This window comes from Trachurus trachurus, assembly GCF_905171665.1.
Source record: "Trachurus trachurus genome assembly, chromosome: 19".
Classification (NCBI taxonomy): domain Eukaryota; kingdom Metazoa; phylum Chordata; class Actinopteri; order Carangiformes; family Carangidae; genus Trachurus; species Trachurus trachurus.
In genome coordinates, this window is record NC_139913.1 from 21,120,954 (window position 1) to 21,377,118 (window position 256,165).

A 256,165-nucleotide genomic window follows, 5' to 3' on the forward strand; every position below is an offset into this window, starting at 1 on the left:
TTTATTTTTTTCAATTCTCTGATCTTTAAATTCAAATTCATGGTAGACATGGATAACAGTACCGATGAGGACAGATACTTCTAGCAATGCAAGCAGAGGTTTCCTTAAAGGAGCTATTTGTAACTTTTGCTATCGCATAGACAGCAATAGTGTAAACTACTATCTAGTCTAAAAGACACATTGTGAGTTCATCATCAATTGTAATATCCTTGCTCACTTATAGCTGCCTCCAGCAATGGATAAGTCAACTTTGACTCTTGTCTCCAGCACGTTCTTTCTTCTACTGAAGTTAGCTATTAGCATGCTTCCAATAGTGAATCACTGTAGCCTCCAACCTGCCCTGAGGTCGTGTATCATTTCTTCCTTAAGCTAACCTCCAACATCTTGAGGGGGGAGGTTCTTAATCTTCCTATTTAAAGGTGCAACACACACAGACATATTAGGCTAAGTTGTACCAAAAGGGACAAGACCACTTTGATTTCCAGCCAAAAAACAGACAACAAAGCAGTCCTCTTGTGTTATTACTTTTAATGTGGCTATACTGTGACCTCTTCATCAAATGTTTCTGTTGGATGTCTGGCAATTGGCTAGCTTCTTCATCTCTACATTATTATTTATGTCAATTACAGGCCACTGTAAGCTGTGCCAGACACCTGTCGATGTTCCTTGGTCACCAATAGAGGTTGATAAGTCAAAAGTCATTGATCACTTAATGCCCCTTTAACCTTCATCAACACCATGATATTTTATCAATAACTTACTGACTCTTTAAGTATCTGCATGTTGGTAATCTGTGATTGAATGAGTTTAGTTCTGTGTCCTAATTTGAGTTTGTCTCCATCTGTCCATCTGAGCATTCAGATACTCATCTATTTCAGACTCCCAACTCATATGATATTCAGAGCACCAAACTACCAATGAGACAGTGGGAGATCCCCTGCGTCATTCACCATCATTAAAGTGGCTGTTGGCAATGGTCCAGATCTGCTTGATGGCAAAGCCCCCGTAGCCAGACTTCACCACAGAAAAACCAGGACAGAACATATGGAGGCGCCAGTATGCCAAATCTGAAGCACAACGACACAGTGAAACAATCTTAAAGCAAAAATCCACCCAACACACTTTTAAAACTGTGTTTTTTTTTTTTACAAACTGTTGATGGTGCAGCTTGCATTTTTTGGTCAGCTTTATTGTTTGGTACTTGGTTACTAACCCTAACCCTCTCCTGCAAATAACTGACCAAATGCAGACCTGGCATTATCTCAGTTGAGATGTTTTTCACTTAATGTCAGCTGACTTTTGTAGCGTGTTTCAACTGTCTAAAAACCATTAAATAGTAATGATTACATTTTAATGTCAGTCTCTCAAGGTCAAAGAGCAAGGCCGTCTTCGTGGGATTTATAGACATTCATGAAAGAAGAAAGCAATTCTACATTTAACAATTTCTTCTGAAAATGGCTTCACCCCGCCGTAATGTCACAACCCTTTTATTGCTCTTCTCAGCTCAAAAACCTCCTGAACTTTCGCAGCATAAAACAGATTTAAATTGAATTTAGCACATCCTCAAACTGTTTCATCCCAGTGTACTCAGATGAGTAGATTTATTGAGTTATCTGGATACCTTTGCAGAGTAAAACTCCCCAAATTCCCTTAAATCTGGAACATGGGCTGGAGTTAGAATTGTCAAGGTAATCTGCTTCTATTAATTTGATAGTAATTGGAAAAGTTTGCAAGTTGTCTAAAAGGACGATCAAAACTCAACTCAACCTGGATATATTCGTACAACTTGGCCAGAAAACACAGTGCAGAGGTTTTACAGATATTATACAGTATGCAACAACTTCTCACCTATTGCAGGGGAGTGTGTGGAAGGGTAGCAAAAAACTCATGAATGAAATATGGCTATACAGTACAGTAGGCTTCCTACTGTAGGTAACAACAACCAAAACAAAGTAATTTTGTTTTGTGTTGCTAATGTGCAAAGGGTAGGGTTAGACATTGAGGATGCTCTTGTTACGGCTGCACAGAACTCTGTGCAACACCTTCACACGTTTGTTCTGAGTATCACCTGGTCAACATGGTCAAGACAGGTGGAGGGACTGGAGGGAAAGTGTAAAAAAGATCTATCACAACAACACCTAATTTAAAAATAACACCTGCACCACAGCAAACAAAGAGCAGTGGTATGACACAATACAAGCAGCTGACGGTGGAATTTTCCTTTAAGAGCTCACATTTGGCTGTTAGCCCTGGGCCGTGGCTGAGACATGGGTCGGCTTCCATTATCACAAAGTAGCAATGATCTTGACCTCATGTGAAGCTAAACTGCACATCCTACTCACTCCCTTCTGCAGAGAACCTGTGATGCAAATTCACAGAGTTTATATATAGCGTGTCTTTCATCAGCCTGCTATTCCCTGATGCATTCCCAGTGGCTAAATGGGAAATGTGGACCAGTTCTGTGCTCATTCACACATGTGGACTTATTAGCATTGCCCGTGGCTAGTTTTTCTATTATTGCACGTGTCTTCTACTAATTTTGTAAAGTTCACTCAATCAATGAAATGACAAGAGTTAAATGACCAAAGTTTACTCCCTTTTCTGCCTTTCCCCCACAGCATGTTTCAAAGGATGAAGACAGTCTCATGGGATAGCCATGTTTTGTCTCCATGACAGCTATGTCACTCAGCCCTCTCTGCAGTGACACCTGCACAGCAAAGGATGCTGGGAAATAATGAGCACTTTTATCCCGGTCAGGATGACAAAGATGGGGAGGATGAGGAGGAGGAAGAGGAGCAGGGAAGCGAAAGCGGAACAGGGGAAGGTGGACGTGACTCGGAGAATGGAGGGTTAGAGGGTCTGGAGGACAAGGAGATGACGGGAGGACGACAATCCTGGGAAGGGAAAGGTGGCGAGGTGGTGAAACCAGCAGCCATAGTGGTCGGTAGACAGAGAGCAGACCGGCCCCTGAGGCCGGGGAACCTGGGAAACCGGGGTATGGCTTACATGACGAATCAAGTCCCGCTCCATCATCAAGCAGCCAATAAGCAGCAGTTTCCTCTCATAGCAGCCAATCAGCAGCCTCATCACATGGGCCTGAATGCGCTGCAGAAGAGACGCGCTCTCATGGAGCGCAGCATGACCACCGTGGCTCCGCTGGAGGACTCCTACCTGACCATGATGGTGTTCCGCATTGGGATCCCTGACATCAAACAAACAGTAGGTGCATTTTTCTCCTCAGCAGCACTTTGGTCAAATGTTATGAAAAACACGTCATGACACAAACACACCTCCACATGAAACAATCCCAGGTCAAGGCAGAGAAAAAATATTGTAGCACAGTCGTTCTTCATCTCAAAAAAAAAAAAAAATGTGAGGAAAAACAACTAAGTATGCAAAGCAAAGTTGTTTTTCTTTAAATCCAACATTAAAAGTTTAGATATCTAAGTAAAAACAGTCTATCTCACAAAGAGCAAAGAGGGCACTCGAAGTCTTTTCAAACGAGGAAGTAGTTTAAGGCCAGTCTCTCCTGTGTTACAGTTTTTAATTTAAAGCAGATGTAAAAAAAAAAAAAAAAAAAAAAAAAAAAAAAATCAGACTTCTTTACAAAGTTTAGGCAGACTGTATTTGGCCTTTGTAACTTTTATTGATTTAAATGTTTATACAAAGACAGATAAAACTAAACTTCTAGAGATAATTGCAGTCTGTGGGGTTATCGTTTGTGCTGGATACCAAAAAATGTTCTGAATAGCTATATATTATGCTGGTACCTTCATTTATTCTTTTCTTCTCTTCCCTTTCTTTCTTTTTGTTTTTAAACCTGCTCTCTCTTTACTGATGGATCTGAAGGATTCAAAACTATTTCCTGTTTGAACCCGGCTTTTTTGCATCCCTAAATGAAAACATTTTCCACTAGTTCTGTTGCGGTGTTGACTCTACAGCTGTTTCAGATTAGTCGCTGAAAGGTACCTAGGGGTACTTAATGCATACATTTTTGTGCATTAGCCAGATGGTGTGCACAACTGCACACAAGCACATCTCTTGTTTCAAAGCATTTTCACTCCAGTCGTCCCACAAGCCCCGGGATGAGTCCCAAAAGGAGGCAGAGAAAAAAAACAGAGCTTGACATGTGTTGCACAACCTGCAAGGGAAGAAATATCCAGTCAACAACACCATGTAAGAAACTGCCTTGGGTCAAGTGTGGCCATAATTAGTTTTCAAAATAGAAGTTGCTATCAATTCTCACTTACAGCAGCTCTCAGCTGTAGGATGGCAGCAGGTGAGAATTGGCCAGCCCACACACGCCATATCCAGGTGAGAATGGGCGCTCAACTGTAACCCCTCCCCCTATCTTCCTTCTTCTTCATTTCCAACTCCCTGAACATGCCGACTGTTCTACATGTCAGCTAATCTGCCCTCAATATAACAGTAATTGCTAATTATCTAATAGGTTTTTAATGAGTTTGGGGAGAGCTGGGGAAGTGAGTGACTCCGAAAAGAAAGGGATATGTTGAATGCATCTGCGTTGCTCTCAGGTCTCCATCAGCCACGGGCATCGCATTCAGCTCCGAGCATCACTGACAAACACTCAGCGTCCCAAACCTCAGAGCTGAAATATTAGTGAACTGAATTAGAGAGAGATGATGGAGGGGGTAAATATTAGAACCCAGTTAAAAAGAGTCCGAGTGGATGGCTATGAAGAGAGAGGAGGGGAGCAATCTAAGCAAAGAGGAAGAGGTATACATTTACAGAAACCATAACGCTGCACATTGAAGGTCCAAATAACTCTGCCAGAAAGATCCTAGAAAATCCTTGATTGTGTAAAGGAGAACGATGGGGAGCGAAGTGTCGCTGTAATATACAGTATACATTACATTAGACTTCTCTCCCGGGGATTAGCTACTCAATCTCTCTCTCTCTCTCTCTCTCTCTCACACTCACATACACACACACACGCACACACATACAGCAACTGTGGAAATACACACCCATGCCAACACACCGACTCGCACATATTCTTTACAACTCACTTACATGCGTGTGCATACACACACAAAACACGCGCATCCTCATCATGTGGTTTACCTCCCAGGGACCGCCAAGACATTGCTACGGCAACGGGTGCCTGCCTCCACTAATGAACTGGTTGCCATGCCAATAGAGTTGGCTACACTATCAAATAGCGCAAACCGGTGGGGGAGGGAGGGAGGGAGGGAGGGAGGGAGGCCAGAGGGGAGCTGTGGAGGGTGGGGACTGGAGGGGGGGCAGAGGGGACATGAGTGTGCTGAGCTGTGCAACTTTACTTACAGCTCCCTGAGATGGAACAATAGCGTGGATGGATGCATACATCTCATTCAGACCTCTCAGCCCCGTTGTTGAGCCCCACTCCAGCTCTGAGCTGCGTCCTCCAGGCTGCAGACTGTTATAAGAAAAGGACCAGGAGATGGTTCTTACTGTGGAAATGGAATAATGTGAGGAAATGGGCAATGCACAAATCGGCGTGAAATCTAGTTATAGGCATACCGCATGCACATAATAGGTGCAAGGTATTTTTTCATTGTGGCCTGTGAGCCTCTGGTGTATCACACACTAACACACAGTTAGAGAGGGAAGGAAGGATTTCTTTTTTTATTTCTCCGGACTAGTTTGTTATTTCTCTTCTGGATTGTGGTGCAAATGTGAGATTATGCATGCAGAGATCAAAGGAGAAAATAACGAAAGGGAAATATTTATCCCAGTATAGATTCTTTACTTCTTTATTAAGGGTAAAGATAGAAAGTGGTGTGATAATAAGTGGGAGCTACTAGACCGGGGGGTGTTCAGATAGCACACAGACCATAACTATAGCATAAGTCCTCTTATTTCCGTGAATGTGGCTCATGATCAATTATTAAAAAGTAATGCATTCATATTCTGCACACACCACATTCTCATGCATTCATCATTCACCAGATGATGTTAAAACCCTCACGCTATTATTAATCCATAGTAATAAAATGCCATTGACTGGATATTTAACCAGACTGACACAATACAGCTGGGATTGTGTAATGGTGCAATTTAATGAGATACTTGAGTACAGGCGTTTACAAACACATGTACAACTGTGGAAGTAGCTGATGTTTTAATGATGGAGACAGAGCTGTTAGAGACAGAAAATGGAGGTGGAGTAAGATCACAGGGACACTGACAAAAACAAGCCAGAGAAAGGTTATATCTTCTTTTATGGAGCCCAGCCCCTCCTGCTACTCCACAGTGGTGGAGGAATTACATTTTACATCAGTAAAAGTAGCAATACCACAAAGGATAGGATATTGTGCAGAACAAGTTTCAGCAAAAATATTAATAGTCAGAAATATGATCATCAATATCAAAAGTCAAAACTATCATTTAGCTTCATGTGTCAGCATATAAGCTCATATAAGTAGCTGGTTGATCTCAAGCTAATATAAGAATTTTCGTTTTCTCATGTCTCATATTTACATTTATTTTCCAATTTGCCTAAAAATAACTAGCATATCCATCTGTCACTTATGTAGTTAGTGGAGTGAATGTATATAACTCAGACATAAATATAGCATAAAATGGAAATAATAAACAAGTCAATCTAACTTATTCTCAGGAACAATATGCAGATGAAATGTGGTGATTTATATTCCACTTAACTTACTTAAGTTAAAAGTAGCCTTTACAGCACATGAACTTGGTTGGCACTTTGCTTTTGTCATCTTTGTAATATCATTTCACAGTAAATTGTGATGAAATGTTGATCCGCAAAACACAGACAGGAAGAGGAACTTTTGATGAACGTTTCCTTTTCTTTTCTTTTTTTGTCCCTATAGTTTTTTTTGTATTGAGTCATCTTTACTCCATAACAAGCAGTGGCTTTTCTTCACCATGATTATTATTCTGACTCTTAACACATCACACACCGCCCTGTGTTCCCTGTCTGTCAGAGGTGTCTGCAGTTTGACCAGGACTGCACCGTGTGGTATGCTAAGCAGCAGATCATCTGCTCCCTCAGTGAGTCATTGTGGGACACCTACAACTACGGCCTCTTCCAGCCGGCCGGGGAGGGACGGGACGCCAAGTTCCTGGAGGAGGAGCGGTCCCTGCAGGACTACTCCCAGTCCTTTGAGAAAGGGGTGCCATACCTGGAGGTAAGGAGGTGGACAGGCTGGGAAATGGTTTGGTCTTTTTTAAAAAGTAAAAGTTTTGCAAAATTAAGGTTTGAAAGTATTCATGGTCTTTGTTTTGTTGTTGTTGTTGTTGTTGTTGTTTTGCATCATATTTTCAACTGCTCTATTATAGAGTCTGTAGATTTTATTTCTCATTATGAAAATCTCCTCACTGCCAGGATAAACAATCTGGTGTGGAGATACATCATTATCTGCTGGCCTAAAGGTTGTCCAGTTGAGATATAATCAGTATAATAAGATACCAGAAATCAGTCTGTGTAATATCCACAAATACAATTATATAAAATCCCCAGATCCCCTCATAAAATTATATTTTATTTGTGGAATAAAATTAAATGTAATTTTATTTGTTGCGTTCAGTAAGAAAAGCTGCTTCCTGTATCCACAGCTCATGTATATATTTCATCTTTCTCATCTTTATTGCTCATAGTGAAACCTGTAAGGGATATTCAACAAATTACTCAAGTTTAGTTTTTGGTTATTTTTAATAAGACTTCCTACGCTTAAGTCGGCCAACAAACTTGTAAATTAAATTACGGACATAATTGCATTCTGCATATTATGTAACTTAGTAATTATATTATATTTCCTCACTTTTTGGGGATGTGGGTGTCAGTATGAAGTTTCATGCTGTGCTAGGATTATCTCACAGTGCCCTCTGGTGGTGCGGCTGCTGTAAGTGCCGATGAGCTGGGTGGGGCTGAAACTGTAGCCTGCACTCAGGGTTTGGCTTCAAACCAGAGTGTTTACATTCTTGACGGGGATCCAGATGAGGACATGTCTGTGGACTGATGAGGCTTTGTAACTAGATTCTGCCCTACAGCAAAATGTATCTCACAGCGCTGGGAGTGAGTGGATGTATTTATAACAGGAGTAGTTGATACCAGTCAGTATTAACTGGTTGTTTCTGGTTCAGTTATTTCCCACTGTGCACCACCACTTACTAATAGACACATAGTTGTTACTTCATTCTCAGCATTAGGCCAAATTTTCCCTTCATCTTGGCCAAACACACCTCTAATGCTTGAAAACTGCGTCTGCTCTTTGCTGTGTGAGGTGCAGTGTGTGGTTGAGTTCAGCTGCCAGCTGCTAGGTAGAAACTCAGCCCCCCCTCACCCCCCTCCCCTCCCCTCAGCCAGTAAAATGTTTGCCAACTCAGTACAGTACAAATGTGGAGACTGCACATCCAGTCAAGATGGTTTTCATTGATGCAGTCTGCCATTCAGCAGGAGAGAGTGGAAGGTAAAACCCACATGGCCACGGTTGACTCATCCTTTCAAACGAGGATTTTTAAAGACCGACTCTCCAGATCATATTTTAGGCCGATGTTTTCAATTTCCCCTCCTGATTTTTTCTCCTGAAGGCTGTGAAACATTCAGACCACATATGTAAAAACACTTTGACATGCGGCCGTCTGTGCATATTTAACATTTACAAAAATAGTCTGCATATTAAACAAATGCACTGAACGAGTCATGGTGAGTACATTTTATTTTGAAAGCCTTACTTCTTTACAAGCCTATGCCATCATTCAGATCCTGCATGACCTTATTTGGGCATTCAAGTGGTTAAACGTAAACTGCTCAAGACACAATATGTGGTCTTAAGAAGTATTTAATGAACATCACAATGAATAATAACCATTAACTGCCATGTGTGCAATTAACATTTTTAGAAATGTTAGAAATGTTTTTGCCAAATATAAATGAAATCTTCATGTGTTTAAATGATTAAGTATAAAATTAAGTATAAACACATGAATTCCTTTTAGTTGTTAATCCAACCAGATAAAAGACACATTCATCTTGCGTTTATTCCATTTTTTTCCCCATTTAACTGTATGTTAGTAACAGGTTAAAAACATTGAACTTAATGTGTGATCAAGATTTTCCCCAAGTAGAGAAAACCAAGTCTGACTTCATATTTTGAAGAAATAAATCGTGGAGCTGTTCCAGTGCCTTTGAGTGGGAGAGTGAATTTCTGGAAACAGTGAGAGAGTTTAGCTGCAGTTAACAAGAGAGATGACGGTTTAAAGCTGCAATGCTGAAATTAACAAAACCTGCTTTATTTCCCTGCTTTAAATAAAGACTTTATTTCCCCCATCTGCACCACAGTCTGCAGAGCAAACAGTGTACATAGAGGAAATAAAGATAGAGCAACTGGATTCATTATTTTCACATGTACATTTTCTGGTCCTCAGTTTAGGTACAAAACCAGAGTTTATAAACAGACAAACCTGGATGAAAAGGTCCTCGCAAAGCTCAGCACAAAGGTATTTCTTCTCCCCTCTATGAAACATTCTTAGTGTACAATATAAATTTCAATGCACTGACAACACTTCCCTTCTTCCTCTCCTCCTCCCAGGCCAGTCTGAAGAAATTCTTGGATTACATTCAGACTGGAGCCATAGAGAAAATGGCAAAAGTCCTTGATAAAGGTCTTGATCCAAATTTCCATGACCCTGACAGCGGAGGTGAGTTTGTCACAAGCTTGTGTCTGCGGCCACTCTCTGTTATTTAGACTTTGATTCACTCTGGTAGTACTGTACACACAAGTGATGTTGAAACACTGTGAGAACACCTGAGGATGGAGTTTCTACCTGCCATGCTTCCTGACTCTTTACCTCCTCTGCGGGTCAGAGACCCCGCTGTCTGTGGCTGTGCAGGCCGGCCTGTCGGTGGAGGGCATCCGGGTGCTGATTCAGGGCGGCGCTCACTTGGACTTCAGAAGCAGAGACGGCATGACACCGCTCCACAAAGCCGTCAGAGCGCACAATCACGCTGGGCTGCTGGTGAGGCCTCTGGACTGAAGCTACACACACATTCAGTTCTCATCAGACACTGACACACCTTTAAAAAGTAATCCTCATCTTTGTCTCCTCTTTCCAGGCCCTCCTGTCCCTCGGAGCGGCTCCAGACTACAAAGACCGCTGTGGCCTGACCCCCCTGTACCACACTGTGCTGGCAGGGGGCGACACTTCCTGCTGCGAGACCCTGCTGTACTACAGGGCCAGGCTGGGGACGAAGGACGAGAACGGCTGGGACGAGTCCCATCAGGTACCAGAAGACAGTTCAATATCTACAGTATCTATCTATCTATCTATCTATCTATCTATCTATCTATCTATCTATCTATCTATCTATCTATCTATCTATCTATCTATCTATCTATCTATCTATCTATCTGGTTCATATTGTCATGTTAAACATTCTGGTCTTTGTCCCTCAGCAATGCACCAACACGTCTCTTGTCTAACTGTATCTCTGTGGTTGATGTCATGTGTCATCACCCGCTCTCTCTCTCTCTCTTACTCGTCTCTCCATTCTCTCTGCTTCCTCCTCTCCTTCTCTCTTTCCATAGCACAGGGATGAAGAGGAGTTTGGAATGGAAGAAATACATAAGGTACCCCTTCATCCCACCATCTCTCCATCCACACCGGCCTTTCAGAGACAAAGGCACTAAAGAGTTATGACATGATTACAGTTTTTCTCAGTCACTTTGAAGCAGATAACACTTCAGACACGTCATCCCGACCACTCTTGGTGCAGTTCTCAGAACAGATCGTGCATTTCTCATAGTTGAAACCTCCTAAGTCAGTCAATCACTTCAGCACTGTCAGCAATGAAATAAACATTTTCAACAGAGGCACCAAATGTTTTGCTATTTTAAACCTGGTCAGCTTTAGACTTTAGCTTTTTTTTTTTTTTGAAATGGAGTAAAAATTTATTCAGGCCCAAAAATGAACTGTGAGTAGCTGGACTCAAAGTCTAACCCACCAACATACATACACCTGTCTAATGGCAACTTTAGTATGACTGTAAAATACAGTAATTCAGTAATGATCTAGTTTTGAAAAAATGAGACATAGTTTTTGAAATGTATGAAAGCAGTTGTAAGGAAATAGATCTGTGACTCTACACAATATAATTGCTGCAGCTGATTAAGCAAAATGATAAACATGGAAATATGCACTGGAAAATCAGTCAGTAAATTCACACCACAGACAGTATGAATATATGAGTGTGTGTGTGGCCTTGCTGTTTCATACTTATTTGATTAAAGTTTAAAGTGATTGAAGCAAACGCACTAATGTGATGCTGTATCAAAGTTGAGAGGGTCTGTCTTTCTATCTGACAAAGGTACAAACATTTTCCATGTGTCACAACAAGGAAACATCTTCAGCAGTGAACTATGGAGGATATAATGGATGTTTGTACAGACGTGTGAGGAAATGATGAACTGTTTTGAGAGCTGCATCAACAATTTGTATTATTTTTTAACCCTCCTGTTGTCCTTCTGGGTCAAATTGGTCCAGTCTGTTCTCTTCCCTTCCCTTCTTTCCTTCCTTCTTTCCTTCCTTCTTTCCTTCCTTCCTTCCTTCCTTCCTTCCTTCCTTCCTTCCTTCCTTCCTTCCTTCCTTCCTTCCTTCCTTCCTTCCTTCCTTCCTTCCTTCCTTCCTTCCTTCCTTTCATCCTTACTTCTTCCTTCCTGTTTTGATACAACTGACCTGATCTGTTCCCTATCCCTCCATCTTTCTTTTCTTCCCCTTTCCCTTCCTTCTTTCCCTTCTTCCTTCCTTCTTCTTCCCTCCTTGAACAAATCTATTCCCTCTCTCCTCTTTCCTTCCTTTTTACCTTCCTTCTTTCCACAATCCTTTTTCCTTCTCCGCCTTCCTTCCTTCCCTTCGTCCTTACTTCTTCCTTCCTTTTTGACCCAATTGACCCAATCTATTCCCTCCCTCCTTCTGTGTTTCCTTTCTTTTTCCATTCATTCTTTCCTCCCATCTTTCCCTTTGTCCTTCCTTCCTTCCTTCCTTCCTTCCTTGACCCAGGGGGACAATAGGACGGTTAAAGTAGGAGATGGCACAGTGGATCAGTGGTTAGCAGTATTGCCTCACAGCATGACATTCTGGGTTTGACTCCCTCTGGCTGGGGTTTACATGGTAAATTAAGGTGTGAATGTGAGTATGTGTGTGTTGTTCGTCTCCATATGTCGACCCTGTGATGGACCAGTGACCTGTATATATCACCCTATGTCAGCTGGGACTGGCTTCACCCCCCACCCCACCCCACCCCCACAACCTTGCACAGATTAGCTATATAGCCAGTGGACAGATGGATGGATGTTTCCAAAGTGAGAACTGCATCAAAGCCACAGAGAAAAACTGTATAAAAATGTAGATGACCTAAGTGAATGAGGTGAGCCTAGTTTTCTTAAACCTGTTCAGATCTGAGTCATCCCGAGCTGAGCCCGGTTCAGAAGGAGCTCTGCATATCATCTCTTTCTTACTGTAGTTCTGGGTGCATTGCCTACATTATGTCTCTGTGACATTCTGGTAATTTTGCGTTTGTGCTGCGAGCCGGTTGTCATGGTATTTTATTTTGGTGTTGCCGTGCTTCGTGTTTTCTTTCTTTACTTTGTACGTATCTTGTGATATTTTAGTCCCTGCAGAAAATATGAGAAAATCTCTCAGGCTGCTGAAGGCTCATCTCTGTTGTTTTAATGTTTTTTTTTTGTTTGTTTGTTTCCTGTCTTTTACACCATGGTGCAACGTAATTGGCTGTGACCTGTTTTTCTGTAAGAGTAATTATGAATCTAAATGTGGATGTGAGATACATTATTTCCCTTTCTTTCTCTTTGTATCTCTTCTTTGTTTTCCCCTCATTTTCTGCCTAATTGTCTTGCACTGAATCAGTGCTGTATAAAATCACCCAGCTCACTTTAACATGTCTCCTTCTCCACTTTATAATCCTGACAATTTGTGGATATTTCTATCACACTCTTGACATTAAAAGGCTTGCCAGAATGGCTTTGCCCAGCACTTGGAGCATCTGCTGTTTTATGGGGCAGACAACAGTTCTCTAAATGCCTCAGGGAACACTGCACTTCATATTTCTGCCCTGTACAACAAGGCAAGTATGGAAACAGATTCCTTTATATTAAACCAGTATTAGCATGATTAGAGCTGCTGCTTGTTCTTAAGATGTTAACCAATCACTTGCCCTCTGTGAATGATCAGGAAAGCTGCGTTCGTGTTCTTCTGTACAGGGGAGCAAATAGGGAAGCAAAGAACAAACATGGTCAGACCCCTTTTCAGGTAAATGATTCACTCACTACTACTGCTTTGTTATTATCATCATCATTATTATCACTATTCAGAAATGTATTTTTGAGTTTCTATCATGTTTGCAAAGTGAAATTGTATTTCTCGTTTTGCCACAAAGAGAGCAAAAAGAGTGAAAGGAGACAACACAATAAAACAAGAGAATGCAATAATTGCAAGAGCTGGATCAATGATGTTTCATTTTGTTTTTGTGTTTGCAGCTAGCTGTAATGTCTGGTCACTTTGAACTCGGGGAAATCATCAAAAACCACAAAGAAACTGACATAGGTAAGCTGCCTGCCACCTGCCTTTATTTTAAACCTTCTGAAATGCCATCAATTTGCCCATATGATCTCTTTTTTCTTTTTCACCTAACAATCTACTTGATTTCTCTTTATTTCATCCCATCCCATCTCTTCATCTTCCTCCTCCTCCTCCCTCACTTGTTACCCCTCACCTCCGAACGCTCACCGTAAACCTCACCGCCACCACTCACACCTCTTCAGTGCCCTTTTTGGAATCGCCAAAGTATGTTCCCAAGCGAAAAGAGAGCGCCCACACCCTGCCTCTCCCCTCGCTTCACTCCCACCCCCTACTGCGTGCTAACAGTGATAACACCATGACCCAGTCTGACCCTCTGGCCATGCCCAACAAGGCCCCAACCAATCCCAACCCGGTACAGGTACTGACGACAATTAGGCGCATGGTCATCTACTGATCTACTGCATTTCTTCTCAGGCACTTAACAATAAAGATTGAGCTGTGTTGGTTTGGTCTTTACGGGGTATTACGGGTGTGTGTTTGTGCAGGTCCAGCGCAGGGCCTCCATAGGCATGAGGAGCTCCAGCAGCCCCAGGACTCGTACGCGTTCCCCATCCAGAGGGAGGGGAGGCCAGAGTGACACAGAGGAGAGGCACCGGCAGCCACGAGGCAGACAGGGGTGAGAGGCCTGATGTACTGTTTAAAGAGAGGGGGTGTGGTGGGTTCTTGTTCTAACCAGTTCCTTTAATGGCGTCCACAGGGAATCACTAATCTCCAGTTACAATCATCTGTATGTCGTTATTACTATTTGTGTCTCAGTTGCATACTGAGCACTATTTTTAACAGTAAGAATCTGACATATCTTAGGTGTGGTATGGGTGGACATTGTTGTCTTGCAAGGCAACAGAAAGAGAGACAACAGCTTAAAGGGATAGTTCACCCAAAATTGAAATTTCACTCATTATCTACTCACCCTCATGTGGACTAAGGGCTGGGAGAAGTTTCAGAGTCCTCCGTGGCTTCCCTGAGTTACAGGGGGTCTCAGCATAGCAGTGCATGTCCATATAACGGTTGCAAATGGATACCAACTGTCTTCGTAACAAAGAGACACATCAAAAAACATCCAAATACCTCCATGCTGCTCGTATGTAATGTCCGTCTTGTATTGAAGCGAAATTGTCCCGAAAAAAATTAAATAAGAGGACAGACCCTGGTTCGTCCAAATTTGACGAACCGGGAAGAGGAGCTTCGAGAAGCTTCCGCTACAAAATAAGCTTGAAATATAGACTTATTTAATTTTTTTCAGGACAATTTCACATTTCGAGGCTTCAATACAAGACGGACATTACATACGAGCAGCATGGAGGTATTTGGATGTTTTTTGGTGTGTCTTTTTGTTACGAAGACAGTTGGTATCCATTTGCAACCGTTATGGACATGCACTGCTACATGTATGCCGAGACCCCCTGTAACTCAGAAAAGCCACAGATAACTCTGAAACTCCCAGCCCTTAGTTGACATGAGGGTGAGTAGATATTGAGTGAAATTTCAATTTTGAGTGAACTATCCCTTTAATAATGACAACATGGACATGAGAGTAAAACCACACATATGAGGCTGTTGTCAGGGTGCAGAACAGAAGCACACTGCCACTGGTATAACACCGTCTACATACCTGACACAGGCTAGACTCTGCCAGTGAATACAATAGTGCAGCATGTATTTCTATTGTTGAGCTGATTGGTATGACTCAACTGTCTCTGCTGTGGCCTGACAAGCTGAATGTCGTCTCACTTTGTCTCACTTGTTTTTCCAGTGTGCAACACAGACTTATCTCTCTCCCTCTCTCTCTCTCTCTCTCTCTGTAGTGCGACCTCAGGGGGCAGTGGGGGAGGTCAGATGAAGCGTATGTACAGTGCAGTGCCGGGGCGGGTGTACGTGGCCACTCGCGGCCACTCTGCCAGTGGAGACAGAGAGCTCACGCTCAGCAAAGGGGACAAAGTGAAAGGTGAGACAGAGCCAAAATGAACAAACAGTGAACAGAAAAATGAAACAAATCTTCCTCAAACGTTTTAAACACTGTTATGAAAGATGAGCTAATACCACTGGGACCGTGCTGTTGTTTGATTGTGCTTTTTTTTTTTTTTTTTTTTTCCTTTTTTAACCAGACAATTACCTAAATGCTCTCTGCTGCAGAGAAATTTGGTGTAATACTGAGAACCTTTCAGTGCAACTGCAGTGCAGTTTGATCCAGAAAAAAATATCAACAGCGAGCAAGGGATGTACATGAGGGAAGAGAGGGTTGTAAACAAGAAGCACCAGAAAAAAAGCCATCCAGTCAGCACAAAGCAATACATGTTCCTAGCCACTCTCTGTGGATTGTACAATGTTATTATAAAACTAAAAGTAACTAAAGGCAAACAAGGAAAGTTGGGAAGAAAGTATATAACAGTCTGAGGTCGATTCACCAGCCACATTATATTGTGTCCATCTATATCCACTGTGTCTATCTCTTTATCTGTCTCTGTATCTGTCCACCTGTCTGTCTCAGTGTTAAGTGTAGGAGAGGGGGGATACTGGGAGGGAACAGTGAAAGGTCGCACCGGCTGGTTTCCTTCAGACTGTGTGGAAGAGGTGGCGGCTCTCAGCAAAGACAATCGATCAGGTACAGTAGGACACAACCAGTGGGTGCTTCAGCTGACTGTTGGATTTTAAAATATCATCCTGGTTATGGCCGCAGAGGGAGTTTCAAGCAGCAAAGTTATATTGCGAAATTTTGAAATAAGTCTTGTGTCAAGAGGTGGGTTACTGAGATCATATAAAATAGTGCACAGATTGGAGAAAGGGCGTATGGGGAAAATGGGTTACACTCTCCCCCCAGGCTGGCATTATCCTTTAAATCACTGTAACACCCAGCACATGCCACACTCATGTTTACCAGCAGGCCCTTTATTTTGCAGCAGGCAGTGGCACATGCACAGCACATGCAGGCATTCGCTTTTGTCATATTTTCACAGCTGCACTGTTCACCCAGCGAGAAAACCATATGTCACGACGAAGACACAAATACCGGGGTGTAAATACGTTTAATCCATTTGAGCCTCGTGCTGAAAACACAACACTTCTACAAAAAGACAGTGAAGGTGTCATGACGGAAGTGGTGAAAGTTTATATTGAGCATATGTCTGCGTGTTTGCGTGTGCCTTGCAGAGACACGCAGCGAGAAAGCCAAGAGGAAGCTTTTCCGTAACGTCACCGTGGGAGCTTATGATGGCACTGATGGCCCCAGGTAAGTGAATCTGCTGTGAACCTTCGCTGATAAGTAAGCTGGCGCAGAAACAATAACTTATCTTTATCAGCTTTAAACCTTCTGTAGACTGAGCTGCCCTCAAGAAAAACACTTTAAAAGTCTAAATCTTACGTGTGAAAGTAAAAATAGCTCTGTTCATCTGCCCTGTTGTGCATCGGACTCTCCACAGCTACAGTGGCTCAATACACTGCAACTTAGGAAAATACACAAATTGTGTTACAAACTTCATTTTTGACAACACATGCACTGCAAAGTCCCCACATTGAAGTGTTTCCAGGGACACAAAAAAAATTTGTTATCATGTCAGTATCACATGATTCAGGTATTGTTGGATAGATGTACTTTACTGCTTAACCTTAGCCTTTAGCTGGGTTTCTCACTTTTTTGTGTCCATAGAAACATTTTTTCTTTTTTGTTGTGTTTTTGTTAATTGTTTTTAAAGCCCAAACTTGTCAAATAGATGTGGCATGTTGAATTGGTACTGTGTTTGTGTCTTTGCATGTGTTTTCTTAAGCTCTCTAGGCCACAGGTTGCCTAGTGTGTTCTGTGACAGGCTCCTCCAGCCCCTCCAAACACAATCATATAAGTTCAGCAAATACATGGACTAAAATAATGATGAAAATGTGATTGGCTGCAGCCCCTCTCATTGCTCTAGCTGTGGACTGTCATATGAGTGTGGGCAGCAACTGAGCTGCCTGCTGTCTGGTTTATTACTGTAGGCTAAGACTGTGAGGCCAGTCAAGATGATTGAAATAGTTGACACACTGTTGTTTTGCGACTAAGAGGAGGTTCTCGTGTATATGTGTGTGTGTGTGTGTGTGTGCACTTGTTCCTGTGTTGCTTTCGTGTCTGTTTTCTGTTGATCCTGAACGCCACTTGTTCTCCATTGCTCTGCTGCGTGAACACGTCAGTGCTGAGAGCAACCAGGAGCAGCCGTGTCATTTTCTGCTTTGCCCCTTTTTCTTTTTCCGGTTTTCCACTGGACAAAATACACTTGTCTCTTTGATACCTCCATCCTCTCTTGTAGCTTGTTACAGTGAACACTAATGCTTTAATGAAAGGCAGAGGTGCAGGTTCTCCTCCTCCTCCTCCTCCTCCTCCTCCTCCTCCTCTGTGACATCTGTCTGAAGCTGCAGCCCAGCCCTGGGCAGCTGCAGTTATGTACTGTATGTGTATTATGAAACTGTGCATACTAGTTGGAGTGTTAGTGCGTCTTTGCGTGTACATACATCATCATCATGCTGATGAGTCATAAGGAGGCTGAAACACCAAGCGTTGGTCAGATCCCGTGGCTAGTGATGAGGACTTTCCAGTTGCCACCCGAGGGTTTTACAGCCTCTTACGCATCGGAGCTGACATTACCCTTGTGCTGAGCAGCTCTCACTGTCATTCAAAAAAGACATTCACTTTAATGCAGCTGCGCTTGTGTTCTAAATGGAAATAGCAGCCACTGGGGTTATATTACCTGTGTTAAGTTGGTTAAGCGTAATTGCAGCACAGTGGTGAAGTGGTGCTCAATTAAGAGCAAGGTGATCCGGAGCATGTTCCCACACTGCAGCTAGGCTTTTGGGAGAATGTCAATTACTATTTCAGAGAGAAATAGAGAGCGGAAGAGTGTTTGTTAGCCTGCATGGTGATGACAGCTCTGCTTTAGAGGAGAGGAGGGAGCAAGATGAAAGTTGGCAAATGTGTGTGTGTGTGTGTGTGTGTGTGAGTACATCCAGGGTGGGAATCAGCTGTTGTTATATCTGTGATACACCAGTCAGTGTCTCTCTCTCTCTCTTTCTCTCTCTCTGTCGCCTTACATTCATACCCATCCCCCGCATCCCCACCCCTCAAATCCAGCTCTCCATCTCCCCTATTTTGCAACCAGACCCTCTTCCTGTGATCCACCAGCACACACACAAACACACAAACACACACACACACACACACACACAAACTATACGCACTCTCCCTGTTGTGATAATCGCTGATATTTTATTCCTCTCTCTCACTCTCTCTCTCTCTCTCTCTCTCTCTCTCTGTCTCTCTGTCTTTCTTTCACATCGTCTTCCTCTTGTCTGAAGTATGTGGGGTGCAGAGCGGCTCGATCTCTCTCTCTCTTTTCTCATTCCCCTCCTCTCTCGCTCTCCTCTCTCCTCCACTCTCGCGGCTCTCTTCGGCTGAGCTCTCGCTCTGGAAGACCGGGAGGAGGAGGGAGGCGGGAGAGAGGAGGGAGGAGGAGGAGGAGGAGGAGGAGGAGGTGGTGGTGGTGGAGAGTGCGCGAGATAGAGGAGGGGGGGACATGGCAATGGGGGGATGCGGAGAGAGAGATTTCTCTCTCTCCCTCTCTTCTTCGTGGCCGTCACTGGGCCCCAGAAACAGGAGCGTGTGGTTCATTTACAGGTAGCGGCTGTTTCCTCATTCATTGGCTGGCTATGGATGTGAGGAGAGGACAATGGAGAGAGGGGAGAGGTAGATGATGCTATTGAGAGGCCGTGCCTTTTCAAAGACAGACTAATAAGCTATGTATCTGTGCGTGCGTGTGTGTGTGTGTGTGTGTGTCTCTCTCTGAGTGTGTGTGCGTGTAGATGTGCGCGTGTCTTAAAATATGTATTTTTCCTATGCATGTGAATATCTGTGGGACGGAAGTGGCTATTGAATGAAGACTCTGCAGCATGTTTATTTCTGTGTCTTCCTCCCGTGTGTCTGTAAACGCGTGTGTGTTGTTGCGTGAAAGAGAGCACATATTGATGCATTTCAGTCAGACAGTGTGGGTGTATTTCATTCTCTTTGAGTCATGATTTCTTTAAGCAGATATTTTTCATTCACCAGGACTTGCCATTTATCCCTGTTCCTTTAAAAGATGCTGCTGTCACATCCCATTTTTTTTCTGTATCCCATTGTGTCATTAAAAACGTGTGATATTCTGACTGTACTGAGGGATGTATGTGAATAAGTCAATAAGTGGCAAGAGTGCGGGTTCGTCAGTTCCTTTCAAGCTCTAATTTGAGACACCATTGTCATTTTTCTGCATGTCTGTGTGTGTGCATGCATTTTCATTTATGTGTGTGTGCGTGTACTATATACACTGAATAAAATATATGTGCTCTTCACATATAAGTGTATACGTCATTGTGCTTAATTGCTGTGGGAGTAGCTCTCCTGTACGTATATCTATGTATGTGCACTGCTCATCCATCTCTCATCCACAGTGTGTGTGTCACTAACATCTGTCAACGGGTGATGTGTGGGTATTGTCCCCACATAACCAGTCCATTTGCATGTGCATTCAGCAGGTGAATGGTTAAAAAACTGCCTTTTTTCTCAGTAATTGTGGATAGAAGAGAGGATGACTCAGGAGGGAACATAATAACTCTGGTCTCTAGTAGGCTTACAGCTCCATTGCAGCCAGTTCAGAGAGAGTGTGTCCTACAGCCAGCAGAGATTAACCACAGACGTTTGCGCTTTTTATGGCTCCAATTGGTCGGGCCACAGAGATCAATGTGGTGAAAAATGAGCTGAACACTTTTGTGTATGTAAAGTAAACCAGGTGTGCTGCTGCGAGCCTGTTAACACAATTTAGATCCGCCGGGAGGACCGACACCGGCCGTGTTTCCCCACTTGTAGAAATGGATGGACGAGGAGCCCGATGGATCCGTCCACCCACTTCGTGTTACTTTGATCCTCGGAGAGGGAAAGCATGATGGAGGACAGGGTGAGAGAAAAAGGAATGAGGTGTGAGGAGCAGATGGCTGGAAGGCGGCTGTGCGTTGGCGAAACAGTAACATTGATGGAGAACACACAAGGGATGGACCTCAGTAGGGGAAAGTAGTGATCGTCTGTTGAGTGCTAAAGTTACAGTTTGGTGTGGAGTCTGGATCCTCAGGCCTGTAGGCCAGTGCACTCTGCTGGACCTCAGTGATTTCCCAAACCTAACTTTGTTTATTGCATGCTCTGTCGGATTAAATACACAAGCCCTTGCTGTGTGTCTGCACTGTAAGAGACAGTGTGGAATATGATATTATAGAGTTATTGTTATCACGAAGTGGCCCAGGCTAAATGAAGTTGGACATAATAAAACAGACATAAAACAATAACATCTGCTGCTTAAAGGTAAAATGAAAATATTGGCATTTTGAGAAAATACATAGATGTGTTTGAAGGGGTTACATGGCTGAGTCTCGCTGCAGACCTTGTTGTCAAGGAGCCAGCCAAATGGTTGTGTTTAGGTTAAGGTTCAATTCAGCGCTACAGATTTGGTTTTGAGTTTGCTGACCCAAGGAAAGGCCACAGGACTGCATCTCTATTTACTACTTTTCACTCACCTGAACTTCCCATTTTAAAGGGAGGGACCGGAAAATGTGTATTCCCGTTGGAAATGATGTCCTTGAGTATTCCCAGTGTTTTTACTGCATTGTTTTGGCAGTCAAGCTATCGCTATAAATAAGGCAATTCTTCAACCAGGCCTCTCACTCTGCTCACTCGTAGTTCAGCCCTTCTAGGAAATCATATCCTTTGATTTGATTTCAGTTGGATGTCAATTTGAGTTAACGTTCAGGAGCACAAACTAACACAGAAATGAGCTGCCTTGGAAAGAAATATCTGGAATTCCTCTTAAATCATAGAGCTTTGCTCCAGCCCCAGGCTCCCCAACAGAACCAGGGTGAATTGACATTGTTAGAAAGTCAAGCTCAGAAATGAGTCATGAGATGTGGCTGTGTGTGGAGTCCATTTAACCAGGCCTATATTAGAGGAAGGATTGTAAAGCAGCTCGGCCAAAAGTCCCAGACATGGTAATAGAATAATGAAGGAACTCGCTGGGCCAGCCGATACACTACTCCAACCATCTCATAATAAGATTGCATCACAAAAGTCTGTGATCACTGTTTATGCTCTCTCAAGCTGTAGTCTTAGAGCCAGAGGAGCTGTTTGTGGGGGGAGATTAGAGGCCTGTCCAACTTCTTCTTGTACATAATTTGAAGTGTCATGTATGACCGGTAGTGGTGCACTGGAGTCGGTAAAGCAGTATCCTTGCAAAAGCTGCCAGAGGCAGTGAAAGCTAATGCAGCGATTTAGGTGCATTTGGAAGTTTCCATTATCAGTGAAGGGTATGTGCACATTTTTCTAATGTGCCGTTCCCCGTGGCCCAGTGCTTGTCAGCTCTAGCTGGATTAGTCCGTAGTATGGAATGTCATCTCATGTTCACTTCCTCCCATTGTGACACTAACTGTATCCCTCCCATCAACCCTTTTGTGCACCGGCGCTTTTTGTATGACATTCTCAAGCCAACCTATCTTTTGCTGCAGTGTGATTTCATAATGTGATGCAGTATAGCTGTTTTCCACATTCAGAAAATGCTTTATTTGCATGACAATAACACTTTTCTGTTGCTATAGAAGTCATATAGCTCTCTTCCTCTCCAATTCTCCCTCTTTTTCTCCCTGTCTCTCTCCATCGCTGTTTCCCCCTCTCTCCTCCCTCTTTACTCCCTCTAAGTGACTACATCATTAAGGAGAAGACAGTGCTCCTACAGAAGAAAGACAATGAGGGCTTTGGCTTTGTGCTTAGAGGAGCCAAAGGTGAGCCTCCTCTCCAAAATTCACCACATCTCTATAGTCTCCGTAGATTTCTCTGTCTCTTCTACTCCTTTTCTCTCTCTCCTTCTAATCTGTCTATCCCTCCCTCATTTTCAAACCCATGTTCTTGTTATCTGTGTCCACTCAACCTCATCCTTCTTGTCCTACCCTCCTCAGCTCAGACTCCCATAGAGGAGTTCACTCCAACGCCAGCGTTCCCCGCGCTGCAGTACCTGGAGTCTGTCGATGAGGGGGGCGTGGCGTGGAGGGCCGGCCTGAGGATGGGGGATTTCCTCATCGAGGTAAAGACACAAGATGCATTTTGAGCTAATGCGCACACTTGGGGTTGTTGAGGTTGTTTTACAAATACTTTACTTTAACCAGAAGTCATGTTTGGATTCAGGAAAAAAAAAGCCACCCGACTGCTGCTCCTTACATTTCTCACTCAAATAACTGGTTTCCTTTCAGTTTGGATAATTGACACACTTCAGGATGAATCGTTATGCAACAAGCTACTTGATGTACAGTGTCACATTTTGAGTGAGGTGCTCAACACATACAAAAAAAAAAAAAAAAAATCATACCAGTGGCACTTTCTCCACTGTTGCATCCTGAATGTGATGATGTTCTTTTAAGAGAGTCAAAAGTCCTTATGGGAAATGTAGGAAATTAAAAAGACATAGACCAGGCAGACTAAAGAGAGATGTGTAAATGAAAAACTACATTTTGTCTCACAATACACTGAATTGAACCTTACAAATCAATGATATCACCAGAAACATGTTACAGTACATTAGCCTCATAGTAAATAAGTATGTTTGATAGAGCACTGACTGGTTTTCATCCAATGCTGTGGTAATTTCCTGTGCTGTAGCTTTTATAATTTGCTATGCTTTCGTATATATTCTGTATGTAATGTATGAGTCACAGTGGGTGAGGCACTGAGACACTTGTGATCACTGTTTCTCGCTGCTGAAGCGCGAGCATTTCAACTTACTGTATAGGGCCATTTTGTAGCTTTAAATGTCTCTGTATGTTGCCGTGAAAACTCACTTCTAAAAATGGCATTTGTCAAAGCCCTATTAAATCTGACACATGCAGCTAATTGGTATTCAACCTAATATGACTCACTTATGCAGCCCAACCTTTGCAACTGCGATTCATTGTAGTTGCTACTGCATTGCTGGTGCATGCATCTAAAGCACAAAATTGATGTCTAGTTCAAAACTAAGTCTTAAATATACAACATACAGTTTGGCAAACACAGAAAAGCTACATCATCAAGGAAACAAGCTGTCACAAGTAGACCTGTTCTGTGTTATTACGTGTGCCCCCACAACCTCTAACTGGAGCTCATGTTTCATTCAAATGGAAATGAATGTCTTTGTGTGTGTGCATCAGGTGAACGGCCAGAATGTGGTGAAGGTTGGCCACCGGCAGGTGGTCAACATGATCCGGCAGGGCGGCAACAGTCTCATGGTGAAAGTTGTCATGGTTGCTCGAAACCCAGAGCTGGAGGACACGGCTCGGAAGAGGGGTAAGAGTCCAAATTTCCTTGTATGTTTTTTTTCCTATCCTATGTTTATGATGTGACGATAAAGCTGATTGCATGTTTACTTCATCCTAAAAGGCTTTTGCGATGTGGTTGTCTTTGGTGACTGCATGTTTATACGAGGATACTAAACATTAAGTCTGCATTTGGCTGGCTTCCCTTGGCAGCCCCGCAGCAGACTAAAAGACTGACTCCTCCTGCCATTGCCCTGCGCTCCAAGTCAATGACATCAGAGTTGGAAGACATGGGTAAGATGATAGAGGGGACTTAAGATTGAAAGCAAAGAACAAAATGAGGGGAGGCCTGGAAAGAGCATGAAAAAAAAAATACATGCCCCCCATAGTTCCTTTGGAGGGGGAGAAGGGCCACAATGAAAAAAGCTTCTTTTTGGAGGGTTAGCAGCTTCTCTGCAGGATGGTGGTGGAGTACTATGGCACTACTAAGGAAACACTGCATTAAAAATTAACCGAGTTGATGCAGGAAGCCAAGAAAATGATCTAGTATGGGTGCAATTTAATTTTTAGTTTGTTGGGGAAGTAGTGTTTTGATTCATTTTCACTTCTGTCATTGCTGTTAAAGAGGAAAGGTGATAATTAAACAATGAAGCTATGAAATATAAATGTAGTTCCTTGTTGTGAAATGCCACCTGTCTGATGCCATCAGTCACAAACCGCTCCTTCTGTTTTGTCTTTTTCTCCTCCAAACCCAATGCGCTGCACACAGTGGAGAAAGGTGGGAGAATCATGGATTTGTGTGCTCTCTTTATCATTTCTGTTCCAATCACCACCATCCCTCTCATCACATCAGCGTTCACACCATCACATGTGTCCGAGTATGTATTTCATCCTTTCATCTGCTTTGTTGTACACATGACTACACAGCAGCCCTAGTCACACTTAATTTCTGTTTCCCCGAATTATATATGCTACAGCTGCCTCTCCATGGAAAAAGAAAGCAGGTGAATACCAGTCTTTATCATTCCCGCTATCAGCCCCTGAGCTTTAATTAAAAGTCATCCTGTTTGATGCTCTTTTTTCCTGCTCCTTTTTCAGACTACGAGCCCTCTCAGGGTCCTGATAAGAAGAGGACAGTCTATCAGATGGCACTAAGTAAGAACCCACTCTCGCTGCGCTTGCCGTACTGTACGAGGGTGTTTTTAAACCTCGGGGGGAGGCGACAGGAGGTGGCTCGCTGAAATCCTCCTTTTCATGTTTCTTCCTTTATTTTATGCTCCCTCTTACTGCCCTTTTTTCTTCTGGCCTGCGCCTGCTCTGTCTCTGTTTTAGATAAACTGGATGAAATCTTGGCTGCTGCCCAACACACTATTACATCAGACAACCAGGGCCAGAGAGGTCACGGGGGCAAGAGGGACCGGAGCAAGAGTATTGTTCCCAGTGTCTCCAATGAGGTAGTGTTGGGAATTGAAAGGAAATGGGCCTAGTCAGAGTTATTACCATAATGTCCTAATAGCTCCATAGACCCAATTTCCATATGATCTACAGCAGATTAACAAACACTGAACACCTAAGGACCTCTTCCCCAGTGCTGCAAGATTAGACTCACATATACAACAGAGTCTCTCCACTGCTTCAGGATTCAGCAAATACTTAGTCAGGGAAGTGACTAATACCAGCAAAAAAAAGATTCCTATCTATAAATCAGCTTGGTGTTTAGCTTGTTTGTAGCTATGTGTTGTCCTGCACTCTGGAGAATGATTGACAATGGACCACCCACATCAAAACATTAGTTTAACAGTGAGTCAGGTTGCATCCATTCATCTGAGCTCTGTTGCCTGATACACTAATACTCTGACTGACTGTTCCCTGTGTATGTATTGCATTTTACTGTATTTGAAATCAATCAGTTTTATTTGATTACATCAAATTAGATGTTTCATAGCCTCTCTATTCTAATATTTGCTCTTTTCTCCCCCTTCTTTATAAAATGTGTTTGGACACCTGTAGCAGCCGTATGAGCAGCAGTCTTCAGTCAGTTTGGTGCAGCAAACCGGACCAGGCTTTGGCTACAACCAAGCTCATTTCCAACCAGGTCACGGTCCTCAGCATGCCGTCATGATGCGGCAGAAATCTATTGGTAACGGCAATTGTCATGGAAGGGTTTATTTCCGTTCTGTATATGAGGGTCTGTTTGTAACTGCCTGTATCCGTGTGCTCAGGTGTAACAGAGGAGGAAAGGCAGTACCTCCACCCACCTGCTATGAAGCTGGCCCGCAGTCTGTCAGTGCCAGGACCGGAGGAAATCCCCCCACCCCCTAACACATCCGCCCCAGAGCCGCCTTTATCTGCGGGCCCTCATCCTGGGAGAGGGCCTGCTATGCCGATACCCCCTGTGTCTCAACCCCACTACCAGCTCCACTCCCAGCCGGGGCATCCTACTCAAGCAGGCTGGGACAGGGGGGGCACGGGTGGGATGAACCAGCAGGTCATGGTCCCCACCCTGAGGAGACAATCGGAAGGACTGGCTGTCAGAGAACCGGAGGCGCCGAGGAGAGGCGGTGGCAAGATGGGAGCGTTGAGGAGGGGCTACAGCAGCGCTACACCGCCGACAAGCGCTAAACCTAAGGCCCAGCCGGCTCCGCCGCATCATCCGCACGTAGCCAACCGGGAGCCGGGCGGAGGGGCCGGCAGGGGGGGCGCCAGGAGGGGCGGTCGAGGAGCTCTGATGAAGCAGTCGAAAGTGGAAGACGGGCTGCGTCAGCACAGAGGAAAGGGAGGAGGAGCGGCCAAAGAGAAGAGCTCCATCCCCATCCCCACCATCATCGTCAAGGCGCCGTCCACCAGCAGCAGCGGCCGCAGCAGCCAGGGCAGCAGCATGGAGGCCGAGCCCGTCCACGACGCAGAGGATGCCGCAGCGGAGCAGACCACGGACAGCCCCAACACCAGTCTACCTTCACCACTCACCTCCACGCCGCCCCAGCCCCCTACCTCCGCTTCTTTGCCCTCGTCGACCGCCGCCCCTCCCGTGTCCTCGCAGCAAAACCTGGAAAACTTGGATTACACGTCGACATATGGTTCTGCTTTCGGGGGAGGAGGAGGCGGAGGGCGCAGGGACAGAGAACGTTTACGAGACATGAGGCGAAAGAGCGCCTCTTTCTTCCTCTCGTCCGAGGAGGACATTCAAGGAGAGGCGGGAGGCGGAGCAGGAGAGGTCGGAGGAACGCTTGCGACAAGAATCCAGCCTTTGCAGGGCTCGCAAATGGATGTACCCACGCCTCGACTCCGGCCCTCCAAGTCCATAGACGAGGGCATGTTTTCTGGGGACAGCTACGTCAACTATTCCAGCAGCATGCCCCCAGCCTTCGGCCTTCCCGAGTATTCCTCCCCTATCATCAGTCAGGACGGACAGCCCAAGTCGGCTCCCTCCATGTACGGCAGCCAGCCGGCCACCACCTTCATCCACCCTCTAACGGGGAAAGTTCTCGACCCTTCGTCCCCACTCGGCCTGGCCCTGGCTGCGCGAGAGAGGGCCTTAAAGGACGACCGCAGGACGCGGCGAGAGGACAGACACTTTGGTCGGCAGCTGTCCACAGTGGGAGCGTTTCCCACGCCCGTTCAGACGCCGACTCCTTCCCTGTTTGCCACCCCGACACAATCAGCCTACACCTCCCCGGTGTCGCTCCACCTGAGCTCCCCCACTGCCACCACCTCACCCGCTTCTCTGAGCCGGCCACAGTCACCAAGGATATTACGTTTGGGAGGAGGTGGGGAGAGGATGGAGAGAGAGAAAGAGGGAGGAGGACCCAGAGAAGGTCTTCGAGTTCGCTTTTCAGAGGACAGAACCAGTAGTAGTCAGTATTCGACCCAGTATTACCCACAGAGCCCCAGGGAGAGAGAGAAGGAGAAGGAGGTGTACGACAGCAGACCTGCTCCATCCATACAGCCTCCTCCGCCTCCGGCTCAGCCCGCCCCCCGCAGACCTTCCTTTCTGCAGATGGAGACCACCACCAACAGCAGCTACATCCCTCAGTACACTGTCCCCACAGCCCCAGCACAGACACATGAAGCTATGGGAGACGCCAGAGCTGGAGGAGGAGGAGGAGGAGGTGGTGGAGGTGGAGGAGGAGGAGGTGGAGGAGGTCTGGGACTGATGGTTCTCCCTCCACCTGCTCCCTCAATAGACGTAGACGACGAGTTTGTCTTCGCCGATCCTTTGCCGCCTCCGTTGCAGTTTGCCAACGGTAAGAACGAGAGAGCCCAGGAGTTTTCTCAGCGGCATCAACACCCGAGTCAACACGCCGCAGCCGTGGCTCCGCCCCCACCGCCTCCTCTTCCATCTGCCAAGACCTCAAACGTCACCCAGGCCTCTCCGCAGGGTGGAGACTCTGCCGCCTCCAGCCTTACCTCCTACGACAGCGAGGTGGCCAACCTCACGCAGTCTGCTCTCTCTCCGTCGTACCCGTCCCCACAGGTATTTCCGCCTTCCTCCAACGCCGCCAGCACCTCCGCCGCTGCTGCTCTGCCTCCTACCTCACTACACCGACCCCAGCCCATGTCCCATTCACACCCTTATTACAGCAGCTCCAATGACCCGTTGGGAGGTGGACACATCCCAGCCCAGGACCGAGGCACCGCCGCCCTCACCACCACCATGACTTACGCTACGACTACTATGACAGCCAGTACTGCCGCCGCCACCACTACGAGTTCGCCGTCCTCCTCCGACTACAGCATGACCATGGCGGGGCCCAGGACCGGCCTCAGCACAGGGGGCAGAACTGCTGACCACCCTCACCACACTACTATTTTACCCAAGAGCGGGGACTGGCAAGACGCTGTGGTGGATTCTGGGATTGAGGAGCTGGACAGTCACAGCAGTAGCGACCACCACTTAGAAATGCTGGGACTGAGCGGGCTTCGAGGGGACAGGGGAGGGCTCGGAGGAGAGGGGCGAGGGGGAGAGGGAGAAAAAGAACATCAGGATCCTTGTACAACCTACTCAGGTGGGCAAACATTTGAGGTGCACAGCGCCAAAATGGCGCTCTGCACTGGCGCTGTGTTTCCAAAGATGACTCATTACAAGGAGGGGGGAGGGAGGGGCCAGTCTGTAGCGCTACGTAGGCAGAACAGCACCAACCCTGCTCCCTTGCAGCTGCATAGACAAAGCAACCCAGAAGACGCCAGGCTAGATGGAGGTCTTTTAGATGATAGGAAGCATCGGCAGAGTCGATCCAAAATGGAGGACGGCTTCAGCTCCGCCCTGGCCGCCTGCTTAGAGAGACCCATCGATACTCGGACGGTGGGCTGGGGGGAGGTGGAGGAGCTTGACCAAGGCGGAGGAGTCCAGAGAGGCAGTATAGTGTTGGAGGGCCGCAGGCTGCACTCACCTCTCTCAGGTGTGAAGGCCAGCATCATCAACGAGCTGAGCTCCAAGCTACAACAGATGAGCGGCATGAAGAGCATGGACGACTGGAGCCACACCCCCAAGTCCCCCACCATGCACAGGTGCGTTTGTGTCCTAAATCTTGAGCCGTGTTTCCACTGCAGGAGTTCCTGGTAAAGGGAGGGGGTAGGAACTTCTACAGGAACCGTCCTCTCACTCGGCCCTCTCAGTGGCCGTGTCTCCACTACAGAGTGGGACCCCGCGGCGACGTCATGAGTTTCGATCGCCGCTTAATCGCTGTGCGACAGTTTCGACCGTGACGTCACCCAGGCAGGTCACAAGCACATTCACAAAAATCATAACAACAACGGAGAAGGATGGAAGGAGCTGAGGCGGTAGCCGCGTTTCTGGTTTGTGTGTTTGTGCGCATGGCAGTTGATTGTAATCCTGCTTGAGTTTTTTTTTTTTTACTTTTCACGGCATTGTTTTGCGGCGTGATGGATCCCCAGTGTGTCGAGGTGCGCTGATATTTTCATTTTGCCACGATGACTCAAACCCCCTCTGAATCTCCTCGGTGCCATAGACTGCAATCAATGTCTGCACCTCACCGTCGGTCCATTTGACGTACATCTTCCTGCTGTTTTCTTGTTGTTTACAGCGGTGTCTGCTAGGCTAATGCTCCCCTTCTGCTCCCCCTTTTAAAAATGCCGGTTGTTTTGGTGCTTTCTGGTAGCGTCAGAGCCTGCTCTAGCTTTAGCCAATCAGCGCCGGGTTAACCTCGAGCCCCACCCAGGAGCTTCTCAGGGCCGAACGGAGTACCTACCCTGGAGTAGGTACTCCGTTGGCCCCCGTAAAAGTTCCTGTAAATGGCCCTGTGGGGGAGGTTCCTGCAGTGGAAACACGCCTTTGAAGTAACAGTTTGAATGTCTGCTCGTTTTGAATTGACTTTGCTGTTGGACTAAAATGTTTTTTTTGTGTGTCTCCCAGGTATTCAGCAGATTACACAGATGCATTTCACAGCCCCCCCACCGGCCGCTCCACCTCACCATTACCCACCTCCTCCCCGCAGCACCATCAGCGTCAGATCCTGACACCAAACCTGTCAGCCACCCCCTCAGTCTCCCCTTCCCCTCAAGTACCAGTTCAGCGCAACTGGACCCGATCCCCTTCCCCACAGATGCCCACCTCTCCCGTCCATTCCCACCCTCCCCATTCGCCGACCTACTGCCCGTACCCGACGTCACCGAAGCACCGGTCTAAATTCCGCAGGCAGACTTTTGATTTCCAGTGCAGTCCCACAAAGGAGATGCGATCTTCAGTCTCTCGGCGCCGTGCTCCGAGCCCTCTTATCTATAGCACCGAGCAGCCGAACCCCACCCCCCCACGGCCCTCCTCGCTCCCCATACTCCCCAGCACACCGGTCTACAACAACCCTTTTGAATTCCCCGGGCCCCTCACACCTCCCTCTCCCGGCCTCCCTCTAGGAGACGCCTACAAGGCTTCAACACCTCCATTATTCTCCCCATCTGGTGTGCCAAGCCCAAACCCCTTACTCGTCTCTCGCTCGCTCTCCCCCACTCATTTTCTCTCCGGAGCCTCCTCCCCCATGCATTTGCCCCCCAGCCCATCTTGTCTCAACTATCCCCATCTGACCCCTCCTCCACCAGCCAAACCCTTTGCCGTCAAGCCCCTGCCCTACTGGACCAAGTACGATGTGGCGGACTGGCTGGCTTATCTAAACCTGGGCGAACACAGAGACCGTTTTATAGACAATGAAATAGACGGATCGCATCTGCCTTCGCTCACCAAGGACGACTTCTTGGACCTGGGGGTGACGCGTGTGGGACACCGAATGAACATCGAGAGGGCGCTGAAGAAACTCACTGACAGGTGAGGGAGGACTAATAGTCTCTGGAACACGTAGAGGCAACGGGGTCGAAAGGTCAAAAAGGAAGGTGAAGGAAAGTCAAAGTGTCTCATTCCTTCCATATGGCTTAGCTGGACCACCTCCTTTCTTCATTAGATGCATATCATTTGATAAGTTATCCCATCTTCCCTCCATCCTTTTCCTCTTTCTATCTATTAATCTCCTTTATCAACCCTATAAGTTTGCATCTTTATTTAAGTTAAAGCCATTCTTAGACTTTGATTTGCCCTCCTTCTCTCCCCAGGCGGCTCTCCTCTCCTTTGCATGTTACCACTTCTCCCCGAGACACAGACTGAGAGTGAAGGGGTGATTGAAATTGAAACAAAAATCACAAAGATGAACAATAAGAGAAGATGTGCAAGAGAAGAACAATGGACATCATCAGGTCGTGTTGAATTAAGACTAAGGGCTGGACATGTGGGGGAAAGTGTTGTTTTACAGATTTGCTTCACCTGTAGAGAATATTGTTGTGACGTTTGTGGTGAATGACTTTTGGTGAAGAGAGGGTACGAAGAAATGAAGAACATCATGTGACAATGACGTTCTTCGACTGAAAATACACTTTAAATTTTTTGATGGACAGGCATTTAATTAACGCACCGTTTTGTGCTGTAAGAGACAAACACATATACACACACACACATTTATATTCTCACACACACTGACAGATGGATTCTCACACCATCTGCTGCTTAGCGGCACCGAGAAAACTTCAGTCTGAGTTCAAAGAAAAGTTGAAAAGTTGCTGCTTAAAGGGTAAAAACCCGAAATAAAGTGTTACAGAGTGTGGCTGAAAACAAGAAACAGAAGAACCACATCCTAACATCAGTTTTGTAGCTTTAAGCAGATCAGAGTATCAAATGGCTGTGATTACTGGAGCCAAAGTCAGAATAGGTGAGAAAGAGTTGTGTTTGTAAATGATGATAGAGGAAAATGATAGAAAACAATAGTATTCTTTTTATATATTTGCCATATTCCCTCAAAGGATGCCCCGGTAAGCTTTGTATGTGTGTATTTTTGCGAGCACTAAATATATCTTACATGTCAAACGGGATTCAAGTATTAGTAGAACCATTTGTTTTGTACTAAGTGCTGATCGCAATCATTCATTTCAAACTTGTCAGGGTATTTCAAAAACCGTAGAATTGAAGTTGTGAGTACTGAGGATATACAGACATTGAGAAAAAACACTGTTGGGAAATGACCTTTGATTATTTTCCTGATTCTTCTATAGACATGAGAGGAAATACTGGAGAGGAATTGAAAAGAGTTTGCATGTCATTTCACCATGCAAATCTCTCCTCGACTTTATTGGTGTTTACGGCCATAGCACAGGTCAAGGGATGGATCCATCCTCTTTGATGCCATAATGTTGACCGCTCTCTCTCACACAGCAGGTGCAGTGATCAAAAAGGGCTTTTTACTGCTTCTCTGTCTGCCTGACTTCCTCAAACTTCAGCCTCTGTGAGTCTGTGTGTCTGATTTTGTGCGTGCGTGTTCGTCAAGCCTGCGTTGGTGGCTAAATGCTTTTCCTGACCTACACCTTTCTGTTTCTAATGCCTTTTCCAAAACATATTTATAAAATATTATTTTATTTTTTGCCAGTTGACAATCCCAATGTTTCCCCCCTTCCGTTCCACACATAAACTCTCGAAAAGAAAAACTCTGACCCACTTTTCCAAAAGGTTTTTTCAGAGTGAAAATTTAAAGTAAATACTGTATATGTTACATAGAGGTGAACATGAATGCCCTGGAGTTTCTTAACATGCCAGTTTAGCCATTCCCTGCAGTGAATTCAACTGTTAGGCAAAAACACACCATTTATAGATCTATATGTAATGATGATGATGACAATGATAACATAAAAAATATAGTATAATAAAGATAATATTATTAAGTATGTAAACATTTTTAAGAATCTCCGTCTTCCAAATAGTGTGGACAAATTCTTTGAAGCTTTGTTTGGTTTGTGTTTCATTTGGGGTTTTCTGTAAATGCTTTCTATACTGCTCGCCCTGTGGTGACCTCAGTGAAGCTGACACATGTTAGTTAATGTATATTTCTCTCTATGTGGGTTTAAAATTATGACTCTGTATTCTCATGCTGAGTTGCCTCAATGCTATTTCATGATGGATACTACTCCTGAGAAGTGAAAGGACTGAGCAGTAGTGTAGAAAGCATTACATACTATGATTTAAAAGAGTATTTTAGGTCTAGTGAAATGCATAATGAATATGACTACATACAGTATGAGCATAAGTATGCAGAGATAAAAGGTATATATATATATATAAATATATAGTTATATATATATAAAAAGTTTTTTGTTTTAAATAAAAAAAAGTATATACTGATAAACAACATGATAGAGGTACAACTAAGGTGTTGAAATAAATGCTAAAATAAACTATGGCCCTGCCGTGATTCTCATTTCTCCTTGGATTCCCTCTTTTGACAGATCCACATAATGATCCAATTTAAAGTGCTGTGTTTGAATTGAGTCATTTGGCAGTGGCTCATATCGGCCCTGCGGTGGTTCAACACAACATTGTTTTCAGGTCCAGGATTATTTTCCCATCAGGCTCGGTGAGCTAAAGGCACAAAAGAGTGGAGCTCATGGGGAGGGAGAAGATGAGATGGCTTAATTCGAAGCAAGCAGTGGCTGCATTCATGCAGCAAAACGAGAGACGCCCGCGAGGCCTGGAGAACAATGAAAAACAACTTGGAAGAAGATGAATGGGAAATTGTTTGCTAGCGTGGTGCCCAGTTTAAAGTTCATGGCTGAATACTGTAAATACTGTTATTATATTGTTTAAGTTTATGCCAGTGGTCCAGGTTGCCCCTTCTTTGTATTTCTCTAGATGGCATCTGCTCTTAGTTAGTAAAAATGATATCTATCAGGGCTCGGTTTGCTCCTCTCACAGTAAGACTGCATGACAGCCACCTCCACAGAGAAAAACACTCCTCACCACACATGTAGATTTAATGAGGCTTTGTCAGAACGTCTTTATTTAACTCTTACTCAATGTGATCTGACTCATATCACCCTCATGCTGTCATCACTTTTCATGGAGACTGTTTCTTCAGTAGAAACTACAGGTGCATGAAACCATCAGGTGTCTTAATCAGGTGTCGCACTCCCACGTGTCTTCGTGTGGACTCTACAAGGCTCTGGACTCCTACTAGAGTGTTGTAGAGTACTGTTTAGGTTGAGATCTGCTGCATTTACATTTGTCACGTCAGATTTATCAGCATTACTGCATGACACCCTCACAAACAATACATGTTTTTGTAAAGTGGATGAAATGTAAATCTCTTCTCTGACAAATTGTCACCTTATTTCTATTCAGTTAAGTCTAATTAACATTGAAAATAGTGATAAATAACGTAAAAATTACAAAAAAAAAACTGTCAAGGGTAAAACACTTACAGTATTTTCATTGTAGTGTTGGTGTGAAAAGACAATGAACGCAGAGGTTAATGGGACATAATTGAGAAAATTAGCCAAACCTTTTAAAGTATCAAAGAAGCTTACTCCAGGAGCAAATCTGATATTACACCTTAGCAACTACAAATAATATTTTCTGTTTGGTGGGTTGAGTTGAAGTGGTGTTTGAGTTTCCCAGGTTCTGGATAATGGACTTTTGAAGAGTCTCGTTTTAAACAGCGTTTATTGGGGAAAGACTGACAGCAATAAACACACAGTAACTCTGGATGACACAGGTGTTCCCCTTTAACTCCTGGATAATGTCCAGGAGAGCACAGACCAGAATGGGTAAACATAGAGTGTGTGTGTGAGAGAGAGAGAGGGAGAAAACATGCTGTATTTTGTTCTCTGTTTGGCAGGCTGTGTTTCTAGGCCTGACCAGAGAGAGGAGAATGTCGGGTCACAAAGGAGCACGGGGGCTAATGTGGCAGTTCATGGGATATCCCCCCCACCATGCCCCTGTACACCACCCCCCTCTCTCTGTGCTACTGTCACACGCACTCACTAATAAGCTCACATGACCGTGTGCCACACTGACACGATTCTGTGACCAGCGAACGGTCGAAATGAAGGTTCAGCATCTCATTAGCACCATATTGAGAGAGACAGAGGGAGGGACGGGCAGGGAGAGAGAGAAGGAGGGGGATTCTTCCAGCTGTTTTTCTAATAGCAGAGTGGAGGGAAAGTGAGAGGGTGATAGTCACAGAGGGGGCCGGAGACCTAAACAGCCTGTCAGGGGGGAAGCCAGTGAGTTAAAGGAGCAAAAGATGGGGTTAAAGTGAGGGAACAGGAGAAAAAGAGGAAGAGGAGTTCATCCTGGAATGACTGAGAACTAGAATATCACAGCTGACGGGGGAGTAGAGCAAGAGAGGTAAGTTTCTGCCTCCTTCTTTGTTTGCCCTGAAGCCAATTAGCGGCAGAGTGATTACCATGCAAATGCTCTGATTTGTTTAATTTTTTTCCCCCTTTCTGCTTGCTTGCATTGTCACGGTGTCTCACGCCCACTTTCTGATCAACACCGCGTGTGTGTGTGTGTGTGTAACTTTAAGTGCCAAGGGAAAAGTGGGTCAGGGAGAGAGCAGAGAGGGAGAGAAGCATGTGTTAGAGGGGGAGAGGCACGCTGGGAGAGGAGGAGACGGGCAGAGAAATGAAGAGAAATCCTCACTAGCCCTTGAACTACAGTAACAAGTGGTCACTTGAGTAATCACAGAGAGAAATGTAAGTGCTGGTTGCTCACAGGCATGACTGCTCTGCTCTGCTGCCACTTTTGCTTCTTTTTTTGCATTAAAATACTTTGGTATGAATGCGTCTGTGTGATAGAATGAGAGTGAGCTGTGCAGTCCTGTCTCAAACTTCTTCCATTTCCCTGCATGAGCAAGAACAGAATCAGGGTAAAGTTAAAAAGAAAAGAAAAAAAAAAGTAGTGACTGCGAGTGGTCTTCAGGGACTTTCTGCTATGTTTCCACTTGCAGCAGATAATAACAAATGAGAGCAATGAGAAGTCACATTAATATGAGTATGAAGACCAGCTGGCTCAGAGAAAGAAGGTCTTACATGAGCCTGACTCTCTGTCATGCTCGGTCTTGTGATGAAGTGTGGTTAGTCACTTTCATATTACTCAGAGTGCAATGTGTCAGCCCAGACAGAAAAAGGCCCAAATGTGACTGTGTCCTTTTGCTTGTTTGTGCATGCATCTCCTCTGCCTTTGTTCAATCTGCATCCTGTCTCTAATGTATTCACCACATGTACTTTGGTTTACACGCTGTGCAAAACAAATCTCCTCTCTGGACGGTTTATTCCTTTCAACTCTGACGTTCCCGTTTGGTTGCCAGAGTGTGGTCATGATCTCTGAGTTGCAACAAGTTAGAGTGGGAGACAGTGGGCCTTGTATTAGTCAGAGCAAAGGGAAAGATGACCTTTCTATGCTGTTTATTTTGGGAAGGCAACAGGAAGAATGCCGGAGCAGCTGTTCTATTCCTGCTGGCAGATCCCACCCCTGTGAATTCCAGTCTGCCACTGCAACGACACTCCCCTTACTCACGCAGGGGGGGTCTGGATGTATCCAAGCACTGTACATGTAAATAATACCTCATCAGGATCATCTAAGTTGTCATGGCAATAAGCACAGCAACACACACACACACACACACACACCACACGCTGCAAATCTTTCCTACCAGGCATATACCTGCAATCCAAGGGAAATACTTCTATTATGAGGAAGTCTACGTGCTGAATCTGCATTGACGTCCAACCTGTTGCATGATAATCGGTGTCACCTGGCAGCCAGTAAAAAAACTGCCTTCCCATGCTTGTTTTGCCTCTTAACCAGTCTGGCAACTCTGTTGAATCACCCAAGCAGCTATCTTTTGTTTTCAGAGACACGTTTCCCATAATGGCGAGCCTCCCCAAAGAGCCACCTGAGGATGCCAAGAAAAAGAGCTTCTGGATGGTGAGGATTATATCTGTGATCACATTTTAGAAATCTACCACCCCAAGGAATAGTTAATCTGACAAACAGTGCTTGTGTGTTGGTATAGTCTCATTTATCATCACCTATTGTTTCTCCTACCAGCCGGGCAATTATGTGCGTACGGTGCACCGGACCGATCAGTCCCACCAGGCCTGCAATGACATCGTGACCTGCTTCATGGAGAGAGCGAAGGTAGAAAAGCAGTATGCCCAGCAGCTCAGCCAGTGGAGCAGCAAGTGGAAGTCCATAGTGGATTCTCGTGAGTATGAGGAGCTGCATGAAAGATGTACCGAGCAGAGAGCGTTAGATTCCCAGGCTCTTTTGATCATCTCAGCTCTTCAAGTTAAATGACCTCTCCAATCATTAAACAAGAGCATCTGTGCTTGTTTGAAAAGTTCCAGTGCACAAATGGAGATGATTGTTTCTTTATTGTTTCCATGACTCACCTCTGCGCTCTGTTATTTCATTGCTCCGTCTGTCTTTTTCCTACTTCCCCAGGGCCACTTTATGGTTCCCTCATGAAGGCGTGGCAGTGTTTCTTCACCTCCACCGAGCGTTTGTCGGAGCTCCACTCCTCAATTTCCCAAGCGCTCGTCACTGAAGAAGGGCAACGTGTGAGGACCTGGCAGAAGGAGACCTTTCCCAAGAAAATCTTCTGTGGGTTCAGGGAGAGCCACGGCAACAACACAAGTTTTTCACGAGCCCAGAAACCCTGGTCCAAAAAGCTGATAAAGGTCCAGAACACGTGCAGTACATCATTTACATTGACCTGTTACACAAAGGGCACATTGCATTTAGGGCGTGTCCATATCCATAGCTATTTTAATGACAGAAATAAAAATTAACATGGACATTAGTCAGATTAATCATGGGAATGACTTGTGCATAACTTGCAATTAACCAATACCACAGTACCCATATAACTTATGTAAACATCTTAATTGCATTTTCAGCACACACCCAGATTATACGCGTGTTACACAGCCACCTATGTAAGCCTGTGTTATCTTGATATTATCTTATCTTAACTACTTAAAATAGTAGAGAAATACTGCACCATTGACTTCAGACCAGATTTTTATTGGTCAATCATGTTCTACTCCCAAAGATCTGTCTGGCCATATCTCAGTAGTAATTTCCCAGCCTGGGATCAATAAAGTAGAAATCTTTAAGTATATCTTAATCTTAATCTTCATTTTTAGACTAACACGCCCACAGCTGCTCAGATGGATCCCGGGCGCTGGACAAAATTTGTACTGTGTGCCCCTTTATGCTTCTTTGGCTAGGATAGGTAACTCTTTACTCACTGTTCAATTACTTGATTTTTTTTTATGCAGCTCTCAACTGCATGGATTTTACAAACTCGTAAGCATATTTACTTTCTTGTCAAGAATACATTGATACCAATCTCAAGTCTACAGTAAATATGAAGCTACAGACCGGAGGTTAGCTTACCGGTAGTTTGACTGTGTTCAAAATTAGGCAACCAACAGCTCTCACCCTCAGTTTTTAAACATCTAGGTGTGAAAACGATGTATTGTGGTTTTGCAAGCAGTTATGTGTGACACAACGTGACAAATTGCAAACCTATGTCCTGTAGTCATATTTGTGCACAGTCATGAAGTGATAACAATGGTAACAACAGCTGCAATTTACAAGTCAGCTATATTATGCATATGAGTTAGATTTTAAAAAAAAAAAATGTTCATAGCTTTTGAGGAGTATGTAGGCGTGATTTCAGTTTCGTATTTACTGTACATCAGCTTCGTTATCAGTATTGTCGTCTAACTCTTACCAAGAACGCACTGAAGCATACTTCCCACAGTTTTAGACTTTTTTCTTCAAGAAATAATATGAGTGCACATGTGTATTCAACAGCTGGAGAAGGCTCGTGCAGCGTACCATAAGTTGTGCCAGAGGGAGCAAGCAGCCCTGGACAAAGAGAAACAAGCAAATGAAAACTCTGAGATGAGCCCAGAGAAAAAGCAGAAGATCACAGATGCCAGAGAGAAGGCCACAGAGGAGAAAGAAAAGGTGAGGAGCAATGTTAACACACTGCACCAGCTCACTCCAAGTCAGTCATGCATGGTGAATAAGGGATTAATTCAGGGCGCATTTAAATTCACAAGTCCTGATTCACAATGTGCCACAGAGTTAAATATGTTGCATTCCGAGAAAGCTTTGCCGGCCTGCTACAAGTATTCTCCTTGTATGGAGATGTGTTATTGTTACTCTGCTCAGTGTTTATGGAGCCCAGCATGGCAACAGTGGAGAGCACCCAATGATTTATATATTTAAGACCCCCCCCCTTCATTGAAGAAACACAGTAGATGTTCTTCCTAAGGCAGAGTATGGCATCCTCGCATCATAAAAACTGTCTGAGCTGCCTGCAGATTAGGGATCGCTATGAGAAAATGCTGGAGGATGTGACGTCCTACACGCCTCGCTACATGGAGGAGATGGAGGCCATTTTTGAACAGTCGCAGGAGGAGGAGAGGAAGAGGATCAGCTTTCTGAAGCAGGCTTTCCTCTCCATCCACAGGCACCTGGACATCACCAACAATGAGAGGTGAGCAGCTATTGGGTTTTTGCAAAGATTGCACGCGGATAGATGTGTTTCACGGTTGTGCTGTGATAAACATATAGCTCTGTGTCCTTGTGTCAGTGTGAAGGCAGTGTACAGTGAGCTCCATCAAACTCTGATGGCCATCAATGAGCAGGATGATCTCCGGTGGTGGAAGAACAACCACGGTCCTGGGATGCCAACCGACTGGCCAAGGGTTGAGGTAAAGTTTCACCCTAAAATGTAGTGGACAAAACTACATGTGTCCCTGTGTGTGTGTGTTGACCAGGGCCGTTGATCTGGGCCCCTGAAAGAATACTAAAGTGGGCCCCATACCCCCTGATTCTCCACTTTTTTTCTTAGACTACGTAGGCTATGTATTATCATTTTTTATTTAGCCTATTTGTTTTGATGCTAATGCAGCATTACTATGAGTATTAGTCAGGGTCGTATGCAGAATAAATCAGTCATACAAAGATTAGACTACTGGGATTTTTTGTGGGCCCTACTGGGTGCTGGGCCCCTAGAATTATCATCACCTTTCTCCCCTATACAACGGCCCTGGTGTTGACAGTTACAGATCCCTGGGTTGTGTAGATTAAAGGGATAGTTCACTCAAAATTCAAATTGCACTCATTATCTACTCACCCTCATGTGGACTAAGGGCTGGGAGAAGTTTCAGAGTCCTCCGTGGCTTCTCTGAGTTACAGGGGGTCTCGGCGTATCAGTGCATGTCAATATAACGGTTGCAAATGGATACCACTTCTCTTCGCAACAAAAGACACACCAAAAAACATCCAAATACCTCCATGCTGCTCGTATGTAATGTCCGTCTTGTATTGAAGCATTGAATACAAGCATTGAATACAAGACGGACATTACATACGAGCAGCATGGAGGTATTTGGATGTTTTTTGGTGTGTCTTTTTGTTACAAAGAAAAGTGGTATCCATTTGCAACCGTTATATGGACCTGCACTGTTACGCCGAGACCCCCTGTAACTCAGAGAAGCCACAGAGGACTCTGAAACTTCTCCCAGCCCTTAGTCGACAAGAGGGTGAGTAGATAATGAGTGCAATTAGAATTTTGGGTGAACTATCCCTTTAACACTCTTTGCATTCATCATGGCTGTGTTGATAATGCTGATCATTACATTTTTATCTCTTTCAGGAATGGGTTCCACCAGTTAAAAAACTAAAGAGAAAGAAACACGGCCAAAGAAAAGGGAGCCGGCCGTAAGTATCCAATTAAGTGCTTTTCACATGTGGTTACCACTAAAAAATTTTCTAAGGCCAGAGATGACCGCAGATTTATAATGTTGTTATTGCTGTTGAAATGCCTGTGTCTTCTCCTGTTAGTGTGATGATTGGGGGTGTGAAGGTGCGAGCTCTGTACGACTATGTGGGAGAGGAGGGTGACGAGCTGTCCTTTAAAGCAGGTGACGCATGACGTGTGGTTCTCACAACACTCAAATACATTGTGTTAGATAGACGTGTTGAAGCTGCATTTGGAGAGATTTTTATACAGAATTACAAGGGTTTTTATTTTTTTTAATAATGATATCTTACTGATATAAAGCTGGTAGATTTAGTGTCAGTGTGCATTGTGGAGTTAACTACGATTACGTGATTTCTGAGATATGGAAATGATGTGACATATCCTAGGGGCACTATAAAAGTTGAAACCAGTTCTTAGGGAGGCGTTTTGTAGGTAAATAAATGTTTTACTTACACAGCTGACATTTTTATTTAACAGTCTGTATATACATCACCTAAAGCAGAGCTAGTGTTTTCATCATGAGTCAGACACAGATGGCACAAATATACAGCACCAAACATTAAGTGAAGTGGTTATGATATCATTCACGTCCTGCAAAGACAAAAAGCTATAATCCTATTCCCTTGGGAGAGATGTTTTGCAAATTAAAGTGCATTCATCTCTTTGTATACGATAAAGAGTTGGAATCCAGAGAGTTGGGTTTGTTGCTCAGTGTTTTTTTGGAGCCAGAAAACCCACATTTGGACAATTGGATGACGCTGAGATGAGCTAAGTACATAGCAACCACCACAGCCAATCAAAGCAAACACAGCCTATAAAGGCAAAGTGTTTCCAAATACCCTCCAAACTGCTAACTATCTAGATACTTCCAGTGTACAAAAAATTACAACAATGAAAGACTTCGATCTAAAGGCACTAAAAAGATACTTAAATAATAGTAAAGTCAGAGTAAAATACTGATTATTAAAGCAAGATGATTAGTGTGAACATGTTGAATCTTGGAAGAAAGACAATGAATGTTTTTCATTTAACATTTGATTCCTTTGGGTCTCAGGTGAAGTGTTCCTGAAGGTGGAGGAGGAGGATGACCAGGGCTGGTGTCGAGGAGTGCTGAGCGGGGGGAAGGAGGGCTTCTACCCAGCCAATTATGTTGAAGTTGCTGAGTGACATCATCACACTGTCCAATATTTTATGTTTTGAACTTATTTTTCACCAAGAGTTTGTTTCTAAATCTTCTAAAGATACCAATTATTATGATTTAACATCTATGAAGCTATGTCAGCTAAAATCTGTTCACAGCTATTTTTGAAATGCAAAGCTTTAAAGCCTTAATATTCTAACCTATTGGTTTGAGTATGGATTAACTTATCAAACACTAGGATGGGCTGAGTTATATGTGTATATGTGTGAGTGTGTATGTGTGTTTTCATGCATGTGTGCACGATCAGATGAAACAAATCAGAAAAAAATAATTATTTATTATATATTTACTGCCATCTTGTATGAGTCAATGGGTCACTGTAATAAAACATATCTAATAATGACATGCAGGTTTATCCAGCCACTGGTTTACAACAATGTGTGCACACAAGGTTAATGTTTACTTGATGCATATCACATAGAAGCACACAGGAGTTACTTTGACTGAGGGGGATGTATTTTCACAATAAAAGTATATTTGTTTTGCTTCTAATCCCTTGTTAACATTTTTTTTTACCATGCTTGTAGTTCTATGGATGACAGTGTCTATTGTTCAGGTCAGACAGTAATATGTAAATTTAATTGTGAGATGCATTGTCATGTTATTTGGTATAGACACTCATAGTCCCGAAATAATGTCTCTGACTTATAGGTGATCACCTATCGCTCCTATTCCAGTGCGACCGTAAAGTTGACATTTCTAGTTTTCAGTGAAATGTATCCACAACTTTTGTAATGGGTTCCTATAAAGTTTATAACATTTATTCTCCCAACTGGATTTTAACTTTTCATCACGTAATATTTTGAAATTCCTTCAGTAAATTTGTTCGGTCAACATGCTAAACTGAGAAAGTGAACATGGTAGACATTATGAACAACTTATGAAAATGTAGTAGGTTGATGAAGATAATAAGCACAAATGCTGTCAGCTCAGTTCAGTTCAGTTAAATTAAGGTGTGGTGGTATCTGATTAAGATTCCCTGAACAAATAAGGTTACATCACATAGTGACATACAACTATATGTTCATGAGAGAATTTCACAGGATAGTTGGTTGCTCTTTTATTTTGAAAGATTATTATCACAAATGTTTAACCAGAGTCACACAACGTGAATAATCTCTTACTAAGCACCTCACCTCACAGCTCTGTCCACATACCACCGTACTACAGGACTATAAAAAGGTCTCAGAGAGAGAAACCTGTTGGACGAGATCTCTGAGAACCAAGTAATGAATGACAAGACGTCACACACTAGTTGAAACATTTCCTGGGAGACTAGGGAGGGTTTCATGTTCTTGGCTGTACTGTACAGTCAGCATTCAAAAGACTCCGCATGTGTAAGTACACCTTGTATATATGGCTGTTAATTGCAGAGAGATGTTGAGTGCTTTGTGGTTACTGTTTTTTAATGAGACACTGTATTTTAATCATGTGTTAAATACGTTAATGTCTACTCTTTAATGTCTTATTTGGTGTCATGTTTTGTTAGATAATGTCCTTTCTCTCTCAGACAGGCAGAATCACTATGGAGTTCGCCTGTGCGTTTGTTTATTTGCCACCAGCAGTGAGTCAGAAGGACGGCCAGCGATCTGGTGCCAATGTTATAAAACGCTCAGGTGTGATTTCCTTCTCTTGATACAGATTTTTGACACTAGCACTTGTTTAAACACTTGTCATATATCTTTTGCTATTTAGCCAGACTTTAATTTTTTCTGTGCAGCTTCACTCGAGGTAGACACCATAAAGTATTTCAGCTATCTAAACCATGAACAGTGAACATAACTTTCTACTGTCAGTCAAAGAACTCCTAAAACCCCCGAAACGACTTTTCTTTGACTCACCGGTTTGAAGAAATCCATCAAACAGACACAGAGCTTTCATTCCTCTACATCTATCACCAACTTATATCACCTGAAGTCAGACCCATTCTGTGGAAGGAGTCAAAAGGGAATCTGGGCAGTCATTAACAGAAATATTCCTATACATTTTTATAGAGATTGAGGGTGGGTGACAGTGTAAATGTAGCCACAGGTGGATTTTTCCTTGCGTCACAGCAGTCTGGGTTACTGGTTGGTTAAGTATCATTATCCATTATGCAATCAGTGACACCTATAACCTCCCCTGTCTATCTTAGAAGAGATATTCCTTTCAGATTCTCTGCTTTGCACGGTAAAAGCCATCTGCTGCCTGAGTCACATTTTCTTTACAGTACAAAGGTCATCACTGCACCAGTTGTTTTGTCTGGGATCACATGTCTTCTGCAAGAAACTGCTCAAAATCAACGGCTGATGTGGGTATTTTCTTTTTCTTTTCCGTGCCTTAGCTCTCCTCCCTCCCGCCAACCGAATTCGTCCAACCATTCCTCCCCCTCCTCCTCCAACAAACTCCACCGAGGCCAAATCACCACAACCCCAAATCTCAACCCCCAAGATCATTGAACAGTTGGAAAAGATCATATTAAAAAAGGTTGTGAAGCCGGATCCCTTCTATGAAAATGCAGAATTTCACAAAAACCTGGAGGCAGCTTCTTCCAGCAATACAACAGCTAAGCAGACGACAGCTTCTCGAAAGACAGGTACTGTGAATGTTGAATGTAATGTAATGTAGTAAATGTTTAACTGACTAAGTTAAGTTTCTCTATTTAAGTATTATCTGAAATACCATACACTTATATCTTAAAGGAGTACTTTGTCCTGAAATTCAGTGTTGCCCTCACGCTGGACTGATACTAATGTCTGCTTACACAGTAGGAGGGTTAGGGTTGAGCTGAGCTAGCAGCCATTATACATCACCTCAGTGCCTTACATAGCACTAACATTACTGTACATTCAGGCAAGTGGATTATACAGTTTGTTTCAAATCTAAATCGAGGATCAAAATACATCATGTATGTTACATAAATATGCATAATATGTGTGTTTCTTTACTATTTCATCATCACTCCAATTCCATCAATAAACCTGAGCTGATGTAGCTACACACAAAATCAAAAAAAAAAAAAATATATATATATATATATATATATATAAAATATATAAATATATCTCTGAACTCTATTAGTGACAAAATATAAATAAATATTATGAGGTAAACTGTTGTTATATCAGCATTCTTTCATCTGTGTTAACCCGTCAGCATATGCATTCATCTGGTACACCTGTGTACTTCACCTAAGGTTGTTGACAGACTATAAAATATTTCCAGTGGTTTGCAGAGTCCGTTACTTTACTTTAATGGACTTTAGCCAAAAAACAAAACAAAAGATGAAGATCAAAACTTTAAAGTAAAGAGTATTATATAGATACATATAGACACGCCAAAAACATCCATGACATTTAAGAGTAAATCCTCCTTTCAAGCTTATGGTTTGCTACAGGCGGTAATCACTGTGTTTGGTGGTCCGATGCACTTTAGCAGTGATTTCACTAAGCAGTTGCAGCCAAGAAGATGAGATGAGATGACTCATTCCTTTAACCATCTTTTTCTGTCTACTTAACCCAGCTCTCCTGCCACCACACATGAGACCTGCAACAAGCAGTCAGTCGCCTCCTGACGACCAGCCACTCGACAGCAGCCAGGCATTCACCTATGACCTGCCAGTCCCCGAGCCAGATTTAAATGCTCATCCCTGGGACCCAAACTACTCATACAGCGCACCAGAGGGCAGTGGGGCTGAGGGGAAGCTGCCAGCTAATACCAGCAACATGCCAATCCTGACACCACGTGAGCAGACATCTTTGTAGTTCCTTTTTGTGTTGGATTTTAATTTAACCATAGTGTCTGATCTGTTGCAGAGAAGAGACCGATCATACAAGTTTTTTCTTCTCTTATCTCAAATCTTTAGCCCCGGCCCTCCCTCCAAGACCTGCATTCATGACATCAATGCCAGATTACCTGGTGCTGTTACCCGCAAACCACCCGTCTTCTTCATCCTCTCAGAAATCACATTCAACCTCCTCACTGCCCCGATCGTCTACTGGTAAAGGTAAATACATCAGTCTCTGTCAAGCTGTTGATAAAAAAGACAGTATGACACAAAAGGATAATGTTGAATGCTGATGTTATTCCCACCTCAGGACCGGTGGATAAGGGGCCTCTTTCAGGGAATCCTAACGTGGTCCTTGTCAGTTTAGGGAAATTACTCTCAGAGGAAACTGGTCAGTTAAATTTTTATCATCACCATCAAACCTTCATTATCAGCCGTCCCATTGGATTTTCAGTCTTACTATCTCATGATGACAGTGATCTTTGCATATTTCCAGAGCAGCCCATACTAGGCGAACCTTCCCGCTGCTCCCAATGCAGCTCAGTGCTGGACTCCTGCTATGCCAATGTGGTAATTACATCTTTCATTTAACCTTTTACTGACACTGATAAGTAGTAACATGATAAAGTGCCATTGATTTCAAACGTTTGAATAACAGCCATAAAACTCCCTGTAATGACTATGGATATAAGACGCATGGAAGCAGTCAAGCCTAAGAACCATTGATCACAACATAATAAAACAATAAATAACTGGCTTTGGTGTGATTTATTCAGACTGGTTTGGTCTTACTGTTTCTCAATAACTCTCCTTACACTGGGCTGCAGGTTCGTGTGTGTCACTTCTGTCAGCCCCAGGATTCAACCAGTCCTCCCAGTTTCCCACTCAGTGCTCTCTTTGCGGTCAACCCTGAAGAAAAGCCCCTGTCTGCTGCCGAGGCTCTGCTGCTCTTCTGCATCGACACCTCAGGCTCCATGAGCATCACCTCCCAGGTAAAAAACACACAACATTAATCTTATAACTCTTACCAGAAATTCACAAACACAGTTTAGGATGATGCAACTGATCACTCTGTTGTTTAAAGGTGCTGGAGGGAGAGCAGTTTGTCCACAGATCTCGTCTCCAAGTGAGTTTTTGTCGTATTCACGTGCCCTTATAAGTTTGTGACACTGAGAATGAGCTATTGATTATGCTGCCAAGATGCCATTGGTGGTAAATATTGATTTATTTAAACCAGTTTGTTCAAGAAGCCGTGGTGCAGTGTGTTCAGAGACTAAGTGAACAGCAACCGAATACAAGAGCGGGGCTCATCTCCTTCAGCAGTCAGGTACTTTCATGATCTAATAGACAGCACTGAACTATTTTTTATGTTGTTGTAGATATATTTCTCCCTCTCTCTGTTCTCACTTCCATGTATTGTTCTAAATCACCACATCTTTTTTTTTTTTTTGCCTTTTATTGGATATCAGGATATTAGAATTTCTTTTTCATTGCCTTGTCATTCAGCATCATTGTTATCTCCCTGAAAAATCCTGCATGAATAAAACGTTTTATTGCTGCTGTTTTTTCTTTACCCCCTGATGATTGCATTGCCAGGTTACATTGCATGGGAATGAGAATTTCACATCGCAGTTTGTGAGCGGTTCTGATTTGACTGACAGAAACTATCTGAAGAGGGCTGCAGCCAGCTTCCCCAGCCCACCTCCACTCTCACAGACCAAGGACAACCTACAGAGACAGGTTATGGGGTAGGAAGAAAAAAACATTGATTGCATTAATTGTATGGTATATAATAGATGTTGCATGTTTAGATTACAAACTTATTCTCTCCTTGTGTGCTTTTTTTTTATTTTTTTTTTAAGATTATCTGATGGTGGGACCACAGCTCTGGGTCCAGCCGCTCTCCTGGCAGTTGCAATGGCCTCCAGACACCCAGGGTCCAAAGCAAGTTTGGCCTTTCAGTCTTATTAACAGGGCCATACCAGTGTATTTGTATGTCTTAGTTCATATAAACAGTAGTTGACATACACACCACAAATGACTGTATTAAGTGGACATTTAACAATCTTTAGATGTCTTAATTTGGCAAAGTTTGTAAAGTCTTTACCATGTGTCCAGCTATAAACATTTACTGAAAAGGAGCCAGGAATAAAACACAGTCACTTGGGCTCAACATTTCTGCTTCCATCACTGTTCAACAGAAAAGTAAAGACATTTTATATTTCTTTTACTCATAAGGTCCACATCCTTCACTTCCATTAATTTTAGCACTGGTTGAGCTTAAAGCTTCCTTCGTTCTTATCTGGACTATATGGGCTGTGATGCAAACCTCATATGAATTTTCACAAACATGCAAAAACACTGGTGTGGTCCTGAAGCGATTCTGTGTCACTTTTCCATTCTTCTATTTTATAAAAACAAAACAATCCTGATCTATCTATCCCTACTGATCTCAAAGGTGATTATCTGTACAGATGGGAAGGCCAACACAGAGTTAGGAAACCTGGAGGTGGAGGATAATGATGCTCGCACCCTCCTCTCATCCACCATCTTCTACCAAGAGCTGGGGGAGTATGCTGCTAATCAGGGGTTGGTACCACTCTCCAAATCAATGTCGAGAATGGCTTTAAATATATTATACTGCTAAACAGACAATGAGTGAACATACAAGTGAAGCCATTTACATATCTGAGGTACTGCTGCTCCTTTGATGTCAGTAATACTAGTACTTAAAATACTAATAAGGGTGCAGTGGAAGATGTAGGGTGACTGCTGTTGCTCAGCTACATTAATTATGATGAATATCATGCTGAAATCTTTCTCCCATTAGTGTGACGATGTCCGTGCTGTCCATAGAGGGAACAGACTGCCGGCTGGATGAACTAGGAAGACTCGCCGATCGCACTGGAGGGAACGTAAGAGACCGAGCGAGGCCGTGTTGCATATGATTTGTTGTAACCAGTTGTTCGTCAAATCTTGCATATTTTATGACATCTGGGTGTTATGTCTCTTGTCCTTTAGGTGGTAATAGCAAGTCCAAACAGGCTGCACCCAGAGTTTGAACAGATCATTGAGAACAGGACTATAGCTACACACTGTACTGTCACATTACTGCTGCCCAAATCACTGTAAGAGCTGCACTCCATGTCATATACCTACCCTAAATACTTGTGTTACTGAATGCTGCATGAAGTGGTTGAGATTGATGGCACATGAAAGGATTTGAAGCACTTTAAATTGCATTATTAACAAGACCCACGGGTTTGACTGATGTCCTTCTTCTCTGCAGGCATATGAGAGGAGAGAGGGAGGTTGGGCACAAAGCGACCAGAGAGGTGGGGAACGTGGCCCCGGATTCAGAGATCACCTTCCAGTTCGGAGCCAATGAATATGACACAGATGGTGAGAAAAAAAATGCTGTGTCTCTAATCACAGACTGTCAGGGATGGAGGGTTTTTAACTGTGCAAATTGCAGTTGCAGATTAGCTGCTTTTCACAGGATTATCACAAGTCATGGTCGGCTGTTGTTGGTAACCAATTAAATCACAAATGTGAGATCAGAGCAAATTAGACAACAACACTGCGAAGCGCAGGCCCAACAAAACTGGATTGACAAAGATGCAACAATGGGCCAAGTAAAAGGGACTACAAGGAGTTTCGGAAAGCGAAATGTTTTCACACTATGAGCGTCCATGCGCACGGTGAAATACTTGGACCAGCGCAAGATGGATTGTTGTTTTCATTAATCAAGAATGAAAGTCGGAGGTTTGAAGACGATCAAATACCGTCGAATTTCTAGGACTAGAACTAGGAAATGCTGGGCGAGTCGACCACTAAATAATAATATCAAAATAACTATAAAGACAAAACGATATATTTATTGAAAATTGACCCATTAACAAGTGTTGGTAACGTAGATTCATCCACATTAATATGAGACTTTTTTATAACCAAAAGCAAACTCCTCTGGGTCTCTTTAAAAATTGCTAGAATCTATGTTTTGCCACTTCCAGTCAGTTTGATGGGATTATGTCCATCTGGATACACTACTAATCTCTTAATATTAATTTTAAAAAACTGTTGGTAAGAAATAACTTCCATTACAACTCTAGTAGCCTACCTCCTGATCCAGCAATGTCCCAAATAGCTTAACAGCAACTTGATAATAATAAAATTTTGCACCGGCCTCTCATCCTCCTTAGGGGAGCGACATTAATGACTCCGACCCATAGCTCCAACCTCTTACTCATGAAATAACTATCGGATAGTTTGTCATTAATTTTGCTACGGGTGCCTGGAGGGTCATTTGTGATCTGCTGCTATCATCTGCTTCCAATTTGAACAATCCTTTGAATCATGACCAGATATCTGAGAAATGAACGGCATTCCCATCAGCCCCTGCTGTATAATGTTTAGTGCTTCTCTGAGACTGAGCACCTGGTAAACATTTCTAAAGGGCAGCCTTGTCTCTGACTATCTTAACATGCAGATGTGAGCATTTAGCTCAAAACCCTGCTGTGACCAAAATACAGAGTAGCTGCAAACTATTAATTGTTGCACTTCTTTCTTATTTATACTGGGCATTTGCACATTGAATTAATTCTGCAGCAATTCAACCTGTAATTGGAAAACACTGAGCACTTGGCAGAGGGAAGTGGCCCATATTTTCACTGAAGGACATCATGTTGATCAGTCTGACTGACACCTCATTCAGGCCAGAGCACTGTAAAGCACTTGCATTTGTGAATTTTAGTTTAGCTCCTACAAATTAAACAGGACTGTGCTATATTTAGCATGATCAAAAAGCAGCACATGTTTTTTTTTCTCTCTCTCGATCCATATTTGTATTGTCCCTGTGCTTCTCCTCAGTGCCAGCACCGGCCCCTGGCAGTCGCGTGCCCATCCAGCTGCAGATCAGGTACCGGCAGAGGAACGGACAGACAATGCTCAGGGTGATAACTGCAGAGCGAAATGTTACTGATGACAGGTGATCATGATGTTTCCATAATCACTGCGCTTCACTCACTTGCATTTTCAAGATAGCATCTCTCTCTCTCTCTCTCTCTCACACTCACACACACACACACACACACACACACACACACACACACACACACACACACACACACACACACACACACAGACACATAGCACTGGGCTATCTTAATGCTTGTGGCTTCCTTGTGAGCTTTTACAAGTCATTATCATGTGAAATCTCTCATCAACGAGGCGTTCTCTCCTTCAGGACAACAGTTGATTACATGTATTATTTTCTGGCAATCTCAGTGAACCTTTAAGCAAAGCAGTTTTGAAAATCCAAGGAGACTGTTGCTGAGATACAGGGGCGTTCACATCATGCAGAAATGATCGCACCATGTGAATAAAATTTTTCATCCATTCTAACGTTTAGTCACAATAAACCTCTCAGCCCACCCCGCCTGCTTCATATACACAATGAAGGTCGCGCATTTCATTGTCAGAGCGGCTAAAATAGCCTCTGTGTGTATTTGCATGGTAATATAATGGCAAGCCTGAAGGTGTAAATGTTGAGAAGCACTCTTGTGATAAAAGTGTGACCCTCCCTTTCAGCTCGACAGCCCTATCCTCTCTGTCTCTGGCCATCATTCAGCTCAACTCATCACAGGCCAGCGCCGCTCTGGCTGTCAGAGGCCGCTTCCTCGACGCCAGGAGGGAGGGAGAGCTGCAGAGGAAGCTGATCGAGAGAGCAATGTGAGTTACAGAAGGGATGGAGGAAACTCTGACTGCGTCAGTGCGTGGGCAACACGTAGAAAGAGAGCCAAATTATGGTGTAGTCCGATAACTGGATTTGAATGGGGGCTGATATATCTATATTCAGCACATAGAGGAGAAAAAAAAGGACAAAAAAAATAATAATAATACATTTATTTTATAAATGAAACAAACAAGGTCAAGCAATTAGATGATGGACCCAACTTTTGTTGATGTTTCTGTGATTATCATTTTATTATTACATTTTTTAACTCTAGATTGGGGCTTTGAATTAGATTGCTTTCTATTTTATGTCATTAAAAGTGACACTGAAAGTGTCTTTGGATAGTGCTATTTGTTAGTTACACAGTGTTTTCAGGCCAGGCAGGTAATGCACTGTCTTTGTTTGCAGTGAACACAATCACAGTGCACAGGACAAAGAGACGTACCAAGAATGGGTTGAAGCCATGGCTCCAATATATGACCACATGCATAAATTAACACGGGTGAGTTTGTAGCACTGTAGGTTTCTGGGATTTCATGTCTCACATTGGTTCAAATCACCACATTTAATCTTTCTTTTTTCTTTTTTTTTCCAGAGAAAATCTGTTATTTCAGACTCACAGGTAACATTATGCCTTGTCCTTATAATGTCCTCATACTGCTTTGTGCTGGAAAACTACATTACCCACTGATGATTCTTTGGTTCTTCTCCTCCCACCAGTCTCTAACAGATGCCGGTGCAGCTCTGTTTTACGCCATGAAGCACAGCAACAGGAAGTCCGTCTCACTGAAGAATAAACACAAAGTGTAGCCAACTGTCAGCCTCCACATTCAACCTCAATGGAAACAACTCAAGTCGTGAATGACAAATTATAAATCCTGCATTTTAACTTTGATTATCTGGCTGAAGAAATATCCTTCAAATATTTCACAATGTAAATAATGTATTACTGTATATCAGCTGAAACTACGGATCTGTGTCATAAAGAAACTTATTTCTCAGTGAAGCATTAAGTGATTCTTTCCTCTGATATATGTAAAACTGCTGAGTCAGTGTATACAGTGTACATGCAGTGGATTTGATACCTTCCCTGTGGCAGAGTTTGACCAAAACAGGAAAAACCAGACTGAGAAACACATCATACAAGTCGCTACCAGGTCTTTGGGTGTTTGCAAAATACGCCTCACAACAGATTTAAACTGCAGCACAGGACTCAAAACAGTTCTACTGATTGTGAGTATGTAATTACTTTTTAATTGATATAATTTGTTTGTAGCAAACTTTGGATGCAAAATAAGTTATCACACAAGAGCACCAAAGCAGTGTTGTACATATTTTAACTAACAGTCAATAAGGGTTCATATATTAGCCAATATTTATATAGTGAACAATGGAGTACAGACAACATAGAGATGGAACAAACAATAATCATGGCTGAAATGAAAGCCAGAGCATAAATAGACATGTGTTTCTCTGGGGCGGCCCCCACAACATAAACATGAAAGTCAGAGCAGATGTCTGTCGAACATTTGTATGGACCAGGAAAGCAGAACAAAAACAAGATTAAGCCAGAATGCACAGAGCGATGCCGAACAGGTACAAGCCAACAGTGCCTTTGTCTCCATGGAGATGCATGACCACCATGGACACAACCTGGGCCTCCCTTTTTCCCAGAACCTCAAGGACAATACCTTCATCTGGGGGCTCCCCCTCTGGGCTATAGAGGTGAGGCAGGAGTCAGTGTAGTGGATGCACAGGAAGCCAAACCACAGGGGGCAGCAGTTGGTGGTGGTGGCGTTTAGTCCTGCCTGCAGGGTGGGGACGCTCCTACCACTGCCGTCGTCACTCCTGGCCCATTCTGGGAATTTCATGCTGGGGAGGTTGGGACAAATGAGTAAATAGTAAATTTGTAATCATATCTGAAGACTATAGATTCCCTAATTGGTTTATGTAAATAAATGTTTATAGTCCAAATCGATACAATTAAGGAAAAAAGCTAAGCTTTTTTTCTTCTTCTAAAGTTAACAAAATAAACAGATTTGAGCAGGACTTAGTCATTTTTTCTCCCCTTCTCTATTCATGATTACATGAGCACATTTAAATCTGTTTATGTTTCATTTTTTCTTCTTTGTTAAGTAAAAGATTTGTTTTAATAGGTTACAGTCCTATAATTCACAGTAATTTAACAAAAAAAAATGCAGCTGTGTTTGAATGCATTTTTGAGGTCATTTTTGATGTGCTTCTATATAGAAGCATCAATAGAAATGAAATGTCACAGATAAAAGAGCGAACCTGTAGGAGCTGCAGCCCTCTAATGGAAAACTGCCACACTCGCTTTGCATTTATTTGTGCAAGAAAGAAATGTCACCGTCGTCACTATATGTGCTAGAGTTTCATGCCATGTGCTCACTTAATATTACTGTAATTGTTTAAGACATGTCTCCCTTCAACAATAAAACTGCTCATGTAAAAGCAATGCTGCACAGACACTGAAGTATAAAAACAAGTCAGTTTGCAGACAAATATACAGAAACATCAATACTCTACACAGTACACTTTTTTTTTTATTGGTATAAAAAAAATGAATACCGCCAATAAAACATTTTGGAATCCCACGCTTTTAACTTAACATTTTTTATATTAGATGACAGTAATTACAAATATTTATACAATAAAACAGTTCCAATATATTACGATGTAAATTCACTGAATGCAAAGAATTCAAGACGAGCTATAATCAAAAATGTAGTATAAAAAACATGGTTACTAGAAATTACAACAGTATTAAGTGAGATTTTACAGTGATCATGTTTGCAACACCACTTTTTATGAGATTACAACAGATAAGACAGTTCCATAATAGGTTAAGTATGTGTACATGAAAACATACAAATATAGCAATACAAAACAGTGACAAAGCAGTTACAATTCATATGTAGGAGACTCTATTTTGAAGTTTTTGAAGGAAGTTAGATAAGTATATGGGAGAAATAAGACCGATCACTGAAAAAGATTTAAGGCCACTGGCTTAACATAAAGAAAAGTTTAGTGTCCCTCTTCTTTGACTAAATACTCTGGCAGAGACTGAAAAGCAGTGACGGGCACAGTCACTGGAACCGTCAGGGATATGGCGCTGGATTCAACAGTGGAGGGGGAAACCTCGCTGGGGGGCTGCGGAGAGGGCAGTGGGTCTGTGTAGATGATGTTTAAGTCACTGATTTGTACAGCCGGAGACACGTCTGTGTGAGTCCGTAAGTGCTTGCGAAGGTAGGCGGCAAACAGAAAGGCTTTGCCACAGTGGGGGCAGCTGTGAGGTTTGTTGGTGGAATGGATCTTCTGGTGTTTACGCAGTCCGGATTTGTTGAGGAAGCCTTTGCCGCAGCTGTTGCAGACATGAGGCCTCGGTTTGGGATGCTGCTTCTCATGCTCCTGTAAGTCTGCCAGCTGTGCAAACTCTTCCTGGCAGGTTTCACAGACGTGCAAACCCAGTGGTACAATCTTAGTAACAGTTGGAGGAGTGGAGTCAATGGAGTGAAGATTTTCGTGGGACTGAACTTCATCCCAGGTTCCAAATGTAGCATCGCAGTGCGTACAGGAGAACTGTGGGAGAGTTGTGTGGGAAGTAAAGCCTGAAGCTGACCCTGCCCCTGCCCCTGCCTCTTGTTGTTCTTGTTCTTGTTGTGGTGGTGGTGGTTGTTGTTGTGGCTGCTGCTGCTGCTGCTGCTCCGAGTGCTCAGCTAGGTGAGTTCTCTCATGTTTGCGCAGGCTCGACGATACAACAAACGACTTCAGACACTCCTCGCATTTGAAAGGCCGCTCTCCAGAGTGCACACGCCGGTGCTTGTTGAGGCTGGAGCGCTCGGCAAATGACTTGTCACACTCGGTGCATGAAAAGGGCCGCAGTCCTGTGTGGACAAGCATGTGGCGCCGCAGGTCCCAGGACGCTACAAACGCCTTGTCACAGCTCTGGCATTTGTAAGGACGCTCTCCAGAGTGAACGCGTTCATGCACGGCCAGATCAGCCGGCTGCCTGAACCTCTTGGAGCACTTGTCGCAGGGGTAGGGCTTGAAACCCTGGTGGGCTCGCTGGTGCCGGCGGAAACTGGACGGGTCGGAAAACATCTTGCCGCACTGTGGACAGAGGAACGGCTTCTCGCCCGAGTGAGTGCGGAGATGGGACTGGTAGGAGGACAGCTGGGTGAAGCCTTTGCCACACTGCTCACACTGGTAGGGTTTATTCTGGGAGTGGATGCGCTGGTGGCAGGCCAGAGAGGAGGAGCGGGAGAAGGCTTTGCCACAGTCCGAGCACAGGTATGGCTTTTCCCCAGTGTGGGAGCGCTCGTGGTTCTTCAGGTCCTTCAGCTCCGTGTACGTTTTCCCGCACTCAGCGCAGGCATAAGGCCGATGACCCTGGTGGTTCCTTCTGTGTTTTCTGAACACGGAGGGATCGGCAAAGCTCTTCCCGCACTCGCCACAGAAATATGGCTTTTCCCCTGTGTGAGAGCGCATGTGCACCTTCAGTTTGGACAAGGTGGGGTAGCTCTTAGAGCATTGGGGGCAGGAGTAAGGACGCTCTCCGCTGTGCTGTGTCATATGGATCCTCAGGCATATAGCCTGCATGAAGGCCTTACCACAGTCAGTGCATATGAAAGGTTTCTCCCCCGTGTGAGAGCGGCTGTGGTTGCGAAGCTCTGTTGGCGTCTTATAAGCCTTGTGACAGTCGGGACACTGAAAGGGGCGCTGGGCTGAGTGAGTGCGCTCGTGCTTTGAGAGCTGAGCTTTGCTGGAGAACGTCTTGGTACACTGGGAACACGAGTGCTGCTGCTGCTGCTTCTGCTGCTTCTGCTGCTGCGGCTGCTGACGCTCCTTTACATGTGTAGAGAGCTTGTGGCTCCGCAGAGCTGACAGGCTCTTGAAAGTCTCTGCGCAGGTGGAGCATAAGTAGGAAGGTTTGGCTTTCGGAGGTCTCCCCCTGCCTCGCTTTTTTGCAGGCTGATCCTTCATCACCTCTTTCTTCGGCTGGCCCTCTTCATCCTTCACAGGAGGGGTGTATTGCTCTGTAAGAGGTGCGCTGGCAGGCTGAGGAGAAGCCATCTTTATATCTGCAAAAACATGATATAAAATGACTTTGTGGTTATTATCCAAATAAATATAATTAGCAGAACAAGGCTATAAGATAGATCAGAAATCAGAGATCAGAGATCAGGGTAAAGTCCTGTAATTATTTTCAATTATATGAGCAGATCGTCAGTGACAGTGGCTGATGGTGGACTATAGAAAAAAAATCCGTATAATCACATAATAACAGAAATATGTGGGTGTGCTTTCAATCACAAAATGGCTGGCATTAGGACCTCAGGGACAATAAGCTAACCGCTTTGATGCCAGAGGAAGTTGGCGATGCAATGACAGAGATCAGTGAGTATGAATGACTGCCGTCAGGCCGACCGGAGACCAGGCACAGAAAGATCACAAGTCAGTGATGGTGTTAACAACCCGACACGATATGTACGTATTGCTACTTTAGCTAGCTCACTCGCTAAACATTTTTTGTACTAACTCAAAATGGCTGGCTTTAGGACCGGCTGCAGCAATTCATTTGACAGTGTCATCATCACCATGACCGTCATTACATGGGGTGGATTTCGCTAACGTTAGCTGGCTGCACGTCGTAAGAAATATAAGATAAAGGACCGGGTTTCTTACCTGAATCAGGGCATTGGATGTTGGTCGATAATTCCCGGAAAATGTCTGGTACGAGACAGCAGCATTTGCTGAGACACACAGTGATTGCTGTTGTTGACTGGCTGCAGGATGGGGGGACGGCTCTAGGACCATGATGACGACAGCTCTCGGCAAGCCAAGTGTGTCACATTTTAAAACGTTCAGTGTTTAAAAAAAAAAAAAAAAATACAAAGATAAGACCCGCGATATATTACAGAACCTGGGTTGAAAACACGGTGATCATAACAAAGTAGAGGGTTTTTAATCTACGTGGAAACACCCTTGCCAAGCTACAAAGCTCATAAGTGACAGCCGGTGCTAGCTCCGAGTGCTAACCGGCAGCTAGTGTGCTTTATTATGTATTTTTGCGATAGACAGAACCATGGTATTACAATAAAACGTCCAATGCCTTAAGTGTATTTTCTGTTTTGTAATTGCATTGGTACTGGACTCGCCGCCGTTCTTTTGTTTTTTACTAAACTAAACTTTTTGCCCTCCTACCTTTTAGTTGCTTCAGAGGGAAGTATTTCTCTGCTGCACATTTCCTGTTTCCTAGCAACAAGAGCAATGTGGAAACGGGGATGGAAGAAAAAAAAAGACAAATGGGGAAAGAGGGGGTGCCCTTTACATAAAACAACGTTTCTAAAAATAATGAATGAAAATATATCCTCGGAGGCATGCACTGAATCAATACTGATGCAGGTATTTAATCTGACGCATCTGCTAATGTTGTGATTCCGCATTTTGAAAGGACTTCTTGGCTTTTTGGTGCAATGTTTGTTTAGCTAGCTGGTGGCGCGCTAACGTTAGCTCGCGCTAGCTCTGTGATTGAAATTTAGCTGTAATTAATTTGTTTATCATACTTATTATAATATGGAGAGTACGACTGTGTTCATTCCGTGTGTGTTGATAATGACCGACGGCGTGGGTAGTCGCAGCGGCGATAAATCTGCAGAGAAAGGCGTTGGTCTCCCGGTTTATTGACATAGCTAACGGTAGTTCATGTAGCCTGCTGGTGCAGAGATGGAGCATCTCGTGTCAGGAGCCACAGTTTCAGCTTATTAGATGTAACTTGATGAATCCGTCTTTGATGCCCGTTACATGCGGGTTGAACAATCCGATTTACTCACTTATTTATTTTTGACGGACTAAAATCAGGACCAGCTGTTGTGGAAAGAAAAAAAAAATATATATATAGGCTATATTGCATGTCAGTAACCGTTACTAAACTGATACAAGTGCATTTTACAGTTGAAATTGTCATTTTGTACTTGACTATGATAATTTTCAGACTACAAGTACTATATTTATTTATTATATTTAAAAAATGTGTGATTATGTCACCTCTAGCACCCTATAGGCCTAATGTATGCAGGGCTCCAGACGAACTATTTTTTAATGGGAGTACAAACAGAAAATTTGGGGGCACAAATCAACTTGCTTTTCATTCGTGATCTTCATACACCTTGGACTGCCACCTGTAATGACAGATTACAGATTCAGCAAACAGTAAATTTACTGGTTGCACATGCAATTTGCCCCTAGAATTTGAGACAGTACAAGTTGCACTGTCTCAAATTCTAGGGGCAAATTGCCCCATTTAGGGGCAGTCTGGAACCCTGGAATGTCCTGTTCACTGTGTTGAAATTATTACTGTAATGTTTTTTGTTATTATATTTTCCACCTCTTTAATCTCTTCTGCTTTTAACAGCTCAGTTCACCTGCCTCACCTGAAGTCTAGACGGTCTCCTAGTTGTGTGGAAGTGGTTCTCAACATCCTCTGCCGTGTTTCCTCCCTGGAGATTCCTTGGACCTCATTGTAAAGAAAGAATTCTTCTTTTTATACAGACACACAAGGCATCTAATGCATTTCCCTCCTCCACACTCAACCACTCTGTGTCTGGTGCACTTGATTCAATCATTATCTTGTGATGGCAGCGCAAGACGCTGGCAGGACAACAGGTTTCCCTTGCAAACAGTGTGGCATGGTGTGTCCCAATATGCCAAGTCTGCTGGAGCACATGGATGCTCACCTTCAACAAGAAGAGGAACGTAAATTTAGATGTGATGAATGTGGACGTGGTTACAGGCACGCAGGTAGCCTAGCTAACCACAAAAAGACTCATGAAGTGGGTTCCTTTCAGTGTAACGTATGTGGTAAAGAAAACTCAAATGCTCTGTCCCTGAAAAGTCATCTTCGGAGCCACACTTCACAGAAAAAGTACTCCTGTACTGAATGTGGGAAAGGATTTCGTCTGGCAACACAGCTGACCACGCATGAAAGGGTTCACCTTGCCAGGCGAGTAAAGGAGCAGACATACAGGAAGGTAGACATGGAATATAACACACATGAAGAAGGACATGAGATTGAAGACGATCTCGACGACTATTCTGCCACTGTTGGGACTTCTACAGAAAGCAGCCCAGCTGAGGACAAAGCAGAGGTTGTTTATGATGCACACGCAGAGACCTCTGATGATGCAGCAAATCGCCCTTTCAGATGTGATGTGTGTGACAAATCGTACATTCACCATCGAAGCTTGACCAACCATAAAAAGACTCATCAGGTGGGAATGTTTGAGTGCACAGTCTGTTTCAAACTCTTCAATAACATGGCTGCTCTCTACAGCCACCAGAGAACTCACAAGGGGAGAAGCGGGACAGACCCTGGTTCAATGGGTGGGTCATACACAGACACACCACTTGGCCAGTTTTCACCTCAGGGTCAGGATGCTCCAGTGAATTTCTGCCATTTATGTCAGGTACTATTCCCCAGTGACGAGGAGTTCCAGGAGCACATCCAAATGCATAACTCCACATCAATGTCATTTGGGCTTCAAGACAACTTGTTAGAGAACCACAGTATATCATATGACAACAGTATTGCTTCACCTGAGTCAAGTTTTTATGCATCTCCTATAAATAACGTGCCGTCAGTCCCATCGATAGATAATCATGGAGGTTTTGATCAGCAACAGGAGCAGATTATAAGTAATGGTCACGTATACTCAGATTGCTCCAATAATCAAACTCCATCTTCCAGTAGCACTCAGGGAGAACCCCCAATCATAACCACAAACATTCTCGATCCTGTCCTGACACACTCACAAAACACTGACGATGCAACTGAAATGGAAGAGACTTCAACTGTAGACTCTGACGGGCGTCCCTTCAAGTGTCAGATCTGCGGGAAAAGCTACCGGCACTCTGGGAGCCTAATCAACCACAAAAGGTCACATCAGGTGGGGATTTACCAGTGCTCTGTTTGCAGAAAAAGCTATCCTCACTTGGCCGCCCTCAAAAGTCATCTCCGTCTCCACAAAGCTCAGTCATCATCCTTTAGCCTCAACGCTGGGGGAGACTGGCTCTCCTCAGAGCCCCTCACTATGGATAACCAGCAGGGCTGCTTCTCCTCACAAGAGGAGGACGGCACTCAGGCTATGCTCAGTATCAATCAGAAGAATGGTGTGGACCACAGCAATGGAGCTTTGTACCATGAGCAGTTTAATCAGGACTTTTCTCACGATATGACAGTGCATCTACCTCACAACGAACACCTGATGCAGAGGCACATGTGTGCAGACTGTGGTGAGACATTTTCAGACATTGAAGGGATTAAATCCCACAGTTGTCCACTGCTGCAGCAGCAACATGACACAACTAGCAGTGAGTATGAGAGTAATACAAACTTCCAGGACAGTAACAGTCACTATTCCATCGGAAATCCAGGGAGTAACGTAGAGTTTCATGGTCTGAACGGTAGCCATGATCAGAGTTACTTTGAGCAGAGTTTCCATGAAAGTGTGAGCAGTCATCAACAGAACGGTGGTGGAGAAGAGGATACAGCTGAAGAGGAGGAGGAGGAGGAGGAGGAGGATGATGATGATGATGATGGAGATCTCTATCAGTGCTCTATATGTGGAAACAGCTACACCAGCATGAGGGCTCTCAGGAGCCATCTCCGAGGGCACACACAGTCCCATGGTACTCCTGCAAGCTCAGGGCCTTCATCCATGTCCTCCCATGAAGAAGTGAAAGATGAGGAGCTGGGAGAGATGATGATCTGCAGCACATGTGGAGAAAGTTTTGCCAACAGGCAGGACTTGATTACCCATCAGCTCCTGCACAACAATGACCAAGTAAATAATGTCGATCATTTACATACAAACAGCGATGTGTCTGGAGGCAAGGAGGAAGCACAGAGTATCATCTGCGGCAGCTGTGGCATTTTCTGCACCAGCTACCATCATCTGGAGAACCATGGCTGTACAGCCGAGAGGAAAGATGAGTCAATGAGTGGTAAAGAGGAAGTGAAAGCAAATGATGTTACCCAGCATGAAGACACGAGTCGCGTTAAAGAGACACGAAGCGATACTGAAGGCCGTCAGTACAAGTGTGATCAGTGTGGGCGGTCCTACAGACACGCTGGCTCTCTTCTTAACCACAAAAAGTCCCACAAAACAGGTGTATTCAGATGTCTTGTCTGCCAGAAACGCTTCTACAACCTGTTGGCCTTAAAAAACCACCAGAGATCACACTTTGATATCAAGAGGTTAGTTCCAACATAAACACACATCATTGTTAAATGTACAGTTATTACATTGTCACTCATGTTGAATTTTTTTTATCAATTTAACGTTAAAGAAGAGAAAAAGTAACTATTGACTTGTAGTGTTGATTTTGTGATGTTTTGAATCATGCCTCTTTTCATTGTGTTGAGTTTTTCTCATTCTGCTAACTCAGAGTTAATATATTTCCCTCCTCTTCTCCCCCAGGCACACTTGCCATGAGTGTGGGAAAGCCTTCAAAATCCAGAAGCAGCTATTGAACCACCTGAGAAGACACAAAGAAAACCAAGCCAAAATTCAGGAACTCAACAACCAGATCCAGGCCCTCATGCAGATGAATGGGACCCGGTCGGATGGAGGAATGCAGTCCCTGACTTCAAATTCCAATCAGGCTTTTCCTTCTCCTCGACACTGCAAGCAAGTGGCTGAAGGGAAAACGGCTCACATGAAGAGTGAGACTTTGGTCAAATCAGAGGACACAGGTGACCCGCGACCTTTCGCCTGCGATCAGTGCGGGCGCACGTATCGCCACGCAGGCAGCCTGGTCAACCACAGAAACTCTCATAAAACAGGTGAATATTATTGTTCTGTATGTAACAACACTTATTCCAATCAACTAGCAATGAAAAACCACTTGCGCACCCACTTTGCATATAAAAAGCACTCTTGCCAAAACTGTGGAAAAGGCTTTAGAGGAAAGAAGCAGCTAGGAGCTCACGTCTGTGCAAACCTCAGAAAGCATGGGGCCGGAGGCAGGAGGGGTTTAAAACCTAGAGCCTTGAAGTGTAAGGAATGTAAGCTGGCCTTTACCTCTGTTGACGCTCTGGCAGCCCACACCTGTGACAGACCATCAGGCAGCAGCGATGCACAACTAGTTGTGTCCTCAAACAAAGAGGAGCGCCCTTTCACATGCAACATATGTAATCGCAGCTACCGCCACGCAGGCTCACTCCTGAACCACAAAAATACTCACAAGACGGGACACTTCAGCTGCACCTTCTGCTCTAAGCCCTTCACTAACCCCATGGCCCTGCGCAATCACACACGCATCCACACCCAGAAGAAAAAGTATGTGTGTCTCACGTGCGGAAAGGCCTTCCGCCTCGCCAGTATCCTACACAACCACCAGAGGGTCCACAACAGGGTGGCCAGTCACTTCAGCTGTCCTGCGTGTGGAAAGAGCTTCCAGGGCCGGTCCGGTCTCAAGAGGCACCGGTGCCGCAGAGGTCAGGAGAACTCAGCGAGAGTTGGAGTCCAGCAGTCAGAGAGGGGAGATAAGTGCTTCATGTGAGTTATTTCTTTATTGAGAACTGAGTTTCTAAGTCCTATTAGTGAATATTGGTGTAGTATTTATGTATTGCGCTTTATGGTTAACAAAAAATCCTGACCTGATTGAGTTTTGTCTCCAGAAAACACTGACAGTTTTCAAATGTAAAAATTCCCACTCAATATGTAACTATATTTCAAAACACACAACACATTTCAAGTATTCTTACCAAAAATTGTTGATGTCATGTGTTAATGTGGACTTGTTAAGTGTCAGTACAGATCACTTACAGATCAAGTATGGCTTAGGCTCTTATATTTAATGATAGCAATAGTTAAGGAAGATGATCAGTAATTTACTGTTGGTTTAAATGATCTGGGTTGCACTGTCTTATTAGGGACTGAACATGAACATGTCCCTGCTGCAGGTGTGACCTGTGTGGGCGCTCCTACCGCCACGCTGGCTCCCTCCTCAACCATAAAAAGACACACTCCGAAAACCTCCACCACTGTACCTTGTGTCTGCAGACATTTCCCGATCCTCTCAGCCTACAGCTCCACTCGCAGATGAGGCGTCACTGCTGCCCCGAGTGCGGCAAGACTTTCTGTCTGGTCGCGCACCTGCAGAGCCACATGGAGGTGCACTCGAAGGACCAGGCCGTGGTCTGCAGCCTCTGCCAGCAGAGCTTTCCCACCGCAGAAAGTTACCAGCAGCACCACGACACGCACCACCGGGGTGAGGCCCCCTATCAGCAGGCTGCGGACGAACCCATAGATAACAACCTCTGCTGGGACTCAGGAATAAATCAGACCATGGGGATGGATGAGATGCAAAAACAGGTTCCACCACCTCTGTCCCATATTCCAGGAAGCATCACCGATTCACAGAAGGGCAACGACACGGCTGGCACGGAGGAGAAGAGCCACGTCTGCGAGCACTGTGGCCGCACTTATCGCCACGCCGGCTCCCTCCTCAACCACAAGAACAGCCACAAGACGGGCTCGTTCTTCTGCTCCATTTGTCAGAAGGAGTTCACCAACCTGATGGCTCTCAAAAACCACCGACGCATTCACACGGAGCCCAAGCGCTACCAGTGCCTGGAGTGTGGAAAGGCGTTCCGCGTGTCCACTCAGCTCATATGTCACCGACGGATCCACACCAAAGAGAAGCCCTTCGCCTGCCTGCTGTGCGACAAGAGCTTTTCAAGCAAGTCAAACCTGCGGCACCATCAGAAGATGCACCAGAACACTCAGACCTACGACTCCTCGTTTAGCATGGACGCTGACTCATTTATGGACCTGGACATGGGGTCTTTCCTATAAAGTAGTACCCCAGGAACATACAAGAGAAGAGGACAGGTGCTCCTCTTATTATCTGTTCTGTATCCCTCTTATCAGTAATTGTAAACCAGTATTTTTTCAGAAAGTGCTCCTTGGTCCTGACACAAACTTCTTTTTAAAGATGAACATTTCATTACCGACTTCCAGTCTTACCTCCACAACAGACAGCAGCATCACTGCAAAGTGAGTTTACTGGTCAGCTTTTAATAAGGTCTGAATGTTTTCCATGAATACACAGGAATCCAGATACAGGACAGGCGACGAACACATTCGTCGCCGCTCATTCCTCAACGACAAACCAACCAACCAACCAAAGTCAACAGAAAAGTGCAGCCCAGGTCCATGTAAGAACATTAACACTGATGATGTTTTTGTAAGACCTCTACTCTTAACGGGGATCTCTCCTCTCTTGCTATGTATTATTGTGTTCAGTGCCTCTGTAAGTTCCTTAGGAAACAAAATATACAAACTATATTTATCTTTGAATCCTTTTGTTAGCTTTGCCGTCAATCTCGAAGGACTGCTCACTTTCCTTTGGGATTTCACATAGGGCAAGCCTGTTGTTATTAAGTCAAATACCTCTGGGTGTGTCCAAAGGTCAGTGGCAAACTGAAATCATATTATCAAGTAAATAGTTGTACTGCTAATAATATTCACATTAAGTGACATTGTATGCTAAAATGGATGTATTTATTAATTTATTCCTGTTATTTTATGTCCATATTTTATTAGAAAAACTTTTTATGAATGTTGTTAAAAAAAACTGTCTTCTAAAACTCATGTAGCCTTTAAGGAACTTCATCATTTGATTTTGTAACTCATTAGATTTCAGTTACAACAGGCAGGAACGGATGATGTTCCCGAGGATGGTGTTTTGTGCACATCATCCTCAGGTGTGTGCAGCACTCAGGGGAAACCTTCAAAAGGAACACACCTGACGTGTAAAACATTGTAGAGAATCTGTTTCTGAGCTGAAACGGAGCATTTTTTCCACTCGTGCCATTTCAACATGTTTCTATTTTAGCTCATGTGACGCTTCTCGGAGTCACTCCAACGTTTAGTTGCAGCTACACATGCAGTGCATGCTGGAATCCATCTTTGAACACTCAGAGAAGCATCGTTAATGTTGAAGTGCCAGTGCCTAAAATGTAAACCGACTGTAGCAGTTTAATGTAAACAAACCTCCCGTCACTGTACTTGTTATACTGTAAAACGGTGTTTTTTTTTTTTGTCCAATTCATTCGATTTTTAGAATTGATCAGATGATTTATGAACAGCAACAAACATTTCACATGTCTCAAAGCAGTCAATAACTAAATGTTGCAACAATGAGGTGAAAGTGGTTCTTCTTTGTTTCAGTTATGTTTTTCCCTTCACTAATGCTGTATATGAATCAAATTGAATTACTTTGCATTTCTACTTTCAAGCCAACAAATATGGACTAAATAACTAATTCTGCTAAGCACAAGTATTATTACTGCAAACATACCAGAGCTTCGTGAATTTGCAGCGACGAACCATTTTCACATTCACTGTTCAAGTTCATGTACCACTTATTTTCTGTGAAAAATGTGCAATTATTGATTTAATTTTATTTTTTCTATGTTGTGAATGTTGTTCCTTATGTCTTTTGTTGAAATAATCTCAGTTCTTGCAGAAGAGAACACATGGCCTTTGTTTTTATAATAATCTAAAATGAGATTTTCTTTATGCCATATACATTACATTTCATGTATGCGTATGTTGGCACTGGTCAGAAGTATGAAATACCTCATGGAAAGCCCTGCCTACCTAGTAACTGCTACTTAATGCCTCATGCAGCTTAATTGTAGGGGATACACTGTAATCATACAAACTCAGATATTTACCAGTTGTAAGACATGGAATGGACGAAGCATCACTCTTAAGATTTTTACTTTGTAGTTTGCAGAATCTGTTTCCACCGTGACACCGTTGTTTCTCTGCAGTTTGTTGTTTTCAGAGTTATATTTGCACACGTGTAGTTGAGACACTTGTAGCCTAAGGACGATGGTTGGTCAATAATAACGTAGCCGAGATGTTGTTTGTTGGACAGGCAACGAGTCGGCTGCTCGATAGTTCACCTCAGCTCATTTTGCGGGTCGTAATATTTAAGCAATATGCTGAAAGTATTGTTCCAGTGCACAAAATGAATTCATCTCATCTGTCTTCAACATATTCAGTATATTGACACTAGCCTTCAAAAATCACTTGCCATCTGCCATTTTGTTACAATATTTTAAAAGCCTGTGCGTATTAATTGTTCCGATTTAGATGATTCCTGTAACATATTTTCATATACCATGGTAGCCTACATGTAAAACAACACATGCACATTTCAGTTAGAAGTGTAAACTGACTTTATTTTTGTACGACGTTTATGTTCTCGTTTCCTGTGGCACTTAACACGTTCACTCCTCTGTCATTGATCACACTCACAGCCTGTTATTTGTGGCGTGCGTTAATCTCAGAGCTCTCTCTGTAAATATTAGAATGATAACGGTTGGATCTCTGTACATTTACGGCAAGATTTCGTTTGGCAGGAGAAAACTGCTAGATTAGCTATTGTGTAATAAAAAGCATATACCACATGTTCTGATTTATTGGATTTCCAGTGCTCAAAAATGTCTGCTCAGTATTTAATTCATATTTATATAACTATTTTGTCACTCTGGAGCGTAGATTTTTACTTCTTTGTTAGAACTTAGTTTAGAATATAAGCAAATTATTGATAAAACTAGTTGAAATCAATTAAAAGACTTGAAAAATACAATGTGTTTATTTCTTGTCCACATTCTGCCACATGATAGTCATCAATAAGCCTCGGATTGTTATTGAAAGTTGTCAGTTTTATTGTGAAAATACTTTTGGTACACAAAGCAGTCTATAAGATAGCGTTAGGTAAAAGATGCCAGTGCATGTACAGTATATACAGTTTGGAAAAAGAAAGCAAGAAATAGAAGCGGAAAGTGTTAGTTATTGCTCAGTAACATCATCGGCTGGCCTAGTGGAAGTTTAACAAAAAATCTTCACTGGAGTCCCTTTAAAAAAATGTGCTTGTCCCTCACAGTTGATGCAACACAACACTGTAAGATACTTTAAAATAAATAATATAAACATCTGGAGAAAAAAAAGGAAAAGAAATGAGGAAGTAATCTGTATTTGGGGTGATTCCCTAATTTTGCTGCCACAGGGCAAGCAGTTTACCCACATGCAGACAGATCCAAAACAAGACCTGAAACATTGTCAGTGATAAAATACCACAAAATTCCCCATACTCACATAGCTACTGTATGATGGTTTGAAAAAAAAAAAAAAAAAAAAACATTTTGCATTTTAAGAAAAAGTGGAAAACAACATCTCCGCCCACCATGTTGGTCACTGGTTTCCATGGCCACAATATTACAAACATACATCTAGACATGATACTTTACTTCCCACCCCCTTGTTGCAGATCTGAAGCCGTAGCACAGGTCAGAGTCAGTAAGCGTTGTGATTGTGTAGCTCCACCTAAAACACTGTAGGTGCAATTTTCCTCACTACAGTACATTCCTTGCAGCATTCCCACATGTTAACAGTTTGGGGATTGTGTGTCTAGTGTTTCAAACATCCTGTCCTACCAACGCTGGGACGGTAACGTGCATTCTGGGGTTGAAAGATTCAGCTATGCTCATCTTAAATTCTACTTAAGTAAAAAAAAACTTCTAAAACACACAAGACAATGGTTTTCTGACCTGCAATAAAGGGTCTGTGTTGGTCTCAGGAGACCTGGTAACAGTGCATGGTACAGTTTGCTTCCTTATATCAACAGCTTCATCACTGTATCAGGCTACAAAGAGAACAGGTAAAGACAGGGACGAAGGCTAGAGTACATTTCACCTATAAGTAGCTACATTCAAATGGCCTTGATGTGCCTGACAGTTTGTCTTTCTCACATGTGGTTTATCTTTAAAAGGCCGTTGTGGTGACTAACCAGCAGAGAGACCCCGTCTAACCCCGCAGAGTCGCAGGAGATCAAACTGCAGCCCAGCGGGTCGCAGTAGAGCCATGTTACATTCATCGGAGTCCCTGCTGGAAAATAGCACGATACAAAACTTGAAGCATTGATTTGTAGTTTTGCCTGGATTCTGAATCACAAACCCACAAAAGGTCATCCAGATCATAATCTTGCTTATGTGGTTTACAGAGGCACACAGAATCTGAAGAGGAAAAAACAAAAAAAAGATGTCACTTAAAACAACGTTGTTACTATTCCTACGGAGGTGTGAGAGTTGCTCGTTGTAAGTCCTGTGGTCACGGCTGGGACCTATGCTGAGCGTGAGAACCGAGCACATCTCTTCACTGAACAGTCTAATAAATTAAAAAATGGTCCGATTCTGGTGGAGAGACACCCTGCAGTCAGAGTATACACTTCATGGTCCAGAGGGTCCTGCGTCCGGCTCTGAGCCAGTCGCTGGCTGGTTCTGTCACATCTGTTTCCAGAGGAAGATGAGGCTGTGGGGGGGCATGACAACAACTCAGGTCTCTTTATGTTCACATATCATGTCAAATAAACACGTTTAACTAACAGGATCTGACTAATATGGGCCTAGTGTGTTGATAGAGCAAACATAAAAACAACATATTTTTCCATTTAAACTACCTATTTTTCATTTTTGATCCTTATATCTTTGGATTTTTTCAGCTTTTCAATCACATCCAGATTTTCATTCAAACACCAAAATGTAAATGATACCTACTGAAATGTTTAAGCTTGATAAAGTGGCCCCGCGGTTTCTTCGATGGGTTCTGTGTGACAAAATGAAGAGGAGAAACATGATCACTTTCCCATCCTTTTGTGTATCTAAATGTACAAGCATTAAGTGAAAACACAGTGAGAGATAATTTCTGTGCCATTTCTGATAGTTTTGTGTGACACAGCTGCAAAAGCTTAAGAGCTGGACACACTGTGCACATGTTTGCGTTTCACTAGGGACAATAAATGATTTTTTAAAGGATTACTTAACCTCAGAGTAATCTTTGTCATCAATAACTCATCTCTGTTCTCTTTGAAAGTCAAGGTTTTTCCCTCCATGTCGTCATAGACAATGCACGATTTGACTAACTAACACAGAGACGGTCTTTTTTAAGTGGCAGAGCCCTGGATTGCAGCGTTTGGCTCTGACGCACTTGAAACACATGACACAGGCAGAGGAGAATCTCACCACGTAGAGGCCGCTTGTGTGACTTGCGTCGATGCACCATGACTCCGATAATCAACGCGGCACCGACCAGAACAACAGCCAGCACCGAGAAGCTGGTGATGGCCGCCAGCTTCCACACGTCAGGCGCGTCCTCCACCTTTGTACCTAGTGATGCAGAACATGACAATATAAACTGCAGCACTGAGAGAGAGGACACCGCTGCATGAACTCATCAAGTAGGGGAGACTGGGGACAGTTGCAACACTTTTTACATTTTTCTCAGTTACTCAGAGACTATTTGGACTAGGCTCACCAAACTTTTATAGATTAAACATACATTTGTCAGCTAATTAGTCATACCATTTAAAGATGGTTACATATGACACATCAATCACAATATTCATTTGAATGGAAGAATCCAGACGTTGCAACTGACCCCAAACGTGGGGACAGTTGCAACACGGATAAGGGACGGTTGCAACATATTAAACATACATAAAATTTCACTAATTAACTTTTGATTTTTGTCTCAATAAGCATAGAATTCCAAAAATATGCACTGTCTTACAATAATACTATAGTATTATTTAGTTATTTAGTAATATTTATCAGAGAACAGTTGGAGTTTTGTTTTGCGTAGAACATAGGCCTTGAGTCAATGTGCAGAGGTTAACAGTGGTAATAAAACTCAATAGCTCAGTGTGAGACAAGAAGAATGAAACTATTTGCAATACAAGAAACTTTTATAAACATGTACTCTACTTTTGGATGATTTATTCACTGTATGACATCAAATAAATTTACTTTTCTCTAATTTTCAAAGGAAAATATATGTGGCTACGTCTGTCCCATAGAATAATTGAATAAGATAACTACAAATTGCATATTTCATTATAGGAAGTTATCTGGAGAATTATTTTGAAATCTTAGTCTCTCGTGGTTTAATATAATTGGCTGTTCTGTTCATCATGAGGAAAAAAAATAGATATATTGTGCCTATTTTAAGCTAAAAATGTTTCATTTTATACATTTGCATTTGCATAGTGCTATATAGTGCTATATTGGTGGGTAGAGGGTCTAACTGTGAATGTGCAGTGTGAGTGTCATCACTCTAGCATGTTTCTGATTGGAGAAATAAGGCTTGTTGCAACCGTCCCTTGTTGCAAGTCTCCCCTAACTCAGTCTGTGTCTTACATGTGTTGCAGGACGGGGTCTTGGGGTACTGCTTGCACGATGCACACGGCACACAAACGTCCAAGTCTGAGTTCCAAAACTCCAAGGAGCCGCACTGACCTGCACACAGAGAACACCCCATTAATGTTATGACACTTTATGATTCATATAAGTCATTCATAGGAAACAGGTTGTCATAGCTTGAGCACTGGTGTTTCCAGAGTTAAACACTTCTGGTGTGTTATGAAATACAATCTTTAGAAATTGTTGTAAGCCACATGAAATGTTATGATGTCGGAGGTAATGGTGGAAGAGCATGGATCTGAGACTGATGCAAATGTTTTTTAGCAAGCGACCATAATTCTCTAACAGTCTGGTAAAACAATAAACCTCAAAATTCAGCTGGAGTCAGTTACTGCAGGTGTGACCTGAGCAGGACACATGAGAAACTTGGTGGTTTTCTTCATCTTGTGAAAACAAATCTGGGAAATTCCTTCGGGTAGGACTGCTGATGTAACACGGCTGCGTGAGAGAGACAGAGAGAGAGAGAACTGCTGGGTAACTGTGCGGTGCGTGAGCAGGCAGGGAAGGCAGCAGAGAGAGGAGCAGGATGTGTCTTCATACAGCACTTCCGCTGAAATGTTTTGCTTCTGTGTGCGCGTGTGACTTCCAGAGAATGAAGAAGCGCTGCGGCATCTGACAGACAGAGAGGTTGGCAGACGGTGGTTAGGCTCTTGAGAGAAAAAATGTCTACGACCGTGGACACAAAGGAAAGCTTCTTCTTCTTCGTCGTCTTCTTCTTTTTCTGGCAGCTGAACAATCACGTCCCACATGATGAAGAAGGAGCACAAGTGGAAACAGTGCAGGGATTGCTTTGGTGTTTTTCAGACTGTGCAGGTTTAACATCCTGGCCTTGGTTAAGACATAAGAATGCACTAATACCCCAAGGTCATGGATGAGGTGGAGACCATTGTGACATCAAGCTGAAAAACAAGCTCTGCAAAATAATACCCCAACACAAAGCTGGCCTTATAAGATGACAAAAAACAACACCAAACATGACCACGACAGATAATGTAACACGGAAACAGTGAAGGGAGATAATTCACAGATAAAAATGATAAGTGTCTTGCTTCCTCTTCAGAGTCACACACATGTATTTGCATGAACAAATTCTTTTGTGTCCAGCATTAGGGGGGTGAACCACACCAGCTTCAAACTGAGTCATCATCTGTGGTGACTTTCATGTTCAAAACTAGCAACTTAAACATCACAGAGAGCAATATCAAAACTATCACAGAGGAGGGTTTGACGTAAACCCAAAACAGTTAAACCACATTGTAGGACAATGTGGCTGTTAGAGAGGCAATAATAGCGGCTAATTACTAGCACTGTGAAATCAAACTGTCGGAAACTGTTTCAAACCACAAAGTCAGGTTAATGAGAAAAACCACCAGACATGACAGACTTATCGAAAAATGAAACAAGGAAACATTCTCTAGATATTTCATTTGATAAATGCTCTTTGCTCAGTGAAAGTATCTAAATATGACTGTGTCCGGTTTTTTTTAATTATTATTAAGTAACTTATTTAGTGACTGATATTATTGCAATCTTGTATCATGGTCACGCAGGTCTGATGCTGATGGTTTAGTGAGGGAGTGGGAGTCATGATGAGTCAGTTCTGTTTCACAAAACAGTGTTAATTATTATTACCTAATTTGCTTCTTTAAGCTTTAAATAAGTTTTCAGACGAAACCATCTGAGAAATTCTGAGAAGTGTCTCTGCTGACGAGTCATCTGGAACCAACCGAACTAGACACTGAGTCAAAAACATGGAGAGGGGTTAACTATAATATACTACTAAAATATATATATATTTATATTACAAGTGTTGTAATCTATGATAGAATAGAATAGAAAAATACTTCACTCATCCCTCTGGAGGGAAATTCAAGTCGTCCAGCAGTTTACAAGAACACAGACTTGTTTTTAATAACAGAAGCTTGAAAATGATCTTCTGATGGGTGATTTTTTTTTTTGTCAGTCAACTGATTAAAGATGACTTCAAGTGCAAAAGAGTCTCCAAAAGAACCACCCTGATGATGTCGCAGTGATGTCGCAAGAGTTACCTCAGCTCGGACTTGAGGCAGTCTTGTTACAGCCTGTAAGCTTGACAGGTGTTTGTGCATCAGCAGTAGGGTGTCTTAAAGATAAAATATTTCAGTACAAACTCATCCTTTGTCAGAAATGTGCAGGAAGCTGTACTACATGAGTTTCACATGATGACACATAGTACATCATCCAACCAGTCAGAACAGGTCATTATTAACCAACTGCGTCCAGAAGGCACCTGCTCAACAAGTTATGTTTGAGGCATTTTGACCTCTCACTCTCTGGTTATGCAGCAGCCACATGCTCAGGCCCTTAGAGACTCTCCGTCCTCCGCTGCCAACTCGCCTGCAGAGCTGCAGACTGACTCATTTTTATAGCCGTGGTCACAGTAAAAATGTGTCACAGTTCTTGTAAGCCCGATGATTTCAGCTCTGCATCATCCATCCCAGTCCAGCTGGACTCACGCTCGAGGGTTCAAAAAGTCAAAGGAAGGAACTGAACCTTGACTCCTGGTCGACCTCTATCCAAACCACATCTGACGACCGGAGTTCTGCGCTTCTCAAATCAAACAACCTGAAACTGCTGATTAAACTGATAGGAATACTTCGGCCATGTTGAGTCTGACCTAAATTTTAAGGTTGAGAAAGAAATGGATCTCCTGGGGGTGTTTCAGTGGGAGTTTGCATGTTTTCTTCCAAGGACTTACTACACTCATTCATGAATGGCAACACATGCATCAGCCAGGGTTGCATTTTAAAAGGAAGAAAAAAGCTGCAGGGAATATCACAGTCAGTGTTATGGCTCAGCATGTCAAAATCTGGAAAACAAGGGGAAAAAAGCAATCTTTTGTGTTCATGACCAAAAAGACCTTGGCAGATCTCAGCACCTCGCCTGACAAAAGGGTGTTTTCTTGGGTGTGGGGGTGCTGTATTTTGTCATACATTGGATGGGGGTGGGTGGACCGACAGCTGATGCCCAGATGTAGGGATTGTTTCACACGGACGGGGTCTAGATCAAACATGTTTTGAGGTCAGTTTGTTTGAAAAAAAAATTGCATTTGGTAACTTTAATGTCAGAGGAAATGGTCCTAACCCAAGTAATTATTCAAGACTGCAATCTGAGTCTGTTGTTCTCCACTGGGAGCCTATCCAAACTTCAGAGGACTGTGGAAAACAAAGTCAAAAGCTCCTCTTCTTCCTCTTCTTCTTTCCTGTTTCTGAGATAGTAGAAAATATATATCTCTGTGCAAAATGGACCCTTGTGCACACACTTCCATGTGGCCTGTCCTTCTCACCCAGGGGCATGGATGGATGGGGTGAAATAAGGCGATCGGAATGCGGAACCGGTGAGATATGCAGCTGGTTAAGGAAGCGGCTCTGTAAGCAAGACCCACTATCTGGCTCCGTTATTCAGAGAGCAGACCACCCGACCATCAGGCACACAAAACAAGCACACACCAAACATTTGACCAAAACACAAACTTAAAACATGGAAGGAAAATGAAAAAAATATGGATTCAGGGGGGGGAAAAGAAAAAGAAATCTTCAAAGTAGTGATTTAACATTCAGTTTGAAAAATCTTGTTTTGGGAAGGAAAAAAAAAAACTTAATGTTACTTACTTTTCTGTGCGCTCACAGCGTGGAAATTGGTCACGGCCGCTATAATAAGTCCGCAGAGCGCGCAGAGAGCGTTTGAAGCCATGGTGTGTGCGGGGGAAAAGCTGCTCGCTGTCGGCTACACAATTCCCGAAAGTTCATCTGATTAACAATCCGTGCTGGGTTTTGAGCATGGAAAAGCGAGCATCAGAGTGAGTCACCCGGAGGAGTCTGCGCCTTGTTTTAATAGCGCACACACCCACGCTAACAGTTCAACTCCTATGAGTCATTTCCTATGTACTGTACTGCTCGGATTCTCTCCGTGCGCACTGCCCGACTCACAGGAAACTCCACTACCATAGTAATGTGGTTTCATTTGTCTCTGTTCAAGTGAAAGTTTCAACCTAAAACCACTTCAGGTATGATGACACTTCCAAATACTTATATTTCATATGTTTTTTAAAGGCCACACCCTTTTCTCTCCACATTTTTCCCCCCTTCTCCACCAGAGTCTGTGTAGTCTGGACTTAATAGTGTTCTCATTGTTATTACCACGCCTGTCGACGTCATCCCCTCCCCTCTGCCAAAAAACACAAGTCTCTGGCATGAGTCTGGGTCCCATACACAGAAAAAGAGGAACATCAACCGAGGCAAAAACAGATGACACTCACTAGGAAAAACTATCAGCTTTTTCTTTTCTTTTTTTTAAAGTCTTTACTCTGCTCGCACTTTAACTCTGATAAGCTTTATCTTTATCCACATGAGTGCCCACTGCAGATGGACAAAGACAGAAAGTGAGAGCAAGGGGATGATGATGATGATCTTAGTGTTTTTGCACACTGACATTTGAATAGTGAGTGTCCCTGACGCAGTGTGGTGTTATTAATGCCTGGGGCTGGGTGTAGCCTGCTGCTGCTGCTGCTGCTGCACAAATATGCAATAACAAAAGCCACTGGACGGCTGCCTGGAGTGCTATCAGGTTGGCCCCTGTCACAGCATTGTCTCATATATTAATGAGGAGCAGTCACACTCACTACAACATCTGTGGCACACAAAATCACCACTTAACACAAAGTGAAAACCACTAATTTATTATCAAGACAAGTTATGCACATTCATATGAGTAGCTAAACAACCACTGTCAGTGTGTTATAAAACAATAAGATTATTCTTACTTTTGCCAAATTTATATCTTAAGTCCTGCAGGGACTCTTTAGTTAACTGTTCCCAAATGCCCGATAACTTTTTTTTTTGTTCACATATTCACTTTCTTTCAGCAGCCTGGAACTTTTTATGTGTGCGCTACATGGTGTGAACTGCCTTTTCCCACAAGAGCTAACGTCAAACAGACGCTAACCAACCTCCCAGTAAATAGTTCACATCATCAGAACAGAGGAAAAGGGTTTTCATTGGCTCAATTAGGTTAGAAGCATGTTGTTAAACAGATGTTTTTGTACTCGACTGTCACGGCTAACCTTCAGGAAAGCAGTCTAAGAGGACCTGGATCAGCGCAGCTCACTAAGGACACCCATATGAGCTGACTTTCCACTGGAGTGATTTCATCAGTAATGAGGCACTATAAGCTGCAGATGTTGTGTCAAACTCTCCAATAGGAACCATGGCAACAAGATGAACACACACAGAGGACCTTGCCCAAGGTGATCCAAACACTCCTGTATGTGCTGACTGGGTGCCAAACTAGCTGATGTGTCCCAGGCAATGTTAATACTATAGCCTCACAAAAGAAGTTAGACAATTCTGGCTGTTGTACTTTATATGACAGAAACATATTTAGTTTTTACACATGCAATCCTCAGGTCTGTAAAGGATGGTTTCTTTTAATTTTGATGTTTAACTTTCAGCTTCACTGATTTTACAGAATTTCTAAAAAGAAATAATAAAAAATAATGAAAAAAACAGCAGGACAAAAATGATTTAAAGGAACACTCCAGGCGGGTCAACCATGTGCCACTGCAGATCCATGTTCTTCAACACGTCTTTAAAAAAAAAAAAAACCCTAAAGAAATATTTAAAAGTGGACCCAGTTCGTGTAAAAGAGAGAGAATGTTGAACTTGGCAAGAACGGCAAGGACAGGAAAACAGTGCAGAGCAGCTCGACATGTAAGAATACCAGGGTGTGCACAAACAACGTTTATTAGCTACAGCACAACTCTCAGTCAGATGTGTCACTGTTTGGTCACCGAATTAATCACCGACGGGACAAAAACGTTGAAAAACAAGTCTTTCCAAAGAGAAGTTAAAACGGGGAAACACACTCGGCTGATATCCCCACATCGCCTCCCTCTTTGAATAAATCTTCAGTTCTGTCGTCTTTTCTCTATTCTCCCCTCTCCTTTGGTTCTGTCTACTGTTTTCTCTTCTCGCTCCTCTGTCTCTAGGTGATGTAGATGCGGTGAAAGTCGTTGGCTCCGAAGGCACAGTTGCACTTGGGGCACTTCCTCTGCCGGGTGTCGTAACGCATCTTCAGACATTCGTAGCAGAACACGTGGAAACACTTGGTGAGCACCGTCTCTTTGTCTCTTGTGTTGCAGCAGGGGCAGCGCAGCTTGGCCTGGCGACAGAGAAACGCATCGTTTAAGGGCTAAATACCGAGCTCCAAGTACTGTTATTACCTCTGAGCATTGTATGGTAAATACAGCCAATACCTGAGGGTGTAACAAGTCATAGCACAAAGCGATTGTAATATCTGCTGAGCTTTTCCTGGCATGAGCTCATGAATGAAAAACAGCCGCTGTCAGATAATCAAGCAAATTATAAAGCTGTAGTACTTGCATTAAGACACATTACTTTTTCATTAGTCCAGTGTGTTTCTGTCAACAGTCTACTCCACATGGAGCCGTGAAGCTGTTGGTGTTGAAACTGCCTTGTCACTAACGCTGGTTAATTAAAGTCATAAACTTCTCCTCATGTAAACCATGTTCTCACTCTCACCTTGTACTGATTGATCTCCTCCTGCAGGATCTCATCAGCGTCGGAGTAAACCTCCACCTTCTTCTGTTTCTCCAGCTTCCTCCTCAGTCTGGACAGATCCTCCTAGAGGGCATCATGGAAGAGAGGAGTAGTCATCGGGAGTTGCAGCCAATTGGGATACTCACACGGGGGTTACATATGTGAGTTTGGACAGAGTTTTGGAGTGACAAACCCTCATTCCTGAAATACAACATACCTGTGCTCGTTTCAGGTTGCTGCTCTCCCTCTCCCGGGCGGTGCGGTTCTCCGCCACGGAGACCTGGATCTCCTTAAGCTTGGCCTGCGTGTGCTCCAGCTGCACCTTCAGGTCCTCTGCCAGCTGGGCAGCCTCCACCGCCTGCAGCAGGGAAGGAACTGGACACACTCAATAAAAAAACCTAATGATGAGATTCCTTCGCTGTAATGCGCTGGTGGTGCAGTTCACTTGACATTCTGAGTCTAATCTATGTGCTTCGTGGTCTCAATTGTGTACTAACTAAAACATAAGCACCGCTGATTTTGCTTACAAATCACATTTACAGCAGATTGACGATATTTTCCATTTTCTGACGACCCTTTTCCACAGCATAGGCTACGTTTGTACGTCCTCATCTTCATGGCTTCCACGCACCCGCTGGTTTCGGTTAAAGCAAACCGCCACTTGTGTGTTTTCTGTTATGTTTTACTTTCATTGTCATAGTTGCGTCTACTTGTGAAAAGGGGATTAGACGTGAAGAGAAAAAGGTTTCGAGCAATGTATTCACCACAAGAGACAAAATGATGTCATTAGCTTTTCGCAGAGTGCTCCTCTGGGACACATTAGCACATTTGCTTTCCTTATTCAGTACCTGGGCAATTACCTGAAACAGATCGCACACGCAGGTACTTGGCTACTGGCAAAAACTTGAAAGAATGGAAATCAGGACAGGTTCTAACACGATTAATGCAATGTGTTGTGGCAACGACGTCAGAATTTTTCATAAGCACTTAAACACACCAAAGTGATGAAATGTAGAAATGCCACTGTGGGCACATGCCATTATCCAGATCCTCTTTTTAAGCTGCTCTGTGTTTATATTTAGGACCACAGACATCTGGCAGCAAGTAATGATGCAGTGATTAGCACATCTAAAGTGTAAGAGATGACAGTATGATTGATGGCACCTCTCCTCTCACCTTCCTCTTGTTGAGTTCAAGTGCTTGTGTCCGGACTGCCAGCTCTTTTTCCAGAGCTGCCAGCGTGCTCTGCAGAATGCCCTCTTTTTCCTCCAGCTTCTGCACAACCAGTAGCTGGGCATCCACCTGAGAAAGAAGGCGCCCAGTTAATATTTCATCTTCCCCGACACAGTGAAATACATCATCTCTGTGTTTCCAGGTCAAACAGTTACACGCCACCTGGGTTTTGAATGTGAGGACTTGGTCTGCCAGCTCCTCCTTCTCCTCTTTCAGCAGCTTGTAGATCTGGTTCGATTTGATGCGCTCACTCATCAGTTTGAAATTGGCGTCGTCCTTCTCCCGTAACTGCTGCAGCAGCCGGCTGTTCTGCTCCTGCATGTCCTCGAAGGCCTGGCCTGTTACGTCCATCTCACTCAGCAGGGCCTCCTCCTCCTCAAGAGACGCACAGGTGTTAGTGATCAAACACAGTGGTGCGTGTTGTTGCTTCTGGACTCCAGTTTCAAAACAGAAGGGCCTGTTTTTTGTATCTATAGTGCTGTATGTGCTGGGGGTGTACGTAATATTCCAATAAATACGTGCATCTTTACAGATAATAATCTGTGGTCACAATGAAAATAACCAAAACTAATCCATGTGTAGAAAATAAAAATCTTTGCAATGCATTATGAGCATTCATATCCTTTTTTGTACGGATTTAAAACTGACTCCCCCGCATCAATCCTCCATAACTACTCCCAAATAAACAATAAAAAACAACGTCAGTATAAACAGAGGGAGTTCTTGGCTCACATGCATCTTATTAGTCTCAATCCTAAATACTGTGATATATGTTAGTATGAAGGATCCAGATGTGCTGTCATCATATAATGCGATGTAATGAATTGCATTACACCTTCGCTGGCCTGTTTATGATTATGCATCTGGAAATGCAAGCGCACCTGGTTTATTTTCTGTGCCAGAAACCCAGCTACAATTTTTTTTTTAGCTGCATTTGCTACATTTTGGTTCACACTGCCCACTTACAAGCCAACTTGGACCTATAAACAAGAGTCACATGAACTCACAAGTAGCGTGTTTATTGGACGGTTTTGGCAATCAGGCTTCCTGCAAAGTTAAATCAGGCAGCCAGGAACCGAAGGGAACAAACCAACTACGTCTAAGTCCAAAAGAGTGGAGTTGCTGTTCTTTAACTCTGCACCTGATAAGCGGGCAAAAGTAGAGGTCTGAATCAATCTTTATCAGTCCAGACCGTGTTCTGCCTTCTGCTAATTGTGTTCTGCTAGACCTCCCAAGCATGCGGAGCTACAGGCTATCAGATCTCAACATCTGTCTCCTCTATGCTCATATAAATGATGTGGAACAACAGTTAAACAACTTTTTAAAAAAATCTGAAATCTTTTACATTTGTGTAATTTTGCTATACTTGATTTAATTACATTTTAAGTGATAATGAACATTTTTTTTCAAATGTTCAGAGTGTCTGATCACTGACTCACTGTTCAGACTTGATGGTATTTTACATGCTCTGAGTTAATCTGAGTGGTTTATCCAAAAAGTTTTTATTTTTTATTTTGTGTTGATATGTTTCCAGTTTAAATGGTAACACAATCATTGCATAGCTCAGTAGCAGTTCTGAGCTTTTCAGTGGAATTCGTTTGCACCAGGTGTAATCAACATGATTTTGAGTGCGTCTGTTATACAGATGTTTTTAAAGGTCTTAGGCCATTTACTACAAAGTCTGTTATAATCTTGATTCAGTTTTTTTTAAAACTCAGGTCAAAAATGCCAGACACACAGATTGACTGTTGATAAAAACTGAAACTTGGAAGGTAAACAGAGAGACAATGCTTCAGAGGAGTCTCTTTTAATTTTTTAATTTTAATTTATAAATAATATAATATATTAGCTGAATCTAATTTTTTTTTGAAAATGTCTCACTGAGCTCAACAAACTCCAACAATCAACGACATAAAATGGCACCATGAACAAGTATGTTACATACTAATCACATTAAAAATAAAGGCCACTGCGCCAGTTTTCAGTTCCCTTTCAGCAGTTCTAAGATTAGGAGATCTTCTCTCTTAAGCAAATGTGACATTCAGTGCACTACTCATTACAGATGGCTTGGTCATATTTTTATCTCGTGTATTTCCAAAGCTTTAAACCTTTTCCCACGCAGGGCTGATGATTCATGTGTCATTTCTCACCCGTGTGAAAAATGACCATGTTTGGAAAGTGGAGAAAGTTTTGGATCAGTGCCTGAACCAGTCGATTTTGCAGCAATAGTGGCCTTCATACATTTTACATGTGTGAATGTATAATGTATATGTATTAATAGGTTACATTTAAAACCATCTAAATGAAAATTAAACACACAAATACCTGCTTAGTGGCAGCGAGTTTCTTCTGCAGATGCTCTATGGTCTCTTCTGCAACTCTGATCTTCCTGAGGGCATCTTCATCAGCCAGCTTCTTGCTTTCTTTCCTCTCCCTCTCCTCCAGCTCCCGCACCCGCATCCTCAACTCATCCACCTGGATTATTCAAGGTAGGGAGGATATTTTAAGTGACTGCTTTGTCTTTAGCAGCTAACAAGAGCTTCATCATACTGTACATGCAAAAAACCAGAAATGTGATAGAGAAAGAAGGATCGTTACCAAAGAACCAACCTCAGCTTTAGATTTGCGCTCAGCCGCCATGAGCTGCACTTTGTCTCTCTGCTCCTTTGGAGCCGATTTGTACATGTCCAACAAGAGCTTCATCTCTTTCTGGGACTCCTGGGCTTTCCTGATGAGTTTGAGAACAGTGAGGTTACATTAACATAAGTAAATCACATCAAATCATCACATCATGTTATTAGCTGAGCGCTTCTGAGCACATGTTCACATACCGTACGTGGTAACTACACAAAACACAACAGCAGCGTGGTACTTTTTTGCAGTCTGGAGTGATGTCAGCTCTATAACTGAACTGCAAAACTGCCGTCATTGCTTTATTTACTGTTTATTATAAAGCAAAATGTGAGCAAGATTTCAAAAGAAAGGGAACGTACTTGAGTTCTACTCTGAGCATCTTCAGTGTGTCTGAGTCCTTCCTCTTCAGCTCGTCGCTGCGCTGTCTCTCTCTCTCACGTTCCCTCTCACGTTCTCGTTCGGCCTCCCTCTCCCTCTCCCTGGCCCGTTGTCTCTCCAGTTCTTTCCTCCTCTCCTCCTCCTCTTCCTGGTCCTCATCCTCCTCTTTCTTCACATCGATGCTATCACTCGTCGTCTCTTCGAGAATCAGTACTCCTGTGTCACCACTCTGACAACGCAGCTGTCAAAAAAACCAAAGATGAACCAAAAATGACTTAATCATTCGATTACACTGGAAATGTATCTCTACTGGTGTTTCTTTGCATGAAACATCCCTGTAAATTACAATAAAAACGCTGTAACCACTGAACCATGAAACACGTCAGCTACCTTATTGATCTCCATCTGTGTTTCCCGCAGCTTCCTTTTGTAACGCTGCACGTCACCTTTCAACTGCAAGTTGTGGTTCTGAAGGCTGCTGATTAAGTGTCGCATTTCTCTGTTGATTGGTCCTGAGAGAACAGGCAGCAAAGTTCACAGTCACAGAACAGTCAACATGTGGTTTTGTTATGAGTCATACTATATAATCTGGAGCTGTAAATGATGATCTCAGCTGCATGGTGCACATGAGTGACATCATCTTCATACAAATTGGTATGCACTGCTCGTATTGTGCAAACAGATAACCAACACTTCTCACTCTGCTAATCATATCATTCAAAATTACTATAATCAGACAAAAAAAACTTGCTGATCTAATAACTGAGTCATAGAATGCATCAAATGTATTACAAGAACTGTGCTGTATCATTGGCAGGTGTTTAAGGGATAGTTCAACATTTTGGCAAATTGGCCCATTGCCATAATCCCTACAGTGTTAGGACTAGGTTTGTTACCTTTAATTGTCAGTGCAAGATATTTTTAGAACGGCGGAGCAGAGCCATGAGCTGCTCAGAGCTACACTACGGAGGCTCATGGGATTTCTTGGTTTCCCTCATCAAACTCATCAAATACACAATCCAACAACTCCAAAACACTCTCGTGGACCTGCACATTTACCATGCTATGAGATAATAGGGGAACGTTACGTTAAGAGTTGTTTTCGGGGCAAATGCAGAGACTGCTTGCCGAAAAACTGCCCCCGATGGGAACGCACATCAGCGGTTTTGCATGAATTTACCTCGAAAACAACTCCGTCTTGTAACGTTCTGTTATTATCTCATAGCGTGGTGAATGTGCAGGTCACAACTTGTCCACAAGAGCGTTTTAGAGCTGTTGAATTGTGTATTTGATGAGTTTGATGAGAGAAACCAAGAAATCCCATTTGCCTCCGTAACGTAGCTCTGAGCAGTTCGTGCCGACAATTAATGAACCTACTCCTAAAACTATAGGGATTATGGCAATGGGACAATTTTCCAAAATGTTGAACTATCCCTTTAAGAAGCAGACAATGGCATTATTTCCCTTCCCCTCCCATCTTCAAAGATGTCTTGATTGATGTGAGAGTGTGTTAATGGGTACCTGCTTGCTCGTTGGCTGCCAGGTTCTGCTCAAACTCGATGCGCAGCATCTCATACTCTTTGCGCACCTGGGCCAAGGTGTCCTCCAGCTGGATGACATCAGTCCGCAGCTTCTTCTGAAGGGACAGCTCATCACTCTGAACAGTTGAAAACATCAAGAGTGTTGATTTTGTCGTCAAGCAGTGGCAATAATATTGGTCTTGTGTTTTTGCTGAAAGCTGGTTAATCTCCATGAGAACAACTTTACAGTTAGTGAGTTACCTCCATGTGCTCAATTTGGCGAAGGTGGGCGTTCTTTGCAGTGAGCAGGAGTGCTCGTGCTTCGTCCAGCTGGGTTTTGACCCCCAGAGACTCGTTGTACAGCAGAGAGAACTGAGACTGCAGACATTTATACTCGAGAGTCTCCTTCACAACCTCTTCTGGAATATTGCGCAAGTCAATCTGAAAGTTTGTGATGTATAGTGAGTATGCAAAGGTTGAACAATGGAAATCTATCACCACATTAAACTCTCTCACACTGTGACATTCATAGATGAAACAAAAACACTTGTCTCAGGAAACAGGGTTCTTGGCCACTTGGTTTAGTCTGTAGATGTTTGTGTCATACTATCTAATTACTTTACCTTGAGCTTCTCGCTCTCCCTTACAGCCTCTTGGAGCTCCACCTGCAGTTTCTCCAACTCTGCCATGCGACTGTTTGCTAACTCCTGGTTGTGCTCCAACTCTGCATTGAGACTCTCAAACTAAGAGGAAAACAAGAGACTTATAAGAAAATGTGGCATAAAGATGGCTAATCTAATCATGTAGTGTAGTTACATACAAAAAACATGCTTATATCCCATTAAATTTATTGTAATGGGGTGCTTCCTATTAACACTCACCTTCTGAATATTCAGTGTAATCTGGCCTCCAGCTAAGCCACCTGAGCTGCCAGTGCTGCTGTACCCAGACTTCAGCTGCAGACACAGATGAGGGAAATTTTAAAAAGCAGTGGAGAAAACAACAAAAGAATAGGAGTACAGTCACATCCTGCGTAGGCCAAGGTGTGCTGTGATCATGTTCCGATAGTCGACACAGTGAGTACACATCAATGCATGTATGAACTCTGGTATGTGCATCAATGAGAGCAGCTGGCTCGACACGCTTTGATGATTGGGACCTTATCACTATCAGCACGTGTTTAAAAGAGAAACAGCGACTACGTGAGCCTACACATCGTGAACAGATAACAAAGCCTACAAACGCACAAGCAAAACAGACAGAGATATGCATGTGACACGCTACAGAACAATCACAAACACACCTGCTCCATGGCCTCTGCCAGATGTTTGTTGAGTTTTTGTTCCCTATTGCGAAGTTTCTCAATGTCCCACTGCAGGTCCTCTACTGTTGTCTCCATCTCAGACACCTTGGTCTCAGAGCTGGTCACTTTGTCCACCAGCTCGTTGTACTGCAAGATATGACAATGGCACCAGTGACAAGAAGAACAGATAGAAATCAGCAGTGATATACATGTATATGTGTGCAATTTTCTTCATTCGCATTCTCTATCAGTTTGTTACACACAATTACGTAGCCACACTGGTAAAGGGTCGACCCAAAAAATCTTTAATCTGTCATTACACGTGGCAGGACAATTTGTGTGACGATCATGAATGAAAAGGAAATGTGAATATTTGCTTTGCAAGTTGTTTTAAGCCCCTGAATTTTCTGCTTGCTCCCTAAAATTTTAAAGCAGAAGTAAGTGATATATTTGTGTTAATATAAGTCTTAAATAGTTATATCTTCCGACAGCAATCACTTACATAGAGTGTTTGGACTGAAACACGGGTCTGTCAGTCCCTCTGCTCTGCTCTGAGCCGAAGAGAAAACATTTATCGTATCCTACAGTTTTTATCCAATGAGGAGAGAGAACGGCATGCAGGGCTGTGTGTGCAGCCAAGGAACGCCGTGAATGTGGCGACATAGGGACGAGGACTGTTATGGTGCGTTCAAGGAAACTCGTATTTTTCCGACCGTGAAGTGGTACCAGTTCGATCTGGTACGAGTTCACCGGTCGGAAGTTACGAGTGGCCGTTATAGTGACTTTCACCGGTAAAACAGGTCGGAAAAACACGAGTGGGTTGCCTGAAACGCTACAAAGTCGTAAGTTGTGACTTGAAGCTGTAATTTACGATTTCAAAAGCCTGCCTGGAACGCAGCATTAGCGAAAACGACCGGATCACTCACTTCTGCTTTAAGTTAGGGGCCACTGTGCTCCTATTTAAAAAAAAAAAAGTAAGTCTGGAGCCCTGTGCATGGATATTTTTCATACAAACGCCTTACCTCCATAGACATCTTGTGGTGTCGGCCCTGCAGGAGAGTGGCCAGGTCCCGCAGCCGACTGTTCTCATCCAGCAGAGTGTGGTTCACACTGACGATGTCAGACTGGCTATCATCCTCAAACGCTATTAAACAGGATTATGTCTCATATTAATACACCAACAACTTGAAAATGATATTATTGATTTAGTAAGTAGCAAGTAATTAGTTACTTCTAATCTATGATGTAAACTGCACTGCTTGTATTCCTCTGTCTTATTTCTATCTTTCTGTACCAATGGTTTAACATGTCTATAAAAGAATCAGTGACATGCACAGTATGTCTCCACGGTTACCTGCAGCCTGGACTTGCTTGCACATGTTGTCTATGCAGGTGTGCAGCCTGTCAAAGACACACACCAAGCGGGCGATGGCCTCCTTGCTGAACTGCATGCGGTCCTGAAGGTGCAGGGTGAGTTCCTCCTCGCTGCTGTGCTCCAGCGTGGTCAAGAAACCCTTGGCATTCTCACTTAGGGGAGGAGGGGGCGGTGTCGCATCTGAGCATAAGAAATATATTTCTTTAGAATCAGTTAATATGTTTAAAGCCTTAAAAAATTAAAAGTTGCCTTATTTAAACATACACATGGAAAGCGAAGCCTCATGTATCAGGATGCTTTTGGTGGATTAAAGGTCTGCCTTCCATGCAATCACCCTATCTAAATTGTCATCAAACCCCAAGGACCAACACCTGGTTGTGCAACTGTACCCTGGATTTTCTGACCAGCAGTCCAGTCCATTAAGACCCTGACCTCTCCACCTCTGACACTGAGCACAGGAGCCCTGTGGGCTTTGTGCCATGTCCCCTCTTTCACCCCATTTCATCCACAACTAGCACAAGCGAGATCAACAATAACATCACCATGCACTCTGTGGATACCACAGCTGTCGGCAGGGTCAGCAGCATCAGCAACGACAATGAAGCAGCCAAAGGGAAGGAGGTCTAGCACCTTGTGTATTTATGCTCGACTAACAACCTCCCCAAAACAATGAAAAGAACTCATTACTGACTTCAGGAAGTTCACCATCAACCCCGATTCCAGTGTTCCCACACATTTCAATGTGCCCATGGGATCTGCAATCTCAGGGTCATTATCCATTTTGAGCTATTTAAATTAGCCTGACTTTTACCTCAGCCGAGATCACTCATTAATTATTGGACCAGAATAGTGCACACACACAGCAGGCAGACGGTTTGGGTCAGCAGGAATGCTGTATAACAATTTCATAACCATTACACTCCTAATCATTTAATATAATATAAAAATGTTCCTGTGGTCAGTTAGTAAGGAAAAACATTGCTTGCCTGTTGATGGGACTTGTGACGGTTCTGCGGGTGTCATCATTTCTTCTGACCCTGTAGGAGGAGGGGGCTGCTGCTGCTCCTCTTGATGTTCTTCCTGGTGATCTTCCTGTTGCTGGTCTGCGACCGGCTCCCCCTCGTTCTGGGCCTCTGGAAGAGGAGGAGGAGGAACGGCAGATGTCGGCGACGCAATGTTGACACCGTCTTCCTCCATCGGTGTTGGATCAGGGAGAGGGGCTGTGGGAGTGGTGGGAGTAGATGTCGCTGAAGTTTCTGGCTCGATACGTTTGCGCAGAATGTGCACATGTTCCTCCAACTGTAAAAGTAGAAACACAAGGATTGGAAGACATGTTAGTCGTTGTATTTGCAAATAAAAGGAAATGCACACTACTGTCCATATTATGACCAAGGAACAACTTTTCATGTGTGCAATCAGACCACTGTTACTGCTACAGCTAGGGTAATTTGGATTCAGTGCTATGGTAACATGGACATTTCTAACAACAGAGTTAGGCAAAAAAGAGAGGGATTAATACTGTTATGACAATGTAATTAAAAATGTACCTGTGACCAGTAGCGGTTGACAATGAGCAGCGTGGTGTCATCAGTGGCTTGTCTCTTCTCCAGCTTCTCAATTTTCTCTCGTAACTCGTCCTCCATTGTCTGCCTCTGCTCCAGGCGCTCACATAGCTTCTTGTTCTTGAACTGGAGCACCTTCATGTCCATTTCCTCCTACAGGGAACAGATACAGACACACACAAAAGTAAAATCAGAGATTCTGACTGTTGTTCAGGGAGGGAACTATAAATGACAGACTGTAACACATATCTAGGGGGAGGTGGTTATAAATAGACTATGAATTATGACTTGAGAGTAAATTGAGAAAACTGGACTGACCGTAGAAGAGACTCCAGCGATGCGGATGGGCTCAATAAGGGTCGTGGTGGTCTTCTCCTCCTTTTTGCTCTTCTTCTCAGGTGGGCCAGGGGGGCTGTCCCCGCCCGGGGGACGCTTTCCTCCCCCAGCACCTGACATCTTTCCTTCCCCTGCGAGACATAACACATGACATGAAATCTTTGTGTGTGAGAATTCATTCATTTATTGACAGCTAGCAACAGCATTAGCCTAATTCACAACACCATTTCCTTGCAGCTCAAATACGTCTCTTCTTGCGTTAATATGACAAACGTGTGTTGCTGGGAGGTTACGCACACTGTTACTGCACAAGCCTCTGACTGAAAAGCTGCCAACAATTTGTAAGTCGGCATTTCTGCAACGATTAACGAGCGTTAGCAAGCCTGCTAACGCTAGCTACGCTAATGCTAACGATTAATTCTCCGGGACCAAGTCCAACATTTCTAATGGTCGGTGGTCGCCTTTTTTATTCACCAACTACTGTTCCACACGCAAGATACTGTGTAAAGAAACCCTACCAGCAAAACACATATAAGTCGTTTTCTAACAAACATTATCGTTACAAACCTTCACAAGTATAGCGACTGAAAATGTATCTCAGTGCATACGGGGGAAGCTGCAGGAAGTGACGTCAATCTACTTCCGAGGAATAATGTTCATTGAAAAAATATCAAGAGATTTGCTATAATTTCACAGCTTTGAAGACCATTATCCTTATGTAATAAGTTTAACTTGTAATTTTTGGTATTTTTTTTATTGTATTTTATTTTTATTTATTTGTTTAATTTTCTCTCTCTATCACTCTCTTCATTTGATTTGTGCATTATAATTGTAATGTTTTATTTTGTTTATCCAAGGCCGCATTACTTCGAGGATTCCTTGTTTCCTGTAATTGCTATTGACGATTACCTTGTACACTGCACTGTGTAAATAAAAAGGCAAAAAATAAATTAATAATAATAATAATAATAATAATAATAATAATAATAATAATAATAATAATAATAATAATAATAATAATAATAATAGGCATTTGCTACATTATTGTTAACTAATAAAAGGGAAAAAAGAAAGTAATTTTAGCTCGATATAATCCGCGAAAGTAATGTTATTAAGAATAAAAAATGAATAAATGAATGAATAAATAAACCATACTGCAAACTCCGCTCCGGCCTCTGGGGGGCGCTAGTGTCGCACTCTGTAGTAACCGACAGTTTCGAGGAATGTGACTAGTAGATGTAAACAGTGAGGTAGCTAACAGATGCTAACATCATCGGTAGCCAACTTTGGTTCTGTCACCGCTGAATCTCACACAGCCATGGCATCACGATAGATTACTCGATTTAACAAAGATGGCGGTGTTGTTGCGTTGATATCCTCGTTTTTTGTCGTTCCCTTCTTGTCGCTTTGGTTGCATACATGGTGAGTCCTCCTTCCTCTTCGGTCAGTGAACCCGCAGCTGCTGCTGTAAGGCCGAGGCAGAGACACGGCTAGCTAACTGTCAGGATGGATCAAGGGCAAAATGTGCTATTAATAACAGTGGAACAGACAGAGATGTAAAAATGGCAGGAAATGCTCTAGAGTTAAGCTTAAAACACTTAAAAGCCCAACACCTGCTTGTGCAAAGTTAGTCCAGTACTTCCTCTTGTAAATAAAGCAGCGCTGTTACAGATTGACACTTGTGACTGACAGTCTGATTGTTGTTTATAAATTCATAAGCTGTCACCATGACCAAAGACATTGTTGTTGGAGATGAACTGCCAGACTGGGTGGGGGCCAAGGAGTTCTACCAGAAATATGACCCCAAAGAGGTGATTGGCAGGTGAGTCCAGCTAAGTGACCCCAAAGTGTTACAAAGTTGTGTCAGTTTTCTGTGTGTGTGGGGATATAAGTCCAGAAGAAAGGTAACTGCTGTACCCTCTTTGTTTCCATGGTGTCTCAGGGGTGTGAGCAGTGTGGTGCGCAGGTGTGTGCACAGACACACAGGCCAGGAGCTGGCAGTGAAGATCATTGAGATCACAGCGGAGAAGATGACGGTCCAGCAGCTCGAGGAGGTGAAAACCTCCACCCTGAAGGAGATCCATGTCCTCAACATGGTGAAGGGACACTCCTCCATCAGTATGTTGAAAGTTTTTTTTTTTTTTTTTTTTTTTAGTTGGACACTTACAATTCTGTTCTTGATTTTCAAGGAATGAAACAGTTGTATGTGACTTTATTCCCTTTAGTTACTCTCATTGATTCCTATGAGTCAACAACCTTCATATTTCTGGTGTTTGACCTGTGAGTAGGAGATAATATAGCAACAATATAATTCTGTAAACAGTCCTTACCAGGTATTACACCTCTCTTGTTTTCCTTCTCAGCATGAGGCGAGGAGAGCTGTTTGACTACCTCACAGAAAAGGTTACTCTGAGTGAGAAGGAAACCAGGTACACTTTGACATCAACACACCACAAACCCATTGAATTTGTCATTGTTTTGGCAAGGCCATAATAATACCTTTCATGCACCAATTGTGTATTGTTTCCCATACTTCTTAGTCGTTCCAATTTTGTTTACAGTTTGATAAACAGAGTTTCCCATCCATTTCAGCTATTGTTGCTTTATTGCAGTACTGATATCAACATTCAGACATGTAAACAAGCATGCTTCGTTCCCACGGATTGCAATACAGCAACTTAAAAAAGATAAAAACTTGATGATGCCACAGTGTGAACTGTGAAAATGAACTGAAACCAAACTAAGTGGCAACCATAACCCCAACACAGACAGAAAAGGAAAGGGGCCCACAGCAAATGTTTGGGCACCCTGCATAGTTACTATCTAGTAGCTCCCCCCTTTGGAAACCATCACACCATGTAAATAGTAAATAGCATGTCTGATACCTTGGTCAAAGTTATCTGAGAGCTCAAGACTCCTGGGTTTCCCATTCTTTTGCAGGGTATTGCTTTCCCTTTTTTACTTTAAAATTGAATAAAATAAAATAATATAAAAAGGGGTTTCATGTTTAACTTCATGCCTTTTGTGAGTCATTTTATTTTCCACTTGCTTAACTGTTCACATCAACAGAAAGTTTGGGATGCCCTTGCAAACTTTTGCATGCCACTGTATGTGAAAGTATTGAACAAAACCTAACCTGTTGTTCTATAGGAGTATGATGCGAGCTCTGCTGGAAGCAGTGCAGTACCTCCACTCCCTCAACATCGTCCATCGGGACCTGAAGCCTGAGAACGTTCTCCTGGACGATCAGGGACACATCAAACTGTCTGACTTTGGCTTCTCAGTGCAGCTACAGCCCGGAGAGAAACTTAGAGGTACTGAAGAATGAGGATATATCAGTGTCAAAACAGACATTTATCTGAATCACATATTTGTCATTTGTATAGACAAGAGGTTAAAATATATGTTTTGTTTTTTATTTAGAGCTTTGTGGGACACCTGGTTATTTGGCCCCTGAAATACTGAAATGTTCCATGGATGAATTGCACCCAGGCTATGGCCAGGAGGTAGACCTGTGAGTGTGTCCTCCTCTCAATAATGCAATTTATATATAACTCAGTATAATTGCAATTTGCAAACAATGATCTTGACCTCACTATTATTTCTATTTTTTTGTTCACTGATGTTGATTTGTGTGTTAAGCTGGGCCTGTGGAGTGATCCTGTTCACGTTACTGGCCGGCTCGCCACCGTTCTGGCATCGCAAACAGATGCTGATGCTGAGGATGATCATGGAGGGTCGCTACCAGTTCAGTTCCCCAGAATGGGACGACCGGTCCGACACTGTGAAAGATCTGGTAAGCTGATCTTACCATTTGAACATGTTACTTAGTTCCCTGAGTTCCCCTTTATTATCTCTTTTACTATCTTCCCCTACGGTCAGATAAAATCTCTGAAGCTCAAACTGACTTTTTGAGGTTACGCAGTTCAGTGGTGCATCTGCAGTCCAAAGCCTGAATGTTAACAGGCTGCAGCTATTATAAAAACACATTATATTACATTATTATTTATGTTTATTTTTGCAATCTCATTACTTGTTATTCACAGATATCCAGACTGCTGGTGGTGGAACCAACTGCCCGTCTCACTGCTGAGCAAGCCTTAGCACATTGCTTCTTCAGACAGTACCAGAAGGAGGATGTGCGGCTCTTTAGCCCCAGAAAGACATTTAGAGTGAGTGACAGTGATGATTTGGTTGCTCAGTAGTATGGGAAGAAACCCAAAAGCTTGACATTCTCATGTTTTCTCCTCCTTGCCTCGTCAGGTGCTGATAGTCAGTGTGCTGGCGTGTATCAGGATGTACAGCCGGTACCGTAAAGCTCGCCCTCTGACTCGGGAGGTGCTGGCCAGAGATCCCTACTCCCTTCGCGGCGTCCGCAAGCTCATCGACGGCTGCGCCTTCCGCATCTACGGCCACTGGGTGAAGAAAGGAGAGCAGCAGAACCGCGCCGCCCTCTTTCAGAACACAGCAAAGATCATGCTGCTGGACCTGGAGGACTTCGAAACATAAAAAAGTCAACCTCATTCCTAACAACCTTGATTTTTTTTTTATTTAACCATTTGCATGTGTTGTAACGCACGTCTGTTTTGGTCTTGTCGTGTTATTTGCGTTTAATTTTAAGATGAGGAATTCAGGGACCGGGACGATTGTATGCCTTAATGCGCACCGTGGCTCTGCAAGTTCAAGATAAGCATGCACAACGTAATACTCCTTATCTGCCTTTTGCTCTGAGTCAATATCTGTCTGAAACCCTTCTTTGGGTCATCATGTTTGCTGTAGAGGACATGTTGTACAATCATTTGATAAAAGCCATCACATAAACTGTAGGCACATTATGTATATTTAGGATTTTATCTGTTGAGACAACCGAGCGGAGGATATATTTCTAAGCACTGTGAGGCAGAAGTGGACATTAAGCACTGTGACTGATTATTAAGGTGATAGTAAAATAGAAAAAATACTGTAATGACACACATATTTACAGATATTCCAGTGTTACATACCAGGGCACATGTGTGAACCATTCTAGTGCAGTATCCAATGTGTTTTTAGTAGAAAACCATTTACCCATGATGCATGCAGACATTCCTCAATAGGGAAGCCTCTTGTACTAACTGTGAAGACCATCTGTGACTCTGTGTTCCTTCTAAAAACTAATCAACCCCATTCCCTCCCTACTCAGTTCATTCTTCAGTTTGATGAGCAGCACTTTTCCTTAAAGTGCCTGTCAGAGAAATGTACAGTAATTGTACAAATGCAGAAATACATTGTACTGTATGAGAAATGTTTTATTGACCATAGATTAAATGATTCAGTTTTCATTATCCCATTTTGTCTTCGTGGTTAATGGAAATCTTCATACCGGCCTTTTGAATGGAAAAGTGAAAGGAAACGTTCCTTATCCATTAGTTTTGGGCTTGTGGTTGGCCTGTGGCGAGGCTAATGGTCTGTTGTGCTGATCTGCAATTTCTTTCATTCGCTGATCTAGCTGTCCAGACACAAGCATCATCTGATCTTTGACTTCTTTCTCTATCAGTGCCTTCAGCTCTGATGTGGGACCTGAAAGTGAGAAAAGGAAGTGTTACAAAACACAGGTGGTAATGTATTTGACTATAAAAGTTATTTCCACACAGTAATACTCAATTTTGCCATTATTTGTGATCTTACCGACTGTGGTTTCCTCTTGTTCTGTCGTGGGTGTTTCACCTGTTTCAGAAGAATCACCTTTCTTTGGTCCAACTTCCTCTCCTTCTGCCATCACATTTGACAAGTTTTACTAGTATTTAAGCAGGTATTAATAATGCTGATTTAATGAACAAAACACAAAACATTGTTGTCTAACAAAGTAAATGTATAAAGAAAGTTAAAGGCAGTTTTATATTGATAGGTCTTAAAAAAGTTCTTCAGATTTGAGATATTTGCACTACAAGGATACCAAACATCTCATATTTTCATAATGAAATGAAATTTCATTCAAACATTCACTGTTATGCTTTCTCTGCTCATTTATATTTACAGAACATACATTTCCAACCTGTTTCACATGTATAACTTGCTCATGTCCAGGTAGAATAAAAAGGGGATTTAAAAAATGTTTTAAAGCCACCATACTGTAGATCTTTTGTGTTATAAAAACTGGTGCCTCTACCTGGAGCAGAAGAATCTTCATGGTCTGGGATCCCAGAGTATGTCAAAGACAGATCAAGTTTTACCTGTTTTGAAAAAAATACACAATTCTTCAATAGAAACAGACGCATAGCAGAACCTGCTTGAAAAAAGTATGTAGAATAAGACAATTCCTATTTTTACCTGTGGAGTAAATATGTATTTATAGAGCTTGTAGTGTGTCATATAGCTGTTATGGATGTATTCGAAGATACAGTTCACCTCCTTAGAGCTGAAGAGGTCCACACTAAACGGTGGTCGCTGCAGTAGACAGGCACAGAAACATAGCAGACATTTTAACATCACAGGAAATCTAAAAGCATGTGGTGAGGGGAATATTCTTCTAAATGCTGTACACACCCTGACTGAGTGACAGAGGAGAAGCTCCTTGCAGTATTTGAAACATTGCTCCATGTTGTTGAGTGGCGTTTCTGCAAAGGAGATTCAAACACATCCCAACATGTGATCACACTCTGGCCAACATACTGTATATGTGAATAAGCTGACCTGCAATATTTGCCCAGCTGAGACACCAGGTCTGTCTCCTGTTTATTTAATTGAGACATGCCTTGGAAAATTTCTTGAATTGAATATAGACAACAGTTTTGGCTTATTATCTATATTGTGAGCATAGGTCTGTCTCAGATCTGTGATTTGATTTCACTCTCTACCACAACTACTAGTTAGTTCTACTACATAGTGATCGCAATTGTATTTTACTTACCTATGTTAGCCTCATGAATGGACTTGATGATTGACAACAGGGCAGAGGTTTGTTCCTTTTTGAAGCTGCGTTCTCTGCTAAAAAGCACAGTCTGGACATACAGTTCCAGCAGAACTCCTCTTTTTGGTTCACAAAGGTCGACACCAAGCACGGTGCACAAAACACTGTCACAGAGGAGGAGAGGTGTGACAGAAACATGTCAGTGTTCTCTGTGAGTGTGTACGAATTTGATATAAGTGGTCATAAACAGGGGCAGAAACCTCTCCAGATCAGGAATGGACAGCATGTTGTCAATCTCCTCCATGTCATGGTAGCTCACATCAGTCCTGTAAACACACAGGGAGTGGACTGCATAAAAGGAGAAAATTAAGCAGAATGCGAAATGAACATAATGTGGGTTGTATATGAAAAGAGCTTACCATAGCATCACTTTAGCTTTGAGGGCCTGTGGTAACTACAGAGAAAAACAATACTTGTTTTAGGTGCTATGCAATGCACTACAATGCGATGTTATATTTGTATCTAAAAAATTATGACTTTTTGTAAAGTCTACCTTTATTTTCGTGTCCATCCTTTGTGTCTGTCGCCGACTCACGATATAATGGCCAAACGAGAGAAGTTAGTAAAAAAGTGCGACTGAATTGTTTTTGATCACACACATAAAACAAACATTAGCCGCACACAACACGTACCAAGGGTAAAATAACGTTCTCCCCCCAAGGATAACAGTATTTGACAAATAAAAATATGCGAAATCGTACATCGAACTAAAAAGACTGGTCCATTTCCTATTTGGCTTCCTCATTGTATCCTAGCAACAGTATATTTCCCTTCTTTTCTTTTTCTGGTTTAAAGTTAGTTTAGTAGTTTATCATGAAGACTAGTGCACCCTTATTGAAATAAAGTAGCTTTATGAAATGAATTTAAAATGAAAACGTTCATAAATGTATTTATTGTTTATATTTTTTAAACATCAAGTACATTTTTAAAAAGTAGTATTTCCTACACGTTTCCTAAACCTCGATGAAACAGTAAAAAAAAGAAAGAAAAGAAAATATTTGAAATGTCCAGTAATTATGTATTTATAATTCTTTATTCTCCTTTTCTTTTCTTTTTTTGTCAGTGAAAATATGTCTTTTTAATGGATCTGGCTTACCACTCCTCCTGCTGTTAAGCAGGCATATTACTAGTAGCAAAAGTAGCTCACTTTGAAAATCACAAATACATGTCCTATGGGCGACACATCTACAGCCAGTTATAAAAAAAAAAAAAAAGTCTATAAAATAAAACAACAACATATTTGTTTAGAAGAGGTCATTAAATGAGAAAAGGTGTATTACAACGATATAAATAGATGAACTACTAACCTAATAAGGCTTATGTTTTTGATTGAAGCCACGGCTGGTCGCTGTAACCATGGCAACGAGATAAACCTGCCCGGTGAACAAGCTATTAGCCGTCGCCTAGCCGCTTCTGTGACTGTGTTTGGGATGTTTTTCCTTATTAATGGCACTCTTGCTGATGTGTTGTGTGACGGTACCGCCAAGTGAGACTCTCTGGCGGAGACCGTGAAGCTTTGGGTCACTTTGTGCTGGCTGCTGCTGTTTTTTTCCGTGTTTGTTTCGCCTGGGTAAGTGATGCCGACTGCTCACTTGAAGTAACCGGAGTGACAGCGGGGAACCACCTTTTCTGTTTGTGTTTTCGCACCTTTCAGTAGTAACATATAGATAGACAGGCCTCAGCATCTCCAGAAAGCAGCCAGGTGCAGCCTGCCTTGTCCCGGAGACTGCTTGTCCACTCAGGCTGAGCTGTGCAGTGCAGTTTAAGAACATTATCCCCTTTTAATCCACTTTGCCTTCTGCTACATGCAGGTGGACAGACTGTCAGATGGAGCTGGGTGGCACAACACCCGCTCCCATTTTTATTTTCTATGTGTGCTTTTTTCTTCTAGATTTTAGTGCTGTTTCTCACATTGAACTTTGATGGTGGACTCTGTCTATTTTCTTCAGATAACCTTAATTACCTACCCATAACTGCAATAAGTAGGAGCCTTTGCTTAGCTATGGAGGACCCAGATATGCGACAACAGAAGCTGGAAAACCAGGTAAAGTCTTAAGGATATATATATATATATTTTTTTATGTCATGTTATTTCATTAACTCCAGACCACATGTGCTTTGTTTTGTGTACAGCAAGAGTTACAATGAGCTTAATGTAAATTACTAACAATGGAATGACAGAATAGATAGTATGTTTTATTTTATGCAGGATAAATATAATTAATGTTGTCCATGTTGACAATGGATCAAAAAGAGCTTATTCCTTGTTTGTTTAGGTACCAAGTGGTTAAAACTGAAGCAGAGCTTCACAAAGAAATGGATACCTGTGTCAAAGCCACCTGCTGTGTAGAGCTACTGCTCAACTTTAAGTATTGTTTATGCTTCACAAATGATGTCCAGCACCGAGCTCTGTTCTTGCTTAGGGCCTGCTATGTTCTTAAACCAGAAAGATAACCACAGATAACCACTCGTAGATGTACACCAAAAGTAGTCATAGTAACCAATATTACTCAGGGCCTAACTGGCCACAGATAACATCCGAACACCATATCTAGTCAAGTTTTGGAAAAAGAAAAAGAAAAAAAGAAAAAAGTTGGCTGATAATATCCTCAGAGTCTATCTCACAGCCAGCTAAGTTTGCTGTATGAATATAGATTTTTAAAAAAGTAAGAGTACCTTCAAAAGTGCAATGGCACTGAGAATTTTGTAAACAAGTATCAGTACAAAAAAAAAACAGGTCTGAAAGAGTAGAGGTATAGGTGCAAAATTAACATCTAACATTCATTCTGTCACAGCGAGCCCTCATGATGAAAAAGCAGCAAAAAAAGAGGGCTGATTCTCAAATGGTGACAGTCAATCGGGATACTCGCCAAAAAAACCGAAAGCACAAAACATCCCACTCTGATGAAACACCACTTCTGATCAGCCAATCCCTGAGCAACACGTCTCTGACTGGTTAGTACTGTGATGATCTATTATTTAATGTTGTGAAAGAACTGCACACTACTGTGCAATTACATATAATATTAGATCGATGAAATAAAAGTGAATTTTCTTTGGGGGTTTTTTTCCTGCAGATCAAGTTGAACATGCCCATGATAACCCACTGGACGAGATAACACTGGGTGAATGTGATCTGACAGCAAATATGATGGTAGAGGAGACGCTTCAAGGGAAGCCAGCAACTCCTAAGAAAATGAACTTGGACATTGACAAAGAGCCTGAGGTGAAGTTTGTCTTGGGGGATGATGATGCCCAATTGGAAGGAAAAAAGACGAAGAAGAAAGAGGGGAGAAAAGACAAAGCCAAGCGTAAGACTTGTTCTTGTAACTTTTGGTCACCAGATTGTCTGTAACTCTGCAAATGTTGTGTTGTCTTTATGCATGCTAGTTAGGAGGCACTTTGCTTCATTCAATTATTCATCAGCAATTCACTGTTTTTTACAGAGGGGGAACAGGACAAGGAAAAGGAGAAAAAAAAGGAGAAAGACAAAGAGAAAAAGGAGAAAAAAACAAAGAAGGACAAAATGAAAGAATCTGAAGACACACAGAAGACGAGCAAGACCACCAAAGAAGAGCTTGAAAGTAACATCAGTGTTTGCAAATTTATTATGAAAACATCAGCAATCTTTGTAATTATAAAATATTATAGTGCAGCATCCAGCATATCACTGTACACAGTTCACTACAGTAAGATTTAACATGATGTTACTGAACTTTTACAGCATTTAACTGCTCTCCTCTTTTGCAGAAACCGACTTACAGGAACCTTCATCTCAGGAGAAAGAGTCGGCACTGGACATGGAAAGTCCAAAGAAGAGTAAATATGACGAAAGTGATGACGGGGAGGAAAACAGGTCCAAGAGGGCTGTCCCTCAGTCACCAAAGAGGAAAAAACAACTCGACACAAGTGAGGAATCTCATGGCCAATGCACTCCCCATGACCAACCAGACTGTAAAGTTGCGGTAAAGAACAATGCTGTGTGTTTTATCTCCACAGCCAGGTGCCAAATAAGTGATGAAAGCAGAGACGAGGAAGTTCAGGAAAAGGAGAATAAGGGAAAAAGGACAAAGCAAAACAAAGAGGAGAAAACGACGCCTAGTCTGGCTTCACTTAACTCCAACTACAGGGAGAGTTCAACTTCAGGCAGTGAATCCAACGAAAGAGTGAGACATGATGTAGAAACTAATCTGTTCAGTTTACTGTCAAAAGCAAATTAGACGAGTATGCTACCTATTTTGATTGTTCACATATAGCGATGTAGTGGTGACACAAAATCATTCTCACTCTTTCTCAATTCAGTCAACATCTCCAGTCTCATTGGAGGACCTAGAGAAGTTTGCTGTGCGTCCTGCTCCAAGAGACGTAACAATCCAGTGCAGGATAACCAGGGACAGGAGAGGCATGGAGAAGGGCATTTACCCAACTTACTACCTCCACATGGAGAAGGAGGATGGAAAGAGGGTAAGCGCATTCAGTATGTGACCTAAATTGCTAGTGATGATATTTAATTCTCAGTCTTTAACAAACATCTTTTCTCCTTTTACAATGTATTTGTATTTAGGTGTTTCTAATGGCAGGAAGAAAAAGAAAGAAGTGTAAAACATCTAACTATCTCATCTCCACTGACGCAACAAACCTATCCAGAGATACAAACTGCTACATAGGAAAACTAAGGTATAACTATCTTTCATTTCAACTTTATTACAAGATTTCATTTGAGATGCTCAGGTATCTCATGAGATGAATCTGTTTCAGGTCCAATGTCCTGGGTACAAAGTTCACCGTCTATGATGGAGGAGAAAACCCAGAGAAAAAGCCGTTCATCAAAGAATGTGAATCAGTGCGGCAAGAGCTGGCAGCAATTTGCTATGTGGGTTTAAATATACGTACATCCAATGATACATGGAATAAGAAAAAAGTAACATCTTGAATCTAAACACAATCAATGTTTTTGTTCCAGGAGACAAATGTGCTTGGCTTCAAAGGTCCCAGGAAGATGACAGTGATCATCCCTGGCATGCTGGAGAACGATGAAAGAGTGTCTATTCGTCCGAAAAATGTACGATAGAAAAACTCCTATCCTTATCAAACCTGTGGTGCTTTAAAGGGATAGTTCACCCAAAATTCAAATTTCACTCATTATCTACTCACCCTTATGTCGACTAAGGGCTGGGAGAATTTTCAGAGTCCTCCTTGCCTTCTCGGAGTTACGGGGGGGGGGTCCGCGCAGCAGTATTTGTCAATATAATGGTTGTGAATGGTGCTCACTTTTCTTGGTCCAAAAAGACACACCAAATACATCCAAATACCTCCATTTCGTCTGTAATGTCCCTCTTGTATTGAAGCCCCAACATGAGATATTATTCCGAAAAAAATTAAATAAGTCTATATTTTAAGCTTGTTTGTAGCAGAAGCTCCCAATGTCTCGGTTTACCGGCGGAACAATTTCTCATGTCGGGGCTTCAATACAAGAGGGACATTACAGACGAGCAGTATGGAGGTATTTGGATGTTTTTTGGTGTGTCTTTTTGGACCAAGAAAAGTGAGCACCATTCACAACCATTATATTGACAAATACTGCTGCACGGACCCCCCCGTAACTCCGAGAAGGCACGGAGGACTCTGAAAATTCTCCCAGCCCTTAGTCGACATGAGGGTGAGTAGATAATGAGTGAAATTTGAATTTTGGGTGAACTATCCCTTTAAGGGGTAAGTTTGATAATATATAAGATAAAGTGAAATCAATTTTTCCTTCAGGATCTTGAAACTCTGCTGGTCCGCCATGCCAATAGTAACACAGACAAACTGGTCACCCTGGCGAACAAATCCCCGTGCTGGAACGAACAGACTCAGTCTTATGTGCTTAACTTCCATGGGCGTGTCACCCAGGCTTCCGTCAAAAACTTTCAGATCATCCACCCTGACAACGGTAAGGTGTGACTAACTGATATCTCTCTTCTTCTCCCACAGCCAAGATAAATATCTGTCTTGTCTTAAGCTGTCTCCTCTCTGCTGCCTTTTCCAGATGATTACATAGTGATGCAGTTTGGCCGCGTGGCGGAGGACGTCTTCTCCATGGACTACAGTTTCCCGTTGTGTGCCCTGCAAGCATTCGCCATCACACTGTCATCGTTTGATGGTAAACTAGCCTGTGAGTGAGCCATGCTTGTGTGCCTCCAGCGTACAACTAGAAACCTGGTTATAATAGGATTCTGGAGGAGACTTGTTTTATAGGTCCAGTATTACTTTTAATGACGTCTCTTTTTATATCTGCCAGATGTGTAATGGATTCATGAAATTAAAATAATCAGGACAACTGTGTAAACATGCTCAGTGAATTATTAAATTATAATATTACAAGTTTTGCATGGACTGTTATTTTTTTTCAAACAGAACAGTCTTAGTGACTTAAAGCAGAAGTAAGCGATCCGGTCGTTTTGGCTAACTTCTTGCCCTCGTCCCTACGTCACCACATTTACGCGCATCCCTTGGCTGCACACACAGAGAGCACCGCCCCTTTATGCCGTTCTCTCTCCTCATTGGATAAAGGTTGTAGGATACAAGGAAAGTTTTCTCCTGGGCTTACAGCAGAGCAGAGTGACTGACAGACCCGTGTTTCAGACCAAACACTCTTATAAGTGATTGCCGTCGGAACATATAACTATTTAAGACTTATATTAACACAAATATTCTGCTTACTTCTGCTTTAATGTAATGATGTTTTTCTTTTTCATTCACCTTTATACACACACACACACGCGCACACACACACACACATAAATATGCTATCAGATTTTTGACCAAAAGATAATTTTCAAAGCCGCAAAAAAATACTGTTTCATGTTGCTGGGTTCCTCCCTTCAGATCCTCATCAATCAGATTACATAGCATTTCAAGCTGAAATTGACATCTCTAGCTGTTTCCTATCAACATTTTTTTTCTTTTTATTATCACTGTCAGGATAAAAACAGGAAAACTGACATTCGTGTTCGTTTATTCCAAGAGAGGACAAACAACGACGTTCCGGTCAACTATTTATTAAATTGGATCATCAAAGGAATCAGATACAAGAAACTCTCCTGTTCAGGAAATCGCAGTCTGCAAGCAGTTAGCTGCAACCACCATCCCAAGAGAGCGAGAATTCTCTGTCTTCTGCCTAAAACAAAGGCGTTACATTAATTTTAATAAATTCGCACTATGTGTGTGTAATCAATCCTTATTGGTCAAAAACAGGTGGGGAGTGGCTGTGGTTTAAACTTAGCCCTCCCTTCGTTGGTGCCCTCTGGCTGGCACATGTTGGTCCCATCTTCCCAGCACACAAACCTCTGGGCCTGAAACACAACAAAGCCTCCCTACACTGACATAACTTTCCACCCAGGTGTCTGAGGGGTCAGGGCAGATAATACAGACCATTAAAGCTCTTCCTCACAATCAAAACATACAGCAGGCCACAGGCCTCTCATCCTCCCCTCCCTTCGGCCTTGGATGTTTTGCTTTCACTGTGGCTCTGTGTGCCCTCAGTTTACCTCTGAATGATCAAACAGGTTACTGGTATTCATTGCATTATGAATTAAGCTGAACACAAATCTATATGGTTTGCTTTAAACTCAGGGGGTTAGTCAAAAATATAAGACACGATAGGTTAGTTAAAACATGAGACTAAACTTTACTACTACTTAAAGTGAACGCATAAACAGGTACATAAAGGCAAATGTTTCACACCACGCAGGATTAACTTGTTTAATTGGGTAAAATGAGTAAGTGCTCAGTCTAATAAAACAATCATCAGTGAGATATATTCAGTGTTGATCAGTACTGTCAAAGTGGAGAATATATGTTCAGTGTTAGTTCTGGTGATGAGGTAACTGTGTGCAGCTTTGCAGTCTCCAGTGTAGAGACACAGGTTCAGCTTTATTTCATCAGTCAGTAAAACATTGGTGTTCTGTTTTATTTATTAATCAGTAAGGCACAATATCAACTTCAGTTAGTAAAAGGCAAACATTCAATGTTAAGACCATTTTCACCCTAACATCACAAAGCAGTAAACATTTTTTATCACCCAAAAACTATCACTGAAAAAAACATTCATATCAGATGAGAACTGCTAGAAGTGACAGATAGAGCCAGCTGCTATCAGGTTATCTGCTCTTGCACAATATTAAATACTTCCTCGCTGCTCATCAGAAGCACGTTTTCAATGCACGTTCTTACTGCTTGACATGGGGAGGCAGAAAGTCATTTCGGTTTCTACCATTAAAAATAGACGTCTGTTAAGCTCTGTGGTAGAGTGAATACAGAAGAAATGCATAGATATTTTTGATTCCGAAAACCCAAATGAACTCGAAACCTCTCTTATCACATTGGCAAGACTATCTATTAATGTGGTTACTTTATTTGTTTCCTGTTCAACTTTTGCCATTAAGTTATACCTTTTTTTCATGGTGCGTTGTAAGTATTTTCCTCTTAAAAGTCGCTCATAACTTGCAGCAACACAGTTCTCAAGGTGGTGGAAGTTGATGCATCAGCAGAACCTTGAACCACAAGTGAGAGACATGCATGTGTTGGTTGAACTGCAATTCATGGTTCACCCTCATCAGACCCAAATGAACTCACATACTGTTGGCTTTCAATATACAACCCAACATAGGGAGACTCAGTCTGTGTTGTTAGTATGTTTAGAAATTGTAATGCAACAAAAACGCAAATCTAAGAGGAAGACGTGGACTTCGCGGTTGCCTCTTATCTTTTTACTGAATCGCGACAACACATCCAGCATCCAGCTGATCTCCTGTCAGTGCACTATACATTGCGCAAGGCTCTTGTGGGTTGCACAATGAATGATATATTCAATCTTCAGGTTATGTCTCGTTCTCTATACTTTGCCTTTAATCAGATGATGAAACTCATCAAAGAGGTGCACCAACATGAAGTTAATCTTCACGTTGATACAGTAAGTCTACCCCAGATACCACAGTGCAACAGCCACAAAGAAGCTCATTTCTCAGTGTATTTTGCTTTGGTTTGCCTATAGATATATATATATATATATATATAGATAATATGCATTTGTTCAATTTTGAGCAGTGGAGTCAAATTTGTATGCTAAAAAACAATAGGCATTCATTTTTCAAAATAGCTGATGTGATATTTAGGAAGTTTGAGTGTAATTTTGACAAAAGTTCAACATTGCTTTGTGTCGTTTTTGGCGTCTTGTCAGATGATGAACTCATCCACATGAATCAGACTTTGTGCTGACATTAATGTCTGCAGATCTGTTTGATTTGCATAAATCCAGAGTTAGAGCATTTGGGATTTTGTGTGTTAATTACTACCCAGAAAAACTGACACATGGTCTGATACTGATAAAATGCACCTGCTATTACTCAAACACAAGTCACACCAAACCGAATGCGCAGTATGAGAGACTGTGGTTGTGACTGCATTTGAACTGCAGTCTTAACCCACTATGACACTTTCCATTTACAACTGCTCTCTTAAAAAAAGCACATCCTCTCCCACCAGTCACATGTGATTGATAGCTATCAGCGTGCAGAAGAGGACTGCCTCCCTCCGTGCCTTCGATAAAGACACTTCTTACACGAGCTTCAGGGCAGCATGACTTAATCGAGACGTCCGGGGGGCCGAGGTTGTGTCCAGGCTGGCCGGTGTGATGGATTGGAGCTCGACACCGAGGATGAAGCTGCTGAATGTGTTTCTGCTCGTGTCCACAAACATCATCTGTCTGCGTGGGAATCGTATTGCAGGTTACATCTCTGACAGTTTTTAAAATAATCTGACAGACTAAACATTGTACACTTAACACTTAACGTTAGATTGAATAGATTGTCTTTTTAACTGAGTAAATGGTTGGAAATGATGTCTATCACTATGAACTGTTTGACCTTTGACATTCTGGGAGAAGACTAACACGCTTTCTCATTTTGGATCATAATGTGTTGACGTCCTTTGAATTTATAACGGCAGAGTTACTCACGGATCATAACATGTTAAAGCCTCTAGCAATCAATTATGGTTTTTATTTTATAAAACCATGATATACAGGGTTGGGGAGTAACAGATTACATGTAACAGAGTTGCGTATGACTGAAGACCGCAAAAGTAGAAAACAAAGAGGGCTGGGGGCTGAGAACTATAGCTGCAAGAGGAGAAAGGCGCACTATCTGTGCATGTGTCTTGTCTGTCTGGATCTTGTTTTTTTCTGGAACACTGAGAGTGCACAGAGGGAAGGGGAGCCAGGGAAAAGTAGCTCAGTGACAAGGCGGACCACGACCTGCTGAACGCTCTTATCAGTGCCACCCACATATTTCAGCAGGATGGGGATGCTACCTTAACGCCTTACAGCAAAAAAAGAAAGAAAGAAAACGGCCCAAAAAGATGTCAAAGTGAGATGGGAGCTCTGGATAGAAATCTTTGGAGTGATATGGCAGAATGGCAGCAAATGCCGGAGAAAATAACACGTCAAGAGTAGGGTGGTCAGGGCGACAGACCTAGATTACACCGATTAGATTTAAGACAAAGTGAAATGAAAATCCATATTTGTTAAGTACGTACATTCTGCTTGGTATTCATTTTGACTTGAATCAGTATTGTAATTACTGAAAAGAGAAGGGAAAAATTGTATCTATTCTTTCACAGTGACTGCTCAGACAACTCCCTCTAGGGTGTACTCTGAGTTGAAACTCTGCAACGCTGAACTTTTATGCATCAGAGCAGGAAAGCTTTATAAATGCAGTTAATCCATTTTCACTGATTACATTATCTTTCACTAATACACATGCTAATAAACACATTCAAAATGTTGTAGCATAAAAATATTATCTTAATCCATACTCTAAAATATAAATCTTTTCCTAAGAGCTGGTGTTTTGAATGCTTAAGGAGGTTTGATAAATTATAAAGTATTTAGTGTAAGATATTTACCATTTGCCAAAAATGATTACAGGGGGATTACAGGACAATCACAAAGTATCTCTTTGGGAAAGACAGTCAAAGTCGAACATTGCTTCCTGTTTAGGTGAACACGGTCTCCACTGTGTGAACGATTACCTGTCGACTATTAACTGCACCCTGAGCATCGCGCCAAAAGAAAACACCTCAAACAGCAACAGCAGCTACTGGCTCGCTCTCACAAAAAAAACTGAAGGGTGAGTCACTTTCACCAACACAAATGACACATAAATGTATTGATTTTGTTTCTCATCACTGTTTCTCCTCTCCTCCTTGTACAGAAATACATTTGTGTGCTCGCTGACAAAAGCCAACCAGGGTTATTTCTGCTCTGTTAAAACATCTGATCCAGTGGATTATGATGACTATGATTATTTAGACACCTATACGGATATAGAAAGCTTTAAAATCGCACTCTGTCACAACCAAGATAATGGACCTGACTGCAAGGTGCTGGTTGACAAATATAGACCTTTTCAAAACAGTAAGGAGCATAATGACTTCAGACTCTTCTCATTACCAGAACAAATTCTGACTTTGGTGAGTTACTGTTTCTCTTGTATTGTGTTTCTCATCAGTTAAACCGAATGCACCGTGCTGCCTCGCTGTCAGCCACAACGCAAGTCTACACCACTTCACCTGGAAGAGCACCTATGAGGAATACAGTGATTTCACCAATCTGGTCAACAACATCAAGTATCAGCTCCATTTCTTCAAAAGAGGAGACAACCATAACGACAACAAAAAGGTAGACTTTGTGGAGAGAGAGTAACACAAGCTTTGGGGGAAATAGATCCAGTCTGTTTGTGGTCAGTGTCTTGCACTTGAAAGTTGAAATAACTGGTGCATTTCATTTATTCAACTGTCATTAGGACTAGAAACTACCACAGCAACTGGTGTTGATATCAATGATGAGAAACCTTTACTTTAAATGACCCATAGGTCTTCTGCACAGCGGTCATTTTGACTTGTATTTGTAAGAAAAAGACACATTTAACCAAGTAGTGTTCATCAAAAATTATGAATTCATATATTTGTATCCAAGAAACAGTGAATTTATCATCCCTTACATTATTAGAAAATGAGACGTAACTGTTTACAATTTACAGTGGCACAAATGGGCCACCATACCTGTCATGTTTCTCCTTCCCAAAGTTTCATTTGAACCTACTCTTTTCATTTCCCCCCAGGTAATGTCACATGATATTAACACAGCAACAACAGACTATTCTGTAGATGATGAGATATTTATGCCAGACACCGAGTACGCTGCCAGACTACGGTCCAGTCCTAATCTGGCCTTCTATAAAGGAGAGTGGAGCGACTGGTCCCCTGAGGTTCACTGGAAGACGGAGCCAGCTATCAATGGTGGGTTCTCTAAAATAGACACTGCAAATCCACAGTTACTGAAAAGGATTTTCATCTGGGAAGAAGCTTGACAAAGTTTTTTCCTTTTTTTTTGCATATGTTAAACTTAAATATATATCCACCACACAACTTTGCTCTATCCTTTCTTCCACTGTGTTGCTCTGCACAGATCCCCAAACAGGCTCATTCCTTTTCAAGATGATCAAGGTGATTGTCCCTGTTTGTGTGATGGTGCCAATCACCCTACTTCTGTGCTATGCTCCTGTTAAAAAGTAAGTTTTGATTCCTCATTGAATCCCAAACCATGACACACCAAATGCTGTTTCTATGACATTATAAACCATCTTTATATTTCTCACACTTGCAGGTGGAGGCAAGGTTCCTTTATCCCGACTCCAGCGCCCTACTTCGACACACTGTACAGTGACTGCCAGGGAGACTTCAAGGTAAGTTAGGCTTGTCACATAAAGTAGTGATGATTATCTAATGAGCGTCCTTAACCACAGCTGTGATTATAGAGCTGGGTGATAACGCATGAAAACACCGTAGACATGCTGAAAGCAGAGGAATCGGTCCAAATCGACACCCTGACCAAGTGTGCAGATCTCCCAGAGGAGGAGCCCCAGTTCCACCACCAGTTCATGGAAGGCAATGCGTACGGAAACATAATCGACCCAGTCCTGGACGCATCTCTCCTGGGCATCCCCTATGCTGTGAGCACCATGGCCCCACTCCCCGAGTCCGCTCCGAGGGACTCGCTGCAGTGCCTGACCCTGGGCTCTGAGCCGGGGAGTCCAGCTGAAGGAGACTCTGGGTGCTGGCTCTGCAGTGACACGTCCCTGGAGAAGGACTTTCCCTGGTACTGCAACGACTACTGCACCCTGAGCGCCTTCCAGCAGGCCGGCCCGGCCACAGCAGAGCACCATGGGAGAATGTCAACTAAATCTTGCCCACAAGGGATTGATAGAGTGGCTGCCATTGCGGAAGCATAAAATAATGTTTTTAATCTTGTAACTGAACAGTAAATGTATTAAGTTAAAATTTCATTCATTTGAAAATTGGCCATTGAATACACCACTACTTCAAGCTTCTAAAAGCTGCAACTGCTTTATTTTTAGGGTTTTTAGACATGACAGTAAGCACTCTTCCCACAGCATTAACCAGTATGCAAGTGATATTAAATACTTACAAACCCTTTTGCTTGTATCAAATGTGTAATGGACCTCCCAATGCTACAGTTGTCAGACTACAGAAAAATGCATTTTTGTTTATAACCATTTTGTTTTGCTACTGAAAGACAATGTGCTTTTGTATCTTTTCTCTACTGGTATAATAAAAAAATGCTGCACAGATTTTGTAGAAAGTTTTATTTACGCCAACACATACATGAACAAAGCACCATATAACCTTAAAGTCTGATACAGAAGAAAGCCTACCTGCCTCAGTCATTGTGGCCATTTTTATTTATTCCATAGCAAACACTCTGAATAACAAAAAGACAGCCAAGGCAGCAGATTCTATCGTATATTACAGCATGCTGAATAGAAAACCTGGGAAAGAGAATTAGACAGAGCCATCTAGAGACACTAGTGAGATACAACAGTATAAAAGTGCCATTCATTATACAGCAGTTGAAATACTGACAATGAAATAAGCTATTTTTTACATTAATTTTAATGGAAAATAAAGGGGGAAACAAAGGAATAGACCCTGTGAAAGAGCAAAATAAAACAAAAAGACATTTTCTTCCTTGAACACTGATGACAGCCAGCTTGCATTGGGTTGATGAAACTGGTACCGAGCTGTGTCCCTTGCACCACATAAGACAATTAATGTTTAAAAAGAAATAACCAGGGTGCTGAAGCACCCCTTCCCCTCCCAGCATTATGCGCCAACCGGCGATTAAGAACAAAAAACTCATAGGTCAGAGGAGAGCGGATGGCACAGAATGTGTGGAGTTTAAATAGAAGTCTTTAAGCAAGTCCCGATGTGAGAGGAGCACATTCATTGAGAGACTGAGCGGGGAGGTGATTCTTGTTAAACCCATTCCTTCTGCCACAGCGGAGAAAGTCTTCGCCCTTACGAGGGGGAGAATTTTTTGGCTTGTGCTCGAACTCTTTTTTCATATTCTACTCTGTTTTGGCTACAAAGGGGGTTTAAAAAAACAAAAAAGAAAAACAACAGCAGTTACCATGGCGTTCTGATCCCTTACTTAAATCAGGAAAAAAAAGTACTGTCAAAACATGCAAAAAATTAAAAATCAAAAATTATATTTTGCTAGTAAGACAAAGAACTTATGTTATTTAATTTCAGGCTGTGAAGCTGAATCTTTTTTAAGACATGTTTTTAACGGAGCCTTATTTAACTCTTGCACACAAAAATAAATATCCTGCGTGCACAAGTTATAAAAAACATCATCAGGATCAGACAGACCTGCAGGTTTTAGATGAGACACAAACTGTGCTGGAGAACTTACTGTCTTGCAGGCGGCCATTATTTATTCAGCCTTTATTGTTCAAGTATGGAAATCAGATGTGAAAGATGATGCATTCATTCACATGAACACATTCAGACCTCCGATATACAAACACTTCCACACTGACGGAAAACAATCATCAAGGTCATTAGGTCCCTGGATATGTTTCTTCATGAAACACGGCTATTTATACTTTAAGTGCACGTTATAGGATTTTTCAGAAACCCGTCTTATTGATCACTGATTATCATGATGTCTAAGTTTTTAAATCTCGCATGAGATCTCGTACAAACTAAAAAGTTAAAAACAAAATGGTATAAAAGAAAACCATTTCAGCTGCACAGGAATAAACCTGTGTCATTGATTCAGTGTTGAATAAGTTCTCCAAGTTTAAGCCTGGGAACAGATTTTGGTAATTGACCTCATCTCCTTGGCCTGTTTCAGACACTTCTACCAATTCTACCAATGTCAGCACCATGTTTAAACAAAAGAGAAGAGATAAGATCCAGTGGCACTTACCAGTAGATTGTGTAAGCCTCTGCTTGGGCTGGATCCTGGATATTTGGCTCATTTAGGAGTTCCTGGATACCTAATAAGATCTGTGGGATAAATGGGCTTATGAGACAAACTGATTCTATAATAACCAGTTCCTCTCTCTGCATTTCTTCACAGTGGCTGCTTTATAATAGTTCTGGGTCTCATAAGTTCAATGTAACTGTGTGTAGATTTATTTATCAACAGAGACTTAGTGTGAAATTACATAGAGAGAGAGAAACAACCTTTTGGAAAATATCCAGCAATGTAAATAAGATGTGCTTGGCAATCCAAACCTGCTTTATTGTGATGGCCGGTCTCCAGTCCTTGTCCTCCTCTAGAATAGATAGGCATACTGTGCCCGATGGATACACATTTGGATGGAAGAGTGGAGGCTCAAATTTACCTAAGAGACAATAAAAATGTTAAGTGCACTTGTGTATCAGATCCATCACAAACACCAGACAAGATGAACCAACTCCACAAAAGGTCACTGAGCTTTTCCACTGACTGAACACCGTGAGTAACCTCACAATGTTTTATGTGACCCTTCAGACATCACCACCAGCGATAAGCTATAAGATGAACTGTGTAAAGCTTTTGTTCTCACACTCTGGTCAATACTGTAAACAAGGTAAAATATATAAACATATAAAACATTCAAGAAAACCATGTACAAGCCTGTCACTGTAAAATGAACAGTAAAAGATGCATTCATGAAAGCACCAACATGCCGCGGCTGCCAATTAACATTCAGCTCAAAATGTGAACAGGAATGAATGGATAAAATTACAATGGCCCCATCCCATTCATGAATATCAAGCCCTCGAGGAGTACTATGCAGTAGTGAGACTGTCCTTTGCTCATGATCAGCTTCAACAACCCTTTCAAACACATATTCTGTTGTGTTTGTTCCTGCTGTGAAGAGGATATCATACTGTAGCTTATCCACCGAGCAGGTCCAACCCTACCTGGCTTTAGAAAGAAACCTTTAACACAGGTTACCGTTTTAACCACGTGTTATCTTAAGGGTATTATAATAGCCCTTTTGCACATTAGATATGCTTAAAGGGATTTATGATTCAGTTTGGCCACATGTTAGATGAGGTTGGGACACCAGGAAGGATAATATAGAGGCTTGTTGGCCCTCTGTGGTTGTGGTGAGAGTGTTGGGGGGTTCCTAATGCTCATCTGAGCCTTTTTAAATCATCAGGCTTCCTTGTTTTCATTAATCAAATTGTCAGTTTGCTGTCAAACAATCCAGGCTGCTGCTCCTGCTCCCAGGTCCAGGACCAAACGTATGCTTGAAAATGCTGAATTCCCGCAAGTAAGAAATGAACAATGCTGTGCACATGGCTTTACATTCTATATGTTTCACTGTGCAGTGTTTATTATGATTTATTATGACCCATTACTGACTGCATTAAAGCATCCGTTACAGCAAGATGGCAGTTCAGTAACAATTGTGTTTGTGGTAGACACAGGTCAGACATGATGTACTACTTACATTTTGGTGGTGAAGAAGGATAGTCATCCTTGAACAACATGCGCAGTTTGAACAGGCCTCCTTCCCACGGAGTCTGAGGAAACACACAATTATCACATCACTCAACACAAGGTCATTTCATGTCACATAAGCTGTAAACAAAAAAAGAGGCTCTTTCTATGACATCTCTCTTCTTCCTTGAAAACATGTCTCAGTCGTCTTCATCACTTTCTATGCTACAATAAAAAATATAAGACATGAGCCTACAGTTGTGTTATGAACAACTTGTTTTGCCCTTTAGCATCTACAACAGAAATAACATCTTATCAAGCTCAGTGTGTTCTCTTTAGGGGTGGTTACTATGTAAAGCAAGGATGTTCTGTATGCAAACTGATTGAAACAAATTACCCCTTTCTTGCCAGGGATAGCACATTCCCAATTCATGAGATTCATGGTTCCATCTGGATTTTTAGTTGGTACAGCAACAAATCCCTGCAAAATTTAACAGGCAAACAGTGCAAACAGTTAGGACGCCAGTGTTGTATTTCAAAAGGACTGGAAGCTCAGAAAGACTTCCATAGATTAGTCAGAAATAGTGCTTCTTAAGACACTACTTACAAAAGGATGGTCCTTCCGCCATGCCTTGCGCTCCTGGGCAAGCCGGCTCAAAGCAATGCCTGACATGATTTGTGGACTCCTGTAATGAAAGTGAATGCCAGGTCAATGATATAAAACCACTGGACAATTAAGTAATTCAGAAAACAAACAAAATCCAAACATTTGTAGGTCCCAGCTTCTATTAACATTGCTTTCTTTGTCAATGAAAGTTAGGAAGCTGGGGTTTTGGACAGTATAATAAAACCAGATATTCACAAAATGCAATAAGCAACATTTCCCTCATTTCTAACACATAAAGACCAAATAGGTTTTTTGTTGTTTTTTTTAAGGGTGGGGGGTGGGAATATATGATCAGAGTTACTAGAAAAAAGTATAACCAGTTAGTTTACCTTAATTCAGTCTATTCTGTTCATTTCTGTGAATAACAAGGTATGACATAATCCTCCCAACTCTAACATTACAAAGTTGGTACATTCATGTTATTATAAAAATATATATAATTCTGCCTCAATTTGACAGATTTGCTGAGAGCTTCTTAGACATAAGGGATTTAAATAATCCTACATTATACTGTGATTTTGGCAATGTGAATGCAATCGCCAACAATGAAAAGGTGAGCTCCTGCCTTCTGTAAAGTGATGCTAAGCGGTAGAACCGGAGTATTTACAAGTTGAAAACATTACACCTGTTCAAATAGTGGCCTCTTATTATCAGCTTTGTTGCCTAATCATTTTTAATGATTAATGAATATACCTTTCTGTTCATTTATATATCATTAATTTCCCAATACAACAGATACAGATGTGACGATCCGGTAAATCGCTTATAATTAATAATAGCCGAATAATTTACAACCTCTCCACGGCGCGTCATGACATATTTAGACTGTCCTCACTTTTACCCAACTCGTCCTGCAGATCACTATCCACCTCTTCGTTAAAACTGATCTCCGATGCTCATTTGCAGCTCTAATCAAACCCTCCGCTGGAATGTCTGCAGATCTCTATAGCAACGATGCTTTGGGATGTAAAGACGGAGAGGAGGAAAAGCAACAAAACGGTCCTAGCAACAACTCGCGCTAAGTATCAGCCAACTTTGCAGCAGTTTGAGTTGACCATTAATTCACAACATATGTCCAACATAACACTGCGCATCGGTTATGAACCGCACAGGGGGACGTGACCACAAGTATCATTTAGATCGATGTATGGGGAAGCTAAGAGCCAAGTTAGCCGCTGGTGATACATGCTACAAGAAAACGCTTTCACTACTCGTGTGTTTTAAAACTAAAAGAGTGTTTTAGGAAACGGCACCATCGACATTTCGTTTCTTTCGTGTCCGTTAAGCTTTGGTGTTAACTTACTGTCATCACAAACGTCCACAAACACGTTATCAGAGCTATCTTGTTAGCGCACTAGCCGGTTAGCTCGACGAGCTAACTCATGTGCGCCAGAATCGTGCTACATCCCAACAGGCGCTGTTAGCGTCTGACGCGGCCTGATGCAGCACAAAAATGCGCAAATGCACTTGATTTAGACACATTTTTGATGAGAAAAAGTGATTGCTGACTTTATTCCAGTGCGTAACAACGTCTATTCTGACATGACAGACGGGGATTTGAGATATTGTTCAAGAATAAACCATACCATAGCACATTAAAGAATAGAGACAAAGAACGCCAGAGCTAAAAGGCGCACATTTGTGCATTACCAAACTAGCGAAAATGGCGCAAACAGAAGCGGCTAAAATATCATAATACACGACAGAAACAGCATGTTCCATAATAAAGGTGCGCTCCTACCTTTCAGTATGGCTGCACTGGCTCTGGTGATTGAGCGAAATGAATTAATCGTGCTGAAATCCCGTTAAACCTTGCAAAGTTTCCCTCCTGAAAAACCACCCGCTCCGACTCAAGCTAACCTCAGAAACAGCGGAGTGAAACAGTCATCTGTCGTTTACTTCCGGCTTCGCTTAAATACCCCTAGGAAGATTAGACTGCGCGTTTATCTTTTAACGGTGTGGCTTTCAGACTGCAGCTCTATAACTGCCAAATATTCAGCCGACAAATTAAACCTGGTTACTTGTTTATTAGTTTCCATTTCTTTAGAGCAGCTTAGCTTCTGCCGGCGGCGCTCAGCTCTTTAAAGTCACCCTTACATCGTTTGTGGTTGTTGAATTTTACGCATGCGCCCTGTGGTTGTCTGAGTTACCGATTTAAGAAACAGAACAAACGTCACATTCTAGACACACACGAGAGCAGGGTTGTTTTCATTAATTAGATTATTAGTTTATAATAATTATTAAACATTGTTATGATTATGTGAAAGGAAACAATATGTTTCAAACATCAGGAAGGCGCGATAAATCCCATCCCAACAAGCACTGTTGGATTTCTATCTTCCTGTATACAACATCTTTGCCCAAACCACAGACCGTTAACCCAGATGACTGCCTTTGACAAATCAAACAACCTTTTATACACATTTACAAAAGAGATGATATAGAAATGTTGGACTGCAAGACATATTTTCTGAACAAGGTTATATGCTAAAGAAAAACAACAAGAAAAACGTCTAAATTTGAACAGGCATTTACCTAGACAACTATACCATAGAGGCCAGTTTTAGGAAAGTAACACAAGAGGTCGCGATTTAACAAAAATTATAATGTATTGTCACGACTCTATTAATAGTCTCGACATATACACTTTGGTGATGCACATGCAAGTTGAAATTATGATAATCATGAAAAATTTAATTATTTTACTATTGTGCATAAAATGAATCCAAAATAACTCAATGTATCCCTGGAAAATAAATACACATAGCCAAGATATGAATGACAACATTTTTATTGTGTTTACCTTATGTAAGACCATATAGATCTATCCCCTTAAACTCATACCTAGTTTTTACATTTTTAACATTGCATAAGATCATATATAAGTGATCTATGTAGTGATATGAGAACCTTATTCATCAATGTAACTGTTAGACTGAGGAAAAATGACACATTCATTCCCTCTGATTATAATTGTGATCATCTTCAATCATGCATTACTGTGGTCTGTGGCTTATATCTTGAATGCAAAAACAAAAAAAATGGGCACTTAAAAGTATTAGGCTACAGATTTGATAAGTTTGTCCATCACATGAAATGATTATCAATGCCAAATGCTCAACCAGACAATCTGTTTGTGAAGGGCATGAAAGGTAAAGTAGCTGCTATAAGAAGACCAGAGTATATCAAATGAGGTTACAACTGAACCAAGCAAATCAAAAACACAAACACTTTAAATCTCATTGCAGGAAGAAAAAAAAAAGTCACAAGGACCCAGATAAACTTTAGCTCTGATCCAACACAGGTAAAGTTTCATTGTGTTAAAAGAGAGCGACTCTGCCATCAGAGAGGGCGGAAAGCAAGATTGTCTGCGACGCTGAAGCATAGGCCGTTAGAAGTGGATGGAGTATTATGTCTGTGAGAGTATCAGTTCATATGGAGTGTGAAGTGCTAGTTGCCTCTGGTGCAGTCACACAAGTCAGACGTATGGTTAACATGTGTGAGGGAGTGCAAGACAGTACATAATTGGAAGGCTTCAAAATACTATAGCAAATGTAAACATAGCCTAGCTCTGGCAGGAAATCCAGTCTACTTTGATTGAACCTCTTTGCAGATCTCAAATTTTGCACTTTAAAAGCCCTTGTGTGTTTGTGTGTTGTGTGTATATCAAAATCATGCATCCATACTTGTTTCCCCAACAATACAAAAGTTTTTTTTTTTTTTTTAGTCAAGTGTATATGTGTACATGTGAGTAAATGGAGGTTTGCGTGTCGTTAACAATTCTATATGTACAAAGTGTGCCAGCATTAAGAAAAGTTTACTCATCCCTGACACTAAGATCAATGTGTACAATACACATAAGACATTGAATTTTGGTCATTGGGAAAAAGGCAACACTAAATGATTAATTGTGAATGAAATATCCAACCTATCAAAAAAACCACACATCAAACCTGAAAACAACTTTCTATATAAAAAAAAATGTGTTCTAAAATGCAGTATTTACATTAACAACATTACAGGCTGTAAGCAATGTGCACAGTGTCGTTTTCCACTGTAGTGCTTGTAATGCTGTGTACGAAATCTACACAATTCAAAATGCTTAAAAGAATCTATCACACTGCAAGAAAAAAATACATTTGTTTTTAAATGTAACAGTCAACTTCATAGCCAGCCAAGTATAGCTTTGTTATTGGTTATCAAAACATGTTCCAGGCATGTTCTCAGTGAAAGACACCGTATTCAGCATCAGCTGTTTGAACCCCAACTCAGAAATCTCGAGAGTCCTGTACAAACAATGCAAAACAGAAGTTAACATTGTCAAGATTCTCTCATTTTTGACGATCCAGTATAAACAACTTCCATTTGAAGTTGTGTTTTCTATACAGTGTACAAAACGTGCAGTTTTTTTTAAGAGTTAAATATTAATATTGAATTTGGATTATTTACATCAAAACAAAAATCCTCTGGATATGAACTGAGAGTCCTTCACCACTGCCTTCAATCAGTTCCAGTCCCCAAACCTCAAACACAACAAATACTTCCCCGCAAAAAGATCTTAAACAAGATGTTCCCTCAAACATACAAAATAAACCAGTTAAGGAAAACTCAGAAGTCAGTGGGAAGAAAAAAAAAAAAAAAAAAAAAGACGCCACTGTCTCTAGGATGTTTTTCCTGACAGGACGTCACTGATGTTTAAAAAATATCACTGTAAAACAAAATTCATTCGAAACAACTTCCAATTTTTTTTCTTCTTTTTTTGGCAGTTAACTTTAGATTTATGAACATGAGGTCTCAAACTAAAACTAAACTAGAAGTCCAGCAAAATGAACTTGTACTTGAAAACATTTAGAGCAAAAAGAAATTAGAACAAAAATTCCACATTTTGCATCAATATTTGCAGTTAATTGTGTCTCAGATACTAAAAAAGTTAAATCCTTATAGTACAGATAAATGGGCTTCCTGAAAGTTTAATAATTACTTTACCTCACAGTATAAGACGACCATATCAGTGAGTAATTGGTTACCAAGTTTGCAAAGGTATATGGTCTCACAAGCAACTACAGTAGCAACATAGTTACTTCTCAAAACAAGAAAGTGAGTGATCAATAAGTATCTTGCATTACGATATCTGCTGTGTCTCTTAACTTAGCCTACTTGTGTACGGCCCTGTTCAGACCCGGTGTTCACATGATCAGATCTTAGTTTCCTGCTCTACAAACAAATAAGATCGCACATCATTTGTGTTTAGGAGGACAGTGTGTCTTACTGCGATTGATTGCAGACGGCTTTACGATGAAATAAGGTCTGAGCTCTTTGAAATAGTACAAAAAGAAAGAAAAAAATGAATATGCAACAGTCAATACTGATATTGCGCTGGGCTGCCACAAATAAACTGATGTATAGGAAACACTGTGAGGTGTAAAAATACCTCTGACTCTAACAGAGGACGTCGGCTGAGTAGACCACCTCTGAACGTGGTTTCAATGAATTAGATCTCAAGTGCAAATGTCTCGAGTGTGTTTGCCACCTTCACTAAGACCTGACCACTTGTGATCGTATCACTTGTGACACGTGTTGATGCCAGGTTTGAACAGGGCCTCTGTGAAAAATGGGACTCTCATCTCTTCATTACAGGTAATTTGCTCTCCACCTATGAAAGCCCTGTAAGGGATGAATTACCTAATGCCCCTTAACTGACACGGACACAATCACAGTGACATTTTTGTTCCTTTTTTGACCTTGAATAGTAAGTGATAAAATATTTTGAAATCAAAGTAAAATGCCACCTCAACTACATCTGACAAAAAGGTGTGATGTATAGTTGGGACCCTCATGATCACAAATCTCAGTATAACGGTTCGAAATAGAAATAGAAAAAAAACAAAACATTTTATCAATTTGTTTTTGGGGTGAATTTCACATTTAATAGCCTAACTTTTTAACATGTGCTAAATCAATGCACAATTCCCTTCTTAACATCTTTAAAACAATAATTTTGAGTTGATATTTTTGAGTTATGAAGACCATACTGATCCCTTACCAGACCCTTGAGTTGGAGGATATAATTAATTCAATAGATGACCCTGAGTGAATCATTGGCCTTATGTGATGACGGCCATATTTTATAGCATAAAACATTTGTAGACTGCAACTCCTTACTTTCAATTACAAAAAAAAGAAAGAAAAAAAAAAACTTGCCGCTAATTTAAAAAAGGTCCAGTTTAAATGTACAGGCACAAATTGTCAGTAAACAGACGTATTTACATCAAGAAATAAAAACAAAAATGGAGGGAACACACAAAATAAATGCACACCCCCCTTTAAATCTCCATTGTGCCAAACGTTCTTCCACAAAGATGATATGTTTGCATCATAACACCTGGAGCTCATAATACTAAGTCCTCTTCACATCCGGGAACCCCTTTCCTGAAGAATCTGCCGAGACAAAAGCCATATGACATAATGAACAAAAGCATAACCTACAACATGCTATGAGTCATTTCACACTGCATCTCTACAACCTCACTGTGTTTCAGCGTTAGAGTCACTAAATAGGGTTTTCTTTCTACTGCAGCAACATACTCTTACCCAGCCAGAAGCAGTCATACACTTACTCCATGTATTTACGTGAATAGGGAGCAGAGAGAAGGGAAGTGCTTGCTTGAGTGAAGAAAATAAAAGGGTGCTAGAAACTACTCGGTGCAGCAGTAGCTGTTGAGCAAATTCTGCGTGCGAGCTCACATAAAGAAGACCTTGATGCTGGAAAGACACGCTGCTGAAGCTTACCACAGTTCTGTTACTAGTTTTAGTTCAACGCAGACGGTCTTTCAATTCTTGCTTAACCCTTCATTACCAAAATACACATCACGGCATGCTGACGATGTAAAGGGCATTACGTTTTAATTCCTGTTTGCATCACGTGCGAAGAGATATTTTCTGGAGTCTGAACCATGATGTGTGAAACAGGCGTAAAGTCCAGGTCAAAGGGATTAAAATGCAATGTCAAAATGTAGTAACAGCTACAGAAACTTAACCAAGAGCTACAGGGTGCACATTTCTGTCCTGGTGTATTAAGTTTTTTATTTTTTTTACACATGAATAAATATGCAATTATTCATCATGCATTTGCATTGATTTCTTTTTTTTTTATTATGTTCCCTATCCTTTCTTTCTCCATCTGCTGTATAATTATAGTTTGTGCCAAGAAGTTAGTCAGTGTAATTTCTCAAAGAGAAAACATTCTATTGATGTTCTGAGGCATTAGATATGAGATACAACTGAGCTCTACCAGCGATGTACATTTATGATTTGTAGGAGCTAGAACCTGCAAAGTGTTATCCCACCGATTTTTTCAGCGCCATGCAAGCAAAACTACAACTACTACTTTTTTTTTTTGACAATGAGGGGTATAGAGTACCCCCTCCCTCCCTTACAATGTCATTGAATGAGGCACAATGGTCAAACTGTGGCAGCTGATGATTCAGCATGGCCTCCATTAACCAGGCTGTGAGCATGATGATATTTACTACTACTGAAACAAACCAAGTTCATCCCATCTGGCTCCAAAGAGCTTCACCTACAAAGAAATGTTTGACGGGCCTCAGCAGGAACCACCTGGCAGTTCATCTTGCTTTGGTTCTGTAAACTCTGAAAAAACTATTTCAAATCTTGATTCTGTCACTTTATTCTTTCTTTTTTTTTTTTAATTATCTAGTGTTTTCAGTAGTGTAAAATGCAGCAGGGACGCAGGATGGGAGAGGAAGGGACAAATCAGGAGGTGTGATGGAGGCACTACGAGCAGTTGAGCGCTCACCAGTGACTCATAAGTGCTCAACCCTAATCAGAGTCATTCATTTCATAATCTGTCTCTTCGTCCTCGCTCTGAGCAACATGCAGCATGCAGACGGCACAGAAGAAGACAAGAAAGGCATGTTGTCAAATAATGGAAATGAATGGGTGAGTTAAATGTAGGAGAGGAAAACAAGGAGGAAAACACAACTAAAGGGTCATATTCAAAGGGGATGAACATCAACAACTACTGTACATTTAGTGTCTCAATGGGGAACTCATACATACAAAAAAACAACATTTAAACAGTTTCCAAAGACACCTCTAATGTACTCAATTCACCTGTTACAAATCTCTGCCGAGCTAGCCATCTACATGAATATATAACACGCTTTATAATACACCTGGCTGATCATTTAAGATTTTAATTATGTGTTGTAACGTGCAGAGATAAGTTGTACCCGATGACCCACTTTGGACGAGGTGCCCCTGGAAACAATTACAACGGAGGCTCTGCTCTGTCTCAACATTTGCTTGGAGGATGCACGTGTAGTGTTTCATCTTCTCCATTAAAATAAACAGCACCGTGATGTAGGTTTGACGGTGTGGTTCTTCATGTGTAGCTGCCTTCAAGGAGTGGGGGCCCCCACGGGGACGAGCTGATGGGAGCTTGAATTCCTCAGGGCGTGCCTCCTGCTTTGCTCTCAAAGCCCTTGAGAAAATGATAGACCATGCTCCACTAATCTGCAGACCTGGGCTTTCTTACTGCTCATGACATTGGCTTTTACTGTTGGAGTTCTTTATTTTTTAAATCCATTTATTTATTTAGGGCTAAATGAAAGATGATACACGACTAAATGCCGGGTTAATGCATCTAGATACACTTTTTGCAATCGAACCTTGTAAGATTAAAATAAATGTTTTTCTTTCCTAACTCAAATCTCAAAAAGAGAGCATTGTCCATGTTTTGCAAATGTCAATAATCATGTTTTTCTTTGCTTTAATTTATACATCTCTGCCTTTTTCTCACTTGTGATTCGGTCCGTCTAGTTTTTTTAACTGAAGCCCTGAACATTCACAGTGTTAGCCTTCATAGAGGTTTCTCATCAATAAACTAGAGGTGCTCTCAGGCGGCATGTCGGCATGTTGGTAAATGCAGTGCATTTAAAGCATCCAGCACAGGCCATCATTCACAGATGTTTGCTATGGATGGATTTTCAACCAGCCTCTCTCCACACACACACACACTTACCTTAGCCTTCTCACTGGGCTCACTGTTTGTCCCGTATGATTGATTGTGCAGCTCCTTGGAGACTACACACAGGAACTCGGCTTGGTCTTCATTTCCGTAGTTGTAAGAGGAGCCTATGCTGACCAGCTAGAGAGAGACACGGGAGCAGAGCACATGGGAAGAATTAGCCTTAGACTGATGGAGCAGAGGCAGAAACTGGGTTACTCATGGTGGGAGAACGGAGGTAAGGAGAGGATGTTGAAGGTAACGTAAAAGTGGTTGGTGACCAAACAAGGAGCACAGAGTCTACAGGTTCCTGTAACTTAGATTTTTAAACAGATACAACTTCAAAACAGTCTGTAGAGACCAATCTGAGGAGTGTTTGTATAAATCTTATTTGAAGTTTGTTTTTGGGGATAAATTATCTCGCATTTTTGACTGTAATTACACAGATAGCAATGTCCAGTGGCATAAGATGTTGGTCAGGGTGGCAATGAAACATGACAAAGATTCTTGGTTAGATTTAAACCCAGAACGTCATGGTTGCTATTACATGGTACACGGAGGCCTCTAGGCCAACACAGAGCCCGCTTGGACTATTATTTGAGAATATGAGGAGGAAATCTAAAGAACCAAAGGCTTAATTATTATGCATTTTGAGTATTAATAAGAACATTAATAAAGGACACAATTCAAACTGTATTTCCAGGACCTGCAGACATGACAGCATGGAAAGAGAAAAACTGAAAAAGTTGACTATTGAATCACACAGAAATAAAAAATAAAAAAACTCAGTGGCCCACAAAAATAAAATAATCACCATGAAAGAAAGAGCGCAAAGAAACTATAGAAAGAAAAAAAGAAGAAGATAATCAATGACAGAATACAAGTGCAGGGACCACAGGAAGCAAACATGCTGGTTGAAAATCAATGGGAACTGGTGGATTTGATTTGATAGAACCGGGTTTGTTTGAAGTGCAAAGTTAAATTGAAGCTTTGGAAACTACATTATCTCCTGAAAAACAAATGAAAGGATCAAACCACAGAGTCGCTCATTTCCACTCATCATCCCAGCCTTTTTTTTTTAAACTCTGTGACTGTCAGTGGTACCTTGACACAGACGCGTGTAGGATTTTCTCCTGTGTTTCCATTGTCGGATTATTTGGGATCACTGGGTATTCATGGAGCTGCATTCCTTAATATGCTTTTCTATCTTTGTATTTTTTTGTGTGTACCTACTGCTGTTTTAGCAACCAGCCTTTCACAAGGGTTTACTTAAGACTGGCCAGAGAACTAGGTCAAACCCAGAGTCAGCCAAGTGAAAACGCCAGTGAGGCTACTGCTCGCAACAGCAGGTTATTTTTCCTCTCCAAACATTGGATTATGTCAGAAAGGCGGCATTAAGAGCTATCGCTAAAATAAATCCTACTGATGACATCTTCGAATATTATCCGCAAAGTAAACACACAACAGGACGAATAAAGGGAGGAGACCGTTCTGATCTCTGTAAACAAACTGCACGCACCAACCTGAAAAACATGAGAACCAAAACAGCATTTCCTCTCGTCTAACTGCTTTTACTGCTGAAGGTTACGAGTGTAAATACTGCAGGCTACATGTATACCCTCAGTACCCAGGTGTGCATGTTCAGACAGGCATCGCCTCATTAGCTGCTGCTGCTGGAGACTTGTTGTTAAGCGATCTCTCTTACGTTAGGCATCAACATGGCAAAAAAACATTTAATCTCAGCTAGCGCTCATGGATTCCACTTGTCACACTGCTACAGTAAACTCCCCCTCTATGTTTACAGAGTCTTAAAGAAGGCAGCAGGTCATTAAAGACTCTCCTGGGCTGGTGGCCGTGCTTTAAGCTTCTACAGAGAGTGTTTCTAGTAGTTTCCCCTTTGACCTGCGTAAGGAGATTAGTGAGATTTCAGCTGCGATGGGAGATCCAACGATCCCTCGTCTCAGAGAGGTTCAGACACACATCCAACACTCACAACACCCAAACATGTGTTTTCTCGTTAGAATTAGCCCTTGGCCGTTTCAGTTGAACACAAGCTCTTGGGAAAACTTGGACTATTCACTCTTGTGTCTTGTGAATCGAACTTTCAAGATACATTACCTGCTTGGAGGATGACACAACTTTTTTTTAAACTTTTTTTTACACTTTAACCTCTAAACTACCAGCACTGTATTACAGCATCCAAATCAGCCAAGTTGCTACATCAAAGCAGAACACAGAAAGCTTACAAACTATGAATGCAGTATGAATCAAACTATAATAAAATAAAAATCACAGACAAGAAAAAAAAAAAGTGTCGTGTTCTTTAAGCCTCACTGGTGAGCAAGCAGTACACATGAGCACTGAAAAGAATCAACTCAAAGAATGACCGACAGCTAAGTGTCTACTAGGGACAAACAATGGCCAACGGGGTGTGTGTATGGACGACATGGGGACCATGCAGTGACCAGCCCGTGGACAGAAATTTGTGGGACACACCTCTCCGCTGTTGTTTGGCAAAGCAGACTCCTCTCCCTTCACCTCCCTTGACACAATCAGCAGAAACTCTGACTGGTGGGCCCGCCCGTAACCTATACTGACAAGCTGCAACAACCAATCAGAGCACAGAAGGGATGCCCGGATCATGTATGTGGACATTGATAAAGATGTGATTTGCTGATTTGGCTTCCCTTTTTTTTTTTTTTTTTTTTTTAAATAAAAGCCATTTCCGATATTGAGGATTGGACTTTCTGGGTCAATGTGAGCATAGCGGGGTGGGTGAAGCACATGAAAGGAGGATTGCTGCCGTGACCTTGCAGGAGGAGATTTACCTGTTCAAACTTCCAGCCGTCGGACATGGTGGACACCATCTGTGTCAGTTCCTCCTCCTGGCACTGTAGCACCCGGTACACATGCTTCACTGGAACCTGAGAGGGAAGACGCACATGAGACAACAACAATTCCCACAAATCCCCAAATTAATGAAAAAGAACTATTCTATTCATCAAATAATCAAAAGCTGAAGCAGAAGTTCATACATACCTGTGATGTTTTGCAGTCGCGTTCCCTGATCTTGTCCTTGATGAGCTTTATTAATGATGTGATGTTGTAGAATTCAGCTTCTTCTAACACACCTAAAGATAACAGTGATAAAGAAACAGTTTAGCTTTTCACGCATGATGCAGGCATATCCTATTGCTACTACTAAATATTTGGTTTAGCCTAGTTTGGTTTAGTACCAAAGTATATTCAATTTCTTCTTGTGGATGGACAGTTTAAATGGAAATGTCTATGGCTATCATTTCCATTTGTGATCATTGCTACGCTGAAAACAAAACCAATGTTCACAATGCAAATAAACTTAATGTGCTATAGCCAAATGTATTTGGATTTGGATTTGTTACCTTCCTCTGCCAAGTCCCTGTTGAGCACCAGTTTACCATGCCTCAAGTAGTTAAGCACTGGCCCAAAGTATGTAGGGTCTCTGTCTATGAGATAGGCACCAGTTTCGTCCTGAAAAACAAACAGGAGGGTGAGATTAATACAATAACATTGTGACAAAGGAGTAGCTTTTATTAAAGATGCTTGAAAACATCAACATCAGTTTTTATTCTGAGGATCAGCACAGTTTAAAGGCACAAAGAGACAAAAGTCAACGGCAGAAATCAATGAGCGGGTGCATGCCTGACATAATCTAGGGGGAAAGAATCCAACGCTGCGCATCAGCGAATAAAACTCCAGGGATGAGAATTACGAGGTCAGCTCCTGTGCTGATAATCTCTACAGAGGTTGAGGAGACATGCGCACACGGAACCACACACGCACATAACACACAACAGCTCTGGGATATCACTTCACTGTTCCCACAGGCCCTGGGTTTGATCCCGATTCCTTCACAACCACTGGGTATTCCCCTATTTCTTTAAGTACTGTGATTAGACTGTCTTTGTCTCACGGGGGAAGAGGAGGCTAAAACAATTAGAGCAGAACAGAAAAAGATTTGGAACAGAAGGCTGAATCCACCGAGGGGACCGGGAGGAAGCACCTTGGCTTACAACTGACGAGCAGCCGAGTCTGGGCTGTCACATAGTTGGCCTCGCGCATAATATGAAAGTCAGTTTGAACAGCTGTCCGACTACTGCAGCTGACACCAGTTTACTGTTAAGATTTGTCTAATACGACGTGACATTTAGTGAGTCAAGCGCGCATGACGTTTGGTAAAATGCTCAGCACAGAGGAAAGGCCTTCAGCAAGCTTTCAGTTAATCTGCTACTGCTACAGGATGTTTGACTCTGCATCAGTAGAGTATATGGCTTCAGGTGCAATCTTAGCATATTAGCAGCGCTGCTGGTTGATGCAACGAACGACTGACATTATTTACCTAAGAACACAGAAATATTGTCATACACCACAGGCCATGACTAAAAGCAAACATACAGCTAAGTCTTCACTGGCGAGCACACACGCACTCAGAGCTGCACAGCGCCACTTCACAAGTCCAGAGATGGATCCAACTCAAAACCCATTAATCTTTCCAATAATGAGAAAAAGGCCCTAGTGCATTTTCTTTTGTAATGAATCTGTGAACCCTCTTGCTTGGTTGACCTCCTTTTCAAGGCAAAAATATCCTACCGGAGCCCAGTGGAGCTCTATTCTGGTCTCGTCGCCCCGTGTCAGTTCCTTACATTTCCATAGTCACGGAAGTTTAAGCACAAGTACAGGTGCGCCTGCATCTGCGTGGAGGAAGCAGACAAGGCCAAAGCTGCACAATTTACATTTAAACCACATTATAGAGGACACTGAAAGTCAACTTTCTGTTTTTGGCCTCCGTCTATTCTTCTCTGCTTCTATAAACCCACTGTGTACTAATTATTTCTATTTCTATTCACCACGTGGCCACCTGTAACTGCTGGTAATCCTTTTAGAAAAACTTTGACCCAGTAATGATCAACACATACACACTTTATAATGAGCTCATTATCAAGCTTAGACTATGACCATTAGACTATGACTATTTCCTTGGTCAAAGAATTATATCAATATTAATTTAAGAAATAACCTACCATGACTAAGAGCAAGGCAGGATTTTTCATACTATGGATTCAAATTAGATCTTATTCTAATTGTTTGAACATGTTGTTGTCCTTGCTGAATAAATGCTGTAAATCTGAATCTTTGCCAGCACCACAGCCCTTTCGTTTTGTTGTTTGACCTGGATGAGACAGACCTGGACAACTTTCACACCTTTGTTTGACAATTTGAAATGTCCACTCATCCATGTCAAAGTCGTCCGCAGTTTCACTTAACACACACCTCCATTGTCCATTGAATTCTGAATGTGGGTGTGTTTTAAAATGCTTTAAGGCAAAAGGAGGATTTATGACATTTTAAAGTTAAATAAAATATTAATTGCAGCTTCTTTCCAGTTAACACATTCAGAGTTTCCTGATATTGTGCATATCAGCTCACAGGGACACTTAAATGATGATAACAACATTATGTCATTGTGAACACCTGTGCTCATCCTGATAAGAATAATATGACGATAATAAGTGGAAATGCCAGCTGTGAAAAAGGTCAATTGCACTACACAAATAAACTATTGTATAGCTACTGCCTCAGAAACACTCCCACTGATCAAACACGCAGAGCTACCGTGTGTGTGTGTGTGTGTACTCTACACTTCTGTAAACTTTCTGCTTCCTGGCCTGTTGTACTGTCTGGGCCTGTTGCTGGCCCTCTAGGTGCACATGTATCTATGGGGAACTTGGGGTGACAGTGTCCCAGTTCAGAGAAAGACGGCCTCCGATTTGGTCTCGTGTACACAAAGGGGACAGTGTTTTTAATTAAAAACAAAAGGCTGTGTCTCTGGGGGCCCAGGCCGGGGAGCACTGGGCAACAGAGGGGTGGGGACAGTGAGGGAATAGGAGGAGGGATGAACTGGAGCAAGGCAGGGGACGAGGCGCACAAACTGAAAAATAAGAATTAAAAAGCTCGCAGTAAATCCTGAGAAAGTTTTAATGGGACGATTATGACAAACAAAATCAGCTCATCATCTACAAATACTAAGATTTCTTAATTTTATTTAATGAAAAATAAAAAATGCCAGTCCTGCATGGGACAAAGTCAAACCAAAGAGACCAGATAATATCAACAAATACGCTGACAAGTTGACACCCCGCCTACAATAACCACCAGAAATAGGTCAGTTCAGCCTGGGTCAGGCATGCTACATGGTGTTATGTGGATTGGTCTTTAAAAACAATATTCAAACTGCAGAACCATCCATTCACGTAGTCACTAGATCCAAGTCAAATCAGGCCTAACCATCAGCCGATCCAAACCTGAGGACAACAAACGACATGGGTAAACAAAAGCCAATTAGAAGGGTGGCCTTCACAACAGAGGGAAGTGTAACATATTAACGTTATCGTTCTTCTCCTCCACACAATACATATCCTCCCACAGGAAATACCACGGTGACCCACCCTTCGAGCACATGATGTCCAATAAGGCTTTCTGCAGACACATTAACACTGACAGTCGATCCTTAATACAACAACACTGACAAGCTGCAGCATGTTTGCCTTCTGATAACAACAATGGGTGTAAACCAGAAATTTGCAACGAACAATTCCAACACAGATATCAACTGCAAAAATGTCATAGTCACTCTTACATTTAAACTCATCAAAGAAACAAGGCAAGTTACAAAAAACAATTGACGCCATCACGTGAAGGCATTCCAGTTTTCTCAGGCCAAGAATAAAAAGAATGAAAGCATTATCAAGTGCAGCTCGGTCGTCAATGCAGCCGAGCTGGAGCACAAGCCCCCTGCAGAAACAGCGCTTAAAGATGTTGCAGTAGATCTTCAAAGTCACATGACTGCACTACTTAGCCAAGTGGAAGTCTGATCCTTGTAGAGTGGGAGCCGGGAGTCTCTCTGGAGTACAAGCAGTAATGGCATAGTCAAACAGGCCCCCATCTTTTAAATAATACACACATAACATCAGGGCTATATTATGTGAAACTATCTCGTATTTCAAAATATTTAACACCGTCATTTGAATGCATGTTTGACCTTTCACCACGGCTGGGAGGAACTTCTCGCCTTTCTACCATTTTCAGCCCTGCAAGGCAACACCATCGATGCGTTCTGCGGAACAATTTATGACGGCAAAGTGTTTCAGACACTAAATGAACAGCTCCTTGTAAAAGTCCCATAAAAGCTTTGCTGTCATGATGAGAAGCAGTTAAGTAGCTCCACGGCTAAGCTGGCGAGCCAGGAAACCACTGCAACCTGGAGCTTTCTCTAGGCAGGAGGAGAAATGAATTGCGATAGAAAAAGATGCTTGAAGTGAAAGATTAGTGAAAGATGACTGAGACTAATGCAGGGTAAAATTCAAACATTGTAATGTATTGCAACACAAGGCAAAGATGCATTTTAGGTGCCTGTCTTTTGTGAATTAAGTCGCTTTCTGAGGAGAAAAGCTGGAAACGCTCCTAATTTGCCACTAGCACTCTGCAGTGCAATGTTGAGCACTTACTGCAAGAAGACAGAGCAGTAGGAGACGGTATCACCTTTAAATATTTACGTTGCCTCCCACAGTGTGTTCAAGCATGACATAAAACCTGAATCTGGCATTAAATGTGGCCGTATTTCTCTCACACATGCTGCAGAGAGAACTTGTTCGGGCAGCAAATGGATATGAATATGAAAAGAATAAGATGTTGAAGGAACAAGAATCCTTTGTGATGGGGTGCTTGAAAAATTGATGCTGCTCTCAAAGCCAGAAAGCCGGGTCTCTTCTTGAGTGGCCCTGAGCTGAGTAGTTGGAGAGCAGGCGTCTGCCAATGGGATGGATGCCGATTGATGTGCAGCTCTCAGCCTCTTGACTCGACAATTGACAATTTTTGTGCGAGATGTGTGCACTCTTGTGATCTTTCAGCGTGGATTAAGTCACTTACACCTCGCAAACCTACTACAAACAATGCCACGAAACCTGACAGCCGTGACGGCCTGAGATAAACAACTCAAAAGGAACACATAGGCTGTTAAGGCTGTGCACTTGACAGCACTCCCTCCACTTTCTCCCTGGTCTACCCCAATGTGCAAAACAGGCTTCAGTCAACAACATGAATAATGCAGTTCTCCTCAAGAGTCCTGCTGAAGCACGTCAGCCTGCGTGACTGAGAGCTGAACCACTCATTTCCTTGGCTGGGAAACACAATACTGTATTTGCCCAAAAACAGAGCTCTTCACTGATCAGTCACTCTGCTGGGCCTGCAGCTCACATGCAGCACTGTGTGATGTGATGCAAAAAAAAAGAAGTAAAAAAACATTGCCTTCTTGTCTGTGAAGTGCAAATAGAAAAAAAAAATCATAGGGTATACAGCCATCAATGTAATATCTAATAATACCCTCTCTTTTACTGGTAGCCATTTTAACCGAGGCTATCTGCAAGAGAAAGGTACAGTAATGGCTTGAGAGTCTGATAGATACTTAAGACAAGGGATTGCGATGGACTGATCCGTCGCTCATGGGAGGATAAACTGACAAAAAAGCAAGCTGATTATTCAGAGATTAAGATATTTGCATGAAAATACGAGATGAGCCTTGGTTTCAGCTTAGCATAAAAGGGGGCCAGGGGTGAAGATTAAAACGTGCTAGTAGATGAAAACAATGAATAATAGGGCAGCAAAATGAACAGTGGAGAACAGGGCACATTAGACTATGTATGCACAGACACTAATAAATTGTTTTTGCCCGTGCCTTGAGCCTTAAAGCGCACATGCTGCTGTTAAAAGTGGCAGATGGACAAACAGAGAGAAGCCTGCTTCTGGAGCACTGAGGCCATTCAGGGAGACGAGTGACTTCATCCCCCAGCTCTCAGTTGACAGCAGCACCTCACCCCACTTGGCAATGACTTATGTTCTCATTAGGGGAGCCTTACCACCAGCACATAGGCTGATTACTGCAGAGCAAACACAGCCAAGAAACAGACTGACCCCAAGAAAGGAAAGGAAAACACAAACTTATTTGGTTGGTTAATTGTCGGACAAATTAGACAATACCATCAGTGTCGAGTGAAGAGTGTAAAAATACAAGGATAAAAATTTTAGTGGTCATTATTTTACACCCAGATGTAACCAATCTCATTTGATACACTTTCCTTGAATGCAAAAGCTGAGTGAAATAACCCAACAAAAGTCAACTCAAAATACTACACTACTCAAAACTGGGTTAAATTGTATTGATTCAAGGTCCAAAACGTAACTATTTGCAAGTAGTTTTTGTCAACATCACCTTAAAATTACTGTTTTTCTCACAATCTGACACCTCAACGAGTGCAAAGGCTTTTGATTAAAAAAAAGTTTCAACTGCTGTGGCGACTTTGTTTTTCACAAGTTTTTTTTTTTTTTTTTTTAATTTCTACTTATTTTTATAAAAGTTGACGTTTAACAAGACACACGTACGCTACCTGGCATTTTCACATTGTTCAGACTCCTAATGAGCCGAGCTTCTCGCACTAACGGCAGATCGAATGTCATGTGGTGACTGTTGGAATCCAGCTAGCATAGCGAGCTAACGAGAGCTAGCGACAAAAAAACGAGTTAGCTCAGAGTTTTTGAATCAACACCAACATTTACCAAGCTGGTAATGTTACTAAGCCAGTTGGTACGTATCGTTCTCGCCACCTTGCTTGATAAACAATGCAGTACGCTGTCAAAAACCCACTGCGGTGGAAAATAAAGTGTAGTCAACTAAGTAGACTCTCAACTACAGTTGCTAACTAGCTGGACTAGCTTAGCATTTACCTTGTCGGAGTCGAGCTCGGGGTCAGCTTGGCTCAGTCTGTACAAAAACGATTTGGGATCTCGACACAGCGTCTGTCTCGTTGTTAAAAAGTATGTGCCCCCGACGTTTAGTCGAATCCACTTCGATGCTCCGCCGACACTGGACGAAATGTTTCTCTCCGCTGTCGGAGAATGGGCCAAACATCTCCGGTGAACGGAGCCGCTCGTCTCGGAGCTGTTCTCTGCCATCCCTCTCTCCGCGTCTCCTCCGCCCTTGCCTCGGCTCTGTCTGTCTGTGCGGCTGACAGGAAATATCTGAGCTGCAGCCACTAACTTGGAGTCCACAATTCATGCAAAGCAGGCTGCCAGCAGCTCCTCGGCCACTCCCACTAACCCCACTCCACCAGCACTGACAGACACTTGCATAAATTATCAGAGGAGAGAGGTCCTCCCCGCATTGATCTCCTGACGCTTCGCTGATCTCTCGCTGCTGCTGAGATAATGGAAATGTCATCAAGAGCACCTGAAGACGAAGGCGATTAACACTTCATTGATACGTTGTTTCATGTATCTGGACTTTTACAGTATCGGAAACCAACCACGGTATTTTTTTCTCTCCTCCGCGGTTAATGCATTGAGTGTGCATTCAAGTAATTTTCACAACACACAAACACTGATAATGGGCCGGTACTTTATTTACATGCTGAAAAAAAAGGTGAGATGCCATAGCCACTAAATGCTGCTGCTTTCACTGTGTTACGACTGTGGTTGTTAACAGAAGACAGGACACATGGCTTTATTTGTATGCCTAAATCCCTACATGCTTTAATTACTGGACTACCAAGCATTAAGTGGAAAATTCATCATTCAACATCTACTGACCTAGCGCACAAATAATCAGAGAGAGAATGAACAGATTCATTAAATTATCAGAATATGATTAAATCACTGAGCAAATAGAAAATGTATGATATAGTAAGAAAAAAGCTGTAAAATATTATAGTTTACAATAATTATTCACATTCAAAGGCTTTACATCTCAATACATACACAACATGGCCCCTGAACATGACTTCAATCCAAATATGATTCATATATTAGAATTTAAATAACACAGAATGAACTAGAGGCTAAACAATAGCCATCAAATAACCTTATACAAGAATAAAAATACAAAAACTGTATCCTAATATCATTGCATTACTTGCTTCAGATTTTAATAATACATCATCTGTACATCACAGTTCTAGTCAGTTACAAGCCAGGTAGAGTATTCCATACACAATGTAACCGACTGCCATCGACTTGATTCAAACAATTTTTCTAACTAGAGGAAAACACTTCTCTAGTGCTTTCTCAACTTTATAGACAGATACAGCAATTTCATCGGTTATTTGGATCAGATAGATATCCTTTAACTGACATCCAACCACATCGAGCCCCAGGCCCCAGGGCCAGAGGGTCCTATTTCACCTATACTCCAGTCACACACTGCACACACAGACTCAGCTGAAGGAAGAGGACCTTTGGAAAGGACCTTAAGGTAATATGTCAAAAATTAAAAGCATTATGATAATACATATTGCTAAAACAAGAGCACAAGTTAAATCAGTCGCTTTAATTTCTATTGGGCCAAACGTCAGAATGAAAAAAAAGAAAAGAAAGGAAAGTAAGAAAGAAAGAAAAAAGACGGGCTAATGAGCCCCATGAGGCAGTTCTGCCATCTTGTCCAGGGACAACAGCTTCACTGTGATTGCTTCCAAGAATGATAGTATGTGTATGTATCTCTGTTGATGTAAATTTTCTGTTCAGCATGGGGTGGTCAGCACATAAGATTTTGTTTTTCAATAGGACATACTGAAGATGAACCGACTATCCCACCGAAAAAGAAACTGAAGAATTCACACCACAAAGAAATAGCCAGTGAATGGTACAGAACAGCCAAATCATCCAATAATATTCATTATGGTTGCCAATGCAGTCAAAAATACCCACCTTTAAACTTGAATAAACTATAACTCCAGTGCCCTAGGAGAGGGAAGCGGACAAGGCTGAGCTACAAAACTGGCCATGCAGGAAAGATAAGCAAGTTATGATTAGGAAGTACAAGCTAGTGGCATGTTTACCCGCCCCCTGTTAGCAATACATCCTCAGTAACGGCTATGGAAGGCTCACACTTATACAGAGACCGATTCAGACCCATGTCTCACTGCAGACCCTAACTGGGCTGCAATAAGAAGGTACCAAGAGACTAAAAAAACAACTCAAATACCGTGGGGACATTTGGGCTCTGACAAAAATATATATAGGATTTGAGTTTGGTAAACGTGTGAGACTGAATCAGCTTACAGTATCAGTTACAACTATGGAGTATATGCACTAGAAGTGGGGCCTGACTACAGCTTGAACGTACGATGTAGGATTAGGATATGGTTTAATTAAGATATCAGGATAGGCTCTGGTTCACAAAAGCTAGATTTTGTGTTATGGTATCATTGAAGCAGGAAACCAGTCCTTGCATTTGAGATAGTCCTAGCGGTACCCAAGCTTGTGTCACTCTACAGGACAAGCTTGCCCTTCTTATTCCCCCTGCAGAACATACAAAAAGCAGATGTGCATGGTGGCAGTCTTATCATCCATACATGGAAAAATGCAATTGAAGCCTCACAGAGAGCACAAAGAACAAGCAAAGCAACCCTGAATCCAAAGTTGTATTTTTCCCATGGTTCTACTCAGGAAAACAAACAAGGTCTAGATGCCAGCGTCTCTAAGAGTTTGTTTACACTGCGGTGATGAAGGGCACTAAAGAGGGTGTTACTCTGCTCAGTGATTGGCCTCAGAGCTAAAGAGGAGTGGCCACAGGAGGAACTGTACTCCTATAGGCCAGGATTTTGGTGCCTTTGATAGATCTTTCTCCACACTTCCTGGATCTTCTTGCACCATCTGTCAGCATTTCCGCTGGGGTCCATCAAATAGTATGTTCGGTTAGGCTGCAAATGTCACAGGAAAGAAGAAAAATATGTAAAAAATTGAAAACTAGATTTGCAAGGAGATTCTTATTGTATCAAAAAATGTCGCGGGAGGAAAATGTGTTGGATAAATCAGGAATAGTAATTTACCGTGTGAACAAAGAAGGTTTTAAAGTTCTTCGCCTCAGGGCGTAGCTCTAGGGACCAAGGAATCTCCCCTTTCAGGACCTTGTTGACAGGATCCACGTAGTACAGGTGTGGTCCTTCAGTGAGAAGCAGCTGTCTCCGTCGAGCAAACAGACCCTGCAATGGAATGCCACAACGCCTGAGAAATCAGTTCACCAACAGAGGGGGCTGTTCAGCCAAAGAGACGTTTCACAGCAAAGAATTCCCTTTCCTTCCTATATATTCCTGGGCAGAGCACTACCACAGGAAGTTCCTTCAATGATGCTGAGCAAACAAACAACAATTTACAAAACAAACTTGAAAATGCTATAAATTTATTGGATAATCTTCATAAAAACTATATTACAACACAATACCATAATTTAAATTTCAGATGGTATCTCCTACCTTTCGTTTATCCACTGGGCCCATTTTCAGGATCAGGTTATTCTCCACAAACTGGTGCCTGTACAAATAAGTGACAGCTGATTTTTTTCTGCCTCAACAAATGTAGGTATTGATACATAAATAATCACTTATCCAAAAGGGAACATTATAATTTTATTTCACATTTTGAGGACATGTGCTTGACTTTGATTTGAGTGTGTGCAGTGCTCTACACATGTGCCAACAGGTTGACATGGGTGAAACATGTGGAGGTGTTTACCAGGGGTTTCCAGTGGTCTGTTTATCCAGCAATAGCTGCTTCTCCTCTTCAGTGAACTGTAAATCCAGCTCAAAGGAGTTGTTATCCAGGTCATGGATGTACTGCTCAATGTTGCTGCTGGACCGCTGTGGGGGTGTGGACTCATGTGGCGACAGGGAGTGTGATGAGCTGGACTGGGCCACCTGCATGTTGCTGAACTGGCTCAGGAGATCATCATACTGAGGTTGGAAATGAGACAGTCAAAAAAAATATTGAGTGAGGATAGACTTGAGATTTGTTGTTTGCTCAAGGTTTTGTGGATTCCATATCTTTCAACATGATATCACAGCTAATTCTTCCCACAAATAAGCAGAAACACAAAAAAGTCTGGATTGCTCCAGAAAACTTTACATTTCCATAGCAGTCCTCATCATCCTCAGACATTGCTGGTAGATAGGGAGTGAGCTTGGGGGGTGTCTGTAGGTGTAGGTCACTCCACGAGATAGTATCGAAGAAAGGGTGCTGTCTCAAAGGGTCGTAACCCCCTATTTCTTCACACCCAATCCGCTTTGAAGGGTCCAGTGACTGAGAGGAAAACAGAATATGTGTATATTTCATGTATTTTCAAGCGATCATGTACACAATGGAAGGATGGATGAATGAATGATATGTTTTCATTCAGTAGAAAAGTAACATTTTGTTGCATCTTGGCTGTACAAATTATGGTATTCAATAACTCACCAAAAGCTGTTTGACAAGATCCTTGGCTTTGGGGAAGAATTTCTCTGGGAATTCATATTCCAGCTTGATTATCTTCTGGAATATTAGGTACTCATTTCTACAATATATGAAACACAAAGGCAAAATTAGAAGGAAAAAAAAGAAACTATGGAAGTGAAATACCACGTTAAGGTTATCCTTAAACTTTAAATAATATTGAATAAACCTTCACGGGACTAATAAGCAATATAACATGATCGGCTATTATGGCAACACTAATTAATGAAAATTAACTGTGCCGTGGCAGCAACATCCCTTTGGTACTTACCCAGCTCTGAACGGTGGTAAACCAGCCACCAGTTGATAGATAATACATCCCAAAGCCCAGAGGTCAGAGCTAAAAAGAAAAATATAACAGAAAATATTTAAACAACATAAGTTAGAGAAATTGTGTGAAAATTCTTGTCTGACAAACATAAGAACGTAACAGTGATCAGCAAGTATATGAGTTCAAGTTACCTCTTGCATGCCGATTTCTCTGTTAGCAGCTCCGGAGACACATACTGTGCTGTTCCAACAAAGGAGTTTGCTCTTGCTGCCAAACAATGCAAATAAATGATATAAAACATGTGAATGTTGCTATTGCACAGAAAGTAAAACATTCAATTACATATATAAATTAAATCAGGAATGGGGTTATACCTTGTTTACTGTCTGATGATAACTGTTTTGCTGTACCAAAATCTGTTATCTGGATGTGCATCTCTTCACTCAGAAGAATATTCTCTGGTTTCAGATCTCTGAAAATAACAGGTTATAAATGATATGTAAAACTCTTAATGTTGTATGAAGATTTATAAAAGGGAAAACAGCCAAACAGCAGAAATACAAATTCAGATGAAAGCAAATACAAAGTCTTACCTGTGTATTATCCCCTTATTGTGTAAGTATTCTAGGGCACAAACTATTTCAGCTGAGTAGAATCTAGTACAGGTCTCATCAAATGAACCAATTTTGCGAATGTATTTCAGGAGCTCTCCATTCTTGGCGTAGCTGAGACCAAAATCTAGGAACAGCTAGTTAAGGATTACTGTTATAATCACAAATCAACTGATAACAATACCATCAATTTACTACTTTATCACAACATAACATCAAAACAAGTTACAGTTATTAAGATACACAAACATTGTTTTTGTTAAAGGATACACAACTTCTCATCGTCTTGAAATGTGAAGTAGAGCTTGACGAAGAATGGGTGATCTAGATTTGACATCAAATCCCTTTCTCTTTTCACGTACTGGGCTTTGTTCTCTTTCATAATATGGCGTTTCTCTAAAATCTTAACTAGAGGGGAGAAAAGAAAACATGAATATATTATATTGTATTTAATAATATTAGTAATACAACTTATATTCTTGATAAGACATCATAATCAATGTAATCATCAAATGCCTTTGTCATATTACTTACTTGCATATTCTTTCGATGTTACCTGCTCTCTTGCCAGAACAACCTATGAGTAGAAGAACAGAAAAAAAAAAAAACAGACCGTTACTACCTTGTCCAACTTGGAGAAAATTTGATAACTCTTAGGGCCTGTTTAGTCATTTCAAGCGAGCTAGGGATGACTCATCCAAGTACATTAATAAAAGGAATGCTAGCATGTAACAACATCTGCCCAAGTATAATTCAGTACTAAGTGGAATGCAGGTTAGATACCGTTGAGAAGGAGCCTTCTCCCAGGATTTTGCCAAATCTGAAGTCCTCTGGCTTCTTCTTGCGTGGCTGAGGGGTCTGGACAGCCGGCTGTGTGCGGAGGTCTGAGACCTGGCTGCTGGCAGACGCTCCTACAGCACGGGCTTCTGAGGCTGAGCCCTCCATGCTGGGACAGTGGCTACTGCTTGCGCCTGGGATAGCAAGTGGCGAGCAGGAGTCAGGGTGGTTTCTTACCATTGATGGATGCGAGCAGGAACAGATGACAACACTGGGCTGAATGGGCACAACATCATACTGAAATGAGAGAGGATGCATTGAGAATATATTACTCAAGGTTTTATAGTTGTAGTTATTGTTACAAAGGAAAAAAAACACATTGTTTGATTTAAATGGTATGTTATTACTTGAGTACTATGGGGGACTGTACAGCCTAGTGTAAAACTGGCAAACCAAATCTTTTAAAGCACTTAGGTACCACAGAATGTACATGCATTTTCCATCCACTTTGGCTAACAAATGACATGCTGGCAAGTTGATAAAGCGACCATATGAAGGCTGGTTATAAATATTAAAATATGACAATAAACACAGTAGTGAGAGCAGAGACTCATTTTCGTTTGTTTAAAAACTGTATTTGTACAAAGGTCAGGTTTTGTTGTGTAGCACTTTGATTTGAAATTTCAACTGGGATGTTTTAGTATCTTCATTCTGTAAGATTTAGCCATTGGTTGACTATAGTTCACACAATTCATACTGATATAAGAGTCCAAAATAGGATAAATACATCTGGTGCAGTAGTTTTTGTAATGAAAACAATGTAATATGCGAGGAAACAAGATACATAGAGAATATGTATATGACTATAAGAAATGGGACTAGTTATAGTATAGTTAGGGTCAGGTCGAGTAAACCCATTTCACAAAGATAACAATTTACTGGGGAGTCATTTCTAGTGAGACCACTTTTCTAAAAGTTGTTTGATGAGGCCAAACAACTGGAAGAAGCTGGTTTAGAGGCTGGTGGTCCCACCCTCCAGTGTTTTAAGTTGTAAAAACAATGTCAAAGTAACTGTTTATATGTGACAGGTGTACTTACTGCCACGACTGCCCTAAAATCAATTTTATATCGTAGTGATCAAGTTGACAAGACGGCTAACGCAAACAAACACTGACAAGAAATCCCACAAATGACTGATGTAGGTTCAGAGATAACCTACAGCGACAGGTTGTGCTTTCCAACCAGTTCGGTGATTCCACCCGTGTTTATTGTTGTTTTTGACAAACTGAAAACTACCACAGCAGTCGACAATAATATTGTTTGTCTTACACCTCAGTTAACGTTAGTTATTTCAGTTGGCCTAGCTTCTTCTCATTCAAATCCAAGGTGTGGCCATTTAGCTGCCTTATCCGGACTTTACTGTGTGCTTGACAACAGGCTATATAACATTCCTCCGATCCATTACTATTAGTCAAACGTGTAATTGTTGATAGTAAACCGCAGCTAACGTTAACCCCAACCCTGTGTACTCGGGTAACAACAGGCCTGTGCGAACTTTCTTTCTTGCTCACTAACGCCAGCTAGCAGGCTAATGTTAGCTCCTGCTGCCTTGTCAAATAATGCCGGCCATCGCTGACAGCGAGTTATAAACTTAACGCTAACAGCCAGGCAATTAGCTAAGGTTAGCAACACCAGGTAACGTTGAGTAATTTCAAAACGTGATGCGTTTCATTTTCATGAAACGCCGTTTGGACGTGTTTAAAGTTAGTATGCTGACGTTTGTGTAAAATTATCCAAAGTTAATGGGTTGACAGTCGGACTACACAACGTTAACCTTAAATGCTATCTTCTCCTCACCAAAGGCGGAGCGCAATAAAGCTAATGTTAGCGTGTTAGCCGAGAAGCAGCATCGCTCGAAAGCGCCAACCCGCACAGCTAAGCGTTAGCCAACACACAGCCACGGGAAACGGCTCGACAACCTATAAAAACCAACAGCATGTGTGTGTAAACGTTATATCAGCACATAATATTTCTCTGAATCTTTAATCACGAAACGAATCACGTGTTGGACAAACCAGTTTAACGTTACCCTCATAAGGTGTTGTGTTAGCCAACATTAACAAGCTAACATGGCTAGCTGGTGAGTCGTAACGTTAAACGATCTTTTTGCGGCTAGCACCGCTCTTCACATGAAGGCCCCGACCTAACTATTTGTTGTCAAACAGCCGCCGCACTGTACGTTTTCAGCACCGGCTTCGAACTGTAATTCACGTTAAAGTTGCAACACTTACCAGCTGACTTGTAGCTCTTGCCATGGGAGTTTTCCTCGAGTATTTATTTGGAATTAAATAATTAGAGAAGCTCCAGTAATGGCTGCCTCTGCGCCTTCATTTTCGAGCTGTGACGTCGTTCCACAACAATGTTAGCGCAGGACAGCAGAGGAGAGTCCCGCTGTGTCCGCCCCCCTCGCCACATTTACAACCGACTCTTCAACTTCATCTACTGATAGGGATGGACTCGCACGGCAGCAGTTGTTGATATTCAAATACCACAGTAGACGTGGCTTCAGAAACTATGTCCGTGATGTGTTTCAGATTTTCTAATAATGCAATTCATCGACTTACGGGTGTTTTTATACACGTTTTAACCATGGATGTATTGGTTTTAACTCAAAGTCAGTGTGTAGCGGCTGCTTGAATCCAGGGAACTCAACAGGGTGTATCTAAACGTGATAACCTTATATCTCAATATACAACTTAAAATTGATGAAGGTTGAAAATATTAATTTATTAGGTCTGTATTTACATTAAAACATAAAAATTATGAATCTTTATATTTTTTGATACAAATCTCCGTAGCCCAAAATAGTTTTTATTAAAACAATAATAATGAAACAAGTTTTGCAAGTCCTTGTTTTAAAGGGATTCATGGTTGAAAAACACATTAGTGTGATGATTTTCATTCAGTCTCTTCCTCTTCATCATCATCATCATCATCTGGGACTGTTCTTGACTTGTCGTTGCTTTCCGTTTTCTCATCTTCTGTCCCCTCTTCATCATCCTCTGAGGTGTCTGTATCCTCACCAGAATCATCATCTTCAGGAGTGCTAAATACAGAGATGACAGTTTTATGGACTTGAATTCAATTAGTAACCACATCCCTAACACGAGACAAACAGATGTGTTTTTCAGAATATCTGGTACTTTCCCAATCAAAGCTTACTGTTTATTTTATTTTAGCTGACAACAGGTTACACTTTCTTTTGCAAATGTCAAAGTTGCATAAAATGACATGAAAACAAACCACATTTCCAGAATAAAATGAAAAGAACAGCACAAATTATCCATCCATCAACATATGCATCACTAATACAAGATTTGCACACAAACTATGTCTGTCTGAGGGTTGGTCACTTTGACAGAAGCTATAAATCTAATGCTATAGCCTATACTTACCAATGATGTCTGTTGAGATTCCTACATTCTACACCCGAGTTAACATCAAAAGGATCTGTAAATGAGACCAATGTTTAGCTTTCATTAAAAGGAAAATCAGCCCTATAACACAGGTCATAACTCAGCAGCAGCATCCATTGCCCTTTGGAGAATTACAGTTTCATGGTTCAAATTCACAATCAAATCGACCTAAATAAAATAATACATTTTGTTTATAGAGCGCTTGAATAACCATAGCGCTACTGTGTCTAATTATTTGGGATCAGTCAAAGGAAAGGCCATTTTTTTGTGATTTTAACATCCTTAAAATAAACGACACCAGTGTTTTATATTATATTTTAGTCAATTTTCCTAGAATGCACTTACTCACAATTATGCTATGATCTTAAGGAGAGCTCTTACAATAATTAAGTTTTAATGAAAAAAAGTGAGAGAAATATTCTGGGGCAACATGAAGACGAAGAAAGACAAAAATTAAAACAAACATGGAGCCAAAAACCAAAATGACACTTAGCCACCACTTCTCTATAAAGATGTATGGTAAACAACAGATAAGATCTCAACACATTTCTCCCCCACAACTTACCAAACTCCTCCTCCTCTGGTTTGGATGTGAGAAACTCCTGCTCTACAGACAGCAGCTCTTCCTCTGACTTGCATGCAGCATATCCTTTAAGCAGAACTTTATTGAGCTCCAGGAACACCATCCCCCACTTGAATTTCTTCAATAAGAGCATTGCCAGTTCTTCAAAACCTGTAAATTCAGATAATGTGTTAGATTCCTATTGCCATAACTAATAATGGAACATAGACAATACAAAGAAAATACAGTGCATCATTCCTGAACAAGTAAAGCTAATACCTTACCTACAATACAGAATGTGGCAGCAAAAGCCTCAACACAAGATAACTTGCAAGGCTTGCCATAGTTGACCGGGTTTGCGGCTACAAGATATGGCAGTAACCGGGGATGAGTTCCAACCATCTTACTGAAAGGAGTCTCCTCCAGCTTGGCCCAGGAGCAGTCGATCACTGCTAATCCATTCTGAGCCACAATCTCTCTGTGCGTGAAGAACATTTTGTTTTAAATCACAGTCATATAAAAACTCAGACAACATCATGAGAGATGTGTTATTTCGTTATGGAATTCATATGCATATTTTTTGGCCTGGCTGTGGATCCTACAATTCATACTCATGTGTTAATATAACAATTAATAATAACTAAATGTATATATTATTCTTTACATGTAAGATGTTATCTACTAATACGGAAGAAGACTTAACACACCTGTCTGCTGGAGTCACATACTTTGTGCCCATTGGACTCAGTATGAGTCCATGAAATCTCTGATTGAGGCGCAGGTTGCGTACGAATCCTTTGCGGACCAACTTTCTGCCAGTGCAACGTTTGGGATCACAGTGACCCAACTCCCACATGGCAAGTGGACAAGGTAGTTTCACCTGGGGGGCTTCTGCTCCTTCTTCTACATGAAGACTTGCTGGGAAAAAAAAGCAGTGACAAGAGGACAAAGAGCACAGTATACTGTTAATATCAACAGTGTCACTCAAATACAGGGTGATTATACTATCAGGGTTTTCATTTCTCAGACTTTACCCTCATCTACTCTGATCCTCAACCAATCAGTGGTGTGCCATCACATTTCACATCAGCATATTGTGCCATAAGTGCCATGAACAAACAATATTCTTCTTTCAAACTTAAAATTTATCATCACAATACAAATCCAAAACCCCTCTCTTTAATATTTCTGTAAATGTTTTGAAGGGGTGTACTGTACTGTTACACTTTTTGTAAAATCTGTGTCTTTTATCAATCACAAGACAAACACAAAGCAGCTGTAACACTGTTGGATGGTAAAAATCAATGCGTGGTCACCTTCAAAAGCAGTGTGCATCTCTTCTGTAAAGGCCTCTAAAGTCTTCCCCTTCATTTTGTGCCGTTTGTCTTTGCCCTTGTTGTCAGAGCGAACAAACTTGCCCTGTTTCTTTCGTCCCATGTTGTTGCACCAGGTGGGAAAAAACTCGTTTGTCTGTGAGATACAGGAAGCGTTAAAACCAAACTACCTAGCTGGTGTTTACATGCTTTGGCATTAGCGAGCTAGCTGCACCGATAGCATCTATCAAAAAACGAATCACAACAAGTAATCGTTCCCGTTGCGTAATAGTATATTATAGATACTACTACGATACAATCAGTATTGCCTTTTTTAATCCTCTACTATTTTTGATAACAGATAAATTACAGTTTAGTTGCATTCGCCACTGCGTAGTGTGGAAACCACGTCGTAAGAGAAACCAACTGCGCATGCGCGAGTCTTATTTTGATCACATGACCTGTCACCTGACAAACGACCAACAAGATAGGGAAGTAGTGCTAGAAAACACCACGGTAGCACGTTTTAGTCTTTAAAAACAAGTCATGAACACTTTATGTGTCGGGATTTCCAGTGTATTAAAGCTGTGGATGGTCGTCGTGTCTCTTTTCAGTAAGTTTCTCTGCAATGTATTTCGTTTTATCACCACAACACCAAACCAGATGTTTCCACACGGTGCTGTGTTGTTCTGTGCTGCTCCGTGTCCATTGATCTGACGCTGATATCGACCTGTTTTCACACAGCAAACCATGGATTCGCCGGTAAAATGAAAATAGTCGAGGAGCCAAACACATTTGGGTATGTTCAGCAGAAACATATCTGTCATAATCAACGCTTTATTGATGTTATAGCTCCAGATTGGATTGAGTTTCTCTGTGTGCAGGTTGAACAACCCTTTTCTGGCTCAGGGAAACAGGCTACAGCCCAAAGTCACTCCATGTCCAGTATCTGGTAAAAATTTTTATCATAATTTTAAACCTTACTTTGATTCATTGGGTCTATTCATCATTATATTATGTTTTCCTCTTAGGCCCAGTGCACCTTCATCGGTTGGCAGGAAAGTGCTTCAGTCTCACAGAGTCAACGTGAGTATTTTGAATATTATATATGTGAGCTTTACATTTGTGTTCTTATCACCCCAATAAGTTTTCACAGGCTCTCTACTGTAACCTCTATTGGACACTAGTTGCTTTATTCTAACATCAAACTTGATGTCTGCAAGATTGTCTGCTTAACGCACATGTCCGCTTTCCCTTTGCAGGTATAAATATGAATTCTGTCCATTTCACAACATCACACAACATGAGCAGTCATTCAGGTGGAACGCCTACAGTGGGATACTGGGGTGAGATGCTGTTACCTTACCTACATTTATGCTTATATATTTTTTATGAACATGGATGTGTGAATGATTTGGAGTAAGCAGAGGGATTACAGTGCTGTGTGTTCCTCACAGGATCTGGCAGGAGTGGGAAATAGTAAACAACACTTTCACAGGAATGTGGATGAGAGACGGGGACACTTGTGGAACCAGAAATAGAGAAACAAAGGTTAGTGTGGTTTAAACATACAGTATAAACACATTCTAGTAGTCATTTAACAGAATCTAGGGGCTCCAGTTGGCTTCTTTTTGTATTTCTTGCCCAGCACAATACTAATGAAGTGACACCTCAGAAGATGAGTGAAGCCCAACAACTTTCGACAAGCAATATATCAACCCAAAGTCCCAATTTAATATTGACACTAACAAACGAGTTGTCTGACTCTTCTGTGTTCTGGTATTGTAGGTGATTTTTGTCTGTAGTACAAATAGCAAGCTCTCTCAAGTCTCAGAGCCCAGCACCTGTGTGTACTCGCTTACCTTTGAGACCCCGCTTGTTTGCCATCCCCATTCTCTTTTAGGTAAGACAAAAGAAACAATCTTACAGAATAAATTGACAAAGTCGGTGGTAATAGGGATTTCTGATCATTTGATCATGCTCTTTTTTAAGTGTATCCAACCCTGAGTGAGGCACTGCAAAGAGAATGGGATGAAGCTGAGCAGGCTCGCTATGAAGGTCTCGTCACTGAGCAGGTAAGGAGTAGTCTGTTGGGCTATTTAAAGTTGTTTCCCCCTTTATTCCAGTTTAAGTAATCTATATAATTGCCCTGTAATGTGTGTATTTGCTGCAGGGATACAACAATCTTTTGAAGGACATCTTTGAAGATGCTGGTCTCCTGAAGAGCCAAAAAGTAAAGGTCAAGCAACCAGATGTTACAGCCAATTCAGAGACACACAACTCTTTACAGAAATGTACTGAGGTATGTGCATTTATACAGAGATTTAAATTCTCTCCAAAATAATACCCAAAAGAAATGAGTATAATATTATTACCACATTATCACTGCTTAAATATATATGACAAGTTCATGTTTTTGTGCAGGATTTCCAAAAACAGAGAGAAGAGATTGAGAGACTGCGCGCTCTCCTCACTCAACACAATATTCCTTTTGATTCAAAGCCAAGTAAGTCTATTTCACTCGGCTGTCTTAAACTTATTTCAACTTTGCACCGTATGTAATTACTAAGTCTTATGTGTAATATCAATATCATCTACTATCTATGTATGTCACAGATGAAGCGAATGCGAAAGGCACAGCAGATGTGACGGTTAAGGATCAACACCTGAGGGGAGACACCGGCCTTTTTGAGCAGCTCTGAAAGTCACTTGGGAGTAAATTTTCCGGCCTTCATTTGGAAGCACCCGGCTGGATATTGACGGTCAATATGAGCGACAGAGAGACTCGTCACTACAACATTCCTGTCACTGTTGACAGCACTAAATGTTCATCTGAACAAGCGACACTGGAAAAAAACTGAAATTCTTTACATATTACAAACATCAGACTTTTGCAGACCCTTAATTAGGGCCCATGCTTCAGATTCTGTAAGCACGGAACATGAAGAATGATGGAAATGGAACGGTAAATGCACAACACTCAACAAATGACTCCTTAGAAATTGTTAAAAAAAAAGAAGACATACTCTATTTCAACCTGGATGTTTTGACACAATAAATATCCATGAGAATGTATTTACAGTCTGTTCTGGTATTTCAAGAAACAAACGCACAACAAAACTTTCTTGTTATGCCCGGTATTTGTCCATGTGCGTGTCAAACCAAAGCAAACGTGGCGCAAAAATCTTCACAGATTGTGTTATTTACATGTGTAGCTTGATACAGTGAGGGGGAAGTATTTAAATGCAAAGTGTGCTGTGTTTGGGTGTATTTTTATGAATGCAGGAAGTGAGCGTAGGTCATCACCCTTTCTCTACATACAGAGACTTTCCTTCCTGTGACAAGTCTACACCACAAATAAAGAGTCAAAACAACATGTGTCTTTGATGTGCAGGAAGTGTCTGTTACACTGCAGCTCCTATATTTACTGTAGAGAGGATCACAGCTTGGTTATATGGGATATTATGTTTGAAATTATGTTAGAATCACAGCTCATACTTGATGGGTAAGATTTAATTTTAGTACAAGGCTTACATTGATAGCAAAAAGTACAAAACTTCAAATGCACGTGTGGAACATGAACTGCTGGTCTCCTTGAGGCTTTTTTTGTTGTTTTTTTTCCACCAAAATTAAAAATGTGGTCATAGTGATTACATCGAAGGTGGGTAAGAAAAGTCCTGCTCATCAGTGTCTTCACTGATTGTGGGCCTCGACACGCACAAACATGTCTCGACTACAAACATTCCTGAGACTTTTAACTCCGGAGATCGCAGCTTTCTGTTTCATCCGTGGAGGTTTTACATCTCTCCTCATCGGTCCATACTGCCGAAAGCAGACGTTATCTTTTAAACTCATCTGGGGTGATAATAATCAACTACAGCCTGCCTGCCCCCCCCCCCAGGCCTCTAATGCCCTCTGAGTGGAACTTGTAACCATATTTTACAAAGAAATACTTGTTACTCCAGAGGTCAACTACAAAACATAACGAATAAAGCAACAGTTTTAGTCGTAAACCGAGATCAGGTCAGGTCAGTCAGCCCACTGATCAACATTAGTTCAGTCTTTTTCTGCTGAGTGCCATAACTTCCTGCAGCGGTGGTACTGCAGGTCAGGACAGGAGCTGGATGACTTCTCTGGCTCTGTGCGCCCTCTGCTGGACGGACACGTCCTCTGGTTCTTTCCCCGACTCCTCCACCAGGGCCAAGGCCTTGCTCACTGTCGTGTCCCTCGCTCCTCCTCGAAGCCCCTCCAGGTACTCCAGCAGCACCGAGAACTTCTCATCTGGAATCTGACAATAACTAGTATTAGTACTAATTAGTAATAAGTACGTAAATACATCTAAAATAAGTAGTATTATAATTCTAAGTTGAAGTAATTGTAAAAGCATCTACTATCAATGTAATGGAAGACAGTTCAAAAACATCAATGGTGAAAAAATTACACTTGATTTGATTGGCAAATAATCTTATCCATTCCTCACTTTATACCTATACCAGAATACTAACAGGGTTCCTACAGCTTAAGCCAAGTTAAATTTAAGACTTTTTAAGACTTTTTTAAAGCCACTTGAAATGAAATTTAAGACCGACTTCATAATAAACACAAATGAAGAAAAAAGAAAAAAAAGCACCACATCAATTACATAGGGTTTTACCCACTTTCCTATGTGATCTAAGGTAAAGTGACTGCTACATGAACATTGGATTGCGTCTCTTTCCAGCTGTCCTTTCAAAATAAATGCATAAAAAGTCCGGAAAAAAAAAAAGCACTGACTCGGGAGCTGGTGGCGGTGAGAAATTTAGCGGTGACGGCCGCCACTAACTTCTCTATGTCGGAATGTTACCAATTATTTTGAGATTTGAGACTAATTACAACCATAAAATACCACTTACCATGTGTTAACATTTTTAAGACTTTTGAAAGATGTATTTAAGACATTTTAATGCCAATTATAATGAATCCAATGCCTTTTAAGACTTTTTAAGGATCTGTAAGAACCCTGACTAAAAAGAAGCTGTTTCTCTTTTGCTATGAAAGTTTTTGAATGAGACAGGAGTGGGTGTAACTCACACACTTACTGTATAAGTACGACTCTGAGGTCAACGCCTCCATGCTCTAACCTCAACTAAAAACAAAAAAACAAAAAAAATAACCCTTCTTGGTCATGTGGGCAGTTTTTACCTTGTCAGAGTTGAACATGTGCTGCAGTAACCAGGTCTGTCTGGTTTTCTGGAACTTCCACTCGGTGCGCTTCTCAGCCCAGCTGCAAACAAAACAAAAACCACTGCAGCATCAGATCAGTCGACCGAAGTGTAAAACAGAAACTATACAATACGAGTAGGAGTGGGAAATGACATCATGAACTTGCGCATGTTCGAAATAAGATGCACCTTCACCAACAAGATATTTCTGAATCTTGTAACATCCGACTTCAGCTTTATAATATTTCCTGTCTTGTCCTTGCATATGCATAAACAGAATTTGTCCTCCATAATGTTGTGCAGCTCATATGAAACTGGTTAGAAAATAATTAGAAACAAATCTAAATCTAAATCTAAAAAAAAAAAAAAAAACCTGACACTTCACATTTTCCTATATGTAGTAACCAGATAGTTATTACATAGTAACCAGATAGTTATAGTGATTCGTTTAATGACTCCTGTTCCTTTATACTATGTATTGCTGATGCCCTATGATGTGAGCACTAAGAACTGATTATATTATGAGCACTATAAGCACATGTGTCTTTGGTATTTTACCTCATTGTTGCTCTTTTTAAAGGTTGCCCTTTACAATCAGGCAGAGGGACTGGCAATGAAAACTAGCTTTGTTTTTAGCTAACTCGGGTGCATTTACATTTGTTTTTTTACAATGTTTTATTAATGTACATTGTCCCATGTCAAATAAATTAAACTGAAACTGAAACATTTCCCACAATGCAACTTGAATCTCATTAGAGTTGGGCTACCTGGTGGGTTAACCCTAACCCTAACCCACAAGCATCTTCCCAACACCAGTATGCAGTGCTGACTTTCTGTTAGAAATATGTCGTGTCAAACTGAGATAACCCTGATGACCACATCTGGGTGTTTTCCACAGATGTTTGAAAGCTTCCTCCAGAGCAACAGGAGATATCACGCTGACATATCACTAAACCGATCCTGTTTCAAACTGGTTGGTTTTTTTGTTTTGTTTTTAAGATATAAGACACTTTGAATCTAGAGCTACAACAATAACCATCTTTGTGACAGATGCTTTCAACAAAAAAGATTCACAAAAGTTACTGTGAGGACTGTGTTACATTACAGTCTTCATGTATTCTCTGTCCCCGTGTTACAAGGTCAGTTACCATATTTAGCGGGAGCAGCGGAGGACAACAGCCTTGATGATGGTCAGTTTGTGAACCTGGCCATCATCATCATCATGTGTTGGATGCACATCAAGGCCTGAACGGCTAAAAAAAGTTCAAGTAAATATTGCACATGTGCAGTGTTTTTCAGCCATCTTCCCCTTGCTTCCTGCTTGAATGGGTTCAGATATGGAGTTGGATCGATGCTTTCTTACGCAAGAGGTGGCTACGTAAGCGGCTCTTACCAGGTGAGGTAATCTAAGGCCTGCTGAGGGGCCGTGGGTCCGGTGGGTTCTGTTTTGGGTACGGTCTCTCCCTCCGCTTGAAGCCTCTTCTTCTCCTCCTTCTTCAGGATCTTCTTCATCTTCCTCTCCAGGACCCGCCTCTCTTCTGGACTCAGGTCCTCCTCTCCGTCTGGGACGGGTGCCGCCTCGGGGTGACTGGGTGGCTCTGAAATCTGTCACAGCGGATCAAAACAAAGGTCCACTGGGAGTTATCTACATTAACAGGCCTTCCTTTTTATACTGTTTATTCTTATCAGTGTTTTGTTTTTTTTAAACCATTAACAAACACCCATAAATAACCAACACAGACTCAGATAAGAAAACCTGAAACAATTATTTCACTTTTTGTGTATGTTAACAGCCACTTCCTGACTATTTTCTTACACCTCCATGTGACTTCCACTGTGTTGAAAATAAATGTGACATTTTGTTACACTGCAGTGTAAAAGACAAGTGCACTTTATGGGTTTGGATCACTTCCTGTCGTGCTGTAGCTCAAAGGGCCGTTTCCTGTATCTAAAGCCAAAGCCCCCCACCCCCACCCCCACCCCCTTCTCTCTGCTGGTCTCTCCAGATCCTCCCATCTCCAGAACTGTAGAGTCCAGATCTACAACAACAAACCTCCCTCTGTCCAACACCTGCTGCTAAACTCTCTTATAATCAATAGAACTGTTATTCGCTTTGTCAGTAGGAGAAATTCAGTTACCTTTAACATTATTATTGCTGTTATCAAAATAAATATTACTTCTATTTCATCATTGTGCTATTATCTAGACCTGCTCGATTTGAAAAGTGCACTGAGATCACGTCTGTTGTGAATAGAAAGAAAGATCAACCTGCAGCATATCAGGTCAGCATCTGAGACAAATACTCTGTGGTAAACTTCACCGTACTGCACAACATCCCTTCAGTGCTTGCCCCGTTTAAAAATAACCACCTGCGTTGCTGCCTACATTCTGAATCGAAACACAAGAAGCATTTCAGTGTCAAGACAGAAAAACTGGGCTGAAAGACGACCACAGAGAGAAACAAACTGCCATAATTTCTCTTTGCAAAAGAATAAAATTGTGTATCCACCTTCCTGTTTGTCTGTAGAATAATAAGGACTTCAAGCTTAAAAACAAATTTTGCTCCAAAGGGGAGTAAAAGAGACAAATTAAAGTTATTAAATTAAAGGTGTTTCACTGCTGGAGCCAGTAGCTACTGCATTTAACTCTCAGGGGAAGTTAAACAAGGGACGCAGTATGCTCTCTGATTTAACGGACTCAGTCAGCAGCACGGTGATGAAAAAAAAAAGAAAAAAAAGAGGGAGGGGAGGAAAAGATTTCTGATCACATGGCCACAAAGTCACTGTGAAAGTATGCTGGCGCGGTATTGCTCGCAGAAATCTAACAGCCCTTCGCAAGCGAGCGCTCGTGCCGATGCACCGAGCATCATTTTCAGATCTTTGAGCAGATACACGGCGTCTGGGGCCGGTGAGTACAAACAACAAGGAGACGGGGCGGTGACGACAGCAAAAAAAAATGGTAAGTGGAAACATGTGTGTTTTTACTGAGCAAGTTCCTCAAAGAGCAGCAGACAAAGACTGGCCAACAGGGACATGCAGAAGGGCAATATATGAAGAAGGCGCACTACTGAGCCACTGTAAACTCTACTTAGCACTATACATGTATTATTTTTGAGATCTGTGAAGTTTAAAATTTCATTGAACTTTGAGGTTATTTAGAAAGGAAACATCCTATGTTGTAAGTAAGTTCCTGAGGAGGATGATTCATAGGCTGAGTAACAGTAAACACTGTTCAATCGGGTTGAAAACAGCCTGCCAGTGAGTTCAACTACCTGTAAACATTGTTATTTCCACTTGTTTCCAAGCAACTGATTTAGAGAAATGAGCAGGTCAAATGGTTTTTTTCTGTTCATCCCCTGATGGGAGGAAATGCTTGACAAACAGGAGGGGTGATGCTGCTGCAGAGGACACGATTTCATCAGTGGGCGTTTTCTCTTTCTGTCTCCTCTACAGGCTAATCAAAGCGTAGACTTGTTCACCACTGCCTGGCCTACGTTTCCCAACGCTTCTACCATCACTGAGGACGACATGGACACCACCTCCACTCCCTCCTCCACCTCCACATCCACCTTCATCTCCACCTCCACCTCTGCTTTTTCTGTGTTGGACCAAATAGCAGCCAGCGACATCGTCTCCAGAGCGAACTACGTCTACAGTTTCTTTGCAGGTCTGGGCCTGGTGGCCGGCTGCTTCCTGCTCTACAGCTTCATCCAGACCTACCGGGCCCACCGGCGGCTGGCCTGGCTCCACTGTCTGCTCTGGGTCTTCTGTGGCATCCAGCTGCTGCTGCTGCTCCTCTCGCTCCACGCCGTGGCCTACAGGCCCCACTGCCTGAAGACCACGGGCCTGGGCTGCGCCGCGCTCTCCTTCTTCATCAACACGGCCTCTCTGTGCGGCCTGTTCGTCTTAGTGCTCATGGCTTATGTGCTGACCCTTGATCCGCCATCCCATGCCCTGCTGAGGAAGCCTGCGGTCTGCGCGCCTCTGGTGATCGGGGCGTCGGTCCTGATCTCCCTGCTGCTGGCCGGGATCCGTGGACCCAGCGAGGGTCTTCAGAAGATAACAGACTGCTTCATGGACCCGGTCAAATACGGTGTTTCGTACGCAGCGGCTAAGTTGTGTCTGGCTTTTCTGATTCCCTACATGCTCCAGTTAGGACTTCTGATATGCGGCTGCGTCCGGCAGTGGAGATCTAAAGGACGCTTCCTCTCCGGCTCGGAGGAGGGTCCCATGTTCCTGACCGTCACCGTGGTCATGTTCGCGTGCCTGCTGTTCTACAACGTGGTGCTGGTGAGGGCAGCGCAGCTAAGCAGGGAGGTGGAGCTGAGCAGCTATGAGCGGGCGTTTCTGAGCGTGGCCGAGTTCGTGCTGTTCTCCGGCAGCAGCGCCAGCCTGCTGCTGGTGCTGCTCATGCACCGGCCGTGTCGGGAGAGTCTCCAGGGAGCGTTCAGGCAGCTGAGGGACTGCTGTCGGAGCCCGGGGCACACGCAGCCCAACAGAAACATCATCGCCCCGCACATAGAGATCACTGACACCCTGCAGGACATAGAGTCATAGAGGACAACACGTCTCCAGGGTGAGGACAGAACTCTACTGATGCATCACCTGGAGGATTTCTGGGATCTGGTGTGTTTGACATTTTCTTAACCCTCCTGTTGTCCTTCTGGGTCAAATTGACCCAATCTGTTCCCTTACACCATCCTTCCTTCCCTCCTTTTTCCCTTCCTTCTTTCCCTTTGTCCTTCTTTTTCCTTCCTCTTTTGATCCAATTGACCTGATCTGTTCCCTCCCTGTCTTTCCTTCCTTTTCCCCTCCTTTCCTTCCTTCCTTCCTTCCTTCCTTCCTTCCTTTTCTTCCTTCTTTCCACAATCCCTTTTCCCTCGCTTCCTTCCTTCCCTTTGTCCTTCCTTCCTTTTTGACCCAATCTGTTCCCTCCCTCCATCTATCTTTCCTTCCTTCTTTCCTCCCATCTTTCCCTTTGTCCTTCCTTCCTTCTTTCCCTTCATCCTTCCTATGCCTTCCTTCCTTCCTTCCTTCCTTCCTTCCTTCCTTCCTTCTTTCCCTTTGTCCTTCCTGCCTTCCTTCCTTTCTTTCATCCTTCCTTCCTTGACCCAGGAGGACAACAGGAGTGTTAAGCTAAATTTTACCATGCATGTTTTTTTTTCTCAATTGCCTGTAAAAAAATTTTTATATATAAATAAATATACATAAATGCATTTTCCTTTTTACTGTCTCCAGTGGGTGGAAGCCTGTAAAGCTTTTTTTTTCTCAAATTTCAACATATTGTTTTGTACATTTGTATTTTACTAAAAAATAAATGCCATGCTAAACATCTACAAAATGTCAATTATTACTAAGGCTATAATAAAAGCCTCCGCATGCGTCAACATGATTTGTACAAAAGCCCATTTTTGTCAAAATGGGAAAATCTCTGTAGTTGCCAGAACACCACATAGGAAACTTGCAGTCTTGGAAAATAAAAGTCAGATGCCGAGTTTTGGCCAAGGGTGTCAATACTCTTGTAATTCAAAAAGAAAAAAAAATCTGTTAAAGAGCTAATGAAAAGACAAGCGGGACTCTGTGAACTGTCCGAGTCTTTTCAAGGAACTGATGGGCACCAGTTCTGGGAATGATCGACCTGCATGGAACATATGTTGCATCGGTGCCAGTGAGGAGTGGCACAAAACCAGTAGGAAAATTAATACAGGAGCAACGTTGCATAAGTTGACATTATGTGAAAGGTCAGACCTGATTCACACTGTTACTTGCAGAAGCAACAAAAATCAAACATCTAGAACTACTACTACACATATCACGGCTCTCTCTTTGTATGAAGGATCTTCTGAACCTCTCAGTCCTGCAGCAGAGCCATCAGGCTTGAATGAATTTCCCTTTGGGGATTAATTAAGTAATTCTTATTTTATCTTAAAAAATTAAATACAATGCCTCACAACATAAACACATGACAATACCCTCCGTCTCAAACAGGTGCTACTGTACATAAACCGGCTTTTGTTTGTCTTTTAAAGAGCCTGAGGCTAGAGAGGAGATGACGGTGTAAAACTGTGCCTCGCTGTCCTTCATCTTGTTTTGTGTAAATATTCCACTCGTCTGTCTTTCCTAAAAATCCCCTGACTCCCCTATTTATATATTTTCACATTACACCATCACAGGCGTGTTCACGCTTCATGACGAGTGCTGACCAAGTTGGCTGCCCCAGTTTGACATAATTATTCATGCACTGAAACACATCCATGTAAAAAAAAAAAAAAAAAAAAAACACGTATAGAGAATACTTATAGCATTGTGGATACTGAATAAGGAACTGAGGAACTAAGTGCAGCTGTTATGAAATGTGTTACTTTCATGTTGAGTTATGAAGATACAACTTGTGTGTGAGTGCCTGCATTGTGTGTTTGTGTTTTGTTTTGGGTTTTTTTTTTTTTTTTTGCTGTAAGCGGTGGGTGGCACCAGAGCAGAGCACATCTCTGGATTTACTTTGACATCAGCTTTCATGGTCATCACCAAAGGACAGACAGGCTGCATGTGGTGCAAGGAAACCATGGTGAGTTGAGGCTTTTTGTGTTCAAAGTGTGTATTAGAAATGAGTTTATGGTGACAAGACTGGTTGTGCCTAAAGCCACTGTTAATGTCAAGGTGTTTTAAAGTAAATGTAGTATAACAGCTAGAGCAATTACAGCTTGTATAGCAAAGAGAAGGTCCCGACTAAACAGGAACGCTGCAAAAGGTCATCACCCTTAGATGACCATGACATACTAGAATTACAATTTTATATCATCCTAATGAATTATAATGCAATACAGAGCTCATAACTGCTGCATTTAACTTCAGAGGATTCTTCAAAGCTGCTGCAAACTGTGGTTTTAAGACAATTATAAGCTTTATAGGTTTGTATCTGATATGTCTGAATGTCATGCTACTGTCAGTCACATTTTGTAAGCATTGTTATAATCAAATTGTATTTACTGCATTGTACTTCCAGAGTGATTGTCAGGTGATATATGCTTGGTGTTGTTCAATGTAATTTTAACTTTCTTTGATGGTGTGCAGAAGTTCTGTCCACTGTCAAGACAATCTGTTGACTGCACTTCTTTTTGTCCAGATCAATGAGTGTGCATCAACTTCACTGAACGTCAAAGAAGACCAAAGAGCAGATGGCACCACGGACTAAAGAGACGCAACAAATCCTCAGAAAACCAATAACTATGGAAAGTTAATGGTTGGCGAACAGGGAAATGACAATGTATAAGAGCTACAGAGTCATCACTGAGCAGAATCTCACTCTGAACCTGAGCGCCACGCAGGCCGTGGTGTCAGACGTTCTGCAGACGGAGGATCACCAGCGGTACCTGGTCAGCCTCGTCCTCTCCACCCTCTACATCGTATTCCTCTTCCCCGTCGGCTTCATCGGGAACATCCTCATCTTGGTGGTCAACCTGGAGCACAGGGGCCCCCCGACGGCCCCAGACCTCTACTTCGTGAACCTGGCCGTGGCCGACCTCGTCCTCGTGGCCGACTCTCTGATCGAGGTGTTCAACCTGAAGCGGGGCTATTACGACAAGGCCGGCATCTGCACCTTCATGAACCTGTTCCAGCAGGTCAACATGTACAGCAGCGTCTTCTTCTTGACGTGGATGAGCTTCGATCGCTTCGTCGCGCTGACCGGGGTCGTGTACCGCCGCATGCCCAGCGCGCGCCTCAGCTGCTGCCTCATCTGGGCGTCGTCGTCCCTGCTCACCCTCCTGCCTTTCGCCGTAGCTCAGGCTCAGCACGCCGGAGAACTGGCTTTCTGCTTCGCTAACGTGACCCAGATTCAGTGGCTGGAGGTCACGCTGGGCTTCTTGCTGCCTTTCTGCGTCCTGGGCCTGTGCTACTGGAGAATAGCACGGGTGCTCCAGCTCAGCCAGAGGGAACACGGCGGTCCGTGGAGAAGGATGAGGATGAGGAGGCCACACAGGCAGAAAGCCCTGAGGATGATCTCAGCGGCCGTCTTAGTCTTCTTCCTCTGCTGGCTCCCTGAGAACGTGTTTGTGAGCGTTCACCTGCTGAGAGGCGACACAAGCGGCGGCAGCACCACGCTGTGGCAGGACTACCCACTGACGGGACACGCCGTCAGGCTGGCGGCTTTCTCCAACAGCTGCCTGAACCCGCTCATCTACAGCTTCCTCGGGAAAACCTTCCAGGATAAAGTGAAGCTCTTTCTCCGGCAGAAGAGCAGATGGGCCAAGCTGCACAAGTCAGCCTCAGGACAATCCGTCTACGTACCGGCTGTAAACACATGCGCCCGTGCAGTAGGCTATGTGACAGACAGTGCCAGTCAACACATATAAGCTGTCACATCCTCCCACAAACTGTTATGCTCCCTGCGAATGAAAACCAGCTGCGTATGGTCGGTCGCACAGATTAACAGACATTCTGTGTTGTAAAGTGTAGAGACACTCACTATTAATGGACAATGTGAAAATAAGGACTGTTGTGGAAACTTGTGCAGAATCAGTTAACAAAGCTTTATGTACATTGGATACTTAAGATCAGTTGTTTTTTTTTGTCATGTAAATCAATATGAAAATAAAAAGCTCTATATACTGAACAAACTTTCACTGCTTTAATTTTTTTTTCAGTCCCCTGACACTCTGTTTTAAAATATAAAATGCTATGGTAGTAAATATTACCAGCATCTGTGAAGGTTAAGGTTTGGGGGACAGATTGGTGTTCCCCTATTATTGGGGGGGACATGTCCCCCCCAATAATAGAATGCGTGGTTACGCCCATGGGTTTTACCATGTCACTAATCACAGTTCAGCAGACAACTCACTTAAACCAGCAAATAAGTCACTTAATGTTTTTACCTCAGTTTCCTCTGTCAGTTGTTTCTTTTTGCGTTTCTTGTCCTTTTTCTGTTTTTTCTCATCTGCTGTGACTGTCTCCTCAGGAATCTGTACTGGAGCCTCCTGGGAGAAATTAACAAATTTAGTATTTTGTGACAAATTTCATCTAAAACAGGCACTAAGGACATTTGCTGCTCACCTCCACTTCCATCTTCTTTCTTTTCTTTTTTACTTTTAAGTCCATCGTGTCTTCGGCATCTAACTTTTTCTTCTTCAGAGGATTTGATCCTGATTTCAAAGATTTGTCTTTGGCCATGAGAAGACGTTACTGCTCCTAAACAAAAACACATCTGCAAGTTAGGGACATGTACACACTCACACTGCATGTAGTGATAGATGGACAGACGAACAGCCTTAGAGACTGGGGACACAAACTTCTGCACATTTTACTCGGTGTGATAACCAATTAATTACAGAAATACTAAATGCGTTTAGTGGCTACAACTGTTTAATTCAAGGTTTTACTTGTGACGCTGTCGTTAGCGGCAACAATAAAATCTGAACACAGTCAATTTCGATGACAAGACGTAAACAGCCGTTTTAACCAAACATCACTTTCTTCACACGGTTCTTTTATAAATCTAATTAAATGAAACTTACCTGGACTACAGCAGAAACGTGCAGCACTCAGATAAGCACAGAAGACGCATGGGAACTCAACCAGGAAGTGAAGTTGCCCACGTGGAATGTGATTGGACGGAGAGCTCCCTCTCTGTCCTGTGATTGGTCTGGATTTTGTGTGATTCAAAGACAGTCGGTTATGACGCTACTGAAGTCACGGCATTACCTTCTTATTGCAGTACGTTCATACTTCATAGTCACCAAAGAGTAAAAATGTAATAAACAACTAGGGAATGAAATGAAAAACATATAATGTAAAGACTCGTGGCATTGAAAACAACAGTCAAGATAATAATCTCAACCCATGGTGCATTTGCGGACCTAGAAAAACAGTTTGAACACCTCCATCTCCATTATAATCCTTTTGTTTGTCCGGAGTAAAAGCTATGGAAAATAATTTTGTCACAAGATGCGCTGTTGTGTTTTTTATGGATAATAATCTTAAAACGAAAAATGTCAATGGGTGTATTTGATACTTCCATCCATGCGTCGGTGGAGGAACGGGTAAACCGGTGTTCAATAGCTACACCGGAAGGAATTCAGGGTTGCACAACGGCGTGTGTTACATGACCTAACCAAAGAGCGTTTGGTAAGAAATACCATTCAGTTTCATTGACCTGACGATTGTGAGGAGTAAGATGATCAGTTGTCCGAGATGTCTTCGACAGCAGGACGAGTTCTCACCGGTCTGACGCGACTATCCGCCGCTCGAGGGATTTTAATTCACAACTCAGTCGTGAGGTGAGTGTTTAATCTGAGGCGGGCTGATAAAAAGCATGTTGACTATGTAATGGTGGCTATGGCTCAATGACAGTGTGGTTTTACAGTCACATAAGTCGTAATTATAGATACATCTAATTTCAGGTACAAATCAACATCTCATTCCAGCACTGTGAGACGTTTAGTGCACGGGGACCTGTTTCTGTTTCTGGATCAGGAGATAGTTCAACCTAAGATCACATCATGTAACACCACCTGCATCTCCCAACAAAATAACTGTACAACATTAACAGATGAAGTCATCCGGTGACACACATTGCATTACGTCACTCCACATTGTGACTAATCTTTCATCTGTATTTTATAGCATGTTTGCTTTATATTACTGTCAGTGGCGCGTGTGCAGGACTTGTCCTTAGATGACATCACCTGACTTCCCTTTCTACATCCTCCTACAGGAGGGGAGACGCATACAAGTTTTCAGGACCTGGCAAAACTAAATTGTATTTCCCCCTAATGTAAATACATTAGAGTAGAGACTCTTTTTTACACATAGCCTACAGTTAAACATGTATCCATAATTAAAGGTTAGAATTCAGCCACGTAAAATATTCCATAATAAACAAAGGTCATAAAGGCATTTAGATATGCAGAAAATGTATTTCTGTTATATATTATTACATTACTGTTTTAATAGTATAGGGGCGTTTACTGTTTTCAAATATATGCTCTATTACTGTGTAATTTAGTGTTTTTTTTTTTTAGATATATATATATATATATATATATATATATATATATATATATATATATATATATATATATATATATATATATATATATATATATATATATATATATCATTTTGTCAACTTATGCATAAGCATGGTACTTCACATGTACCTTGTTACAGGGCCGTTGCTAGGAATTCTGGGGCCCCTGAAAGAATACTAAAGTGGGCCCCTGACTTTTCCACTTTTTTTCTTAGACTACGTATGTATTATCATTTTTTATTAAGCCTACTTTGTTTTGATGCTAATGCAGCATCACTATTAGTAGCAGGGTCTTATGCAGAATAATTCAGTCATACAAAGATTAGACTACTGGGGTTTTTTGTGGGCCCTACTGGGCACTGGGCCCCTAGAATTATCATCACCTTTCTTCCCTATACAACGGCCCTGCCTTGTTACTTTGCATCACATCAAGTCAGTGTTAACTGGTGTTTCTCTGCTCCTCAGCATCAGACTGAACAGTGTGAGGTCCGTAGCTCTGAGCCCTCACCGAGCCGGCAGCTCCAGGAAGTCCACAGAGGAGGAGGAAGTGAACAGCGAGCCCATCAAGTTCTCCACCAGTAAAGCCAGCCACAGGACATGGAAGGTCGACCGCTCCATGGGGAGTAATTTTGAGCGTCCCTGGTGGAAAGTCCTCCCCATCAGCCTGGTGGCCACCGGCTTCCTCCTGTGGTGTGTCCTGAGAGACGAGACGGACATTGACTCACAGCTGGAGAAACAGCTGTATGAGCATTTACCTGGCCTGCTCTCAGACGAAGAGCAGGAACAAGTAGAAGAAAACAAACCGAGTTAACAAATATTGGACTTGAGATGTAAATATTTCAGATTGTATTTATTGCAAGATCATGTGTCTGTGGCACCAACTCATTGTTCCGACATTGAAGGTATAGTGAAGCCGTCCTGTACCTTGGAAACTTTTTGTGCTTTTTTTTTTCTCAGTGAAAATGAAATAGATTTGTTAGACTGCATTGCCTTGCCACGTTTAATTGAGGACAAACATGAATTAAAATATACCTCAGTTCAAACAAGATGGTTAGTCTGCCTGTTTTATAAGACTATGAACTCTGTAGTGAAAAAGTAACATCTAAAACCCTCTTTCACACCATTACCCTGGTTGACAAATGTGCAGGTGTGTATAATGTACTACTGAACCAACTGCCAACTTTTTACCACTTCCTAAAGGTCAATATACACAGTATTTACATCTAACTGAAGACGTCAAACAAAGCTGTTGTGTGACCTCATTACACATTAGTTGGTCAACAAGGGCATTTGAAAGACAAGCAGCATTGCAGCGTGTGTATTCATTCCAAAAAACTTCACAGGATGGAAATAATATATTACTTAACTTTAAGACATCCCACCACCTCTGCTTGTTTCAATTCAAACAGGTTTCAGGATGCACTTTACCAATACTAAACACAAAGACAAGATAAAACATTTCAGTTTTTTGAGGTAGCGGAAAGTTTATTTACAGCACAAGAAATCCTATGACATGCAAACACAGGATTAAAGATCCAGATTCTAAAATTGCAAACCTGAGAAAGGCAGTGGAATATTTAGCTTTTCAGCATTTACAGATATGCAGCTCTACTCTACAATAAAACAGGACAATTGAAAGAAAAGTTCAGGAGTGAAATGAAAGTTGACGTACAAAAACATGCCTGAAACTACAAATGACAAATTAAGTGGTACACATGCTGGTAATAGTTCAAGATTTACAAAACAAACCCCAGTCAGTCCCTTCCACCCCCCAATCCCCGCTAAAAAGATAAAATCGGTTCATTTATGCACGCTCTCCTCTAATTCGCCTGGCCAGCTGAATATCCTTGGGCATGATGGTGACCCTCTTGGCGTGGATGGCGCACAGGTTGGTGTCCTCAAACAGTCCAACCAAGTATGCCTCACTGGCTTCCTGTGAAGGTTAAAAAGAGAAAAGGTTAACGATCCATCCCCCACAGATCAGAAGTGAGAACAGCTTGTTAAAAACAAGGGGAGAGAAACACAAGTGCAATCTCACCTGGAGAGCTCCAATAGCTGCACTCTGGAAACGGAGATCTGTCTTGAAATCCTGAGCGATTTCCCTGACAAGACGCTGGAAGGGCAGCTTCCTGATGAGCAGCTCAGTGGACTTCTGATACCGACGAATCTCACGCAGAGCAACGGTACCAGGCCTGAGAACAAATAGAAACGCTGCCTTTAACTATGCATCAATGGCACAATTCTTTTTAATGTGTACTGCATTGTACGGTAATTGCACCACATTTAAAAAGTCACAACACATTTTGCTGCATGTGGAGAATATGGACTGGCAGAGTTAACAGCAAATCCAACTTTTACAGCTTGCAGCAATGCCAACAGCAACTTGATGAACATGTACCTGTATCTGTGGGGCTTCTTCACTCCACCGGTGGAGGGCGCACTTTTCCTGGCAGCTTTGGTGGCCAGCTGCTTCCTGGGCGCCTTTCCTCCAGTGGATTTACGAGCGGTCTGCTTGGTACGAGCCATACTTCACCTGTGGGTCTAATACCAAACAAAAGATGAGGTCAACAACAACCACACATTTCATGTACATATTTCATCAGTCACACACTGCGCATCGCAGCAGTCTGAGTCACCGCCTCGGGGGAAAGTACCTTCGCCCGTAGGTAGTTTCTCGGTGACACCGGAGTCCCCGCCTCCCTTCGAGGATCTAAATATTTTCGGTTCAATTTAAACTATTTCTACTGATAGAAACACAGCTCGGTAACAATGGGGCAGTGACCCCCTGATAATTTGAGCGGGACGTTCCTCCAAGGGACATAACGTATTGTTTTAGCCACGCAGAAAGTGTTTTTATTCAAAAACGGCTGTAAAGCTCCGCCACCATTAAGCTATGGAAGTCACACACGTTTCTTTGCTGTTGTTAGCGAGCAAATTTAACGCTAGCACAGACGGTTGCAAAATGGCGCCAGCTACCATCCACATAGCCAAACATTAATTTAAAAACACAGTTACTAACGGAGGCTATTCACCATATAACTACTCAAGTACAGGGAATTTGGTTTTTATCTTTTAGTTTTGATATAATCGAGTTTGTCGATTTATAAAGTTTGGTTTTGAATTTTAAACGGAGCTAACAGCTAGCCTTTGGCTAAGGCGCGCACCGTTGTTGTCAACTGACGGTTAACGCCAGACCAACTGTTTTAAACGTTTTTCGGTGACCTAGAAAACCGAGCAAACAATCTGCTAAGTCACAATTAACGCCGAAAGATAACAAAATACATTATTACTACCAAATCCTTTCATCTTACCGTGTGTGTTTATTTTCCGGTAATTCGGCGTGTTTCCTTCGAGCGTAGGACGACGATACTAACTTGGGGGTTGAGCAGGAGGCGGTATTTATAGCCTGAGAGGAGCTGGGCATCAAGCCCCGCCCCGGAAGTTACATGATTGGTCCAGACGGAAATCCTCGGCAGAATGTGATTGGTGGAGGAATAAACGAGGATCACCCACTGTTTTTGAAGGAGGACGAAAGAAGAAGTGGCCACTTTTGTATAACTATCTACACGTTTATTGATACATTTTGATACAGCTGAAACTGCTTTTTCTTGCACAGTGTTCCTATACCTTTCTGGTTCTTAACTCGTATAACTAATGTGATCTCTTGATATACCCTTTCTTTTCATTAAATGAAAAGGGGAAATTAATAACACTGCCCTGTTAGACAACAGATAGGTTGAAAAGGCAGCAAGCTTTGGTTAATGGTAGGTGACCGACAAGGGACAATAGTTTAAAATCACTGTTTGTATGCAGTACTGACATGCTCAAAACATATTGGCTATAGGCTAATCCCCTCAACACCAAACCAAACCAAACAAACAACAAAACTCATTACAGAAGTGTTTTAACAAAAGTAAGGAGGTCAAGTTTCTTTTATTTGGAGTTAGATGTAAGAACATCAAACCCAGCTCCATAATAAATCTACTTGAATATGTCATTTATGCAATATATATGCATATATGCAACCAAATTTGCAATTCAATTTCAGCACCATACTTCTCCAGATAAAACCTTGATGGTGTCCCCAATCAAATTGCTTTACTAGCTCAACATCTGTTTAGATAAGACCTTGTGCAGTCTTGGGACGTGGTCAGCGATCGGACAACAGACAAAGGGCACAAACAATCTGATCCTTTGTGTCTGTGTTGAAAGAGAGTGGTTCAGCAGGAAGCTGATACACAGATCACACAGACAGGCCGGTGACAAAACCAGTTTGTTTCTTTGTCATTGAAATTACCCTCTACTCTAAAATCAGCTTTATTAGCATACAGTAATTGCAGTCTTTTACTGGTGCAAATGTGTTTAATTGTGTGCTGTTGAAGGAAAGGCCAGATTTAAACATATGAAACAAAACATGTCTCCAATAAATGTCAAATCTCCACAAGTTGATTTTTACAATATAAAATACCTATAAAGTATAACCACAATTCAGATTCTATGTTTTAACGCTGTGTTGAGAGTGTGAAAGTCTCTTACCCTATAGAGACAGGATGCTGAGTTGGAGCTGAAGGACTCCCTGGGCTGGACTGCACAAACACAGGCCCAAAGCAGATGGTCAAGTTCCTGCGGGATGATAATGCAGATGCTAATGTCAAGTAATTGTCCTCATTCATCGTAATACTTCTGCAAACACTCCATGAAGGCGTTGTCTTTCTTTTAGCCGCAGGGGGCCGGAGTCTGGTTCTATCCTCATGGATGCTGCTGCTTTTGGACAAAGTCATGTTTGATCATGTGTGTTGGAAACTGTCTACTACAAGCTTCTGTACTTATTCTTGTTACAAATGTTGAGCTATAGCATTCCTGCCATTAAGTGTGTGTGTGTGTGTGTGTGTGTGTGTGTGTGTGTGTGTGTGTGTGTGTGTGTGTGTGTGTGTGTGTGTGTGGCTGTAAACCATGTTCATACTTTTTTTTTTTACAGCTATAACTTCTCCAGTATGTCCCCTTTCTACTTTTTCATCAATGAATAACAGCAGGTCAGTCAGCGTAATAATAATAATAATAATTTTTGATAAACCACAATTAATCACAGTTGAATATACATATATCTTCAGATCAATCAGATTAATAAGTCATATCTGCTAAACAATAACCAAGCAAAAAAAAACAAAAACAATAACCAAGCGGAACGACACGCATTACGGAAATGTTACTAGACGGACCTATTTTTCCGACGCACCAGTGGTAAGTTGACGGGAGGCAGATGAAGAAAAAAAAAACATTTTCTTGTCCAAAGCAGCACAATTTAAGGGCGAGAAAGATATAGCGGGATTTAAAAAACGCCGTATCTTTTCACAGAGCATGAGTTTACTCCTGAGGCGTTGAGGTAAATAGTGGAAAAAGGAAACTACAGCACTGGAGGAGTCAGCATGGCCGAGCAAAGGCTGCTGTTCATAGGTACATTATAATATAATGGCACGTCTTCTATGCACCTGCATGCACGCGTGTGGTCTACTGTAGGTCATTAATGACATCAGAACCTGGATTTAAATAATTTGACTAGAATACTCCTCAATTTAATTTAATTGTAAGGAACAGGACTCATGAGCAGCTTCACTGTTTTCCTTAATGTTATCTTTTTGTTCAACATTTGTTTGCATCTGTTAGAATTAAAGTGTAAGGATGGTGAGTGAATGCAAGTCAAAGTCAGTGTAATACCCTTGTAAGTAGTGTTTGTGGGTTTGTCCACTCAGATATTGAGCCAAAGTCACACAGCTCTGTATCTGCTGGAGGAACGGCTGAGAAACCCCTCTGGACCCGCACTGACAACTCCTTCAGATTCGACTTTCTTCCTGGCTGCTCTCCAGCACCCGAGGAGAAAACGTCTCCATCAGACAGGACTGAGCCAACACAGAGCCAGGTATCCTTCTCTGGAAAGAGATCTGCTTTTGCCTTTAATTTCCAAATCCCTGAGGATACAGCCGTAGAGGACATGGACACAGCAGAGACCCCGGACACGTCCACGTCCTGTCTGGGAGGCCAACAGAGCGTCCGAGAGGAGAAGCCATCGTCACAGCAGGAGGTGAACTCTCCACCTGAACTGTCAGCACAATCCAAAACAAAGAAAAAGAAGAAGTCTGGAAAGAAAAAGGCTCCAGAGAGCGCTGAGGCCCAACAGACGTCTGCTGAGGGGAGCAGTGGAGGTGAAAACACACAGCTGGTCAGTGGGAAATACTTTCCTCCAAAGTAATCATAATGGTTTCTGAATTATTTATTTATTTGATGATGATGTGACGATCTGATTGTGACTGTGTATCTCAGAGTTCAGAAGAGCAGCTGAACAGAGAGCTGGACTGGTGCATCGAGCAACTGGAGCTGGGACTGAAATGCCAGAAGGGCACACCGAAACAGAGTGAGTGTGATGTTAACCTCACATAGCATGGCACTTTTAGGACAGATAATATGTTAAAGGGATAGTAGCATTTTTTTTTAAAAAGTGGGGTTGTATGATCTACAAATAGCCCCTAAGTACTTTAATTGCAGTAGAAGACTCTCTGCACTCCTCCCGTTAGCAACGCCAGCCCATAGCCCTGCCCAGAGATTTACAACATACAATGTTGTGAACAGACCCAAAGAAACGGCCTATTTTCGCAGCCTAAAAGAGGTTTTACCTGAAAAAAAATACACAGTTCCATTGTTCGCTATAATATAATTTTTTCCAGCCCTTCAAAGTTCAGGAAAAACGCAGTTTCTTCTTCTTTCTACTGCAATTAAAGTACTTAGGGGCTATTTGTAGATCATACAACCCCACTTAAAAAAAAATGCTACTATCCCTTTAATACTAGTTGTGAATGGGATTCAGGTCTAAATCAGGGCTGTGTAATTAAGATACTGAATTGAATTTGAGTTGTGACACCTAATGATTGTGTTCCCCTGGTAGAGGAGGAGGCGTCTCGTGCCCTGAAGACGCTGCGTAGCTCCAAAGCTCCCCTGGTCAAGAAGCGACAGGTGATGAGAGCCATGACGGGAGAGTACAGGAAGAAAATGGAAGAAGAGAAGAATAAGCAGTTCAAACTAATACAGAGTGGTGAGTTTTCATTTGAACAATAAAAATTGAACTGTGTAAAAAAAAAGATCTACCTTTGAACTGTGTTGCATTGCTTTGAAATTGATGGGTTTCTCTGATGTTGACAGAAATTTCATCAGCTCAGGTCAACGTTGTGTCAGATTCCCCAAAGAAGCCTGTTTTCCACAGGAGGGCTAAAGAGAAAACCCAGACCTCAGCCGCAGAGGGGAACCAGCATCAGGCTGAAGCCCAGGGTACAGACCTGACACCACAGACTCAGGAGGAGACCCCGGCTTTTGTCCTCACGCCTTCAAAGGAAGAGTTTCGCTTCAATTTTCTTTGATTTTGTTCCTGTTAAACCTGAAGACAAACTTTCCCCCCGAGGTTATGTTGAACTGCGAGTGGACAGTCGGGTCTGGACAGTCTTTGTGACGAAAAGAAAAGAAAACAAGGAGCTGCGCTGGAGATAAAAGGAGAAAATCTATTACAGTGCCAATACTCAAAAGCATGAACCGATCACCGCTTGTACCATATGTCTGAATAAATCATTTAGTTATTTTTGAGTGCATCATTTTTATTTGCTATGAATGAATAAGAATACAATAAACAAGATAAGTAAGGCATGGTAGTAACTGTTACTCTGGGGTCAGATCAATCTATGGGGTTGTTACAGATTACACTTTTTAGTAACTGCTGAATGTATCATGGACATAACATGTAGATTTGCAAGTTAGGGGAAATACACATAGGCTACATGTTTTGTGATTAGGGAAACTTTATTTAGGCTATATCATTGCCTGACATCAGTGAACCCCAACCCTTTTATCTAGTTACTTCAAAAATGATGTAATGTCTATGTGGGGACCAATTCAAGTTATCTATTTCAGATTTACGTTTTTCCCCTCAACACCAGATTTTTTGCTGGGATCCTATGGGGGGGTCCTCACCCCAGACTCACAACGAGCGTTTAAGACTAAACCAGGTTTAATATAAGACAACCTTTGACATATAAATGTATATAGGGTTAGACAAGCCTATATCGTAACCGCATAATATCATTGTTTATATGCGGTTAAAAAAGTTCGGCTCTATCAGACAGGAAAGGGCGGGGTGTGGTTCAACCCGAGCACATTTGAGTGTGACACCCAAAACAAAAAAGTTTGAACCCCTGAGAAAACAAACGTCCTGTTGCTGGTAAGTTTTAAACTAATTTATCTTCAGTGTTAAATATGACTTAGTGTAGGCTGTTGTTTGGTTGTTATGTAGATATACGGTGGGGAAAAGTGTACGCCGGTGTTGTCGTTTTGTCGCTAAAGCTAACGGTAACAGTTACACCAGCTAAAGACGCTGCTGTTCTCCATCATTGTTTGTGTTGCTGTTGTTACAAACTAAATCACACGACACTTAGTTACCGTTGCTATGTGTTGTTGGGGGAACGTGTCGGTTATAAGAGTGAATTCGGGGTTTTGTAGTTTTGACCGTCATGGCGGTGCTCAGTCGCAGTGATTTGGGATAACGACGTTACTAACGGCACTACTTTTTGTTTTTTAGTACCTATTAATCAAAAAAGTTACTGTTTTCCCCGTTATAACGCCGTTACCGTTACTGACAATAAAATGCGCCGTTACTTGACTCAAGTCGCCCCATACACCCGTTCAAGTATACGTTGTTGTTGTATGCAATTTTTTCCCCCAGTCCATCAACTAGTCGTTCATCTGTAACTAACCAACTCACTTAGTATTCCTCCGCACAGGCAGGCTACTGGGTTGGTTAGTTCCAGATAAACAGGAGTTGGGGGGCGAGCAGTCTATGGGGGCTAGTCCAAGCAGTTTGACATTGAGCATTTTATTAAAAAGTAACGCAAGAGTTACTTTTCCTGGTAAGAGTTACTTTTCCTGGTAATTAGTTACTTTTCTAACGTAGTAAGTCAGTTACAAACTCAGTAATTTTTTGGGGAAGTAACTAGTAACTAATAAATTACTTTTTAAAAGTAACGTGCCCAACACTGCTCAGTCCTATGAACACCTCTTGTTTCCAGGTGTCGGGAGTGAAGAGGTGGAAAATGTCCGAGCTAAGCGACGAGGCCAGCGAGTCAGAGCAGCTGGGTGCCAGCCTCTCCCTGTGGCTGGGGGACTCCCTGGTGAGGCCCGAGGAGCTGGACGTCCCCCTGGACCTCCACACCGCCTGCTCCATCGGCCAGTACGACGTGGTGGCAGAGTGCATCAAGAAGTGGGTGCAGACTCTCTCTCTCTCTCTCTCCAGGTGTTCACACCTCCTTCCACAGCCTTTCACAAACATCATGTGGTTTTGTTTTCCAGGCGCGAGGTGAACCTGAACGGCAAGAACATCGGGGGATGGACCCCGCTCATGTACGCTGCATACATCGGTCATGACAACATTGCCAACCTCCTGCTGGAGGCTGGTGTGAATGTGAATGCTACCACTGCCAAAGGTCTGACCCCGTTGATGCTGGCTGCGAGCTGTGGCAATGAGAGCATTGCATACTTCCTGCTCCAGGTACAAAGTGCTCTGCTCATAATATTCAAACAAATGTTATTCCCAAATGCAAATTATCATACAGTGTGGACACTTCACAGAACATAATGAAAGAATACAATGTGACAGGATCATTTGTTTGTGAGCTGGATTGATTGTCTATCAACAGCGTTAATTATACAAACACAGAAGGGAAAGTAGAAGTAAACATCACTATACAGTACTATCAGTGCTTTGTAATTCAAATGTTTGCTGGTTGGAAGCTTCAAAGCCAGATGCTGAACCATCAAAAAATGTTCAAAGAGAAATAACACCACTGGCTTCCAATTAGCTTCAAATCTCTGCAAACTGGGTTTCATATTGTAAAATGAGTGAAAAACAAATGAGTAAAACAGATTTTTATTCTTCAGAGTGTGAAAGGTTTTCTGTGTTTCTTACTCCAAATAGCAAGGTGCTGAGTTGGAGCTGAAGGACTCCATGGGCTGGACCGCTCTGTTCCACTGCACGAGCACAGGCCACCAGCAGATGGTCAAGTTCCTGCTGGATAATAATGCTGATGCTAATGTCAAGTGAGTGTCTTCATTCATCCCAGTACGTCTGTAAAACACTCCATCCATCCATCCATCCAGACACTTTTTTACACCGTATCTTCCACCCACAGGGAGCCAGGGACTGGTTTCACTCCGCTGATGGAAGCTGCTGCGTCTGGACATGAAATCATAGTGCAGTACCTGCTTGATCAGGTGAGTGGTTCAGTTACTCACAACAAAACATCTCTTTGCAGAATGTAAACAGAGGGATTCACCTGCCAGTGAGGATGTTGCGTAACGGAGGAACAGTCCTGCTGACACAGGCCCTCTGGTTCTGACATCTGTTTTATTTCACTAATTAACAGAAAGTTAAACTAGAAGATCGCAATGCTAAAGGCGAGACTGCCCGTGCCCTGGCGATGCTGTATGGCTACACCAAGATCGTCAGTCTAATCGACTCGCGTTCTCCGAGGATCAAGCCTGGTACCTCTCTCAACAGCTTATTTATTATTTAAAGGGATAGTTCAACATTTTGGCAAATTGGCCCATTGCCATAATCCCTATAGTTTTAGGAGTAGGTTGGTTACCTTTATTTGTCGGTGCAAGCTATTTTTAGAACAGTGGAGCAGAGCCACAAGCTGCTCAGAGCTTCGCTACGGAGGCTAATGGGATTTCTTGGTTTCCCTCATCAAACTAATCAAATACACAATCCAACACCTCCAAAATGCTCTGGTGGACAAGATAATAATGGAACGTTACCAGACAGAGTTGTTTTTGAGGCAAATGCAGAGACTGCTTTCTGAAAAACTGCCCCTGAAGGCAACATGCATCAGCGGTTTTGCATGAATTTACCTCGAAAAACAAATCCCATGAGCCTCCGTAGCGTAGCTCTGAGCATAGCTTGCACTGACAATTAAAGGTAATGAACCTACTGCTAAGACTATAGAGATTATGGCAATGGGCCAATTTGCCAAAATGTTGAACTATCCCTTTAAACTAAATAAGTGACAATTATTTTTGTTTGTCTCTAAATTTCTGATCCATCCTGTCAGGACACTTCGAGGACCTGAGCTCCTCTGAGGACTCGGACAGCGCCCCTCCCAGGATAAGGCCAAGTCGAAATCGACCTAAAGGCGTCAGCATCCACGACGGACCTCAGGCCATCGCGAAGTTCCGAGTAGGAGGCCCGAGCAAACCGTGTGGTAGTGTCTCATTTGTTGTACAATATATAACCAATCAAATCTACACATAATTTGTTGTACAATATATAATACATTGTTTGTTGTGTACAGTAGATAGTTTCTCCTTGAATTTTTCAATGGCACGCTGATATTCATTATTTTTAATCCCTGTGTGAGGTGGCAGAGTTTGTTAACGTTTCTCCTCTGCTCTCAGAGCCTCCTGCTGCGCCACCGGGCTACATGACGAGCAGTGGGATCGGTGAACAGAGCGAGGGCCTCTGCTACCGTGACGTGACCTCACCGATCAACGAGCTGGACGGTCAGAGCAACAGCAGCAGAGGTGAGAGACACACGACCACCAGTGTTGTGTCTTTGAGATAATAAGCAGTTATTCTATTACAGTTAAAAGGATAGTTCAACATTTTGGCAAATTTGCCTATCGCCATAATCCCTATAGTCATTACAGTAGGTTCATTATCTTTAATATAAATAAAGTTTGCATGTTGTTTTGAGATCCGTGGGGCAGAGACGCAAGCTGCTCAATGAATACAATGGAGGTTAATGGTACAGGTCCCCTCATCAAACTCATCAAATACACAATCCAACAACTCCAAAGCACTCTCATGGACAAGTTGTGACCTGCACATTCACCACGCTATGAAACAATCATGTACAATTATGTAACACTGCGACACATGAAGTAAATACTCTGAACTACTTTAAAATCACTCCGGCCAGCAGCTGTGTCTGTAATGTAGTTCCGGCTACGCATTTGCCTTGAAAACAACTCCCTCTCGTAATATATATATTTCCTATATTATTCCATAGCGTGGTGGATGTGCAGGTCACAACTTCTCCAAAAAAAGCGTTTTGGCATTGTTGGACTGTGTATTTGATGAGTTTGATGAGGGATAGGGGACCAGTACCAATCACCTCCATTGTGTTCACTGAGCAGCTCGCGTCTCTGCCCTGCTGATCTCAAAACAACATGCACCGACAATTAAAGGTAATGAACCTACTACTATGATTATAGGGATTTTGGCAATAGGTGAATTTGCCAAAATGTTGAACTATCCCTTTTGGGCATTTTAGAAAGTACCTGAAATGTCTTGTGTCGTTGCTGCAGATGACAGTCCATTCTTTGACAACGACATGCCCACCATGAGGAGCAGCAGCAGTAGCAGCGAAGGCCTACCTCATGTGGTCGGACTCAACTGGGAAGGCTCTGTGGAGAGTAACGAGGTGAACACAAGTGCACAGAAACATCCGGCTGTTAAACATCACCATTATTTTAATCTGCAGTGACGGACACATGTTTGTTTGTCCACCAGGACTCTGACCAGTGCAAGAAGAGCAGCTCTCGCAGGGTAAATAAGGGTTATCACTCCAAAGGCAAGAGTCGCCACGTAAGCAACGATGCTGCTCATTCCAGTGCTACAGGGAACTGTGGGATACGCCCGCATATTGTTCCTCCTCCCTCCTACGCTGGTCCAAAGGTTCGTCCGCGTTTCGGTTCATGGTCAGTTCATTTAGGACCATCTTTGGTTCTTGACTCAGACCCATAATCTCTCGCTCCTGTAGGATCTGGCAGAGTTCTTGGAGCAGATCGGCTTCTCCAAGTATCTCCCATTACTTGAAGAGCAAGATATCGATCTGCGGATTTTTCTCACGCTGACTGAAAATGATCTCAAAGAAATAGGAATCACGTAAGTCGCTCTTTTTCGTATTTGCCCTAAATTTATAATGTTTGTCTTTTCTCATGTCATGGAATATTATGTAATTTTTTTGTCGTCCAGATTGTTTGGACCTAAGCGTAAAATGACCTCGGCTATTGCAAGGTGGCACAGCAGCGCTCGACCAGCCAGCGACGCTCTGGAACAGGCCTACGCCGACCAGCTGGAGGCTGAGATGCAGGAGATGGCCATTCAGCTACACAAGGTAACTAACAAAACAAATGTTCACCGACTCATAGATAAATTAACCAATTCTGACTTTTCATGACAACTGAAAACCTTTCACTCACTTGTACTGGACTTAATTCCCTGTTGTAGCGCTGCGAGGAGGCGGAGAACCTGCAGAGCCAGGTGTCTCAGGAGAAGGAACTGCGCACTGTGATGGAGGGATGTCTGATGGAGGACAAGATGGCGTGGAGGCGGGTGCAGGCTGAGTTGGTGGAGAACCACCGGCTGGCTCAGGACATGAGCGCCATGCTAGCCAAGGCCAGGAACTGCCGCGCTGAGCTGTTCTCCGGCCTCAGTGCTGACGGTCACGGCAGCTCTTTAACCAACATGGAGAACAAAACAAAAGACGACACTGGTGCCAAAGGTGAGTTTATGCACAAGTGGTGGATGACAAGGCTGCTGATTCACTGAATTGATTTGATTCCGATTCACAAGGTCCAGATTCGATTCTATATTAATTCATTTAGAGATATTTCAGTTTTAATACCAATTTGCTTGGTTATGAAAGAGATTTTCACAAAACTAATGTTGCAAATTGTACAAAGTTGAAACTCTCTAACCTGGTGTATTATTAAAAATACTCATGTTTATATTAAATTGACCAAAAAAGCAGTTGCATTAATGCACATTTATTTAAAATGACCCACTCCATAAGTAAACACTGCAATGGCGATCTAAGATTTAATAAATCGATATCGGATCTTTCAAATGAAGATCGATATAAATTGGAAAATTGATTTTTTAAACCCAGCGCTACTGTAGATGACACCATTTACATTTTGTGATTAAAAAAAACCCCTGAGTGATCTTGCGTCTCCTTGCAGCTGCAGACGGTCTGACATGCTCCGGTGTTGTGGAGCTGACAAAGAAGCTGGAGGTCTATGAAGAAGAGCTGGGTACGGTGATGTGCTGCACAGTGATTGAAGTGCTCTCGTGTCATCAGGCGAGTCCGATAATAATGCTGGTTTCTGGTTGTTTCATCATAACAGCGGCGACCCTGCAAACTGTGCTGCAGAATCTGAGGCGACTGAGTGCCCCTGAGAAAGTCTCAGACAGCTGGGAACGGCCTTAACCTCTCCAGGTGAGTCTTCACCGGATCAACACAAGCGCCGGAAGAATCCCACAGCGGCCAAAAGACAAGTAAATAACTTGCTTTTTTCTAATCCTCTGAAGGGGCTTCTGACACTATTCGACGGAGGGTGACTTCACCACCCTGAACAATCTCACTGAAATGGGAGAAGGTCAAAGACGAGGCCAGCCCTCCCGGACTCGAAGCAGCCGACCTGCTACCCCTCTGGGATTTGCTGATGGACCAGTAGTTGCCAGATGTGGACAAGGCCAAGGGCAACAGCAGCTGCTGCTGCAGGGAAACGACAAGCAGGCAGGAAGGGTACCTGACCCCCTCCACACACACACACACACACGCGCTTGTGCTGGTGAATACTGGACTCCAGTAGTTGGGTTGTGAACATGCACAGAGGAGGAGGAAGGAACTGATCGTGGATCAGACGCTGTAATACTGTGAAGCGTTTCCACAAAACTGATGTGGTTTAAATTATGTTCATGCCACCAAATGAAGAGGCACATTTCCTAAAAGTAGAAAGTAGTCTGTTTAGTTTAAATAACTTCTACAGAATGATTGAAAGAAGTCTTCACATTTTATGCTGTTTGAAATAATGTCCTGCTGAATGCATTTTAGGAGCTGAAGATCCAAGAGAAGAAAAAATGTCTGAAACCTAAAACGACCTGTCGTTTAATCAGTCTCTGCAAAATTAAAGTAAAAATAATAAAATTTGCAAATAGACACATTTTAGTTAGTTTAATATCAGTCCAGTTTCAGGTTTCACTGTGGAACTGCGACTATCTGCTGGATTTACTGTGTATCTACTAGGACAGGATCAGTTTTAACTTAAAGTCCTCCCACCCCTATGAAATGCTGGAAATACTGAGCTCAAATTAAAGCTCAGTTACCTGAAGGTTAAGGATGAATTGTTCCATTGTACTGTTATTTTCTACTTGTTTTAAATGGACGGATACACTATGCACAAATTAAACAGATGGACATTTTTGTTATTTGTTTCTTTGCCTTTATGTTTTATGTCCATGTACAACTTGTATTAGGACAGTGTGTCAGTATTGGTTAAGCAAACTAGATTCCAATGCAGGGCTCCAGACTAACTTTTTTTTACTAGGAACACAGTGGCCCCTAACACACATTAATTGCCCTGCCACCTGTAATGACAGATTCTAGATTGTCCTTTCCACATTTCACCAGTGAAAAAACCCTGCAGTTTACTGGTTGTCTAAGTAGATGAAAAATGTACTTGTACACTAAAATGCCCCCTTTCAGTCTTGAGCCCTGCAATGTGTTTTAGAGTACAACTTTTAAACTGTTTTCTACAAGATTTTAATCTTGAACCACAGAAAATTGTAACATTTTCATGACTTTGTCCCCTGATTCATTTCTTTATTCTATTTGAATGAAAATCTCATCTAGATTTAGGATGAGCAGTGTCAATATTAACATTTTAAACTTCAAACTTAATTTTACCTCTTTCTCTTTTTGCGACGTTCACTGGCCTCTGTATCACTTAAATTGTAGAATATAGGACACACTTATTTTTTACAGTAAGTATTTCACTCCTAAACCAAGACTGACCTGTGTTCATCTTCACTAACGGCCATGATGTGGTCAACAGTTCATCTGTCAACAGGACAGGGCGGCTCTGTGTGCACCGAGCCTGGGGGTTAGGGATTCCCCTCCTGATTGTTGGGATGTCCTCATATGGAGTCGTTCTGAAAATCCTTTAGTGTGCCCGGGGGCTTGGCTGTAAATCGATGTGATGACAGTTGCTGCTTGGTAACAACCTTGGCACAATATGGATGTTGGCTGAGTTTGGCTGTGGCAGCTGATCCAGATCGAGCAGCCTCTAGCCTGCAGGTTTGTAAATGAGCACAGACCTCGTCCAGATTACACATCACTGCTCTGCCCCTGAAATGGACTTTAACTGAAATATCAATCTACTACGACACCAGTAAATGGGAAATATGGATTATTGTACTAATATATTATGTTAAACTGCCAAAAAGGGTACTATCTTTTATTTCTAGTGGTGTCCATTAATAATTTGAGGAAGTCCATTCTGAAAAACCAAGTAATTTAAATCCTACCAAAGCACACATTGTTGTGTTATATGGTTGTATTAATTTGCAGATTTTTTTTATGAAAGCTTTTGTGTTCAGTGATGCTCATGTCACTGAATCCAGGCTAAATGTCCAGTGAATGAGGCGAAGGAGCGGAGACCTATCACCTGTAGTGATGATTTACAATCATCACTACAAAGTGAAGCAGCACCAAAACAAACACTCAGGGTTCACACTCTTTTCTTAAAATCATTTCCCAGGACTTTTCCAGGACTTTTCAGCTGCTGCTACAGTATGACAGACATGATTACACCATACAATAATACATCCCCCTGTCCCATTGATGCTTTGGAGAAGTATTTCTTTTTGACAGTTGTACCTTATTTTGTACATTTAACTAGTTTGTTTCTATTTGTATTCCTCTCTCACTGCCAGAAGTCTGATTTAAAGATGTGTAGTCTGTGGCTCTTAACCTATCTATGAAATGAATGATCTCTCTGGAAAAGAAATCCTTGATGGGGTCTGAAAAAGTCAAATAGAGCTCTGGTAGCTGATGTCACAATGTGATTTTCCAGAATATTTGTCTTTTTTTTTTCTAATTTTCCATGTGTTTTCCATGACTGGAAAACTGCTCAACCGCTTTCAAGGTTTTTAGGTTTTTCAGGACGCATGGGAACCCTGACACTGTCAGTCTGCCAATTAAACTGACAACTAGACTCCTCCAACCGGTTTGCCACCAGGCTTCACGGTGTGGGATGTAACAGCGACTTCGAGTAGTGACAGTCACATTTCACCCAAGACGAAGGTGTTGTGTCGAGGTCTGTCTGGACAGGAGTCGTCTCTGTTGTCGGCTTCAACACGTAGTATCTGTTGTGTATCTCACCATCAGTGACACACGCACACACTGGGACAAGCAAACCACTGTTACTCCGAGCAGCGTGCATTGTGTCTCGCTGGTGGACTGGAGGGTAGGGATGTTGGCGGGTTGCCAGTTGGGATTTCTGGGCCCGTGAGAGTAGAGTGTGTTTGAGGAAAATGAATAAGCAAGTGTTCTTTCTTCTCAGTAAGCTGCTCGCGAGCAAGATGTTTTACCCACACTGGTCCACAGGGGACTGGGTGTACTGGGCAGCTGCCAGGTGTACCATTACTACCATACATGTGAATGATGTGAGTTCTGCCAAGTGGAGCCGAAAAACAGACGTTATCTGTTCAGGACAACTTCATTGTGTCAACTCATCAAGTGCTGCTTTAATGTACTGCCTGAATAAAGAGTCATTTCACATATAAATTAACTCAACATTATCTACAGTCATTTAAAATAAGTTATTGGTACAATGTACAACCATTGACAGTTCACTTAACATGAGCAAACATTTCTTCCTGTACAGTCTTCAAGGTTTTGCAGAGGGGTTTTTAAAAATCAATGTAAAATGCAGCAAATATGAATTCAGAAAATATATTGTTAAATTCTATGAATATCTATGGCAACATCTGATCATTTACAAATTCATCGATGGTTCAAAAACCAATTCAAGTGTCACATGTGATTGTGTTTGCTTGTGAAGAGCTGTCCACGAGAGCACATATAAAACTAACCTTCAGACTTTGTAGATCGGACAAAGACTCACTTCAGATACAAACATGTCGTACTTTCCACATTGATGAATTACTGAAGTCCCTCGCGGAGGGATTGAGACATTGTGTTTGTCTGTGGTGTGTGTGTGTGTGTGTGTGTGTGTGTGTGTGTGGCGATCCAGGCCTGTGTGAGGACCTATTCCCACTCCCACCGAGGACCAGCTGGCTGAACGGTGGGTGTGATGGTCTCAGGTGTACTCACACAGGTGACCACAGCCGGCGGGGCAGTGAGTGCTGCTCTTCAGCCAGTTCATTATGTGTTCCAGATGTCCGCCATGGCTGCAGCCCTGACACCACACAAACAGTCCCTTCACCACGTGGTGGCACACCGCACACACACTGGCACACTGGTGGCACCTAAAGGAGAGATGCAGTGAGTTTAGCAGAGCTTGGTACATGTCAGTTATGTCAATATTCAGTGTTGGGGATGAGTGAACTACATGGAATTAAACTAAAACTTAAAGGGATAGTTCAACATTTTGGCAAATTGGCCCATTGCCATAATCCCTATAGTCTTAAGAGTAGGTTCGATACCTTTAAAGCAGAAGTAAGCGGAATATTTGTGTTAATATAAGTCTTAAATAGTTATATCTTCTGACAGTAATCACTTATATAGAGTGTTTGGTCTGAAACACGGGTCTGTCAGTCACTCTGCTCTGCTGTAAGCCGAGGAGAAAACTTTCCTTGTATCCTACAACCTTTATCCACTGATGAGAGAGAACGGCATAAAGGGGCGGTCCTCTCTGTGTGTGCAGCCAAGGGATGCGTGTGATTGTGGTGACGTAGGGACGAGGGCGGGGATTGCTAACTCCATCGGCTGACAGGAAGTTAGCCAAAACCACCGGATCACTTACTTCTGCTTTAATGTTGGGGCAAGCTATTTTTAGAACAGCGGAGCAGAGCCGCAAGCTGCTCAGAGCTACGCTACAGAGGCTCATGGAAATTCTAGGTTTTCCTTGTCAAACTCATCAAATACACAATCCAACAACTCCAAAACGCTTTGGTGGACAAGTTGTGACCTGCACATTAAACACGCTGTGAGATAACAAAACATTACGAGACAGAGCTGTTTTCGAGGTAAATGCAGACTGCTTGCCAGAAAACTGCCCCCGACAGGAACACGCAAATGAATGCATGAATTTACCTCGAAAAAAACTCTAAATTAGCTTTTAATGTACAAGTTTGTGGGTTTTATACTGTTTTTGAATTTTATTTTATTCCGAATTCGCTCTATTTTATGATCTTTAGTGTGTCAAGTGTCTTTGAGCATTTGTCAATGTCAATGTCAGCTTTATTTGTGAAAGCACTTGCAAATAAAAATGTATTATTATTTATAGTAAACATACAAAAATATGACAGTAAACTCGTCACGTTCTCATACTCTCTAACATTACATAGTGTTGCAGCGCTCATACCTGTCACAGATCCAGCCCTTGTTGCTCATTGGCCGTTTGCAGTTGCTGCAGTTGATGTGCAGCGTTGTAGACGCCTGGTTCAGGCAGGTGATGGCGCTGCACGTACTCAGCTTGATGACCTCATTGGACACGTTCCACAACTCGAACCTCTGCAGCAGGTCTATGTAGGACATGTACCAGTGCTCCTGAAATGGAAACAACTTGCTCAGGGTTTCCTATTTTGACTGTTCACTTTATCTGAAGTGCAATGGTGTGGTTTCATTTTACACTTTTGTGTAAATACATTAGAACTGAAATGCAGTTTAAAAAAAAAAACCTTTTTCTCTTTTTTTATCACTATCTGACCTGGGTGAGGTCATCAATCTCTTTGCGGATGCGGTCCCCCAGGACGATGAGCACGGATACGGCCATCTGCACGTCGCCCTGCTCGGCGTAGTAGCTCAGCATCTCCCGCACGATGGGGCAGAAGAAGCTGGCAGGTAGATGAGGGCTGTAGAGCGGCTGGGAAATGGAGATGAGAGAAAAGGACTCGATGGGCGTCAGACAGGTGACCTCTGCCTCGTTGCCGCTGACGTGCGGGGAGTCGGCCTTGTCCTGCTGAAGGTGCTCGGGAGCAGACGGGTTGTCCATGATCTCGTGGCGCAGCTGAAAGGCCTCCTGGGGCAACGTGTACTCCTGCTCTTCTGTTATGACAAAAGGAGCGGAGATAATATTAGACAATAGAGTGCTGAGCACGGAGGCGGTTATAAATAGCAGGTACTGACGTCGGCAACTCTTCAGTTTTCCTCGAAGATGAGACTGTGACTGACCTGTTTGGTTGTCGTGCTCCATCGAATAGAGGTCATCGTCCTCAAACTCAGCATCGCCAAACATGTACTCCGCCTGGCCCTCGCTGCCCTCCGTCTCCTCGTTTTCTGAAATTGAGTGAGTGGAGTTGATAATACAAGTGATGAATACTGACATTTACATCTTCTCAAAGTTTGGCTGCTATGACTTTAATGACCACTCTCACCTTCATTATTATTGCTGATGTGCAGGTTCCCGGGCTCCAGGTGGATGTTGTCCTGTCGGCTCTCACCTTTGCTGCGCTCCAGTCTGCTCTCCGTGCCCATCCCCGAGCCCATTTCCTTCATGCTGAAACTGAAAGCATAATGTCCATCTAATGTAGGGCTGTAAACAACTTGCATCTCTGTTCTATAATCACACACTAAAAAGGCTCATTTACCTGTTCATTAAAGGCAAAGTTCCCAGTTTACTGAGGTTATGGTTTGGACCGGGCGTTGTGAGGTTTGCTGGGTCAGAAAACATGATTCTCAGCATGGTCCATGTTGTGGAAACCTGTGAATTAAAGGAAAAATGTAGAATATAGCTACAGTTTTAATATCATGTCAAAGTTACAGATCTAATAAGTTGTTTTTTTGTTAATCATGAACTATTGATTGTGTTCATTGTATTTTCCCATGCCGGAAATATAAAACTTAAAATTGAAATGTTTATGATAAATTAATAAACCAATACAAGTAGAATGTGACCCAGAAAGAGAGATTAAAATACTCTGGCCTCTATCATCATTGCAGAACCTTAGAGAAAGTGTTTGCTTTAGCCGATGTAGTGGATGGGTTTCAGTCTACAGGTTTATTGACTCAGTTAATGTGAGTAAACGTTGCAGGGTAAAATCTATGTGTTCCAGCTTGAGGTGTATTCAGGTCGTCTGTGTGTTTGATGATTTTGAACTGAATATCTTTGGTTTGTGGACTGTTGGAAATACAATATGACAGTATTTTACTATTGGGCAAAAGGAACAAGATTTCTTTTTTTTTTTTAGACCAAACAATGAATAAGTGCATTAATGACCAATGAAAATAATTGTTAGTTGCAGCACGTCTGCAGTTAAACACTTCTCCACTGATGCAATGTGTCATATACAAGTCAAATATAATGTGGAAGCACTGATCTGACTGACCTGAGGTCGTTTTAGCTCACGGGCCACCTTCGCGTTGTGATCACACAGCTCAGCAAACGGCTTCCCGCTGAGGAGGTAGAGTTGTGCCGTCTTGACAAACCAGTCCATACGGTTACTGTCCAAGTCTGTCTCGAAGACGCTAAGAGCACTGGACACATGGGCAAACTGTTCTGTCGGGTCGGGCTTCTTGAAGAAAAAGATGGGGTAGCGGCGGTCGCCTCCGGGGTAAGGCTTCCTGGCGTCACTGCTGATCAGACTCTCCTTGGCTGCAAAGGCCAAGTCGCCGAAGAGTCCGAAGCACAGCCCCTCGGGGTTGGCCTTATCCACGGGCCGAGTGGCGTCTTTGAACATATGCTGGTAGAGCGTGCTGTCTTTGGAGCCGGAGAGCAGGAAATGAGGGTCGTGTTGGTGGCGCCACACGATTCCCGTGGTCACGTCTTTGTGTTCCTCGAAGGTGGCGAAGGGAATGAACGGTCTGCGGATGTCCCACACGTAGATGTTGTGGTCCACCATCATGGAGCAGGTGGCCAGATGGAACTTTCTCTCGGGACGCCACTTGACCCGTGCCACTGAGGCGATGGTCTGGACACAGTAGATCTCTTTGGCCCTGTTGGTGGTCATGTCCCAGACCTTCACCATCTTGTCTCTGCCTCCTGTGGCCAGCCACCCCCTGAAATTGAACAAAAAACAACAACAATAATGAATACTTCTTGTAGAAATACATATTTGCAGTGGTATTGTTTTTGTTTATTGCTTTTCCCTCTGACCTGTCATCAGGGTGCCAGTCGCAGCAGAACACCGGCCCCGTGTGGGCGGTAAACATTCGCTCGTAGCGGTCCGGTCGTCTGATGTCCCACAGCTGGACGTTGCCATTCTCAAAGGATGCAGCGAATGTGAAATAATCCTTCATGCTGAACTGGACGTCTCTTACACTTTCAGACTGACCTGCAAGAGATTGTTAAAAAAAAACGACAAGCAGGGACATCAGAGGGTGATTAAAAGTTATTACCGATGTGGAGAAATTCATTTTCTTAATACGACTCCTCAGTGTAGAGTGAGTAGCTACGGTATATCAGAGTACATTAACTGATCATTAGGAATGCAACACGCCTTCAGTGTCGTTAATCTGAAACTGCAGATGATTCTTTGTTCGGTTAAAGGAATACATTTTTCTTCTAAAGAGAAACACTGGCTTTGTTTCATTTTTGACATTTACTTGGCTTTTACTTTTCACTATTACTTTGACTCGTTGATGTGGTTTGTTTCGTCGTTGTTAACAGTGGAGCTTTTCCTGCCATTTAACTAGAGGGTAGAGGAGTTCAAATACATCACTGCTTAAAAATTTTCAGAAATATTAAATATCTGAATTATGATGAATGTTGAGAGGTTCAGCAACCACACACTGTACAGACATTAAATGAAACCGACAGCATCACTGCACTTCTTTTTCATGCAAGTTAAATTTAATGTGAAGAAATAATCTCCACTCTGACGCTGTATCATGTCAGATTCTTAGATAATTTATTAGAGGCGATTACATTTTCAACTTTGTGTCTCTACCTGAGAAAGTACTGACAGATTCCTTCTTGCGCAGATCGAAGCACTTCATGAAACCGTCCTGCGAGCCACTGAGCAGCATGTAAACCTCTGTGGGGTGGAAGCACACCTTGTTGACAGTGCGTTTGTGTTCGGTAAACAGCTGGTCCTGCTTGTTGCGAGAGGGTTTCCCCAAGTTCCAGGTGACCACCGCCCCGTTGGTGGCAGCTGTGGCCAGCAGGTTCTCCTCCATCTGGTGCCACATCACATCTGCGCAGCTGAAGTTGAGCGAGGGTTTGCGGCCGACGCGGAGGTTCAGCTTCTCCACAAACTGCTCCTCCTCCAGCGCGTAGATCTTAAAGATGTTGCGGCCGGCCACCACCACCTGCGTGGCGTCGCGGCACACGCTGATGGCGTTGGCAGGAGCGTCCAAGTGGCAGAACATAGTTCGTCCACTGATGGCGTTGCTGCCAAGAGCTGTGGTCACCCGCGACATCTTCTCCATGTTCCTGGTGCAGACAACAGAGATTTCTCTTAAGGTCAGAGAAAATAAAAGTGACAACACTGATCAGGCAAACTGCACATTCACAATGTTTGTTGCTGTGGTTACTCCTACACCAATACCAGCTGTAACAAGGCACCTGTCAGTCCAAACTTCCACCAGTGGGTGGCACTCTATAGCAAAATGAGGCATTTAATGTATACAGTCCTTTTGTGAAGGAGGGATCACAGTGTGTAATAAAGCAAGAAATGAACAGTCATTTGCATACAATCAAAAAACAAAAAGAGAAATGGCTGCAGTGCTTAGCTTACCCTAGGAAGACCTGCCGGCCTCGTCAGTATCTGCAGCAGCACAGAGTCCTCCTCATGTGCTCCCATGAGAGCCAACTTGCTAGTTTGCTGATGAGACACACACACACATGGAAAAACTCAGTCACACTGTCTGACATGTAACATTTCATATTATCCAGAACAATCACAAAGATGTGCACATGTATAAATAATACCAGGGCTCCAGACTTACTTTTTTTTAATATTTGGAGCACTGTGGCCCCTAACTTAACATTTTAGGTACACAAGCAGAAAACTAAGGGGCGACACCATAAATTGACTTGCAAAGCAAATATTCAATTTTCCTTTTCATTCATGATCCTCACACACATTGACCCGACACCTGTAATGACAGATACCAGATTCTGAGTCGCCTCTTCCATGTTTCACCAGTGTTTTTAAGTGTCAAATTTAATGGTTGCAAATGTGCAAGTAAATGAAAAATGTACTTGCACTATCTCAAATTTAGAGGCAGTCTGGAGCCCTGAATACTACAACGCTGATCAATGTGGATTATGCTGCAACTTTTATAAAATGTACTTAAAACAACTAAGCATCTTGTTTTCTATGTGAATGTGAAGCTACATCCTTTGTAAACACCGTGTGACAGTCCACACTGTGTGTTTACCTCCGTCTCATCTTGGCTTCTTACCCTCCTTCATCTGCCTCGAGCTGGTGATTGAATAACAGCGACTTAAAGCTCACGTGGAGATGTGAGGACACACTGGGGGAGAAAACGAGCAAACCCGACAGTGCAACTTGGTGCGCCGCGTCCAGAGAGGTGGGCACATACAGTGACCTTCACTACATCTCGGTTAATGTTTTAATTGCGTTTCTCTGCAGCTGTGTGTATCGGCGGTGACTTCAGTGCAGCTTCACCGTAAACACGGCAGGAATGTGATGCTAATGCTAACTGGCTAACCTTAGTACCGAGCGCTTTTTTCAAGGACGAACCGCGGGATTACACGTATGTCGGACAGTTTGACAGCTTTTAAACATCATATCTTATGAAGTAAAAGTGTCTCGGCAAAGAAAATATCAAAGAATTGCAGGGGACAAACCTTGTGAGTGTTGTTCGCTGCTTCCAATACCGGATGTAATTTCTCCAAAATCTCGCGGGAATTCAGCGACTTCTAAACTGAAACATCACGATACTACCGGATACACACGTGAATGTGTCATAAGGAGTTCACAGGAGACGTTTTACTCAGTTTCTCTTATGTGTTTTTGTTTTTATCTTTTCTTCAAACGAGGGTGAATCAAACCGACGCAGTTTCAGGTGTTAAATTGAAATATGTTTAACAAATACCGCGAGAAATCCAGCTTTTAATGCATTCATAATGTTTTCATTGTTCATGCTGTAGGTGATGCTCTGAGCTCTGTCTGCTGCCATGAGTGATCTGTTTAGCTGTGAGGAGCCAGCCACATGGAGAGGTGTGTTTGAGAGGTACTGGGATGTAGTGGAGGCTAAAGCCAAGGGCAAGAAACCTGGAAAGCTTCTGGACCTCGACAAGTGGTAAACAACCTCCTCCTCCTCCTCCTCCTGCTCCCCGCTCAGAGCTACAGCAACAAAACAACACACTCACCTTCACATGACAGAGAGATTTAAACTCACTATAGCATCCCAAATTGAGCGGCCTCCAGGTTGTTACAGAATTGATTTGATGTGATAGCAAAGCAGTGTTCGTCTAAACACAAAAGTACAGTGCAGTATTGGCAAGTTCACAACTGACCTTGGAAATAGTAAACCCACATAATAAACAATGTGTCAGGACCCTGGCTGCTTGTTTTAGCTTGTCATGCCTCTGTAATGGTATCAAATGATTGATATGAAATCAAATGATCAATACTGATGATAATAAGTGTTTTTTTCCCCCCTGTGACTCTAATCTGTGTGTATCTGTGTGAAGGTACCAAGAGAATCTGCCCACGCTGATTTCAAGCCGCCCAGACAAACACATCTCTCAGTCAGAGCTGGTGAAACTGATGGAGTGGAAGCTCACCGTGAGTGAAGTCTGGACACTAGTTTCAACAATCCCATGAAATTTAAACACACTCGGCACAGAAAGATTCACAAGCCTCGCAGCACTTAGCCGGGTCTGCTGTGTCCTTGAGCGTCTGTCTCTCTGTGTGTGTGCGATGCTTTTCTGCAGAGAGGGAAGTTCAGGCCTCGCCTGCAGCAGCTGGTGGCGTCCAACAGCGAGGATACTGTGGAGAAATGTTCCAGAAAGGCCTTCGCCCTCCTGCCTGATGTGCAGGCAGCCATCGCAGAGCTCAGCTCCCTGAAAGGAGTCGGCCCAGCCACAGCTTCAGGTTCGCACAGCATCTGTATTCAGCTTCTGAGCACAGTGTCCAACCGGCTTTTTGCAGCAAATTGATAAAAGAATTGATCCCAGTAAAATGTCTCTGTGCTTTCTCTGGAAGCACAAATCGACTGCCTGCTCAGTAAGTTCAGACAAACAGTGTTTACAGTGACTGGGACCCCCTGCTCTCTGTTTAATTAGTCCGAATGCACTACATGGCGACGTCCAGCTTGGCTCCAGGCTGAATAACTGTCCATTTTGTTCCAGCTGTGTTGGCAGCAGGAGCTCCAGAACAGACTGCATTCATGTCTGATGAAGCCATGGAGAGCGTCCCGGGACTAAAGCCCATCCAGTACACAGCCAAGCATTACGCTCTGTACCTGGGCAAGATGGTCGAGCGGACCGAACAACTAAACAAACGTGAGTTAATGACAGGCACACAGAGGCGGTTACAGCTGCATCTGCATTTGTGGTGTCACTGTGATGTAGTGTGTCTGTTCTCTGCATCGTTGATTTAGCACACCAAATATGAGACCCTACTACGACTACTACTAAATAAAATACTAATATTGGTTTATAAGCGAGTGAGGTTTGAAATACATTTCTAATCGGGTCTGCCTGCTGTCCCCAGAGTCAAAACAAAACTTGAAGCAGCAGCAGTCTGTTTGAATGCTCCACGTCTGAAATGAGCTCCCAGAAAACCTGCTCCAACTCTTATCTCTTTTGATTTGAGGCATAAAACTTTAATGTTGCCTTTGCCGTATGTTAAATTAAATTGCATGTTATTCATTCTTATCTTGAGCTTCAGTTAATTTTTTATTCTTTTGGTTAATCTGTTTTGTTCAAATTTAATATTATTCTTTCTGTTGAGGACTTTTTCTTCTTTGAAATCCAATTAATTTGTCATTTGCACTGTCTGGAAAAATGAAAATTATCACATAATGTGTTAAAACAATGCATCAAAGGAGATTTAATGTCATTTTTGACACCTTTTTTCTTTAATAATCTGGCTCATTGTTCAGTGCCAAAAATCCGAAACTTCCAATGGGATGAACTCCTCTCACAGACACTGTACTGATTGATGCTACATAAATAAACCACTAATATTCACTAGGCTGCCCTCTCGTCCTCAGTGGATCCCCAGCAGGACTGGACGCCCCACAGGCTGGAGTTGTGTTTGTGGGCGTGGACCATCGCCACCCGGCTGCAGCTCTCACTGTTGAAGGATGTTGATGTAAAAGGCAGTGCAGCAGAGACCTGCTCCGACCCTGACACTGACCACAGACCGAAAAAGAAGCTCAAAACAAGATGAACAATGTTGAAAATGTTGTTTTCTTACCTGGAAATGTTTGTCTGTTTTTTTAGTACTTTTGCAAAATATTAAAGCAGTGTTTTTGATAGACAAGGCTGCAACAAATTATTATTTTCAAGTCAGATTTTTCTTATCTGGAGTGTTCAGATTTGTTTTTCACATTTTATAATGTTGCAGCCTTATCAAAAATAAAATAAAATAATAAAAATCAGTGGGATGTTGCCACAGTATTGTTCTTTATTTATATTGTTTCTAAATTAAAGCAAAGTACAATGAACAGTACAAAATAAAACAAAATATATTCATATATATACAATATAAAATGGTTCCGTTCAGAACATTTAAAAAGTACAATAGATTGTGAAATAATTAATGAGGACTTTGATATAAATTATCCATATGTAAATTTAGTTTTCCTTTAGTTTCCTCACGACCGAGAGAAAAATAGGTTCTTCTGCTTTTTCTTTTTGTAAACGCTGTGTTGGTCCAACCTCTTGTCTGGTCTGAGAGATTGAACCTCGTAAGCTTGGCACCATTTTATCAATACAAGTAAGCAGCTCATGAAAAACTACCACAGCAGCACAGATATGACTTCTTTTTTTTCTTAAATTATTGTTATTCTAAACTGGCGGAGGGAAATGAGTCACATTTGAAGAAACCACCAGTGATATCTGCATGAACTCAGGCTCAGTGTTTGTGAACATGAAAAGAATCTGTACCCAAAGCTAGAAACTGCAAAACCAAGACTTAGGAACCAGAAAATGTACACTCATCTCCAGAGAAGAAAAACATTTACAGTCTGCCAGTGACTCTCAGCAGTTTGTCTTCAGTGATCTACATCTGTGCTCTGTTACAGACTAAAAGACAAACCTCTTTTATCTCTTGTTTCTAGCTGTGGCACACGAAAAGAAAAATCAGTGTTCACTAATCCACATGAAAACCAGGAGGTTCAGTGGAGTTCCTCATATTAAAGGTTAAACACTGAGGATTGTTGTCATAATGGACAGCTGGATCGACTGTGAAATTCATGACAATCCTCAGGTGGTTGGGATTCAAAGACAGTTTTGATTCCTTGTTTTAAATTTACTGTCAAAGCTGCACCAATTCAAAAAAAACAACCTGATCCCGTTCAACAACTGATCAACATCCAGGATAAATTCAAGAATAATTTGGGACCTAAAGCCAAATGTCTGTACATTTGGGAAAACTGCATCACACGCTTCATCATCTTGAGTGTTAATTAATGAATGCACTGGTTAGCACCCAATGACTCTTGTTGTAGATACATTTCCATCTCTGGAGCTACAGTTTCCTGCTTTACCTGCACAGTCGCCCATTTTCTAATCAGCACGAAACACGGTAGAAAAGGCAACCTGGCCGGCTCTGTTGGCAAGCAGAGGTTTCAGAGCAGCTACTGGATAATACAGTTGTTTTGCACGGCGGCTTCTTTCTCTCATGGGTCCCGTGTGTGTGTGTGGAACATGTGGTAATAAACAGCGTACAGCTAACAGCAAAGCAGCCTTTCTGCCCCGTGCTCAGTCTCGGGCTTAGATATATAACAAGGCATTGGGCATTAACAGCACAATGGATTGGCATAGGGAGGTAAAAAAGCATCAAAGAATGACCATGGCAGTAGAGAATATGGCACATGACAATATGTCAGTTAACGACAGTACAATAAGTGCTAAAAAAGAAAAAAAAGAAGAGAAAAAAGCCCATTTATGATGAGATGTAGGAAGAGGAAATAAGAGGCAGCAGTCAGAGAAATGTCAAGTATGCTGCCAGAACAAGACCAGCACAGAAATGAACAATAATTCATCACATCAACAAGGGTCCATCGAGGAGTTTTGCTCATAGTTGGCACTAACCTTTACACATCACCTGGTAATGAAACCAACAGAAGGGGGGGAGGGGAGGGGGGTGGAGATGGAGATGGATCACATGTTATTGATAGGCCGCTCCTATTCAGCTCATGCCATCCCTCACCAAGACTCCCTTACACTGTAGAAAACAAATATGTCACCCAAAGACAGCAATTAAATGAAACATCATGCAGCCTGTCAGATCCACTTCTTAAAGGAAGATATCCTGTTTATAGTCTATAGCTTCGGGCTCTGGTGTTTCCTCGCAACGACCATGCATCATCCTGACACCGGGGGTGTTGTGACATGAGCGCGACAGGACGGGGAAGCACATAGAGGTTTTAATACGAGGAGCGTCTCTCTCTCTCTCTGCTGTCATCTGTTGCCTCTGCTGTCCCTCCATCCCTCACAAGCTCAAACTGTGGCATGCTGTCAGCTCGGAGGAAGAGAGTCAGGCCTCTATCACTCCTCTGCTTTAAGATGAGCTGCTTGTCTGGGTGCAGGAGACACAGGATGACTTGTTTTTTTGAAGGTGTGTTTGGTTCGGGCTCAGGGCCAGGAGATTCGGCTCATGGAAAAGTGATGAACTACTCCTAAAAACTTTCCCCTCCCTCAACTGCTTGTTGGAGAAACTTCTCCTCTTGTCTGTTGTTTCTGCAAGTCTTAGCAAGAAGAGACTTTACACACTGGACGTTTCATTTTGCATGAGAATAACAGGGAATTCACAAGCCTTCGTTTTAGTCCTGCATGTACTTCCAGGAGGGAAAATATTCACAGTTAATGTGTTCTAGAAAAGCATAGCCATATACTAGCCCTTTTTACAACCCATCTGGGTTCCTATGAATCTTAAGTTAAAGAGGCACATTAACCTCCTCTCTGGCATCCTCTTTATCTTCATTATAGGCCAACAGGATATGTATGCATTATTCATCAATGTATCTTTGCTATCTCTAGCAAAAAATATTTCCTTGTAAACACAAGAGTTCCCATCAAGGATACATTACTGTCTCACGTTGGTTGATATTCTCTGTTTTAATGCATCTGAAAATGGCTTAGTCCGACCATTTCATACTCATATTCCCTCATTTAACAAGGAGTCTTCTGTTAATACTGACAGTTTCACATGGAAGCAAATGCTGAGGACTGTATTTATGACCAGCTATCAAAATTGGCAAATGCATAAATTTTTTTTCCCTCCCCAGGCAGCCAGTGGTCATTCAAATGAATTATTGATTGAAAGACTGAAAAATGGAACGTAGCATGAGTAAATGTAATTGCTATCCTCGCCTCATTTTTCCAGAAGCCTGGATCACACTGACGATAATCTACGACAGAGGCCCTGGTCTGTAATTTGTTATTTCGCTAAAGAAGAGCTGCAGCGAAGTGTCCGCACCCTGTGGATGAGAAGCTGGGAGTCGGTGAACGGGCTGCAAAGATGAATCCAGCTACATGAAGAAAATAAAAAAAAATTAAAAAATCTCAAACAGTCCGAAGTTGCTCAGTTTGTTTTCTTCCACTTCACCTGTTGAACATTCACGATGAAGACATGAAAAATAAAAAAGAATGTTGAACCAAAGCTACCAATCGTCAGATTTCAACAGCTTTTGTTTCCGATGCTTTGCCGTCTCTGCGTAGTTCTTTCTATGGCTTATTTTCTAAAGCACTAAAGATTTATAAAATCAAGTGAGCTTGAGTCGTTGGTGGTCACCGAACAAACCAGGGGATTTTGCCTCATGGACTATTTTTCAGAGGATCATCAAAGCCATACAGGAGTTATCAGGAGAACAACAATCATAGCATTAATTTTGCACCATTTGAAACCTTTCTCTTTTTCCCTCAAAGAGGAAAAAAAAAATACAAATAAATATACTCTTGGTTATGAACATACAATATACACATCCACTACCAAATGAAAAAACGGGGACAACTTAATAACACTCTTTTTTTTTCATTATAGGTACATTCCTTTACAAAAGTATACAGTCCCTAAGAATGAGAAACTGAGGTATAGACTGGGCCTGACAGAGACCCCAATGCCCTCTGGGACACGAAGGTCAGAGGTCAGATGATGACACATCCGCGCCCTCCCCAGTTCAGTTTGTCAGAGCGAGAACAGGCCAGTGTGTGTATATGTATCTGTGTGTGTGTGTGTGTGTGTGTGTGTGTGGTTTTCTCTTCGGTTTGTCCGTGTTGACCTACAGATTCAGGCAGTGGCCACTCTCAAAGACAAAGAGGAGAAGAGAGACAGTGTGTTGTATGTGTGTGTGTATGTGTGTGTGTGTTCTTGTCTCGCTGAGAGCCACAGAGCATGACATGGCATATTTTACACGGTGCGCCTAGCAAGTTGGTGGTTAACGTCTGACACAGCGACAGGAGGAGTTGACTCGCTGCAGTAATGACCATCCAGGAAACTTCACCTGTTCTCTCCCTCCTCTCCTGTCACGCGGTCACTTCCATCTCTTCCCGTCTGTCACGTCTTGTCGTGTGAACTATGTTTCTGTGTCCACAGTGTAGGTATTTTAATCATGGAAATGAGAGAGGAAAAAAAAAGATGTCCTTTTGTTTTCAAAGACCCCGCAAAGTGAAAATGACAGTGACGCGTCTCGCCTCGATCTTGCATTTAAAACATTTTACTACTATGGTTTTTTTCTGCACCTGCTCTGATTAAAGTTTTTTTTTTTTTTTGATTGGTTTAACTACTCAGCAGCTTAATTTGAAGAAAAACCCTCTGTTTGTTGTTTTGTAGGTCAGTTATAATGCGACTCCTGTGAGTTACAGCAGGACTGTGAAATCAGTGATTCATATCAGCAGTCATATTTCATTGGTGCTTCTACTGTATGTTTTTTGTTTATTGCTGCCCCTGAAAATAAATGTGCTCTTCCTGAACTTCCTCCCTTCAGCACAGCCAACAAACTCTGCTCCAGTGCCTTAAAGCAAAACACTAAAACTCTGTTAGTTTAAGGGGCACTGCTGGAGATCCTCCACCTCTGACCTTTATGAAAGACAGAAAACTTCTTTACTGTTCTGCCCCTCTTCCTCATCACTTGAGGTCTTTTGCTTTATTAAAAAAAAAAGAAAAAAAAACACGACTGATGAAAGAGCTTTTCAAAAAAGCCTTGGAACAAAAGAACTAAAGCACAGTGGCTGAGAGCTCACTGAAGGTTAGCGCTGGTAATGTGGATGAGATTTAAACGTATATAAAAAGATATATAGTTCCTCAAAATGGATCTGAGGAACTTTCACCTGTACTTGTTGCTACTGTAATCCCTCTTTAATAAAAGAGACATATTTCTTTGATTTGCAAAGTATCTGTAAAAAAGGATTCTTGGTCGATTTTTAGTTTGAATGATCTCATTCATTTCATTTGGGTCTAAACTTGAGAGGAGATGGGAAAGTTAACGACGGTCAAAGGGAGAAGGGGGCTTTGTTTGGAGTCAGTGTGTATGCGGAGGAGGGCTGAGGGGCACAGAGTTGTGGGGGGGTGAGGGTCGGGGGTCGGGGGCCCATCATCAGGGAGGAGGCGGGATCTGCACCCCCAGGAGGTCGTACGCAAAGATGTTCCAGAAGATGGCGAAGAGGAGGAAGGTGATGAAGGAGAAGACGATGACCCACCAGGAGCACTGCTTCTGCAGACTCTCCTCGTAGCTGCGCAGGATCAGCAGCCCCATGCTGATGCCCACCACGGCCCCCGACAGGTGGGCCATGAAGCTGGGCTGGGGCCCCGAGGACGGCAGCGGCGGCGAGAAGCGGAGCCAGACCGCACGGCCAACTTCTGAACTCACTGTGGAGGATGGAAGAGAGGAAAGAGACAGAATCAGCGTGGAGGAATCTCTGTTCAGGCCACACTGTCATCTAATTCTCCATTGTGGCTTAAAAATACAGTTTGACATTTTCAGAAATGCTCTTATTTGCCTTCTGGAGGACAGTTAGATGTGAACACTGATACCATTTTCATGTCTGCACTTTAATTATGAAGCAGCTAGCTGGCGTAGCTTCGCTTTAACTTCACCTACAGCACCTCTAAGATTTCCAATTAACACATTCCCCTCCAGATGATTTGGCTCTTAAAACCCAATTACAGAATTAGCAAATCCAAGACAAAATGATCTTGAAGAGCAGCGTGCTTTTATTTTGAAGTTTTCGTAACTCACTCTCCCTCATAAAAAGAGCAGCACTTAGATCTGAGTGGACTAAAAATGAGCTGGATCGACCACTGTGTATTGTAGTGAGGTGTTTTATCACAGTCTGCTTCTGCAGCCAAAGAAAGGTCACAGCATGATTTAAATAGATCCGTACTCTAAAAATGACTCTCGAATGTTATATGAAGTTGTTTTCTCCGGCCTCTTAGCTGAATAAATACTCGGCGCTGATAACATAAAACCAGAGCAAATGTTAATTCAGTCTTCACAGTAGCTCACAGAAGTGTGCTATGTGTTGGATTTTATTGTCAGACGCCGTATCCCCTGTTTGCAAAACACTGAGGAGAGATATAACATTCCTGCAGAGACGCGCTGCTCTCTCAGCTCAGGGGCGGCAGGCTCGGGACAGATGGAGTGAACATATTGCTCACTAATGAAAGTCACAGTGCATCGGTCCTCGTGTGGAGGAAAAGGACAAGTGGTGTGACTCAAACGGTTTTAAAAACAAAGCAACACGTCCAATCAGGAAGCCGCTCGCTCCTCTCGGCCGTTAAGCAGCGTGTCAGTCGCTCGGCTCTAAGAGGCTTTTAAACAGCACTCACATGTCTAGGATGGCAAATAACTGTGTTATTATGTTGAACTGTGTGAACAGGTGTGCAGACGTTAAACGTGCTGGAAATGAGAAGTAACACACACACACACACACACACACACACACACACACACACACACACACACACACACACACACACACACACACACACACACACACACACACACACACACACACACACACACACACACACACACACACACACACACACACACACACACACACACACACACACACACACACAGACTGGTGCTTTGAATTCAACATTTATAGCAACAGCAGGAACGGGAGTGTGGGGCTCCGGGAGTAAAAAAATTTGGAGAACTTACTGCAAACGAGCGCCAGGATCATGCGGAGCAGCTTGTACGGACAGCGCATCCCAGCCCAGTTCTGCAACACAGAGCGAAAAAGTGTCCCGTCAGCGCAAAAACAATCACGACACAAACAACCACTTGGAATATGAGTGCATTAACAGCTTGGCAAGAAGCACGTCGCCTTTCTCTTATCCTCGGGACATATTTAGACAAGAAAGAGAGACAATCCATATCCATATGAGAGAGGAGGCAACACTTACACAAGGCAGAGGCACGATTATACACCTGGCTGCTCTCCACTTACTGGTTCCAACCCAGTGGCACTCTATTAATTAGGGCTAAGATAATTTAACAGAAGGGGAGAATGGGCCAATAAATAGCCCCTGTGATTCTTGAGGGAGAGGAAGAACAATGGCATCCTCACTTAGAATAACACATTCACTCTCCAGGATGAATAATTGCACCCATCCCGTCCCTCTAAAGCTCCTGGCTGCAGGGGAATGACCCAGCAGCAGAGTTTTCACTCGTCTCCTAAAGCAGAAATAAATATATGATCGGCATGAAAAATGTAAAGAGAGATGTACCATACGTTTAAAACAGGTCAGGAGTGCTCTTGATGTCAAAATGTTTCTACAAATGAATGATTCATATGATGGAGGGGGGGTCAGTGCAGTAGTGCAGAGGAGGAGGCCTGATCTGTGTGTGATGTGATGTGGCTGCTCTCTCATGGGAGGCAATTTGCTCTGACGTGCCTCCAAACTCGCAGGAGGAGAAGGGCAATCTTTAACCAGAGGACGGCCAATCCATTTTGTCTGTTACAGATCTTGTTATCACAGTGCTGACTTTCAAATGCGTAAGGAATCTGACGCCTGTGTGTGTGTGTGAGGCGCAGACGATCGCTGAGAGGCCGAGACAAAGACACGATTCCAAAAGCTCAAACTGAAGAGCTCAAAGATACTAAATAAAAGATTTAAGGGTCACGTCCAAAATTTAGTTTGTGCACTACGTTGGTTTCAAGATGTATTCTGACAGCATCGCTGGAGTTTTTTTTGACTTTTACAGAGTCACGTCCACACGGCAGCCTGCCTCACTGAACCTGAAAATCTCTTTCGGGGGGCAACCAGGATGACAGCTGATGGCAGATGGCCAGGAGTTTACTGGGTCGAGACCGGACGGCATTTGAAACAAAAAAAAAAGAAAATTCCTTCAAAAAGAAGCACGAGACAAAGCTCATCAGAGCAGAACTAAGATGTGCCTTAAAGGATTTCCCGACAATAAGCGTAACAGAGCAAATAAACTGTCTGTTAGCCGCTGCGAGCGCGCGCTTTTTACAGAGTCTTTGCTTTGAGGCCCCGTCAGCGCACTTTGATTTCTATCCCTGCTGGCATCTCCAGTGCCCACAGTGAGCAGCGACATCAGTTAAAGTGATTCATCAGATGTAACGCTGCCTTGAGAGCTGAAGGGAATGTGGAAAGCACTTCACGTAGAAACACACACAGCATCCAGGGAGTTCGCTGCCTGTTTTCTTTTTTTCCTCCAGTGGACACAAATAAATACTAGTCTTAATAATTAATAAAGGAGCCGTGAAATACCAGCTCACACGAGATTCATCAATACAGATGACGATGAGAGTGAAGAAAGAGGAAAAGGTTCGGCAGCGTGAGGGACTGGGAGAGGGTCCTCGGGGTCTGCTGCGCATCAACAACCTTCAGTTGAAGCTTCATTTTGCTGATGACTAGATAAGAGGTCACATTGTCTCGAGAATAGTCGGTGGCATTGTTCCAAAAACTGCTGGGCAATGAAGTATTTATCGCAAAGATGTGATCCTACTGCGGCAGGGAAAACATCCAACTTGCATCTGGTGGCAAAAAAAGAGAGCGGTGAAGTCTGGTTGGTGTCTTTGGTGGGAGTGGGAGTGGGAGGTGGTCCCTGTCTGTCTCGCTCTCACCATGTGTGCGCTGCTCTGACATTTCCTCTCTATTGAAAACCGTTTTTCAGACGCAACAATGGAAGGCGATGATGACGATAATGGCAGTTACCATGACGACGTTGGCCAGATGCGCCGAGCACAGAGCGTAGACCCCCCCAGAGCCCCCCACCACTGGAGCACGCATGTCTGTGATGGACACTGTCAGCGAGCCTGCAGAGACACACACAGAGGGAGAGAGGCATTAGGAATGTGGGTGTAAGTGCAGGGAGAAGTGTGTGTGTTTGTGTGTGTGTTTGTTTGTGTGTGGGCTGTTAGGTAGAGAGAGAGAGTGAGTGAGAGAGAGAGAGCAAAGGACAGCATTTTACAGCAGAGGGGAAAAACAAAGGGTGAGTCAGATTACTCATCACACGGCGGCACAAGTCACCTTCCTCTGAGCATTTTTCTAAAAAAAAAAAAAAATCAGAGAGGCTGTGCTACATCAGCTGACCTTCACACGCCCTTTCATTTTACATCCACAACACATGACACTATCAAACACACACAAACACACGTGTTCAGTGTTGTGAACAGCACTGCGCAGGCTTTTCCTGTATGTAAAGCACTTAGGCTAAAACGTCTGCTGAATAATTACATCAAAATGGAAAAGAACAACAACAAAAAAAGAAAAACCTCTTAATTGGATTTTCCTTGAGGATGCTACAATTAAAAAAAAAAAAGTCCATTTTGAAATGACCTCTGATCAAAGCGAGGCCAGGAGAGCACACAGGAGAACCTCGCTGAAGAGGATAATTTCCAATTTGTGGGCTTTGAAAGTGCACAGGCGAAGTCTAATCAGGGATATGTAGATGTGGACTGAAGCCAAACGCACTGCTGTCTGAAAAGATAGTTATGACATGATAAGTACAGTGGTGGTTGTGGCAATGACAAAGACGGGGGCAATTAGTGTAGCTTGAAGTGCAATTGCATAGCCTACTCATACTGTGTTTATGACAACACTGCAATACAACACTGTACTTTAACCAGCACGATGGATAGTTAAAGGAAAATTCACCTGTGAATAGTCTGAATATATTTTCAATTTTAGGGTTTAAACTGTCTAATTGACTTTTTAAGGTTGAGGCTGTGTAGACCACCACACACAAATGACTAATGTCATGATAAAAACAGGTAATGACAAGACCAATGATGTAAACCGCCATGGCTGTAGGCTAATGAAAGAAGGAATAGAGCGAGGAAAGAGTCAGTGCACGATCTAAACCTTAACCGCTCCTGACAACAGGTCTAACCAGGTCACAGGAGTGACATCACCTGTGTGTGTTGCTTATTTAACCTGATTTAAACCCGTAAGTAGTGATATCAAATGTTGCTCAGAAATCTTTCACACAAACACGTTGAGCTGTGTTAGCTGCTGCAGAACCTGCTCCTCCCCTCTGCCTGATTTCATCATGTATGAATATTGATGTAGACTCTTCTTCATTTACTTTACTGAACCTTTATTTACTAACGCCAAAAACATACGGAATAGTTTTACATTTGGGAAATTCACATCTTGTTGTTTGTTTTACTGCTGAAAGACGGTAAACAGAGCTCTGCCAAAATCAAGTCCCCTTACAAAAACTAACACACAGCAGACTATTCAAGGCTACTTTGTTTCTTTGTACCAGACTGATATGAGAGTGATATTATTCACTTATTAAATCTCAGCAGGAAAGCAAACACACTTTTTTCACTTTTGTCACTGTAAGTGTTTATGTTTTTAACTCAACAGTTGACACAAAGAGACATTATGAGTGAGATATTTGGCTACTTATTAGGAACAACAAGTCCTTGAAAAGAGTTTAAAGATGCTATATTTAAGTTTTTGCTGCTACCATACAACTAGCCTATACATTGCAACAATGTACATTTAGCACACAATTCTAAAACACACACATAATAAGATCAGGTGCTCACTTATGGCTGCTGTTAAGGAGCCTATGAAGATGATGATGGTGATGGTCACTTGCTAAAAGCTAAAAGCTAAAAAGAGTTTATGATCATCACTACTTCTTCTGCATGACAGAGATTCGTTGATCTGTTACGGAAAGTGAGAGATGGGCGGCCGGGGTTTTGGGGGCTAGCTGGTTAGCATGCTAACTTCAATAGAAAAAAACAGGATCATCCCTATGTTCCCCAGGTCCTATGTTCCCCACTTTATATGGGACCGGGGAACATAGGACCCTTTTTTAGAAAAAGGGTCCTATGTTCCCCGGTCTGGACACAGCTTTTCCCCAAAAGGACCCGGGGAACATGCAATTTTTGTACCGATACCTGGAAGTGGAGTTGAGTGACTTGGCATATTTATGCCTATTTTTGAGAAGTGTAATTGTCCCATTGGTTGGGTTTAGGCAATGAAGAAAGGAGTTGGTTAAGTTTAGTAAAAAGACCAGGTAGAGGCTAGACAGGCCAGATAGATAGAGAGAGTCCAGATAAGTAGAGAGAGCCCATCGACCAGCAGGGGAACATAGGACCCTTTTTTTGAAAAAAGGTCCTATGTTCTCCGGTAAGAGTGGGGAACATATAGGTCCCTTTTTCAGAAAAAGGGTCCTATGTTCCCCAGTATGTATTGCGACCGGGGAACATAGGGCCCTTTTTGGGGAAAACGGGGAACATAGGATCCTTTTTTCAAAAAGAGGGTCCTATACTATATAACATAGGACCCAGGAAACCGTGGACCCGGGTAACATAGGTGCGCTCCCGAAGAAAACTAATTGGAGAAACAGAGGCAAGACAAAAGAGTTGGTGATTGAAAGACATTTGATGCTAAACTCAAAATGTTCTTAATGGCCATTAGCTTCGGTAATGCTAATGTTAGCTGTGTGGCAACTGCAAAAAACGTACATAACATACAGCTCCTTTAAATAGCCTTCTGTTTTTAGCACCGCTGAATCCTGCGGTACACCTGCCGCTGCTTTAACTAACAGCACTGACACTGAAGTAGGACAGACTCCCAAGCAGGAGAAATCACAGTGGCAGTTGCTTGCGAGGACAGCGTCAGCCACTGTTAATTATGCAAATGAGCTGATAAGGGAAGCGGAGAGGGCTGATAAAACAAAACAGCCTCTTTTTAATCACAGTTGGGGTTTGCCGGAGTTGTGATCTCAGATCTATAATGCATGTTGTAACATTCATATTCTCTGTGTATGTGTGTGTGTGTGAGATAGAGAGAGAGTTGTGGGATCTCAGAGTAAACACCGTCTTAAAGAACGCCTCGTCAGCCTGTGGTGGCGGTGATGATCATGGAAAGACAGATGGTAATCAGAGCGCGTTCCTGAGTCATTCATCTCTCCCCGCTCCAACACCTATGGGTTATTTGACGTGGATTTATGGGGCAAATGAAGGTTGGTGCTTCAACTATAAAGATTTCAGGAGATTCACAGTACCACGTTTTAGGCAGCTCCACAAAAATCGCAATTACACAGTGTAGCATACAGTAGGTGGTCTCTGATCTCTTCAAAGTAAAGGGAAAAATTGAATTGGAGCAACTTCAGCAGCATCAACATCTTATCATCTACTTTCTCTTTCAGCCTTCACAAGTTTTTTTTTTGGCATTTAATTTATTACTTCTGTGCATTTGAGTTGGAAGATATATTGATGAATTATTAATAGAATGATATGAGAGATATCATCTGGGGTTTTTAGTCTTTTGCTGGTCTTAAACATTCAGTACAATTAAGAGATACCATTTTAGGAATTTGTTTTACAGTTTTTGCACTCTAATATGAACATAAACAGGAACAAGATTTTTTTTTTAATCCTCTCCTCTCCCCAAAAGTTTGAATTAATAGATTTAAGTGTGCTGCTGAAGTGGTACTGATTAAAAATACATATTTTATTCATATCTGCTAGTTTGTAACAAATACTGTGATATCTCTATTTACATTTCATATTTTCCTAAATCAAGAACAGTTTAGAGACCTTAAAAGTAGTTGGAGAGGTTTCTACACTTAAAGTTCAATACAAGAGCAATATTCACTCCACCCTGTGGCTCTACTTTCCTCTCCAACAACTTCTAAAGCAAAAATATCTGCCTCTTGAACCGTCAAAGGCTCCACTATCTTCACCAGCCAGTTGTTAATTTGGTTGTATTTGCAGTACTGATGAGAGTGAACCAAAATAAAGTTGCAAGTATAGCTTCAAGACACTATACATTTCCATATAGCTGCCAGGAAACGCAGAGTTGGGTGATGAATCTGTCGATCTGGTTCCACAAGCAACAAATTAAACACAGTAACTAGTTGCCATGTTTTGAGCAGATTTAAGAGCAGGGAAGTGGGCTGTTTGGGTGCTGAGATGAAAGCTAACACCGGCTCAGACCACCTCTTCAGAGGAGACACTTGTCAGGGATGTGACACCACCATCTGTGGGTGAGGAAGAGAAGACAAACCGAGACCTCCGGCTCAGAGGAAGAGAGAGGGCTCCACAGGGAGGATACAAACTGCTCTCTCCTCCTGCTCGCTCGGCTTTGGTGAGAGGCTCCAAAATACAGTATGAATATTAAACAGGCCTGTCATGTGGGCTCTCGTGCTTAGGGGGATTTAAGATTTAGGATTCTCGCACTCAGCAGCGGCTGAGACGAGAGGTGTGCGATTATTTCAGTGCCAAGCTGACACATTCCATCTCATGCACAGATTATTTATTGTTGCCATCCTGAAGTCATCATCAACATACTCAAATCTTTTTGTGAGCTTGCAACATCCACAAGTGCACTGCGGTGTAGACAGTAAAAATGATGTACTTTGTATAGGTCAACCACACACTCTGGGCTATACTCTGTCTACCGCAGTATAATCCCAATTGCAGCTCAGAGAACTGGATCTCTCTGTCAAACCAAAGTTGCGACACCATTACTGTTACTCCAGGCTGCCCTTAAGCTACCAGGCAACTTTGTATTTCCCAGTCTCTCCGGGATAAGGTGCAGACAGAGGATGGTGAGTTGATCCGAGGCCGGGGTCTGACAGCGCCTGAGGCTGCGCTGCTCTGTAGCTGCTACAGTGGAGCACAGCAAAGTGCTGCAATGAAAAATATATATCCTCTAATGCTTGGAAAATATGGCCTATCATGACTCTACACACAAACAATGACAAACATGACAAATATGGTTTACTATCCACAGCCAAATCAAGAGTCCTTGGTCAATAGATATATCATCATTCTTTCAAATCAAAAAGTGCGTGTGTGCATAGATTTCTCTGGTGCAGATTTCTTATCTTGTATGTTAAATATTTACAGCTTGGTGTAAAAGTGGGTTAAAGAGGTAGCGTGTCTTTAAAAGCCACGTTAAACCCGAGTTAATCGATTTTACGGGTGCAGCAGAACGAGCTGTAAACACAACGGTGGCATCTGCTCGGATTATAAAGTTGACTGGGTGAAACATTTCAGCAGTTGGCTATTGTCTTACTAACACCAAACATTAGCATTCGTTTGGAGATGTGCTTCAGGAGGTGCAATGGATGAAAACCCAGTATTCACCCTCTTTTAGCTCTGTTTAGTTTCCATCAACTCCTGAAAAGAAGCACACCAACTATCACCAAACTCACTGCTTCGTAAAAGGTGTCTGACAGAAGGAGTTTTGTGGGAACCTAAAGGATGTCAGGGAACATTTAAATGCACTGAGTTGCATTTCTTGGCTGGTCAGCCGGTAAATTACTGAGGAAAGGACAATTAAAGGACAATGAATGTTTATTTATTCAGGTGATTTAGTTCAGTTCAGCACTGAGCACAGAGAAAAACCGACCACCCATGACTGTGATTGTATTCTTTTATTCCATCTGCTGGCATAAAGTATGAAGAAAGACCACTTGAAACAGCCAAATGTATCGTGTCATGTTTCATTTTGAGAGATGAAAGAATTACCATTACCATTTTGCAAGGGTCTGATTTCATAAAGAAGTGAAACATTCCAGTGGTTAACCAGTTCTCTGTTCAGCAACGGGGAAACCTGCAGCACCTGCTGATGCTGTGGGACTGATGCCCTTTTTTAAGGTTCGGGTTGCTCCATTTGTGTACACTTTCCTCAGACAGATCTATCCTGTATGCATTAAATCTTGTGGCCCTGCACTGAGATGTGCTGCAGTCCGCACTCCTGCAGTCACAGGCCTGCCTCCGTGGGCTAATAAACTGGGGAAATGCCTGATCAGATTTATTTACTAAGCACACATGAGAAGAGAAGGAGACGGATGGAAAAGGTGGCTGCACAGGGAACAGCACAGAAGATACTCTAAAGCTGCAGTTGTGCTTTATGTATCATGGAGACGGCTGGTTGCTGGTTGATGGAGGGGGAGGGGGGGGGGGGGGGGTGTTATTTGATGTTGGAAAGCAAATGTAGTTTTGGTATGAGAGCAGACACAGTTTGGAGGTACTGGGGTAAAAATGTAAATGTCAGGGTGACTCAACTAGAAGCAGAGCATCTGTCACATGCTCTTTTGTCTACTTTACAGTCTACTTCAAAAGCTCATAGCTTCAAATGTCATTTAATAGTGTGGTGTCCATTTCGGAGCCTCATTTCAGCTATAATAGTGCTGTCAGACCGGGGGAAGCTCTATTAAAGATATTTTCCACCTGGGAAGGAGACAGACACCTCTGTGTCATCCAGGCTGAAAGAGATAAGGGAAATATCACCTCTGCTGCCAATGCTTTCCTTCAAGTGGAGCAGCAGGAGTCGCAATCAGTCCTCATCCAATCTAACATCTTCATCCATCTCCTCGTGCCCTCGTGGAGCCAGTGTGGGGGGGTTGGTGGTGGGGATGAACCCCCCCCCACCCCATCACCCCACTCCCCACCCTCTCAGATGAAGGGAAGGAAAAGGAGTCTGCCAACTTTTACTTATCAGAGGTGTCAAGCTGTGGTGGAGCTTCCCAGACTGTCAGCATCCTCAAAGCGACAAAACACAGCGCACCTGTGCTCCTGCACTGCAGTCAAAGCAGATCATTAGTCCAACAACATCGGCGAGGAAAAACACAGAATGAAAGGCTCAAACGCAACATGAATCAGGACTTCTCTTGTCTACGTATACAACAGAGAGAACAGTCACACACCACAACAACAAAAACCACAACAACATGAGTCCGGTGCAGTTGGTGCCAAGCTCTGGCCTGGAGGAACGGACACAATTCATCAATTTTGCAGCGTGCCAACACGTCCAATGTAAACACACACTGCCCTTGGATTGAGTGTGTTTATTCAAACTGTTTCCTGCTCTGTCCAAATTTGCCACATACAGAAAAAGATATGATAATATTTATGCAATCCCAGAGCCCAGGGGACATCAAGAAAAATCAATAATCTCCACGAGTCACATCCTCAGAGCTGCTGAGAGGAAACTGCTCGGCATGGCACCAGCAATCAGGGAGAAGTATAATCATATCAGATCTTGCTGTGTGTGTGTGTGTGTATGAGCATAACAGAGGCAAAACATAGAGTTAGAGTGTGTACATCTAGCGAGAGCATATTCTTTATGTCAAGAGCTGCCAGACAGAAAAAAAAAAAATTAAATTCTTGTCACGGCCAAAGCGGTTATCACTCACGGCTGATTTTCAGTGAACAAGCACAATAGTTGACCTTGGATGGAAATTACTCAAAACCTTTCCAACATAAGGATGGGAGGGAAAAAAAAGTGCAGGAAATCACTTCCTGTTCTCAAGGTTATAAAGCCACAGTGATGGCTACAGGGAGCGGGATGTGCTTCTCCATCAGAGAGCCTTGGAGTTAACCACCAGAGTAAATGGAACATAAACTGAGCAGAGAAATGGCCTCCTCTAATTCCAGCAGAGCCGCCCTGACAAATATCGCTGTCCTGGATTGGCTTCGCACCGCAGATGCAAAAAAGACAGCCGTAAACACACAGTGGGCTCGCTTCCGAACTAATGGGATACCTTCAATGAGGCTGCATTACGGGACAAATATTCATCATGCTCGGTGTTGTTATCAGCCGGGCTGCAGGGGGGCTGGTGGGAGAGAGGAAGTGAGCTCGGTGTCACCTAGGAAGAGTTGACTGTGGGGTGAGATGGAGGAGTTGGGGAATTACCATAATCACGCTGTGGCAGGCTCTGCGACGCACCAAGGTCACCCTGCTCGGTTCAGGCTCAGCGCCGAGGGAGTACATGAGAAACACAGGACCAGACGCGTCGCAACACCGGGATTCACACACACAGAGAGAGAGAGAGAGAGAGAGAGAGCTCTGCAGCTACGATTGGTTAAAAAAGACAGAAATATGACCTTTCATTACTGACGATGCTGCTCTGACACAGCAACACAGCCACACCAACAGCCCTTAATAATAACAGCAAGTGGGAGCTAATAGAAATTCAGCCGACAACAGCGACATCTCTCCAGGTTCACCTCGAACCAATCAAATGTTGTTAAATGACTCTCCGCCACAGACCACAGAGTCACACCCCTCTGGTACTGAGAGGGATTTTTCTAGCACACTGTTCTCCATCACTTCCACTCCTCCACGCTGTTCTGCCCTCTCTCGTCTTTTTTTTTTCTTTATCTCCATCTCTTCCTCATTAACTGAGATTGGTTGCTGATGCAGCTGATGCAATGTGACGGTTTGGCACTGTCGGTTCATCTGACTCAAATTCCAATTTTCTAAAAAAAGAAAAAAAAACACCATCTAATTTGTAAGTTTCCTGAGCAACAATGCAGATGATGTGTGTGGCCTATGTGTTTCCATTTTTGTTTTTGAGCTTCTTGCAAAACCTAATTTGGATGATGATGAAACTGAAACGCTTCATTGAGGACTTAAATGCAATACTCAAATTGTTGTCTGATGAAAATTTGAATCTCAAATATCCTCTTTTCATCTTTTCCAGAGCTTTCCAGCTGTAAAAGAAACTGAGAAAACCTTTGAAATGTGTTGCAAGCTCTGGGGAAAGCTAGTGGAAGTGCTCTGTCTGTCCAAGGTCAAGAATAAACCCTCACTCTCCCGGCTCCTGCTTTATCACAAAGACAGAAAATAAACAGAACAAAGAATTAACAGCGCAGCAAATCAGACCTGTAATAAATCTTTCATCAAAGCAGTAAAGCTCGTTTTAGTTGATTTAGTTCTATTACCCATCTGAATTTATTGACTTTTATCTAGTAGATTCAATCCCAGAGCTGTACTTCAAGGCCTTTTGGGGAGTTTCAGTAGCGGAGCTTATGAGCCTCCACCAAAAATCAGCAAAATGGATGATGGACGGGGTCACTCTTGGCGACGGGCCACGGCCCTCTATTCACTGGCAGCAGATTTAATCATATACTCTGCTTAAATAGGTACAGCATCAATCAGTTATAGAAAAGCAATGTAGAAACTGTAGTATAACAGAAATAAGCCTGAAGAGCCGCTGTCGTTTAGAAACTCAACAGGCCTTTATTAGTTAGATAACGCAGAAACAATCATCAGGCTAAATTAGGAGCGACAATAAAGCCTGCGTCTCATGTCCACGACAGAAGCCGACACCGCCGACGCCCTGCCTGATATCAGAAGAGCATTAATCAGCTGCTGAAGGATTTAACGCCACGTGCTTTTAAGTAATGACAACATCAACGAGCTGGCAAATATGAGGTTACACTGACACGCTGTCATTCATCACATTTTCATTACGATTTCCCAACGGGCCACGAACGCCACCAGGCCTCGTGTCTCGACTGAGGACACCGATGAGCTCTCCAACACCAGCTGGTTGCTTCATTACCGTAAACATATATTCTGTTAACAGGCGCCTGGACACAGGGAGGAGAACATTAGAATAATGTATAATTCAAACCATACGCTCCATAGGTGCTGCAGCCGATAGGAGGTGATAGGAGCTGCTCTGTGACAACTGAAACCTCTTGTGGTTTCTCCTTTAGTGTCTCAGGTGCATCTATAGGGATTTCTACACCTTTATTCATTCAGGAACTTTGGAGGGAAAAGGATTCAAGTAATTTATGGATGTAAAAGCTGAAAATTTGACACTAATTTGCCCTTGCAAATAAAGATTTCCCCTTAAAAATGTATTAATGATGGATTAGACAGTTAACGTTATTTCGTTTTTTCAAATCTTCTAGATATTTTGATAATGAACAGTTCTAGTGTGGACTTTTTATTTTTCATGAGCTACTTTTATACAATAATTGAGAGGTATATTCTATAAGCATACCGTTTTTTCATACGTTGTCTGTTTTGTATGTAAATCGGCAATCAAACTGGGGACTGTTAGACTATTAGATACTGTAAATGCAATCAGGTTTTGAGAAAATGTATTCTCTACTTAGTACCTATAATGTGTATTTTCTGTATATGACCTCTTTATTTTCATATGTATTTTAAATCAATGTTTTTCTTTCATTGAATTATGCATGAGTGTGTTTATTAAGCATCTGGGCACAAGCATTATAAATTAAATGCCATGATTCGTGGAATTATTCTGCATGGTCGATATTCTGTGAATAACAAGTTTTGGCAAGTTAATGTTTTCATTTTTTGAAGTGAAATGAAGTAAATACAACCCCACAGCAAACATGTGTTAAAAATGAGCCTTTCTTCAAATGTTGATGCAGTTCTCTTTTTTTGCCTGACTGGGACATTTGAAGCCGGAGTTTTCTAATATTTAGTGAATTTAGTTTCCCCCTCTGTTTGTGCAGTGGTTCCTCAGTGCTGCTCCTTGTTGTCTCCAAACAAACATTGAATGATTGTGGTTAAACATCTCAGATTTTACATCGTCTGTCCACATAGAATGACTCTGTCTTATCCAGATGTTATTTTTAGCAATGGGGTTGCAGGTAACATTTGCTTCTGATGGCTCAGCTGATGGACATGAAGTTTAATCTCGCTTTTCTTAGTCGTCCAGATTTTGTCTTCTTTTCTGCAGTTCGCCTTAACTGTTATTTCTTACTGACATTTTAGACAAAGGAAATTTCGAGCTGGACGAGTTTTATATCTTTTATAGCCTCCTTTGCTTTGTAGTCAGCAGTTGGCATAATTTCCAGAGACACTTCTGCCTCTGATAACACAAGTTTCAAAGAAAGAGGGAGTTTATCAGCTCTAAAAGTCGGACAAATCCTAGTGCCAGTTCTTCACCTGCCTTACAGATCCTAATGAGTCAGTTAAGACCTAACAAGTTAATGAAGTTATTAGTATTTTATAAGTAAAGGGCAACCACACTTTGGCAAGGAATTTTTCATTTTAATGAAGTTAATGAAATAAAGCTAATGAAATAAAAATTATCAGTGTATTAACATTTTCATTGTCTGTTTGCTGCAGGGGCATAATTTACTTATTTAATTATTTTATTATAAAATAAGTTATTTGCCCTGCGGTTCGCAAACTTTTTCTCATTGTCGTCACTTTTTCATTAAAATCTGTTGATATATTGGCAAATATCTGACCAAGTAAACAATTTACACCAGGACTGTGCTTGTCCACACTGAAGACAGCAGAATCGAGTCTGGCAGGCAGCGAGCAGTGGGAAAAAGATCAGAGTTGAGTATGTCAACACTGAGATCTCTGAGTTAAGCAGGACATAGTGAGACAGCATGCTCGCTCAGACCTGCTGTTACGAGAGGCTGCTGAAAGATGTGGGTTGTCTCAAATATAAGGTGTTAGAGGAGACAGACACCCTGAGGCTCACACGGGGCGATGAGGAAAAACACGGTGTTCTGGCACCTGTTGATGTCCTGAAGCGATTGAAGAGGCTGAAGGAGTTGTTGGCTCCAGGGAAAGAGAACCAGAAGCGAATGAAGAGAGGAGAGAAGAAAGGAGATTAAACGTAGGAATCCCTTCTGCTCCATCTTTACTGTGGAACTGGGCTTCAGTGTTGAACATGGCATGCAACTGTTCCTATTACGAAACATGAAATTCTAGTGGTGCTCTTCAGCCACTGTTAGTGCAACAGGGCCATGAAGGATTAGTGAGTAAGTGGATGCAAAATGAGTGAGGACAAGGTCCAGGGTCTGACTGAGCTGCACTGTTAGGAAAAATAATTACACAATTGTTCCTGTGGTCAGCACACAACCAAGGACAAAATGTGCAATGTCATTCTTTATTTTCAGAGGGGGCACTATATTATAGGAGTGGTGCAATGGAGTGATGGACAGGCTGCACCCAAGATTTACGAATTAGTATGTAACACACCGTCTTACCTACCCAGATGAAAACCTTATAACTAATTTATTCTTCGTAATAATTGTACAATACATTATTTCCACTATTATGACTATAGAGATTTGCCTTAGTGCATGTGAGATATTTATATCTGTGAAAAGTGTTTCATACGTTCAGTTTTTGAGGCATCGTTTAAAAGAAAAATCTTCCTTTTGGCTTTGAAAGTAAGCCCTGCAGTGCCAAAATCCTCACAGTGTGTTAAAGAACGCACATGGACGCACGATACCTGCAGCACGCCGCTCCATAAATGCATGCACATATTCAGTGCAGCTGTAACCTGAAAGCTCCGCCGCCCCACGAAAAATAACAAGCAACATGCGTGCAATAGGCGATAACAACAGCAGACATGATTTAACTCATGAGCCAGAATAAGGCTGCATGAATATAAACATGAGACAGCCGGGGGCAACAAAACAGGCAAGGAGGAAAAGTCAAGAATTTCACTGAGTAAAAGCACTGGGCAATTTCTAACATCCACAAGCAATCAGGAGTTTACAAAGACTGAGGGGAGACTGGTAAAATACAAAGAGGGGGGGCAGGGGAACAGCATCAAAGTGTGTGTTCTTACTCTGACACACAGTCAGTGTATCAATGGACGACTGGAAGAAGGACAATGAAAAGACACCGACGGGTCTTACCTTCCAGACTGCTACATCTTTCTATCTACCTGTCTATCCATGACTCTTTTCTTTGTGTAGTTTGATTTAACCCTGCACAGACAAGTGGTGCAGACAAAGGATGGGTAGTTTAATTAAAGAGACAAAACTGATGTAAATTAAACAGGTGCAAATTAGATAAAAAAAAAGATCCATAATGTCCTTAGAAGAATTTGACCACCACAAATTAAAGACAAACAAGACTGAGTCTGGATTTGACCAACAAGGTTTAAGCTGATCTCGAGTTTAGTCAGCATTGGATGAGTTCATCCAGGTTTAAAATCAATCAGCCAAGCTGTTGCACCATTTCAAATTAAACTCTGATTAGTGCGAAGCATCTAAACTAACTGTTTACAGCTGCTTTTCAGCAAACAACATGTCACACTGTTACTAGCTAGCTAAATACTGTAATTAGCTTAACAGTAATTGTGGTAGCTCAGCAGAGGAGCTCAAAAACTTGAAGACAAAAGCCAAAAAAAAAGAGAGAAAAGATTTAGTTCAGTCTGTCCCAAAAATGCAGCCGTTGCAAAAACTGAACCTCCTCATCTGCTCGTTCAAAATGAACCAGAGATCACAGATTTAATTGGAGTTTAAAGTTTTGGTACAACAGAACGAAATCTACTCTTGATTTAAAGTAAAACAAAACATTTAAAGAGAGGTTTAATTCTTACCTTTCTTTTTTTTTTTTTTTTATTTAAACTAGTTTAGTGCAACAGTGTTTCACCTTAAACTATGATTTAATCTCATGTAAAGGTTAAACCTTGTTGGTACAGTCCAGCCTGAGAATCCACAGTCCACAGCTAAATGTTAACAATGACAAAGTTTCAACATGCAAATCTTAGTTTGTAGCAGTTTTAATGTTGAACCTGATTAACATTTTAGTTTTGTGGCACATGCTGACACACACCACCTGTGTGCCTGACTACACCAGCTGACTGGAGGGGGCAGTGCTGTCTCTTTACTCGCTCAGCCTTTGTCATTAACCCCCAACTCCCCCCACAGCCACCTTCAAGTCTCCAGACACAGAGTCTGGGTGGACCTTGTAATGGGCCGCTCTCCAACAGATCACAACATTTCCAACATCAGCTTCATCAACAAGACTCAGGAGGTGAAATTATTGGGCTGCTAAAAAAGCCGTTCACCTTCCTGAGAGCGTCGGACAGCTGAGGCTCGTCCTCACCGTTCAGGATCAATTCATCTGGCGGAGGAGCTCGACCAAGTGTTGACTCAAGGAAATGTGATGATGATTGAGTTCATACTGATCATATTGAAAGTTAAATGCAGCAAAGTGCAAATTTAATTCCAGGCAGTTACGCGCGAGTTCAGAGTCAAACTCGCACTACGGCAATTCAATTTTTGATCACAACCGTGTAACTGGAGCGAAGAAATTCCAGTGAACACACAGTTTGACTCGAGGCTCTGGGGGAACAAATGTCAGCGTGTACGATCTCCTCGCTGCTTTCTCCTCCTTTTCAATCCAGGCTGTGACTTAAATCTCCAAACAACATCTCAAACTGCACTTAGGCTAATTCCCAGAGAGATGCCCCGCACTACTCTCCCATTTTTCCCATGCTGACTCGCTTGCTCTTTCCCTGTCATCATTGCTGAAATAAATCAAAGCTACAATAATTCATGAGTGTTAACAGTGTGTGTGTATGTGAGTGTGCGTTTGATTTTTTTTTTTCTTACAGTGTGTGAGGAGTTGGGAGCAGCTTTAACTCCGTTTTATGACTGTATGAGCAGAGAGAAAGAAGGAAGACAGAAGAATTTCGATTTTCCATCACATAGCAAAGATGAATCAGGTTACTAAAATGAATGAATATGCATGTAACTCAATGTGAATTAGGCTATTGCTCTCAACAGTGTTCAAATGATGGTTAGCAAGAGATTTACGAGATCCAAGACAGAAATTGTTCCCAGTGAAGATGAAAGCGGAAAGAGGTTTATGAAGTGGTGTTGATATGACTTCTGCAAATACGCATTAACAGCAAAAACCGCAGTGAGGAAAACTGCATCCGGCCAATCAGAGCGGATTTAAGACTTCCAATCTCTAAACTGGCTTGGACGAGGATGAAAGTTAATGAGGTTTCTTGTCAACAAAGAGTTGAGCGCTGCAGAAAGATCTCCGGACACCACAAGTCACTCTGCCACTCTTTTTTTTTTGGAAAGGGCGGGGTCACGAGCTGAGTCGCATTTATCAAAACTATCACACAGACCACTTGTGCATGTTGGATGGAAACAAGCTTGGGTCTCAGTGGAGCTGCAGCTAAGAGTCATTGGTTTTTATCCAGTATACAAGCGATGCAGTACAACACCTTTAACTTGATAAATGATGACTCTACCAAACAAAACACAAATCAAAGCATTTTTCTGATTAATAGACCATGCAAACGGTAATAAAAGTAGACAACAAACAAAAACAAAACTAGGTCAGGACAGATATACTGCAGAACAGGAAGCTGCCTCTCCTGTTTACCTCAGTGTCTTCAAAAAGGGAAGCATCGCTCATAAAGCAGTGTGGATTAGCAAAACTCTCTGCTACACCACTTATACTGTTAAGCTATTGATTGTACCCTCACTGCAGGCTGACACAATACGCACACATGCAGACTTTGCAGCTAAAAATGACACTGACCATCTGTTTTAAGAATTGATGTTAACTAACTAACTAACAAATAACTGTAGCACTGATACCACATGTGTGTCAACCAGAATACAATTACGTGAAATAATCACAATTACTTCAAATAAAAGAAGTAGTATGTTGCTTTACAGATATATAGATTAATACTAGGGATGTCACGATTATAGATTTTCTTGGTACGATAATTGTCAGAGAAATAATCACGGTATTACGATTATCATGATTATTATGCATCAATACATTTAACAACACTATGACTGTGTAAAATCAAATATAGTCAAAATATAATTACATTACTAATCTCTAAATATAGGACCAGTTATTAATCCCCCGGGGGAAGTGTTTGAAATATTTAAGTCATTAATTGTCATCTATACCAAATGTTTAAGTTTATTTTAATCATTTTTTAAAATTACAATCTTCCTTTACTTTAGCGCACATCTGTCGATATGGTTCGGACATAATCTTTTTTGGAAAGTGACGGTACTATTAATTGTGGCGTTTAATACCGCGATTAATTGTGAAAACAAGTAATTGTGACATCCCTAATTAATACTGAGCCTTAATTAAACAACAAACAAAATGTCAGTTTTCTTGTCATGCAGCAATATTTTGTATTTCTGTTTTTAATCCTATTTCAAAAGTGATATAAAATGTTCATGCATTGTTAATGTAAATTGATAAGTAAAGGGTTGGGGTGAATGAACAAATCTTATGCCTTCATTGATGCGGTCATACAGCACTCCACAGCACCCACTTTGAGCAGGCTACATAATGACACACTTATGTTTTTTTTAAAAGACACTCACCGGCCAGCACTCCTGCCATGTAGAGCAGACTTATTCGTAAGATGCCGTGGACCATCTCTAAAGGCACGCCGATCATCAGCTGCAGTAAAGCATTGAACCCGAGCTGCTCCAGACTGAGGAGGGATAAAAAAAAAAAAAACAGGATCAAATGATGGCATGAGTGTTTCTGTGTCAATGGGCAACAACTGCCAATATTTCTAACTGAATCAATCCTGCAGAAAACCACATGTGGAGGTTCATGAACTTACCCAACGTGCATGAACATGTAGCTGAAGAAGCGCCACACTTGTGCGCGGTGGCCGGGATGGTAGACCAGGGGGCTCTTCATGAAGTCAGGCTGATACGTCTGCAGTACCCACTTGTTTAGCATAATGCCGTAGCACATGAACACGATAATCTGCAACAGAGACGCCAAAATGACAATAGACTGTCAGTTCTTGCTGACATACCCATTACATACTCTCTCTGCATACTGCTGGTACAAAAGGTGGAAATTGCCCTGCAAAACAAAACCCACTGTGCTTTCAGAAAGACGCATGACATTTTCTTTTCTTTTCTTTTTTTTTTTGTATTCCTCGGCCGATGATTATTAGACTTGTGGAGACAATTACTGTCCACAGAAAAAAAATACAGCACATCTGGTTCAATTCCATTAATTTCTTTTCATAGAATAATGACTCATTGTCTCTGTGAATTAAAATGAATGTGAACTGTTATTATCACATCCTCATTGTCATTACAGACCATTCAGTGCCATTTTGAGGCATTATAAGAGCATTTGGCTTTCTTTCCTGAGAATTATGATGATTTCAGGGGAAATGATGATGAAGTTTTGGAGAGAAACTGTGGACTGTTTGCGGCGCTTAATCCCAAACCATTCAACTGTGGAAAGCTTCTGTGTTAGTCTGTCTTTTTTTTTTTCTTCATATGAACATAACAGGTCAATTAATGCCACAGTGGTGGTCGGGGTGCTTATTGACCTGGTTTTCAAGATCCAAAATTATTCGGAGAATGAGAGAAACCTCTGAATGCGGGCTGACTGAGGGTTTCAGCTCCAAGGAGTGGCATTAAATGCACGCAGTAAGCCCCTGACTCCCAAATGGGTTACCAGCTCATATCGAGCTCACACTAAAAGCGTGTGATCAAAGGCAGAAAATCTTTTCAGCGGGTCTGAGGTGAACGACTGAATCACAAAAACAATCTGAAGTAAGTGTTGTGGGTTAGTAGCACGCGGTGTGAGTCTCAGGTAAAAAAAATTGCAGGATAGAAGTGTTTTAAGAACGTCTCCATCAGTGAGGATGAACCAGCAGAATTACTTTAGTATGACTGGCACAAGATTTATCTATTGAACCCAGAAGTCAAGCTGATGAAGTCACTCCCTGACCTGGACGATGGTGACGATGGCGATAAAGACAGGCGGGGGACACAGGCGGTTCTGGTGAAAGTACCAGCGTCGGTCCGTCTCGCAGGGCAGGATCTCGTAGGCCACATAGCGCACAAAACGCTTGTACAGACCCAGCCCCGTCTCGTCCAGCAGGATCTCCCTCTGCAGCGTGCGGCGGCCATTGGCGATGGCTCGTCGGAAACTGCTGGAGCGCTTGCTGCTCATCTGAGGGAAAAGACAGGGAAAAAACAACAAACGTGTGTTATTCTTCAGTGCCAAATCCTTATAGGAGAACTGCTGGAGATTTAGAGAAACTTGGAGAAATGTTTGATGAGCAATTTTCCAAATTAGACTGAGGCGAGTGTAAAAACTGAGAGTTAGAAGATCAATACCAATCTGATGGCTGTGGGAACAGATGAACAATCTGTTCAGCTGACGGACCCAGTTTAGAAGAAACTTTAAGGAATCATCAGACAGGTTTAGAATCATTTGCTGCGTTTATTTCGTGCCACTTGATGACTTAATGTCTTTTTTTCGCAATTAACTTGCCTGGAGTCCCCGCCTGAGCGTTTATACTGTCAGCAGCTGGAGGACACACCTTCGCACGATCCCGTCGCCTGCCGCTGAATTTCTCATCTTAGCAATTAAAGCCGTAACTTTCTTCACGCTAAGTGGCTCAAATCATCAGTAAAGGAGGATTGCCTCTTTTCACATAATCTGAGGGAAGCTCATCAGTGTGACTAATCATCCTAGATGGGACGAGCCAACATTCATAAAGCACTGATTTCACAAAGGATAGCATGACGGTTTATGTAAGTCCTGCTTCTATCATCAGCCAGTCAGAGGGAAGGGTGATGACACTCTTATCTTCTTTTAAGACTTTTCCTGTCCTGACATGGCTCTGAGGCTTCAGCGCAGCACTGACGATTCTCTTTGACATTATTTCTGGCTGGATTCAGTAGTGGTTTTGTATGCACTTCTAACTTCTATTCTACCTTTAATTTATGAGCGATTTGTAGGTTTCAAGTGTCCATAATTTGTCAAACACAACAATTCATCAGTGTGTTAAAACAGCTCAAAGTCTCTTTGTTCAAACTGTGACAGCCACTTCAGCCCCATCTGTGTTACACAGACATTAAAGAACTGACGGCATTATGCTGTTTGGTCAGGACTAATGTCTTCATGAGTGGCAGTGAAAGATTTTATTCTAATTAGTGCGGACATGAAGATGTGCTTTATGAATCTGTGACACATAACAAGTGTATTTAACTATTAGAGATAAATGCTGTTTGTCTTCAGATACCCCGGCAGCAAATGAAATATTATGAAAACCATGTTACAGGTATAAACGACTGCTTATCAAGTTTTGCTTTTTGACAGAACTGTAGCTGAATATTCATGGCTGATAAGAAACTTGAATTATGTATAAGTTGTTTCTGATTCAGACTAAATGTAAGTGTGACTGCTGATTGCAGCTCAGACATTGTAACAAATGGGCTGCTCCAAGTGATTTTGCCCTTGAAAAGCCAATCTTTGTTAAGAGGAACAATTCTATGGAAGGAGAGAAAGTGTGTGCGTGTGTGTCTGTGTGTGTGTGTGTTATCACAGACTCCAGGTTTGCTTGGTGAGCTGCAGCTCTGCAGCAGGCCGCAGGCCAGCAGGACCAACTCTTAATAAGTTCTTAAATAGAGGCTTAGGATGAAAACTATCCTCATGCCACTATTTTTGACAACCGCGGCAGAGAACCGTCAGGATAACACAGAAAGTTCCTCTCTGCCAGAGTTACCACTGAAAATACCATCTGACCAGCAAGCTCGGATCCTTTGGAGTAAATATCTGCATTTCCTAACACACGATGAGAGAGTGTAAGATTCGTTTGGTCGCTGATTTTCAGTCGAAACCAGATGTCCCAAGTCTCCAGTGTAGCTAATACAACACACCTCCTTTGAGGACAACTGGCTGACTAAGCAATTATCTACATGTTATGATGTTATGTGACACTTCCTGAAAATTAGTTTTCCAGGAAAAACAGTGGAGCAGCTGCTACAGTTGACAATCGACAACAGCAGACCCTGTTTATAGGTTTCTTGGAGGATATGGCAGCTTCATGTGACGCGTAATGAAGCCTTGAGAGGGGGAAGAACAACCCGCCATTTGTAATTCATTAACCAGGTCCTTCTTGTAGACTCATTATACTGTAGACACAGTGGGGGGCACAGCAAAGGAAATTGTAGGTCAATGTCTATAAAAGCTAATGAGCTAAACATTCTGGAGGACAAAGACAGCAAATAAATGAGCAAATAATGAAGAGGTAATGAACAGATTGCTTCACAAACTAAGCCACTGTTTTTTTTTTTCCTTTTCAAGAAATCATTCAGGAAAAACAGGAAAAAAACCCTGCTAATCCCTTTTGGAAGTTAGCCGAGCAGGACGTGGTAACTACCCTAACTGTGGGTAATTATGACACTAGTGGTTGTATGGTGAGGGTGTGAGGGCCTGTTGCACAGTGATAACCAGAGAGACGTGGAGCCGGCCTGCTGGCTCTCTGCAGATGGAGGGATGCATATTTAGTATGGAAATCAGACCTGGAAAATGCAATTATACTATACTTGAGGCAGGGAGCGAAAGCCGAAGAAGAGGAGTAGAGGGACATTAGATGGTAGAGAGGGGGGGGAATTAAAAAGGCAAGATGAGATGCCTGCCTGGTTGAGCCCAACTGACCGGTTCTGGAGGCCAAACATTTCCATAGCGTTGAAATCACAATGGAAAAGAAAGACGAGGCGTATCATGAGAAGAGGAGAGAGATGTATGTGTATATAAGTGTGTTTCCTTCCTCTGCTGACTTCATTTCATCTCCGTTTGGCTCCGTGAGAACACCTGCCGCCTTCCCACACTGCGTTGTATTCTCTCTCAGCATTCATACCGACTGTGAAAATGTCCCCCCCCCTCCCCTCCCCTAGACACGGCTAAGCGTAGCTGTCATTCTGCTTTCCCTCCTCTGACATGCAGGGCCGCCGCCTCCAAAGTGAGTGCTAGCTGCCTTTTGAAGTGACGACAGGTTGGGAGATGACAAACAGACAATAAGGCGGCAAAACTTGTGATAATGCACTGAGAGGAGTGACGGGGAAAAAAACACAACACATGATATCACATGAAACGTTTGTGGAGGGGAGGAAGGGGGGGTGGGGGGTGGAGGGGGAGACCTCTAAGTTGTACATTGGTAACAGTGGAAGTTCCCTGACGAGGCAACGCCTGCCAGGGAATAATTGATGCTGAGGCTGAGAGCACAAAGATAAAGATAGTATCCCCCTTTAGGGATGGCTGAATTGGCCAAGCTGACAGCAGTGTGTGTGTGTGTGTGTCTGTGTGTGTGTGTGTGTGTGTGTGTGTGTGTGTGTGTGTGTGTGTGTGTGTGTGTGTGTGTGTGTGTGTGTGTGTGTGTGTGTGTGTGTGTGTGTGTGTGTGTGTGTGTGTGTCAAACAGCAAGGGTCCAGCCTCCTCCTCTCAGTAGCTGTGTGTTGCCTACTGTACACGCTGCTTTCAGCTCTAGTCAATTGTCCTTGATGGATTAATTAGCTGGACCACATGGTCAATACCTCACAGCTCAATACTAATTAGCAATAACAATTAAAAAATGTGTTTTAAAGGCCATTCAGGCATCTGCACTGCAGATACAAAAAAAAAAATCCATAAACTTTTTTCTTATTGGAGAGTTATGGTAATAACACTCACAAATCATTTATTGTTGCTAGAATAGTGGGAGATTGTGTCCATTAACGAAGCTTACACAGTGATTCACCACCACTGGGCTAACAGTGTCACTGTACCCATTTACTATCTCATTTGTGAGTCATTCAGAGAACCAAAATCCCCCCACCCCCCCTCTCTCCCCTGCTCCCTCGCCTTCCCTCCCTCCCTCCCTCTCCGGCACACACTCTCGCAGCAGAATCTAAATCACTGCGGATCTCAAGCCTCGCTGATTCTACTCTGACCCAGATACTCAGGTTCTTTCTTGCCCAAATCCTTTTAAAATGAGAGTCCACCTTTTTTCCCCTCCCTCTGGCAGTTTGTGGCCACAGCTTTCCTTCATGGTTTAATCATTATGGTGCTAAAACTCAGAAGGAACGAAAAAATAAATAAATTCACTGCGGGACACTTAAGTAAAGTGCATCACTTCTAGCTTGCAAGCCTTTGGAAAACAGAAAGCGTTGGATTGAGTTTGGTGCAGGATGTGATGCCCAATAGGTACAGTAGCATCTGTGTCCATGGAGACAGGTGCACTGAGGCCACTTATTGAGACTTGGAAAGAGTTGAAAATGTTTTAAAATCCCATTTATCACTGACTCGCAGAGAGACAAGGTCAGCGACCAAAGTTCATATCTGCTGTGTGAAAGTTCTCACTCTCTCTCTCTCTCTAATCTGCCCCAAATGCCACAAAACACACGGTTTAAAGCAGAACATTTTAATAGAAAAATTACATAAGTGTTTCTCTAACTATACGTCCTGAGGGAGCAGAAAATCTAAGTGCAACATTTGGGTAAAAACTCGGCACAAAGCAAAAAAACCTCCATTCTGAAAAAAGCAAATCTCTCGCCATAATCTCTAAAATACATCCTCTACCCGTGTAATTAACCATGGCAGCCATTTTGGATTCCCGTCGAACATTAGCCTAATTACCACCTGAAGGAAAACAATGACACACTTCTTCAATTACACAGTTGTTACATGATAGCATCAGAGGACTCTTTAAAGAAATCGATACGTGCAATTACATACGTATGGGATGTATCCGACACCGGGACGGGAAACGGCCGGGCCCTGCTTTTACGCTTCTTCACAAAAAAGATGTTTGTCTATCGCTGCAGTGTTGATGCCTCGTCGTGTGCACTTTGACACCTCGGGTGTTTCTCGGCACCCCTGCGTCGACAAAATGTCTGTGTGTAATTGTGTGGAAACGTGTCACCGTTTCCACATAGCAAAGCTTTGCTGTGTGGGATTTTGATGCAATGTGAGATACAGGCCTTACTCTTTGGGAGTGTATATGTTTGATTGAGTGAATGTGTGTATGTGTGCATGTGTGTGTGTGTGTGTGTGTGTGTGTGTGTGTGTGCATGTGTGTGTGCACAGCTCCCCAAGAGAGGTTTTAGCAGAGCGTTACTTATTCACCCCTCTGGCTGAACTGATGGGAGTTCTCTGGCTAAGATTGCCCTGCATGAAAGATGGGTTGAACATGAACGATGTCAGAGACAGTCTTGTACTCTTGTGTACACACACACACACACACACACGCAGACTCACACACATACAAACACTCACACACAGAGCAGACGCCAGAGAAAGCTGTTGCCTAACGGTGCGATTCAAACACATTTACACCCACCGAGGTCGAGAAAAGCAGTGTGGATTCACGGCTGCACCGAGTGAATGTAGAACAACAAATCAGGAAAATGTTGAACATCCGTTACAGACACAGAGAGAGAGGGAGAGAGGGAGAGAAATCTCAACAGCTCGTGGGCTCAGAGGATGGAAAAGGCATGGACTGAGCACACACACACACACACAAACCCTCTCCACTTTGCTGTGTCCATTTATAATAATAAATAAAATAAAATAATGTGCTTGGGAGTTCCAACTTCAGCTGAGGCCGGATCACAAATCAATACAGACATAATATAATGGCGGCAGTGAACTTTCCAAGTCAAAAAATATGACCGTCATTTATCACAGTGTGGAGATCTACTTATAAACGTGCTTGAGATACATAGTTGTGAATGGAAGTGGAGAGAGGATGAAAAAAAAAAAGAGGAGCGAAGACGCAAACTGAAGGGATTTAGGTGAAAATGATAAAAGCCAGAGAGCGGCAGAGAGAAAAGGAGAAGGGATGCTGGAGGTGTTCACTGATGACCTGCTTGAAAATGTCATGCTACATGCGGCACTTTCCCCGCGGCTGCCTGGAGCTCATCCCAGAGACCTGCAGAGCGCACGCATCACATGCCTTCACCACGGGAGGCCAGACTCGCATCAACATCTCCAATACCCTCTAAATTAGTCAGCAAATCTGTACTGGCAGCGCTCATGTGTATGAATGAGAGTCTGTCTGCATCTGAGACCGTGTGTGTGTGTGTGTGTGTGTGTGTGTGTGTGTGTGTGTGTCAGGGGGAACTGGTGGGAAAGACAGAGGGGAGGTGGGTGGCTGCATTAATTCATAATAAAACGCTTGACAGTGTTTGTGTGTATGCAAATTGCATGCATGTGCGGAGTATGACGATCTGTGCGCGTTCGCATGCGTGTCTCAGACAAAATCTTTACCTGGGGGTCGATATCTTTGTGAGAGACTGGGCGTTTTCAAATTACCTCAGATTACTGCCTGCTTCTGCCAATGCCGGGGCTAATCGAAGGCAATTTGCATTTTGGCTGATGGGTAATTTTAAAAGTTTATCCCTGATGACGTTGGAGGCGAGGCAGAGTTGGGGGCTTTTTTTTCCCTGCCTAACATATGCTCACAAGGAGTATAGAATGAAAGAGAAGGAAATGAGATCTGAGGGTTCAGGGAGAAGCAGGTACAAAATAAAAAGGGGGATGATATTACAAGGCTGGAGAAACTGGAGGGCTGAAGATGAGAACGCGGTGAAATGAGATGGATCGGGGGAAAAAAACATAACAACACTTGAAGAATGGCGAGGGAAGAGAGCTGTGCACTTCCGAGGAAAGGAGCATGATGAAAAAGAGAGGCAGCACCGTAGGAGCAGCACCTCTAAAGTGATTTCTCTGCATCAACCTCAGACGTGGGTCCTGCTCCAGACTGAGTGGCCTCGCGTGGCCTTCATTAGAAACCACAGGCAGCACAACACAAGGCAAGAGAAAGAGATAAAAAAAGAGAGACAGATAAATAGAGAGAGAGAAAGCAAAAGAGGAGGAAATGAGCTTAAGGAAGTGAAAATATGCCAGGAATTGCATTGCGTTGAATTAATCACGGTGCTTACACCCGTGTGGTGCCAGCGAGCCGAAGGCAGGTGCTCATCTACACGCTCCGAGTGAATCAGCCTTTCACATATAAAGCTCTACATGAATCTCTAATAGAGGCGCCACTGTAAACACAGATAGGTAAAGAGGCAGGGAATGAATAAGAAGAATGAGAAAAGCCTGACCTCATATTCACAGCAGAAACTGAGTCAGAATCTGCAGCTGTAGCTGAAGGAACAGTATGGTGCACTGACGACGTCGGTGTGTTCCCCAGTTTTACTGCTGTGTACGACGGTCGGGTTTGAATTGAATGCAACACTTATATTATGAGAAATAATAATTTGTTGCTTTAATATTGCGGCTGTCAGTCTGGTGTGGGTGTTTTCCGGTACTTGCGAGGTTAAGTGTCTGGATTTACCGACACATTAACTGGAAAGATTGATCCTCCTTTAACAGGACAGGAACGACCTGAACCGTTGAGTCACATTTTCGCCACTGCAGAGCTTCCTGGCTCCGTCTGAGTCAATTATGTAACCTTTTCTGAAATCCAACAAAAGTCTGTACATGTGGGGAAATTTGTCTCTGCGCTGCAGGACAGGATACGCTTTGTGTGTCTCCCTGTGCGGTTCTTACTGCCTGTGTCTGTGCGGTCTCCACTCACCAGCTCGATGAGCTCCTGGTAGCACACCTGTCCCTCTTCATTGCTCTGGACGAGGGCTAACAGCATGTCCAGCTTGGACGGGTCCAGCTGCAGCTCATGGTGCTCCACCAAGCTGGTGAAGTTCTCCACTGCAATGAAACCGGTGTTCTCTGGGTCCAGCTGCAGATAAAAAACAAAACAAAAACAACTTTCAGAAACACTGGGACAAAAACAGTATTGAAGATGCTTCTTCTGTCTGGATTTCTTTCTTTTCTTTAATAATAAACAGCACTGCAGAGATGAAGTGACAGTTTGCCCTGAGGGAGATGCATCAGTAAAAGACAGCTGAGATATATATACACACAGAGAGGCAACAACAGATACTCAAAAAGACAAATGAGAGCCTGAGGGCTGATGGCATAAGCTCATACAGTGACACTGTATTAATTAAGCTGTGTGGGCTCTATGATGCATTTAAAAGAATTGGACCTGCCTTAAGAAAATGCCCCATTCAACCTCATTACGAGAGCAGGCCTGCCAAACCAAACAGCGAGAGGGTTGTAGTTGTTGGAAGCAGCAAGAGAAGACAGACGGCCATGTCATTCTAATTTGCAGTGACCTGCAGTTTCCCTTAAAAACAAAAACCATTCCTCAGCATTAAATGAGGTTGAATTTTCAGTCTTTGTTTCTGAGTGGATGCTTCATTTGACTGTGTCAGTCTGCCCTTGGTCACATTTGCAGCTCGCAGTCACTCTGGTTTTTATAATCACCACTCACTCACTGCGACCCACAGTCCCATGGGTTATTACTGCTGATGCCTTACGCCACTGCTGCTCCTCGTAATTGATTTAAGCGGGAGAGTGTCGTAAAAATGGCTGAGTGCGGTTGTCTAAAATAGCGGCGGGTTAAAAATGGCTTGTAAAGTATAGGGTGTGTATCTACGCTCGGTTTGTGTAATGTGGTTTTTTTTGGGGGCAGCAGCTTCACATATCTACTTATCACTTGATTTTCTTCCCATCCCCTCTAAGATGCGATTCAATTGCTCTCCTATGGAGTGTTAATTCCTCATGCCAGCTCTCCTTTAGTGCATCTGACTGTGTTTGTGAAAAAATGTGCCTGTGGACAATTCTGGAGCAGCACAAAGAGACCACATGGAACGGGCCCTCGCTGCTTCTCATTTGACTGTTTCCTGAATGCTAACACAGCCTCATTAGGTTTCGGATAGTAAACCAACAGCCTCTCGTTGCCCCCGGGAGGAGTGAGCTTTCAGATGTTGCGTCAGAGTGGAGTCAGTCGTGCTGGATCATCGTTGGCCATGTCATGAGTCCGCGGGAAGAATCCCCCATCTAGGCCGCCTAAGTCTGGACCCTGCCTGCTCTGACACGCTTAGACAAAAGGTGTTACAGCGGCTGCATGAGGAGAGCGGCATTAAAACTACGCTGCACCGTGTGGGTCTCTACTGCGGGAGGCTCAGGGCTTAAAGCTCTGCTGCTCAACGACGGAGCAAAGAAGATCAATCGCCTCCTGAACATGTTTACTATGTGCTTTGCTTCCCCCCTTAGCACTTTCCCCACCGTTTTTTTTAAGTCATTTAGTTGAACACGAGCACCCCTTTAACTGCATTTAATCAGCTTTTTTTCCATTTCTCTGCATACTTATGCTTTTATTCACATGGGAGAGTGCAGTGGAGGCAGGGACTAATGGGTTAGTTTTGATGATGCTTGACTCAGAATGAGTGTTTTCCCACTGCTGGTTGGTAGCAGTCGTGGGGGGATTTTGTTAGGTACAACCTTGACACCAATACGCCTCTAAACAGAAGCCTATATCTGATAAAAAACAAAGAATCTGTGAACACACAACCGAAGCTGACTCCAGGACAGTTTCTGATAACACTCCTCACACATGTATAATATTGAAGTGAGGACTTTATTGAAAAAAAGGTGCAAAATCCATAGACTATCTCTCCCCTGCTCATTGTCCCTGATATATCACACTGTAACCTCAACACTTAGCTCCTAGTTAGTAGAGCCTGACAGAAGGCGATTACAACGCACATAAAACCAAATTTGTGAATAAAAATGAACCAAGACGGGAAAGAAAAAGGGGGCCCAGGTTTATTTTTAGATAATCCCTTTAACTGTGTGTTCCACGGACGTTTGTTAAAACACGGCCCTTCTCTTCCCTTGAGGAGAGCCGAGCAAAATGGTGCAGATACAGTATGGCCAGTGTTGAAGAAGTGCAAGGCGTCAGGATGAGATGTCAGGGAATACAGGGGGGGGGGGGGGGGGGGGGGGGGGGAAGCACAAAAAAAAAAAATACAGCAGAGTGGTGAAGGGAGAAGAGGTGGGTGGTCAGTTGATGAAATGAAAACATGTTGAAATGAGGGGAATAGCAGGAGGAGGAGAAGGAGAAGGAAGGGGAAAGTAGAGCAGAGGCAGTGAGAAATTAAAGGGAACATAAAAACGCTGTTCCTCGTTGCGTCTGCTCGGCCCAGCAGCCGGGGCCCTGAGTCCTCTTCTCCTCTTTCCTATAAGAGGTGCTGTGACACACTCCAGCGCTCTGCATCCACTTGCCACAGAGGGGAGATAGATCAGATTGTAATGTGCTCCTGGCTCAGCACCGGGCTGACGGGGGGAACAGAGAGCCGCACTGGGGACGTCTGATAACTGTCAGGCTCCATATGTCAGCACATCACTACACATACGGCAGCGGCACAGACTCAGACACAGCGGCGCACTGTATATGGCTGCGCGCATTTATGCAAAAGGCGAGTGTTGACGCTGAGCTGTCACACTGCACAGATACGACTCCCTCCGCCGCCTGACCTTATTCAGTAGGAACGTTTACACGGGGGAGGCCGTCTGCTGAGGATACAACAAGGTGGAGGGTTGCTTCTTGTTCCCAATTAGGGTTATCAATTAGCGAGATGAGGCACACTGAGATGAATGAGTGTTGGCGAGAAGAGTCAGGTTTTTTTTCTTCCTTCCTTGGGTTGTGCTGGTGGTGACATGCGTGGATGAGGGAGGGAGAGATGGAGAGAAGAAAGGGTTGGAGGAAGGAGGGCAAAGGCACAGAGGGAAGCAGTTATTGAAGCGATCCAACACTGGTGAGGGCGACACTTTGACAAGCTGCATGGGTTTCCATGGTTACCAGTCGCCTGTGTGTCATCCCTTTCTCGCACACACACACACACCCCCCCCTCGACATATTGGCATTCGAGAGGCAAAGGAAAGACACAAAAGGGATGGGGAGAGAGAGAGAGATGATGAAAAGGAGGGAGGAATACAGATGCCTGAGAGAGAAAGAGAGAGAGAGAGAGAGAGAGAGAGAGAGAAGGAAAAATGGGAATATATAGGAGGATGGAGAGAAACCAATGAGATCGGAATGAGGCTGTAATGAGGCGGAGGGAGAGTTCAGTTTGTGAGGGGAGGCGGGGCGGGAGATTATGGATGGAAGGTGGTGGAGGGGAGGGGAGGAGGTGGGGGAGGCGTTGAGGGAAAGAGAGCAACCAAACTTGGCTGGTTCAAGCAGCAAGTGGGAGGGGACGGACAAGATGGGATGGAAGTGTGTACAGGAGGGGAGTGGGATGCTGAGCGTCGGGGGGAATGATCTCGGTGTTAACCCCCAGGACCTCTATTAGCTGACACCAGCCCACAACCCACTTATCAGTCTGGCCCACAGGGGCTCAAGAACCAACCCCAACCCCAAGCCCAAGCCATGATAGAAGTGCAGCCAGTGGACTGAAACCCCATCACCCAGCATGCATCTGTACGTCGCATTAGCAGTGTGCAGAGCGGAGACAGTGGAGATTCCCATGCTGCCACTGACCTTCAGCCAACTTTAGACGGCACAAACTGAATCATTTTTATCAGGATTTCCCCACTTATCATCTGGTAGAGGTAATCTGATTACCTGGTACAAAGTAATCTGATTACCTTCACCAGATAGTTAGATATCCTCAGTCTGACTCTCTGTTCCCTTTGTTGATTGACTGATTAGTTGATCGACAGAAAATGGCAAAAAAAAGAGGAAAAAAAGCCACAAATGACCACTTCTAGTGTGTTAAATAAGAAGATTGTTTGTTTTCTTTGTTGTTTATGACTTGTGGTTTTGGCTGGTGGTCAGAATACAAGTTATTTTGAGCCATCAACTTGAGCTCCAGGACACAATGTTTGCATTTCCCAATGTTTTCTGACAAACATCTAATCAAAAAATGGGCTTAAATCTTACTTTTTCTGTCTTGATTTGTCAAATTAAATTAGGGTTTTCTTTGAGTAATGCAATAGCTGTATGTACAAGAGCCAATTACTTTCATCAGAACAGTTAAATGAATATAAGTTTAAGTCTAGAGACTGAAAACCTGCAAAAAGGCAAACAATCCATATCTGTTTCAAAAGCAGGAGTTGAAAGAGTCCTACTAACCAACATTGTTGTTGTTGTTTCTTTTTTAAATCACACACTTGATTACATAATAGCGCTGGAGTTTGAAAGGGTAAATCTAAAGGTTGAATGCACAGATTTTATTCACTCATTGGAAAATGGTGATCATAACTTCCAAGAGATGGGAACGCTGCAGCACTGGTGCGGTTCCCAGGCCCGCTAACCCGCTGACACAGAGCCAATATGACAGACTACTTTGGTCTCTGTGAACAAGACGGTCAAGCATGAACAGTGGTGTGTATGTGCAGGGAGGGGGGGGGGGGGGGGGGCAGTGGCATTTTACAGGGAACAGCATATTTGCATAGCACCAGATAAAACACTCTCTTGAGTCTATTACCCTCAGGATTCACTGGTGTTCACCCACAACTGGGCCACTGACTCTGTCATTCTCACATCGCATGTTCTGCACTGCTGTTAGCATCATGACACTCATGACTTCAGCACCGTGGCTCTGCGGCGAGACGGCCCGAGTGGGGGAGACTGAAGAGAGACATCCGAGGAATTTTCCTTGATGCAAACACTCATCTAACTACGCTTCCTGGCGTTTCAACACAGTACAAACAGCCGGGGGGGATTTTCAAATACAACTCAATGCAAATCAGCATCAGACAATGATGAGAGGGGATAGTGTATAAGAGCTTTAGTCTTTCTACTTGACATAAATATGTCAAAACAGTATTCAGAACCCCAGGTCCTTATGGGACCGATATAAATAAGCCAGATAAGAAACAAACAACACATTGGGGAGATATTCAGCGACTAATGATAGCATGCTTTAGTGAGTGCTACCGACCATCAACTTGCCTTATCAGTGGCACTGCAATGGAAAGACTATCAAAGAAACAGCGTGTGTGTGTGTGTGCATACTCTGACCATGAGCATATGTGTGAAGCTGCATAGGCCAGAAATAGCCTGAGCTCAGCATTGCAACCTTCTGCAGACAAAGACTAATAAACTCACTCATGTTGCCACTGTTGCTTTCTTCTTCTTCCCCCCTGCAGCATTTTCATGAGGTTTAGAGTGACAAGGCTGCAATTTCCCCTCAGCTTTAGACCTGCACTGCTCATGTAAACGAAACGCATCCTTCCTCTCTGGGTGCAAAGCATCCCATATTGTTTTTTGGGAATCTCCAGGGAACCCCGGTGGCAATAAAGTTTGGTGATTCTCATATTTTATGTATGTTTGCCTGAAGGAACGATGAACCAAATCCATTTTTCCGTTTGTAAAAATGTAAGGTTGTGGGTTCAAAGCCGTAGATTAAGAAAACCTAGACTACACTTAAGATGCTTTTACGCATAGCTTTTGACCTCGAGTTGCTCTTGGGGATTTGCTTTGAGGTTGATGAAATCCGAGGGTCATAGTGGGAAAGCTCCAGTGAATGTGGCAAAAAAATAAATGTGGAGGGCAGAGCTGCAAAAGCATCACACGTTGCCCTGCAAAACATTTTCCTGGATAAAGATGAGGGGGGAAAAAAGTGTCCGATGTTTAGGCAGGCAGCAGGGCTTTGTTAAAAACAAGCTTGCCTGTTCCCGGTCCAAAAGCACTTGGCAGATTTGACTTCATTCTAGTTTAATTAGAGAGACCTTTTTCAAATCAAAGGCCGCCGCATGGAGTCCCAAAAGTGGAAAAAGCCTGTCGTCAGCCAGCGTGAGTGATTTGGTCTAGTCTTAAGCACAACAGGGCTATAGCCTACTCAACTGCAGCCTTGCAAACTGCCTATATGAACACACTGGCACAAGCAAGAGTAAACCCCACAATCAATAAAACAACCAGCCGTTTACAGTGTGGAAATATTGGCTTCATCTCCAGCCCAGCGACCTGCTGCATCGAAAATGGGTATCGACACAGATGAGTCAGCCTCTTTGATTCTGCATTTAAAATGTGTCTGTGAGGGAATATGTATTGTTGAGGTAACGCTAAGTAGCTTGTTATCGCTGAAGCACGTATACAGTACATGACTCACTGGTGTGACCACGGAGCATCTTCTCACTCAACCCACACAGACTTCCACCACACACATTCATAAAAATGCAACTGTGCACATGATCCCAGACACGCACGCACATACGCACGTCTCCCCAAGGCTCTTGGGTTTGCTGATCAATGCGTTGCTGATGGGCCACTCATGACCTCAAAACCCTGCAGCAGATAATCAATTTCTCCCTCTTGGACAGAATGATTGCCCAATCCATCTGCCAGTCAAAGCCAAACCCCAAAAGGCTGCTTTCAAAAACAGGAGACACACTGGAAAGCCTGGAGTTAAATACCAGACATAGAGCAGAGCCTGAAACACACACACATACACAATCACGTATGTCTTGAGGAAGCACAAGCCAGATACAGTACATGCATGCTTTCTTGGTATCTGCCTTCACATCCATTCTGGTTTGTTAATTTTGGAGCCGGTTGACCGAGGCTAAATTCAAACATGCATCTGATTGGGCAGTAAAAACAGGAGCTCGGGTCGACGACTCTAAGAAGAAACCAGATGCCAAAATGATTTTTTTTTCTAGTGTAAATATGACCACCTACACTGTATTTCTTCTCAGTAATCACCTGCAACAACAGGGCTGAAAATGAGGCAAAAGTTTAAAGCCGAATCACAGATGCTATTAAAAAGGAAAAACTGTAAGTGTGGCTTACTCTTTGTTTGACCCTTGAAAATGAAAAGCTGAAGATTTGTTTGTTTTTTAAGGGGATAAAAAGCACTCACAGATGCAGACACACACACACACACACACATCCATGCACATACAGCATGACTGCTGCAGACGCTAATGCAGCAACTCCATGACTTCTCTTTGATCATTGACCATTATTACATGATTTTTACATCATTCAACCAGAGAATACAACAAACCACATCAACCTATACATCCATTCACACAATATATTCCCCCATCTCTTTGCTCATACAACCCTGCCTCTTTTTATCCCTTCCATAAACCATGACATGACGCCCCCCACCCCCCCTCTTCCTCCTCCTCCTCCTCCTCCTCATGCTGTGGCTCATGATCTGACCTCACATACTCGGGGCCCACATGGCTCCATGATGCTGGCGTCCGTCATGTTGTCTCATGTTCTTGCAAACGGCTCCTTGCTATCAATCCCTCACATCAGCTCTCTCACCCTCGAGCCTCCGCCGCGTCTCTCAATCCCTGGATAGACGGCGAGGTGGCCGGGAGCCCCGTAACCATAGAAACCCCCTGCCGCTGCATGCTCGCTTTGCTTACCTGCTCTTGTATGAGCTGAAACAGGGAGCTTCTATCCATATACTGGCCAGGGAGGTGAGAGGAGCCGCCGAGGACAAGGGCATAGGGAGGAGCAAGAGAGGAGCGGCGGCGGCGGCGGTGGTGGTGGTGTTGGGAAGGATGGGATGATGAGGTGGAGGGGGATTTGGTTGAAGTAGCAGCTGGTGCCTAAATTGTAGCGTCAGGCCCCCCTTTCGTATAGCTGCTGCTGCTGCGTCCCCTCCTTGATGATGGAGAAAGCCCGGAGATCTCGGTCCCCTGGTCTTTTCCTTTTTGCTGGTGGAGTGAGAGTGAGGACGGTGTGGTGGTGGTGGTGGTGGTGTTGTTGGTGTTGGTGGTGCAGACGGGCCGTGACTCTGCTCTGTGCCAGTGGAGTGTGGCGGTAAAAACCCAGCTTCAGCAGCAGACGACCGACAGGCAGGCAGGCATGCAGGCAAGGCAGATCCAGCAGCTCTCATTCACTCTCCTCCCTCCTCCTCCTCCTCGCTCTCCTCTATCCCATTGCACTGACTGCTACCTCGCTCTCTCTCTCTTTCCCTCTCTTCATACACACACACACGCACACACACACACACAACTGCGCCGCCTTGCATACCAATGAGGAAGAGGGAGGGTGGTGGCCTCTCTCTTCCAATGGCAGGAGGGGAAGGAGTGGCCAGGGTGGCTGCGGCTCCTCTCCTCACTACAAGTAAGGCATCTCAGGGAGGGAGTAGGGGATGGGCTCCACTGCGGCTCTGCGCTTACTACTGGCACAGCCCCCCCCCTCTCTTCACCCCACGCACACGTCTGGTCTGTTACTGACAGGAATACACACACAGACACACACACAAACAAACCCACACACTGTAAACAAGACAAAAGCTACCAATACACAGTCACAACCATGTTATGAGTGTGTCAGCTTCTCGGTTACATGAGACAAAAGGACTTAAAAAATGGCATAAAACCGCTAATGACATCAATGCCACTGGAAAACTATACCTTGCTCTGCATCCATTACATCCCCTTGCTAATTATAACCATTGGCACATTAGCACATTGTATGCACCGCTGCACAATCAAGCGTTTTCTCACCACCACACCACACAGGCACAAACATAAAATTGAATTAAACTGTTTGGACGGCTCAGTGATCCTCCAGCGAGCTCAAATGAATTCCACTACGACAATAACCCAAGACCAGAATCCTCAGTACAATAGTTCATTATAAGTAATACCAGAACAAAGACTCTTTTTATGTTAATCTGATGCATAATAAAGAGACGGGCATGCAGGGAGCAGAGCATGAGGGGTCCAAACGTACGAATGGAGAAAGGCAACTTGTTACTGCTCATGTGGACAGAAGTGGGTGTGCTTGGTTTTTATTGAGACGCTCTTTAAAAGGTGATTCCTGTCCGCATGCATCCGCAGTGACCCCTCCTCCCCAGGACAATGGCGATAAGGCGGAGGAGGAAGAAGCAGCACAGGGACGTAAATCTCAACCCAACGTGAAAAAATATGAAAACAGCCTTAAATACCCCGGAGTCGGTAGTAGCTGAAAACATCGTCTGGGTTGTGACCCGGCGATGACTTCAAGGAACGGCCAAAATGGTTGAAGCAGTGTTGTTTCTAGTCCTCTGTACCGTTTCCCTGTGAGATTTACTACAAGCAGTGTAACTCAGCCTCTGGCTCCGTGACAAACAGTGCCTCTGTCTGTTTAAGTGCCATGATTGCACCAGATGTTTGGACTTTCATTTTTTCTTATGAAACAAGAAAGCTTGTAAATCCTCCTTCAACGAGAGAAGAATATCTGGACGTGCATATTGCAGCGATGTACGCTGTGCTTGAGGCTCAGTCTGATGCTGCTGACGGTAGGCTACAAAGCCACTGGTAACTGCTGTATTTGTCCTAATGGATTGGGCCTAGGCCACCTTGAACATGGCAGAGCTCCCAGACTTTCTTTGTCACCTTCATTTACGGCCACCTGACACTCTCTTGTTTAAACAAAACCTTAATAACGACCGTCCAAGTCTATAGAAACGACAGGTTTCCTCTTCTCTGAGGCAGGACTGAAGTCACTCCACGGGCTTCTTTGTTCAGCCACTAATCAATGTTAGGAATTAATTTGCCTCCAATGCTCTGTAGCTGTGAACATGAATAAGAAGCTTCTAATTATAAGGTCACTGCTTCAGGATTTGCAAACTGCAATAAAATGAGACAGATTGGAAGAAGAGACTAAATTAAACTGGATTGAAACAGTTGCCTTGGTTACCTCAAAGCACTCCCATCAAACAACAAAAGACATGTAGCATGAACTCAAAGACATGAAGCGCAGTAGAGGACATTTACAAAAGGAGGTGGTTATATGTTTAGCGTGTAGCACTATTGTATTTACACACATCACACAGTATTGCACATGAGGCAGGTAAACAACTGGGATCACAGGTGCATCGTGGGTCATGCCAGTGTAACCGTTTCCATTACACTGCCACCCAGCGATATTATACAGGTGACTGACAGAGCAAGATAAGCCTCCAGTGATATTCTGTCTCTGCTGCCTGAGGTGTCCCCAGCTGAGCGGTCTCTCCTGAGCCTGACTAAACCCCTTCGTGTTCGGCCCCAGTGGATGGAGGCGGGCGGCGAGACAAACCCGGGCAGCCTGCACCTCTTTAACGAGGCCTCAGAGCGGCCCACGGAACGCCGGTCTAAGAGCAGGGAGAGAATAACAAGACCTTTCAGGGAGGCAGAAAGCACATTAATTAGACCACCAGGCTGCACTTTTCCTCACCGGCTTAGTGACCTTGAGGCCAATATGGAAGGTGTCCATTTATCCGGTGTCTGAGTGAGAGTAGTGGTTTCCCTCAGTGAAACAGACATTAAGAAGGAGCTATTAATGTATGCCTTTAGGCTCTGGATTCCGTATGTGTTATTTTACACCGGCTGTATCAGATATTTGGCATGAACATTGCATGTAAGTTGATTTATAGTGCAGACTTCTTGTGTCCACAAGTGTGGGGATTTGTTTATGTGCACAATAGGATCCTCAAATCAATTTTTTGTTGTTGCAAAAACCAAGATTAAATCCAAACCAGGATTGAATCGGATACAAGCGGCCGAAATGAGTTTCCTCCGCAGGGTGGCGGGGCGCTCCCTTAGAGATAGGGTGAGGAGCTCTGTCACCCGGGAGGAGCTCGGAGTAGAGCCGCTGCTCCTCCACATCGAGAGGAGCCAGCTGAGGTGGCTCGGGCACCTGTATAGGATGCCCCCTGGACGCCTCCCTCGTGAGGTGTTCCGGGCATGTCCCACCGGGAGGAGGCCCCGCGGAAGACCCAGGACACGCTGGAGTGACTACGTCACTCGGCTGGCCTGGGAACGCCTTGGGGTCCCCCCGGAAGAGCTGGAGGAAGTGTCCGGGGAGAGGGAAGTCTGGGGATCCCTGCTCCGACTGCTGCCCCCGCGACCCGACTCCGGATCAAGCGGATGAAAATGGATGGATGGATGGATTGAATCATTATTTTTCTTGAATTTGTTGCACTAAATTGCTCTTTAAATAGATGTAGTCCTTCATAAATGAAATTCAGCTCCTGTTGCTTTCCCTCGATTTTTAGGTACCCACTAAAATGAGGCTCCCTGGTGTTTTTAGTATTACAATGTCCATTTCTGCTCTGACAAAAGATTGCACAGCTGCAATGTCACGGTGTCTGTGAGTTATAAAACTGAGAGCTGCCACATTTCTGCCTCACAGTATTTTCTCTGCCCACCTTACTGATCAAAGTTTAAATCTAGACTGTCTGCATTTAGATTTACACATTGAAACACTTCGTATTTTGTTGATTCTTCATAAATCAGATGCAGGATGCTTTTAAATATACTGGTTTTCTTGATATCTGCTGGTACAGGAGGAAAGTTTGAATCATCTGATACTGATTTGATGCTACACTGAAGGAAAAGATGTTTATGTGCATCATATAGTCACCAAAGTTAAAGAGTCCTTATTTTATTTTTAAGTTAAATCTTGAATAGGCTTTTAGTGAGGAGAAAGAGGCAGCCAAGGCACAGTGGAGAGGTGGAGAAGTAAAAGGTCCTTTGAAATGTCCCTCCTTTGAATGTCTTGTAAGCCCATACAAGCTGGGCACCATTTGATGTCAGCAGCTTCAAAGATCCAATTGATAAATCAATATAGCACACGTAGATGCACTGAAATGGAATACTGCTGCTACAAAGCATACATGTTGAGCCTCTGTGCACTTTGCTGAATCTTATATTCAGGAAAGTACAGTATACCGGCCTGGAAAGAGCCGGTAAATCCTCCTTAATGGAGAAGAGAAGAGTATTAAGGTGTGCAGCAAAAAGCGACAACCAGAAATTACCTCATGAAATCTTAATCATACTTGGTTGTTGAGCTGGACCAGTGTCCCTATGTGGACATCCATGTGAGATGGAGTGCTATCTAGTGTACCCTCGGAAACATTCCTGCCATCTACTGCCATTAAAAGGGCGGAAGAGAAAGTTTAAAACATTTATCGAGGTGAAAGAGAAGAGAGAGACTCTTGGAGAGGAGCTACAGTCTGAAAGCTCAAGAAAAGAGGGAATGAAATTTCAACTACAGCATCAAGGAGTTGGCGCTTGTAACGACTGGTGTGTCAGATCCAGTCTGCATGTTGTCAATGTCCGAGATCACTGACCTAATCTTTTATAAAACACACAGACAAGTTTATCTGGGGATTTCTGGAGCCTGCTAGCTTCCACTAATCATGTGAATTAAATTAGATGGTATTTCACACTGGAGCCGCTGAATGTCAGGCAGTAATGATTGTGCAATAGAGGGAATCACCCGCATGATGAAAAACAGCAGAAAAACGAATCAGGTCACTGAATGACACACTTTTAGTTCAAAATGCTCCATTTAGACGATCTCTTGGGGACATAAAAACGGAAGGAGCCAAAGAGGGGAAGGAGAGAGTGAGAGGAAGGAGGTTGAAAGGGGGAGATAATTAAGGCGAAAAGGGGAGGTAAAGGGGAAAATTAATAAAAGAGGGGTGTATTACAAATTCACTTAACTCTGCCAAGATTTAAATTCATGAGGGAGGCACTCTTTCAACCTCGTCTATGCAAAATTCACGTCTTGTTCAGTGAGTGATTTCCCTCTCATACATCAAACACCATTTTTGACATTATAGTGTCACTTCTGGTTGAGTTCAGGGTTTCCGGGCAGCCTCTGTTGATCGGCTTGGGACTGGAGTCGTAAAAGTCAAGCTGAGGTGAGGGGAGACCTCTGCTGTCTAAACCTGCAGTTGCATCCTAAGCTGAGGGCAGCACCGTTGGACAACATCCATAAACACAGCACATACAAAACCACAGAGTATCCAAGGACTGCTGACAGACCAGGATCAGAGCACCAACTGAGCTAACCTGAAAATACTTTACAGCTCGTCACTCTTCCACTTTCATAAGAATATGACATGGATGTTGATGCTTTTCTGCCTGCATTGCAATCACACACCTACAGTACCATTACAATCTAACTTAAAGGGATAGTTCAACATTTTGGCAAACTGGCCCATTGCCATAATCCCTATAGTCTTAGCAGTAGGTTGGTTACCTTTAATTGTCGGTGCAAGCTACTTTTAGAACGGCGGAGCAGAGCCGTGAGCTGCTCAGAGCTATGCTACGGAGGCTAATGGGATTTCTTGGTTTCCCTTCCCTCATCAAACTCATCAAATACACAATCCAACAACTCCAAAACGCTCTGGTGGACAAGTTGTGACCTGCACATTCACCACGCTATGAGATAATATGAGATAATAACAGAATGTTACCAGACAGAGTTGTTTTAGAGGTAAATACAAAGACTGCTTGATGAAAAGCTGCCCCTGAAGGCAACGTGCATCAGCTGTTTTGCATGAATTTACCTCTAAAACAACTCTGTCTGGTAACGTTCTGTTATTATCTCATAGCGTGGTGAATGTGCAGGTCACAACTTGTCCACCAGAGCGTTTCGGAGTTGTTGAATTGTGCATTTGATGAGTTTGATGAGGGAAACCAATAAATCCCATGAACCTCAGTAGCATATTTCTGAGCAGCTCGCGGCTCTGCTCTGCCGTTCTAAAAATAGCTTGCACCGACAATTAAAGGTAACGAACCTACTGCTATGACTATAAGGATTATGGCAATGGGCCAATTTGTCAAAATGTTGAACTATCCCTTTAAGTATATGATGACACAATTATCTGTTTGTGTAGCAGCACTAATCATTTCTAAGCCAAGTCTAAGCTTATATGGACAACAAATGACACTATCAATTACTTATCTTTAAGCTGCGACTGCCCTCTATTGGTGAAATCAGCTCACACCAGTTTCACCAGTATATCCATTCCACCGATTAGTTATACCGCTTATCTGTGAAGGGTCTAAGGTGGGGTGGGGGCTAGGGCCAATGGCAGGTGACAAAAGGGGGAGGGTGGGGTACACTCTGGACAGGTCACCGGGGTTGATGTACAGGGAGAAACCTCACACTCGCATTCACAACTTGTATGATGGGACAACATAACTCGTGCCAGTGCTCTTAAACATTTGTGTGTTGTCTGTCAACGCTATTCCATCTTTGTTTGCTAGCTTTTGTCTACAGAGGACACAATGTAAAGGAGAGAAAAGTCTGTGCATGAGATGGTTGTTTCTAGTTGGGGTTACACAAAAAGATATCACACAGTTATTTAAGTCAACACATGATGGTTCTGGTGTTAACGGCAGCCTGATGTAGCAGTGTTTGTTACTCGTGTCCTCTACCTAAGTCTCTGGATTAAAGGGGCAAAAGGTTAAAGTCAAGATTAGAGCTAAATGTAGCATTCTCCATGAGCAATGTATGTGATGAATCACATGTGACGGCATGTAGTCACAATGTCACATGTGTGGGTTCAAACCGCTCAAATTAAACTATTGGTAAACTTTGCGTTTTAGTTTTATCACTAATTTCTTTTTTTTAAACAACTGGTGCATTTTTCTTTCAAATGAGTACCTCTAGTAAAAAAAAAACCTCTCAATTGTTCAACTAAAATGCTGTGTCATCTTGTGGCATGACGGACAAAAGCCCACAATAGCTTCTGTTAGAGTCGTCTCTACTGGTTCTGATTGACAGCTCACAGGTGCTCCGACACACTGCGCCCAATGAGAAGCCTGTCCCGTAAGAGGCGGTTTGACAGCTGACACTGTGGAAATTGTTACCTGCTCTACATACTGACATGAGGGAGGGCGTGTTGGGGTGGTGACCACGAGACGTTAACAAAGAACGCCTTGGTGTGTTGCGAACTGACGGGCCACTGTTGGCTCGGCCGCGCAGCACTCAGCGCAGCACTTGGCCGTCGACACCTGCTCAGACATCCAAGTGTTGTCACAATTGTCAAGAGCCAGACACGCACACACACACAGCATACACTCATTCACTCTCACTACCTCCACAGAACGCACTCACACACACTCCAGCTGGCCCCCGAGGGCGAGTGCATGTAAACCACTGGTGTGTCAAAGCCTTGTTTTCACTTTCCGCTGTCTGTGTGGCACCCTGTTAGTTCAGTGCAGGTCTAATCACTGAGACATAAACAGTTTTATCTGTGACACTGAGCTAAATGGTGTCAAACTCAAGGCCATGAGTGGCATACTGAAACAGTGCACAGGATTTACTAAAGATATATGCATGTGGGACTATTTCCTTAGCTTGATTTACTAGTATGAGAAAATGCCTATACTTTTTTTTCTATCTTTTGTCTGAGTTTTACCCAAAAACTCTACAAGTACGACACTGGTGTTACACCCTGTCACATGCAGACGATGAAGCCATCGTTGGTGAATTTGGTGTATGGCATGGACATGTAAGGTTTCTAAAATGTAAATGCAAACATCTGGTTTGAGAGGGGTGAATTTATTTCCTATTTCCTTTGTAGGTTTTCTTAGTAAGACTTGGACGTGCTGTTGTCAGAGCAATTTGGCCTCAGCTGAACAGCATTACTGGCAGATATTCCGCACATACTCTTGGTTTTTTCATGTTGTGTTTTATTTTTCATTCTTTTAAAACTACTTTATGTGACATTGTATAACTTCATAATGTAGTTTCGCCCCTGTGTGGCGGCCTACTGCTGGAATGACTTGCATTGTTTCTGAAGTAAAAAACATTATAATGGTTAACTGGTTAATTTTGCTATACAGCTCCCCAGAGGGTACATCCTCATGTGCAGTGACTTTATACTGTAGAATCATTTTGTTTTTTTATTGTTGTCTTATTTCTAAAACATATATCTGAAACAGTAGCAGGCAAAGTCTACACAACAAAATGATACAGCAATAGTCTTGAGGAGTCTGAGCTATCTAAGACTGTGAAAGAATAATACTGTTTACAATGTCAAACTGAAGCCTAAAGTTAAAACCAAACTTATGTGTGATTGTAGTCTTATCTCTTAAGAGTGAATGTGGAGCGTTTAGTTGTTATGGATCCATATTATTCAAAGAGCTGTCTCTATTAAAATATACAGTATGTATACAACAACAAATATGATGAGCAAACACATTTGAGAATTAGTATCTGGCATATTTCTGCATAATACTAATTTACATTAATTATGCTTTTGCTCTAACTACCTGGAATATTTAGGGCAGATAGATGTCAGATGAATGTGAAAATATTCAATATTGCACAAATGCTGCTTGAAAACTACTATACATAGTTTGTGAGATGTAATAATAAAAGTGCAAAGAAACCCTGAGGATTCATTGCTGGAAAAGAATTGATCTAATCTCAAACCATCTTCAGACCGTCTGTTCCTGACTCTTGAGTAAATAGAAAAAGATTTGACTCAACTGAACCTTATCCAGAGTAAACAACTAAACAGTCAATGAATCAAAGCCACTCAGACACAATGCTTCTGTTGTCACACAATGTGCTGTATAGCTTTGGACCCGTTACATCTAATCCACAGCCCTGATACCGAGTGCGTTGAAGGCCTCTGGTTGTGAAAATGGTGGGTGATGTTACCCAGAATGCATTGGGCCAAAGGCAGGACAAGACTTGAGAGGATTTTAGGCAGCTAAAATTACAAACTGGCAGCCGATAAATTTAGAGGCGCAACGCTAAAACACTCCTGACATGGTGTAGCCGCCTTCTGTAAATACATGTGTAATATAACTCCCACTCGACTCTCTCCATCTTCTGACAAATAAACCAGGCACTGGGTTAGTATTACATAAGCCGAGTATATTTGCACCTCAGACCCTGGCATGACTAAAGATAAAACTGGGAAGTGTTGATTTCAGTGTTTTGGCAGCAGAAATTAATGACTGCACATCCACATCCACATCCACAAATAGCAAGAAGAATACTACATTCATATCAACACTGCTCCATTAAGACATTTCCACACCCAAGGCTGCAACTAATGATTATTTTCATTATTGCTGATTGTTGTCTTGATTAATCATTTTGTCTAAACAGGGTTACAGTGTAAAAGAAAAAAAAGTCCACTGTAATTGGTCTAGGCCTGAGGTTACATCTTCAAATTGCTTCTTTTGTACAACATCCAAATATATGAAATTTTCATGTTTGTGCGGTAAAATGATTCAATATTGGGGATTTTTGCTTGGAAAATAACTTAAATGATAAATGAATAATCAAAGTAGTTGCAGATAAATAATCTGCCTGTGGAGTATCTGATTACTGGAGTAACAGTCGAAGCGTACCCCAACCCACAAAGACACTGAGCCTCATAAACAAACACAGTGGGTTGTAATTCTGGCTCGATTATTCAAGACCAACCACTGGATCGCTGTAAATTATGCCCAATTAGGAGCAGCCTATAAACTGGAGCACGGTACGGGCGGAATAATAAATTGTTCTGGTCGTCAAGTTTCATCTCATTAGGCCGATAATGACTTTGATATCGTGAGTTGAGACGGGGGCTCGGAAGGTCCAGCCTTGTGGAGGACGTCCCTCTGTCGGCGGATGAAGGGAGTGGTCTAACCGGGGAGGTGAGGGCTGGTGCTGCTGGTGGGGACTGGGAGGGTGGAGAGTCAGTGTGTTTGGCTGCTTCTTTTCAGCACCGCTTCCCTAAATGGGGCACACAAGCGGCCAAAGACAAAAAAAAAAAACAAAAAACAAAAAAAACACCAAACCGGGGCACTCGGTGACAAAAACAACGGACTCGTATCCGAATACCCCCCCACAAAAAACAAAACAAAAACAAGCCCAAAGCCACTAGTGCTGCTACACTTGGAGCGAATAAGAGTAGCAGACAATGGGCATGTTGTTCATGTTACTGTAGAGCCGTTGCTGTGCATTGATACAGTCTGCGTGCACGCGCCGCGACGCCTAATTATCATTCCCCTTCCTTTACTCACTCATTCAGTTGCGCCATATAAATATTTATAGTCACTTGGTCACTCTTAACTCCTCTTCTCACTCACTCACCCCCCCTCTCTCCCCTCCTCAATGCACTTGTGCTCTACTATGCTGTTGGATATGCCCCCCCCCCCCCCCCCCCCTCTCATTCACTCATCCACTAACTCACTCACCCTCTCATCTACTCCCTCCCTCCCCGGCTCAACTGTGCCACATGAAAAAAAATCACTCATTCACTCACACACTCACTCACTCTCCCTACTCTCCCCATTTTCACTCTGTGCTCGCTAACCCACTAACTCACCCACCCTCCTGTTACAACACGCACGCGCGCACGCAAAAAAAATTCAAGTCATCAACTCACTAAAGGCAGGTGGAGATAGGGGTGGGGGGCAAAGCTGCTGGTATTTTCCTCACTAAATGTAGCCTACTTCATTTTAACTTCAATGTGATTATTTACATTTTTGTATCTGCTAAATTTCAATCCTGTTAAATGATAAAGTGAGATGCAGCAGCTCTATAATAACTGTCTATGATGTTAGTTGAGCGGACACTTCATTGCTTGTAAATGTGCAGTATCCTTGTGTAGACTGCACTGTGTGTGAGGACCAGCTCACATGCAGCCCCCTTGGCTGTCCGGCATTGTCTCAGCACCACTCAGTCTGATGTTAGTGTGAGGAGAGACATTTGGTTCATAACCAAAAAAACAAAAAAACAAAAACAATGTCATAACTCAGATATCCATGGCACAAAAGTCGGAGGAAAACACTACTAGTGTCTCTGTGACTTTCATATAGGAATCAAAATGGCGTTGCAGGGAGGGACAGACCTGATATTAAAATAAGGAATAAAGCAGGAGAATTTTTGTAAAGTTTGTTATTTGGGTGCTTTTTGATGCTTTGGACCGGCACCTCACATCTTTACATATATAAGAAGAAACCCACATGTCATATCTGTTATTGACTGTGGTCTGATGCGCCAGTTGCTGAACAAAAGAAAGCCATCACTGCGCCCTATATTGAAGGACTTTGGTTTCGGGCTGCGGTCCCCCTCGCAGCTGGACCCACACCTGGGCACACAGCAGCCACTGAGACCCCTGTCCGAAATGTGGTGATCGATTTTATGAGCCGATATCAAAATCCCTGATCTTTGGAGGTGTTGGCAACTTTCCTGACAATGGTGCTCGAGTGGCGACTGCCATAGTGACAGTTATAACCAAATCTGTCCAAAAAACAGCAAACACAGCGAACCCACCCGCCGTGTAACACCGCATATAAACCCATATTATCATCCCAAGTGTCACCTGCCACTTAGATAATGTGACATTTAATTTATAGGAGGTTTAACAGTAAATAATCTCGACCACGTCACTCAAAGTCAATGGCCGGACTGTGTTAGTTGGGAAAATGTATCGATGTATTAAAAGCAAAAACGAAACCCTGCACCTATCAAACCGCGTGCATCCGTTTGAGCATAGATACAATGTCGATATGCATTGGATGATTTCGGCCCAGGTTCCGTCTGTTTGGGTCAATTTAACGCGAATTGTGCAAAATTGTTCACAGCACGCGCTACTTCCAGCGGGTTTTCCTGGAATAAAAGTTGTTCGCCGACGCGGGCGAAGGCGAACCGGCGTGTCTCCGTGAAGCCCAATGTGTCTGCTATCAGCCCATAATGTTTTGTGGATCAATACTCCGCCGTGGTTTTTATATTTGTCGGGAGTTGGAGGATGAAGAAACACAAACAGGACGACGCCAGTTCCATGGAGTCCGCTAGATCAGCTGCTGGCAGTTGGTGTTCTCAATCACGTCCGCAGATAGGCTTCATAGGCTCACTGAAGCGCCTGTGGAATAAGACGCTTAAGTGATCCCGTACACTGACGCTTCACTTTGTGTGGACAACTATAATAACATCTTTATTTTTTTTTAGAAAGGAAAAAAAAGTGGAGCTTTGTCTGTCAACTCGGAGTTTGTCGGGAGAAGCTTTATTTCTGACATTTATTTTTTCCTGTTTCTGACGCTCCGGTGTAGGCTGCCAGCTGACCCGGGTGAAATTACACCTCCAGGACTTTTTTTGTTAACTTATCCAAAAGAAAAGTCACCATGGCAGAGACGTCGGCAGCTCCGGCCAAAGCCAAAAAGGCAGCCAAGCCCAAGAAACCTGCTTCTCATCCCAAATACTCTGAGATGATCAAAGCGGCCATCGTTCACGACGCCAGCCGGAGCGGTGCGTCCCGTCAGTCCATCCAGAAGTACGTGAGGAAGAACTACAAGGTGGGCGACAATGCCGATGTGCAGATTAAAATGGCCCTGAAGAGGCTGGTGGCATCCGGGATGCTGCGCCACACCAAAGGCATCGGTGCGTCCGGATCCTTCAGGCTGACCAAACCCGAGGACTCCAAAAAGTCCACCAAGGTGGCCGTGGCTGCCAAACCCAAGAAGGCGGTGAAGCCCTCCAAGCCCAAGAAGGCAGCCAAACCCAAGAAGGTGACCAAGACGCCGGAGAAACCCAAGAAGGCAGCTGCTAAGAAAGTGAAAAAGGTGGTGAAAAAGGCGACACCGACGAAAGCCAAAAAGGCACCAGCTAAGAAACCCAAGGCAGCCAAGCCCAAGGCAAAACCAGCAAAGAAGGCAGCCAAGCCCAAGGCTAAGACACCCAAAAAGGCAGCAAAGACGGGGAAAAAGAAGTAAAAAAAAAGGACAATAACAGAGACAAAGACACTGTAAATACCGAAGGAAATGTTTTCGTATATGTATTATTTTTGTAAGGTCTCATGCAAACTTATGCCGTTTTTACCAGTAGTTTTTCCCTCCATCGCACTGTAACCTAAAGGTGCAGTAGGAACACTTGTGAGCATTTTTATTTGGCGTTAATACTTATAATAACAATGTTCATCTCTGTCTGGTCCTTGGATACATATATAGGCTATAATGTTGGGTCTTGCTGAAAAGGAAAAATGTGTATATAGTTGAACTAATGAATAGTTTGTTAGTGCACGGGGTCAGACTGAAAATACAAATGTTTCAATGGTGAGCATTGTTGAGCCTTTACAATGTACAGACCATAGGCAGTGGACGTCAGCAAGATTTTTCCTAAAGGCTCTATAGTTGTCATTCAAGCTCCATTCTTGTATATTTTCTCATGTCCAAAAACGATTCATAATAATCACCATCCCACTGTGTCCAGTCACTTTTGAAGACTGTTTATACTGCAACCCAATAAACCTTTGTCATCTTCTACCGAGTGTGTTCTGTCAACTTATTGCGCGCATTTTACGCGTGCGTAATCAACGCCTGGTGAAGTGGTGGACATGGGAGCGGACGGAGGGATTAGCGCATGTATCAAAGATTAATAGGCTTAACTCTAATCGGTATCAACAGACCAATAACACTCTCTCCTCCATTTTCCACGCACATTACCTAGACATATAAACCTTCAGAGTCCGCTACATGAGACCCTGGCTTATTGTGCGCCAGGATGCTCCAGACAAAGAGCGCTGATGGAGACTCCAAATACATGCATATGGCTTTCTGCCGCAGAAAAGCTTGATTGTGCTACTTAAATAATACAAAGTCAGTGTGAATGTAACATAGTTACCTATAATATTAAAACGGGAGAATAAGCAGATTTTTGTTTCCAAGTCCTACAGAAGACACATGCACTGAGCGTCAAATATCATCAGGTTGCAGCAATTACACCCATGCAGTCTGAATGACTTCAGAACCACTTTCATGTATCTTTTGGATGTGCCAAACAAGGGCTTTACTGATGAAAATTAATTCTTACATGAGCCTACATATATAAGGTCCCTTAAGAGAGCAGGGAAATGGTAAACACGGTGCTGAGGGATAAATTAAGTGGCGTGATAAAGGAATATTACGTTGCATAAAAGATCAGCATTCAACTTAAGTTCCCTCTTTTGTTCCACCACATGGAACTACACTCTAAATCCCAGCATCCACGTTCCTGTGTGTGGCTCCAGAGTGATGAAGTGCCTTTGCAGACACACCCACTGCTGGTCGTCCTGCCGCTCACCTGACATACAACACTGCCATCTTGTGGTGTCTTGCAGGAACTGTTGACTCTTCTTTCACCGCTGTTGGGAGGCCCCCCTCCCCATCCCGAGCGCCAGACAGACTGGAGTCAAACTGATGAAAGCCAAGAGGAAATCCACGTTACACTCTACACACTGTTAATTATTATCATCATTATCATTATCTCTGCAGACAGGTAGAGGATTATCAGACTAACCATGTTAAACAGCTTCAGGCTGAATGATCAAAGAGGGGCATCCATGCTTGCCAGGGCAGGCTCATCTTGTTTTCAGTTGCTAAGTGCAAGAGGGCAGTTAATTCACTTTTTTTCCAACGTAAGTGTAACCCACTATCATTTTATCAGCACAGCTTAAAGGGATAGTTCACCCAAAATTCAAATTTCACTCATTATCTACTCACCCTCATGTCAACTAAGAGCTGTGAGAATTTTCAGAGTCCTCCGTTCCTTCTCTGAGTTACGGGGGGGGTCTGCGCAGCAGTATTTGTCCATATAATGGTTGTGAATGGACACCAGAGCTCTTCGTCCAAAAAGACACACCAAAAAACATCCAAATACCTCCATACTGCTCGTCTGTAATGTCCCTCTTGTATTGAAGCCCCGACATGAGAAATTGTTCCGCCGGTCAGTGCAAATCACGTGAGATTTGCACTTACACAGGCAGAGCAGTGAACTGAGACACTGGGAGCTTCCGCTACAAACAAGCTTAAAATATAGACTTATTTAATTTTTTTCGGAACAATTTCTCATGTCGGGGCTTCAATACAAGAGGGACATTACAGACGAGCAGTATGGAGGTATTTGGATGTTTTTTGGTGTGTCTTTTTGGACGAAGAGCTCTGGTGTCCATTCACAACCATTATATGGACAAATACTGCTGCGCAGACCCCCCCGTAACTCAGAGAAGGAACGGAGGACTCTGAAAATTCTCACAGCTCTTAGTTGACATGAGGGTGAGTAGATAATGAGTGAAATTTGAATTTTGGGTGAACTATCCCTTTAACATTACTACTGAAAATTACATTAAAAGACACTTTTTGTGATTAAGGTGATGTGGTATCCAGAACATACAATCACAAGAGCAAAAAAATAAGTTATGTTACTAACACTTTTAACAACGTCTTGTTTGAATCAAACTCATTTTCACACAGAACAAAACGAAATATGTAAGGTCAAGTCTCTGAAGTCTGATACTGATGTATAAATGCTGAAAAAAGACCCGATATATAATATAAATTCAGTTCCAAGTCATCAGCACTCATCCCAATATCCACAACATGAGTTTTTTGGGCAGAAGCTCCCACACAGTCTGGTCTGGTCTTTTTATTAAGCATCTAAATCAGTTCATTTTCATTAAGAAAACAGCCATATTTTCAGCCGCAAAGGAGTGTCCTGCACAAAGAGCAGATCACCAGCCTAACGCATCAACAAAACAGACAGTAACATGGCCGAGTCATGTTGGAGAACAATGCGATGGCAGATGATGTAAAATGGTCAAAGTGTATGCACAGTGTCAGGTTCATGTCAATAGAAAAAGCAGATTACAAATCTATTTCAGTCTCAGTTAAAATGAATTCGATTTCAATGTGAACAGATGGAGAAAAAGCAGAAATCTGACCAGATTTTTTTTTTTAAAGGACTTTGTCTTTTTCGAAAATGCTTTGTCTCCTTTTGTAGGAGAAAATATTTCTTGCTTACTTGCAGATGCATATTATAACTGCCATTTTTCTCCATGCACTGAGAGAAATCTCTCTCCACCACGGCAGATCAGCCGTGGCCTTATTGCTAAAAACATTTTAACAATAAGATTCAAGCTAATTAAAATGTTTCCCTCTCAGGCAAAATCAAAAGCCTAAGAGGAAAATAACATGCTATAACTACTCATTGCTGCTGGAGTTATTTGGCAAATCAAGACATGAACATCTTGTGTCCGTGGTAGCTTGGTCAAAAATGAAAGTGTCGCTGATTGAAGAGTTTCAGCCGCAGCCGGTCAGGATGTCCTCTGTTAAAAATGCTTCATGTACTGTACTGCCCTTTGGTTCCTTAGTCTTTGTCAATTTGGCATTTCTTTAGTATGCTTATGAAACACTGCATGTATACAAAAACTTGCCATCAGCTCTTACAGATGATTGAGGGGAAAGCAGTGGACTTGACACTACTGTCTTTGTGCATTTCCTCTGTTTTGATAAAGCACCTTGGACATGAAACCGTAGCAGTTCTGAGCGCAGACAGGCTAACTCCTACTTAGCCTGGTTAGAGAGTGTAAGGCAGAAAAAGCTGGGCATGGCAGCAAGGAGAATAACATGATCACTCGTTTCCAATTGCCTTTGGATTTTTTTTGCGATCTGTTGACTCGAGGGGAAGAATAAAGTGAAGAAGTCAGACACTAGAGGGGGCAGAGGTGTGAAGAGTTTCCTTGAAGCCTTTGTGGAGACATGTAAAATGATGCAGCCGTCTTCTAGTTCAGACTGCGGTGGCTGTGGATCTGGTCTTGGAGGTTTGGTCTTGACGGATGGAGGGAGCGTACGTTGTTTCGAAGTGATGGAAGCTCAGCCGGTTGTTGGTCATTTCATTCTAGCGACGGCTCTGTAGATGGCGAAGCCCAGAACTGCAACCACAGCTGAACCCAACGCCACTCTCAGCCAGAAGGATGTGTTGCTCATGTCCGAACCATTCAGGTGTCTGAGGTGGGAGGGAAAAAAAAAAAAAGTCAACCACACTGAGTTATGTACAGATAGTGCTGTTATTGCTTCTCTAACATCTCTTCCTATTACTTTTTAGATTGATCCAAGTTTAAAAACACAACATTTTTCTCTGAGTGATGTTGATGTGTGTTTTGACTGGTACATACGGGTACATTGCGGCCCAGGCGAGCCGGCTGTAGATGTTCCTGCTGGTGGAGTCGAGGAACTGGCTGGAGAAGGGCAGCGGTGGAGGCAGCCGGTGTTTATAACAGAACTCTGCCGGGGTCATCCCGTGAAGCTGCTTGACTTCAGGAAGGTCCACCTTGGAGGCAACCAGCACACATGGGATGTTGCTCTCCATGTAATGTTGCTGAGTGAAAAAAAATAAAGAGTTTCAACAACCTGGAAAAAAAAGTCTGCATCACTTTTATTGTAACATGTACAAGGACGCGCGGTTGTATTAAAATTATGAGGCGAATGATTGTTTTATTTATCTATTCAGTGGTGAAGATGCTAATTTCTTCCTGCGTGTGTCAACAGTCTGACAGCAAAAATAAAACAGCAACTTTGTTTGCTTCGCTGATAATAATCAGAATATGAGACCAACACTGAAGTGAACAGGATGAAATTTGACTACTTTGATTAGTAAACAACCCTGATTGCTTTTTATTTTCATAAGACCACCACTGTGCAAAGTGCCCAGATCCAGATTTTAAAACTTAATGAGCTTTCTCTACCAGTTGGAGGCTTTGTCCAAGTCGCTCATCTTTCCAAGAGGGAAGATCTTTGGTTTAGTGATGTTCACTAGTTTCCAGGAATTTTTTGTATAATAGCTGAAGCTGGAAGTGGCCTGCCTTCTCCTGCAGAGGCAATAACTGCAGGGTAATATCTACAGATTGAAATGTTGCATCATTACAATACAGTGAGTGGATGCACAGCGATGTCTCTCAAATAGCTTTAGTAGATTCACTGTATTGTACATGTTAGAGCCATTCTTTCTATAGAGCATGTAAATAGGATATATTTTTTCCTTTTATTTTAATGCCTCTGTTAAAGCAGATATCAGTGGAATGTTTTTGTTAATATAAGTCCTAAATAGTCCTATTTTCCGTCAGCAATCACTTACATGAAGTATTTCAGCCTAAACATGAGTCTCTCCGTCACTCTGCTCTGCTGTAACCCGAGGAGAAAATTTTCCTTGTGGGATACAAGTGTTATCCAATGAGGAGAGAGAACGGCATGAAGGGCTGTGTGTGCAGCCAAGGGATGCGCGTGAATGTGGTGACGTAGCACGAGGACCAATTGATGCCTGACAAGGGCGGGGGCTGCTAACTCATGGTGCGTTCAAAGAAACTCGTACTTTGTGTTTTTCCTTCCTGTGAAGTCATACCAGTTCGATCTGGTACGAGTTCACGGGTCGGAAGTTACGAGTGGCCGTTATAGGGAACTTTCACAGACAACAGGATGGTAAAAACACGAGCTACGGGTTACCTGGAACGCTACCAAGTCGTAGTTGTGACTTGAAGCTGTAACTTACGGTTTCAAAAGCCTGCCTTGAACGCAGCATTAGCCGAAACGGCCGTGAAGCTGATATCTGCTTTAATACTTTCAGTTGATTTGTCAAAAAGGTTCCACTGAAATTGAGAACCATGAAATTACTGTACACCGCAGCCTTCATTCTATCTCATTGTTATTATGATGGATTATCTCATCCTGGCAGTTTTCTATTCTCCAGAATTTGTTTTTTGCAATTACAAAAATGAGCAGTCGAAAATGCTGAAGGCAGCAAAGTGGGCTTTAATACAGCGTTATGAGCCAGGCTGACTGTGTGCAAACAAAAGCACACAGAGGGTAAAGTAGATGAGGAACCTATGAGGGCATACTGTGAACACTGGTATTACCCCTTTCAATCCTGCTCTAACTTTTGTTGTGACTGACCTTGTATATACTGGCACAATAGTCGAAGGAATGTGGGTCACTGATGTCATACATGAGACAAGCAACGTCACAAGAGGCGTCTGATGCCTTCAGGAACTCTGCCTCCACATCCACCTCATTGAGCTGCAAGGGGGGGAAAGAAATGAAAATAGTGTGGTGTTGAGGCTTGAGTCAAGATCAGAGGAGAGAGGTCAACGTGAAGATCAGGACGGGGGCTACTCACGATGAGGTACTTGTCCTGGTTGCTGACTGGGACAGTGTTTATGGTATAGGGGGAGAAGGCACTGCTGGAATTTCCTTTATTCTGTGACAAAGACAAAGTGATAAACTGTGTTGATGATGGTGATTAGCAGGAGCTTATATGTTTTTAATTCAAAAACATTTGACATTTTCAGCAGCAGATGATGTCTTACCACAACGTTGCGGCCGACAAAGGCCTGGAGGAAGGCCGTCTTGCCTGTCCCGCGCGGTCCGATCACTTTGCAGAGAAACACTGTCCTCTGCGTCTGGTGCTTCTCTAGGTCCACCTCTTTCTCCCGTGTCACTGAATGTACAAACAAGCAGAAATGCAACGTATGAACCAGAAGCACAAATACATAGCACTGTCCTTCTGTCTGTTAGAATCTGATACATACAGCTGAACACCTGCCTCACCTCACCACACGGTAAAATGTGTTTGATTTTCAATTTCTGATTTGACAATTGTCACTAATTGAAGAATAAAAGTAAATTTTGCTTGCTGAAGAACCAGTAAAACGAAAATTTATTACATTAAATTCATTTTAGACAGAAGTAAAACTAGTCTATACATTCAATAAGGTGCCCTCTAGTGGCATGAAGAGGACTGCCACAAAGGATAACAGCTTGGTTTAAAATGCACTGCAAGTGCATATTACACCAGTGTAAATGCAGGCTGTGCAGGCTTTGTTGGATTAATTACAAGTGCACGGACAGAGACGGATTGTGTGTGATTAGCAGCCGTGAGACATATTATAACACACTTTCCAAAGTGTCCCCACGCTGTAACTACTGTAGTTAATACACAGTGTTGTGACTTCCCAGTCCTGTGAGAGGATGAGAATAGGTCCTGTATGTTTGTGTGACGTGCTGGAAATGGAAAACATGCACACTGTTTTCTTATATGTAACAAAAGCGATCAAAACAGAACAAAAGGCAGTCAACAAAAATGACAGCTACGTAAACTCGCCTCTCTCCTCCCCCACTGCGTGTGATTCAGCCCCCTACATCACCTGAACCCTGTGTATCACCGTGGCAACCAGACCAAACAAATCAAACAACAAATAATCCACCCGTGAAACAACAACATATGACTCCTACACACAGTATGTCTGCTGTGACACCCGTGAACACGTGCACCCGTGACGATGAATCACTAATTTAGTGAAAAAAAGTTTTTTCTTTTAGACAGAGTGTCTCCATCATGTGTGACAGGGAGTGCTTTATTCCAAAATGTGGACACACGTGCAAGGTGCAAACTCCAAGGTGACAGTGAACAACTCATTGACATTTCAAGGACAAATGCACACCTATGTAAATCTATGAGGCTACTGTGAACTGGATTAAGACTAATAATCATCCTATAGCACTTAAGTATGAGTTGTTTTCCAGAAGCATGGAAGGTGTCTCCACACTCCACACACAGAACCCAACCTCTCTAATGTAAATACTGTTTGCATGTACATCATCATCCACGATTAACACTCAATCTCTCTCTCACACACACCTGTGACTGCTGAAGTCTGTGACTCCTGCTCAGTGAGGATAGGGTAGCCTAGGTATCCTAGGTGCTCCAGGCAACGATGGATGTCAAGGTAAGCAGAAAGCCTGCATGTGAGGGCAGGGACACACATGTGAGCTTTGAACAGTGCAGAATATAAATGAAGTGTGTTAAAGTGTAAAACTATGACATGCTTACAATCAGAGAATATCCATCAACAATGAGTGAGATACTTACATCCACTGACAAAGGTAACCGTGGTTAGATATGTAGCCCTCGTCTGTGGTCGCCACAGTCATGTAGACCTCAGCACCCCATGGCATGTATGGACAAACACAGAACAGGTTCTTCAGCTCCGACGGTGACAGGGCAGAGTCTTTGTCCTAAGAAGGAAAAAACAACAACACGTCTTCAAAACAGGGACATCCTCCACTATCACTAAACATCCCAGTGGGACATTGGAGCTAAAAGCAGCTACAGTAGGACCGTCTACTCACTTCATCATACTTGTCAAACAGCTGCTGGAGGAACTGGTGGCCTAAGTGATTGATTTCTGTGGTGCAGCCGACAGCAACCCTGAGCCTGACAACACAAGAACAGCAATCAGACAGAAACATGAATTTAATGCATAGACACATCTTATTTGCGTGTAAAGCACAACATAGAGATATACTCTGAGATGAATAACTGTTGAATACACAGAGAGGGATCTTTTCTCCAAACGATTTCACTACAACCTGTAGGGATTAGGGACGGGCATTTCAAGCTAAAGCACTATTCGATAATTGCCGGGAACTAAGCAGTACTGCCCGTCAATCGCTTTGAAGCCGTCAGTCATTTAAAAATGAAATCACGGACTGTAATGAGAATCAGTACCGGAGAATATTGTACAGTACCGCTTCTCATCACAGTGGTACCGTTCAATTAGGTCCTCGTCAAGGAATGACAGCACATCCGAACGAGGATCTCCTCTCCTGGCGTAAAAACTACATCAGTACTCTTAAGTAACGCTTCTCATCAGACTCCGCACCGTGCAGAGTTTGTGTTTGTGCTGCACCTCAGTTTAATTAGTTTTTTATTTCAGTTTCACACAAAACTTTCTGATGGCGTCTTTCCATGTTTCTCCTTCTGCGCCAGTAAAAAGGGAACATTTACAACGACTATTTGAATATTCGAATATCATTGCCCATCCCCAGTTGGGATACTACAGTGATGTATAATATAATCATACATAGGATACAGTCAGTAGACTTACTCGGGATAAAGATAATCATCAGTAAGCTCAAGATTGTCGTCATAACCGAACTTCCTGAGGATGGTCCAAGTGGTTTCGTGTCGGCCCCTCTGGATAAATAATGTATTAAGGAACAAGAACCCTAAAAGAGATGAGACACAAGTCTTTGACTACTGTGGCACTGCAACAACAAATCTTCATGGTTTCATTCATTCCCGATTTTTTACCATTTAGGGTCAGGCCGTTGTCCTGCACGCCCTCGCTGGTGTTCTTCCAAACTACTGTCTTCACGTCCTCCAAGGCTTGAGTGGCCAGAGGATTTCCAAAACAAGATTTCTACAGAGAACATGGTTTATTTTATAACAAACAAAATGTCCAGTTTCAAATAATAGCAGAGTTAAGTGATTTTAACTGGCACCTGAAATCTGTTGAGTTCAGCGTCACTGAGGATTCGGTCATTGTCCTGGTCAGAAATGTAGAATATTCTGCTCAGTGCTCGGACACACAAAGGTTTCAGCTGAGGGGAAAAAAATTGAAGGACAAAGAACGTGTCATTAATCAACCAATCATTTGTATGCACAAGTACCAGTAAATACGTGGACTGGGACGGAGACAGACCGACTCAGCAGTGGGTGTCTCATTTCCAAAAATGGCTGACCTGTTTGTCTTCAGGGTCATAAAGAGGGGCAGTGGGGTGAAGAACTGCCTTCTGTGCATAGTAGAACAGCTCGGAAATGTTTTTCAGGTTCTTTGCAGAACACTGGAAAAAGAGAATCAGCAGAGAGATTATTTCAGATACAATTACCCACACAGTCTAAAAGCCAGATAAAGTGTACCTGGGTAAATATTTGTGTGAAACCCAGCGACCATATGTGTATCACACTGGTGAGGTTAGCAGGTGTGTGTGTGTGTGTGTGTGTGTGTGTGTGTGTACTGTGTGCAGACTGCAGTGATTAGCAGACTGGATAAGTCTGCAGGTCGGCCTCACCTCAACACATGTCTCAATCTCAGAGAACTGGTTCATGATGGGAAGAATGGTTTCCATTGAACTCCCACAGCGAAGATCAGACTTGTTTCCCACGAGGATGATGGGTACTCTGAAATAACATATGAAGGGAGGTTAACTCTCAACGCAACACTGTCATGATTGGTTGTATGCAATGACATCACAATAATGAGATTCTTCGGGGCATGCCACATCAGGAGACAAACACTGTGTGTTGCACTCGCTCTCCACATTTTGGGCATTTTGCTGATGCTCTTGTAACATTTTCAGGGTGACTTAACTCCACAACAGGCTTAAACTCCCAGTCTGCCAGGTTTGGCAATGTGACGTGTAAACAGTGGGATGTAGAGCAAAGTTCATCAGCAAAGCAGAACCCAAGTAACACACACCCATCGACAGATTATACATACTTGTTCCCTTTTTCTGCATCTCCGTTTACTAAGGGTATCCATTTGGTTTTGATCTGAAAAATAAAGAGGCAGCGCATGACACAAGTGCAGTTTGTCGTTTAAATGCATTAAGTAAAATATGTGGAATGCTTGTACAGTATGAGACAATGTAAACCAAGCAGCAGGTCACTACCTTGTCTATTGTGTCCTCGTTGGTGACGTCGTACACTACACACACCACATTCGCCTGCAGTGATAAGAACTTAATGTCACAAACAGACAGCAGATTCTATTAAACCTTTTCCAATTAAGCCCCTGGTGTTCCCTTTAGCTAAAATGATTCTCTTTTAATCTCTTAATGCTATCTGCATTAAAAAAAAACAATTAGTAGGGAAGAAAAATGACTCATGTTAAAAAAAAAAAAACAATAAAAATAACTGATCAGGGTACATGAGAAAAAGAAAGGAAAAATATCAGACTCAGGATGTTGTAGCTTAAGGCAATACACCTAAAAAGCTTAAATGGTCATTTGTTTTCTGTGCAGAGTGGTAAGAAAAGTATGTGAACTGTTTGGAATTACCTCCAATTATGTGTAAATGTGTCCTTTCTTCCAATTTATGACCATGTACAAACACAATTTAATTAAACTATTAACATTCTTGTCCATTTTTATCACAGAGTAGGATGAAAACATGAAAAATGTTGAATTGTTCAAGGTTGTTCCAGCTTCATTTCATTTCTCATTGAGCTTTGGAGGACGCTTTGTTGTTAAAAAAGGACAATGGAGTAAGTAAAGGATGTTATTTACTGTAATACCATAAAGTGGGCTTACCTTGATGATCTCATTTTTGAGGATGTCATCAGTCTGCTCTTTTTCTGTGAGGGTCAAATACAAACACAAATAAAACTTGAAAATCAAGTTATACACACCCACATTGCTTTGTCTATGGCTGCTTGTTTCTACAGCTGGTGTTTTGATGTGCAGCAAGCGTAGAACAATCAGTGGACTGGCCAACGGCAGTGGTACAGTACGTGAGAGTCGTCAGGTGATGTTACCTGAGTAGTCCACTATGTGTGTAGGCACCTTCTCTGGAGTCACGTCAGCAGGGATGGTGATTTCTTCAGCTCTGGGGGGAACCTGTCAGAGAGAGCAGATCATCAGGTCACAGCCTCCTGTTATACAACACACACCAACCTTTTCTATCATTACAAAATCTGTACTGTCCAAACTGCAAATAACAGAGCAGCCCTTGCAGATTTATGGAAATAATAACACAAAACCTAATAAAAATGCAGTACTGAATCATTTTGATCCTACAGACTGAGTATGAAACATCTTCTACTTATTTTCCAACAGACCATCCTTCTTCTGTCTCATTCTGCAACAAGACAATTTTGCAAGTGGGGCGGCAGCAGAGTAGAGGTATATTTGCAAAGTACAGTCATCTGCAACGGACTGTGATAACACCTCCTGCCTTAAACAGGCTGGGAGGAATTTTATTAGCATGAATGCGTTTAACAGCACCAAGAAATTATTTGTTTTCCTCCAGGGCACAAATATGAAGAACCTGGCCAAGTATTGAAAACTGTAGAATGATTTTTTGGCTACAACACACAAACATGGTGAGGCCAACGCCTGCCACAACAAGCTACAACCTCTTTACCATCCTCCACCTAATAAACACACAGCAGCTGCAGTCACACTCACATCTTCTGGGAACTCCTCTCCAACCAAAGACATGATGAGTGATGTCTTCCCCACCTTGGCTGTTAGGAGAGACATGGCAGAGGATCAGAAGACACACACACACACAGACACACTCATGTGATCCATTTTTAGCTCATTCTGAGGTGTGTGTATAAAACCATAAAGTACTGTTTATGGTTTTGTGTTGCTTGTCTGTTTTTATTTCAGCTGCACAGAGCAATGTTTATCCTTACATGCCATGATGATAACTGTCACGATGATATAGATATATAGACTATAAATATGCAGAGGGCCTGATAACGGCTGAGTCACTGTACTTTATCTTTTATACCTTTAAGCTAACGGTTATGATTTTAATTAGACCGTAATACTAAACTCTTCCTGCGGTTATTTAAGTTATACTGTAACTGCTTGACCCCCAGCCAATTTAAATGTATTTACATGTAGCCCGCATGTCGGTGCTTTCTGGCGGATATCTATGGAAATAACAATTAAAACCCATGTGTGTTATCGCTTGAACTCAGCTAACGTTAACTACAGCTGACCGTCACAAAATTAGAAGAGGAAAGTTACTCTAAGCTAAGTTAGCATTAGCGGAAACTAACGTGCGAAGAGCGGTAATTTCGTGGAAATAGTGCTTTTAAAAAAGACGCAATTAAAACCAATGAAAACGTCTTTTAATTCAATAGTCTTCGACCAAAATGAGCAGCCTTGTAAATTCAGCTACAAGTTAGTGAGTGAGCTACAACGGCTAAATGCCTGCTAGTCCTTTAGCTTGTGGTCAGTTGTCAAGAGTTAATGACTTACGTTCCCCCAATAAAAGTATCCTGACGTCTTGTTTCATGTTTCCTCTCTGTGTGAAGAGCAGCCAGACGCGCTTCGGTGCTACAGTGACATTTATCTTTCATTTGAATGTCAAATTTCTCTAGCTAAAACCAAATGAGTGCCTCTCCACTGCGATATGAATGCACCCAAGGTGAAAACATTATCGTTCCGGTTCACGGAGGAGACGGGGAGAGCGCGCGCCCTGCTGGACAAGCAGCGCAACTGCACAGGAGGCTGGAGCGGTAGCAGCTGCTTCACAGTGGCATGCAAAAGTTTGGGCACCACTGGTCCAAACTTCTGTTAATGTGAACACTTTAGCAAGTGGAAGCTAAATGATCTCCAAAAGGCATTAAGTTAAACTCTTTTACAATATTTTAAGCAATATCAGTGTATAATTTATATATATATATATATATATATATATATATATATATATATATATATATATATATATATATATATATATATATATATATATATATATATATATATATATATATATATATATATATATATATATATATATATATATATATGTGTGTGTGTGTGTGTGTGTGTGTCACTCTGCCCCTCTGTATAATATAATGAAACATATCATTCACATCTTTGTCTGATACTTTACTGCAACAATATCTTTTATTATTAACTATGTTAAGGGGCAGAGCTTAATTATAATCCAAACAGTTATGATTTATAATAATTATGATTTATATTCATAAAAGAGAGATATTTAGAAAATCCAGATGGGATGAGATGATTATCATATTCATTCTTCCAATAACTGTCTCCTTCCTAATCACCTCAGGTGATCTTTCTTGTAGAGAAAAATGGTCCCTTCACATAACAGCAGCAGCACAATGTAATACACCATTTAATTATCATGATTATAGTTCTCTGCTCAAACATTTTTGTTGAAATAATTTGATTTGTCACGCTTTTGATTTCTTCCCTTGAGGGTCCTAAACAGCTTCCAAATATGAATCAACAGTGGTATCTACTATTCAAAATGGTTATTGCAGCCATATCCAAACCTTTGAAATTGGCATTGGAAAAAGCCAAAGCCACTGCAGATGTAGTTTTCACAAAAATAACATCACATTTGCATAGTAACGTGATATTATGTTCCTCAGCCAGAGGCTGATTTGATATAAACAATCTCACACACATAAACACATAATGTGTTTTAGCACAAGACATTTGTTTAACTCAATGAAAAGAGAAACAATGATGAAATCAGTATAACATTTCTGGGGTTTTGAAAATCATAATAAACTATGTGTAATGTACAGACAGGGTCAGCTGGTGTTTATCATAGTCTGAGTTAGTCTACCAGTTTTGGTCCAATTTCATTGTATATGTAATGTTCAATTATTGTGCTCTCTTTGTCATCATTGTGTCTGTCTGGTAATTAGAGAGACTGTCATTTGACTTGGGAAGCCTGAATTTAAAGCAGAAGTAAGCAGGATGTGTGTGTTTATATAAGTCTTAAATAGTTATATCTTCCGACAGCAATCACTTATATAGAGTGTTTGGTCTGAAACACGGGTCTGTCAGTCACTCTGCTCTGCTGTAAGCTGAGGAGAAAACTTTCCTTGTATCCTACAACCTTTATCCAATGAGGAGAGAGAACGGCATAAAGGGGCGGTCCTCTCTGTGTGCAGCCAAGGGATGCGCGTGAATGTGGTGACGTAGGGACGAGGGCAGGGACTGCTAACTCCATCGGCTGACAAGAAGTTAGCCAAAACCACCGGATTGCTTACTTCTACTTTAAGTCACTGTGACCGAAAAAAAAAACTGTTGTCAGTGTCTACAATTAAAATTCAGGAAGATTCACACAAAATGTTGTAACAGTACACCTGACCTCCACTGTTCCTGTGGGGGGTTGTTGAAGGTGTCTTCTTTTGTATTCGTGTGCCACTCTA

General features: G+C 42.6%; 28 protein-coding genes across 40 annotated transcripts; 15 read left to right on the top strand and 13 right to left on the bottom strand.

Annotated features, from left to right (window-relative positions):
• Positions 1-2,691: 2,691 nt before the first annotated feature.
• Positions 2,692-31,549, top strand: LOC311002952 (SH3 and multiple ankyrin repeat domains protein 1-like; the record flags this gene model as incomplete). Its single annotated transcript, XM_083994564.1, has 26 exons — positions 2,692-3,219; positions 6,957-7,160; positions 9,400-9,471; positions 9,564-9,672; positions 9,839-9,990; positions 10,088-10,255; positions 10,560-10,601; positions 12,995-13,111; positions 13,219-13,296; positions 13,524-13,590; positions 13,809-13,984; positions 14,112-14,242; positions 15,432-15,571; positions 16,115-16,228; positions 16,774-16,852; positions 22,355-22,437; positions 22,612-22,736; positions 23,836-23,971; positions 24,154-24,234; positions 24,918-24,944; positions 25,039-25,095; positions 25,273-25,394; positions 25,951-26,080; positions 26,163-29,448; positions 30,314-31,216; positions 31,498-31,549. Exons 1-26 carry the CDS (start codon positions 2,722-2,724, stop codon positions 31,547-31,549), a joined length of 7,149 nt encoding a protein of 2,382 aa, XP_083850690.1. The 5' UTR covers positions 2,692-2,721.
• Positions 31,550-35,380: 3,831 nt separating this feature from the next.
• Positions 35,381-42,736, top strand: LOC311003025 (protein kinase C and casein kinase II substrate protein 3-like). 2 transcript variants are annotated; one of them, XM_083994686.1, is made up of 10 exons: positions 35,381-35,611; positions 37,120-37,192; positions 37,316-37,472; positions 37,712-37,947; positions 39,092-39,247; positions 39,607-39,782; positions 39,879-39,999; positions 40,947-41,011; positions 41,135-41,214; positions 42,109-42,736. In XM_083994686.1, the coding sequence occupies exons 2-10, from the start codon at positions 37,136-37,138 to the stop codon at positions 42,219-42,221; spliced, it is 1,161 nt and encodes a 386-aa protein (XP_083850812.1). In that variant the 5' UTR covers positions 35,381-35,611; positions 37,120-37,135; the 3' UTR covers positions 42,222-42,736. The 2 variants fall into 2 exon arrangements, with proteins under 2 accessions (XP_083850812.1, XP_083850813.1); XM_083994687.1 differs by lacking the exon at positions 35,381-35,611 and adding an exon at positions 35,763-35,958.
• Positions 42,737-43,780: 1,044 nt separating this feature from the next.
• On the top strand, positions 43,781-52,565 carry LOC311002517 (circularly permutated Ras protein 1-like; the record flags this gene model as incomplete). The annotated part of the gene is made up of 20 exons (XM_083993908.1): positions 43,781-43,871; positions 44,579-44,830; positions 45,757-45,978; positions 46,100-46,234; positions 46,332-46,412; positions 46,518-46,591; positions 46,849-47,013; positions 47,106-47,147; positions 47,259-47,348; positions 47,618-47,769; positions 47,884-47,965; positions 48,480-48,610; positions 48,852-48,936; positions 49,043-49,149; positions 49,311-49,423; positions 50,891-51,008; positions 51,611-51,751; positions 52,164-52,257; positions 52,351-52,377; positions 52,476-52,565. The coding sequence occupies 20 exons, from the start codon at positions 43,781-43,783 to the stop codon at positions 52,563-52,565; spliced, it is 2,292 nt and encodes a 763-aa protein (XP_083850034.1).
• Positions 52,566-54,800: 2,235 nt separating this feature from the next.
• znf668 (zinc finger protein 668) lies at positions 54,801-57,572 on the bottom strand (the record flags this gene model as incomplete). Its single annotated transcript, XM_083993909.1, has 3 exons — positions 57,462-57,572; positions 55,533-56,857; positions 54,801-55,355 (listed from the first exon to the last, which is right to left on the bottom strand). The coding sequence occupies exons 2-3, from the start codon at positions 56,847-56,849 to the stop codon at positions 54,801-54,803; spliced, it is 1,872 nt and encodes a 623-aa protein (XP_083850035.1). The 5' UTR covers positions 56,850-56,857; positions 57,462-57,572.
• Positions 57,573-58,049: 477 nt separating this feature from the next.
• On the top strand, positions 58,050-67,225 carry znf646 (zinc finger protein 646). Of its 2 annotated transcripts, none has more exons than XM_083993804.1 (4): positions 58,050-58,181; positions 59,191-62,031; positions 62,255-63,334; positions 63,742-67,225. In XM_083993804.1, exons 2-4 carry the CDS (start codon positions 59,411-59,413, stop codon positions 64,634-64,636), a joined length of 4,596 nt encoding a protein of 1,531 aa, XP_083849930.1. In that variant the 5' UTR covers positions 58,050-58,181; positions 59,191-59,410; the 3' UTR covers positions 64,637-67,225. The 2 variants fall into 2 exon arrangements, with proteins under 2 accessions (XP_083849930.1, XP_083849931.1); XM_083993805.1 differs by having other exon boundaries at positions 63,842-64,018.
• Positions 67,226-67,518: 293 nt separating this feature from the next.
• Positions 67,519-74,951, bottom strand: LOC311002392 (tumor necrosis factor receptor superfamily member 12A). Its single transcript, XM_083993744.1, has 5 exons — positions 74,763-74,951; positions 71,050-71,148; positions 69,877-70,020; positions 69,412-69,460; positions 67,519-69,166 (listed from the first exon to the last, which is right to left on the bottom strand). The coding sequence occupies exons 1-4, from the start codon at positions 74,842-74,844 to the stop codon at positions 69,420-69,422; spliced, it is 366 nt and encodes a 121-aa protein (XP_083849870.1). The 5' UTR covers positions 74,845-74,951; the 3' UTR covers positions 67,519-69,166; positions 69,412-69,419.
• Positions 74,952-76,551: 1,600 nt separating this feature from the next.
• Positions 76,552-89,451, bottom strand: rnf40 (ring finger protein 40). Of its 6 annotated transcripts, none has more exons than XM_083994462.1 (20): positions 89,319-89,451; positions 88,032-88,180; positions 87,699-87,866; positions 87,138-87,450; positions 86,131-86,331; positions 85,799-85,920; positions 84,777-84,923; positions 84,355-84,429; positions 84,097-84,216; positions 83,735-83,914; positions 83,475-83,610; positions 82,344-82,465; positions 81,935-82,194; positions 81,540-81,669; positions 81,267-81,416; positions 79,104-79,316; positions 78,885-79,010; positions 77,926-78,066; positions 77,691-77,792; positions 76,552-77,310 (listed from the first exon to the last, which is right to left on the bottom strand). In XM_083994462.1, the coding sequence occupies exons 2-20, from the start codon at positions 88,167-88,169 to the stop codon at positions 77,134-77,136; spliced, it is 3,021 nt and encodes a 1,006-aa protein (XP_083850588.1). In that variant the 5' UTR covers positions 88,170-88,180; positions 89,319-89,451; the 3' UTR covers positions 76,552-77,133. The 6 variants fall into 6 exon arrangements, with proteins under 6 accessions (XP_083850588.1, XP_083850591.1, XP_083850590.1 ...); XM_083994465.1 differs by having other exon boundaries at positions 79,104-79,313; positions 81,552-81,669; positions 89,205-89,334; XM_083994464.1 differs by having other exon boundaries at positions 81,552-81,669; positions 89,205-89,334.
• On the top strand, positions 89,268-93,367 carry phkg2 (phosphorylase kinase, gamma 2 (testis)). Its single transcript, XM_083994467.1, has 10 exons — positions 89,268-89,471; positions 89,769-89,871; positions 89,992-90,167; positions 90,275-90,329; positions 90,413-90,478; positions 91,200-91,363; positions 91,473-91,563; positions 91,692-91,845; positions 92,096-92,221; positions 92,313-93,367. Exons 2-10 carry the CDS (start codon positions 89,777-89,779, stop codon positions 92,556-92,558), a joined length of 1,173 nt encoding a protein of 390 aa, XP_083850593.1. The 5' UTR covers positions 89,268-89,471; positions 89,769-89,776; the 3' UTR covers positions 92,559-93,367.
• An 80-nt stretch (positions 93,368-93,447) lies between these two features.
• Positions 93,448-95,509, bottom strand: cfap119 (cilia and flagella associated protein 119; the record flags this gene model as incomplete). The annotated part of the gene is made up of 8 exons (XM_083993910.1): positions 93,448-93,608; positions 94,198-94,261; positions 94,359-94,475; positions 94,575-94,645; positions 94,939-95,102; positions 95,199-95,264; positions 95,358-95,392; positions 95,492-95,509. The coding sequence occupies 8 exons, from the start codon at positions 95,507-95,509 to the stop codon at positions 93,448-93,450; spliced, it is 696 nt and encodes a 231-aa protein (XP_083850036.1).
• A 1,491-nt stretch (positions 95,510-97,000) lies between these two features.
• LOC311002416 (tubby protein homolog) lies at positions 97,001-101,160 on the top strand (the record flags this gene model as incomplete). The annotated part of the gene is made up of 12 exons (XM_083993782.1): positions 97,001-97,042; positions 97,794-97,953; positions 98,076-98,309; positions 98,445-98,582; positions 98,749-98,907; positions 98,998-99,164; positions 99,301-99,462; positions 99,563-99,675; positions 99,757-99,871; positions 99,962-100,060; positions 100,759-100,930; positions 101,027-101,160. 12 exons carry the CDS (start codon positions 97,001-97,003, stop codon positions 101,158-101,160), a joined length of 1,695 nt encoding a protein of 564 aa, XP_083849908.1.
• A 3,443-nt stretch (positions 101,161-104,603) lies between these two features.
• Positions 104,604-108,576, top strand: LOC311003009 (interleukin-21 receptor). The gene is made up of 8 exons (XM_083994647.1): positions 104,604-104,765; positions 106,037-106,166; positions 106,251-106,453; positions 106,548-106,717; positions 107,160-107,337; positions 107,507-107,609; positions 107,705-107,783; positions 107,856-108,576. Exons 1-8 carry the CDS (start codon positions 104,672-104,674, stop codon positions 108,327-108,329), a joined length of 1,431 nt encoding a protein of 476 aa, XP_083850773.1. The 5' UTR covers positions 104,604-104,671; the 3' UTR covers positions 108,330-108,576.
• Positions 108,577-108,699: 123 nt separating this feature from the next.
• On the bottom strand, positions 108,700-114,519 carry ube2ib (ubiquitin-conjugating enzyme E2Ib). Its single transcript, XM_083993633.1, has 7 exons — positions 114,253-114,519; positions 112,452-112,530; positions 112,242-112,325; positions 111,855-111,927; positions 110,644-110,753; positions 110,333-110,412; positions 108,700-109,480 (listed from the first exon to the last, which is right to left on the bottom strand). Exons 2-7 carry the CDS (start codon positions 112,515-112,517, stop codon positions 109,417-109,419), a joined length of 477 nt encoding a protein of 158 aa, XP_083849759.1. The 5' UTR covers positions 112,518-112,530; positions 114,253-114,519; the 3' UTR covers positions 108,700-109,416.
• A 785-nt stretch (positions 114,520-115,304) lies between these two features.
• Positions 115,305-131,686, bottom strand: kctd5b (potassium channel tetramerization domain containing 5b; the record flags this gene model as incomplete). Its single annotated transcript, XM_083994619.1, is given in 8 exon segments — positions 115,305-118,949; positions 121,555-121,680; positions 124,368-124,463; positions 124,579-124,670; positions 124,941-125,049; positions 131,356-131,589; positions 131,592-131,623; positions 131,626-131,686. Coding segments are annotated over 8 exon segments (780 nt in total). The 3' UTR covers positions 115,305-118,919.
• Positions 131,687-132,021: 335 nt separating this feature from the next.
• pdpk1b (3-phosphoinositide dependent protein kinase 1b) lies at positions 132,022-140,014 on the bottom strand. Its single transcript, XM_083994289.1, has 14 exons — positions 139,842-140,014; positions 137,557-137,847; positions 137,308-137,350; positions 137,044-137,181; positions 136,756-136,900; positions 136,537-136,634; positions 136,354-136,429; positions 136,163-136,231; positions 135,856-135,952; positions 135,526-135,699; positions 135,136-135,353; positions 134,877-134,934; positions 134,454-134,606; positions 132,022-134,324 (listed from the first exon to the last, which is right to left on the bottom strand). Exons 1-14 carry the CDS (start codon positions 139,863-139,865, stop codon positions 134,211-134,213), a joined length of 1,698 nt encoding a protein of 565 aa, XP_083850415.1. The 5' UTR covers positions 139,866-140,014; the 3' UTR covers positions 132,022-134,210.
• Positions 140,015-140,401: 387 nt separating this feature from the next.
• tsr3 (TSR3 ribosome maturation factor) lies at positions 140,402-143,318 on the bottom strand. The gene is made up of 6 exons (XM_083993710.1): positions 142,905-143,318; positions 142,296-142,506; positions 141,873-142,066; positions 141,592-141,759; positions 141,006-141,060; positions 140,402-140,656 (listed from the first exon to the last, which is right to left on the bottom strand). Exons 1-6 carry the CDS (start codon positions 143,023-143,025, stop codon positions 140,509-140,511), a joined length of 897 nt encoding a protein of 298 aa, XP_083849836.1. The 5' UTR covers positions 143,026-143,318; the 3' UTR covers positions 140,402-140,508.
• A 48-nt stretch (positions 143,319-143,366) lies between these two features.
• Positions 143,367-146,204, top strand: gnptg (N-acetylglucosamine-1-phosphate transferase subunit gamma). 2 transcript variants are annotated; one of them, XM_083993705.1, is made up of 11 exons: positions 143,367-143,514; positions 143,646-143,700; positions 143,786-143,853; positions 143,933-143,987; positions 144,164-144,247; positions 144,359-144,452; positions 144,690-144,804; positions 144,894-144,976; positions 145,075-145,203; positions 145,326-145,407; positions 145,518-146,204. In XM_083993705.1, exons 1-11 carry the CDS (start codon positions 143,448-143,450, stop codon positions 145,601-145,603), a joined length of 918 nt encoding a protein of 305 aa, XP_083849831.1. In that variant the 5' UTR covers positions 143,367-143,447; the 3' UTR covers positions 145,604-146,204. The 2 variants fall into 2 exon arrangements, with proteins under 2 accessions (XP_083849831.1, XP_083849832.1); XM_083993706.1 differs by having other exon boundaries at positions 145,524-146,204.
• A 200-nt stretch (positions 146,205-146,404) lies between these two features.
• Positions 146,405-157,667, bottom strand: chlsn (cholesin). 2 transcript variants are annotated; one of them, XM_083994510.1, is made up of 6 exons: positions 157,611-157,667; positions 157,150-157,284; positions 156,972-157,073; positions 149,496-149,707; positions 148,083-148,164; positions 146,405-147,189 (listed from the first exon to the last, which is right to left on the bottom strand). In XM_083994510.1, the coding sequence occupies exons 2-6, from the start codon at positions 157,264-157,266 to the stop codon at positions 147,010-147,012; spliced, it is 693 nt and encodes a 230-aa protein (XP_083850636.1). In that variant the 5' UTR covers positions 157,267-157,284; positions 157,611-157,667; the 3' UTR covers positions 146,405-147,009. The 2 variants fall into 2 exon arrangements, with proteins under 2 accessions (XP_083850636.1, XP_083850637.1); XM_083994511.1 differs by having other exon boundaries at positions 157,150-157,281; positions 157,607-157,655.
• LOC311002918 (uncharacterized protein) lies at positions 149,919-152,887 on the top strand. The gene is made up of 2 exons (XM_083994509.1): positions 149,919-151,060; positions 151,555-152,887. Exons 1-2 carry the CDS (start codon positions 151,058-151,060, stop codon positions 152,656-152,658), a joined length of 1,107 nt encoding a protein of 368 aa, XP_083850635.1. The 5' UTR covers positions 149,919-151,057; the 3' UTR covers positions 152,659-152,887.
• LOC311003097 (G-protein coupled estrogen receptor 1-like) lies at positions 155,226-156,452 on the top strand (the record flags this gene model as incomplete). The annotated part of the gene is made up of 1 exon (XM_083994782.1): positions 155,226-156,452. The coding sequence occupies exon 1, from the start codon at positions 155,358-155,360 to the stop codon at positions 156,450-156,452; it is 1,095 nt and encodes a 364-aa protein (XP_083850908.1). The 5' UTR covers positions 155,226-155,357.
• Positions 157,668-158,181: 514 nt separating the features above from the next.
• On the top strand, positions 158,182-160,145 carry uqcc4 (ubiquinol-cytochrome c reductase complex assembly factor 4). The gene is made up of 2 exons (XM_083993854.1): positions 158,182-158,372; positions 159,590-160,145. The coding sequence occupies exons 1-2, from the start codon at positions 158,287-158,289 to the stop codon at positions 159,933-159,935; spliced, it is 432 nt and encodes a 143-aa protein (XP_083849980.1). The 5' UTR covers positions 158,182-158,286; the 3' UTR covers positions 159,936-160,145.
• Positions 160,146-160,588: 443 nt separating this feature from the next.
• Positions 160,589-162,511, bottom strand: h3f3d (H3 histone, family 3D). Its single transcript, XM_083994911.1, has 4 exons — positions 162,436-162,511; positions 161,523-161,665; positions 161,163-161,316; positions 160,589-161,057 (listed from the first exon to the last, which is right to left on the bottom strand). Exons 2-4 carry the CDS (start codon positions 161,648-161,650, stop codon positions 160,929-160,931), a joined length of 411 nt encoding a protein of 136 aa, XP_083851037.1. The 5' UTR covers positions 161,651-161,665; positions 162,436-162,511; the 3' UTR covers positions 160,589-160,928.
• A 1,843-nt stretch (positions 162,512-164,354) lies between these two features.
• On the top strand, positions 164,355-166,718 carry cUnh8orf33 (chromosome Un C8orf33 homolog). Its single transcript, XM_083993853.1, has 5 exons — positions 164,355-164,578; positions 164,875-165,341; positions 165,443-165,533; positions 166,062-166,208; positions 166,316-166,718. The coding sequence occupies exons 1-5, from the start codon at positions 164,551-164,553 to the stop codon at positions 166,528-166,530; spliced, it is 948 nt and encodes a 315-aa protein (XP_083849979.1). The 5' UTR covers positions 164,355-164,550; the 3' UTR covers positions 166,531-166,718.
• A 623-nt stretch (positions 166,719-167,341) lies between these two features.
• On the top strand, positions 167,342-174,412 carry anks3 (ankyrin repeat and sterile alpha motif domain containing 3). Its single transcript, XM_083993593.1, has 16 exons — positions 167,342-167,381; positions 168,226-168,416; positions 168,506-168,704; positions 169,131-169,252; positions 169,345-169,426; positions 169,579-169,696; positions 170,266-170,415; positions 170,609-170,734; positions 171,521-171,636; positions 171,726-171,890; positions 171,976-172,100; positions 172,191-172,332; positions 172,446-172,719; positions 173,180-173,251; positions 173,345-173,436; positions 173,529-174,412. Exons 2-15 carry the CDS (start codon positions 168,250-168,252, stop codon positions 173,425-173,427), a joined length of 1,941 nt encoding a protein of 646 aa, XP_083849719.1. The 5' UTR covers positions 167,342-167,381; positions 168,226-168,249; the 3' UTR covers positions 173,428-173,436; positions 173,529-174,412.
• A 2,364-nt stretch (positions 174,413-176,776) lies between these two features.
• wdr24 (WD repeat domain 24) lies at positions 176,777-183,989 on the bottom strand. The gene is made up of 11 exons (XM_083994907.1): positions 183,941-183,989; positions 182,862-182,948; positions 182,073-182,557; positions 181,280-181,457; positions 180,513-181,182; positions 179,775-179,887; positions 179,562-179,689; positions 179,359-179,463; positions 178,895-179,232; positions 178,550-178,734; positions 176,777-177,491 (listed from the first exon to the last, which is right to left on the bottom strand). Exons 3-11 carry the CDS (start codon positions 182,551-182,553, stop codon positions 177,323-177,325), a joined length of 2,367 nt encoding a protein of 788 aa, XP_083851033.1. The 5' UTR covers positions 182,554-182,557; positions 182,862-182,948; positions 183,941-183,989; the 3' UTR covers positions 176,777-177,322.
• Positions 183,984-186,678, top strand: LOC311003223 (uncharacterized protein). 2 transcript variants are annotated; one of them, XM_083994908.1, is made up of 6 exons: positions 183,984-184,158; positions 184,244-184,395; positions 184,790-184,883; positions 185,033-185,192; positions 185,450-185,602; positions 186,316-186,678. In XM_083994908.1, the coding sequence occupies exons 2-6, from the start codon at positions 184,271-184,273 to the stop codon at positions 186,492-186,494; spliced, it is 711 nt and encodes a 236-aa protein (XP_083851034.1). In that variant the 5' UTR covers positions 183,984-184,158; positions 184,244-184,270; the 3' UTR covers positions 186,495-186,678. The 2 variants fall into 2 exon arrangements, with proteins under 2 accessions (XP_083851034.1, XP_083851035.1); XM_083994909.1 differs by having other exon boundaries at positions 183,984-184,133.
• A 5,187-nt stretch (positions 186,679-191,865) lies between these two features.
• Positions 191,866-228,329, bottom strand: rhbdl1 (rhomboid, veinlet-like 1; the record flags this gene model as incomplete). 2 transcript variants are annotated; one of them, XM_083993882.1, is made up of 8 exons in its annotated part: positions 191,866-192,137; positions 193,438-193,498; positions 195,462-195,562; positions 211,631-211,743; positions 211,879-212,027; positions 213,015-213,239; positions 220,639-220,797; positions 228,291-228,329. In XM_083993882.1, the coding sequence occupies 8 exons, from the start codon at positions 228,327-228,329 to the stop codon at positions 191,866-191,868; spliced, it is 1,119 nt and encodes a 372-aa protein (XP_083850008.1). The 2 variants fall into 2 exon arrangements, with proteins under 2 accessions (XP_083850008.1, XP_083850009.1); XM_083993883.1 differs by lacking the exon at positions 213,015-213,239.
• A 12,206-nt stretch (positions 228,330-240,535) lies between these two features.
• Positions 240,536-241,374, top strand: h1-0 (H1.0 linker histone). The gene has a single exon (XM_083994974.1). It carries the CDS (start codon positions 240,771-240,773, stop codon positions 241,356-241,358), a length of 588 nt encoding a protein of 195 aa, XP_083851100.1. The 5' UTR covers positions 240,536-240,770; the 3' UTR covers positions 241,359-241,374.
• A 2,673-nt stretch (positions 241,375-244,047) lies between these two features.
• On the bottom strand, positions 244,048-254,399 carry rhot2 (ras homolog family member T2). 2 transcript variants are annotated; one of them, XM_083993995.1, is made up of 19 exons: positions 254,226-254,399; positions 253,419-253,477; positions 252,767-252,848; positions 252,543-252,586; positions 251,904-251,957; positions 251,732-251,784; positions 251,304-251,412; positions 250,974-251,075; positions 250,734-250,832; positions 250,543-250,651; positions 250,337-250,457; positions 249,579-249,663; positions 249,319-249,464; positions 249,088-249,188; positions 247,757-247,887; positions 247,567-247,647; positions 247,344-247,466; positions 245,573-245,775; positions 244,048-245,403 (listed from the first exon to the last, which is right to left on the bottom strand). In XM_083993995.1, exons 1-19 carry the CDS (start codon positions 254,260-254,262, stop codon positions 245,286-245,288), a joined length of 1,857 nt encoding a protein of 618 aa, XP_083850121.1. In that variant the 5' UTR covers positions 254,263-254,399; the 3' UTR covers positions 244,048-245,285. The 2 variants fall into 2 exon arrangements, with proteins under 2 accessions (XP_083850121.1, XP_083850122.1); XM_083993996.1 differs by having other exon boundaries at positions 252,795-252,848; positions 254,226-254,376.
• Positions 254,400-256,165: the final 1,766 nt, after the last annotated feature.

Coding starts and splice junctions, on each gene's coding strand:
- tsr3 (XM_083993710.1), bottom strand. CDS start 143,025: ATGGGACGAAAGAAACAGGGCAAGTTTGTTCGCTCTGACAACAAGGGC. Junction 142,067..142,295: donor TATGTGACTCCAGCAGACAG/GTGTGTTAAGTC, acceptor CTTCACGCACAG/AGAGATTGTGGCTCAGAATG. Junction 141,760..141,872: donor TGCCACATTCTGTATTGTAG/GTAAGGTATTAG, acceptor CTGAATTTACAG/GTTTTGAAGAACTGGCAATG.
- rhot2 (XM_083993995.1), bottom strand. CDS start 254,262: ATGAAACAAGACGTCAGGATACTTTTATTGGGGGAAC. Junction 252,849..253,418: donor GAGAGGAGTTCCCAGAAGAT/GTGAGTGTGACT, acceptor TCTCTCTGACAG/GTTCCCCCCAGAGCTGAAGA. Junction 250,458..250,542: donor CAACGGCCTGACCCTAAATG/GTAAAAAATCGG, acceptor CATCTCTTTTAG/GGTTCTTGTTCCTTAATACA.
- chlsn (XM_083994510.1), bottom strand. CDS start 157,266: ATGGCCAAAGACAAATCTTTGAAATCAGGATCAAATCCTCTGAAGAAG. Junction 149,708..156,971: donor AACTGACAGAGGAAACTGAG/GTAAAAACATTA, acceptor CCGCTGTGACAG/ATTTCAGAGCCACCCAGTCA. Junction 148,165..149,495: donor GCCTTAGATTACCTCACCTG/GTAAGAGCCGCT, acceptor TTTTGTTTGCAG/CTGGGCTGAGAAGCGCACCG.
- LOC311002392 (XM_083993744.1), bottom strand. CDS start 74,844: ATGGCTTCAAACGCTCTCTGCGCGCTCTGCGGACTTATTATAGCGGCC. Junction 70,021..71,049: donor GACCCCGTCCTGCAACACAT/GTAAGACACAGA, acceptor CTGCATCACTAG/GTACAAAGGTGGAGGACGCG. Junction 69,461..69,876: donor ACACAAGCGGCCTCTACGTG/GTGAGATTCTCC, acceptor TTTGTCACACAG/AACCCATCGAAGAAACCGCG.
- h1-0 (XM_083994974.1), top strand. CDS start 240,771: ATGGCAGAGACGTCGGCAGCTCCGGCCAAAGCCAAAAAGGCAGCCAAG.
- gnptg (XM_083993705.1), top strand. CDS start 143,448: ATGAACACTTTATGTGTCGGGATTTCCAGTGTATTAAAGCTGTGGATG. Junction 143,701..143,785: donor GAGGAGCCAAACACATTTGG/GTATGTTCAGCA, acceptor CTCTGTGTGCAG/GTTGAACAACCCTTTTCTGG. Junction 144,977..145,074: donor AAGGTCTCGTCACTGAGCAG/GTAAGGAGTAGT, acceptor TATTTGCTGCAG/GGATACAACAATCTTTTGAA.
- uqcc4 (XM_083993854.1), top strand. CDS start 158,287: ATGTCTTCGACAGCAGGACGAGTTCTCACCGGTCTGACGCGACTATCC. Junction 158,373..159,589: donor ATTCACAACTCAGTCGTGAG/GTGAGTGTTTAA, acceptor TCTGCTCCTCAG/CATCAGACTGAACAGTGTGA.
- LOC311003223 (XM_083994908.1), top strand. CDS start 184,271: ATGAGTGATCTGTTTAGCTGTGAGGAGCCAGCCACATGGAGAGGTGTG. Junction 184,396..184,789: donor CTTCTGGACCTCGACAAGTG/GTAAACAACCTC, acceptor ATCTGTGTGAAG/GTACCAAGAGAATCTGCCCA. Junction 184,884..185,032: donor TGATGGAGTGGAAGCTCACC/GTGAGTGAAGTC, acceptor GCTTTTCTGCAG/AGAGGGAAGTTCAGGCCTCG.
- ube2ib (XM_083993633.1), bottom strand. CDS start 112,517: ATGTCAGGCATTGCTTTGAGCCGGCTTGCCCAGGAGCGCAAGGCATGG. Junction 112,326..112,451: donor GGCGGAAGGACCATCCTTTT/GTAAGTAGTGTC, acceptor TAAATTTTGCAG/GGATTTGTTGCTGTACCAAC. Junction 110,754..111,854: donor TCCTTCTTCACCACCAAAAT/GTAAGTAGTACA, acceptor ATTGTCTCTTAG/GTAAATTTGAGCCTCCACTC.
- pdpk1b (XM_083994289.1), bottom strand. CDS start 139,865: ATGGCAAGAGCTACAAGTCAGCTG. Junction 137,351..137,556: donor GAGAAGGCTCCTTCTCAACG/GTATCTAACCTG, acceptor TTCTACTCATAG/GTTGTTCTGGCAAGAGAGCA. Junction 136,901..137,043: donor TCAAGACGATGAGAAGTTGT/GTATCCTTTAAC, acceptor AGCTGTTCCTAG/ATTTTGGTCTCAGCTACGCC.
- wdr24 (XM_083994907.1), bottom strand. CDS start 182,553: ATGGAGAAGATGTCGCGGGTGACCACAGCTCTTGGCAGCAACGCCATC. Junction 179,464..179,561: donor CATCAGCAATAATAATGAAG/GTGAGAGTGGTC, acceptor ACTCAATTTCAG/AAAACGAGGAGACGGAGGGC. Junction 177,492..178,549: donor AAGGGCTGGATCTGTGACAG/GTATGAGCGCTG, acceptor TCTCTCCTTTAG/GTGCCACCAGTGTGCCAGTG.
- rnf40 (XM_083994462.1), bottom strand. CDS start 88,169: ATGTCAGGTGCTGGGGGAGGAAAGCGTCCCCCGGGCGGGGACAGCCCC. Junction 85,921..86,130: donor CAAGCAAGTCCAGGCTGCAG/GTAACCGTGGAG, acceptor CCTGTTTAATAG/CGTTTGAGGATGATAGCCAG. Junction 81,417..81,539: donor AAGCTGAGGTTGGTTCTTTG/GTAACGATCCTT, acceptor TGAATAATCCAG/GTGGATGAGTTGAGGATGCG.
- cUnh8orf33 (XM_083993853.1), top strand. CDS start 164,551: ATGGCCGAGCAAAGGCTGCTGTTCATAG. Junction 164,579..164,874: donor GCAAAGGCTGCTGTTCATAG/GTACATTATAAT, acceptor TTGTCCACTCAG/ATATTGAGCCAAAGTCACAC. Junction 166,209..166,315: donor GTTCAAACTAATACAGAGTG/GTGAGTTTTCAT, acceptor TGATGTTGACAG/AAATTTCATCAGCTCAGGTC.
- anks3 (XM_083993593.1), top strand. CDS start 168,250: ATGTCCGAGCTAAGCGACGAGGCCAGCGAGTCAGAGCAGCTGGGTGCC. Junction 169,697..170,265: donor TTCTCCGAGGATCAAGCCTG/GTACCTCTCTCA, acceptor CCATCCTGTCAG/GACACTTCGAGGACCTGAGC. Junction 172,101..172,190: donor CTCAAAGAAATAGGAATCAC/GTAAGTCGCTCT, acceptor TTTGTCGTCCAG/ATTGTTTGGACCTAAGCGTA.
- h3f3d (XM_083994911.1), bottom strand. CDS start 161,650: ATGGCTCGTACCAAGCAGACCGCTCGTAAATCCACTGGAGGAAAGGCG. Junction 161,317..161,522: donor AAGAAGCCCCACAGATACAG/GTACATGTTCAT, acceptor ATTTGTTCTCAG/GCCTGGTACCGTTGCTCTGC. Junction 161,058..161,162: donor CAGCTATTGGAGCTCTCCAG/GTGAGATTGCAC, acceptor TAACCTTCACAG/GAAGCCAGTGAGGCATACTT.
- phkg2 (XM_083994467.1), top strand. CDS start 89,777: ATGACCAAAGACATTGTTGTTGGAGATGAACTGCCAGACTGGGTGGGG. Junction 90,168..90,274: donor GAAGGGACACTCCTCCATCA/GTATGTTGAAAG, acceptor TATTCCCTTTAG/TTACTCTCATTGATTCCTAT. Junction 91,846..92,095: donor CCGACACTGTGAAAGATCTG/GTAAGCTGATCT, acceptor TGTTATTCACAG/ATATCCAGACTGCTGGTGGT.
- znf646 (XM_083993804.1), top strand. CDS start 59,411: ATGGCAGCGCAAGACGCTGGCAGGACAACAGGTTTCCCTTGCAAACAG. Junction 62,032..62,254: donor TCACACTTTGATATCAAGAG/GTTAGTTCCAAC, acceptor CTTCTCCCCCAG/GCACACTTGCCATGAGTGTG. Junction 63,335..63,741: donor AGGGGAGATAAGTGCTTCAT/GTGAGTTATTTC, acceptor TCCCTGCTGCAG/GTGTGACCTGTGTGGGCGCT.
- LOC311003025 (XM_083994686.1), top strand. CDS start 37,136: ATGGCGAGCCTCCCCAAAGAGCCACCTGAGGATGCCAAGAAAAAGAGC. Junction 40,000..40,946: donor CCGACTGGCCAAGGGTTGAG/GTAAAGTTTCAC, acceptor TATCTCTTTCAG/GAATGGGTTCCACCAGTTAA. Junction 41,215..42,108: donor CGAGCTGTCCTTTAAAGCAG/GTGACGCATGAC, acceptor TTTGGGTCTCAG/GTGAAGTGTTCCTGAAGGTG.
- LOC311003009 (XM_083994647.1), top strand. CDS start 104,672: ATGGATTGGAGCTCGACACCGAGGATGAAGCTGCTGAATGTGTTTCTG. Junction 104,766..106,036: donor GCGTGGGAATCGTATTGCAG/GTTACATCTCTG, acceptor CTTCCTGTTTAG/GTGAACACGGTCTCCACTGT. Junction 107,784..107,855: donor ACTGCCAGGGAGACTTCAAG/GTAAGTTAGGCT, acceptor CTGTGATTATAG/AGCTGGGTGATAACGCATGA.